The 274,557-nt window shown below is 38.9% G+C and overlaps 8 protein-coding genes and 1 long non-coding RNA gene across 33 annotated transcripts in view; 3 read left to right on the top strand and 6 right to left on the bottom strand.

The window, feature by feature from the left end:
• LOC117411200 (calpain-1 catalytic subunit-like) overlaps positions 1 to 15,088 on the top strand; it is a 27,280-nt gene extending 12,192 nt beyond the window's left edge. For 2 of the 4 annotated variants that reach the window (XM_034018489.3, XM_034018490.3), the window contains 19 exons: positions 3,355 to 3,473; positions 4,345 to 4,478; positions 4,574 to 4,742; positions 4,980 to 5,063; positions 5,398 to 5,483; positions 6,120 to 6,194; positions 6,824 to 6,984; positions 7,892 to 8,061; positions 8,405 to 8,416; positions 8,789 to 9,000; positions 9,117 to 9,156; positions 9,913 to 9,978; positions 10,149 to 10,206; positions 10,499 to 10,563; positions 12,349 to 12,417; positions 12,923 to 13,001; positions 13,105 to 13,218; positions 13,330 to 13,388; positions 13,876 to 15,088. In XM_034018489.3, the coding sequence (XP_033874380.3) occupies positions 3,355 to 3,473; positions 4,345 to 4,478; positions 4,574 to 4,742; positions 4,980 to 5,063; positions 5,398 to 5,483; positions 6,120 to 6,194; positions 6,824 to 6,984; positions 7,892 to 8,061; positions 8,405 to 8,416; positions 8,789 to 9,000; positions 9,117 to 9,156; positions 9,913 to 9,978; positions 10,149 to 10,206; positions 10,499 to 10,563; positions 12,349 to 12,417; positions 12,923 to 13,001; positions 13,105 to 13,218; positions 13,330 to 13,388; positions 13,876 to 13,902 (1,799 nt within the window). In that variant the 3' untranslated portion in view covers positions 13,903 to 15,088. Of the gene's footprint in view, positions 1,123 to 3,354; positions 3,474 to 4,344; positions 4,479 to 4,573; positions 4,743 to 4,979; positions 5,064 to 5,397; positions 5,484 to 6,119; positions 6,195 to 6,823; positions 6,985 to 7,891; positions 8,062 to 8,404; positions 8,417 to 8,788; positions 9,001 to 9,116; positions 9,157 to 9,912; positions 9,979 to 10,148; positions 10,207 to 10,498; positions 10,564 to 12,348; positions 12,418 to 12,556; positions 12,832 to 12,922; positions 13,002 to 13,104; positions 13,219 to 13,329; positions 13,389 to 13,875 lie in introns of those variants that run through there. The other 2 variants (XM_034018492.3, XM_034018491.3) reach the window with 2 other exon arrangements.
• A 556-nt stretch (positions 15,089 to 15,644) lies between these two features.
• On the bottom strand, positions 15,645 to 16,939 carry LOC117411593 (small ribosomal subunit protein bS1m-like). The gene has a single exon (XM_034019255.3). The coding sequence runs from the start codon at positions 16,861 to 16,863 to the stop codon at positions 16,297 to 16,299; it is 567 nt and encodes a 188-aa protein (XP_033875146.2). The 5' UTR covers positions 16,864 to 16,939; the 3' UTR covers positions 15,645 to 16,296.
• Positions 16,940 to 17,915: 976 nt separating this feature from the next.
• On the bottom strand, positions 17,916 to 21,380 carry LOC117411463 (splicing regulator SDE2-like). The gene is made up of 6 exons (XM_034019029.3): positions 21,220 to 21,380; positions 20,833 to 20,950; positions 20,037 to 20,148; positions 19,705 to 19,874; positions 19,169 to 19,274; positions 17,916 to 18,889 (listed from the first exon to the last, which is right to left on the bottom strand). The coding sequence occupies exons 1-6, from the start codon at positions 21,319 to 21,321 to the stop codon at positions 18,262 to 18,264; spliced, it is 1,236 nt and encodes a 411-aa protein (XP_033874920.3). The 5' UTR covers positions 21,322 to 21,380; the 3' UTR covers positions 17,916 to 18,261.
• Positions 21,381 to 27,671: 6,291 nt separating this feature from the next.
• On the bottom strand, positions 27,672 to 30,403 carry LOC117411535 (large ribosomal subunit protein uL14m-like). Its single transcript, XM_034019171.3, has 3 exons — positions 30,273 to 30,403; positions 29,124 to 29,203; positions 27,672 to 28,209 (listed from the first exon to the last, which is right to left on the bottom strand). Exons 2-3 carry the CDS (start codon positions 29,195 to 29,197, stop codon positions 27,843 to 27,845), a joined length of 441 nt encoding a protein of 146 aa, XP_033875062.1. The 5' UTR covers positions 29,198 to 29,203; positions 30,273 to 30,403; the 3' UTR covers positions 27,672 to 27,842.
• A 64-nt stretch (positions 30,404 to 30,467) lies between these two features.
• LOC117410632 (CSC1-like protein 2) lies at positions 30,468 to 96,780 on the top strand. 8 transcript variants are annotated; one of them, XM_059024941.1, is made up of 25 exons: positions 30,468 to 30,667; positions 33,216 to 33,448; positions 57,883 to 58,078; positions 59,057 to 59,136; positions 61,373 to 61,414; positions 63,477 to 63,567; positions 64,686 to 64,723; positions 65,190 to 65,332; positions 66,768 to 66,819; positions 68,671 to 68,779; positions 69,229 to 69,299; positions 70,416 to 70,496; positions 71,672 to 71,795; positions 72,410 to 72,543; positions 73,709 to 73,846; positions 78,759 to 78,912; positions 79,437 to 79,543; positions 79,838 to 79,924; positions 80,066 to 80,131; positions 81,056 to 81,218; positions 84,582 to 84,687; positions 90,228 to 90,395; positions 90,747 to 90,862; positions 91,179 to 91,259; positions 92,905 to 96,780. In XM_059024941.1, exons 3-25 carry the CDS (start codon positions 57,929 to 57,931, stop codon positions 93,064 to 93,066), a joined length of 2,463 nt encoding a protein of 820 aa, XP_058880924.1. In that variant the 5' UTR covers positions 30,468 to 30,667; positions 33,216 to 33,448; positions 57,883 to 57,928; the 3' UTR covers positions 93,067 to 96,780. The 8 variants fall into 8 exon arrangements, with proteins under 8 accessions (XP_058880924.1, XP_058880923.1, XP_033873208.1 ...); XM_059024940.1 differs by having other exon boundaries at positions 30,468 to 30,676; XM_034017317.3 differs by lacking the exon at positions 33,216 to 33,448.
• A 7,900-nt stretch (positions 96,781 to 104,680) lies between these two features.
• LOC117411609 (coiled-coil domain-containing protein 177) lies at positions 104,681 to 109,216 on the bottom strand. The gene has a single exon (XM_034019278.3). It carries the CDS (start codon positions 108,847 to 108,849, stop codon positions 107,071 to 107,073), a length of 1,779 nt encoding a protein of 592 aa, XP_033875169.1. The 5' UTR covers positions 108,850 to 109,216; the 3' UTR covers positions 104,681 to 107,070.
• Positions 109,217 to 114,027: 4,811 nt separating this feature from the next.
• On the bottom strand, positions 114,028 to 168,013 carry LOC117411299 (equilibrative nucleoside transporter 1-like). Of its 8 annotated transcripts, XM_059024938.1 has the most exons (16): positions 167,905 to 168,013; positions 167,077 to 167,115; positions 166,571 to 166,727; positions 156,857 to 156,967; positions 126,529 to 126,610; positions 126,181 to 126,262; positions 124,724 to 124,902; positions 124,158 to 124,297; positions 123,704 to 123,838; positions 123,147 to 123,244; positions 121,594 to 121,681; positions 120,782 to 120,873; positions 119,745 to 119,853; positions 119,187 to 119,272; positions 117,434 to 117,633; positions 114,028 to 116,910 (listed from the first exon to the last, which is right to left on the bottom strand). In XM_059024938.1, the coding sequence occupies exons 5-16, from the start codon at positions 126,555 to 126,557 to the stop codon at positions 116,799 to 116,801; spliced, it is 1,350 nt and encodes a 449-aa protein (XP_058880921.1). In that variant the 5' UTR covers positions 126,558 to 126,610; positions 156,857 to 156,967; positions 166,571 to 166,727; positions 167,077 to 167,115; positions 167,905 to 168,013; the 3' UTR covers positions 114,028 to 116,798. The 8 variants fall into 8 exon arrangements, with proteins under 8 accessions (XP_058880921.1, XP_033874479.1, XP_033874477.1 ...); XM_034018588.3 differs by lacking the exons at positions 156,857 to 156,967; positions 167,077 to 167,115; positions 167,905 to 168,013 and having other exon boundaries at positions 166,571 to 166,786; XM_034018586.3 differs by lacking the exons at positions 156,857 to 156,967; positions 166,571 to 166,727; positions 167,077 to 167,115; positions 167,905 to 168,013 and adding an exon at positions 149,571 to 149,678.
• Positions 165,101 to 177,696, top strand: LOC117411301 (uncharacterized). The gene is made up of 3 exons (XR_004545780.3): positions 165,101 to 165,305; positions 165,894 to 166,012; positions 177,409 to 177,696. It is a non-coding gene; the product is annotated as an uncharacterized LOC117411301 (long non-coding RNA).
• Positions 177,697 to 178,658: 962 nt separating this feature from the next.
• On the bottom strand, positions 178,659 to 251,820 carry LOC117411112 (spectrin beta chain, non-erythrocytic 1-like). 8 transcript variants are annotated; one of them, XM_059024930.1, is made up of 35 exons: positions 251,225 to 251,819; positions 234,932 to 235,039; positions 230,306 to 230,449; positions 225,780 to 225,926; positions 223,954 to 224,154; positions 222,207 to 222,290; positions 221,761 to 221,879; positions 220,897 to 221,011; positions 220,223 to 220,300; positions 215,558 to 215,673; positions 213,506 to 213,668; positions 210,671 to 210,733; positions 208,833 to 208,978; positions 208,184 to 208,277; positions 207,402 to 207,551; positions 206,488 to 206,637; positions 205,908 to 206,164; positions 204,184 to 204,325; positions 203,304 to 203,528; positions 202,950 to 203,102; positions 201,776 to 201,993; positions 198,284 to 198,467; positions 197,875 to 198,033; positions 197,216 to 197,581; positions 195,655 to 195,774; positions 191,029 to 192,933; positions 189,885 to 190,022; positions 188,394 to 188,471; positions 187,684 to 187,770; positions 186,787 to 186,878; positions 185,368 to 185,453; positions 183,683 to 183,740; positions 183,151 to 183,368; positions 182,433 to 182,582; positions 178,659 to 182,068 (listed from the first exon to the last, which is right to left on the bottom strand). In XM_059024930.1, the coding sequence occupies exons 1-35, from the start codon at positions 251,717 to 251,719 to the stop codon at positions 181,800 to 181,802; spliced, it is 7,278 nt and encodes a 2,425-aa protein (XP_058880913.1). In that variant the 5' UTR covers positions 251,720 to 251,819; the 3' UTR covers positions 178,659 to 181,799. The 8 variants fall into 8 exon arrangements, with proteins under 8 accessions (XP_058880913.1, XP_058880914.1, XP_058880915.1 ...); XM_059024931.1 differs by having other exon boundaries at positions 208,184 to 208,274; XM_059024932.1 differs by having other exon boundaries at positions 223,963 to 224,154.
• Between the last annotated feature and the right edge of the window lie 22,737 nt (positions 251,821 to 274,557).

The raw sequence follows: 274,557 nt of genomic DNA, 5'->3' as shown, positions 1-274,557 counted from the left end.
TGATGCCGTGGTGCCAGCGAAACTGAATAGCTTGTACAGTATTGTATGATGTTGCTCCAGGGTAAATGTTTTTTAGGAATCAATGGCCTTATCTGTTGGGTTTTAACATCTGCTACATGTTCTTCTTTAAATATGCACAAGAGAATAAGGCCTAGTATTTTTGATTGGTTTGTCTTCATGTGAAGTTTTCTTGTTTTGCATCAGGCAGTTGGGTCAAAACAAGCGTTTCGGTTTCCATTTAAAGCCTTTTTTTTTGTTTTTTTCAGTGGTTCAGCTACAGTCTCAAGCAATTCATGGTCCCTTTTTAATACTGTAGGGCCTCTAAATAATACTCAAAATGCCCCACTCATTCTCCAAGTGAAATGTATAATTCTTAAAGTGAATACACTTTACCATAAGCTTACCGATCCTATACTGTGCCAGCAAACACATGCACGTTTTCATGAAGCTTTGCTGTTTGAAGAAGCAAGCTTATCAATAAGGCAGGAATGTTTCTTTCGATTCTGGATATGTACTGGTGAACGACAGTATGCTTGCAGTGTTACATTTACAAGTTTCATTTTGGCCACTATTGGTCTACTGTTTAATTTACATCGCTGGCTGTACCCTGGGGCCCAGTTGGGGGACTAGTTCTGAACTGTGTATTGTGTTAGTGTGTTAAATAATTAAGTAAAGTTATAAGGTAGATTATAGATAGACATCTTGCAAGAGTTCTATCCTAATGAGCGTTCTCATGGCAACAAGGTTTGTGGGTTGCTGTTTTGAATGGAATAAAATCCCTCATTCTCCATGTGAATCTCATTATAAGCAGTGCTTTAAAAAAAAAAAAAAAAAAAAAACCTGACTGCAGAGGTTTCCACAAATAACAGCTGTACTACTTGATCGTTTTCTGTTGAATATTTTAAATATAACAAGGGAGTTTTGTATAAATATTCTTGTACTGTACCGTTATGTGTTTTATTTGTAACGGCATTGAACAAAGGTCTCTATTAATGTTTGTAATGAATATGAGACTCTCCTACACTTCCTGTATTTTCACAGAATGTTACAGCTCTCCTGGGTCACTTTACTTTTTTCTTTAACAACCTTGAGAGACAGACGTTAGCAGGAAAAGGAAACCAGGTTTGTTGCTGTTGTTGCTCTTTCTGTATCCCTAGCCTAGGTGATGAAAACAAAAAGTGAGTCTCTCTGGTATTTCTGATGGAATTTGTACATGGACATTTGTTACCAGAGAGTGAATAACTCCTTCATTGTATTTGCCATCCAGAGCTTTACCCTCAACTCCTGAAGAATCTGAAAACGGCCTTAAAAGAAAAAAAACGATTTTGAGGAATGAAAACAATTGAAATTATTCGTTGATCTTTTCAAAATACATTTTTTCAATAGTGTTTTGAAGATTTAATTTTTTTTACATTTATTAAAAGTTTCTATACTGTTGATGGTTTCTTAAAAAAAAAAAAAAAAAAAAAAAAAAGGTCTCAATGTTAAGATCATATGTGCCACAAGGGGCACTGTTGTGATCAAATTGAGCACTTCAAAGTTTGCTATGACCTCACCCTCAATGATGCATGGTCACACCCTTACCATTCTCTTCCCCATGGTTACTGTTGCTACCTGCCAAGTTTCATTGCTCTACAGAAGGGCATACTGCACCTACAGACTTGTGAATGATAAATATAGATCTCCTGAGAGCCAGAGCATGGAAAAGTGGCTCAGGTTGTGTCCAGCACAACAGGGGTTTTGTGTCACATGGTTTTAATTGAACCTCTTCAAAGGCTCATCCCAGGGAATTAATAGCATGGTGTTGATGGGAGTGCTTTGTCCTGTTTCCTGAATGCACTGTGACTCTGTGCTGGCTTTGACTCCATGAAAAAAAGGATGACGAGTAATTCTAAAACTTCTATTAATTGGGAATGTTTTAAAGATTCCTTTCTGTCTGTATATCCTGGGGACACCCCCTTTTGATTTCCTGTAACTTGAAAGAATCATTTTAGGGAAGTACTGGAACTGCTGCATACCGCCCGTGCTGCATTCTGATGACACTGCAGTGTTGATAGTATTAGATAGCTTTGCCCTTCCCTGGCCACACATGTTTCTTAATCCATTAAGACTTTGATTCTCTGCTCAACCCAAACACTTTTGACATTGCCACAAGCTTGAAATTTGATTTAGCTGTCAGATTATTGAAATATACATAAAACAGTGTTTATGGGATATTGCCTTGGGAATATTGGCATAACCAAGACTAGTACCACGTGTCATGCCATGGCATCACACATCAAAATATGATGGTTTTATAACATACAGCGTACCCAATAAGAAACTAAATACCAGCTAAATAAAACAAATAGTTTTTTTAGCCTTCAAGTGGTTTATCTTGACCCGCCCTGGCGTGTGTGTGTGCGAGAGTTTGTCTGTCTGTGTGTGTGTGTGCGAGAGTCTGTCTGTCTGTCTGTCTGCGTGTGTGTGTCTGTGTGTGTGTGTGTGTGTGTTTGTCTGTGTGTGTGCGAGTATCTGTGTGTGTGAGTGAGTGCAGAGACAGCGGGTTGTGCTCATGAAACCTGGCTTTCCCACTTCCACACACAGTGTTGGCACCATAGTTTCATGTCCAGTTAACCCTTTGCTCTTCAGTTCTAGTACCATGGCTGCACCAGCAGAACATAGTCATCAATTCATATTTGAAATTCCCAGAGCCGAGGCACTTCATATTAAATAGGCTGATCCGTTTAAATATAGAATACTGTTATATATAAGAACTGCTTTTAACCACAAATACAATCCTAATACTGCTACATTCTATATACAGGATTAGTTCTGCTGTTTAAAATCTGGGGTGTATGCAATGTATAATATATATTTAAATTGGATTAACAATAAAGTTTGGGATTGTTCTAAAGTGAATATATTATAGAAGAAAGCCTTTAACCCCATTAATCAGATTGAGAACTGATTTATTTTAGTTTTTGTTAAAGTTTGTGACGCATTTGCATCCTATTTAGGTAGTGATATGGTGGGTAGGGTATGTAAATGTAGCAATAGCCATATTCACAGTGGTTAACTCAGGAAAGAGATTAATACAGGGAATTGAAACCAGGCTGTGTGACACCTAATTGTAATCTTCAGCTATTTAAAGAAGCAGTCAGTGTTGGTGTGACCAGTGCTTGTTTGAAGACCTCTCTCTCTCTCTCTCTCTCTCTCTCTCCTCTCTCTCTCTCTCTCTCTCTCTCTCTCTCTCTCTCTCTCTCTCTCTCTCTCTCTCCTCTCTCTCTCTCCTCTCTCTCTCTCTCTCTCTCTCTCTCTCTCTCCCTCTCTCTCTCTCTCTCTCTCTGTGTGTGTGCGTGTGTGCTGCTGCAGGTGACTGCTGGCTCCTGGCTGCCATTGGCTCCCTCACACTCAATGAGAGGCTGCTGCATCGAGTCGTGCCTCACGGGCAGTCCTTTCAAGAAGACTATGCCGGAATCTTCCACTTCCAGGTAAACTGGACGCCAGGGGTCGTTGAGACTCCCGTCCACTGTAGTCCATTTGTTCTTGTGGGACAGAAAGTGTTAAACTGTACAATTTAGATTTGATTTTGTTCTTTGACTCAGGCAAAGCCAACACAGTAGGTTCACTGCCTGACTCACCTGACACCACTTACTGTAGCCCTATCTGGAGCAAAGAGAGATTTGTGTTTCAGCTGGGGTCCTAATACTGTTGCACAGGGAATGAGGGCCAAGAAAATGTTTTAAAGCCTTGGTTATTGCCCTCTTTAAAAGAAAGGACTTTCCAAGTTGTAACTTAAAATATTAAATGTAAGGCACTCCGCGTGGAGTGCAGGATGTGCCCTATAGCCTGGAGATCGCCGGTTCGGGTACAGGCTATTCCACTGCCGGCCGTGGACGGGAGTTCCCAGGGGGTGGGGAAGGCTTAGGTCGGCCAGGGTGTCCTTGGCTCACCGCGCACCAGCGACCCCTGTAGACTGGCCGGGCACCTGCGGCTCTGCCTGTAAGCTGCCCAGAGCTGCGTGGTCCTCCGACGCTGTACCTCTGAAGGTAGCTGCATGGCGGGCCCTGCAGAGTGAAAAGAAGTGGACGGCACACGTTTCGGAGGACGCATGTGCTCGTCTTTGTCTCTCCCGAGTCAGTGCGGGGGATGCAGCGGTGAGCCAGGCTTAAAAAGAATTGGGCATTTCAAATTGGGAGAAAATAGGGTAAAAAACAAAATACAAAATACAAAATATAAAATAAAAATATTTAAGTGTAACACACTAAAGAGTGTCCAACATGCACATCAGGTGGCACAGTGAGTGATAAACAAGGGCTCCTTTTATCTACAGTGTCTGATGGTTGTGTTTCCCTGTTGCAGTTCTGGCAGTTCGGAGAGTGGATGGATGTTGTTATTGATGACAGGCTGCCCATTAAGAACGGGGAGCTGGTCTTCGTCCACTCTGCAGAAGGAAACGAGTTCTGGAGCGCCTTGATTGAGAAAGCTTATGCCAAGTACGTGCAAATGATATATTCCCTGAAGAAGAAGAAGCCTTGACGTATCTTTAAGTGTAATAATGGAAGCCTGCAGGTGATGCCGTTCTCTACAGGTTGAACGGCTCCTACGAGGCTCTCTCTGGCGGCAGCACGACCGAGGGGTTTGAGGACTTCACCGGGGGCGTGTCGGAGATGTACGAGCTGCGCCAGGCTCCCAGGGACCTGTACAAAATCATCCAGAAGGCTCTGGAGAGGGGTTCTCTGCTGGGCTGCTCCATCGATGTAAGGAAATTAATGTTTGGGGTTTTTTAAAAAGAATTTTTTATATATATTAAACAAAATAACCAAGAAAACCCCCAAAAATATGAATTTCTGCATATGAACTACATATACAAAGGAGACTACCCCCTTTATAATCAATTGTAAAAAATATAAATTGACCTGTCACTCACCCCTCTTCGTTCGATCCACATCCCTCCACCTCCCCCGATCGCCTCCGATTTTGCTTTTTCATTACAGATCACAAGTGCCTTTGATATGGAATCAGTGACGTTTAAGAAGCTGGTAAAAGGCCATGCATACTCTGTGACTGGACTGAAAGAGGTGAGCAAAGCCCCTTCTATACAATTACAAGTGCTGGAGAATACATTACCAACAATGTTTCCCTGATTTCATAGATGAGCTTTGCAAATATTACATTAAAACATTGTTTCAAGTGTTGTAACTGTTGAGAACAATAGCTGTGTCTGAGTTCTGTATGAATTACTAACAACTGATTTATACAACTTTAAAGTTACTTATTAAAAATCTGTTTTAAAAATACAGTAGTCAAAGTAACTTGTACTGCATGACTACATTTTAGCTTCCAGGCATTCTCCAATTCATTCGTATATGTGTATGAGTTCACCTTGTTGTATAACTGCTCCCACTGTGACAGGTAGATTACCGGGGGGGCACGGAGCGCCTGATCCGCATCAGGAACCCCTGGGGTCAGGTGGAATGGACTGGAGCCTGGAGCGACAAGTAAGCCTGGCCATTCATTCTCAGCCATCCACAGCCATCCCAGCAGCTCCGGGGGAGGGGGGGGGGGTGTCTCCCAGTCAAATACTAACCCACCCCCGTCGAGATCAGAGTCCTATAGAGATTCAGAATAAAATACACGTTAAAAGTCATGCAGCTGTTACCACCAGTGGTTTTATTGGTTCTTTATATAATAATTGAGACAGTGTTTGGATTTTTTTAATTTACTGTTTCCTTTTTATTTACCCGTTTTTGTATATTTTACTGAACATTTTCACAAATCGACAAGGACTAGTTTTAAGGAATGTTTTTTTAAATCTTCTTTTAGGTTTGTAGTGCTTTCAAAAAAGCTGAAGAGAGGTTTAATTAAATTGACTTGGTTGTTCAAAATGTAGAAAAACTGAAACAAATCATTCCTTAAAGTTTTGTGAATAGTGGACAGTTTTTCTTAATATTGCTAATACGGTCTAATTTATCAGCTACTTTTGAACAACAAAGGTGACTATAACCTGCTCAGAGCTGGACCATGCTTTTCTACACTAGATTTATATAGATGCATTGTCAATGTTTGTATTGTCTTTTCGAAATACCTTAAATTAAGAATTATGTTTTTTTCCCATGTTCCTTTGTTCTTCTCAGTTCCTCGGAGTGGAATGAAGTCGACTCTTCTGATAAGGAGGAGCTTCAATTAAAAATGGAAGATGGGGAGTTCTGGTAAGTCGTAGTCTGTGAGATGACAACACTGCAGATACCAGAGGAAGATGTATCTAGATTGTCAGCCCGCTGTAGCTTTGTTTATGTGTATCAGCTCAGAGTAGCAAGCACAACAGCATTTCCAGCAACTAATAAAAGTGTTTATCACATCAGGTCATAAATTGTTTTTTAGTGATGCTGGAATTTTGCACAACCGCACGGGTCGTAACTTTTTTTGCCTCCTCACTTTCGTAAAACATATATTGACTGTATAAAGATCCAAGTGTGTTTGGGTCAACAGCTTTTAAAAGGCAATTTCGCAGCAATTACAAGTGATTTAAGAACTACAGGCTACTTAGATGTTGAACATTTTTCATAATTAGAAAGTAAACGGAATCAGATACGTTGAAAATGTTAATCAAACCTCGATCTGGTTGGCTACGATGGTAGAGCACCTTTGAGTGTCCCTGTCTTTAGTACCCAACACAGCCAATCAGCAGGTTATATAGCCAGGGCACAGTCCTGGTATTGACTACAGAATTAATTATGAAGCTTCTACCTGTGTCTCATCACAGACAAGCTTGCCACCCAATCAGATCTGAAAGTGCAAAGCCATTGCCGTTCAGCTGTCCCTCTCTCTCTCTGTGCAGGATGGCCTTCAATGAGTTCCTGAGGCAGTTCTCTCGCCTGGAGATCTGTAACCTGACCCCCGATGCCCTGAGCGATGACAGCCTGAGCTTCTGGAACACCGTCAAGTATGACGGCAGTTGGCGGCGCGGGAGCTCCGCGGGAGGATGCAGGAACCACCCGAGTGAGGAAACGCCCCTTTACCGCAGTGCTTTAACCCCTTACTGTCAGGCTAGCACTGCCCTCTGGCTGCTTATCTACCTGCAGTGCAACTCACTGCAGCCTTTACTGTGTAATCCATCCACATTCTACAAATACCACCCCCCATAGAAACTGCTGCGAAATGAATACATTAGGCAAAAAAGGAGAAGAAACTACTTCAGATGTAATTAAAGATTATAAATACCTAAACCATTTCAAATTACACAGTTTTCACTCTTTCCTATTGCAAAGGGCACTGAATCTTACCCTAAACAGCTAACTGCAAACTTTTAGAGAACAAGTCACAAAAACTATTGTTTTGGGAAACAAGGTTGGTATATGAAAAGAAACATTGTCAGGTGCTCGGCTCGTGATAAAAAGGACCTCGGGCCATATTTTCAAAGCGTTACCTCCAGTCTTTAATTAACTCCTATTTTTTTTAAAGAAGAAAACATCATGTAAATGTTACAAAAAAAAGAAACACACACACCTGGAGAGTGCTGAAGAGAACTTGGATTATATTACTTGCTGGTTTGGTTCTAGTTTTGTAAAATGAACAGACATTTGACCTCTTTCAAAAAGTAGGAGTTCATTAAAGACCGGAGTAAACGCTTTGAAAATATGGCCCCTAGAGTGGTTAGCTTTTAATTGGCCATAGAAATGAACGCTAGATTAAGCCAAATATGGAAATGGAATGGGAACTAGCTGAAACATCGCCAACTGAGAAGTCAAGAATTATTATGACATAGAGTTTTGCATAGCAAGACCTTTTTAAAAACTATTTTAAAAGGTGCAAGTCCTGTTTTGACTTGACTCCCCGAACATTTTGGAAGTGTTGGTTGTGTAATCGTTTCTTGAACGCATCTCCTGTGTCTGCCTGCCTCCTGCAGACACTTTCTGGATCAACCCGCAGTATAAGATCACCCTGCTGGAGGAGGATGATGACCCCGATGACAACGAGCTGGCCTGCAGCTTCCTGGTTGCCTTGATGCAGAAGGACAGGCGGCAGTACCGGCGGCACGGCCAGGACATGCACACCATCGGCTTTGCCATATACGAGGTGAGGAGAGGCGGGATTACAGGAGCATGCGTGATCCAAACCTAGAACAAAATGCTGATCTTCAAAACTCTCCTTTATAAAAATTGACCACACTGTCTTTGCACGGTATTTTTGCAGTTTTACCACGCTTTCCCTGTGGTTATGCTCTGCATTTACCACAGTTGCTTTAATATGCTTTACCATGCTTACCTACGCTTTTCCATGCTTTAACTGTGCTTTATTACACCATTGTAAATTTTTATAAGGGCTTTTAACAATTGAATCTGTGTGCTGTTCTTCAGTTGTAATACTCTCTAATTATATATAGATAGATATATATTTTTCTTTTCTTCTTTTTAAACAGGTTCCCGATGAGGTATGTTTTTTCACAAAGATTACTGTGTTCCAAGGCCATCTCTTCTTGATCCTTGTATACTGCTGGTGAAACAGGCTGGTTGAATTCCTAATAATAACCTTTGAGTTATTAATGTCCTATAGGCCTACTGCAATACCTATGATGCTATTTAGTTATCTTATTTTGTATGTATTTCGTGTAAATGTACGTATGGAGATGAATATATGAATGTATACATACTTAAAATTTGAATATGCAAAACAGCAAATACATATATTTAAACAGACAGGTTGACAACCTTAGGTCTTGTGCTTAAACCACCACAGTCACACGCACACGCACACACACGCACACAGAAGCACACATGCAGTAAAGTTTTAATAACTGTTTCAGTACAAGGGTTGCCAGAACGTGCACCTGAAGAAGGATTTCTTCCTGAAGCACTCCTCGTGCGCTCGCTCTGAGACCTTCATTAACCTGCGGGAGGTGAGCTCCCGACTGCACCTGCCCCCGGGGGAGTACATCATCGTCCCCTCCACCTTCGATCCCAACAAGGAGGCCGACTTCGTCCTGAGAGTCTTCACAGAGAAGCAGTCAGACACCCAGTGAGTCCCATTCTCCTTCCTGTGCACAGTCCGGCTACCTGTCTGAGGAATCGGGTGTCAAATTCTGGTTTAGGGATCAAAAAAATTTATATACTTTTTTTTTTTTTTTTTTACAGAGAGCTAGATGATGAAATCAGTGCCGATCTAGAAGATGAGGTAGGTCTTTAAAACTACCAATTACATTTTTTTTTTTAAGAATTTGGGCTAGAGGTCCCAAATTGAAGCTGAGCACTATCATGGCTTGACATCTCAAGCCTATTGAATTGAACGGAGAGGCAAGAGCTGGAGTTATTAACTCATAAGCTGCTAGCATGACATTGATTATCGAATGCGCAGAATGGAAAGTGGTAAGCACCTTTTTGATCTTAGAATAAAAATTGCATGGAATAATTTCCTAACACTCAGAATTCAGTGGCGAGAGGGGTCCCCGAGTGGCTCACCTGGTAAAAAAAGGTCACGTGGGGTTTAGGGTGAATCATACAACCAGGGGTTGCGTCCTGGCTCTGTGAAAACACCGGTCTCCACTGGGGATTCCTGAGGGAGCGTTGCATTGGCCTTGGCGCTCCCAAGGGTTAGGGAGGCAAAACCAGAAGGGACTGTTTCTCCTCATCTCGCTACAGCAGACCCTACCAGCCAGGCACCTAGTGAGCTCAGGCAGACACCTTTGTCTTCCAGAGGCCGGTAGCTCGCTGACATCCGCTCTTGAGTTCCTGGGTGTGGAAGAGGCAGCTGGCTTGGTCGTGGGATCGGAGGATGCCCGCTGAACCTTCAGTTCTGCCGAATTGTGAGGGGAAAAAAGAATTGGCCATTCTCAAATGTAGAGAAAAAAATTGGGCAGAAAAATTATTCAGTGGCAAGGGGTGAAACCCAAGCTTATCTGACCCTGAAGATGTATTTTTAAATGCATTTCAGGAGGAGATCTCAGAAGATGATGTTGATGATTCCTTCAAGTCCATGTTCCAGCAGTTAGCTGGGGAGGTATTTTGTTTGTATTTTATTAAAATCTCAGTTGAATTGCCAATCATCTAGTATGGCTAATGTTAGGTACCTTCAGGTTTTGCTTTAACAAGTTTAAGTTTAATTATATATGAAAGCCTAGAGAAACCAAGATGGTGCACACTTTACTGTGATAAGTTAATGTTTTCTAGGACATGGAGATCAGCAGGCAAGAGCTCAGGACCATCCTTAACAGAGTGGTGAGTCGACGTAAGTGCCACCAGTTAATGAAATCAGATAAATGCAATTTACACATGGTGTGGAGAAACTAAAAGGTGTTTTAATAACCGTCAGATTGCATACTTTGTATTTGATTTGTATGCTTTATATGTTATCATTGTGTAAGGTTATCATACAATTCTCAAAGGATCTGGTGTTGACAGATGCACTTATGATGGCTTGATAAATGACTGTTTGATTAGAATATCATTTTTTTCTTTTGTCTCATGATGACCCTTTAATAAGTTGTCTCTGTGTTCATGTGTTTGTCTTTTCATTCCAGATAAGGACCTCAAAACTGATGGATTCAGTGTGGAATCCTGTAGGAGCATGGTCAACCTCTTGGATGTATCTTTTGCAAAACTAAAAAAAAAAAAAAAACACCCTGTCCAGAGTTTATACTTTTTTGGATTAACTACTTTAAATGAAATGCGATGAATAGTGATTTATTTTAATTCATGCTTAGAGCCCTGTGAAGTTTGTTTTATTACAGATACACATTAATAATGTATATCAATAATAGTATAGTGTACATCATGTTTTAACCAAATACATATTTTTGATTAAACATTATCTGATTTTTTTTAACATTCTGACAAACAGACCTCCACAGAAAAATAATTTAGTTACCATAACTTCTCATTAACGGCAATAACAGTAACGTACAGTCCTCCACTCTTTTTAATTAACTGCCTATTTACAGTAGATACTGCCCATGCCCTCTATAAAAATACAATACGATAAAATAAAACTAATATATATATATATATATATATATATATATATATATATATATATATATATATATACATATTTACACTGCACTACTATTGTGGGGCTGTCATAATAATTGCACATACAGCAATCTACCCATTAAAAACAAAAACGATAGGATTTATATTTCAATCCCATTGCACTGAAGCAGGGCTCCAGTATACAAGCTTGGGGTTTCTCAGTATTTAAACACGAAGCAAAGCAGATTCATGCATTCAAATCCATTCAAAACCCAAACAGCATTTGCTCCAGTGCAAAGTTTGCACCACTTGAAATAAAACAAAGAATTAGTATACAAATACAAAATACAAGCAAACAAGCCATATTTTCCCCAAAAGCAATAAACAGCTAATGCTTAACAACTGTATGTTTCGACTCCTATTCCAGTTGACAGTTGCAAAATCTGCACATCATTATTTTGTCAGAGTCTGCTGCATACACCCCCTCAGGATTAAATTATTTGCAGCGTTGTTTAATTGTTATGCACGGTTTAGGCATTTTAGAAACAAACTTCTCTTCCATCACAATTCTAATTCCCAAACGACTCGCTTCAAATCATACATCTGTGCAAGTGCTAGTCAGAGCTTCTGTTTCCCTTCAGACCGTGTCTATGGTAACGGCTGAGCCTTGACAAACTATGATTGCAAGTATTTATTTAAAGTATTTTCTGTATAAACCTCACAATTTAAAAATGTTACTGTTTGTTTTATAATGATTTTTCATGTTATTTCTTTTTATATTTGCATGTCATTTTATTTTGCTTTATAGTTTACATTTTGTGTTATTCTGTATTTGCGAAAAACACGGGGCTCTGAGCATGCTCAATTGAATCTAATTCTGTGGAAGGAAAATCTACCTTTTACACCCTGTAAAAGCACAGCCGCGTGGCGTGCAGAGTGAGTCATACAGTCAGGGGGTGCAGGTTTGCGTCCTGGCTGTGTGAAGTTCACAGTTTTCACTGTGTATTCCGGCGGAAGCTTCACGTTGGTTCTAGCTCTCCTGCAGGTTTGGGATGCAAAAGCAGCAGGGACTGTTTCTCCTCATCACGCTACAGCAGACCCTACCGGCCAGGCGCCCAGTGATGAGATCAAAGGCCTGCCGAGCTGGCCCTTATCCTTCAGAGGCCGGTATCTCGCGGACATCGAGTTCCTGAGTGTAGAAGAGGAAGCTGGCTTGGTCATGGGATTGGAGGACGCCCACTGAACCCTCGGTTCTCCTGAGCTGTGTGGGGAATTGCTGTGGTGAGGCGATAAAATAATAATTGGACATTCTAATGTTTATTTATTTATTCATATAAATCAATCTACCTGAATCTCTTGAGTTGGTGATGAAAACATCCTTAACCAATCTGCCACACAGAAAGATGGCAGTGCTCGTCTAGGATTGGTGGAATTCCAGATTCTGTGGAACAAGATCAGGAAGTGGCTGGTAAGACAGCACTGATGCTGTGAATGAATGAGCTCATTGTAGCCCACATGGTTGTGTTATCTGAAATTGAAATGGGCCCCATGTTGGCTCAATTTAATCTTGGTCTGCTTAGTGATCTTTTTTCATTTGACTTCTGTAGGGGTGGACCTCATTTTTAGATTCCACATCTTTATATGGCTGATCACTTTATTGTAAGCTGTTTTATACTTGTACAGTATGTAAGCAACATAACCATCAATTCACGTCAATAACCTCAACAACCATTACAATATCCCATTCTGCCCGCTTATTTATTGAAATTGTGGTGTGAGAAGTTACTTTGCCAAGACTTTGGGGGAAAAAAACCCATTTATGAATGATAAAGTAATATAAAGAAACAATGCAGTGACCAAAGGAGATATAAATGAATAAATATCTTGATGAAGGGAGGGGTGATTAGGGTTAACTTCATATATTCCATTTTGTAATACACAAATGAAGTTTTGTCTTTCATTTGTCTGCCCAGACCATCTTTAGACAGTACGATCTTGACAGATCAGGAACCATGAGTGCCTATGAGATGCGCCTTGCTCTTGAATCAGCAGGTTTGTTTAGCATTGTAATAGCTTTTCCAAACGTTCTGCTGTTAAAAATCTATCTCTATCAATCTATTTATATAATATCATTCATGTTTCATGTTTTCTGCAGGTTTCAAACTCAATAACAAGTTAAACCAGGTTCTCGTTGCAAGATATGCAGACAATGAAACAATTGATTTCGATAACTTCATCTGCTGCTTGGTCAAACTAGAAGCCATGTTCAGTAAGTGTTTCCAAAATGAGTTGACCATTGAATGAACAGTCAAAATACAATCCACACCATTCAGGAGTTTGTAAAAAAAATGCTGCCTTTTTTCACCTGTTTGTTTTGCAGGATCCTTTCAGCAGCTGGACAGAGATGAAAGTGGCATTGTTGAGCTGAATCTAACTGAGGTGAGAGGCCTTGCCATCACATACCCAGCTGAGAATTTCTCACAGAGACGCTGGCCAGGGGAAGTACAGTGTATTTATTGGCATGTAACCGGAGCTGTACTGTAGCTGGGAGGTCCGGGGGAGAGGGAGTTGAGGTGACACCCTGGGGTTTGTCATACATGAGGATCACTACCATCTGTTACTGTTTTGAATGAGTTTCAGAGATATGGGCATTGTCATGGGTAAAGACAACACTGAATGGATAATAACCAAACCTTTAAAAACATGTTCTTACATCCCAATACCTTTCTTGATCATTTCTTTGCATTTCTTTTAATTTTTTACATTTCCCAGACTTTATTTGAATCTATAGCAGGTATTAGGATCCCACCACCACCACATATTATGTGCAGCAAAGTGCGTTTCACGGCTGGTGTTAATATAAGCTGCTAAACTAACCAGTACAGATACAACTGTGTAACATATGTTTTTCTTTTTCCTGTTTCAGTGGCTGATGATGACAATGTGCGGTTAAAGATAGAATTAGTCACCCGAGAGACATCACGGGGTTGTGCATCTTGAAACTGCCTCCCATCTATACCATCTTGCACGATATCATCTAAACCCCCTTAACCTTGCTATTAAACCAAAGTAATGTGCCTGCAAGTTCCAGAAAGGATTTTATGCTAGTCAGGGTCTTGTATTGTGTATGCACCATTCAGGGCAGGTTAATATTTATACCTAATTTCACCATTTACTGAAGGTTAATGTACTATCTTTGCATAGATAAACAGTCACCACACAACCATGCTAGCAAACTTCTGTTAAGAAAAGTGTGCTATATTGCATACGACATGGATATTGAAATCATGCAGTCTAGTTATGAAAGATAAGATTTATTTTGTTTCACACATTTAATCGTGTACTGGTAAATCTCGAAGATGCCAGGAGGCCTAATTTTCTTTACAGGCTGTGAGACTGGAAGTATCCAGCAGGAGGCAGCATCCACACATGTTTTGTTTTTGTACTACACTACAGCTTCCTTTTTTAATCAGTGTTTTATGTATCATCCTGCCCCAGGTAACAGCAGAACACACACACACACACACACACACACACACACACACACACATTATATATAAAGTTTGAGTTTGGACTACTTAAAAAGCAATACTTAATAAACTGCATGGCTATTGAATCACTTTCTTATGTCTTAGATATGCATTATACAAACTGAACACCAGATAAGCAGTTATTGTGCTGTTGTAGGCAACTATACAGTGATGTTTACTGTTTTTCTATAATTGAACATTTTACTGTTCCAGACACAACAAAATAGAGAAGGCTGGATGTTGATCTGGTCAAGCAATGTAGCCAACAAGTTAAACAGCGGTCTGAGGGACATTTGATTAATCATCATCATCATCAGAATAATAATTGAAATTGAAAAGCATGCCTTCTAAGGCAACCTAAATTGTATTTACATGTTTTTTTTTAAAGCAGTATTTTACGGTTAGTATTTTGAGTAGAAGATCATAATGATGTTTTCAATATTATTATTAGATCTGTTTAATGTTTGCCATTCTCCATTCGAGTACTGTAATGAAAATGAATAGATATGGTTACTAAGGAGGCTGTTTTTAAAACATTGGGCTGATCCCTTGTGTACTGCATTACTGCAATGAGAAATGTCTACTCAATAAAGGACCAAATAAAAACAACACTGCATTCGCTAGTGTCCTGTATATTTCATTGAAAGTAAATTGTAGAAGAATGGATTTGATTAGTTTATCTTCTTGCAATTGCTCCTAATAGCTGTGATATGTAAGAAATAATTTAGTGTGTCTGTCTGTATATTGTGAAATGTATTAACAAGGGAGCATCCCAGTTGCACAACCTAAGGGGTACATTTGTAAACATGAAGTAAAATATCTGGAAGCTAAAAACAGTGAAAAGGTTAATGTCTACTAGACATCAACTTTAATGGAACTTTTAGATAATCATAAGATTACACATATAATGGTAGTACCTCAAACTTCGCTTTGTTTTTATCCCAGTGAAGCAAATGAGATGTTATTACATGTCTGAGTACTGGAGCTGAAACACCTGTGAACGCGTGCCTGTAAATATGAAACCCAGCCAAGCAGGGGTGTGGAAATGATGCTCTGCACGCAATCTTAACTGAAATAGAACAGCATTCCACATTTCTTCTGGATGTTGCAACTTCCTGCAAATTCTATTACTCTAATATTGGCGTTTTTTAACCATTTTCCCTGCTGCTCAATCTAAGGTAACAGGTAGATTTTGTTACACCACATATGTGTCTCTGGTTCCTGAGAAATCATGTGATATTGTGACCTTTCAACCTTTCTCTCTTTTTTGACACTAATCGCATCTTTTTTTTTTTTTTTAGGTTTTACTAAACAGTGCTGTTATTGTGAGGAAAAGCGGAAATTAATGTACTTAAACTTTCATTATAATTTATTATACAAAAAGTAAATTCCAGTTCTTCAGTTGCAAGGGTGTGTTAAAATTTTAAAGAAATATAAGCAGTTATTTTTAATATCACCACCCTTACGTCATACTTGGGAGTTTTATAGAAATCCCTTAACCAAATAAGATGAATCTTGATCTACTTTTTCATGTTATTTTTAGCCGTGATTTTAGTGGATTACTTACTGTTACTTACATTCTTGTTTGCAACAGTAAAAACTGAAATGTGTTCAAGAAAACAAAAGCAGTAAAGTGCTCGTTTACATCGAGCAGGAAGAACAATAAATGCCTTTTCTGTTCAATATAACACGTTTATTTGTACACACACAATGAGGAGGCCCGCGTATGATCAGAATGTACACGTGTCAGATTTTTTTCGGGAATATTAACATTTGCGCTGCTGTCCATTTTGAAGTGTCCAAGTCGGCTTACGCTATTATTTTGGCTTCGATTCCAGCAGTCCCAAAAGCACAGCATCAGCCTCCAGCAGCGTGGTGTCCGTCTTTGCTCCGAGGAACCGAGACGTGAGCTCCAGGTCCACCAGTCTCAAACGCACTCTTGAGCCTCGCTGGTACTTCTCTCCGTCGACTGCAGGTCTTTTGCACACGCAATGAAACTTTCCACCGAAGTCAATGTACAGGTCGTCGTTTACAATGTGGAAGATTTTGCCGACTGCGACTTTATCCTTGGCAGTTCCCATCTGAACCAAAGGAGAGTGCTTTAACAGATATGCGAAGGACTGTCTCTTCTTGGAGCTGGCTGTCTTTCCGACGGTGGCCGCTGCGATGTCATGTTTCTGCTGCAGGTCAGAATGAAGCTCAAACGCTGCCGCAAACCCGCCGAGCCTTTTCTCAGCTGGTGGGGTACCCTCTTCGTTTCCGGGGGTTTCACCCGTCTCCCCGCTACTGTAATGTTTCGTAAACCCCAGGAGACTCCGGCATGGTATCCGAGCCAACTCCGCTGCTCTCTTTGAAACACACACCGCTTTACACAACGCAGACATTTTTCTGACCCCAAACGTCAAACTCGGAAGGAAGAAGATGGTTCACTTCCGTCATAATAGAACAAAGAATTTGGGGCTATTAAATCCTCCATTTTATAATCGGGGCTTCCGGTATTCTTACACACAAGTGCGGGAAGATGTGTTACTGGAACTAATGGCCATTTATGTATTTATTTATTTATTTTTGAGAATAAAAGGATTTGATGAGTTTTGCTGTTTCTACATTGGAGCGTGTTTAATATCAGAGGCAATAATGTAGCCATTAATTTGCGTTAAAATATAATATTGTTCAAATTATATTTAAAAAGTAGCAAAGGTGTCTATCATAACATATTTTAAATTGATGGGGTAATATATTCGGTTTTAACATCAACCACAAATAGTTATTTGGGGTGGGGGGAGGTTTCGGTCGGCCAGGGTTTCCTCGGCTCACCGCGCACCAGCGCCCCCTGTAGTCTGGCCGGGCGCCTGCGGGCTTGCCTGTAAGCTGCCCAGAGCTGCGTTGTCCTCCGACGCTGTAGCGCTGAGGCGGCTGCACGGTGAGTTCGCAGTGTGTAAAGAAGCGGGCGGCTGACGGCACACTCTTCGGAGGACAGCGTGTGTTCATCTTCGCCCCTCCCGAGTCAGCGCAGGGGTGGTAGCGGTGAGCTGAGCCTAAAAATAATTGGTCATTTCAAATTGGGGAGAAAATAATAAAAACTAATTGGCAACATATATATATATATTCTATGAGTAAATATCAGGACTTTTTTCCTATGCATTGGGCCGCAGGACTGTTGGCATATATGCAATAGAACAGAGATTTTTCCTAATTTTTAGTCAGTCTTTTTTTTTTTACCTTTTCACTTGGAAAGGATCGATCAGGGATCTGTTCTGGTATCAGTGCAACTTTCTTTTCCAGATGTGGAACTTTATTCTTGGTACCTCCAATACTCTACAATTCCACTCTACTAAATAGTGACTGATCTGGGGATTTCCATTTCCTTCATTCCTCTGTGCTTTAAAATTCGTGGAATGTGACGTGCAAGAATAAAGGGACATTCACAACTCCATATTGTAAATACAAACTGTATTACGGTTATAAAAGAAAATGTGGTCAGCTGACAAGTATGACCTAACTATTTACATTAAAAAAAACATTCATAAAACAATTGTTTTAATGTAGAAGTTACCCTATATTTTAATATGTATATTTATTCCAAGGCTGTGCATTCTGGTGTGTTAATTTCTTCCTGGTAATAGGCTGTTAAAGAGAGTCACAAAAAGCACTCAGGACATATTTCCTACTCAAGTATAGAACAACACATAATACTGCATAGAAAAAACAAATCTTATAAACAAACAGTTTGTGTGATATATTCGGATGTCTTATCTTTTTATGGTATTTTCTATGGTATTTTACTTTTTCTTTCCTTTGGCAGGTTTAGCAAAGAGGGCTGGTTCAATTTGATCTTTTGATTTGCCCCGGACTGAGAAAAGCCTTGCAGCCCTCTCCTGCAGAGTGCCTCCACATTTCAATCCAAGCGCCATTAACTCTGTCTTCATCCTCTCTAGCCCCAGCACCTCCAATTCTGAAGCAGAGCTGAATGTCATCAGATCCAGGGGTCCATTATCAGCAGAGTGTGTGCTACTGCAACCAGGCTGAGGTTCACCAGGCTTCTCCAGGCTGGTCTCTTGCGTCTCCTCCTCGGTTTCTCTTTCTTCTTGTGTCTCTTTCTTCTCGTCCTTCATATTGCCACTCTTTCCTGGCAGCTCTGCATCTGGCTGGGCTTGCATTGTAGCCACCATGGCCTCCTCTTTCACCAGTTCTGCAGGGCTCTTTTGAGGAGAGTTGGATCCTGAACTGGAACTAGATGCTGGTGTTTCCTCAGCATTAGAGCAAGAGCCAGCTGTTGCTTTACCTTTCCCTGTTGGGCTTTTAGTTTCCCCTGAACTCACTCCTGAGGTTGAGGGAGATTCCTCCCTGTCGCTTTCAAGGCTGTCTTCATCTGAACTGCCAGAATCCTCTAGTCCATAAACACCAGCCCTGCAGAGAAATAACCAGCAATCAATCATATGATAAAAACACGATGCATGCCGTAGAGCTTGTATCACTTGAATACCTTGAAGTATGTATACAGTACAGGGGCAGTAATTAGGATATTGGGGAAGAGACAAGAATTTTGATTACAGTATTTAGAGGAAGATACCTTAAAAACCAGGTAATCATTTTTAGATTTTCTACCTAACCTCGTCCCCCAAAAAGATCACACTCTATGGGTATACCAGTTAGTTACTGGCCCCAACTAATAAAGTCAGTTCTTACCAAAAGCGTTTTCTCTTTCCTGATTTTGGTTCTTTGCTCGGGATGGGGCGTTTCCGACTAGGACCTTCTTCTGCTTCCACCACAGCACTGGAGGAAGCTTGCATACCTTGAAGAAGAAAATACATACGTCACAATGTGTACAGTAAATAAAAACACACATAAAAAATATACGTTGCTAAGCAATGAAAAAAGCAGACAATCAATACCTTCTGTATTTCTGTACAAATCACATGCGAGAGGTCAGAGCTGCTACATTATTCAAATATTTTTAAAACTTGCAGGACACATGTAACTTCCCTTCTAGTTTATTAAGGGAAGGTGTGTCACATTTGAGAGGGATACATCCAAGCAATCTGAGACAGCAAGGTATGGACTATTGATCCATTTGGTGTGGAATGATCCAATTAGAAGCTCAGACATTTAAAATAAATAGGGACTGTTCTAAAAATTAGTTCAAAACTCTTATCTGATAAGACAGTAAGTAATAGACTGTACAGTAGTAGCATTTACAATGACTCAAAAAAGGAGTTTTTTACCTTTCAACACAGAGTCCTCCAGGCGCTCTGACAGCTCGTGGCACTGTTGCTCGTAGTTTGGGTCAGTGAAGTAATGTTTGGGTTCGGCGAGTTTGCGCTGCAGGCGCTCAGTTCTCCTCTGCTCTTTTTCTGCTTCCCTCTCTGCCTGCTTTTTGATCCAATCTGCCATCCTGCACGTACACGAAGAAAAATGATTACTTGTCTCTTAATTTAAGGGAACCAGTGTAAACGGGTATGTGTAATATAGAACAGTTGTCAAGGCATCATTTCATAAACTCTTTCAAGCAGACAGCAGTTTGGATTACATGCGTATAAAACATCTAAATTCTTACTCTTTCTCATGGTTAACATCTCGAAGGCGCCTGCCACTCAAATCCCGACATGCTTCCCTATTGGTGGTCTTCTCAATCTGTGCACCCAGAGCTCGAAGCATAGAACCAAAACCTGTAAAAAATACTATAACATTCAGATGTTGTCACTCGCCAACTAGAAGGAGGGCACTTTAACCATCTCAAGTCTCATGACTCAACTTTGCCAGAAACGGCATTGGCTTAAATGTGTTGGTGAGGACCACCCTTCACTTTGCCATACATGTTAAAAACTAAGGCATGAAAATGTTAATACATACATGCCATGTGCATAAATACATGAAACTATCACCAATAAGTGGTTGAAATTAGGTGGGGATATTCCTGGAATCTGGAGGAGGCAGGGGGCAGGGAAATCCTACATCATTCAAGCAGGACTAGAAACATTTACAAACCCACTTGGGATTATGTACAGTCATGGACAAAAGTATGTAGTGATAATTGATGTTGCTTTTTTATATATAATTAACATATTACATATATTGTTTGTTAAACCACCAAAAATTGTGCATTCGGTCTTTACCATATTAATTAGTGGGTAATGTTGATGAATGCTTGTATTTAACATGTTTTTATTAAGTGTAGGGTGCCAATACTTTTACAGGTAAATCATTTAAAATAATTGAGGCTAACAAACTTCTACCCAAATCACGTAGTCTATCTAATCACGTACTGTCCTAAGATAGGGAAGACAAGACAATGACATACTACAGCTAACGCATACCATACGACAAGAGGCAGATTATCTGTCTGTACAAACCTCCTTTCCCTCCGCAGAGCCGAGGCTCCAAGCTGTAAACAACCCCAGGTCGAATCACGTCATCATCACTCGCCAGACTGCCATTGCACTTAATGTAGAAATCAGTCGCAGGGATGGCCTAAAAAAAAAAACATTCATTGGTTTCTATTGAAGCTCTGCTTCAATTGATTTTTTCTCTGTCCTTTAAACTACATCACTATACAAATGCTACCTGTACTATTCGCAAAGGCAACCCAGGACCTCATAAAAATAACTAGTATAAACTATGTCTTTGTTCTCTTTCAAGTTCTTTTCCTGCCACACTTATCTATTTCAGAGTGTATTTAACCTTTCTCTGGTCATTCCGTACTTAATAATTAATTACATTTGCCCTAAATCCATGCTTACCTGTTTCTGAGCGAATATATGCACTAATTCACTGACTAAAGAGCCACTGGAAAGTGAAAAAGACTGAAATTTGGACGACAAGTCTCTTACAAACACCTCCATTTTCAACAACAGTTGGCTGATATACGCCTGTACCTTTCCGGAAATTGTAAATACGTTTCAAAAGAAGTCACAATGTCGTACTTGAAGCCGACATGTGACTCAGGGGCGTGGCTGAGGGGGGAGAGGGGCGGGGGACTAAACCCTGTCATGTGATTCAGAAATGGGTACGCTATTCGTTGAACCGCGCTTGAACCAGTGTTGCTACATCAGAGGTTTTCCCTCAAGATTTAGAGGTTTTTATAAGTTACTCAGGGATTTCTGGAGGTAAGAATTTAACAAAGGTTTTTTTTTTTTTTTTTGATGATTTAAAATCCTCACAAGTTCATAATTAAGTTGAACAGTTTTATTTTATTTACAGTGGTCATTGACCAGGACAGTCAGAGGGCTCCAAAGTTTGACTTGCGCTCTGGTGTCATGCAGATACATTTTTCTTAAAAATGGTGTCTGGTCTTTTTTGGCTGCAGCATTAATGTGCTTCTTTAGCAGTATTCTTTCAATAAGATGCTTCTGTCATATCACAATCCAATTTGTTTACTCATTTTTTGTGTCCTGTTTATCGCAACATTTTACATGAATGATTTTAAAATGTAGTCTTTCAAATATTGTAAATAAGACACCATTCAATGTGGCATGAGAGAGACAGAACACATTCAAATACTGTGTTTATGGATGTATATTTGCATGCCAGTTAGGCACCCACCTTAAAATAACCCAAAATAAACTTCAAATAACAGCCATTACAAAACAGTATTTATTTATATACAGTTTTGCATTTTCCAAAAAGATACAACTCCAGCTCCAGAACCCTTGCCAAGCCTCTGTTTTCCTGGAAGGCACTGCCTGCTACAGAGGCTGTCTGATGGCCGGTTTGAGTCACATATCACAACACCACAGCGGAAGTAAATCTGAAAAAGACAATAAACACTAGGTCAATAAAAAAATTAAAAAATGCCAGTACTGCAGTACTGTCAGAATCTCTTTAGAAACACTGTAAATGCAGTTAGTTGGGAAAATATATATACACACTCTCTTCAAAAAAAGTAACACATAGGTGTTTTGAATGTACTTTTTATAGCATTGGTATGGCAGTTTGCATAGTAAAATAGACAGTTCCAAAGAATCTTAACCTGTACAGAAATCATTAAGACATTCAATAAGGTCACTTTCAAAGGTCAAACAAAGTTCAAGGTCAACAGAAATCAGTAACGGGTATGCCCACCATTAGCATTGATGACGGCCTGACATCTCCTGCCCATGGATCAAATCAGAGCCTGGATAACATGCCAGGGAATGGCAACCCACTCTTGCTCAAGTGCCTGGAAAAGTCCTTGTCACGTCTGTGACTCAGGGTGATGGCGTCGCACACGGCGATCAAGGTCATCCCACAAATGTTCAATGAGGTTCAGATCTGGTGAGATGGCCAGGGAAGCACTTGAACATTGTTCTGAGTGGGGAAAGCTGTTGTGGCCCGGGCTGTGTGTGGTTGTGCATTGTCATGCTGGAAATGACGTTACGATGGATGATGAATGGGCTCACATGAGGCTGTGTGATCTCATGACAATAGCGCTGAGCTGTCAGGTTGCCTTGAACATGAACAAGGTTGGTTCCGCCACTGTGAGATTGCCGCCCACACCATGAAACTCCTACCACCAAATCTATCAGCCTGTCGCACACAGTTTGCCGCAAAACGTTCATGACTTTGCCTGTATACCCGAGTCCTTCCATCAGCACGTCGAAGCATAAATCTGGATTTATCACTAAACACCACATTTCTCCATCTTTGTATGGGCCATACTCTGTGATTGACACCACTGAGGTCATGGTTGACGATGTTGTGGCATAAGAATCACTCCTCTAATTGGCCTTCTTTATATCATTTTAATTTCCAAGTCACACCCAATGCAAGCCGCATGACGACCACAAGGTCACCCAAGCCAGACCGGACTACAGGTGCAGGATTATTCTGGTATAAAAAGTGTACTACCTTGGTGTCATTGACCAGATAGTGACAGGTAACTCTCAACCTGGAAAGAGGAGATGAGGTTAGTAGAGTTTCAGGCTCAATCCTAAAGAATCAATTTCTGATGTAATCCTTACTGGTAAGTGAACAGAGCTTCATTCTCATAAATCAGGAGGTTGTTGTCAAAACTGGAAGAGAATCACAAAAGCTTTGAAAAGGTCTAGGAGCATATGCAATCTTATATTTGGTACACTTTTACCAGGCGTGCCTTTTTGTCAACTGGGCAAGCAGTCGAATATCATGGCAGCATCTTACAAGAGTCCACGACTCATGCAAGTAGTTCAGCCAATGCAAAAGCATGTCGTCATGGCCAAGATGGATTAAGCTTGGTGTCATTTCAAATTATGATTTGTCTTGTTTAAAATAAGCTTGTAAAAAATACAGATTTCTTGGTTTGAGTCGTTTATTTGAACCTAAATATTTTGCAAAAGTTTCCAGGAATCTACAGAAGGGTTCTACAAATATTCAGGGGTCTAAAGGGTTAACATGTTTGGGAACCTTCTGAAAGATCACTTGAAACTAGAACTAACCCTTCTAGTTGTTCCACAGACGTTGAAGAGGCTTGCAAATGGGACAGCACCTGTAGAACTCCTCTGTTTGTATCCTGGGACACTATCACCCTTCATTTAAATGTGCTTTATTTTGCTCTTATCTGCCCCCTATTTTACTGCATTTAATCCTGTACTTCAGAATACTGTAATCTGCCAAGTGTTTAACCTGTAGTATTTTGTATTTAATCATATCCTGATGTAACTATCACTATTATCTGCTGTATTATTGAATTGTGGTTTGTCACACTTGTACTTTGCTTGAACAAAAGTTATTGTATTTCTCGTTCTTATTGTATTACTTGTATTGTAACACTTGAAATGTATTTGCTTACGATTGTAAGTCGCCCTGGATAAGGGTGTCTGCTAAGAAATAAATAATAATAATAATAATCTCTTCGAATTAGTCGACTTGGAAACAAGTTGGGTACAGATTCCACTTTCACAGCAAGAGCCGCTATAGTTCCATTGGTGAAGCAATCTGAAACAAGGATTTGGATCCAGGTTAAGGGATGAGATTTTAGCACCAGTATCACTTAATTCAACCTTTTGCTTGGTCTGCAGGATAGTTACCAATCATCTTTGTAGGGAAACTGCAGGACAGAGAGAAGGTAGTCACCACAACCATGGTCTCAATATCCCTCAAGGTCAAGTCAGGCCTGCTTCTGATGTCTGAAGAACTGATCAACTGCAGAGACAATACATCCCAGAAGTAAGGTGTTGGACCAAAAGGAACATTTAAAATGCAGCACTTACTTCATATGTGGAATCAATTGAATTGTATGGGACAGTCATCCAGGAATTGGTCGAGTTGGCATTATACTTGTACAGGGCAAGCAGACTTCCGCCAAGTTCTCTTGAGCCCACAAAAAGGAATCCAGTTGCGACCCATGTTGCCGTATGTTACCATAGTATAGAATGCAGCACCATCACAGTAGCCAGTTACTGCAGGTGGAACTGCAAGAGGAAGAGCATGTCTCACTACAATGGACTGGATATGTTAGGAAAGGGTAATTGCAGGCCAAAAATAGTCACTGAGGTCTTTGAGAGTGGCTTCAGCTACAGCAGGATGAGTAAAGGGTGTATTATCTGGCGCTATATTCAGCAAGTAGGTCAGGGGCAGAATGTAGGTTCTGGTGTCTGGAGGAGTTAGCTGAAAGAAAAAAAACAAGGGTTTGTAGACTTCACCTGAAGTCAGACAGCATGCAACTCATCCACAGGAACCAGAAGCTGCAATGGTTATTTAACAATTGTTCAACAAATTGGGTGTTACCTTTTGCTTTACATTGGGGTCCTCGAATGGCACCTGGAGTGTGTAGGTCTTGGATCCATTGGGAAACGCATGTTCCTGGACATTATACCCTTTCAGGTTGGCTTCTGGCACAGTTAAAGTCGCTGGTCCAACTATAATTCTTACAAGCTCCACATCAGGCAGGAATGTCCCCAGGGTCACATTGAACACTGTCTTCAGGAACAGTGTCTGAAAATAAAGCTGGTGGTTAAATGCTTTATATGAAGTCGAGTAAGTTTGTTTCAGGTGCTGCATGTGAACAAGTTGAATACTTGCTGTTTGTGACGAAGGATTCTGCCTTCAAATCTAATTTTGACCATGAAATGAGCCATTTAACCACCCTATACATAATCGCATTTAAACCACCTCCTCCATATTCAGAAAGATCTGAACGTTCAATCTAGTATCAACTAAAAATTGTACGCAAAGCCTTTATGTACAAGTGGCATTGTCAAAGTCTGTACACTACTACTTATAGGTTGTGCCTCCGTCTGACAACCAGTTGTGTGTCTGAACAGCAGAGCACACAGTTTCAAGAGCAAAGCAACACGCCACGGTGAGCTCTTTAGGTTCTCAAAAGATTTAAATGCCATTTTCTTATAAAGATAATGGGAAAACATTCATTTTGGTTGATGGCTCTTATCTAGGGGAAAACATTCACCTCCTAAAATGCTGTTTAGAACTACAGTACCGATAAGCTTAAGCTCTGGTAAAGTTTACAAAATACATTATTATTTGTTTATTTAGCAGATGCCTTTATCCAAGGCGACTTACAGAGACTAGGGTGTGTGAACTATGCATCAGCTGCAGAGTCACTTACAATTACGTCTCACCCGAAAGACGGAGCACAAGGAGGTGAAGTGACTTGCTCAGGGTCGCACAATGAGTCAGTGGCTAAGGTGGGATTTGAACCGGGGACCTCCTGGTTACAAGCCCTTTTCTTTAACCACTGGACCACACAGCCTCCTTAAAATATATGCAACATTAGGCCAGGGCTTCATTTTATAATCTGGTTATTTTTTAGTTAGTGAGATGATGATTATTATTATTATTACTATTATTAGCTCCAATCATTTCCATGTCTTGGTAATTCATAGTCACAGCAGTGTCACAATGGTAACACTCAGAAGCTATAATTACTAATTTTTTTATTATTTGTCCTCCAAATTCAGCACTCTGCGACAACAACCGGGAACTACTCCCTTTTGTGCAGTGCATCATTTGCTGGAGTGAAAAGGCTCATTAAGTCAATCTTGCTATTAATCGATTAATTTTTTTTTTTTTATGACATTTGAAGGCAAGTAGTTTTGTTAGGAATACACATCAAAAACTACCAAGCCTGTTTATAATGTCAAGCTCTTTAGAATGTCAGGCATTTCCATCTGTGGACTTTTAAAAGTATGTACAGCAACAAAGTATCAATCTAGACAGTTATTAGGCGGCACAGGTTGGTACATTTATTTGTGCAGGAATACAGACCTTAGGCTTTACCACATGCTTGTCTGTGGACCAGATGAGCCGTGCTGAAGATCTCCGATATTCGATTCTAACTTCTGCGTGGTTTGCTGAACAATTTAATGGCATGGTAATCACTACTAAATTAAAATCAGCTTGTACCTGCACTGAACTGCTCCATACCTTGCCGCATTCAACTACTGCTCCTAACTATAACTGTGTCTTGTATTTGATTTTACTCTTATAGGTAACCATACTCATGTTTTTTTTTGTATTTGCTCTTATTGGGAAATCATTCTCATTAATTTATCATACTTACTACATGTTCTTACTGGACTTTACTCATATAAGCAAATAGTTACTATAAGGTATAACTGCTCTTTGTCAAACTTGCTCTTACTTATACCTTACTGTATTCTTTATTTTGCTTACTTAAATTTGATCTTATTGTACTTTCATAACTGCTCTTATCTGTATTATAATATTCTGTAATGTGATATTTATAATGTGATAACTTGTAACAATTGTAAGTCGCCCTGGATAAGGGCGTCTGCTGAGAAATAAATAATAATAAAGTCACAATGATTTGCATCTAATCATTGATTGAGTGATTGCGATCATGCATCCGGCAGGCCCCCAGAAACTCGGTCGCACACAGATGTGATTTGGGATATGATACCTCTTAAGACAGAATACCAGAAACAATTATTATACATGTGTCTTAAGCTTGACATTAGATTTCTCCCACCATATAAAACTGCACTGTGTTCTGTTAAAACATTTAAAGTTTATAGCATGGTTTTAAGGACTTTTTTTAAAATACTATTTTCATTAATAAAATCAAGTCTGTGCCTGGGAAATCTTTTCCAGCTGTTTTTGAGAGTTTATGATATACTTCTAATTTTTCAAAGCACTGTCTGACCTAAAATAATGTTAAATAAACACTTCAGAAAACAATCCTATAAAATAAACAGCCTTTAAAACAGTCCATTATGTTTTTTTAATAGGACCTCTAAAAACCACAATTAAATAGTAATTATTATAAATGACTGCAAATTATTTATTATTACATTAATATACTGTTACATTGGGGAATGATTATATCAGTAAAAGTGATTTTTTTTTTTTTTTTTTTTTTTTTTTTTAACACAGACAAATGCATTAGATGTAAATGTTGCCTGATGAGACAGGCTGCAGTCACAGTTCATCACACAAACTTCTGAGCAATGGCCAACACTTTGGAATACTCTCCTTCTAGTCGGCGCAGACTGGAGGGTACAGGCACCTTGATTCTTGTTCCTGTGGGGTTTCCGTTGTCTTCAATGAGAACCACGTTGTTGGAATCGAACCGTGGCATCATTCTGGGGCCAGGCATTTTGTGGCCAATTATGAGGGCTTTTTTCTTCTGCCCTTTGATGGCCAGTAGAATTTTGTCCCCCACTTTGCCAACCCCAGTTTTGTTATAGACATGAATGCATTTAGCAGGTCGATGGTGGGGAGTGTTCCCCAGCGGACTGTTGTCTACCACACGCACTCTGGACATTTTCTGAATGGCTGCACAGGCAGCAGAATGGCTGAATGGAAACAAAAAAAGAAAAAGAAAAACACTGCATTACAATCAAGATTGCATGGATCTGGTCAGCTGAACTGGAGACGTAAAAGCCTGATTACAGTATCACAAGGACATTGTGGCCTGGTGACCTCTGCCACAAAAACCCGTGAGGAAACGATTCTTAATGGGGTTCTAGAGAACAAAATAATTTCAAAAACCTTACCTGTTATGCACTCCTGTTTGCTACGTAGATTTCACAAGTGCAGTTTTGAAAGACACACATGTTATAGTAACTACAATCAATTATCATTAAGATGAACTCAGATTAACACATTTTCTACATGGTCCCAGCCATTTCAGCAGTCGCTTACTGTAAATTACTTAATATATGAATTCACTTAACATTAATTATTTTGGAGCCCTCCTAGTTTGAGCAGTTAAGTGTAAAGTATATTGGGAAATGTATTCATTTGCACCCACATTAGTGCCTCTGTACTGTATTGTAGTGCTGTTATGGGACTACTGATCCTAGGATGCATTTTGAGTTGCCATAGTGCACATATGCATATATTGCCATAATGCATATATTTTAATTTTAATGAATGATAAAAAAAGCCCTCAGTTTGCATGTTGTACTTTCAGGTAGCTTTTTTTTTTTTTTTTTTTTTTTTTTTTACACTTGCACTTCCTAGGTCATGTCACCATTTCGAGTTTAAAGTAAGGCCATCTAGTATTTTTTTTTCTCCTAGCCTCAGTTTACTTCTTAATCCCAAGAGGCCAGCGCAACTCTCCCAATGGGTCCCCAGCATAAATCGGCAACTTTTTGTGAGCGAGTCAAACCACACCCTGCTTTTTCTAGATGAACTAGTAGTTACCCCCTACACATGGAAATATCGAGGATGTCTAACAGCAAACCTGGATATCTTAATAAAGTACCTGAAAGGCAGCTGCTGTGATTTTCCAGATGCATGCGTCAGCAAAAACCCCAGTCCTTTTCTTAACAGCGCCATGTGAACCTGCATTGTCAGAAAATGAGTATGTCATTTATTTAACCAAATTTAAGTTTGGCCTCAATACATTTTCTCATGAGGAATACATTCAAACCACTGCTGTAACAACAAGTGCCAAGGCAAAACTGATACAACAGATAAAGACAGACTTCTTGTAAAATGACTTCAATCAATCTCAGTATCACTGCTGGTAAACTGCACCATGATTCAACAATCCCTCTGCAGTCTCAGCTGCTGTATTATTGAAAACTTATTAGTCAAGTGTGAGTAAATGTCTCAGCCTCTCCTGTCGATGACTGTGAGTTCCCACTGCCCAAACGAAACAAAAAAAGATCCACTGTTGCAGGCCTGCATTAGCTACAGCGTTTTTGTTTTAAAGAGATGCACTGCAATTCAGTGTTATGCTGGAACACGTTCTCTGGCTGACTGACTGGGGTTACATTTTAATTGCAATCGTGTTGTTACTACAACTGCACTGCCAAAATGTATTTTGATTTCGGTTCTTGTTTGTTTTGTTATCTGGTAGGTCTTTATAGCCACAGAGGGGTCTAATACTTCAGTTCAAATGTACAAGCGCCATCCATAAAGGAGTACATAAATAACAAAGAATACATGCCTAGGCATTCCTAGTAAGCCTGCTATTTTGTCGAAGTGACATATTCACAAACCACAACTAAGTGTTAAGTTTATGCACACAAATCAGCTTTCTGAATGTGAAGAACCACGACACACTTGAACGTGTTGTTTCTGATTATTGACAGTCTTTTTAGTACAGAATTATGAGGTGCTGCCAGCGTACTTGGTGTGACACAAAATTGAAGAGCGTGAAATAAAATCAGAATCAACACAGAAACAAATGGAAACAGCACCACTGGTACAGTTTTATCATTGATAACACTTGAGCACAACCTTGACGTCCCGAGTCCATGCATTAACCGAGAGTCACCTTTTGCACTAACGTAACATTTAAGCGACCAACACACCCGCACCACAATAACAATACCTTTATAAATATAGATGCAACGATATTCAGAATAATAGTATCAACACACAACTGTATCACAACAAAACGCACCTGTGAATTTGCAAAGTTGAAAAAGACATCAGCAAGAAAAGCACGAGAAAGGCGGACCGCGTCATCTAACCGCGCAAACCACCGGCCGTGCCGTGCACGCGCAAACGCGGGCTTTGTGCCGCGTGCGCGCGCGCGCGAACACGGGATTTGTGCACGCAGGAGGTGCCTTTGCTGTCACGTGCCGACAAGCAGCAAGTCTCCCCCTCCCCACTCGCGAACTTATTCACATCCTTGGTGTGGTTAGCCAGCTGCACACGGCTTATCATATCAACCTCAACGGACGGGACGTCAGTGGTAATGTGGAAGGCATTTATTTACCGAAGGCTGATACAAGTGGTGTGAAATCTAAAGGATTAAGTGGGGAAAAAAGAGGAAAACACCAAAATTGCCTTTTGGTAAGCCAGGTAAGGCTGTGTGTGTGTTTACATTGTCGTTGTTCTATATCTACGTTATGTAATGTGAGCAAAAATCGTCTGGATGTGCCTGCGGCTGCGGCATTGAATTACAGTGTACACATCGTGCGGAATTGACAAATAAACTGTTTATGCAGGAGGGGAAGATGTACGCCTTAATCAGGTTTAATAGGAACACGTTTTTAAAAATAACAGGTTTACTGAACATGGGAATGGGTCGCGCAATTCTATATTTCAAGTACTACTGTGGCTATTTAAAGCTTGAGGATTAGGAATGCGAAATAGCTGCATAATGCGTTCGTTTTGACGGACAAAGGGTGCGCACAATGACACTATTTCCTAATTAAACTAGGCAAGTGCTCTGGAGACGACTACCCCCCCTAACTGCCTTTTTGTTTTGGGTGTTTCTATTATTAATTAGCATGCATGTGATTGGGCTGGATACAGTGTAACTGTGCTCTGAAATAATGTGCAGTGCTAGTGTCGATTGCAGAACCGGGATAAATGCGCATGGGAATTCCACTGTACCATTAACCGTCCCGCGAATTATATATATATATATATATATATATATATATATATATATATATATATATAGTGTATTTTGTGTGTTTTAAAATGTAGTGTCACGTGTAAAGTCGTAGGTAAAATCATACACGGCAAATTCATACCCACGCGAAGCGGTATTTGATGATACTATATTTGATTTGTGTGATCATTCTATCGGTTTCAATGCTGATCGTGGAAATCACTGTAATCGTGTACGTTCTGGAAAGCTGTTTTACGCACATATTTAAACACAGTCAGTCTTATGAATCTGCAGTCACTGAAAGAATACATATATCAGTAATACCACACTTGAAATATTCAGACACACAAAAGAAAAGCTTCTGATCATTGTTTAGGGTAACTGTGTTTATATAGTTAGTCCAGGATCTGTATGCTGCAGCGGCTATATAAACGTGTGTTTTTATTTACAACACGTCATCATTGTGCCCGTCACTGGCACCAGAACATTATATTTATTACCTTGCACTATCTTTAATTCTTTTAGTTTGTTTTTATATCCCCTCCCCTTTGTGGATATGAAGGTTTAAATGTTTTTAAGAATCTCTCAATTCATGCCCACTTTGTTTTGCCAAGTTCCTCTCTCAGCGTTGAAACAAAGGCACAGGCGCTCAAACACTTCAGAAATAATAAAAAAAAATCCTAGAGGATATGGTATAAACAACAATACTGTATTTGATCTTTCAGTCACGCAGAATTCCATATATATAACATTTTTTTTTCAGTTTTACAAAACGTGTGAAATGTGGTATTGTAAAGTTCAACTTTGTCTTGTACTGGGTTTCCACATTGAGGGCGGGGAAAGAATCACATTTTTACAGAAGTGGAAAGATCCAGTACAAGTTTTACTGTGAGTGGAGTTAGCCATAATCCTACCAGCTCATTTCTGTAAGTTCATGATAAAAACTGGAATGGAACAAATTGCTATGCGTTGTGAGTCTTAGTTCCAGCCCTGCATGATTTAAATGTGTGAATCATCTACTTTTGTATCCCTAATGTGGTTCTCAAGATACAAGCCTTTTTCAGAACTAAACAGAAAAAAAAGAAAACAGAACAACTAATATAATATACCACAAGATAGCACCAGTAATTCATGTACAAAATAAATTACCCCTAGGAGAGCATAGGATGCAGGATCACAGTATGTCAGCAGGAGCTGTAATGTGCCGTGATAATGATGATGATGATGTTGGTGCAAGAAATTAAATTCCGATCGCTACCAAACAGTGTAACAAAAGCAAGCCAATATAAGCTGCTTTAGCCGTGCCTAAACACATAGACCACTATGCTTTTGTCATTGTATGTGATCATTTTGTTAACAGTGAGAATTCATTTGACAGACCAAACCTTATAAAGGGCAATTCCAGCTAAAGACCACATTTTAGGATGACGTCCTAGATGTGTGTCATTTTAAAGTATGTTTCAAGTGCTTTCCAAAAGAAAATCATTAAGTAAGCCATTTACGAAGGAGTGAGGCAGCCCTCTGTAGGTCCACATGAGATAGAAAACCCATTTATGTAACAAACAATGAAGGTAAGAGAACAGTCAGCAAGGATGGCTGTACGATTCCATGGGGGGGGGGGGGGGGTTCTGCCATTCCAATTTTTACTACCAGCTATATTTGTCCTCTCTATGGTATGACAAGTTGTGTTCAGAGCATGTAGGCTGCAGCATTACAAATTGCCCACATTATTTATATTCAGTAATTCTAATTTATATAAAAGGTTTACATATTTGTTTGTTTACCACAGAGAGGGAAGTAATTGGTTAAGTTACACTGTGTGACATTTTTATTAAGCAAGGCTTATTATTATTATTATTATTATTATTATTATTATTATTATTATTATGATGCTGCTGCTGCTGGTGGTATTTGTTTTCCCAACATTATTTTTACTTTGACTTTGACCTCAGATGGGGGACAGTGTTTGTTTTCTCACCGTGTTCACTTCCTGTGTTGCAGGTAACAGGAAGCCTTGGTTTCCTGTGGACAGCTGCTGTATAAAGACATGGGTATGAGGCTGAGGTGGTGTCGTATCACCTGTAACTCATGAAGTGAACTTAAAGAATTGTGGAACGAGCAGTTTGCTTCAACTGAGTGGAAACAAATGGAAAGGAAATCAGTTAGATGGACAACAAAACTAAAAGAATGTGAATAGAAAGAGTATTTATTTAAAAGCCTTTGTTGTTACCCTTGTAAGTAGAAATGTAATCTTGACCTATTCCCTCCCAAATAGTCATTAAATGTGTGCATTTTGACCCCCCCCCCCCCATGAAGTTCCACTGACTGTTTTGAGAATTTGTGCAGCATAGAGTTCTTTGAACATCAATTGTTTGGCCAAATTTCAAACTTTTTAGATGCAAGTGTTTTGTTTACAGTATCGGTGATTGAGGAAGCTATTAGTAAAACAACAACCACTTTCAATGTCGCTAGGAGTTAAAATGTCTTTAATCAAGAGGGTGTTTGTGTTTTGTTCATAGCATGAATCAACTTTATGCAAAAAAAAAATAAAAGATGAATTTAATAAATATTCCTGGTTCTGTGGAACTGCACCCAGAGGACAGCTTGTATTGTGGAAGTAGGTCATACAGTGCAGTAGGTTAGACAATACCTGGGGTTCCCTGGAAGAACTATCATATGAAAGAAGACTTAAAGGAGTGCCAACGATGCTTTTATATCATTTTTATTCACTGGTCACCTGATCTCTTCTTTTAATGTTAATTCAGTATTTGCAGGTATTTCAAATACAGCGGTAAGAATGTGAACTGCTGCATCATGGTACCTGTGCTCTAGGTCACATGGTCATCTTGCAGCGAGACCACAATTAGTAACCGTATCCCAAATAAAGCATAACAAAAGCCAATAATCAAAAGATTTTCAGCAGTGATGATATTGCTAGTGATAATAAGAGGTAAGGAAATGGATTTGAAAAAGTCTTTGGTACACTACCCCTTTAACATCTACCACAGGGGTTCACAAGTGGTGCAGTGCTTGTGGTTTTAGAGGTCTACTTGTTTTTTACTGTCTTAAATCCTCATGTCATACTGAAAAATGCTATTTTTAAAAAGACATTTTGCTGTCTGCTATTTTTAGGACAGGGTGCTACTGCATTTTCTGACCAGATGTTTACAAATCCAGCAAATTGAAGCTTAATAGATTTATTTGAATCTTCTTGAATCTTTAATATATTCTTGTCCAATATGTTAGTTTCCACTTTGATTGGATAAGAACCAAAGAAGTACAAATTTAATACCAGCCTGTATGTTTTAAGTTTTAAGTTAAATAGTAATAATGGTTTAACCTGGACTGTATTGAGGTGTTTTTGTTTAATTGTATTAATTTATGAACAGACATTATATTATATTCAAGTGGAGGTACGATGAAAACTAAAGGGCAGTAACCTGTGTGAGATGTTTTAAGCACAGATTTTGATCATGTTGGCTAGGTTTCCCTCTTTACCCGATCAGAGATAACACAACTTGGTGGCAAAATAAAATAACTGTTGTTGCTGACTGCACTGCCCACGTTGCAGCTAGTGTAGGCTGGTTGCCAGGGAGACCACAGCTGCAGCATCAGCCGCGGGGTCACTATGGGGCAAAAAAAGAACTGAATAGTCACATGTATTTTGTGTTCCCTCCAGTTAAAGGAAGCCTGGACTTCATCACTTATTTCAGTTTTTATTCATTTAATTTTTTGGTGCTTATTAGCTAGTTTGGAGTCTTAAGAAAATCGGTTGTTTTTCGGTTCTTTCACTTTTTATATACTGTATGAAATTATTGTTTTTGGTTACTTTCCAAAATGCTTGGAATTTTTTTTCTGTCACAATGTGCATAGTATTAGTAACTCGACAGTACTTGCACCCTTCAGTTGTACCTTCTTTCCTTTGCTGTCTTCCACAATGGAATCCTTATGGTCACAGGCATATTCTTCTGGGGTTTTTGTGTGTTTAGGCATGTTTTTTACATTTCGCCACAATTTGCAATTCCATTTTAAATTCCATGAGCATCTAATTACTCCCTCTTGAACTTTAAATCTTGAGAACAAGAACAATTCTCTGCTTCTAATTGTAATCTTGTTTTAAATCTCGCAAGCATGTTACAATCCTCCAATAAAAATGTAGGAATTGTCTGCCACTCAGTAGTTGGGGTGGGTTTAAAGTTTTCAGAACGAATCAATGCAAGATATAAGTCAGGAAGGAGGGACATTGCCTAACTGCAGTGGGTAAGTTTAATTTAGTTTTTGTAGGTTATTTTCTTTGTTTATTTCACGGGGAAAGTGGTCACTTGAGTAACCATTTCCGGTGTTTATTGGATATACACCGATTTCATTTTTTATTTTTGTCGTGGGTGTTTTATCAGTTAAAAGTGAAAATCAGAAGCCCTACATATGTTTAAGAACATAGTGGCTGACTGTAAGTCGAGATAGAGGATACAAGCAGTATTGACAATGGAGTGCTTCACATTACCCTTGAACAAAACAGCCGTATTATTTTTATTTCTGTAATCTTTTGGGTACTCTCAAGCACGGGATATATGGTTATTAGGAGCAAGGCATTTATTTATTGTGTTCTGCTAAATTAAAACTCAGTTTTGTATTGAGAACTGTTATCTGAAAGGTTACCCACACTATGAAATTATAATTCTAACATTTCAGAAATAAAATGGCTTCTTTTCTATGAGCGTTACAATTCCAGGTAGTATTGACGTTGTTCAGTTTGTGATTAAAAGAGATTTCGTTTTTGTTTAGGGCTGCTGTTGCAGTGCTTGGCACAGTATTATTGCTCCTCATGTACGATGCATGATTTTGAGCACCTAACAACTTTGGAACCTAGATGATATAAGTAGAGCCTTTTTATTATTCTTATTTTTGGTACTGCCCCAGTAGACCAAAAACTGACAATATGGTCAATGTTTTGCAAACACACATGGAGTTGCAAGAAGATATTCCCTCAAAGCATGCAATGTGCTGTCCTGTGATTTTGTTGACATTTGACACTCTGGGGGATTTTGTTACTGAAAATTACAAATTGCAGAGCAGGGGGCTTTCCAGACGGAAGGCTAACACCCGATACGACTGTCTTTTTTAAGAGCTGAAATGTTTGACCTGAAGTAGTCTGTGTAGATGGTATCAGCTTTTGTTTGTTTATTTTAGCAGCAGCATTCACAGCCATTGTGGATTATATTAATTGGCTGCACGTGCCAAACAAGTGCTTTTTCACCTCTCACCTGGATATTACTGATGTTTGTTTCTTCTACGCTGCCAAGTAAGGTCTGGTACAATAGATGGAAGGAAACTGAGATCTTCAGTGGAATGAGGAAGGAAGTGGGATTAATGCACGCGACATACTGTAGGTTCAAAACACTAACAGAGAAAAACAAAACCAACAACTATATTTGTTCCCAGAGAGAAAGTGGTTTCATAATATGGAGCTTTGAAAATCTTTGGTGATCGACATTGTGCATGACCTGTACAATTTTGATGGTTTTAAAGCTTTTTAACCACCGTCATGCAGCACAACATGTACTGACACAAGAACATTGTGACAGACAGACAGGCAGAAGACAGGAGACAGGCTGCTTTGGGGCTCAAACTTGACCTTGGAGTAGACACACACTTTAACTGTGAAGGCTATTACTGTAAGTATTCAGACAAGATTAATGGAGTGACAGCCATGGCTTTAAAATCAGTTTGACATCTTAGAAGCAGAGGGGAAAAGAAAAACATCTCAGTACTGGTGCTAAACAACTTTAGATTATGTTAATGTGGGGAGTTGTTTTATGTTACTTTTTAGTGTAATTGTAATTACTGCAGCGTAATTGTAATTGTAACTCGGGGTTCCAAGTAGTTCCCTTTTAAGATGTTTGTAGCACTAAATTGTAAAGGTGAGGGAAAGGTAGCTTTTCTTGTGGTGAACATAAAGCTATTTACTGCAAATGTTTCGTAATGCCAGCTAATGTTTAATATATTTACATTTCATATTCATTTGCACCATAAACCAATTCCATATGTAAAATACTGCTATTATTATTTTATCTATTTTATTTATTTATTTTTTCTTTTTAAATTTGGAATCGGCATTTATTTTACCCCCGATTCTCTCACAATTTGGGATGTCCAATTGTTAAACCCAGCTCACCTTTACAACCCCCACACTAATTCTCACTGCAAGCCCACCGTGAAGCCACTACAGCATTGGAGGACCATGCAGTTCTAAATTGCACACAGGCAGGCCTGCAGGTGCCCGGCCAGCCACAGGGGTCGCTTGTGTGCAGTGAGCCAAGGACTCCCCAGCCAACCTATACCATCCCCGCCCAGGCAGTACTCCCAGCCTCGGGAGCTGTTGTTGTTGTTTATTTATTTAGCAGACGCCCTTATCCAGGACGACTTACAATTGTTACAAAATATCACATTGTAAAGTATCACATTACAGAATATCACATTACAGAGTGTGATATTACAGATAAGAGCAGTTGTAAAGTACAATAAAATCAGTAGCGAAAAAGATAAAACTCTAACAAGAATGGTCAGAAAAAGTGACTTGCCTTTGTCTAGGCAACCTTCAATAAATAACCATGGGAGGACATGTGTGTAAAGTTTTTTTTTTTTTTTTTTTTGCAAAGAGGGTCTTATCTCTTGTGGTATAGATTGTCCTCCAGCTCATCAGGACGTGAGCTAGGCCTCAAAGGTAGTAACCAGATTGAATATTAAATGAGTGCGCTGGAGGATTTATACTGGAAGCCTTTTTATGAAATAGGTTTAATGTCTCAGTCTAATCCAGCTAATTTTGCAAGACCGGCTGTTACCCTGTTTAGGATTATTACATGACTGTAGCTTGAAGGCTAGTCTGTCCTCATTAAAATCTGATTGCGTCTGCTGGGTGGCTGCTTTGTTCTGTTCTTATTTGTTATGTTTGCTATACACCAAGATTTTAGATCTGTTACAAAATTAAATAATTTCAAAAGCACACAGCAATTAGAAACCCCACTATATCACCATGGAAAGCTGGCAGGATGGCCCTAATTCAGTGCGAAGAAGGTCACATTGTTAGAGAGTGACGCGTGACTCTGCGATTAACTAATTCTAATTCCTTCAAGGAAGTCAGATGAGGAATCTTCAGCAGAGTCATCATTTTTTAGACTTCCTTTGTGACGCGGAAGTCATTTAGTGTGGTTTTGGGATATTAAATTTAGAAACAACTGCCAACCGAACACCTGCAACTGATGCCTGCTTTATCACATCCTGCCAACCAAGATAATGCAGGGTTTTACCTCTAGCTTTCTTTGTTCAATGCATGTGTGTGTGTTTTTTTTTTTAAACAGATTTCCTTTATTGATTCCGATAATCAAAAGCCACACTTTTTTTACAACTTAAAGGACATTGCACACTGGATCCGTTCCGTCATTTATCTGTCATCTGAAAAAGTCCTGCGTCAATCCATTGCACACTAGGTGCGTTAATATCGTACTTCAGAGCTCTGATGTGCAGTGGAGGCTTTGTAGTAAATATACCTAGTTTCAGTATTTTAATAAAAAAGAAATACAATTCTGTTGTACATAACTTTGAACAAAAAAAATGTTAAATGTAGTGTAAACTTAATGATCAGCAAACGCTGATGGAAGTTAAAATGTTTGGTAATTATTACGTTTCTACTAGATCTACAATAATGTTCCGCAATACATAATAAAAAAATTTTTAAAAAACATATGATCTTATACAACACAGTTGTCATAGCATCAGAAACCATATGACCCATATTTAATTTTTCAAACACTTGCTAGCAATGAGCTACCAAAAATACAATACAACAATGACCTTCTAGTAGTACTCTTTATGTATGGACCAGAAATTCCATCACTTTCATGTACTGCCCCCCGTTTCTGACTGTTAAGCCCTGACCACTCTTGGTTGCCCTATCACACTTCTTTCTCTGATCTGTGTCTCCAGGTTAGGCCGTTTGTTCTTCACTTCCTCGACTACAATTGAAATAAAACATATATGCGTGTAATAACCTATACTGCACAAAATCCACGTGTTTATGTATGCTATCAGTTCATAATTTCATGTTTTAAAATACATATCATTCATGCCCAAGTCTGTGGCAATGTCTTTCATGTGTTTTCTTTTTTTTCAAAGTCTTTGTAATCTTTGTTGGAATTATCATATAAAGTATTTTTTGGTTTGGCGACACACACAATTACATTTTCAATTTTGTTCAGGGAACTGCAGAATCCACGTATCTTCATAGTCATTTTTCATTTCATTGGACAATGTCATTTTGAATGCACATCAAATCGGATAAAATTGAACTTGTTTAGATTTCAAAACTGACGCATCACCGTTGTGCAACAGTTACAGACTCAGTGTGCAAGGTGCAATAGGGAATGCACATGATCGTTGTTTTTCTGTTTAGATGCACGTTAAATTCGGATGTGTTATCGGATCCAGTGTGCAATGGCCTTCATTGTTATCATTAGATAACAGTTTCTACACCTCTTGCTTGCAAAGCTAGTTGCTGGTTAATCTCTTGTGTGTCAGCAATATTTTAACCAGACAATGCTTGTTTGCACCAGGTCAGGTCAGTTCTGCTCATTTTATTGCCCCTTTCTCGGGCAATAAAACATTCTCGCAGCAAACCCTGCCCACGTAACAGCATGTATATCATAGTTTTGTTACTAAATCCCTCCCATAAATAACTAGCAGTGATTAATCATTTTTTGCTGGGCAGCTGTTGAAACAATCAAATGAACATACCCACATACAAACAAAAATTAGACCAAAGGTCATCAAAATTTAAACTTTTTAGATGGGTTGTCCACAAGGGGCATGTGTAACAAAAATGGTCTGCATACACACGACCCCTACCCTGCAACCCTTTTCAACATTCCATGTGGCAACTGTATCAACCACAAATTGAGGAAACACCTTCCCAGTTTTGGTCCACTTGAGCTGGAGTGACCCAATTATAAAATAAATCAACAAAAACAGAATGCCCCCCTTTTTAAATATATGAACCGATACCCAATTCCTGTGGCATATATGTGTGGACTGAACAGTACACTCTGACACAAAGGAAATAAAATAATGATGTAATAACCTGTACTGCAACAAAAGTCTTCAAAGCCTGTCTCATTTTTGGGCCCTGAGTAACTGCATTCTTCTACACAGATGGGACCTGCCTCTAGCCTACAGTTCCTCTGAAAAGTAGATGCATATTTCATGAAACAATCATTGAACCACCTATATTGTGATGTGTATCGCTAACTATTTCAACAAACCAGACAGGTATAGAGGTCTAGATCATGCCCCTCAACACGGCAGACTAGTCTACCATTCCCTGGGAATGTCATATGTTTTGATGACTTTTTCAATACGTGATCCCAAAATGTAAAATTCTCTTTCTGTATCTAGTTACATGTCAAACATTCAGTTTATTTTTTGTTGTTGTTTTTGTTGCACACAAGCGTGCATTAAGTGTGCCTGCCTGTGCACATGTGACGCTGGGCAAATTGATTTACTGTTTAGAAATAAACTTTCTGCCTGGGATGGTTCATTGCCTGCTCTGCTGCAGGTGTCAGCTAATGTTCTATGCAAGAGCGTTGTAAACAGAGATCCTTTGGAAAGATTGCGCAGTCACTCTGAGATGCGAGACGCAGTACAGTACATCAAGATTCAGTACCTTAAGTTGATGAACCAGCCAAGGATATCATCCCTCTGGACTAGACTGTACCGTAGCAACTATTTCTAAATAGTCTTAATGGAAGAGAAGTAGCTAAAATCAAACAGTGGAGGAAATCCATGGAATAGAACAATATGATCTACAGAAATACCAATGTGGGATAAAAACTTGATTGGGGTGCTTTTCATTGAATTTAAAGTTTTGCTGTATATAATAGCTTTAGTGAGTGATGGTAGAGGCCTGTCTGGGTTTCTGTTTCTCAAATTGCTATAGATGATGAAAGTCTATGATACCCAGATCCCTGCTAATAAAAAAAAAAAAAAAGAAAATTGAGTTTCTCTCAATTTCCTTGATCCTAGAAACTAGTCATGCTTCCCTTTTGTTAGGAATTAAAATGACCAGGTGCAGGTAATTTTGAGAAATCAGGCTGCTGCTAATTCTACTCTGAATTGATCTATTCATTACAGCATGAGTGACTCCTGAGTCTATATGTTAACTACAAAGAGTTATTCATGTCACTATAGGGGAAGAAAAATACAAGCTGAACACAATAAACTTAATTGAGAGTCATTCTTAAACCCAGGACTGGGTGTGTATTTCTAACCCTGGGATATGACTTCAAGCTTGTGGTGATGAAGTGTCATGCAGGTGGGAAAATACCAAGAAAAAGTAGCTTTAGTTTCAGGCCTGTTTTCCGGTGTCTGTTCTCTCTTTCATGCTGTTTTTTTAATGATCTAAACATTAGTAGATCTTAAAACAGCTGTCCTAAAATGTATAAAACTTGATTTTTTTTTGTGGACTTCATTTCACTGTTTTATTTTTGAGTGTAGTAAAGTTAGTAAGCAGGTTTACTGTGTTAATTGTGTAGATATTAAAATCTCACAGACTTTACTCAGACTGTACACATAAAGCATCACCGAATGTTTCATTCGCAGTGGGATAATTTAGACCAGGGGTCTCCAACCCTGGTCCTGGAGAGCCCCTATCCAGCAGGTTTTATAGGTGTCTTTACATCATCAGTGGCTAAAGACCTGGAACACCGGTTCATCTTGACTAATTAAGCCAATAATTGGCTCAGTTAAGAAACTGAGAGATTGGTTGAAATGAAAACCAGCAGCCACGGTAGCTCTCCAGGACCAGGTTTGGAGACCCCTGATGACCTACAGTACATTATACTCAAAGTTATCACAATGGTTTGTTATATCTTAGACACAAGGGACTATAAAACAAATAATATTTTTTACTGTAGTGTAGTTAAACATGTTCATAGACGTTGAGGCTATGTGGCAGTGTGGAGTGGGGAGGCGCTATAAGACAACCATGGAGGGAGGATGTCTGGAACAGGTTTTTGCTTTCTGTGTTTACCACCAAGAACCAGCATGTTTACTGTTGTGTCAATACCAATATTTTTAAAATGTAGTTAGTCTTGCTGTGTTTATGCAGAAGACACTACTGTAGATGGTAATTAAGCTTTGGATTTGATTTGCACAACGTTGAACAGGTAAAACCGCTCAGCTTTTTAAATGTTTTTTTTTTCTTTTCTGAAGCTGGTCATAGGAAATAGTACTGTTATATCAAGCTAATATTCTGTACTGGTACAGTAAATGGGTGTTCTGAATCCCAAAAATATGTGACTGGGTTTTCAGTGTTGGTGGGGGTTTGGTGATAATGCTGCTTTTATTTGTTTTTTAGTTTTAAGGATAATTATTGAGCCAAATTTAATGCCAGTTTCATCCTAAAGGACATTCTAATATTGCTGGAAATAGAACACACTCTTTTGTATGGGTTTGTGCTTTTTCTTCTTACAAAATAGTGCTGGCCTAAGCTGCAATCCTTTATTTTTACTGAAATCACTTCAGAAGTGGAGCATACTATACTCTTCTAATAATTTAGTGTGCTCTGACTATACTGCTATTACTGCTGAACCAAGACACAGATATGTTTGGAAGTGTTTCTTTTGTCATTGCAACCAACTGTAGATCTGTGGCAAAGTGGTTTGCAGTGCTCAAGATAATGAAAACAGCAAAGTACTGGTGACATGGTGATTTATTTATAATCCAAAGTCTGATGACAAACAATAAAGAAATGGAGGGCTGGCAATACACAACGATATGTATTGCACAGTTCAGTAAACACAGGGTTCAGTCCCGAAATAATAAACATGGTATTAAACACACACCCAAAACACAGACACAGACACGGTCACAAGTCCAGAGTGAATGCTGTAGTGCTCGTGGTGAAAAACAATTTACCCTGTCTAGATGACCGACTTCCACCTAACCCATCGAATGAATTGTCTGACCATCCAGTCCGGGACATTTTGTTCCCTTTACGCAGCAACCTCACAGGTCGGGAGGGAGATTTATAACCAAGATTGATTCTTTCTCTGTCACAAGATCAAAGTGACCTTTCCCAATAATGCGCAGCTTTTAGATTGCTGTTGTGGAATAAAGCCCATCAGTACGATGTATTAGTTGTAGAATCCGTATTGGAGGTAAAGAAAGTGCTACGGTAAGCTGTTCCAAGTACATGACGCATTTGGCACATGTTACTTGATTGTGTACTCTAAGTCCTTGGCTGCTTTCCTTCAGTATCCACAGAGTGGAGTGCAGGTACTGGACAGTTCAGTTCATACACGGGGGGCTGGGTTATAAACTGGATACCCAATCTTTAACTCAATATTCATAAGTACAATATGAGCAGCTGGTAGTGTTAAACTTGTCACATTCTTTTTAGATGGTTCCCATACAGAAAAAATTCGAAGGTGGTTTTATGCTCCCTGCTTTAGGACAGGCTAGATACACAGTATAACCGGCTTACAAAGGATTATGAACGTACTGAATGAGCTGACTTTTGTAGGTTTAGCATCATTCTGTGTTTGCATTGCAGGAGTTTTAGGGAGTCCACATTTAATCTTAAGCCTGAGCAGGTTTAGAGACAGATCTGTGATGGATGATGTTCGACAGAAACTATGGGATGCAGAAAAAAATCAAAGGAAAGCACAAATACACTGAGGTTTTAAATAACAAGCGGGCAGTGAGGCAATGCTTTTCTTATACACTGCAAGTGAAGCTTTAAATTCATTTTGACCACCTAGCATACAGTAAAAGCATCAAATTGCTGTTCAGGGTGACATGTGAGACTGATATATTTGTATTGGTATATGACCAACAGGGATGTGGTAGCTGGTGTGGCAGTAGGGATGTCACTTACTGTACATAAGATACTAAAAAGTAATGGACATTATTTTGTGTAGGCTGTGTTCTGATAATGAATAAACAAGTACATAAATAATAATAATTATGTGTAATAATATAATAATAAGCCCAAATATATTATTCTAAATTATACAACCAGACACTGCTCTCCCATTGTTTTCTATGTTATTACTCAGTAACAGAATGTCAAATATAGCACGGCTGAGATGACACTGATTAATGACTCCTGTTGCCATGGATATTCGGGCCCTGCTCTTAAAAAGTGAACATGGGACAATGATCTCATGCTTTATTGACTCTGGAGTTCCATTATTACTTTGTAACGTACCATAATCTCTTAAATATCGTGCAGTTATGAAGCTGAACACTGAACATTGTACTGTAAACGTAGTGACATTTGTGTAACATTTCTGAGCTGTGGACAATAAATGACTGAATAAAATATTTGAGTTGTTGACATCTCAATTTGGAAAAAAGCCCTTGAGTGTTATGGCTAAGAACAATTTCCTCGCCGCCATCTGCACAATGACTGTGGAGGTCATGCAAGTGTTCTACCAGAAATATTGGAAAGCTAAATACTGCATGTTTTAAAAAATTAAATAAATAAATAAATAAATAAATAATACAGCACATTTTGTAACTTTGTGCAAATAGTGACAGCTTAGGTTAATGTGTTTCATTAATCTGCTGAGAAGAGGTGCTGGGTTTCAAAGTTGTTAGTATAAGACCAGGCCAGTAAACTAGCTGTCAGTCGTCATTGCTGTTCTTTTCTCATATGGATTTATCAGCTTGCAGTAATATTAAAATACAGTAATGGGACTCTGAATTATTTGTATTCCTGTACAGATAAACAGACTGGCTTCAGAAACCTCCTGATCCGCTGTATAATAGGACACGGGGGGGGGGGGGGGGTCACCAGGATGACTAAAACTTCCTGCGAGTACCACAAAGAGTGTATGATGGGGCTGTGTTTCAAGGCCGAACCAATCTACTTCAGTCATTATGAAAGAGTGACTTCAACATAATGAGAGTCAATATACTGTATCAATATCTCTGCATCAAAAACATGACTCGGGTCTCGATCTTGGCTTCGGATGGCCCGGCTCTGAGACTAGGTGTTTCAAAGAGGTTATGTGTCCTTTCTCACGTGTCCTGCAGATAACATTTGTTTTATTTTCAGTTCCCATTTAATTAGCATATTCTGATGGAATAAACATAGTTTACTTTTCTGGAAGACAGATGTATGAATTTAATGTAAACTGCCCACATTTATCCCAACTCAAGTTCTTGACATTGACCTTGGATTAAAGGCTTGTAGCCTTTACGTTGACCTCAACCTTGAGGATCCTGGCCTTTATACTGACCTCCAGTTTGGCCTGGAGTATCTTGACCTCAGCCATAGACTACCACTGGGCTTTTGAATACAACACTGATCTACATCAAACTGCTGGACCTTGTAAGTGTGTAGGTAGTTGACATTAGCATGCATGCTTCAGTAGACAGTTTCTAGTCTTGCGTTGCTTTGGCGGTTGCTTGACCTTTTTACATCAGGAATTGCCTGCTTGGTCTCAAGTGCTTTTAATTCCAGTGCAGGTTCTTGTTTGTGGTGTTGCTGAATAATTCCAGACTTCTGTGTTTTTAAATAATGCCTGATAAAATTCCTGAGATGGAATTTTCCTCTGTCAGCCATTATTCGCATGGCACTGCTGTTTATGCTTTTTCTGCACAGACTTATTAGTTTGGGTGTGTGAGAAAGGCCTTGGGGGGTGCGAGTGAAGCAACTGTCTGTCGGGTGATTCAGGTCTTACAGTGTTACTGCGTTACAGTATGCTGCTGAAAGCAGGGCATGAAGTTAAGGTCATGAAGGGCAAGGCAATGTTGCCTTCGTTGGGTGTGAAAATTCAGGGGCACTAACGCAGTTCTAGGTGGCAAAAAGGCAAAACATAAATCTAACCCAAGGGCACCAAGGTGATTTCAAACAACAAAATACAGATAGCTTATTGACATTTTAATTCAAGCAAACACAAATCAATGTTTTCTGAGTGATTCACACGCTAATTATTACAACAATAAAATATAGGGCACATTTCCATTGTAAAAATAAAATGGTATAAAAAAAATCAAATTTAAAAACAACAAACTTTCATAATGGGAGAAAAAATACACAGGGTAATTTGAGATAAAATAAATATTCAGGGTATTTTTTACTAAACTGGGTCAGCCTGTTAACAACAACTAAATATAGCACTTGCCTGTGTCCTGTAATTAAAGCTTTTTTAAAACCCTCTGCCATGTGTTTCATAATTTAGGGTAAGCAAGTTCAACTGGATTTCATATAACAAGTTGTCCGCTGGTGAAGCAAATGTTTAATCATTTTAATTGGATAGTATTATTACACGGCACTGGTTCTAATGCATGGAAATCATGAAATCCATGCACACTGTGAAAAAATACAGCCTAGTGATACAACAACACAAATAAGTGAAGTGAAGGGAAGGGAAATTTAAAGATATATTTTCAGGCAAACTGGCTGGAGTTTAATAGTGGTCAAATGAGTTGTTTGGTCTGCAGTGTGTCTGCGCAACTGTAGTTTGCCAACCGCTGTAACCTGTACAACCAGTGCAAACAACACACTTTGGGGGAAAAAAAACAAAAAAAACAACTCAAAATAGAAACTTCCTCAGGCAATTGAGAGTGTTCTGCATCACAATGATGAACAGCTGGATGTACATAATGTTAGATGTTTACATGTGAGAGACTTTTTATATAGTTTCACAGTTCTTGAAGTTTACAGTTGCAAAAAATTTATAGTTTGATTTTTGGTGCGTTGCTGGACAAAGAAAAGGTATGCTGTTACAGGTAAGCATACACATTCTAACCCCTTTTGTGAAGGCACTCGTTTTACTAGTTTAAAAAGCAGAACTACGTAAGGTAGTGAGAATGTATTACACAAAAATAAATGAAAACACAAATCGATGCACTTCTCAAGATTGTGTTTCGTTTACTATGATATTTCTCCTACTCATTTCATAACGCAGGGAGCTGCTACTTGAACCATGTCATAGCTACTTGCTCAGTTTTTTTATTTTTTTATTTTTTGGTGTAAGAATTTGAGCAAAACTAATAATAATCTACCTATTGTGTGTGAATTTTTAGCGTTGGCATTTTGTGGGGAATAACACTGACCAGATTACAAAACAGCAACGGTCATTGAAATGTCTGTATAAATTAGCAATTTATATACACTGAAGACATGAAAGAAGTTAGAATTTTAAAGTATTGCAATTTTAAGCATAGAGTCAGATCTCCTTATACCACATATGATCATAGAATATGAGATTATGTGTAATGTGGTATACGTTATGTGTGTGTTTTTTTTTTTTACTAAGCTGTAAATTAAAAAAGGACATTTAAATATAGGTCTACATTATTTGAAGGATATTGTTGTGCACCCATTTCTTAACTGAACATTAGGTAAATCCTAGAACACTTCGCTGCCACATTAGACAGCTCTTCCTCCTTTCTTTTTAAATGTTTTTGAGTTGGCATTGGGGCTCACAGATGGAAAAATCACACAGTGACACTGCCAGCGAACACGTGTAATTGAAAATTCCTGGAAGCGCGGTCATATTGAGCTCAGTCTAAAAGCGTCCCAGAAGACTGGAGTTGCCTTACCTTAAGACAGAGTCACTGTTTCAAAACAGTCATACAGTTAACATTTTTTTTTTTATTATTAAGGAGCGTTTAGTATTATTTGATGTGTATAAAAGGACCCTCAGCTTTATGAAAATGGTCGTACAGTAACTTGTAAGACAATGATTTCAGGTTTCAACTAAGCCTTGACAACTGTAAACATCTTAATGTGGAACAAGTGACTCACTGCTCACTGTGGGACCAGAGCTTAGATTAGAATCAGTGGAATGCTCACTTACTGTATTGTGACCTGAGAAAGGAACAGGATGCCAGGGCTGGGCAAAGCTTTGGTAGTGTATTGTAAACCACATTCAACTGCAACCCACATTCAGACTTAAATATATACAGTACAACAGGCCTATTCATGTATCACCAGTATTTAATATAAATATTTTACTTTGAAGTTCATGAGCAGATTTTTCACAGTGAAACCTGGATGGTAGCCAGTGGAACAGAGGAACATTAGGTGCGTTTACACGTGCTCAAATATTCTGGAACGAGTGGCCAACAGGACGTATTCCGGAAGATTTTGGTAGTGTAAACTAGGGGTGGGTATTGGGACTGAGGATCTGTATTGTAATATATTGCAATAGTGAAGATAATATTGTGATATAATGCGATACATATTGGAATTTAACGCTGAATAACGCTGATGTTGATTTATTTCTATCAAAATATACAGGGCATCGTGGTGATTGAAGTTCTGCGCTGGAGATGACCTCATAATCGAAAGGAATAGAAAAAAAACATGCATGATAAAAATAGTGCCAAACCACCAAAGACAATATTTACCTGCTAGATGCTTTCAAAACAAGCCAAATCGGCAGCACTGATCAAGGGAGAGTAGCCTAAAAGTCGCATACGAGATGCATGCATTACCATTAAATATTACCTCAAGTTCAATGTACAAATAAAACGTGAATTCATATCATTTGTTTTAGAAAAATCAATTTTGTAATTGACGTTCCAGTACTTCAAGATGTACTCTATGTAAGGTTGGTGGTACCGCCAGCATATTTTACTTCAGCCTTGCATAAATAACATACCGCAATGTTTGATGCTATACAGCCATCCTTAGATTTTTTTTTTTTGTATAAATTTGGAATCGCCAATTATTTTTTCTCATTTTCTCCCCAATTTGGAAAGCCCAATTATTTTGTTTCAACCCGGCTCGCCACTGCCACCCCTGCGCTGACTCTGGAGAGACGAAGACGGACACACGTGTCCTCCTAAGCGTGTGCCGTCAGCGGTCCGCTTCTTTTCACTCTGCAGGCCCACCATGCAGCCACTTCAGAGCTACAGCATCAGAGCACCTTTTCAAAAGTTGTTCTAATTCTGTTTCATACGAGTGTAAACGCGCCCTTCTGGAAAACGATTCAAAACGATTCTGGAATGCAGGTGTAAACACAGCAAGTGTAACCTTGATCTGTGGTGAAGGAATGCATCAGACAGCTAAATAGTCTAATGCTTTATTGTTTATCAAATTAGAGATTTGTATACAATGCATATTGAATCTTTTTGTGCTTTAATAGAGCTGTATAAAAAGACCTTTAGCCTTGTTGGTATCTTATTTACCTTATTCTGAAAGATGAGGGCCCTCAAACAATCTATGTTGGCAGTTTTCTTTACTGTTCTGTTAACCTGAACCAGACTGCAACAATTCCTATTGCTTGTGCATGTTTCCCTTGAAGCCCTTTTTGATATGCAGAAGCTACAGTAGGGACTATTGTGTTTGGTGTAGCACAGTGATCTGCCAGACCTTTTCAAGGATATTCTGCAGATTCCTTTTTCAGTGGCTATTATAGTTAAGCAATTTCTCTGGTCTGCAGGCTAGAAATTGTCAATCTGATTGCTTTTTTAAAGTGATGAGGTTTTCAAATAATCTGCATCTTACATAATTACAGACCGGCCCCTGTCACCCTATTCCCTGATGCAAGGGAATAGCCATATCAGTTTTTTATGTTCTTCCTATGAAGGCAATTAAATGGGACAATTAAATGTATGCTGCATCTGCAGTTGTGCTTGATACTGAATGTACTATAGTCTGCAACTTGTAAATGAATGTGAAAGCTGCAGGGTGCCACAGTCCAGATCAGTCTTAAACAAGTAGTTGGTTTACATCAGAAACCAGAAAGCTTTGCGTTTCCTAAAGGTAATTTCAGCTGCAGACACACACAGAATTCCTCCATCCAATTCCTCTCCTTGTGAACCACGCAGGCATGCTTCCATATGTCGACCACAAGCTCGTCCTATAGTTCAGAAAAAAAGGGATTCTCTCTTATAATGTGTTCTGGACAGGAAACTTTAGGTAAAAGAATTCACGTCATATTGCTAATCCCTCCATTAAAACAAACCTGCGTCTGCTCCTGCGTCTGTATGTTAATGCCAGAGTCCTGACTGCCTTTGATTTGTTCAGAGCAGTCGACAGGCCTCCTCGGATGATCTCACCCCATGCTGGATGGAATATAAATGTGTCACTCCTTTGTGGAGAGAGCAGCACAGAATATAAATGTGTCACTCCTTTGTGGAGAGAGCGGCACAGAATATGCCCTTCACGAGAATGGTAGATGGGTTATTATTTCATTTGCCCTCACAAGGCCGGCCACAGGGCTTTCATCAAGTTAATTAATCATAAGGCATATCATTTAGCAGTTTAAGGGAACACTGAACTGTATACACTGCATAATACTAATTGAATATCCTGTTGCACTCGTAATTGGGGACAGACAGACTTGCAGTGAGTAGGAGCTGACTGCGAGTTGTGTGGCGGTGTTCATTTCTCTGAGCAGGCTATGGAAAGAATGGTCTTTTCATCAATGACTGTGGTAGGCATATATTAAAATATATGTTTTGCATCATATTAGAAAATGTGTAGATTTTGTAAAACTTCAGAGGGATATAACTTTAGCTCATTGTTGTTTTTGTTTTACTGTTTGTATGTTTATTTTTTTATTGTTGTTGCTATAGTTGATGGCAGTGTTCAATTCTGCCAAGGATGCCGCCAAGTTACTGTTACTGTAAACTTTCAACAGTTGAAACACTGCAAATATCGGTGTATGGGAAGGTTTTACATATGTCAGTTACTGCCAACTGCAAGGTGAAATATAGCATCAGTCTTTAAACTCTTTGTTCTAAAGTGACTTCTTGCCTCTTTGTTTATTTGTTTAGCAGACGCCTTTATCCAAGGCAACTTACAGAGACTAGGGTGGGTGAACTATGCATCAGCTGCAGAGTCACTTACAATTACATCTCACCCGAAAGATGGAGCACAGGGAGGTTAAGTGACTTGCTCAGGGTCACACAATGAGTCAGTGGCTGAGGTGGGATTTGAACCGGAGACCTCCTGGTTACAAGCTCGTTTCTTTAACCACTGGACCACACAGCCTCTTGCACATGTGCTCCACCGCTGTAGGTGATTGAAATACCTGTTGCATAATAATGTTCTGTTTACACATGGTTGCCATGTGAGCACCAAACAGTTAGCGGTATTTCCTATCTTGCGATGCATGAGACAGAGTCCCAGTCAAGGGTGTGGAGCGCACTTGTTAAAGCACAAGACATTAGTAGTAGTAGTAGTAGTAGTCGTAGTCGTAGTATTGTTCATATTTTTAGATTTAGTTTGGTGTGGGTGGGGGATCTGATAAGAAAGACCCAAACATTTTGACTTGATGGAAAGCATTAAACTGTATAAGTTTGTAACAGGCTGAAATCAATGGGAAGGTGAAAACTTGAATGTCTTGATGAGGTATCTGTACACAGTATCATGTGACTTTGGTGTCACATTTGATTATATATGATAAAGTAAATATTACACAATTTTCACATAATTCTCACTCACTCACTCTTCTGTGCTTACTTTTCGTCAGGAGTGAATACTGCAGAAACAAAAAGTGAACTTCTATCCGTATCATGGAATACCATATATATTCTTGATTTGTATTTTTGCTGCCAAGCATTTACTGTGGCATTATCAATGTGAAATGTGGCATATGTGTCAGGCCTAAAGATTGTTATTTTAATATTGTATCGTGTATTATTGTATTATTGTATTATTACTTTTCATCATGCTTGTGTAAAAGTCTGTTTTGCACAAACTGAATTACTGTAGTTAAGGGTAATAAGTTCAGCATTATCATTTGCTTGCTTCTAATGCACAAACTTAGCCAAACATGTGCAATATTAACTTACTGTATCACGGTCTGCTGTGCTACTTGATACTGTAGTACTGCATGGTATAAGCACTAATTGAATCAACAGTCCTAAATGTTTAATTGTCTAATCTGAAGATGTTTCTGATGATTGCTCCCCTGTGTAAAGCAGAATTAGTTGAACTGAAACATTTCAGAGTGATGATCCAGAGATCTCCAATCATTCGAAACATCCCTGGGAGGGATACACTACAGTAATTGCCAATATGCTGCCACTGGCTCTGCTGTTGCTTTAACTGCATAAAGTATTTTAGACTGCGACTTTGTTTTAGTCAACAATGTTGTCTCAGTGACTTCAAATTTACAGGATTATACAAATACCATATGCTTAATGTTGTTGACCAATGACATTGCCCTCTTTATTGTCTTAATAGTTGGTACACAGCTGTATTCCACAGTCTTCTCAATTCCGCTCCCTTACCCGTGTTGCCCAGTGAACATTCACCTCTGGCCAAATACTATTCAATTGATCTAAGCAGTTGCTGATCTAAATGTCACCGCTGTTTCAGTGTGAAATTAGAACAAAACCTGCTGTTTTGCTTCACCTATACATGTTTTTAACTAATGACCATCAATGATACAAATCTGTTCCACGCACCCATTTGACTTCATACTTACAAAACTATTCTTTCATATATTCAATTCCCCGTGTTTTAAAAGTATGTGTGGTCTGCAGAGGTCGACCCGGACTTGTTTTTTAATACAAATTGGGAAAGGTCTTGGTGAAATACAATATGCCCTTCTTTATTCACTGCAAGCACTCAAACAAGCAGTAGACAGCAGTTCTGTAAGCTGAGTTAAGGTGATTGATGCATGTCTGAACAACTGTTTTCATGCAGACTTGAAGACAGGCCTCGATCCGTATGTACTGTAAATCCTACTGGAACAAATGACTGAACATGGCAGTGAACATTAATACAGAATTATTCAAATTCAGCATCCTGCTGATGATTTTACTGAAGAAGTAATGCCAACCAGATGCAAATAAAACCATTTATTAACTGAAGTATTTCAAACATTTTCTAGTGTGCAGCAGCGTGTTTCTTTCCTCTGTTTTGTTTGGTAATTTGCTGAGATACAGGTGTTATTGTTGTACTCTATGGGAACTGCAACTGTATGGAATTTCCTTGTGATTCCAAATAGAATGATGGTGGGGCTAGTACAGCACAAGTGAATTGTTCGACTCCTTACTATAATAACTTGCATCAATTCTTTTTTTTTTGTTGGAAAGCCTTTGAAACATTCTTAAAAATTATAGTTTCACACGGGGAAACAAGATGGGCCATTTTTGCAAACTTCAGACTCTTTCTCACCATGAAGGGCATGAGTTACAAAGCCTTGAGCTGGAATTCCCTATTTCACTTGACTTGATTTTGAGGTGAAATGCAAGTTAGCCTGCTGTGTCACCTACAGTAGCCCTCTAGGAACACTGATTTAACATTTGCCCGTTGCATAGCAGTTTGATCCATCCCTGGTTTCACTATGAATTTAATCAGACATGCCTGAGCTTGGTACCTGTACACTGTGGCTAATCAAGCTCATAATAAAATCTGGAATGGGTGAAACTGCTGTGTAATAAGAGTCTGACCTGCCTGCTGAATACCGATATTTTTTATTGGTTTTTTTTCTTTTTTCTTTTTTCTTTTAAACCACATGCAAACATTGTTTTAAAGTATCTAAAAGGTAGCCCCTGGATAAGCAGTTTTAGCAACAGTATGTTATTTTGTGTGACTGTAGACAGTACAGTAGTTGCAAAGCGAGATGAATTTACAGTTCATCTTGCCAGCATTGTAGTAGAACTTACTGGAGTTGTGCATCCAGTAAAGGCACTCTGTGTGGAGTGCAGGATGCTCCCTATAGCCTGGAGATTGCCGGCTCGAGTCTATTCTGTGGCTAGATACAAGCTATTCCATGGATGAGAGTTCCCAGGGGGCGGCGCACAATTGGACGAGTGCCGCCCGGGTGAGGACGGCTTAGGTCGGCCAGGGTGTCCTCGACTCACCTCGCACTAGCGACCCCTGTAGACTGGCCGGGCGCATGCGGGCCTGCCTGTAATTTGCCCAGAGCTGCGTGGTCCTCTGACGCTGTAGCTTTTAGGTGGCTGCATGGCAGGCCTGCAGAGTGAAAAGAAGCGGACGGCTGATGGCACACATGTTTCGGAGGACATGTGTGTCCGTCTTCATCTCTCCCGTGTCAGTGCGAGGGTGGCAGCAGTGACCTTCCCGTCTCATTTAAGGCAGCAGGTATAACGTCATACAGTAGCACACCCATGCTGTGCTGCTCAACAGCAGATAGATTAAGTCCTGATTTACTTCCAGTAGCATTCATCTTGCCTTTCATGTAATTGCAAGGACATGGATAAGTCACTGTTTCTTACTGTACCTCGGATCATTTTAATTCAGTAATACAGAGAAGATATTTGAGTTTAATAGAATTAGATTTAACCTTTTATCTGTTCTATACTCTATGCAGATGGAAGCTAGCCAGGTATATAGTGCCCTTGTTCTGAGGATTGAATTCTGTAGCTTTCCAAGGGAAATGTCATCAGATTAGGATAAAAGAAAAGCCTCTTCAGTGCTTATTTCTTTTTTTAATTCATATGGAAATCCTCCTAGATTTACATGGTGCAGTATTGCAAATGTATGCTACTGTGGCTAGAAGTCCGTGCCTTAAATGATATTGTATATAGGGTGATCTTTTTTAAGTTGACTTTCTACCCCTACACTGTACAGTGCATTGTTTCCAGATCCTACCCAGATGAAGACACCCCTACAGTAACAATCCGTTATGAAAATGAATGAAATTTGCTCACACTGTCAAGTGGCCTATTGAAGCAAATCTAAGACCCACCTGCTGTGGAGTTCGGCTGGCATGTCAAATTCTGCATTCAGTTTTGGCCCCTGCCACTTGTAGGTTATGAATAGGACATGCTTACTGTAAATGTGTACAAGCCAATGAAAACAACCCTGCCTCTACCGTTGTCAAACATTCAGAACAAAGGGTAGGAGGCATTTTTACAAACTGAGTGGTGAAGGTGTGTGGAGTGCTGCTTCACCAGGGTCCTTCAAGTCTTCTGTACCGTATGCAGTTCTGGGATCAATTAGCTATTAACAACCGGACAGCCGATGGGCAGAATTGCCGTCTCCTCATTCGTAACCTTTCATAAAAGTTCCGTCTTGCCTTCTCCTCTCCAATTTTCATTATCCTGGAGGGAGCTTTAGGTCATGATGGATATTTAAGGTAGAAAGGTTTAATTTGACAGATTTAAAAACAGAAAAACAGCATAATTATCTTCCTGCTAGGGATGCATCCAGTGGAGGATGGCATACATGATGTGTGTGTGTGGCACAGGTTTTGCATATGACTAGAAAGCAGATTGTCCAACTGTGATGACTTTACTTAAAGCCAGACTTGCATTTTTATATGTGTACATAGTGTATATTGATCACAGTGATCTTTTTTCATGTTACTGATGGTTGTTAAGATGTCTTGCCAAAAATGTGTAGAAAATTGTGACTTCCATAAATATGAATAGGCTTACTGTATGGTGCAGTCTAATATTGATATAATATAATCAGGGCTTGAATTTCATTTGTGTGTGCTGGGGGGATTTGTCCCCTATGCTGCAGCCAATGGGGGGAGGGGGGGTTCCGAAACTTTAGGATGGAATGGCAAAAAAAAGGCACTCTTGCATATATATATATATATTTTACAGCATCATCATTCACACTGGTGTTTGATATAAATTAAGCTGTTTTCAGGAGACCTAACAGCTGTTCATCACTGTGAGACAGAGCACTCTCCATTGCTTTTGCCATTGCCTGACGAAGTTTTTGCAGGCAGCAGAAGAAAAAGGTGCTTTTCTTTTTAACCAGTGCTCCATTTCTTGCTTTTAACTCTACACTCAGCCCTAGTTCCGCCTCTTTTTCACTGTTTTCACTTATGTATGTTTATATATTTATATATAATCATCGATGGCTGAAAACAACACTGCACCATTGAACCTCAATATGAAATGAAAAGGGGGGGGGGGGCAGAGCCGAGCTTCTAACTAAGCTTTCCAACGATACCGCCCCTTTCAGTCTAGCTGCTACAATGACGGAGCAATAGATTCAAAACAAAACCTAAGCTGTGAACTCTGTCAGATGATGAGAAGCTTAACTTCAAGCAGTCGTAGTACCGGCTAGGAGTACCGCACACACACACTGACGTCTTTGGAAAGCCCTGAGTCTGTACTTTTAAACAACCAGGTAGGTGGCTTTTACGGTGCCTGAGTAATATGTGTGTAACGAATGGGGCTGAGTTTGCAAAGCAACACCTAGATAGACTTTTAATATCGTATTTAAAAAATAAAACAGTTTACTTACTGCAGTGTACTGAGTTTCTATAATCCATAAAGATAGCGGCCGAGAATCACGTATGAGAGAATAAAGTCCCATGGCACTAAAATAACCAGCACTACTTTTATTTATTTATTTATTTTAACCAGAACTACTCAGAGTGCAGCTCATAATGCTTTCGTCACTGACACCCACTTCCTTAAAGATTGTTGTAGCGTTTCAGGCATTCTAAATTGGGCTTGCTGTCTTAAAATATCTCTGCAGGATTTTCCCGCACTGAAAGTTGCAGATGTGCGGGATCCCGCGCTGAAATTCAAGCCCTGATAATATAAACACACTACAGTGCAGGCCTGCTTTAAGTAATACTTAGAATATCTGCTGTCTTTGTCAAGACAGATCAAAGGCCGATGAGTTTCCAATTCAAAGGTACTGTACATTATCATATTTTGGAACAGATACGCATTATGGAAACATTGATCTTTATAAATTATGCACACCAAGCCTACTGTATATTTAATACAGCACTACAGTTCATTGTAATTGGATTCCATGCTCTGCTATGATTCTACAAATTGGTCCTTGCAGTAGTTTTGTAAGCAAGCCGTGGTGCTTTTTCTTTGTATGGTAACATTTTTGTGTGTGTTATGAATACAGAAACATGATAGAAATCTATGGTGCAATACCACTGTTTATTGTTAATAGTGGGGGAAAATCCACAAACGTATCTCTCTCAGCAGTACAGTAATCCATATGGAAGCAGATGTTTTAGCAGTGCCAGGGTGTATCTAGTTCCGTCAGTCTTTGTTGTGTTTGTGAAGCAGGGGTGTCACCTTGCCACAGGGGGAAAAGACTGACTGGCAGCTCTGTCTGTTTTGAGCCTTGTCATTTTCTTGTTGCTACCAGCTTGGCATCAGTTTCCCAGCGATGAAGCTGATTGGCTGAATTCTCAACATGAAACTCAATGGCCGCTATTGTTTTCTTGGGACGGAATACATTTTTGTGACATCTGAAGGGGAGAGTGAACCCGCTGAACCCTAGCGTCTTTGTAAGATGTCCTGCTTCACTAGCCTGTGCTATTGCAGCTCTAAGCAGAGGACTGTTGCAGCTTTATCAGATACCAAATGTACAAGGAGATGAAATTCTGCGAAAGGGGCGATGTACATTAATGGAGTATAATGGAGTCACATTTTCCATATATCTGGAAAAATTCTGTTTTTCTATTTTAATGAAACTTGTTATTAGATGTATTTTAGGGATGTGGTGTCTGTCCGTACATGTTTCCGTCTGTATGTCACACTTTTCTTTTACCATGTACATCTTGAACTCAAGGTTATTCCGCGTATGGGAAATCGGTCATTTTAATATAATTATTTTTTTTCTTTTTTGCATTGTCGAAATGACTATAAATATGATTTTTTTTTTGTCTTTTTTGTTTTGTTTCTTGTTTTGGTTGTTTGCATCAATCGGTCTTCTTTTTGTTTTCTATCCTTTTAGAGAAAGCAATGAAGAAGTAGAGGTGATCCCTGTGTTGATTTTGATAATGGCAGCTATGGCTGAAGCGTGCACAGATAACTGTTCCAACTCCTCCAGGGATTACTGCTACACGGCTCGGATCCGCAGCACCGTGTTGCAGGGCCTGCCCTTCGGAGGGGTCCCCACTGTGCTGGCCCTGGACTTCATGTGCTTTCTGGTGGGTGAACTGTTCAGTACATCAACACATTCATACAGACTGTGTGGAAGAAAACACCCAACACTGCAGGCAAAGCATAGGCTGATCGACCACGACTTCATGAAAGAAAAGGGGGTGCAGAGGGTATTAATGCTATTAAGAATAGAATAGTACAGTTTAGATGTATGAAGCTACTATTTACAAGACTCCCATTGCATAAATAAGACACAATTGAGCTTGTTACCCATACACTGTGGCTAATAAAACACATATTAAAACCTGGAATGGGTGAAACTGCTATGTAATAGGGGTATTATTTCCATCCCTGATATATGTGTGTGTTTTAGTGTTTTTATTTCTTCATTGGTTTGCGTTATGCTTTTAAGCTGCTACTAGGAATAAGATTCTGAAGGATAATGACTGACCAACATGATTGCCTAAGAGGTTTAATACTATCCAACTAACAAACAATTTTTTATTTGCCTGTTGTGTTCCAATACTTGTTGAAATGTCTCCAAATGAATACAAAAAAGTACTGTATTGGGACTGATTTTATTAAAATGCAGAACGGACCCTTTGCTTCCATGAATCCATCACAAAATGGTCCCATATTGAAATGCATGCAAAATATTAGGTTATGCAATGATGACTACCAAACTTCAACTACCCCACCCCTAGCAGTTGTGTCATTAGTACAGTATGAATACCTGTTGGAAGGAGTGTAAAATTAAGTAAATTGGGAAACATGGGTCAGGCTGGTGAATTTCCACTCCCTGTTACTGCCAGACAGTGTCCTTAGTTAAACTAATTACGGGATGATTGAAGATGGTGACACATTTCCCAGAAGTTGATATAAAAAATAAATAAAAAAAACTGAGTTCCAGCAAACCCCATCATGAAGCCTGAAATGCATGTGTGTATCCTTTTGATTTATTATAATTTTATTATAAACTGTAAAAATCCATGCAGACAATCTATATATATATTTTTATTTTCTAGGTTCTGCTGTTTGTGTTTTCAATTTTGCGAAAGGTTGCCTGGGATTACGGGCGGCTTGCTTTGGTGACAGATGCAGACAGGTAATTATATAGACTGATTGGTGAATAGCTTGTACATCTACAAATTATTGATTTGTCCTTGAAAGTTGATCAAAAGTAAATGAATAAATAAAACAATGGGTACTTTGTTACAAGGCTCAAGAAATACCAACGCTTTCTGACAGCTTATTTAAATTGATACTTGTTCCCAAGCTCCCAAAAAAACAACAAAATAAAACTTGTTTCAGGAAAAGCTGACACAGGAATACCGGATGTGTGCAAAATCCTAGATTACAATCTATGCAGTAGAAAATTAGATCTACTCTACTGGCCCAGAAATGTATAATCTATACAAATGCAGATATAAAGTCTTAGGGGTAGATGTACTAAAGTGTTGCGTTTGCCACAATCGTTGCAAACTACGTGCAAACCAGTCGGAAGTGTAGCGTGAAATGTACTAAACAAACGCAACACTGTTGGCATCATTTGAACTAATGTTTTGCAGCTGCAGTTCCTGTTTGTGCTTTAGCCTTAAATGAATATGTAATTCTGGGCGTTCCTGCAGAAATTTCCTGCAATGTGTACAATGCAGCAGCATTGGCTAAAGTACCAAAAAAGTGCGCTAGGTATTCATTTGATTTTACTACTGTACTGTATACTGTATAGGCCTACTGTACAGATTTATATTTTTACATAATGTAATGTGTAGCGTACCCAAAACACATTAGTGTTATTTCAGCGCAATGATTTACATTTAAAATACATTGAGAAATGTAAATGTATGTGTGTGCGATTTTATTGTATTGGTTTTAAATCCGACACCTCCTTATGTTGGACAAACATGTCCGGTTTAGCAAGGGGGCTACTGTATGATTATGAAAAGCTCTTTGGGGGTGAAGGTTGGGGCCCCAATATAGAATCTAATGGGATTAAACTGGCTTTCATTTTTTATATATATAACAGTATTAAAATAGGTAAAATGAAGATGGAACAGAATGCATTGTATAGATGACGTTTACATTTAACAAAAACAATGTTATTTTGATTCTTGCACCCTTGCATGTATAACCGTTATCCTTCGGGCACTCTCTGCTGCAGCAAACCACAACTCAACTGCCACTATTTTATTTGAAAAAATAAAACACAACTCTTTCTAGAGATCTCTCTAAGATGACACAAATAATATTTAAATTAGTATATTGCGGCTCTCTTCATTAACATATTTTTTCTTAGTACATACAACAAAATGTGCACTTTGCGAATTGTCTTAACGGAAATGCAAATTGCTGTATGTTTGTGCTGCGACTGGCCCATCTTACTACATCTACCCCTTAGTTGCATCCAAAATTACAATAACTAAAAACTGCAATGTAGTTTTGACACTTATGATTAGGGTGCATGTGTGCATCTGGTTGGTGCTAGCATGAGACTGTGGGAATATATGGAGGAATCTTTCTGTAATGATCCCAATGATGCAGCATCAACAACATGGCTTGGTAACCCATCTCACACTCTCACCACTCTGTGTAAAGAAATGTCTCATATCCTTAAAATGAGTTGGCAATCAAGTCCACCCCCCTCCCTAATTCTTCTTTGTTTTAGGCTCAAGAAATTTCCTCATCCTATCTTACTGGCTCATTCTTTTGAACCCTGGTTGCTCTTTGACTGTCTCCAAGACCACTCTCTCTTTGTCCTTTGGTAATGTGGTGGCCAGAACTGATCACAGTATTTTTGGTGTGGACTCACCAGTGTGTTATCCAGCCTCATCATGACCTCTAAAGTACTCTACATTACTACGCCCAAGCATTCCATTTGCCTTTTTAATTTAGTCCCCACACTGTCTGATTGGTCACAGAGATAAGTCTATTACAACACCAAGGAGTTAGGAGTTATTAGTAATTGTTCATGTAGCTATAAGGAAGGTACAATTAATTTCAACAGGGGTTTATTCTGTTCAACAGGTTAATGTCAAATGCTAAGCCCCCAATTAATCAGTTCAAACATCAAAGACATTGAAACCAAGCAATGGGGAGGCTCATATCTTTTCTGTCATATTGTTCATTAACATTTTGTCCACAGCAGCATTGCAACGTGTTCAAATGACTTTATAATTACCCTGTGCATTGTACTGAGACATGTTTTAACCAAACTGCATGTTATGCAGCACCTCAAAATCTTTTAGTTGTTTTCTTTTAGTTGTTTATTAGCCTATTTTTTATTAATCTTTGATATTTATTCATTTTTTTAAACCTTTATTTTCTTTGTTTTATTTTTTAAGACAGGGGCAGAGTCACAGACATGTCAAAGAAGAACGGAAATAGTATGTTTTTAATTATTTTTGTGTCTTTTTCTTTTCTCTTTCTCCCCTTGAGTTGTATTTTATTTGTTTATATTTGTTTTCAAGTCTTTGGATTGGGTTTCAAGGTCTGTCTTTGGTTTCCATGTAACAGCTCAACAATATATGAAATATCCACAAAGCATGCATGATAAGTTTTGCTGTACTATGCTGCTTGTTGTTTTACCCGCACAGCAAGAGAAACAATTCTCTGAACACGGAAAGGCAGGTAACTCCTTCCTGTTAATTAATTGGTTATTAAAAGGCATTACAAGAAATAAGTGCATTATGACTATTTAAATGGAGCTGAGTATATGAATAAAATGAAAATTCAGCTGAAGAAGGGCTTCTGTCCTTAACATCCTGAAATAAAATGATTTTTTAATTACACCTTTTGTGTACAAGAGCGGGCTGTAGTCGGCAGTTTTTAGGAATAATGACAGTGGGTCAGCTGAGTTTCCTTTGCTTATGAAGCCCGAATCCTTCCTTTGATCTTCGAAGGGATGAGTAACATGAATGGAAAGAACTGTGTGCCACTCCTGCCAATTAGTGATTTAAACATGCACATGCATTCAGCACTGGCATTACTGTATTTTGCTTGTAAGTTTGCAGCCGTTTTGGCATGTTTATATGTCTAACTTAAGCGGTTAAGCCAATTGGTTACTCCTGGGCAAAATTTCACAATATGTGTTTACAGCATTGCAAAGGGTTAATGATTAAGTATCCTATTCTGATTAATCAATACCTCTTTTTAGTAAGAACTCTTTTGGAGTCTACCTTAGAAATGCAAAAAAACCTAGATAATAATAATCGTCATGTATCAATGAATATAATGCTTGTAATAGTCTTAAACCTAAAACCCTACAGAGCTACTCGCAGACCACCATGTGGTTCCTGAATGAAGAAAATAGTCCATCATAGTAATATGGGATGTATTTTAAGCAAATTTGAGAGGAATGTAATTACAAGTAATTGTCCTGAGTACTTTTTTTTTCTAGTTTCATACCTGTAATGTTTTATTCCTCTCTGACTATTTACTTTTGCCTCATGCTTCAAAATATGGACCCCTTTATCATGTATTGCATTGCTTTTCAATGTTCATAAGTCAAACATCTAGTCATAAATGCTCACCTTGCCCATCCTACTTCAGCGCTCCTGCTAAAGAGGTTTTGTGTTTCGTAACTTCTAGCTTCATTTAGTAGGCTGTTCAATACCGAACTAACCAGCTGCCTGCAGTGAAACTTATGGTATCCACCTAGCTTTGTCAGTTTAAAAGTTGAACATCTGTACCTTTATTGATCTGTCATGACATTTTGGAAAAGAGCATCACAGATGCCAATACTGACAAGCTCGTTCCTTTGTAATGCAGTGTTGATTGGCCAGACCTTTTAATTCTCAGTTATTCTATTAGTGGGAGATCACATTGGTGCCTTAGTTGAAGTTACTAAAATGGGCCCTACAAATCCTGCTTCCCATTTCATAGGGTTGTAGGACCATGAAGTCAGCCTTTAAACATCTATTATAATTATAATGGCCTTCTGTATTGTAAAATTGCAGCAAACTGCTTATTTAGAAGAAGTCGTCCTACCTAATGATCACATATAATGCTTTTCTGAGCACTGTTGGGGGGGGGGGGGGTCCTACTGGTCTTTTAAAGGCATGACTAACCATTAACAATTCCTCTGTCTCCTTCTGTTTTCACCACCTGTAGAGAAAAAAGGAGCACAAGCGCCTTCTCATCTGAACTAGCCTGTTTGCATCTTAACTGAAAGGAGCAGAATTGCCTTGTTCTGTCAAATGTTGATTTAGGATTTCTCAAACCTTGCATTTAATGTCTCTGAAGCCAAGGCAGTATGGGTGTAAAGAACATGATTAAGTAGCACTGTATTGGTATAAGATTGAAAACTTTCAGCTGTGAAGAAATGTATGCTGCATTGCTATAGCAATGAATGCATAGTATAAGAGCATGTGATATCAAGCAAAAGATCATTTCAAGTATTTTTTGTCTGTGCCACTTCCTGTAATAACTCAGTGTTTTGTTTTTTAGTGTGGCGTCTGCAATCCATGCCGAAATGCCCCAGAGTTATGAGCGACTAACATCGGTCTCCAGTTCGGTAGACTTTGACCAAAGAGACAATGTAAGCTAATGGTGCTCTCCTTAATCACCCCCCACCCTCCCCCACTGTTTTACAGACCACTGGTGAAATCCATTCCTTTATTCGTAGGTAGGGTGCAAGTGATTAAACGAATAATCATCCTCAGCAGAAGCCTACCCACCCACACAATCAATCTGCATTTTCCTTTGTGCTATTTTTTTTTGTTTTTGTTTTTTATCGCTTCAGAATTTCAATTTCAAAGGCTTCCCAAAGGGAATTCCACCACCCTCACAATTTACATATTAAGACAGGCTTCAGTTTTTAAATGATTGTAGCCATTCATGCAAGTACGTGGCAAAAGTCCCGTACCCAATGAATGTGATCCGTTTCCATTAAATGTGTATTATCTTAACCCTTCAATGTACACATTGGAGCTTTAAGTGCTCGATTGACATCCCACTGGAGAATTCCGTGCCACAATTGACAGATTTCAGAAGCTACAGCCACCATCAATAGTGTTTAGAATAACTTTGTATTAGTTGTGACCATAGACCTTCGCAATCAGTACAAAATTGGATTGTTACTTCCTATTTTGGGTCAATGCTGTTTTAAAGTGATTGTTGCGAACAAAATAATTATTTATATTTTCCACTTCTTCATGCACATCCATTCACTATATAGGCCTAAAATGTGTGGTTTGCAGCTGGAACTACACTAGGTTAAAGGAATCTCTGTTTGCAGACTTTGCTTTCTTATAGTCTTGTGGGGGGCATTTTCCCCACTGTTTCAGGGCATTCTTTCCTGTCAATAACCAACCAGCCGCTTCCCCTCGTGACTGACATGCTTTCCAGTCATGACCCCAGAGACACCGCTGAGGTGAAATGACCCAGGAAGTACAAGTAGATTTCCTGGAAGGCAAGTCCAGCAAACTGAGAACTTCCTTTACCTAGTGTAGTACCAAATGTTATAACATTTAAATACCTGTTTGAAACTGTACATTTGAGTTTGTAATGGGGAGACGGGCATTGTTAGCTGCAACCAATTTAAGGTCTACTGGCCTTGAATTATTTACTAATTAATGCCTATGTATTTCAAAAGTCCTGGGAGTTTGAAAGATTTGTATTTTTTTTTGTTTTTGTATTTCTTTGTCATTGCTCCAGGGATTCTGTTCTTGGTTGACTGCTATCTTCAGAATAAAGTAAGTATGCCTGCCTCTTGGGGAGATTTAAAGAAAACAAAAGTTGAGTACGAGCTTTGATGTGGCAGAAGGTTTCATATCAAAGCAATACAATTTACTAAATTGAAAAATGCATCAGTATAATATACACAACTAAGATGGCCCTTGATATTGCTTAAAATAAACCACAAACAAAAAGAAAGTACTGTGTAATTTGCAGACCTTCATACACTTGGACTTATTTGTTATGTGTGCTCAGTAACCGAAAACTCATCCCTCCTGGAAATGTGAAGAGACTGGCAACAAGCCAGCTTTGAACCTGAGCCAGGTGTATTCATTACCACCAGTGGAAGCTTGCATTGTGTCTATTCCTCTCTGCAATGCAGTTTACATTTTGGAGTAACAGGCTTATTATAGGTTATAACTGAAACTTGCACATCCCTACATGTGGCATCCTTCACATGACCTGCATCTGTCTCCTTCACAGGGATGATGAGATCCGAGAGAAATGCGGGGGTGATGCTGTGCATTACCTTTCATTCCAGCGACATATCATTGGACTGCTGGTGGTTGTTGGGGTCTTGTCTGTGGGAATTGTATTGCCTGTGAACTTCTCAGGAGACTTGCTTGGTGAGTATTCATTACTGGATGTTTGTGATGTTCATAACTTTTGAACATCCTGTTGGATTGATCTGAAAATGTGTGTGCGTCTTCATAACAGCAAGGGGAATACCAAACAGTTCTCCCCCCAGAACATGCCAAAAACTCACCTGCTGGATAATAGATCTAGTAATTGTGGGCTGCTCTAAGATTGCGGCCTGTACCTTAAGATTATTCCTTGTTCTCTTCTGGTTAATGGTGTAGAGCCGTGTACAGTTTAACATATTTAAGGTTGCTGTCTTGTTGAAAATATCTTCTCTGTTGTTTTGCCAAGCCAATACAGAACTTGGACATGTCACACTCCTACTGCTAGAAGGAAAGTCTTAGAAGGAACGTGTTTGTTTGGTTCAATGAGACCCGGCATCACGTAGAGCATGTTTCGAGGGTGGAGGAAGCTTTTGATCCAACAGCTTAAACAATTTTGGGCATTAAGATAAAGCTGAATGGAGCTCAAACTCTGTTTGTGTGCAGCTGGATGGCAAAAAAAAAAAAAAAAAATTCACTGAATACAACTGAGTATCCTGTCTGCAGATTTCAACGCAAACCATAATATGTACTTTTGATTGCTGCTTTTAAAATCTGATTCAAGTTTCCTAAGTCAAGCTAACCATGGTACATGATCCAGAGGTATTCTGTCCTGACAGCTTTGCACATTTGACATGGATTGAGTTGAGGCTGTCTTGTTGGAGTTTTAAGAGTTATGCTTGTGAGGACTTGCAATTTACAGCACCAATTTGGCTTTCTTGGCTGAATTTTCTTCAGAGCTGCTCTTTGTTGAATAAACAAGGATTGATTTATTCTTTCAAGTTTGCAGGACTCCACTGCTATTGGACAGAGCAGTGCGGGGGCTGCCTGTCTTCCCTCATCCCTTGCCTACTGGCTGCATGGAGGTCTGTTTTTTCTATTTCACGACTCACTTGTGAAATATTAAGTCAACCATAATAAACAGCAGTGGCAGGAGAAGCTGCTGCAGTGAGATCCAAAACAAAAATGTCATGAAAAGCGCTCTTTTGTTATTAATATTATCCCCAGAGATGGGGATATTGTGGCTGAATATTCGTCGCTAGTTTTACACAGATCTAGAGCACCACTCATCCAGTTGTCGACTTGCAAAGGGCATTCTTTAACAAAAGCTATTAAGTGTATAGGGAGAAATCATGTTTTTTTACATGCACATACAGTGGATGTAGGTCATGGGGATTCTTTTCTCTTGATACTGATAGCTGTGATTCTGTATGACGCTGATATGCTTGTTTATTTGTCATTCAGAATAAATAACCATGATCCAAATGATGACACATTATGTTTTTGTTTTTAAGCTCAATTGCATTCATTGTTTGAATATGTAAAACAATCTAGATGTGTTAAATTACTAAAGGATATCCCCTTTTTTATCTTTCAACAGAAAATAATGCATATAGCTTTGGAAGAACAACTATAGCAAATTTAAAATCTGGGTAAGTTCAAATGTGCGTATGTATGTATGTATCTCTCTTTCTCCTTTCTCCTCTCTCCTCCCTCCTCTCTCTCTCTCTTCCCCCGTGTGAACGCTATGGATTTCGAGGAGTTGCCCTGCCAAAACTTTGAAAAAACATATATGCAATACAAAATAGATATAAAATAGATACATAGATAGGCTATAGTGATGTCTGTTAGGCATTTGAAATCACAGGTATGTTTTTAACCAATGAAATGCACTTGGAGGGAAGGAGGAAGTTTGCATATTTGTAATGTGATATTTTGTACCAACTGTAAGTCGCCCTGGAGAAGGGAGTCTGTTAAGAAATAATAATAATAATAATAATAATAATAATAATAATAATAATAATAATAATAACAACTGCCAGGCAGTTTTACGGCTTCCAAGCTCAGTACCAGTTGGAAATTTTGGCAAGTTGTAGCACTGCAGCACAAGTGTCAGCAACAAATCAGTTTTGTGGAGCAGTTTCAGTTCAAAACACTGCATTAGTTCATTATCTCAGGATGCTTTATAACTTTAAACACCATAGTAACCATGAACCTATCTACACACTGTAAGAAGTTGTAAGCTAATTTTACATTTAACCTTAATGAGAGGTCAAAGGACACGATCAAGGTAATTTTTGAATAGAGGACATATGGTTTCCTATATGTGTTCCATAGTAACCATTAACATATCTGCACTTTGTAAGGAGTTATAAGTTAGTTTTACATTTGACTGAAGGTTTTTAAAGAAATGCTTCAGGTGGCCATATTGGTTTACGCACAAACACCATTTTTGAAAAAGTAAATTGTATTCACACAGGGATGATGCTTGTCAACTCTGGAGTTAATCAACTAAACCTTGTTCGACTGAAGTGGTTTTAAATTTAAGAATGAAATGTAGGTCTGGTGGCCATCTTGTTTTACAAAAGAACACAATTTTGCCATATTTGAATTCCATTGTCCCCAGGATGACGCCAACCAAGTTAGGAGTTAGCTGGTTAAACCGTTTGCAAACGGAAGCAGTTTGATGTTTGGGCGCGCTTTGGCAAATTTGGTGGCAGCCATTTTGATTGTAAAATTTATCACAGCAACTTCTGCTTCGCAAACTTGCAGCGGGTTTGGTTGCTGATGACGTATGCGAAGTTTCAGATCAACCTGTTCACTGGTTCCCAAGAAAAAAGATTTTGAAAGGTTTTTCTAAACAATGCGTCAGGCCGCCATCTTGGTTGATGCAGGAGTGCAGGTTTTTTTTGTATCTGAACTGTAATCTACACGGGATGATACCAGCTTCATGTTGATTGGTTACACCGCGTGCGAACAGGAGCAGTTTAAAGTTTTGGGAGAAACAACAATAATACAAACATAATAAATAAACAAATAAATCTTTACAACAATAGTCTTCCCAAGCCAGCATAGAAGCTGAATAAATAATAATTATGCACACATTGATATATATATATGGTCACGTGTTAAGTGCTTTTGGTTTGTTTCTTTGCTTTAAACAAAATGGGGGCAAACTTGTTCTTGGTTCATAACTTCACTGCATCTGCAAACTAACTAACTGGGACTAGCAGGTGTTCAAAAAATGACCATAGAGTTCTTAATGACATCCTCAATCAAGGAATTATTGAGTATTTACAATGCACAGCACTGCATTGTAAATCCTGGGAACAGGGAAGAAGAGCATGTAGAATCAGTTTGTTTTATGAAGGTTTTTTCTTATCTTGTTTTTAGTATAATTTTTTGGATATTTTGTTTTTGTATGGATTTTAAATAATAAAAAATACAATGATAAAAATATGAAGATTTGTTGTGTTTTTTTTTTCTCCCCTTTTTACCAACAGGAATAACTTGCTGTGGTTGCACACTTCCTTTGCATTTCTTTACCTGTTACTGACAGTATACAGTATGAGGCGGCATACCTCCAGAATGCACTACAAGGAAGATGACTTGGTAAGACAGTGTCGGCAGAATTTATCCTGACTTGGCATCCTAGCTAACACAAATATCATTATTGTGGGATTAAGCCATACCATTGTTTTGTGTTAAGAGGTAATATATTATGAAATATGTTTAGCTGGGGATAAAAATAAGGAAAAAACTTCCAATATACTTTTGATAAGTTAAAAACTATAGCACACCATTTGCTTATGTTGCTTAAAAATATAAGAAATGGCAAAACTGCAAATAAACTATCAAGGCAATGCAGGTAGCCAGTGGATTTTTACAGTGGGTATAAAATAGATACATAGATAGACTATAGTGATGTCTGTTAGCCATTTTAAATCAAAGGTATGTTTTTAACCAATGAAATACACTTGGAGGGAAGGAGGAAGTTTTTATTTGTTAATTGGGAAAAGGAACAACTCTAGTGCTTAACATTGCCCCCCTCTTTCCATTAGGTAAAACGCACTCTATTTATAAATGGAATTTCTAAATATGCTGAAGAGGAGAAAATAAAGTTACATTTTGAGTAAGTATTGCCTTTTATGTAAGCACTTCTTGTTCCTTTATAAAAAATACTATTGTGTTCGATACAGTTGTAATGTCCTACACTGCAGTAGTAAACTGTAGTGTTTTGACCACTACCATGAAGTACTATAGTATTTTTATTATGGGTTATCATTCTTTTCATAGAAATAAAACTGAATATCTTGTAAAATGTTTTTTTTTTTTTTTTTTTTTTAACTTTCATGCATATGTGCCAGAATGTGTTCTATTTTTGTTGTTGTCTTGTTCTTTTCCATACTTCAGAAGACTCCAAAAAAAGATAAAACTTGCAAGAAACGTTCAAGTTGACAAACAGCATTTTGGGTCGCCTTATACGTTTGTTTGTTTTTACTTGTAAAGAGATAAACCGCTTTATACTGCATTTACACTCCCTTAAATTGTTACATTTTCCCTAATGGTGCGGGCCGGGCAGCCAGGCAGTGAATTTATTTGAGCCATGTGAGTGAAAGAATGTTAATAGCTCACTCATGCTGTCAGCAGTAGAGTTATTAGATCATCCTCAATTGTGGGATGAGTATGATCTCCTTCTAGAAGCCTCACCACCTTGTACTAAGCTCTTTAAGCTCATTTTACCTTGAATCCATCCAGTTTAAATATAGGAACCTTTCTTTGAAATGCCAGTACCAGTAGCTGCCACTACCATTTAATTAGGTGTTTGAGGGATATTGTGAAGTTACTACAAGAAGTTACAGTACAGATTTATTAGTAGATTAACATAATTATACATGCATTCATTTAAATGCATTACCAGTCCTCTGTGTATAAATTAGCCTCTTTACAGTTGGTTTCTGATTAACCCTTTAAGAAGCGGGCTAACATCTCTTTCAGAATTCCAGTGTGTGTGTTTTGTGATTTTATTTGTATTTAATGCTGAGTCATCAGCCACCAAAATACCTTTTTTTTTTTTTTTTTTAAATCTCGTTATCTTTCATCGTTTAGGAGTGACTATTCTGCATTCTTCTCTTTTATGTAATGTAATTTTATTCAATTTCATGCAAGTCGTGATTTGCTATTAAAGGGCATTTTGTTTTTATTTGAGCTGTCGGTACAACGTGTTTGTTGTTTTTGTATTTTTCAGGCATGCGTATGAGAACTGCAAAGTGCTGGAGGCGCGCCTCTGTTACAATGTGGCCAAACTCATGTCTCTTGATGGAGATAGGTAAAACTGGTCTGAAAATATTCTTCTTCAATCACTAAAAATGCATTTCTATGCAGTACACTGTGCTCAACATTGTATATTCACTGTACAATATTGTGTGTATTTAATATACTATATTATACAGTGACAAGGATCGTCCTCTTATTCATTTTAATGAGCTTTGTGAAGTCATAGCCATTGCATTGCTCAGGAACTACAACCTCATCACAATTTCAGATTGCCTCTTAGTTGAATTGCATTATGGCAGTCCAGGGTGTGTCATTGTGGGAGGTTTGCATCGTGCCTCACAACCACCTGAGGTAGGTCCGATATCCCACAATGACTCACATCCTGTCTTGTCATATTGCTTAATTATAATAGTTTTGTATCGGTTTATTTATATTATGTGATTATTACATGATAAACTGATGATTCATAATCCTGTTGCAATGATCATAATTTTAAATATGAATTTTTAAAAAGTGTTAAGGTGTCAATTCACGATTCTGTTTTTCACCGTTGGCGTGACCAAGCCCATTTATGAATGAACAGATATAAAAAATAAATAACTCTTAATACTAGGCTTTTAATGGAAGAATGGTTAAAGTTGGCCTGCACTTGTTGAAAATAAGAGGATTGTTGTACTTGTGTTGCCCTTGGAAAATGCACACCAATGATCACTGAAGAGTAGATTGAAAGTATTGAGTAAAGGCTGACAAATGGTGCAATTGACTGCCGAGTGATAAGAATGCTCTTGCTGGGTTTGTGCAGAAGAGCTTCTGATTGCTGAGGCTCACTCTGCTGAACATGGCAACAGAGTCAGATGCAGCCAGCGTGTAGATTTAACCATCAGTCAGTAAAAGTGGGGGGTATCTCATATCACAATCCCTGGTGTAGTGAAGTACATATTAGACAAAAGCCTTCTGAATTATTTCAGCCTTTTATAAGAGAAGAGTAGATTACATTTGTCGACTGTATGTTGTTAACTTGTCAGTTCAAGTTCTGCGTTACAGAAACCACAATTATGCGGTATGTGAATTAGATTAGGACTAGAAGGGGACAGCATTTTAGTTGCAGCTGTGTCATCGAAACATATAATCCTATAAAAAAGAAAAAGAAAAAAAAGATTGAACTGTTTTTATAGTGAGACATTGGTTGTGCTGGGAAAACTGAGGTGCTGATCTGTATGTTTTCAGGAAAAAGGCAGAGCGTGGCAGAAAATTCTATGCTGATTTGTGGGAAAAAGAACACATCCACACCATGATCAACCCCAAACCGTGTGGACATCTGTGCTGCTGCATCGTCAAGGGGTGTGAGAAGGTAAAGAGAGGGAGAGGGGCTCTGTCTTGACTGCCTGCACTGTACTAGATCAGAGGTCCTCTAGAATGTTAGTTGGGTGACTTAACTGTTACCCCCAGTGCTTGGTTTTTCTTTAGATTTTTTTTAATATGGCACAGAATATTTTGTTTTGCATTGGTCATTTCATACATAGTACCACGCAGCAGGAAAGACTGAGTGTGTTCACTCCTGGTATAGCTGGGAATAGTTTGTAATGAAGCAATCGGGATGTATTTTATTAGTGGTAAAACTATTAACTTAATATTGTTAGAAAGAACAGGATATGCAGCTTTCTTGAGCTGTGTGACCATTTTTAAGGTTTTGCAACTTTATATCTTTTTTTTTTTTAACGTTCAGAATACATTTAATTTCACAGTTGCTTTGACTAGTTCGTTTTTTGTTCGGTAGAGGAGGATTAATGATGAACAAATGATTAGAGGAGACTAGAATAAATAAACCTATACACATTTCGTTGTCTGAAATATTATAAAATATCATAAAAATGTGAAATATAAATAGGCTTGTCCTCTTCCCACTTGGTCATCTCCAAGTCTCTATGGCATGTCAACTCCTGCCTTGGCTCCCTGTCTGTGTAGGAGGAGGCTGTCTATTACTATACCAACCTGGAGGCCAAGCTGAAGAAGGACTACCTGAGGGAGAAGGAGAAGGTGTGTGAGAAGCCTCTGGGGATGGCCTTCGTCACTTTCCAGAACGAGTCAATGACTGCAATGTAAGGGAACATCTGCTAATTAAGCTGGTCCAGTGGGGTAGCTGCTACAATTCCATTGAGAATCCTCACATTATAATAGAAAGATGTGGTATACATCACATAAACCCCCCCTTTTATGTTTTGTTTTGCTTCCTCAGCGATAGGAAGCTAAATGTACCATTTATAACCTTCTGCGGCAAGTAGTATCAGAATCAATGGATAACAGTGGATACTAATTCCATAATTATATGCAGATTTCTGTTCTAGCTAAAACTGGGAAATGTGTGTGTGTGTGTGTCTCTCTCTCTCTCTCTCTCTCTCTCTCTCTCTCTGTCTGTCTCTCTCGATATAGATAGATATATAGATAGATTAGATATTAATACATTTTAAGAATTGTGGGACATTGCAGCTCTAATTGATATAATTGGCTGCTACTGTATAACATACATCATCATTACTTAGTGGACTATTTAACAGAAATGCTAGCTGCTTGACTGTAAGGGACATTGTGAATGTGGGACAGATGCAGTAGGTAGGTGTAAAATTTTAAACTGAAGTAGCATTATGTGTCATGAAGGTCCAGCCCTCTCTATATTATGCAGGTTTTTATCCCTGCATGCTGTAAACCACTGGTTGCACTTAGTTTAAAATCTTCAAAAGGCCTCAGTATTGAACTGGTGTGAGAGTCATATTTCTAGATGATGTCTAGATTGCCACTTTGTAAAGTAAAGTTAGTTTTGTGCATCCTAAATGGAAATCTATGCTGGTATACTAACAAACTTTTTTTAACATTCTGTTGAGTGGTTGGAGCCAGTGAACAGCTTTTGTACATTACTGGCGAAAGAAAAAATGTACAGAGAGGAGACTTCATTCTTAGAAGCCTTTAGGGAACATTTAGTTTAGCCTTTGTTATGACGCTGCTGAAAATGGGGGAATTCAAAGAGTAAAACAGTTATAATTGAACATACAACCCTGAACTGTGCTCAAAGCGCCTGTGTTGACGTAAATGAATATAAATCAATATCAGAGTACTGCTTTACATTGTAACATTTTATAAAAAAAGGTTTAAAAAAGATTCAATATTTTGAGCTTTTATTCTTTAAGCAGCTTTTAGATGTGTTAAACTGAGTCTGTGCTAGCCGTGCCTGTGTATAATAACTGTCCTTTGTTTCTTTTGTGTTGCCAGTATCCTGAAGGACTTTAATGCCTGCAAGTGTCAGGGTTTTAAATGCAGAGGAGAGCCTCAGTCCTCACCGTACAGTGAGAGCCTTCATGTGCACGACTGGACAGTCATCTATGCCCCTGACCCACAGAATGTGTACTGGTAAGATGAGCAGCAGCAATTCTTAGATTAAATGTATTATTTGTTATTTAATGCTCTGAGCCAACCGAGTTCCAAGTTCCCTAAACACCAGAAATAAAAAAAGAAATTAAACAAAACAATAGTAATAACCTTCCCTGCAATGGGCGTTTACCTGTCATTTCCTTTGCTATTACAGTCTGAGAAGTCTCCTCAATCATAGTCTTGTTGTTTTGTTTTATTTGTTTTGATTAGTGCTGCAGTTAGGGAGGGGGGATGTGTTTCATGAATTTGACGAGAAAAAGAAAATAAGATCAGGTTGAAGTTATGCTTTGCTGAGTATTTAGAATCACCCAAAACTACATGGAACGATGCCAAAGTCCTTGGCAGAAGCTTGAGGCGAGGTACTGCATTCAGATGACATTAGTGTCAGCCTAGTGTTTCCTGTGCTTTTAAATTTAAACAGATTTGTCTTTTCTGCCATTTAACAGGGATAATGTTGCATGCTGTATTGCATTTTTCATGCGATACTGATTTTTTTTTGTATGTCTGTGTAAACAGGCAATGGGATACGCTTTCCTGTTCAGTTTGTCTTGTAATAGCAAATAGATTGTTTCTATCGTGCTGTTATTACTGGTGTCTTGTTTTCTTAACGTTTGTGGTGATTTATTAGAAAGTACACCCACATACTATATTTAAGGCCAGCGATTACGCCTACTTATTTACCTTGAAGGTTTTGTACTGCATTTGCGTTTTCAGTAGGAAAAATAATATGAGGTACCTGGGAAGCAAGTAGTCTGTAAAATTAGAAGACTGCTCATAACCTCTTAACAAATACACTTTGTGCCTCCAAATAGCATCTGATCTGCTATTAATTTATCTGTTACCTATGAGAGATATATCCGTATGATATATATATATATATATATATATATATATATATATATATATATATATATATATATATATATATATAATATGTGTGTGTGTGTATACAGTGCCTTGCAAAAGTATTCAGACCCCTGACCAATTCTCTCATATTACTGAATTACAAATGGTACATTGAAATTTTGTTCTGTTTGATATTTTATTTTAAAACACTGAAACTCTAAATCAATTATTGTAAGGTGACATTGGTTTTATGTTGGGAAATATTTTTAAGAAAAATAAAAAAACTGAAATATCTTGCTTGCTTAAGTATTCAACCCCCACACATTAATATTTGGTAGAGCCACCTTTCGCTGCAATAACAGCTTTAAGTCTTTTGGGGTAAGTATGTACCCGCTTTGTACACAGTGTCGGAGTGATTTTGGCCCATTCTTCTTGGCAGATTTGCTCCAGGTTGTTCAGGTTGGTTGGACGACGCTTGTGGACCGTAATTTTCAAATAGTGCCACAGATTCTCAATGGGATTGAGATCAGGACTTTGACTGGGCCACTGTAGGACATTCACCTTTTTGTTCTTGAGCCACTCCAATGTTGCTTTGGCCTTGTGCTTGGGATCATTGTCCTGCTGAAAGGTGAATTTCCTCCCAAGCTTCAGTTTTTTAGCGGACTGAAGCTGGTTCTCTTGCAGTATTTCCCTGTATTTTGCTCCATCCATTCTTCCTTCAATTTTAACAAGATGCCCAGTCCCTTCTGATGAAGCATCCCCACAGCATGATGCTGCCACCACCATACTTCAAGGTAGGGATGGTGTGTCTTGAGGCATGGGCAGTGTTAGGTTTGCGCCACACATAGCGCTTTGAGTTTTGGCCAAAAAGCTCTATCTTGGTCTCATCTGACCACAAAACCTTTTCCCACATCGCAGCTGGGTCACTCTCATGCTTTCTGGCAAACTCCAGACGTGCTTTCAGATGGTACTTTTTGAGTAACGGTTTCTTTCTTGCCACCCTCCCATACAGGCCAGTGTTATGCAGAGCTCTTGACATGGTTGACTGGTGCACCATTACTCCACCCCCAGCCACTGAACTCTGTAGCTCCTTCAAAGTGATTGTTGGCCTCTCTGTGTCTTCTCTCACAAGTCTCCTTCTTGTTTGAGCGCTAAGTTTTGAGGGACGGCCTTTTCTTGGCAGTGCCTGGGTGGTGTGATGCAGCGTCCACTTCCTGATTATTGATCCAACTGTGCTCACTGGGATATCCAAACACTTGGATTTTATTTTGTACCCTTTTCCTAATCTATGCATTTGTATTACTTTATCTCTAACTTCTATAGAATGCTCTTTGGTCTTCATTTTCCTTCAGATTCACAGCCTGACCAATGATCCTTCAGCAGTGGGGTTTTTATCCAGAAAATGTGACAGCAACTTTAATGGTTCACAGGTGGAGGCCAATGGTAAGGTAATTGTGTCCTCGTTAGGGCAATTTCTTTCATCGGTGTAAACTGGGAGCTTTCACAGCACAGGGGTTGAATACTTATGCAAGCAAGATATTTCATTTTTCTTATTTTTCTTAAAAATATTTCCCAACATAAAACCAATGTCACCTTACAATAATTGATTTTGAGTTTCAGTGTTTTAAAATAAAATATCAAACAGAACGAAATTTCAATGTGCCATTTGTAATTCAGTAGTATGAGAGAATTGGTCAGGGGTCTGAATACTTTTGCAAGGCACTGTATATAGAACCATGGCAGGGCAACTTCTCAAACGCCAGAGTTCACACAAACTAAAAATGAAAAAAAAATATATATATATATAATATATAATATTATATATATGCCACTTGATATCGAAAGCTGTTGGTAGAAGTTATTTGTTCTATTTTCCAATTTGTTTAGTTACCATTTAAAAAGACTAATCTAGTACCCTAAAAAGGACATCACCCCATCTTTCATGGTGGCTGATTCAGAACCTGTTTTAACATTCAAGGAAAGTTCATTACTCACCGCAACCCATTTATTTTATCTCTTCATTTTCCCCACTCATTTAACAACATAGTGATTAATTTGTTACTTTTCTGCTTAACGTAATTGCTTTCTCATAGATCCATATAAAATCAGCAGTTGTTGGGTTACTGGGCCCTGATCATAAAACCTTTAAGGATTGTTTTGTTAAGATCGATTTTAATAGTTTCTAAGTCCATCTTAATCAAGCTTGCAGTTTGTGAAACAACCACAATAATTCTATAAATCGTACCTGTTGTGCACTCCCATGCACTACTGTCGCCAGATGTGCAGTTTTGAAAGAAACACATGCATTCTCATGATCATTTAAAAAAACAAAAATATGGTATAATGTCATTTGCTCTAACCCCTTTAAGAAGATCAGTAAAGCTTAAGGAACTAGGCACAGCTATTTATCATTAACACTGGAACGACCGCTTTTATAGGAATACCTAGAACAACCATGACTGGTCAATCTGACCGGCGTATTAAAAACAATATAAATATTATAATGAAAGGACAAACAATTGAATATGAGTCGTAGTTTTATTCAGGGACATCATATAAAGCATCTACACAACCAAAACATTGTAAATAAACGGACATTTGAACAGAAATGTGTTTATATCCAGACATATTACATAACGTGCAATCTCAAAAAATGGTAAAAAATTTAATAAACAAATACTTGAAAATAAATGTGTGTGTATATACAGGTATGTCATGTACATACAAAACTGTACAACTGAAACGATGTAAAGTATCAAATTTAAAATAAATGGGTTTATATTGCCTACATAACAAAGTGCATATACGCAACCGAAGCTATGTGTTTATACACAGACGTACTATAATCGAAATGACATGAATAAATAAACATTTGAACAGAATGGGCTTCATTTACAATCGTTTACAAAATCTAAGTGCTGGCACAAATCACGCAGATCCAGCGCTTTTCAAAAGATGCAGTGCACTTTCTGCACTGTCTTTGCACATTTGGCACAGCTATCAACAGTAACTCAGGCTTCTGGCACCAAATGCCTCTGTACTCCACTGGCATATACTAGTATAATGAAAGCTTCTAATTCCTCCAAGGGCATTGACCAGGGATCATCTTGGTGTCACTGCTACTTCAGAACCAGATTCGTCATTGTCCCTATGCTGCATCAGAATCGTTGTTTGGTAAAATTTGCAGTAATTTCAAACACTGCTTTGCTGTCCTGCGTCTTCTGTGATCCATTTTCAATAAGAAAAGATAAAAGTGGAGATTGTGTACAACCTTGCAAAGCCCATGTTTGGCTGAGTATCAATGGGGTTTACATTCAAACACAGTCGCAAAATGAGTGCGGAGTGCAACACAATTTATTGTGCTTTGCTTTAATAACTCAACTCAAGCTTTGTTTATACATTTTTTAGGTTGGTCAGGGCATCACGTTGTCAGCCTACTATCAATTTGGCAATTAACTTGAGCCTTCTATTATACAGTTTATATATCTATATCTCTATATAAATAAAGTAAGGTCCTAAGTCCTGTGGCAAAATATATTTTGTTCTCAATTTGTGTTGTAGTGAATAATTTATTATCCTGCCTGGTGTTTTTTTTTTTTAAAATATCGTATTTTATAACAATCATTGGTCTTTGTTTTGGATTGACATTAAGTTTATTGAGTTTGGTTTGGGACAGGTCCCTGGTGGCACAGGGAAGTGGGTTTAATTGTCTCTGATGTGAATCAATAGCTGCCACACTTCAATATGATATCTTTCTGCCACTTTTTAGCAGCAAAACCACTTAGATTTTATTTTTTATACGTTAAGTAAATCGCCTTGGTATTGATTTCCTTCCAGAGTTTTGGGCTCTGGGTGTTTTCAGGTCGTTTGGAGTCTGGGGTGGTAGTGCATTCAGAAGCTATGCACCAGGGCTGAGGAATTATTTTCACAAGGCATTTGTTGCTCTGCAGTCATTTAAGTAGCTTTGAACCTCCCTAATAACGCGTTGTAACTGTTTTAAAGATGCATGGTATTTGACTGAATACCTTTCCTTCTGTTTTGACAGGGAGAACTTGTCACTCGGAGGGCTGTCTTGGTGGGTGCGCTGCTTGGTCATCAACTGTGTTCTCTTCCTTCTACTATTCTTCCTCACCACTCCTGCCATCATCATCACCACTATGGACAAGTTTAATGTCACCAAGCCTGTTGAGTATTTAAATGTAAGTAACTGTGTGCAGTCCTGTCCTAATATAGTATACTGTACTGCACGGTCTGCATTTTCCTATACAAACTGTACATACCCTCCAAGGACGAAAGAATACACAATATAAAGAGTTACAGGAGAAAGGTTGCGAAGGCGTGAGTTATATAATAATCATTACTCATTCTGCTGAAGTGAACATTTGTTTTCTAGTGAGGGTGTCTCAAACCATTTTCGATAGAGACTACATATTGGCACGGTTCATAGAAATGTGTGTGACATTAACCTTCGCCTCTGATCCAGTATGCTTTCCAAATGTGACTGTCATGTGTCAGATGGTTTCAGGAGGATAAAGACCAAATGCTTTGGTATCTCCTTTCTTTACTGTGGTCTTGTCAGACGCATTTTAAAAGGTGCAGGTGCCTCCTACAGTCAGTTTGAACATGTAAAGGACAAGGATATGAATAGCTTGGAGGGACACCAAATATGATCATACTGGGTGAAATAGACTGTGCATGATTTTTTTTCCCCTTCTCTCCGCAGAACCCAATTATCACCCAGTTTTTCCCCACACTCCTGCTGTGGTCATTCTCAGCTCTGCTGCCAACTATTGTTTACTACTCTGCCTTCTTTGAAGCTCATTGGACAAGGTATATACTGTAATAGAGCTGATTGTCTTTTACTCTAGTAAAGGTAGTGATTGTCACAAAGATTATGGGACAAGTAATAATGTTGCTAATGCTAATAAAATGTAAGAACATTGATTTCACTTATTTACATTTTTGATGTCCCTGAAACCTTTTTATTTTCTGCTTACACCTTAAAAACAGCGTTATGTTTTTTAAATACTTTATTCCTGTTCTGTTCTATTATTTTTGTATTGCACTGTTCAGTTCTGACAGGTGTGTGTGTGTATATATCAGTTATGTATTTATTCTTTCTAGATCTGGAGAGAACAGAACAACCATGCATAAATGTTACACCTTCCTCATATTTATGGTCTTACTACTGCCTTCTCTGGGACTCAGCAGGTATGGCTCACAGCTAACTTGCTGTATAAAGATATTAATTAATTCCATTAAAGAACTTCATTGCATAAATAAAATTGTATTTTTTTTCCTAGTTTGCAGAAATCTTTGAAGGATGTGTTTTTATTTATTTTTTAATTACAGTTTGGAGCTTTTCTTCCGCTGGCTGTTTGACAAGAAATTCTTAGCGGATGCTGCAGTCCGGTTTGAGTAAGTGTCCTCATTCTGTTAAATGGGGTTTGTACATTTTTTCTTAGTTGCACAAGTACTGCAATCACCAACAATTCACTGATGTCTCAAGCAAAATCCTTAAGTAGCAGTGCAGTGATTCTGCACTTTAATAATACTGTCGTAGCTAATGTTATGATAACAAACCTGGAATTAGCTGTGCTGTATGTGTCCGTGCCAGTGATACATCTAGTGTATTTTATGTTTAAAGGAACAGATAGTAAATAATGAATTAAAGTAAGCAATACAATACACACAATAATAAATTCATGTTGCAGAAAGCCATGTTTTCTGCCTCAAAAGACACCGGAGGTTGATAATAAACAACAGCAAATTGAAATGTATACACCCAAACAAACTCATTGGTGAGCAGTGGAAATGTGCCTAGCAATACGACATGGAGCAGAACCACACTCCAGAAAACTCTTGCCTTCCCCTTTCTGGACAGTGTTGATGCAAAACGGAGGATTTGTACACCCCTGTCAAACTCTTCACACCAAAACTGAGGGACATGTGGTGTAATTGCTATGACTGACACCCACACATTTCTTGGAAATAAACATCTGCCTCCATGCACTATTGGTTTTGGCAAAAAAAAAAGTTTTCATAGCTGTCTGTTTTAGTCTAGGTATATTGCATCATTAACCAAACAAATTAACAGACCCCAAACTACTCCATCCCAAAGTCAGCATATGCTTTCTTATCTTTTTCTTTCCCGCAACATATTTGAACAGCAGTTTTATTTTTCAGTCTGAAAACATCACATTTGCCCTTCCGTGAATATCTTTACCCAGTATGCTCGCCATTTCCTTTTACAGTAACCCCCCCCCACACACACAAACCAGTGTTGGTACAGACTGTCACAGGGTTCCTTGCACTGTATCATCAATTGTGTTCTCTCTGTAGGTGTGTCTTTCTTCCTGACAACGGAGCTTTCTTTGTGAACTATGTCATTGCCTCTGCTTTCATTGGTTGTGCTATGGAGCTGCTGCGAATCCCTGGACTGCTGCTGTACATGATACGTCTGTGCCTGGCCAGATCAGCAGCTGAACGACGAATTGTAAAAAGAGTAGGTATTGTGTGTGTGGCAATGGGTGAGCATCAGAACCCATGCTTTTAGGTAAATCCACACTGAACATGTTATACACCTCCATAATGGTGGGGATACGAAATACACACAATTGCAGATTGTTCTAACAAAGCGTTCCCCAAGAGCTCTGTAAACACCCACTCATAGTCTAATATTAGACCATTTGCTAGCGCACATTGGTGTGTTTAGGCAAACACCCTTTTTAGTTATTTTTGGCTTGCCTTTTAGCTGGAGGAAAAGTTAATTCACTCATTTAAATAAATATTGCTCCGAATTCACTCATTTTAATGTCATGCTCTTGTATGTCTTAATATTTCCCTTTTGCTAAATCCCCAAAACATTTTCCAGAGCGCTGCATTGCTAATTTAATAACAAATGACCATCTAACCTGTTTGTAAGCATGCTCAAGGTACCATTATAAGGTGGTCTTTTTGACATTTTTATACAGGTGATTTACATTTGGGGATAGACTAAATGTACTGTAAATTACTGTGGTACGAGGGAAACTCTTCAGTGCAAATATACTCTGTACATTTGTTTTGCAAATGGATCCCTGACATGTACTCTGCAGTAAAAAGAGATGCATCTCCCTGTTGCAAGACAATTTCAGTCAGATCTGAGAGTGCTCTATTTCCAAGACTGCACAAATTATACAGCTGTGGCCAGTTTTGCATCACCTAGAATTTTAGGATTGAGACTAAAATATATATAGATATACAGTACTGTGCAAAAGTTTTAGGCAGGTGTGAAAAAATGCTGTAAAGTAAGAATGCTTTCAAAAATAGACATGTTAATAGTTTATATTTATCAATTAACAAAATGCAAAGTGAGTGAACAGAAGAAAAATCTACATCAAATCAATATTTGGTGTGACCACCCTTTGCCTTCAAAACAGCATCAATTCTTCTAGGTACACTTGCACACAGTTTTTGAAGGAACTCGGCAGGTAGGTTGGCCCAAACATCTTGGAGAACTAACCACAGTTCTTCTGTGGATTTAGGCAGCCTCAGTTGCTTCTCTCTCTTCATGTAATCCCAGACAGACTCGATGATGTTGAGATCAGGGCTCTGTGGGGGCCATACCATCACTTCCAGGACTCCTTGTTCTTCTGTACGCTGAAGATAGTTCTTAATGACTTTCGCTGTATGTTTGGGGTCGTTGTCATGCTGCAGAATAAATTTGGGGCCAATCAGATGCCTCCCTGATAGTATTGCATGATGGATAAGTATCTGCCTGTACTTCTCAGCATTGAGGAGACCATTAATTCTGACCAAATCCCCAACTCCATTTGCAGAAATGCAGCCCCAAACTTGCAAGGAATCTCCACCATGCTTCACTGTTGCCTACAGACACTCATTCGTGTACCGCTCTCCAGCCCTTCGGCGAACAAACTGCCTTCTGCTACAGCCAAATATTTCAAATTTTGACTCCTCAGTCCAGAGCACCTGCTGCCATTTTTCTGCACCCCAGTTCCTGTGTTTTCGTGCATAGTTGAGTCGCTTGGCCTTGTTTCCACATCGGAGGTATGGCTTTTTGGCCGCAAGTCTTCCATGAAGGCCACTTCTGACCAGACTTCTCCGGACAGTAGATGGGTGTACCAGGGTCCCACTGTTTTCTGCCAATTCTGAGCTGATGGCACTGCTGGACATCTTCCGATTGCAAAGGGAAGTAAGCATGATGTGTCTTTCATCTGCTGCAGTAAGTTTCCTTGGCCGACCACTGCGTCTACGGTCCTCAACGTTGCCCGTTTCTTTGTGCTTCTTCAAAAGAGCTTGGACAGCACATCTGGAAACCCCTGTCTGCCTTGAAATTTCTGCCTGGGAGAGACCTTGCTGATGCAGTATAAATACCTTGTGTCTTGTTGCTGTGCTCAGTCTTGCCATGGTGTATAACTTTTGATAGTAAACTGTCTTCAGCAACCTCACCTTGTTAGCTGAGTTTGGCTGTTCCTCACCCAGTTTTATTCATCCTACACAGCTGTTTCTGTTAATGATTGTGTTTCAACCTACATATTGAATTGATGATCATTAGCACCTGTTTGGTATAATTGTTTAATCATACACCTGACTATATGCCTACAAAATCCATGACTTTGTGCAAGTGTACCTAGAAGAATTGATGCTGTTTTGAAGGCAAAGGGTGGTCACACCAAATATGGATTTGATTTAGATTTTTCTTCTGTTCACTCACTTAATTGATAAATATAATATATTAACATGTCTATTTTTTAAAGCATTCTTAATTTACAGCATTTTTTCACACCTGCCTAAAACTTTTGCACAGTACTCTATATATAGAGAGATTTCGAAATGTCAAGTTTTTCGATGTGTCCGTTTTTCATTAAGTAAATGGAAAACTACAAAGTGGTATGTAATTCAATATGTTAATGTAGCATTATCCAGCAGGTTTCATTCGACTTTATGAAGCAAACAAGAGGCTGTTAATTCTATAGGGTGATGCTAAACTTTTGGCCAGAGCTGTATACTGTAGTGCAAATCTATATAGGTCATTCTGGATGGTAGATTTCCACCCCCAACTTCCCTGAAGGAAATGGAGAAGAGGGGAGGAATAATAGACACATATCCCTCTAAAACTATTTAAGAGGTTTGCAGACTCATCACACAGAGTCAGCACTTGGGTACATTGACAGGGTTTATGGTAGATGCATTGGCACTGGAACACTTTTTAAAGTGGGGTTGCTGAAAGCCACTGAACAAACTGTAACCCCTGTATATGATGGAAGCCATGCAAAGCCAGGGGGTGCTGCCTCACTCCTAGTTACAGCGCCCCTGGGTAGATGTTGCAAATTTTAATTTGTTCCTGATTTGTAGATAGGCACGTAGTTTTATCAGTGTACGCAAACTAGTTTTATATAATACAAAGCGCACTGACCTACTGAGGGGTGTAGCAGTGCGACTATATTAATCTGATATGGCTAGGCATTTCACAATTTGAGATTTATAGTAAAATAAGCATGAGAGTTCTTCTTTTTTCTTTAAAATTGTTTTGAAAAGGAAAGCTGTGCCTTTGTGACAAGGAGCTTTGTGTTGACTCTGAAGGCCCTTATTGTATGAAAGACTGGGGGAAAGGGCAGGCATGTACATGGGTTGTGCATGGACATGGGTTGTGCATGGACATGGGTTGTCTTTTTGAATAAGTAGGAGCAGAACATGAACTCCACCTTCTAGGCAGAACGTTGTCGTTTTCTTTTAAAGGTACACATTCGATTTGAAAGCAGAGTGAAAAATAGATACCAGAAAGTGCATCCCTTTTTCATGTGCCCATAAAGTAATAGTTTTCTTTCAGTGTAACCTGATTCCATTCTTTATTTTGTATCTCTAGCGCCAAGCTTACGAGTTCCAGTTTGGGTCTGCCTACGCCTGGATGATGTGTGTTTTTACCGTTGTCATGACATACAGCATCACTTGCCCCATTATAGTCCCTTTCGGTAAGTACTGCTTACTAATGAAACAAGCTGCAAACACTCTCCAGAGACCCTTCTGAATACACACACCTACTCATTCCCAGCAGGCAGGCACGTAATACCATGTATATGGGCAGAATCATTATCCAAAGATCTTGTCCAATTGTGAATAAACTTGCTTTTGAACATGTGTGGCAGATCTCATGGGGATCTACGTTTTCGTTTACTGATGGCTCAATTTTTTTAATTTACAGGGAGATCTAACCAACGTGCTTGTATAATGGTCCGTTGTATGCGCTTTTAAAATAAATAAATAAAATGTCAAGCTTTTAATTTTAAATCACTGATTTAGAGGTGAGAAAATTACTTTTAAAGGTTAGGTTATCCTTAACCTTTTTAACCAATTTTGTGGCAAATGCTGCCTCCTACTGGGTCTAAGTAAAACTACATTTGCATTGTTGTCCAAGCTGGAGCAGTGGTTTACAATTGCAATCTCTGCCAGCTGGGACATTGAGACGCAGATTGTATTTGTTGATCTGGTGTGCTGTATTACCGTGTAGCGCAGTTTAGTAACAAGTTAATAATTTGGGACTGGTAATATTTGGGACCGTCTGAGTTTTGCTCATATTGGTACTCATTACTTAGTTACTAGATGTGTAGTTACACAAGATCCTGTGGTCTCATAACTGCATTACATTCAAGTGAAACATAAAATGCAGGTAAATGTGGTGATGAAAGGGATTGATGAAAGGCTATCAGGGAATAACCTACTTTGGAATAAGGGACAGGGAATAACCTACTTTGTATTAAGGAGAATAAATCAGCTTTAATAACAGGTAGTTGAAGTGAGATATGTGACCATATGTGCAAGTATTTTAACTATTTTTGTCCCAGATCAAAATACAGTACTGTCTAACAACCCCTTTGTGAGAGGGCGGGGGGAATCCTGCCCGTTATAATACTCATTAATTTGTCTCGCATCACAAAACATACGTTTATATTATCTCTTTATAGCAGGGACTGTTTCTACTATACATTTTCTGATCATGCTGTAAATTATGAAGCTGGTGGAGCACAAAGGGAACTTCAATTGCATCCACTTCTTCTGCGATTAGAATTTCTCTCAACACCACCTCCATTTTGGTTCTGCTCAGAACTGTTGTTCATCTACCAAAGCTGTCCTCGCTCCGTCTGCACAGACCGTGACGTTACGCGCAGACTCCTGTCTGCAATCTAGCCGGCAAAAAAGTGTCTTGAATGCACCCAGGGTCTGCGAAGGTAAACAAGTGGGTTTGTAGGGGTTGTAGCAACTCCAACTTGTCTGGCCATCGTATCCACGGGTTTCCGAACAAGAAGAGTCCTGTGTTTCGCGCGTGTGTGTGTGACTTGTGCAAGTAAAACGGTAGGATTTCTCGGCCAAGTCCGTGCATGCAAGAAACTCAGCGGTGTAGCATAATCATGATGCTTAGCAATGAAAAAGGTGCCACACTCCTTATTAAAAGCTAAAATATACTTTATTGTTTCACATGTTAAAAACAAAAGAAAAGTGAGGGACAGTGGCACCAGGTGTGTGTGTGCAGTTGTCATTAAAAGTTTACATACCCCAATGTAAAGACATTTCCATACATTGGGGAATGTAAGTTTTTGACGACAACTGTATTTGTATATGTATACCTACACTGCACACACGTTAAATGCCCCGACAGTACAGTATGAAATCACACTTTAGTTCCTGGTAAAGACAATCTCAGCTCGTGACTTGGAGTCCGTAGCCTACCCGAGGTCTAAACCTGCATGCAGCGCTTTTTCTCTGAGGAAGGTCCAGTTTAGGACCGTTTGGGGATGTAAGTGGCACGTTCTTGGCTCGCCATGAAATTTAATTGCCGACCCTTGGTATGCGGCAGTGTTGGCACACTACTTGATCACTTCCGGTCTAATCGCATTTTTTTCCATTAAGCGTGAACAGATGCCTCACACAATATATAATATCTCTGTTGTTTTAGAATATTTTTTAACTATTTAAAAAACATTTTGTTTCTGTTATAAGTATTTATAAGTATTACTTATCTCATTTTTGATTAAATAGTTAACGTATTTTCTCTAAGTAGCGCTATGTAAATACTATAACTGCGATACGTGATACTTGTGTTTTATTTTCAGAGATTAATCGTTTGATGAACACGCGAGTACATTGTGATGGGATTATAACTAAAGGTAACCACAGGGCACCGGAAGTAGCATTCAGGGACCGGATGCGCGATTGCGCTGTTTTGTGTGGCGACCAAACAGACGCCTTTGTCGGTCGACTTTGGCGCCAGTCTCAACTAGTTATTCTGTGTTTATGCAAGCAGGAACAGCTTACTCGCTACCTACCTGAGCACTTTGCCTTTTCCTGGTGAGATCTTTCCGTTTTTAACGTGTTTTATACATTAAAAGGCTGATACTGTAGATGGCTGTTGTGTAGATAATTTAGTAAAGTAATTTGGTGTACAAAAGCTCTCGAGTTATGTTCTCATCTCTTTGAACTCGGCGTAGTATACAGGCCTGGGCTGCCTCTTGAGGTTTGATTCAAGTGGTGCTGGAATGGTAGTGTTTGTCTTGATGTAATTTTAGCTATTTAGTCAGCGTTGCTTGTTTCTAGTGTTTATGGATACATGTTTTGTGGATTCACTGTGCGGTTTGAGATTGTACTGTAGTCGGGACACTGCTGGTCAGGGTTGCGTGTGTTTGAGCCTGAGCACGTGTGCATGTATTAATTCACTGGGTTTATGGAAGTGTGTCTGAGATGCTATAGCGAATTTATTTTCTGTCAGATTAGATCTTTTAATTGGTATTGTTTTTAATGCATTGTTGACTGCTTATTTGCAAGTCGGAAATCTCGACATACCTGAGTTAGGTGTATTGCACGTCGACGTAGATGACGTAGGAACCACGCGTATACAGCATTTACTTTTTTTTAAAAAAATTTTAAATACTTAAAAGAAGAAAAAAAAATAAACAGTTAATTTTACGTTTTGACTCCCGGGGAGTGAGTACTACATTTGAATTGCACCAATAGTAATCATTGTTATGGAAAGTTTGTCTTCAGCTAGGTTTCATAAGTGTGTAAAGTGTGGTCACCGGCTTCCGCCATCTGACCAGCACAACCTGTGTGTGCAGTGCCTAGGCATTGGTCACGCCCGTGCAGCTACAAACGCTGCGACCCCGTCTGACATAAAATGTGTTCCATGCTCGATGATGCAACGTAGATCTCGTTGGGAGAGGCTGAAAAGGGCTAGACTCAATATATCGAATTTGAGTAAGAATTCCCAGCCCCCCTCTATACCTTCCTCTTCAGGGGGTTCTCTGCCAGGATCCTCCCTTAAGAGGAAGGAGAGTGAAGTGAAGAACCACGACCTCCAGTCTCTAAAAACATTTTTGGCGTCCAAGTTTCAGGCATTGGAACACAGAATTGAGAAGTGCGAACAGAGCAGTGCTGCAGATTCATTCAGTGTTTCTCCTGTTCATGCACCTCTTGCGTTGCACACCAGTGAGGGAGAAGCTCTCTCCCTATTTGGGGTTAATGAAAGCTCAAAGGTAGAGGAGAACGAGCCTTCAGCTGCACAGTCCCAGGAGCTGAGTCTTCTGATGTTTAGAGCAGCTAAAGCCCTTGGGATCCAAACAGAGGCAGTACATTCGCCCACCACTGACCCACTCCTTGCCTTTTTGGAGGATACAAAACCCGCAGAGCAGTCTATATTGCTCTCAGGTGGATATTTAGATAGAGTGAAATCCTGCTGGAGAAATCCAGCCTCAGGCGGGGGGCCCGACAAGACCCTAGACAGGATGTACAGAGTGACTGAATCCCAAGCTAAAGCGTTTGGGTCTATGCCTTCAGCTCAGGGTTTGATCTTCAGAGCCATCGAGCCCTTGAAGGCATGGACATCAGATAATGAGCCCACATGCCCATCTAAAGAGGGTCAGGCCGTTCTGGAACTGACGCACAAGACTTACGCATTATCAGCTCTGATGGTCAGGTTGGGTGGCTATCAGCTGTACTTGGCTAATTACCAGGCAAAGTTGTTGGAGGAGCTTTACTCCCCAGGCTGCAGCCGCTCAGACTTTATCCGCTTGGAGCTGACCCTGATCACCAAGCACATGATGGCTGCAGCTCTTCACACTGGTGAAACAGCTGGGAGGGCTATGGCTTCCACTTTGGCAACAAAAAGACAGGTGTGGGTGTCTCAGACTAACTGCCCAGAGACAGTCAGAGCGGATATAGTCGATAGTCCGATTATTGAAGGCCTCTTGTTTGGTTCTGACTAAAATTGCGATTACTGCATGGATTTTTTTTTTTCTATATATATATAATTTTTATTTTTTATATAATGCATATAATCAACAGGTATACATAGTACCAATGCTTAGTTGTAATCCGGTTTTAAAGTTTGTAACATTTAAGTTTTTTTTTTTAAATAAACAAAGTGCCCTAGGTCAGAAAAAAAAAATCCTTCGTACTCATTTCATCTTAGTTTTGGAGCTCACAGGAAAGGGCATGCTCTGTCAAAGTCCATCTGGTCAAATTCATTAAAACAATCATGGAAGTGCTTGCAAACCATTTTCCAAGAGAATCCCCGGATCAGTCTGGGATACATTGCAAACCTTCAGAAAAGCTCCAACGGTTTCAACATTGGATGACCAGTCGCTCTCCCTGTGAAATGTCTAATTTTGCACATGACTCTGAGTAAGTAAAATAAAAAATCCCAGGGTCGTAATTGGATTCAAGCTGGTGGGGGGAGATGAGATGGCACTTTTGTGTTCTGTGAATCTTATAGGTTTATTATGATTGCGTACAGTCCACAGCAAAGTGGTGCACATTTGTATCTTAATTTTAGTTTACCCTTGCATAGCAGTGCACTTTGTGTTATGAGACACATCGCACACCTTCTATCCAGGTAACCCCCAATTAAGGTTCACAGGGAAACCTGGAATAGCTCTTGTACTGCTACGCAATGAGTCTGGAATTATTCACAGTCCTATATTTGCTTTTAATTCAAATCAAATTTTATTTATAAAGCGCCTTTCACGGCAAGTCATCCCAAGGCGCTTTTAACAAAAAGAAAAGAACGTTCGGAAGTACATTTAGTACAATAAAAACAATAAAAAACAGCAAGAGAAAACAACATTTTAAAATTAAAGCAAATAAAAGCAACAGATGAGGAACTCAAACTAAATAAATAGGAATAAAACTATATAAAATAAATATTATAAAGATATGCAAGCCCTATTATAAAAGTGTGTTTTTAATTTATTTTAAAAAAATTGCCAATGTAGATGTGTATCTCACTGTGCATGGTAGAGCATTCCAGAGTTCAGGTGCTCTATGACTGAATGCTGTACCACCTGTCCTTTGCTTTAAAATCCTTGGGACAGGTAGCAGCCCTGCATCTTGGGATCGTAGTAGCCGGCCAGGGGCATACGGGACTAAAAGATCCTTCAAGTAGGCCGGAGCCAAACCGTTTGGGATTTTATATTTGCCATTTGAAACTGTACGAGTGCACTAATGGAAGGTTCTTGTATTGCAGGATTGATGTATATGCTACTGAAACACCTGGTGGACAGATACAACATGTATTATGCGTACTTGCCTGCTAAGCTGGACAAGAAAATCCACTCGGGAGCTGTTAACCAAGTGGTGGCTGCGCCAATCCTCTGTCTGTTCTGGCTGCTGTTTTTCTCCACCGTTCGGACAGGTGAGAGAGAGGAAACCTGTTTTTAAACTAGAATTTTGCGGTCGTTGTCTTTCCATTATGACTGGAAGACTGGTCTAAGAGCACAAGAAAATGATGGTCCAAAAGAAAGTGTAAATGCTAGTTCTGTAGAGTTAAGTATATATTCTTTTCAAACAACTTGCCTTTTGTTCTTCAAAAAAGCCTTTTTTGAATTTAAAATCTCTGCTTTGCACATGTGTGCTTGGTGAATCCTGCAGAATACGACAACTGCTCAGTTTAAAATAAAAAGGTGTTTGGATTTCGTTACTAAAATGTGTATTGTGACGTTCCATTATGTTAAACTCCTAATCTTACCACTCCTTCTTCCTCCAGGATTTCTGGCTTCAACATCCATGTTCACTTTTGTGGTGCTGATCATCACCATTGTCATCTGTCTTTCTCATGTCTGCTTTGGCCACTTCAAATACCTCAGTGCTCACAACTACAAGGTAAACTTATTGTATTTACTCACTTCCGTAATAGGGAAGTGTAGGGTACAATTCAAAGCTCTCTTTTTAAAAATTAATATATTCATCTGTAGAAGCAAGACTCCTGGGGTGAACATGTGCTGCAAATTAGTTACATACAAAGATTTATCTTGGCATAATGAATAAGTCTCTATGGGAATTTTGTATCCAGAGAATTACTAAATTATTTTTGTTCACATATATATATATATATATATATATATATATATATATTTTATTTACTGCTCACACGAGACACTACAAACGTTTAGGGATTTTGTTTCTTTTCCTTTACCAGATTGACACGCAGGAAGTCGAAGTGGACGGTGTTGAAAATGGACACCCTCCTCGTTCTTCTCAGTCCCCACCAAAATCTGCGGTATGTGGGTTATTTTTCTGTTTGTTTTATTTGTACTTCACACTGGTAGTTTTTTTTTTTTTCCTTTGCTTTAATTAATTAATTAAATTAAGGGTATTATGACTGAACTTTTTTCTCCCCTTAACTAGCAGTCTTCTGCTTTGTAAATCTGCTTTCTCTGCTGAAATACCAAGCAAGGGACATCGCTGCTGCACAGCTTCTACAGCGCTGCAATGCAGAGGGGTTATACCAGCCTTTCACGTTTTACCACATCCAATTATAATCAGATAGTTTTGTCTTAAACTGCTAATGATTTACTTCAAAGCAAATTGTGGGTATTCCCGGTTTAATTGTTAACATCTATACAGCACTGAAGTTGTGTGTCGGGATGTGCTGCATGTGCCAAATACTATTCCTTACTGTTCATTTAATTGATCTTGGTCTCTGTTGGATTAGCGTACCACTACACATGAAAACAGACAGAGGTAAAGTACACCAACAGTTTGGTGACATTTGAAATATTAGCATGGGGGCAGGGCGTATTAATAATAGTACAGTACAACGTCGCATATCCGACCCCCTGTGGACTGGGGTATAGGCGGATATGTGAAAGTTGGATTTGCGAACATCTATAGAAAAAGCATGTACACATCCATAAATAGGTTAGTGAACAAAAACACACAAACTGCTTTAAACATGGGGACATTTTTTGCTTTTAAAAGTAAGAAAACGTAAACAAGATTAATTATGCTACAAATAGTGTTGCTATTCGGTTTGCTGTAAGCCATCTCAAAGCTTTTTAAAGATAAAAATACAAAACAAACGGTAAATGTACAGTAATCTGCAACTGATGGCTTCTTTCTTAACTCTAGAAGTTCCTGCCTTCCTGGTTGTGCTTTCTTAACATCTTTGTCACGGTACTTTGCGTTCTTTCTTGATAAGCAGCTTGGTTTGAATATTGCTTCGGCTATTTTAAACAAACGGCCGGTAAGCATTGCGTTTACGAAGCCTGCTTTGTTTAATTCAAATGCATTTAAAAGCTACAACACGCTGCCAATATCTGCAAGCGTGCGCTCCCTCATATAAACACATTGCACAAAAAAAAGCTTTCTCTACTGGTGTATTGAAATGTCACTGCTACACACAGCTGACTGACACACACACACACACACAGCCTGCCTGTTTTAAAGGGGAACGCACCAAAAGGCTGATTTACTATAACGCTTTCATTGTTTCTATCGCAGAAGCTGCATTTGCTGCCAATGCCATTACTCTCGTAACCTACTTTTAATATTTTTATTTATTTATTTATTTATTTATTTAGCGAGGTGGTTAATTGGTCTGGGTGGTTATGTGATGGTCAGGTAGGTGACGTTCCACTGTAGTTTTACTTTTAGCAGTATAGTGTCTGCAAATGCTGATGTGTGCTGCACTCTGATTTTAAATTCATGTTTAAAGTTTCATATGTAGGATTTTGTAGGGTGTCTTTCAATATTTACAGAACTGACAGTGGTTAACTTAAGATTGTTTGTAGCTCTGGACTTTATCTATCATAGTAGTAATATGCTTCATGGAAATGGTTAGCAGGCTTATTTAATGCACTGTTTTCTTGATCTGTTGTTCTGAAAACCAGAAGTCCTCATCTGTATTCTTGGTCTCCCTGCAGATGTACATCGCCCAGGTTCTGCAGGATCCCAACTCAGACGAGGTGTCTCCAGCGGGCAGTGGTGACGAGGAGCTGATCAATCCAGACAGCAACCTCAACGAGTCAGACTTCCAGTCTGGAGAGGACAGTCTGATCGCCAACGAGGTTCTAGCAAACCAATAACTGGTAGACAAAACTCAGAACAGGAAGACCAAGGACCGTACGGACATACGTACAACACCAGACCAATAGCTCGTAATTAGATCCAGAGTCCAGGAATCTTAGATGCAGACCTGTCTGTCTGTACTGATTAACTGCTCGTCTCGCACACACCTGTTCCAATCTGCCCTGCAACAGCATAGCAACCTGAAACAACTCCCTCTACAATTTCTGTTTCTGAAGAGATGGATGGAAGGAGCTGCAGCAGGAATGTCGGGGTCCTTTTTCTAAATAAATGCTTGTTGGGTAGGGCAAAAAAAAGAGGCGTTGTAATCCTAGGAAGAATAAAAAATAATTTGACTGATTTGCGTTTCATAATTCTGACTAAATTTCCCAGCAGGCGATTTGAGGTCTTATATAATGCTATACATATATTAATGTTTTACAATGCTTTTTTTAATAGATAATAATGTTGCTTTATTTATTTAAATGCTAATTAATCACCTCAGTTCTCCTGTGGACAGGAGGTTAGCAGTTTAAAGTAGGACTTGTCAGATCTTTGCAACATGGTACTGTCTGGAATTCTGCGAATCAGAACAATCGTGCTGCATGCTCTTGCATACATATGCCCCAGGAGGATCGAAAAACACTACTTTGCGCTCTCTGTAGAAAGTGCTTTATGATGATGGTGTAAAAATAGTAAAAGTTCTCCAGTGCTGTTTTTATTCTATTACCAAAAGTGTTAAGCTGAATACTGCTTTACGTTAGTTGGAAATGATTTAATCAACTCCAGCAGTATTCCAGGCTTACATAAAAAGATAATTATCTGTCTGTACAATACCTGGCCCACCAATACTGTTTTATTTTATTATTTTCTTGGTTCACAGAAACTTAACATTGAAGCCAATGATGCTGCAACAGCAGTGACTGGCAAAATATGACTAGGAATTGTATTGCTGCTAAGTCTAGGCTGAACCATGCTTTAGACAAACTGAAAGTAGCACTTTAATTTATTAATCAAGACTATAAACCAACACAAATAAGCTGCTTTCCTCCTAATCTAGATACACTACTGAAAAGAAAAGGTTCCACATACATGAACTATGAATTAAGATTCATGATGCACACTTCAGGGTGGCTACCCGACTCCCTTCTATAGCTTCTTGATGGAACCTGCAGCCGTAAAGCATGTGCACTAAAATGTGGCAAGGTGACCAAGGATGGTAACATTCTCATTTCATATGAAAAAAAATATATATAGATAATTTGAAATGGTGTGCAATGCTCATCTGTTGTGAAGTAAATAAAACAATAAGCATTGCGCATTGGTTTCTGATTTGTTTTTTTTTACTCTTAATCATAGTACTAGTACCACGTTACTTTATTTGCACTTTATACTGTATAAGACAGCTTGGAGAGTTTCTGTTAATGGTCATTACAGGTTCAATAAATAAGCAATTTTATAATTGTGAGTGCACTGTACATATTACATCTGCAGAGGATAAAATGTGAATGACATATCTTTACGTCAATGAGAGTACGGATTAAGCCATTCGTGTCTTGAAATTCTGTTTTTTATAAGCTGGTTGTGAATAATCATGTAATACTAAATTAAGCAAACAAAGCAAGTCTGAGACTATAATTGTATACTTAATTGTTTGAAATGCAAATCAAGAAATTAAATGTATGATCCCTGATCATTCGCTGATGGGTCTTTTTCTTCAGTTTGGCGTGTAAAAAAAAAAAAAATGAGTCTCGTTGCAGTCTTTTTTTGTATAGCACGTTGTGGTTCCGTATTTAAACTTTCAATAACTGATCAATCACCTTGAGTCAACTTCCAGTTCATTGCTGTTTGTGACGCTAAATGTACTTCAGAAGGTGGTTATAGCAGTCAAAGGCACAATTGCATTTAGATTTGCCCAATATTAAAGAATAGATGGTGTTAAGACATTTTTGACAAAAAAAAGCCTAACAAGGAAATGCTTATTTAAGTTAATCTTTTATTCTTAATGGGCAATTACTACAGACCAAAATATGATTTGAACTCTACAAGACTAATGAATACAAAATCAGGTTTTGAGGCATTGCGCTGTTGTGAAAGTGTGTGGTTTTTTTTTTTTTTTTTTGGTGTTTTCTTTTTCCCTGGTTGCCAGTGAAAACTACTGAAAACAGTAGGTGGGGATGAGTACAGAAAAATCTGGTTTTCTAGCAGGAGTCATGTTATGAGGAGATATGGGTTTGATCTTCAAGGTCTTCTCATTGCGTCTTCCTCCAGTCTTGCGTTTCCATATCTGTAGGGTATGAATAAGGCAGTGTAATGCTCTCTTTAGAATGGAGACTAACCCTGAAAACATGATGTAAACCATTTTGAAAGACTGCGGTCTGGTAGAGGTCACTGTTCGGTAACTTGTTCAATTTTGCTAAAATTGAATGTGGAAAAACTAATCAGTGTTGTCTATAAGGTACAGGCTAATAAACATTAGTACCTTAAGCTATGAGGCTGTATAAGGTGGATGCATACTGTATAAATTGTTTATACTGATGCATTACTGGCAAAATAGTAGTAAAACTGAAAGTATCATATGGGGGGTTACTAGTGGATGGTATAATATGGGGAATATTGGAAGTACCAAGGCTCAGGTAATAGACATAAAATATGTTCATTTACACATGTGGTTTTTTTTTTTTCTTTTTGTTACAAGTATGTAACATGCCCAATGTGTGTTTCAATCACACATGTGCCCATGTGGAATTCCCTTTCTTGTTTAATTTATAGCGAATATTGGCTGTAAACTAACTTTTTATATTGAGCTAGTTTTATGAACTGATTGAAAGCATTTGGTACTGCTTAAACTTTTGACTTGTGTGTTGTTATTTCTTTTTGTATAGTGCTTGAATATTGTGGCTCTGTTATAGTAAACATACACCGTAGCATTAAAATTGCTGGATTACAACCAGTTAGTCACTTGCATCTGTAACCAGCTCACACTAGAATGCAGGCTGTTGTCAACCAGGTAATACTAGGTGAATATATGTTTCAATAAAGTTACATACTTTCATATGTTGTTCTTACCAAAAAAAAAAAAAACCTAAAGATTTCTCTCTCTCTCTCTCTCTCTTGAATCTCCAGACATAACAGTAGCCGGTATTTGTTCATATCACATTGTAACCAGCAACACATTCCTAGTAGTGCATAAAACAACCTAAAATAAAACTTTAAGATATTTGTGATGTGATATTCATGGCCATCAATATACATTCATTTCAAATTTAATTACTTAATTACTGCTACTTGACAAATAATGTGTGTCTGGGTATAAAAAGGGTTTATGAGCATGGTCCCAGGCTGTGCAAATGTGAAATTCTTCTTGTATATAGATAGCCTTCCTTAACCACACTATCACTGTAAAGTAATGGTAGTGTGGTGTTAATAAGTACATATGTACAGCTTCATGTAAGTGTTGTGGGGGGATTAAGTTAACATGTACAGGATATTGACACCAGTTCTTGTTTTGCTTTTATTTAAATTGTATTTAGTTTTGCTTATTGGTAACTTGTTTTTGTCTGCAATACATTTTATAAAAGTGCCCCTCAGTTATATTCTGTATTTCACTTCATTTGCTCAGTTTCTGTGGGCTACTTGTATTTTTTTTCAGAAGGCTGTGTCTGTATGGTGATACATTTGTAAATGTATTCTGATCCCTTGAACAACAATAAACATGGTATTCATCCTTATAACCTGTTTGGTTTAATTTTTTATTTTTATTTTATTAACCCTTGGAATGTATTGCAGACTCATCTCTTCTGTGCAGTTTAAAAAAAAAAGTTTATGCACATTTAATTAAAACAAAGGAATACAGCAACTTATTTTGTACATTGTGCAAAACCAAATTGACTTGCTATTTACAATTCATAATATTTACACATATATATATATATATATATACTAATGCACAATGAAAACGCAACAGCATTGGGCACATACATAATGTTATTTACATTTTAAATAGTGAGCAGATAGGTTTGTTGATTGTTTGAGTAGTATTGTTCCTTGGGATAACAAAATGCTGAGCTCAAGTCATGTGATTTCATAAAAACAGCAGGTGCTCAGTGTTTGGTATTTGAGTTGAGTTAAAATTGCCAAAATGAGTTGATAAAGAATCTGTATAAATACCCGTTTGAAAAGACATGATTTTAATTAACGCAACAGCGAAAGATACGACCATGCCCCGCTTGAGCAATCGCGTGGTTTTCGGCATGATTGAAGGAGGAAGTTGCACAGAGAATGAGATGTTCTGCTTTAACAATCAATAAACTAGTCCAGAGAAACCAGGAAACCGGCTCTGTGAGGGACAGGCCACATCCTGGAATGCAGAGGGTCGTCACATCCGACTGATCCATCTGTGTAATTGTTTTCAGACTGCAGTGGCAACAGCACAAGAAATTCCAGGAAGAAATATAACCCGCGCATCAGCAGAATGACTGTAGCTCGCTGTCCACATGAAAATGATTTGAATGCTCGGAGGCCATTCAGGGGTAACATGCTGATAGCTGAGAGAGAAAATCGCCGACTTCTGTGGGCCAGAGAACATCTGAGGAGGTGTTAGAGAGAGTGGTGGTGTATTTTATTCACTGATGAATGATGCTTTGCCTTTGACAGACCTGATGGAAGACAGCGTGTGTGGAGACGTCATGGTGAGCATTATGCTGACTGTTGTGTTGTTCAAGCCACCCAGTGGGGCAGTGGAAGTGTGATGATGTGGGGAGGAATCTCCTTTAATATAAGAATGCCTTTGGTGCAGATTGAGGGCAACCTTACTGCTCAGCGGTACATTGACTAAGTCCTTGAGGCAACAGTTTTTCCGTTCATCCAGCCAATCCGGAAGTGTTGATTTTTCCAGCAGGACAATGCAAGACCACACAGTGCTAGGATTACAATTGCACGCCTTCAATAAAACAATGTCGAGGTCTCTTGGCCAGCTTTATCTCCTGACCTGAGTCCAATAGAACATCTGTGGGACCAAATTGCCAGTGCCATCCACAGGAGACAACCGCAACCTGCCAACCTTCGCCAGCTGGCTGTAGCTGTACACGAAGAGTGGCGGAACATCCCATAGCAGTCTATCCAGAGGCTGTTCAGGTCTGCGTACGGTGTCCATTTTAGGACATCCTCAGACATCACCCTTACTGGAGTAAAGTATAGGGCTTCCCCAGTCTCTCGCATCAATAACTTCCTCTGTCACCCCTCCTGCGTTTTTACCTTTCTTTACCATTATATATATATAATTTATTTTTTTTAAGTGTTTTAAAAAAAATACTTTAAACGTTACGATGTGCAATTTCATTATTTGAATTTGTTTGGATTTAAGGCAAATATTCTCAGCATACGGCATCAGACATAACAGGTTTTTAATTTTTTTTTTTTTAAACAGTTTTGATGTGTTTTTGTATTGAATTACTTTTACAAAAACATGTTTGTTTAAAAAAAAAATAAGTGTCTGTAATGTGTCTGTAATTTTTTTTCAATTTATCTTATAATTTGATAAAAAAAAAAAAAAATACACAGAAAATCCCCTCTTAATTCAGGATTTGTAGTATATCTCTGCGGTTAGTCCTAATACTAGTTGATTTATCCACACCACTGATTTGTGTTGCCCAGGTGGTAATGATAATTCCATTCACAAGGACGTGACAACTACCTAAGAGAAGGGAGGAGCTGGGAAAGAAACCGTACCTGTACAAACACTGCAATTTACAGTGGAGCACAAAAAAAATTCAAACAATAATTGTTTGAATAATTGTTTGGGGCAGTGCGTATATCACGTGATCTTAACAAAAGTCACGAGACCGTGTACATCACGTCAAGTTGAGTCCACGTTTTATTAAATACCCAGGTTGCGGAACAAAAGTATGGTAATTACATTACAGAAAAAAAGTATAAAACTATTCTTTATAATTAGCAAGCAATTGGAGAACGTGATGGTGAGACCAGTTTCATTAGCGCATGGCGGTGTGTGCTGACTCGCTTATTTCAGAGATACTGTAAATTCCCAAACTCTTTTGATTGGCGACTCAAATGAACACAGCAATAATTAACCCACGACCCAAAGTAAAAAAAAAATAAAAAAATAAAAAAAACACGTTTTGTTTATTTGTAACTACACTACACTGTTTGTAACTAGCGAAATGTAACCCTGGCAGAGAGAAGGGCTGGGAGAACAGAGTTTTGGAGCTGTGGGAGTTTTTGAGTCAGACACATAGAGACTGTAAATTTGGGGACATCATCTACACATATGGAAGCGAGAGGTTTGGAGTTGAAAAAAGGAAGGAAAAGGTACAAACTATTCCTGGAAAGTCTTAACAGCAACAGGAGATTGAACGCTTAGTTAGAGAAAGGAGGCAGCTGAGGAAGCAATGGAGGAGCAGAAAAAAAAGTCAGGAGGAGGGACTTAATCTGTTACAAAGGGTCATAAAAGATAAGCTTTGCAACATTGCGCAAAGCTGAGCGCCTACGGAAACGCTACAAAAAGAAGCAGTGTGTGAGAACTAACTTTTATAAAGACCCATTCAAATTTGTAAAGAAGTTATTCACTAGTGAGAAAAATAGTACACTAAAAGCATCTAAGGTTGAGCTGGAGAGATATTTTGAGGAAACACACAGATTCAAAAAAGCAGGAGCCTGTGTCGATTCCCACCTATTAATCCACCAGAATACCAAATGGAGGACTGTGCACCTAAGTGGAAAGAAGTAGAACAAGCTTTGAAAAAAGCAAGGGCGTCATCATCTCCAGGGCCTAATGGAGTTCCGTACAGAATGTACAAGAGTACTTCTAGAGTTCTACAAATCCTGTGGAAATTGATGAAAGTGGCATGGGGAAAACAGGTTGTACCAAGAGCATGGTGCCGAGCAGGTGGAGTCTTTATACCAAAAGAAAATGATTCTAGAAGCATCAGTCAGTTTTGGCTTATTTCCCTGTTAAATGTGGAAGGCAAGATTTTCTTCAGCATTATTGCTCAGAGATTGTCAACTTACGTATTAAAGAATTGCTTCATTGACACTTCAGTACAAAAAGCGGGCAATCCAGGTTTCCCAAGATGCTTAGAACACATCAATGTGATCTGGCAACAAATTCAATCAGCTAAAAAGGAGAGGAAGGAGCTCCATGTGACATTCCTGGATTTGGCTAATGCCAAATGAAGTTCAGTGCCACATGAACTTCTTTGGGCAGCATTTCAGAATTCAGTACTACATGGCAATGCCTAGAAGCTGGAATAATGGCAGGATGCACCATTTCTCCACTGGCTTTTACCATGGCAATGGAAGTAATTATTAGGGCATCAAAATGGGTAGTGGGAGGTGAACGCTTGGCTTCTGGAATGTGACTGCCACCAATTCTAGTATACATGGATGACATGACAACCATGACTACAACAGTAGCCTGCACTAATCGGTTATTGGGCAAACTAATCTATAACATTGAATGGGCACGAATGAAGTTCAAGCCTGCTAAATCAAGGAACGTCTCTATAGTTAAAGGTAAAGTAGTGGATAAAAGGTTCTACATTAATGGTGAGGCAATATCAACTGTGTTTGAGAAGCCAGTGAAGAGTCTTGGGAGATGGTATGATGGGGACCTAAAGGACACAGTTTGTGTGGGAGAAGTGAGACAACAAGCAGTGGAAGGGTTGAAGAGCACAGACAGCAGCACTTTACTGGTGCTTTCAGTTTGGTCTACTGCCAAGGCTGCTATGGTCACTGACTGTATACGAGGTTGCCTTGATAACAGTAGAGAAGTTGGAAGCTTTAATCAGTTCATACATCAGGAAATGGTTGGGAGTTCCACGCTGCCTCAGCAGAGTGGGATTTTATGGTAAAGGAATACTGCAGCTACCAGTCTCCGCTCTGACAGAGGAGTTTAAGTGTGCCAAAGTCTGACTGGAAATGACATTAGTAGAGTCACACGATAAATATGTAAGGGAGGCAGCACCTGTGTTGAAAACTGGAAGGAAGTGGGCGGCAAAGGAAGCTGTGGAAGATGCAAAGGCTGCCCTTCGAATCGGTGATATCATAGGGCAAATTCAGCACGGAAGAGGTCTTGGTCTCAGTTCAGCTCCTCCTACATGGCACAAGGCAGCCCCAGTTCAATGGAGGAAGCTGGTAGTCAATAAGGTGCAAAAGCAGGAAGAGAGGATGAGGTGGTAAAGGCCATTTCCCAGGCCAAGCAGGGAGAATGGATGAGATGGGAGAGTTGGAGGCTGGCGAGACCTATGGATAATGGAAAAGAGCAGGATCAGTTTCCTTATCAGGTCAACATATGATGTTCTCATCACCACATGGTTCTGTGGTGATGGGAACATCACCACAGAACCTAAACCTCTGTGTAGGAGAGGATCCGTCATGTCCTTTGTGTTCATCACCAGCAATATTAAGGCACATTTTGTCAGGGATGTAAGGTGGGTCTTAGCCAAGGACAGTTTACTTGGCGTCATGAGCAGGTGCTGCGTTGTTTGTCCTTAGCATTGGAAGACAAGCGTAACATGACCAATAAGTTGCCACCAGTTCCATCAAAGCATTATAGGGGAGCAACCAAAAGAAAAGGTATTAAAACCAAGTGTGTGCTCCACGCAGATCATTGCAACTATATACTGTCAAGGTCAATCACAAACCATAATTATCATTGATCATCAGCACCGAATGAAAACAAACACAAAGAATCTCACAGCTTTACACAGGCCCCATCATAGGCATACTGTAGCCCCTGCTATTTCTTTTCAAAGTGCTTTGAGATGCTTCAGTGCAAAGAGCTATAATATAAAAAAGATTATAATTTGTATTATTATTATAGAAGATGATTCCATTCGTTAATGTGTTGATTTCAAAACAAGAAAAGCTGTCCTTTTCGGTTTACAGCCTCGGCATGGCAGTACGGCAGTGAACATTTCATCACCCCGGAGGACAGGAAAATTTGCTTCCAATCTGCTTTTAAAGCACTCAATGTGTAATTGCCATTGATTGGTACTCAGTTGTAAAGCTGAGGGAAGGACGTCTTGTTTTGAAAGAAACATTAATGAATGGATTTATTTAATACCTGCTGATAAATACTTGATGTATTTGGTTATGAAGTGTCCTGCATTCTCAGCCCCTTGAGCATCTCGAGTATCTTAGTTAGGTTTACAAAATATCCATAGAAATATCTTACGATATTTATAAACCAAAATAAACCAAAACAAAGGAGGCTGTTCTCCAGGTGCGTAACACAGTAATCTGACCATTTAAAGTCACATATTGCTGCCCATGTGAAATCAATTTACGAAAATTAGGACATCGCCAATCTTTAACCCCTTCGTGCAGTCTGTATAGGGGACGGATATGGAAGACGCAAATGCATGATAGTCTCATATAAGGATGCAATTTTTATCCCCATGCAAAGCAATGTCTGGTATTTTCAATTTGTTATGCATGAAAGGGTTAAGCAAACAGATGGCTCTTTGTATACTGTGTAGTGTTAAACCTCCTTGCATATTGAAGGGGGGGTTAGAAATATTATGCTTTTTTAGCAGAGAAGATACAAATATAAGAGACTAAGTACAGTATTACTACTGCTTTGCTTTTAATGATAATTGATTCAGAGTAAGGACATCTCAACCATATACTTTAGGTAACTGTTTTTTGTTTGTTTCTGAAGGCATTCCAAAAATGACCTTGAAAATATCCTCAGTCAAAACACAAGACAACAGCCAAACTGTCCTATTCAAACATCTACCGCTAATTATTGTATTCTTAATATATACTTTATTAATAGTATTTTTTATTTAATACATGAATTCATGTAAACAGGAAGTGAGTTTTCTGCAGCACACGATCGTATGTTCTTGAACGTTGGAAAAACGTGCTGTTTCATTATCTCATTGTAGTTTGTCGGTGAAATATGACATCACAGAGCTGTAGTTATCAGCCTGTAATGGAACACCTCCTATCCAATTAGAAGAGATCGGATGCCCTCATATACTGCAGCGACGAGTGCTCCACCTCAGCCATGCCGTTTAAAAACCAGACTCCAGGTTTTCAGCCAGTTTTTTTTTTTTGTTCTGGATGCAGAATTTAGGTACTCAATTTAGACCCCTTAAAATTACACATCTTGTTGCAAAACAGTTTGAAATTATTGGTATTCTGATCCTTAATATAATATGTATTTTATATAGGTAACCATAACCACCCCCCACACACAATAATAATAATAATAATAATAATAATAATAATAATAATAATAATAATAATAATAATAATAATAATAATAATAATAATAATAATAATTGCAAAAATGTAATGAAATATTTTCTTATGTTTCTTAGCAGACGCCCTTATCCAGGGCGACTTACAATTGTTACAGGATATCACATTATTTTTACATACAATTACATTATTTTTACATACAATTACTCATTTATACAGTTGGGTTTTTACTGGAGCAATCTAGGTAAAGTACCATGCACAAGGGTACAGCAGCAGTGTTTCCCACCTGGGATTGAACCCACAACCCTCCGGTCAAGAGTCCAGAGCCCTAACCACTACTCCACACTGCTGCCCAGGTACACTTGTTCCAGAAATACACACGAGGCCCTGGCTAGTTAACTATTTGACTATTGTTGGCTTCACTTGCTCTCTTGTTAAGTAACTTCAAAGTACAATACATTTTCATTGTTTTGGTTTTTTTTGCTTTACCTTTTAATTTTGTTTTCATTATCCTGATTGGTTGGTATTTCAATTACTTATATTGTTTTTTCGGTAACTTTAAAATAATGAATACCTTGTGCACTTCCTCTGAGTAATATTATAGTAATACTTATAGTAATTCTTGAATTCAGCCCTGTTAATTCATGCAGATGTTATTACCCGTATTCATTCCATCTAACTTTGTAACAAGACACAGCATGCATTAATATGTGATTTAACACATCTCTCAAGCTCCTGGTGGGCAAGTAAGAGGGCATGAATTAGTGAAGAATCAACATTAAACAGTGAATTCATTAGGATGTTTTTAAATCATGATGAATGAACAGGGCTGAATTGAAAATGAATGACTTCAGAACTCACAGGAAGGTGTTATTCGTATGCTATGCAGCCAGAATTCATTATGAATGTGCGGCCATTATTTTAAAGCGTTACCACATTTTAAATAGGCAACTAGCAGCCCATGAATCAACAGACACAGTATTATAGAACCACTCAGAATGCACAGTACACCAAATGATCAAAATAAACTAGAAGTTAGATCCCTGTGTTTATATCCCTTGTGTTTTGTATTCTCTGTTTGTTCTGTGTTTTGGCAATTCATGTAGAGCAGGTACCTACTTTTCTAACTGCATGTTCTGTAATAAGGATTGTAAAAATGCTTTTTTTTGCAAATGAGATACTGAAGTAGAAGATAAAATTGGAAAATATCTATTTTTTCTTTTTACTGTTTAACTGTAATATTTTGTAATATAGTTTATTGATAATACCACAGAACAGCTGATAAGTCAATTCTTAAAACATTAACATGTATCTTTAAAAAAAAAAAATAGATTCAGGTCAATGTCAACCCTGATAGGAAAGAAAACATTAAATAAATGACACAAATGAAACCCTTTTCAGTAATTAAAATAAACTTTATTTATTTATTTTTTTAAATAAATTTTTAAGAAAAAAACACACACACACAAAATATACAATTACAAGTAAAACAAAACAGTATGTATGTTTTTGAAAAGAAAGCACTCAAACTTTAAAAACAGGGTATCACACATAGATAGTACAGTAAAACATCCTTACAAACATTTATTCAATCAATGTGACACAGACACTCAGTATATGCCGTCCAGTTGAAGTGGTCAGAGTCTGCTAGATTATTTTCCATACAGAAAATCTTGTGTGGTTCATCAGGACTTGCTATCTAAAACTGAAACGCCTTAGCTTAATCTCAGGCGGAAACACCTCTTTAGTACCAATACCTGTCAGAAATTAAACTGAGAGCACTGCTTTTAAACTACTCTAGCTCCATCCACCCCATTAGGAGCAGTAAATGTCAGTAAGCTGTGCTCTCTTCGATAATGCTGAAGTAGGACATGATAAAACCATACCCACAATGCACTATAAAAGATTGCAGATTCTGATGCAAGAGGACTGTTGTTTAATAGCCACTAGTTATGCCCCAGGTTAAGCTGTAGGAAGCTTAAAAGTGACACACTAGTTTCTGCTGGCATGCAAAGTTGTTTGGGGTCAGAGTTTAATATAGGTCTGTGCAGGCAGGGAGCTAAAAGTGCATGAGTAGAATAGCAATTAACACAGCGACAGCCCATCATGCCCTACTGCTGTCAATGACAATTAGAGTTTTACACTAGACAAGGTGTTAAGGAAGGGAAACTAGAAACAATTGAGGTTAATTACAGTAGCAATAAGGTCAAATGTTTCTTACCAAAAAAAGTGGTACTAAAACACACAGTGAACAACCAAGTTGATATCGAGCACAAACGTGTCCAATTCTTTGAAAAGTGTACAGAATTATTTTAGTATTTCATCATTACCAATACAACGTGTCAACATATCAGCTTGGCTGCATCTATTTTAACAATGCTAGAGATACATACTTCAGAGCCACTTTTCAAGCATGATTCTACAGACAAGAGCTATGAACAAGCATCAAACCATTGAAGTCGCCAATGTAAGTACATGGTACGTCAAGCCATTCGGTTTTGTAAGTGAGAGGCACAGAACTGGGCTTTCACTCCAGTCAGCCCCCTCGGAGCAGTGTCAATGGAACCTGTTACTGTCCATTAGAAAACAGAATAACAGCAATGTCATGTTTCATTGGTTTTCAAAAAGTGGGACTTGTACTTGTCAGTGAAAAACATATTCAAATATCAACATGACTAAACGTTCATGCAAGCCACAGGTCATATGGAAAAGTCTCTGCACACTAGTACAGTAAAACTTTAGAACCCTGCTTATCCAAACACCTCTATTATATGAACAGCCCCTTGTTATCCTGTCTTGTGTGCTGTCCTCTTCTGCCCTGCTTGCAAAGGAAATGCAGCCCTGAATTTCGGGTATTTACAGAACAGTGCAGTTCTGTAGTTTATATATTTACAGGTAAAATGGTGAATTATATATTTTTTGTATCATGTAAAACATTAAATTGATTATCAGAACAATTAGATTATCCGAACACCCCCTGGTCCCAATTAGCTTGGGTTTTGAAGTTTTACTGTATAGCTTTGGAAATCAGTGATCGATTGATAAGATTCAGGATAAAAAACATTATTATAAAGACATAATTAAAGATTTTAAGTAGAAACTGTAAGCCTGAAACGACATGCCCACACAGGTTAATCAAGGCTATTTACACAGCATAATAATAAATAATAAATACTGTTAAAGAATGTATGTAGGCTGCACAATTTAGTGTGTTCATATCTTAGTGATACTTGTATTACTTTTTTGTTTGACTCATTTTATTTTTTTGCCTTGTGGAAACAGTGTTCGCTTTACAGACGTGTTTTCTCTCAACAAAATGAAATTGATTGGAAGAACTTCATGAACATGTCACCTGCAACCTGTTCCTTCAGTACTGACAGAAAACAGAAAGCCTTGTATTACGTCACCCTTGTAGTATTCTGAATCTATGTTTTATAAGAGTTTGTGTTGGGCATGTCAAACACTGTTGGTAAAAGGGGGGGGGGGGGGGGGGGTTGAACAAAACAACAAAAAAACAGATCCCTTTATACTGCAAACTGGCAACATTCAAACACTTCCACTAGATTATAAAATTGAAACGTTAGGGAGGCTAAGTATGATGCTGTGCCTGTGGCATTACTCTGTTAGAGTCACTATACAGAGAAGAGGCACACCTTCAATGAATTTCATAAACCACACCTGTTATGTTAGAAAACAGCAAGCAGTCTCCTTTTCAGCTGCCCCAGGAAGTTCACAGATACAAAAACACGAGGTTAACGCTTGGTGTGCTGGTTGTGAAGGTGTCCTCCACAGTGCTACAGTTTGATTTTGGTCAGGCTGGCTCTGAGCTGGGCCTCGAGTGCCATCTGGTCGAATGAGCGGCTGTTGATCTGCTCCCTCACACTCTCCCTCACCTGGAGGGAGGCGCGGGCCACTTTGCGGGACTCCTCGATGACAGCTTTCTTCTCCTGCAGGATCCGCTCGCTCTTCCTGTTCTTCTTGTGGATGCCCTCCTGCAGCCCCCGCCGGTGCCACTCCTCCTCCTCCTCCACCTTCTGCATCAGCAGCTGGTGGGAGCGTTTCTTCTCAGCGTTGACCCTCCTGGCTTCCTGCGCTTTGCGGCGTACCGTCTCCCCCGCGGACTCGCCGGCCTGCTGGATCTTCCTGTGGGTGAGCTGGGCCTGCGCCTCCTTGTGCCTCTGCTGCTCCTGCTCGCGATTCTCCGCCCGGATCCTGGCCAGGATGACCTGCTCCTGCTCCCTGGTGCACCTTTCCGTGAGCTGCCTGCTGCGTTCCTCCAGCACCTGCTTGTGCTTCTCCTGGGATTTCTGCAGCTTCTTCTCCAGGGCCGTCCTCTTGAGGAGCTCCTCTGCTTTGGCCTGCTCCTCCACCTCCCTCTTGAGGAGCAGGTGCTTCAGCTTCTCGTGTCGGTTCTCCTGCTGGATCTTCTCCCTCTCCTTCATCTCCTTCAGCAGCTTGCTCTGGGAGGCCCGGAAGATCTTCTCCTGCACCTCCTGGCACTGCTTCTCCCTGACTGCCTCCTCGTCCTGCTCCTTCTCCCTCAGCAGCTGCTCCTGGTAGCGCTTCTTGCAGTCTGCTTCATACCTGGCTCCCTCGATCTTCTCCAGCCTCCTGGCCTCCTGCTCCGCTGCCAGCCTGTGCCACTTGTCCCGGTGCAGGGCGGCCGCTCTCTCTCTCTCCTCTGCCAGCAGCGCCTCCTTAAGCTGCACCTGGCTCTTCCGCGCCGCCAGCTCCCGCTGCCAGCGCTCCATGCTGCGGCCCAGTTGCTGCCTCCTCTCCCTCTCCTCCCTCGCCTTCTGCAGCCTCTCCTTCCTCTTCCCCTCCTCCCAGAGCTGCTCAGTTCTTAGTCTAAGCTGCTGCCGTGATTTCTTCTCCTCGTGCTTGGCAAGCATCAAAGCGGCAATTTTTCTGTCCCTCTCAGGGACCGATACGCAGGTTTCCCTCCTGACGGCCATCAAAAGTTTCTGCAGTTTCTTCTCAGTGGCAGGGTAATGGCTCAGATCCCCCAGGCTCAAGCTGGTGCCCACATAGCCCGGAACACCTGTGTTTTTCAATTCCACTTTGGCCAGCTTTTGTGCTTTATAATCTGAGGAGGGTGACTTTTTGCTAGCTTCTGACTTGTCGTTATTGTTTCTTGTCCATTCTGAAGACCTGTTTCTCCCAAGTGATTCAGAACTGTTATTAACTTTATCTTCTTCTTTGGTCTCTGAAACCAGCGTTGTGTTTTTCTGAATGGTAGACACTGGCACGCTGGTTGGTATAGGGGTTCTACCTTCCTTTTCCTCCTCTATAATTTTCAGCCTCTCCTCTCTGCAATCGCGTAATTCTCTCCTACGTTGCTTTTCATGCAATTCATAGAGTTCAGTGACAGTTCTCAGTGGGGTGTCTGGATTTTCATCCACAAACTCGGACAACGGTTTGTGCAAAAGTTCTACAGGTCTCAATCCTATCCTAGCACACGCTTCCAGCGATCTCGGGCTAGTCAGAACGTACCTGCTCTTCTCCGCTTCGGAAGATTCAAAATTATACAGATCCAAGTGTAACATGGGAGAAACAGACCCCTCATCTTCCATCTTTCTGTTATATAACGCAGAAATAATCTGCTTCCCCTCCGCCCGCCTCGATACCGGACAAAATACGTCGTTTTAAATCAAACTTACGTACGTCCATGCAACCTTGAAAAGGAAAGAAATAGAAATGGCTTTTCCTTGTGTCACAAAGACAGTCTCGTTTGCAAATGCAACACTTCAGCACTTCAGTGAGTTAAAACAAAGGTTCAAAACCGCAAACCACCTCGGTCTCATTGGAAACTGTTTACCTGTTCTACCCTAACGTCACGTTTGTTTAACAGCCATCACTCACTTTGTTTACACTCTTCTCTGCTTGTAGACGCTTAGTCGGTGGCCATGGGTAACCACCGAGGAGAGGTTGGTTCAGCGAGGGTCTCCTTACGCTTACATCGCACAAAACTCTCGTGCAGCCCCCTCTAGCTAGCGGATGACTGGAAATGCGATGCTGAATTCAAAAGTAAAAAAAAACAAACAAACCAAAAAATGATTACGTACTTGTGGACAGAGTAGGACAAATGGATTCAAGAAAACAAAAATAGAAAACACCACAACAAATGATGGCAACAACAGATTAGCAAAGATAACATAATTATGTTGTACTTGCTGTGCACAGGCTTATGATGAAAACTTACAGTAAGTTCCATAGGTGTCTGTTAACCAGTATGTTAAACCTAATTTTGGTATCTAATTTTGACCAGCAGAGGGCAGGCAAGTTCTGTGAGAGTTGATGAATCGTAGGAAAGCTGAAAGATTTGCATCCGTTGGTTTGTATCAGATGGAAATGACGTCACAAGATACACGTTTTAATTATTATTTCACTACATATTACAAAAAAAAGACATATACCAGTGTATCTTATAGATAATAGCCTAGCTACATATTAGCTGCGGCTGCAGGCGGACAGGCTTTGTCTGTGGCTGCCGGCTATTGAACCGTGCTCTGTTGTCAAGACGGATATTTTTCCGATAGGAATTTCATCCAGTGCTAAAGTATATATCTGAACAAATTGTTTATTGTTTTTGTATAATTGGCAGAACTTTAATCATGAGCAGAAATTACATGAAACACGCGAGTCGGGGTATAAAAACTGCTTATAGAAAAATGTTTGCATGTGTCTTATACTCTTAGTACGATGGGATTTCTTCCCATACAAAAAAGTAATATATTGCAGTATATGTCAAAGCAATAAAAATATATATTTAAAATTCATGGAAATGTATTGTCATCTCTGTCCTAAATATATGCTGTATAGTGCGATATATTTTTAAATATATATTCTCATACATTTCAGAAAACATTCAAAATACATTGCAGTGCATTCCTACAAAAATACAAGATATATTTTATAGAAGACAAAATTCTAAAATATATTTTGGATTTCATCAAAATATATTGCAATACATTCTAAAACAAAACAAAACAAAAAAAAGGCCACACTGTTTCTCTGTAACATTTTCTTTAGTACATTTTAACAATTCTTAAAATGTTCATTTAATTCCTTACCAGACGTTATATTTTAAATATATACAATTATATATATTTTTACAATGTGTTTCAATATCTTTTTGTGGCCATTTTATTTCAACACACGTTTTAAAATATATTTCTTGTATATTTATTTTCTGTATGGGAATTGTAACCAGTATCCAGGTGTTCCCCACTCTCTCTCAATGATGCTCGTGTTGTCCTCTCAGTTTTACACCCATCACGTCTCACCTTCCCTGCTGTATGAAGCACAGGACCCAGTATTTTACTTCCCTTGACAGGATTTGTTACCTTTCCTTGTTTAACCGAACCCAACTTTTCCACGTGTTTATCGTGTTAAAAAAAGCTACAGTACAGTCCCTCAGAAAATCTCACCATTGTAAAAGCCCTACACAGTGTAGTAAAGCATGGTGAAAGCAAAGTAAGGCTGGTTAAAACAGTGATAACACTATGTAACACAATTTGTGTTCCTGGGTAGTAAGTGTTATTTCCTAATTGCTTATGCCTCAAAAGTATAGAAAATGGCTATTATTCCCCACAAACTTTGCTTTTGTGACCAGGACAGTGATATTTTGAAATTGACCTATTTCCAATGAGAAAACGGGCGAATTTGTGTCTTTTCGTTCACATAAAGTCAGAAAAAAACAACATATGAATCCAAATTAACATGTATTTATACTAAAGTAATACAAAAATGACTACAAAAGATTTAGAAGTGAGTAGTTTTTTGAGATTTACGATTATACTGTAAATCACTTTCACGAATCAGCCCCCAAATGTAGTCTCCCTTCATGTTCTCGTTATACTGTCCTTGGTAGCGGCGTTCAAAGTCCAGTATATCCTGGTGGAAGCGCTCGCCTTGCTCCTCCGAGTACGCTCCCATGTTCTCCTTGAATTTATCAAGATGAGCATCAAGGATATGGACTTTGAGGGACATCCTACAGCCCATTGTGCCGTAGTTCTTCACCAGAGTCTCAACCAGCTCCACATAGTTTTCGGCCTTGTTATTGCCCAGGAAGCCCCGAACCACTGCGACAATGATGTTCTAAGCCGCTTTCTCCTTACTAGTGAGCTTCTTGGGGAATTCATTGCACTCCAGGATCTTCTTTATCTGTGGTCCGACAAAGACACCGGCTTTGACCTTTGCCTCAGCCAGCTTAGGGAAGAAGTCTTGAAGGTACTTGAAGGCTGCCGACTCCTTATCTAGAGCTCTGACAAATTGTTTCATAAGGCCCAATTTGATGTGCAGTGGTGGCATCAGCACCTTCCGGGGGGTCCACCAGTGGCTCCCACTTGACGTTGTTCCTCCACACAGAGAACTCGGTCCGCTGTGGCCAGTCCCGCCTGTGGTAGTGCGCCTTGGTGTCCCTGCTGTCCCAAAGGCAAAGATAGCAGGGAAACTTGGTAAAACCGCCTTGGAGACCCATCAGGAATGCCACCATTTTGAAGTCTCCTATGACCTTGATGCCATCTCAGAAAAATGCAGATATGTATCCACTTAGGCAGCTGGAACTAAACTGAACTGGTGGGCTTAAGGCCCCTGTATTTATACTACTATTTATATTACTGGAAAGTTCTAGAAAGTTCTAGAAGTTACTCCAAGTTTACTCAGCACTGAATCTATCTGGAATGTTCTGGAAAATAGGTAAATTTCAAAATATCACTGCCCTGGTCACAAAAGCAAAGTTTGTGGGGAATTATAGCCATGTTCTATACTTTTGAGGCATAAGCAATTAGGAAATAACACTTACTACCCAGGAACCAAAAAAAAATAAATAAATTGTTACACGGTGTAACTTATGACAAACCATGATGGATGGCAAAACTGCAAAATGGCCATGGAACATATTTACTTGGGTGCACTGGTACTGTATATTAATTAAGGTCCCAGCAATTTGTTTCAAGAAGATGCTCTGTTCATATTGTATTACTGACTTCACATATATAGCATATATAGCATATATAGCATGATCTTCATTTCCCAACCACGGTACTGTATGTCTAGAATTAGTTATAGTATAATTAATTGATGAATTATTGTACCAATTTTAACACACATTTCCCTGCACACATCCAGGTGTGTGCCAGTGCTCATTTTCTTGTTGTCTATTGAATTGCAGACCATTTTACGAACTTCAGTGGAATTAAAACTAGAACAGGACTGAGTGCATTTTCACAAAATTACTAACCACTATATCGTACTTCACAAGACCTGGCCCCAGGACATAAGGCTTGGTGGTCCTGTGGTTAAAGAAAGGGGCTTGTTATCAGGCAGTTCTAAATTCAATCCCAGTTGCTGACTCGCTATGTGTGACCCTGAGCAAGTCACTTAACCTCCTTGTGCTCCATCCTTTGGATGAGACGTAAAACCGAGGTCCTATTGCAAGTGACTCTGCAGCAGCAGTCGTTGATGCTTAATTCATCCACTAGTCTCAGTAAGTCGCTTTGGATAAAAGTGTCTGTTAAATGACTAATTAGTAATAATAGCAATAAAATAGATGGAAGAAACAACATCATTAGCCACACATTAGTCACCGTTTTTGACAAGAGTTCTGCTGTAGTTAGTTGACTTTCCATTAAGAATGAACTGCTACCACAAAAGCACCTTTATTAATAGAAAGTAAGCAGATGCAATGCAAAAGCCCAACACATGTACATATATTAAAAAGTGCTGCAAAGTGACTAGTAACTGTAAACCCAGTCCAAGTGTCCAGAATGTAATTAAAAGTGTTGATTGTAAACCCGTTTGTCCACCGTGATGAATGAGACAGCAGCTGCCCCTGTGACATGCAGGGCTGTTATACAGTGTAACACGACCCTGGGTTTATTTCAATGTAGAACAGGGAACGGGACACTCAGTTCACTAGCAGCTGACTGGGGCCCGCTGCTCAGCTGTGGGAGTAGTTCCCCTTGTAAAAGAAAGCTATATAATAAATTGTACACCCTAGTTATCTATGAGATAAAACCATAGAAATGTTTAGCTGGTTAAAATGTGGCCTTTTTTCATTAGCTACCATTTTCATGCCTGATGTTAATGCTTGTTGAAGACTATGAAAGAGCTGCTGGAGCCCAAATAGCAATCTCAGTGTTCCAGTTAGGCAATAAAACATACAGGTAGGTAAATGAAGGACAGGACTGGCTTTTTAAATATTCCCTCCGTCAGCTGGCAGCAGGAACGCTGTTAGGGATCATCTGCAAGTTCACCTCAAACCTTTCTGCCATTTTTTTCAGTGGAGCTGTTTGCAAGTGGTTTGTGGTCAGGCCGCCTGCTTGGTACTGTGATGAGTTGAGCACGGGGTGATGATAAATTAAAAACACTTAAGCTTCATGACGTAGCAGCAAATGCACTGTTCGTATGAACGTAAACCTTGTAGGATACAGTAAGGGGACTTTCACAGAGGCACATCAAACTTGTACTTATGTATGTATTTATATTTCTACAGGGGTCTTGTATCTACAATGCTGCTTACATTTCAATAGCAACAGCTTTTTTAAACAATAAAATCAAACTTTTTGGACGTTGGTAGTTTTTACCGCGATCCCCTGCTTGATGAAACAGTCTGAACCGTGCCATCAGATTTACCCTGAATGCATATTGGAAATCGTTTTTTATGATCCGATTACAACTTTTTTTCCCCTTGGAAGAATGAAATACTATCTGATGTTGGGGCTATAAATTCACACCAGTCCGTTGACTTTGTAGAAAGGAAAAGCTTTAATCACAAGCCCGGGAGATTACACAAGTGGAATTTCACAAGGCAAGCTCTCAGAACAACAGTTTGCAACGTTACTTATACCTCATTATGATTGCACATTTAGTACCGCTTATTGGTTAAAGTTTGCCGCATAGGTGTGCGAGTCCATTTGTCACTTAGTGATTGGTGCTGCTTCTGCCGCAGGGGCTAAGACGAACTTTCTGGAAGTTTCTGTACTTGGCTCTGGGGTAGTTCTCCCTCTGTCCTTGCATGCAGCTTATCAGGTACACAGCCCACAGTTGGTTTCGGCTCCTGGTATTCTTCACATCACGTTAGCTGGTGGTTGCAGCTGGTGTAATGTCTATATACACATCCTGGTTAGTCGTTAGTTTGTTAAGCTTATAATCCCTACTTCACTATCTAAAGTAAAATAATCTTGGTTTTATCAGTGGTGATCCAGTAAAGCTAAACCATCCTTCAGATGTTTAGGCAAGATTCTACTTTGTGGGTAAGATCCCGTGGCATTCAACCTTGCAGAGTGGGTCTTGTTCAAATGCAGTAATATGAAGAAAAAGGAACTGCAAACAAATACAGTCAGCAGTGACATTTATTCAGTATTGTTCATTATAAACTTCATTCATTCGTTTCACCTCTTTGCAGCTTCCCAAACCCTAGTCTCTAGATGGAATTATACATAGATTTTAAAATGGAAGTCACATTGGCACATTTCCAGTTCAAACTAGTACATTTCTGTTCACTTTGGCAACAAGCTGCTGATTCAGAGTTAATCAACTTTTGTTAATCAGTTACATTTATTCGCAATTGTTTGAGGCTCCTTCTTGAATAAATGGCTTTCTCTGAAGCTTGGCAGGGGGACACTGATATAACTCTGCTCACACATTCGCCTAATGAAATTTATAATTAAAGTTCGGGAGGAGGGTCAGACACCAATCTCCGCGTCACCAAATTGAATCATTCAATTTACACATTAGCCAATTAAGATTGTTAGCACTATAAATACCCACCACTTATCTCTCAGTTGCGTTTTGATTTCATCGTAACCCACCACCTCCCCATCTCCACCTTTCTTAATAACAATTTTTATGTTTTATCAATGGGGGTCTCAGCCTCGTCCAGTCGGCCAGGCAGCGAACCCTCAAACCAAGTTAGGTTTGATGCCAAATGAATGTGTATATACAACATACTTTTCTGTAAAATCGCATACTAAGCATTCTCCACAATAAATATTTGTACTAAAACATTTTGTGATTGGTGTTTGTCCCGAACTACTGAACTTGCTCTTGTACTCTAAAACAGGGGTAGGCAACCCTGGTCTTGGAGTGCCTGTAAGTATCTCTTAATCATCAATTGCTAAATACCTGGAACACATGGCAATTCTGACCCATTAAGCCAATCATTGACTCAATTAGGGCTTGGGTAAAACAAAAACCAGAAGTGTTTGTGGCACTCCAGGATCAGGGTTGCCTACCCCTGCTCTAAAACACAGGTTCCCAAACTGTGTGCCTGATGTTTGGTCATGTCATTCTTTAGGTTGTATGTGAGTGAAAGTGACTGAATAGGATAAAAATGATGTAACGTGAGTTATACTAAATACATAAAATACAGGTGCTATACAGGTGGAAAAAAATGTGAAAACTATATACTAAAAAAAGGCACTGAGAAAATGTCTACATTCGCCTCAATCTGCTCCTCTAAACTATCGAACAATGTTACAAGTTTCTTTAAGCGTTACTAGATTAGTATACAAAATAAGGTTCTGTGAAAAGTCTGGAAGACTCACTCCCACCAACTGTTTTCTCCACATATTTAAGGACAACGGCAGCTCTGATCTAACATGGTTACATTTATTTGTTAACATCCCCCTTATTTTCACGGTCTACAATTACTGTATACCCAAGGTTGATGATAATTCTATAAAGACGCAATCCTAAAATTTGACAGAGATATTCCCATGTTACCTCTATCTAATTAGTGTCTGTCTGCCCGCATTTAATTACAAACACGACATCTAATCACATAGCTAGCGCTTTAATACTGCTTTAAGCTAGATCATTGTATCATTAAAGCCATTGCTTGTCACAAATTTCTTGGCTTTCATTGTACATATGGCTTATAAATCCTACCTTTTATCATCACTTCATATTGATATTACAGCTAGTTACAATGCAACTTTTTATACTAGAAACTCCACTATCTACATGGTAACAAACATACTGAAATTGATAAAACAGGAAACTAACCAGAAAAAGGACTAATACAATGTGCGTTGCTAAGCAGTGCATTGTTTCTATATGAGTTTCCAGTTGAAACTCAGCTTCACTTCTCTCTATACAGCATCAGGGTTCACTATCCAGTACTTCAGTATATTAAAAAAACAAAAAATTAATAAAACGTTTAAAAAATATAACAAGAAACAAAACAGCAGATATTAAAAAAAAAAACACACACACAACTGATAAAACTTAAGCATATTGTTAGCACATTACATAATGTACTTTTTTTTTAAACAAGCAAAACACTTAAAATATATAAAAATGATTGAAACAATTGAAAAAAAGCAGTTTAAAAAGCAGTGTAAATTTACATTTTTTTAATTTAACAATTGAATCTCATTTTTAAGGCACGCTTCCCCTCTAGCCCGCTAGTGTATAAAATCAAGGCTGGTCTAATACCCGGTAACGAGCGTCTGCAGAGGTGAGCTTCCTTCTTGTTTCCAGTGCAATCAAAACTTGTGGGGATTCATCTGTGTCGTTATACCAGCGCCCGGAACAGGAAGGAGACTGTGGCACCCAGGGCCAGGCCCAGAGACAGGAAGAAGGCCATGATGGCCCCAGTCGTTTCCGCTTCATGAGGGGCCACTTTCCTGTGGACGAAACAAGAAAGAATATTTTCCAGCAAGCATTAAATCTATACCCTCAACACTACCTCTCCTTCTCAAGGGTCGGACCCTGGGTACAATAAGGAAAGCCAGCTGTGCAGACAGTGCCTGATCACCCTTGACAGATGACCTATCTAACTGTATCTCTTGTACACTTAAAACTTCCTTCGCTGGTAAAATATAATCAGAATTTATATCATTTGAGCTGAACTTTGAGACTAGAATCTAAATGCTGCAACAACAACAATAGCCATAGGCATGGTAATAGCCATGGCAGGACTATTGCTAAACAACATGTACACACACACATTTATATACAAGTATCTACATTTAATACAGAGTAACAGCACCACACTAACACAGTCTACAGCGCTTTAACCAAAAGGCAACCAAAATCCCTATTTTAAGCAATCCCCACCAAGGAACAGTGGATATTCCTTAAACGGTTCTCAGTTCTACAGCACTCGTTTCTCGCGCGTGGTGCTGCCCCCAGCGGCCACTTCCTTACTTGGGTCCGAAGCACATGCAGAGGCTGGCCAGGTATCCGTTGGAGAAGGCGAAGAGGATCATGAAGACGATGTACCAGGCGTCGTGACCGAAGAGGACGGGCAGGTTCTCCCGAGGCTGCACGTTACACAGCATGAACAGGGGCACGAAGACCACGCGAGCCACCACCATGATCGGCAAGAGAAAGCTGTCACTGCCAGGCTGAAGAAGAAGCACAAATCAGCATTCTATTCAGTAAAACAGACGCATGGTATACAGTGAACTGTCTGAGCTCCTCGGAGCAACAGCTTTATGGGCAGCAGGGTCCTGATGGGAGAATTTGAGCTTGTAACACAATGCTTTACAGGAGATGAGAAGGTGCTGCTGTTGCTACTGGTGTCGTTTTATTGACGTTTGATACTAAATGCCACTATATAGGGATAGCAGCTCCATAATTCAAATTTAACCCTGTATGTGATCTACAGAAAATGTAAAAGAATGCAGTAGTTTATCAGTAGGGTTGTATTTGAGATATGTGTATACGTGTGACAGAGTAGGGGGAGGATGTGTGCAGAACAGGCTCTGCACATGGGTGTGGGTGTGTGCTGATGGAAATTGTGTTTGATTGTATTAAATTGTTTAAGTGATGAATGGTGTGATTGATTGAATGGAAAAAAGTGTAGAATGTGGCTAGGTGGTGACTGGATATTTGACTGTCAAACACCCCTGGCCACATGGTATAAAAGAGAACAAAGGAGTGTTTATGGGGGTTGGTTAGTTGAGGGAGAGGCTGAGTGCAGCAGGGTGTGCTCTCAGTCCAAGCACCATGATAGCTCAGCTTGGGTGCTGTTTTGAATTGAAGTGTTTTTGTTTAACCATTTTATTTTGAGTTTCTGTATTGTTAATAAAAGTGTGCATCTGCGCTAAAACTGCAGCTTCCCGACTCTGGGTCTGCTTCTTGCCATTCATCAGCCTTGGCTGTGACGCCATCCTTTCACAATACAGTATAGTCAATGAATGCATGAAAAAACTAACCAATTTAATATACAAGAATGACACACCAAAAGATTCTTAGCACAACATACAGGCACTGCAATGTTATTAAATCCAGTAAGAGGTAAGAAAATAGATTGTACAACATTGGTTGTAATTTTGTTTACCCTCAGGCAAGAAGTAACGGAAGACACATTTTAAAATTGGTGTCATGACACATGATACTGTTCCCGCTGCTTAATAGCTTTCTTATTCACTGTAAAAGGTTACGCAAAAACACAAACACATTCTTAAGTTTGAAGGTTAAGTAAATTCAAAACATGCTGAAATAACCAAGTTCAAAACATGATATGCAAATTATATGCATTGGGTAATCCACTGGTTCTAAGAACGTTTTTGGGTTCTAAATGAGAATAAGTGCACATCAAATATCTGAGTTTTGATTTTTATATCTATTAACAAAAAAAAAAAAAACACTAAAAAACATGATACTTCAAGATATTTCAAGTGTCAAGTAATATTTGACATAATCCAACTTCATTAGGTGTTGTTTTTGGTCATTTAAATTAAAAATGGTATTTGGATGGATAATTTGCTGATGTTCTGTAGGAACACCACGCAGTTTCCAGCCTCAGGGGGTAGACACAACCCTGGAGTAAGTGTTGTTGCACTAACCAGTTCAAGTACAAGGACCCTTGATCAGGCTAGGAAGTGTTCATTAATGCTTAAGAAAACCGTTTACTGCAAGGTAAGTGCTTCTTCCATTTGGCATCAAGACTTACCCACAAACAGATCGCAGTGAGACTCCTTCCAGCCCAGTCACACAGGTTAAACAGCAGGAAACATGAGACAGGGATAAAATAGTTTCCTAAAAACCAACAAAAAAAACCCATCAATCCATTATGCAACAGTATGCTGCAGTGCTTCTCTCCCCTATGCAGGGTCGGGGTCAATTCCATTTCCATTAAAATCCATTCCCAATTCCCATTCCCTTTTAATCAATTTCAGAACAGCATTGATCAAAATTGCAATTCGCAGTATTCTGTTAATATGAGCTTCTAACAGGGAGCAAATTACTTTAATTGAAGTCACTGTTAGTTAATTAAATGGGCTTCAAAATGAAAGCAGTTGAACAATCATTATGTCTCTAAAATATCAATTCCAATTTTAAAAAGGAATTGAAAAACAGGAAATGACCATGTTTGGTCCAGTGAAGCCAACAGTGCCAAACATGGGCTGTGAAATTAAAACATTTTAACCTTCAAAGCCTAACACAAACAAACCATAACAATAATGATATGATGTCAGAAACTTGTGAAAGAGATATCATGCACACTTACTCCAGGCACTGTCCCCTGCAGCGGTGGATTTCACATCGGCAGTGACTGCGGGAAATGTTCCAATAGTGACCGTAAACGCAAAGCACACCGAAAACGCCAGCACCCAGATCTGGAACAACAACAGCAGCGCTCTCAGTCCATCGCAGGAGCTCTTCTGTTGCCGGTACCCATGCTTTTCCCATAGCTAGACTATGCATTTACCATAGTTTACCCTCATTTGCCACATGTGTTGCATGTTCCCATGTGTTGCTACAACTGTTTACGTAAGGTGTGTGTATTGTTTTAGAGAATTTTTTTTTTTACATTTTGACCACTTTTTTAAACTTTTAAATTGCATTCCCTGCCTCAAGATGGCTTCACATGTACCTGCATGGATCTCTCAGAACTACATTTTCCATCATCCTCCTGCTCACTGAGATGGATTTACCAGTGAGCAGGAGGATGATGGGGAATGTAGTTCTGAGAGGTCCATGCAAGTACATGTGAAGCCATCTTGAGGCAGGGAATGCAATTTAAAAAAGTGTAAAAAAGTGGTCAAAATGTAAAAGAAAAAAAATTAAAACAATACACACACCTTAAGTAAAAAAGTTGTAGAAATACATGGGAATATGTAAGACAATAAAATAAAAAGGTCCTTATGTACCCTTTAACCCTGTAATGTCCAAATATCTTTTATTTATGTGACTAGATTTCGTTTCTTGTACAAAACGCTTCCCCCCCCGTCTGGCAACACATAATGAACTGCAGATGAAAGAATGTGGCTTGTGAGGCTGGAGAAAAAAAGAAATGTAGAGGTGTGGCTAACATTGTATCATGTCTGATACAGAAATGGGCATTTTAAGCTTGGCTATACCTCGCGATTCTTTACAAAGCTTACCTATGCTATGTGTTTACTATGGGGAATTTGTATAGGGGGTGGTATGTAACATTTCTATTCTAGTTATTTCTGAAATGATTAATGGCTCATGTTACGCAGCATTTGTGTGTTTTTGTGTGAAACGAGATCTGGTGTTTCGGGTGGCATGTAGATGTGTTACCTTTTTTAAGATCGCAACTACTGAAACTTGAGGGTGAAGATCATCAGGGAGGCTTATGACAGCCTTGTTATCTGCCCCGTTTGTATGTTCTGCTAAAAGAAAAAGAAGAAACACACAAAAAGAGAAGGATTAGGCGGTTTATTGTAATTTTGTTTGTATATATTTGTACAACGTGTGAATTCTAGTCATTATAAAAAGTAAGGTGTGTGATACCGTGTTTCATCTACAGGAAGGGGCTGAAGGTGGTCCTATAGCACCCAAGGATTAAGCGGAAGAATTATTCTAGACATTCCTCCTCTTACAAATCAATTACCTGAATATTCTAGGAACAGTCTACATTCTGTACTACAAATGATCATGCCCTGTATTTATCTATTCATGGACACCTGCCTTTAAGAACCACGCTCTTCTTCCTAACACATGACATTCTACAGCTGAGATCCATATAACAATAAAATACCCAACCAGGGAGTCCTTGCTTTCTCTCCCCGCTTCTTTGACTGAGCCAATGAGGCAGCATGGACACCAGTGTCTAGGATCAACCTCTATATTGTTGTATGCTGGATTATACTATATAGTGAAACCACTGGTTCCAGTAGTGTAATACGGACAACAACGATATTGGCATACTTTAACAGATCATGACATGCATCTTAATAGAACCAAATCTGTTTCAGTACAGTAGCTTCTAGCAATACAGTATAGGTTATTAATCTGCCTGAAGTTGTACCATCAAAAACACAAAGTGCAGAAAAGCAGCACCAGAGCCTTGACAACCTCCTGCACAAGCAGAGCATCAAGCCAAGGCATACCTTTCTTCAGCAGGTCTAGCTTGGTTTCGCCATCGTTGCTGCTTGTCGAAGGGCTGCTGTCTTTATTCAAATAAAACAAGAAAAATTCCTGTGTAAAATGAATACAAAAACAAAACAAGTGAATAAATGAAAGCCAAAACCTTAACTTAATATAAGCAAAACCAATTTTTATTTTACTTTGATAAACAATCCATCTTGTTTACAAGCGTGTTCTAGAGATGGCCAGCTTTCAAACACTATAGCTGTCTTTCCCCAAAGGTTACATTCCAAAACATTATCAGCATGGTCTAACTGTGTGCCAGATGAGCTTGTAGAACACCTTCTTTATCTGTCATTATGTATAGTATTTGTTCCCCTCGAAATCAACAGGGGGTAAGTTAAAGAGTGCTTGAACAATTACTTTAAAACATATTCATTAAAATCACCACCCCACTACTGCAGAACCCACAGCCTCTCTGTTGTAGCATTGGAGTACTCCAGTACAGTAATCCATCACCTATCCGACTGCGGTGGGACCAGATTAACCCTTTGCGGTCCATAGTCGGACCTGGTCCGACATCATTATAGAAACGCAAAAAACGGGTTTCTAGTCGTTTTATCTCCGGAAAAAGCCGAGAAAACCATTCAATGGCCGAGTGGGAGCGACAGGAGCTGAGACAAGTCGAAAAAAAAATAAAAAATAAAAAAAAGGCGTATCTCATGAATAGTCATACATGGCCCTGGTATCAGATAACGGTCATAAGTAAACAAGCTGGAACACGGACATTTGCAGAGCTTTTTTGAGACGTTATAGTAATAAAATAATGACTTGGATCGCATTATTGAGGAGTTTGGTGATAAAACGAGTGATCAGGAGATGATTGATCGGTATGTACGACTATTATTATTATTATTATTATTATTTATTTCTTACATAGGTGAAAGCTATAGCGAACGAAAGGGTGGGGCGGGGCTGGAGATGCCTAGTGAGTGCTTTGTTGTTATGCAGGGCCTTTTAAACCCGTTTTACTGTGGACAAAAAATACTTTTAAACTGCGCGTCTAAAATTAACTGCGTGTGTGAAAATAAATTAGACCTGGCGTGCCTGACGCGCATTTAATAAATGGACTGCAAAGGGTTAAGGGCGGATATGTAAAAAGGAGGATAAATGAATCCTGTTTTAAATATCATTATACACAGCTGTAACAATTACTATATTCACACAATTATTGTTTTGAGATTCAGCTTTTATTAGGGAGCTCCCCTAAATCCCTTGTTTAGAAAGATACTAATGCTTGTATTAATGCTTGTAATCCGTCTGCCGTGAGGGTGTGTGTATTTGCTACTGAGTGACAGGCAGGAGATCGAGATGGAGGTTGAGGCTGATACGCCCCACAGGCGAACAGGACTTATTTACATATCAACACAATGAACAGTTCATGTAACACTACCAGCAATGGCAGCACACGGAGCACATAAAACAGTGTACGAAAACTTTGGTAGGATCTACAATCTCTGAACTAATTTTCTCTGTTCTCTGGTTTATTTGAAGGTATAGTAACAGTGACCCTTACCATTTTAGGGAGGGCGATGTAGGAACCAATAGCGATGAGGATCACCGCACAAGCTGTGATGAAATATCCGAAGGCACTGTCTTGTAACGCCGAACCACCTGGAAGGAAGGGTGCATGGGAAGAGTTTGGGAGTTTTTCTTTGATTGTTTATCTGTCAGTTTTTCCATAGCCCACATCTTAGACTTGTCATGGTTTTCTTTTTTGCACATCAAATCAATGTATAGAGCATAGAGTCTATTGTCTTGGTTTACATGTAGCCCTACTGCTGAAAAATAAATATATATTTAGGGTAGCATGTATATTGTAATTAGCTAACAGCTACTTCTCAAAAGCACTGCGTAAAAGAGGTCACTGCCCGAGCAGCAAAAGACTGCTCAGAGAAAAAGATGCGTTTGTTTATGGCTTTCGTTTAATACCACAATTAAATTATTTTACCATGATATAGACTTTACCACAAGCAATAAAACTGTGCATCATTCCCTTAAAGCAGTAGCTTTCTTTTCTGTGTTTTTTCTCACTCTCAATATATTTGTAAAACAGACTAAATCAAAACTTACTTGCAATGGCACAGATCATGGCAAAGGCAGCAAATGTGCCTGCCAAGCCCTGTCCACTCATGATGGGGGTAGTGTAGCTGGCTGGCAGCAGGCCGGCTAGTCCGAAGAGACTGCCCTGAAGAATCGCTCCAAAAGCTGCAAGGACAGAAAAGCATGGCTATTGAACCTTACCTACTTCAGAGAAAAATACAGCCAAAGACAACAAGGCCAATCAAGGCATTCAATAACATTTATAAATGAAGTGTTAAATTCTTCTAAAGTAAGTCAGGAGAGGTCTTTGAGATTTGAACAAGCTAGCATTACACTAGGAGCATTGTCTTAAGTATCTGTGGGAGAGTTGATAATCACTCATACACATAGTTTATGATCATTGGTAAACTGTTTGTTGATACAGACACAATCGTGATCATGCGATCGTTGGTTCAACACTAGTAAAACAGCAGGCGTCACTTACAGTTGATACAGACGATTGTGATCATCGTCAGCACAAAGAAGGAGAGCGGAAGGATGGAGATCTTGACAAGAACAGCAGTCACGAGGAACAGCAGCAGAATGATAGCCAGGCTTCCCATGATGCGCACCTTCTGGGGAACCCTGGTAGAGCATGGGCAGGGGCAGCTTTAGCACCGCTCAGAAGAACCAAGCTTAGAAAACAAGCCGAAACACCCAACCCTTCTTTTAATTCTAAAGAAAGCCCCTCCCTTCCACAGACGTTGGTGTGCTACACCAGTGCTGAGGTCACAAAAACACCATGAAGGGGTGAAGCCCAGGGTGCTGATAGGAGGTTTTACCTGATACATAGAATGCTAATGATGTTCCAGATAAGAGGGGGGGTGCGGGGGCTGGGTGAAGAATGCTATGCAATACAACAATCTAACTTTATTACAAAAATGGGGGAATTTTATTAAATTAACCAGTTCTGTTAATTAGCCAATTCCATAACATTCAACAATGTAATTTATTGTTAAAAAAAAAAAAAGTGTAGTTAAAGCTAGCTTTATGAAAGAAAGAAGACCTTACCTTTGATGAAGGACAGAGTTGAGGCAGGAGAAGATGAGAAGTGGTACCATGGCACACAGAGTCATGAAGTTGTTGAATTTGGACTCCAGGTAATTCTTCGGCATCACAACTGTCAGGTTGCCTGTGTTATTGACCTGTAACATCCTTTCCTCTGCAGTTACCAGCCGGCTGGTGAAGTACTGTGAGATAGAGGAAAACAAGCTCAACGTCACATTACCTCCAGCATGTCGCATATTTATTCAATTGGTCCGGTGCATGATTAATCAGTATAATAATAATAATAATAATAATAATAATAATAATAATAATAATAATAATACACGCCTACACTTTAAATATGTTACTACAGGGATGGAAAGAAGACCCCGGTGGCATTCCTGGTTTTACTACGAGTTTAAAAAGACACACACATGAGCTTGTTATCTATACACTGCGGCTAATCAAGCTTGTTAACATCTGGAATGCATTCCTGTACTAATTATGCTTCTGGTCGAGTCAGCTGAAAACTCCAATTGGATAATTGAACATTACTTTCAGATGCCTGATTCTTTTTTGCTGTGCATCAAATGGAACGATTTGTTTCACTTTAGTAACACCTTATTAACAAGTATGTAAGTAACATACATCCTTGACACAGTAGTGTTCAATAAATGAGAGCCATCAGTAATATGAGAAGGTATATCACCAGGATATATATATTCAATGCATGTAAAGAGGTATGTAAAAATGTAAGCTTGACATACATACATTCTCCATATAGCCCAAGATTGCGATACTCGCAATAACTTAAATTGGACTAAGTTTTATCACAATGGGATAAGTGGTTTTCTAGATATAAGGATATGGATACAGATGTGGTTTTCTTTAGAATGCATTACATATAGGCTCCCAATCATATCATTTTGTGTATTCCAGTTTTACAACTTGAATTCATAAGAAATATTTGGAAGTTAGCTGGAAGGAAGCAGATTTACTATGTCTACTACAAATCAAAGTGCTTGCTGTTCGTTTATTTACAGAATAGAAACTTGCTTAATAAAACGATAAAAGGAAATATTTATCTCTTAAAAATCAAGCATTATTGTATATCTTGTTACAAGAGCTTTGCTTAAAAGTTTAAGTTTACAAATAATCATAAAAATGTACACCATCTTTAGTAAGCTAAACTCCACGCATTGTTATATGACTCACTTACTCACTTTAAAACAACAAAAAAAAAAAAGGTTTTGCTGTTTTTTTGTGCTTCGGAAACCAAAAAGTGTATTTGGTATCACTGAAGCGGAGGAACACGAAGACACCAAACCCCAAGTCTCCCCTGGTGTGCCATGCAGTGGTCTGTAACCTAGTCTCCTGAAACCAAGTTCCAAGCCACAAAGTGTCTTCATGTTCCCTCGGCTTAAGAAAATGTTACAGAAAAAAACAAATAGAAAACAAGAAATAAATCCAGTAATAATTACCATTGTGGCAGTCATAAAGAAATTCCATGGCAGGAGCGTTCCTAATCCAAGAATGAAGAATATCAACCACACAGCCTTGTATCTGCAAAGAGGTGAAGAGAAGCACAGTTTCAGTGGCTTATTTACTAGCAAGTACAGCAGTGGAGAGACTGTCAATATACTGTATGTTACTATCATTGAACTGTACAGATGTGTGGATGCAAACTGCTCCAATGCTGCTCTTTGTGCTGCTGTGCTGTTACCTGGTGTCAGAACATTTCAATATTAAGGGTTAGGGTTCCATGATCATTGAATGTATAAATACAAATTAAATAATAAATACATGAATACACTGAAGCATACACTCACTTGTCTTGTGGTAGATTAGTAGCAGTCATTTTGCAAGTCTGATGTTTCTGCAACGGTTTTGATTCAATTCACAGCACACAACCTGGAACAAAATAAATAAGTTCAAAATTTTCCAAGGTACATGTCACGACACTATGGTTTACGAATGGCACATCCGTCAGTATCGTTACTTTGACAGTTCAGTTAAGTCTGCTGCAATCCACAGCTTGATGCGTTTACAAATGTCACTGCCAATGCCCCGCAACATCAGGCGGCTGTGTGGTCCAGTGGTTAAAGAAAAGGGCTTGTAACCAGGAGGTCCCCGGTTCAAATCCCACCTCAGCCACTGACTCATTGTGTGACCCTGAGCAAGTCACTTAACCTTGTGCTCTGTATTTCAGGTGGGATGTAATTGTAAGTGACTCTACAGCTGATGCATAGTTCACACACCCTAGTCTCTGTAAGTCGCCTTGGATAAAGGCGTCTGCTAAATAAACAAATAATAATAATAATAATAATGATAATAATCACAGGTGGCACTGGTTGTAGTGTGCCACCAAAATGCATTCACAAATTTATTTTGTATGGTAAAGCAATACAAAACAAAACATTTCATATATCGACTACTAACTGCTGCATTTGTATGATAAACCTTTGGGTTAAAGAGCATTGATGAATTGTGGTTCTGTACCATTAACCAGGGCAATTGTTTTGGTCGCCAATAAAATATCTTACAGGGCAAGGTAACGTTTGTATCCAACTGCAAAGTGTGAGCAATTCCAAGTCTTCCTGTGAGCCTGCACACAATACTTAGCCTATATGGGTTCTAACTGAAGTCCTTCTGTTTCCAGTTAAGTAGACACTAAAAGCTGGATTTGCTCATTTGGTATGCAGTGTTTTTTTGTGCCAGCATCAACGTCTTACAGTTCTAAATCAGCCTGCAACTTTCTATTTGAAAGCACGATTATATAAAAAAAAATGTGTTTGCTATTTGTTTTCAATAAATGCAATAATATGACAAACTATTTTATATACAGTCAGCAAAATTATAAAATTACAAAAAGGATAGCATTTTGTAAAACACACTTTACATTACTTATATTAGGAGGCTGTGTGGTCCAGTGGTTAAAGAAAAAGGCTTGTAACCAGGAGGTCCCCGGTTCAAATCCCACCTCAGCCACTGACTCATTGTGTGATCCTGAGCAAGTCACTTAACCTCCTTGTGCTCCGTCTTTCGGGTGAGACGTAATTGTAAGTGACTCTGCAGCTGATGCATAGTTCACATACCCTAGTCTCTGTACGTCGCCTTGGATAAAGGCGTCTGCTAAATAAACAAATAATAATAATAATAATTACATTACTCACAGAGAAAATCCAGTTGACCAATTCTAAAACTATGCAGCAGGACTACAGTATACTATTAAAAAAAAAAAAAAAACAGGCTTAAGATTGAAAAAAAAAAGAGCAAGCACAGTACTTACACACTTCTCACTTGATCCAGTACAAAGCTGTAAAAAGTTTACGAAGTCTCCTTTTATATATCTTGGAGGAACGATCTATAATCCGGGCCCCTTTCCAAGAATGGCAGCCCCCCTCACTGGCAACACCCTGCATATTTATGCTCCTGATAAGTACACATGTAGCACCAGATTTGACTCTAAAAACCACTCACGTTATTCGTAATAGTTAAACACGTGCAGCCTCGTATCCAAAGTCAACAACAGGAAAGTCAGGTATGATTAACGCCTGTTTCTTTTGGTGTGATTTTCCTTAGCTTGAAAATCTCCAACCTGGACCCATTTGTCAACTACTGGTCAGAAGCAAAGAATACACTGAAATGATCACATTAGGCAGCAAAGCCACTGCAACCCATTGCACAAATAACAGGTTTCATGATAATAAAATAAAAAAAAAAAAACTTGAGTCAGCTCAAAAATATATACATCGCTCTAAAAGGTATTTTGAGATCCCCTGAAAAATAAACCAGGGATGGAAATAAGTCTCCCGCTGCATAGCAGTTTAATCCATTCCTGGTTTTACTATGAGTTTAATAAGACATACCTGAGCTTGTTACCTATACACTATGGCTCATCAAAATTGTAGTAAAACCTGGAATGGGTGAAACTGCTATGCAATATGAGTCTTGTTTCCTTTCCTTTAAACACTGAAAAGGAGCAAGCTTCGTATTCGACCAGGGCAGGCAATTCAGGCCCTGACAAACTGAGTTTATTATCAATCCTGGAGGGCTTATCTGTAGATGAGATGGTGAACACCTACAGCACCTCATTGACTGGTATCTTAGATGTTGTAGCGCCAGTCAAAACTCGGAGGGTGTTTTTAAAAAAAGCTCACCATGGTTTAATGATGCTACTCGCAAACTGAAATATGAGGGTCGGAAATTAGAACGGAGATGGCGGGTAACGAAACTGCATGTTCACTACACTTTATGGAAGGACCACCTGGCTAAATATAGGAAGGCTCTGGCATTGGCCAGATCAACTTATTACTCTAACTTAATTGAAAATAATAAAAATAATCCTAGATTTCTTTTTGCCACAATTGATAAATTAATCAATCATTCTCCAAATAGTTCCAACCTTGATACTGGTTTCATTCCTAGCTGTAATGATTTCTTAAATCACTTTAAAAATAAAATACTACACATTAGAAATCAGACTCCACAAACATTCTATTAAGGAGGCTTGTTGCACAGTATTACCTATTAGTGCCTCTAAGGCTACTATGGAGGTCTTTTCTTTGTTTACCCTTCAAGAGCTGACAGCTGCGATTCAGCACATGAGAACTACAGCATGTTCTCTTGACCCCATTCCTACAGAATTATTAAAAAACGCTCTTGGAGTTATTATTACCCACATTTTAAAAATTTTCGTGCTGCACATAGTACAGAGACAGCCCTTGTCAAAGTTGTAAATGGCCTACTGATAAGCTCTGACTTGGGCTTTCCATCAGTTCTAATTCTTAAAATTCTTCTTGATCTAAGTGCTGCTTTTGACACCGTAGACCACTCCACCTTATAAAATCAGCTCAAATACTTAGTGGGACTCTCTGGCCTTGTCTTATCCTGGTTTCAATCTTACCTATCTGATAGGTATCAATTTGTCTCTATTGGGGAGGAAAAATCAGCATTGACCGAAGTTGATTGTGGTGTTCCACAAGGTTCTATTCTGGGTCCATTGCTATTTTCATTATACACGTTACCACTGGGTGATATCGTTAGGAAACATGGTGTGAACTTCCACTGCTATGCGGATGACACACTGCTGTATTTGTCTTTAAAACCTGGTGATACTTCTGTCGGGGTGTTATTTGCTGCTTGCCAATGTTGAATTCAGGTAAAACAGAGGTTATGTTTGTAGGCTCCCATAACCAACTAAAAAATGTAAGATACATGAGTTTGACCTTGACCTGTTTTGTTTAACCTTTTATTTTGGCACTTGTGCTTGTTTATTTGTTCTGGTGTTTTGTTTGTACTCTGTGTGAGCACCACCGCTTAAACTGCAAACAAACAAACAAACAAACAAACAAATAAAACCACACACAGTGCACACACTCCCCAAACTCCCTCCACCAGACACTGGATTTCTCCTCCCTTATATACCATTATTGACGCTGCTGATTTTCTGCAATCGCGGAATCAGGCTCTAGCTTTGTTGTTGTTGAAATGCCAGCAATAGGACTGAACTACAGTGTTAGTGGAAGACTGTAAATGTGATTCTCAGTGCTGGACATTTGTGATAGAATTCTCAAGTTTTCCTGCTTATTTTAATGCCAGCAATGAGCCAAGTGATGTTTATAAACATTATGACTGGTTTGAAGTGTCTTCAGGTGCTTTACTTACTATTACAGCAACAAGAGTCTGATTGAAAAGCTTAGCTTCAATACAAATAAAATAAAATAAAATAATGGAAATTGTGGTAATATTTATTAAATTTACTTATTTTAACTATCAACATAATATTTTTGTTCAAATACCATGTTTAATTATTAATTAGTTGATACAAAAGTGGGAAAAATGTAATTGTTCATTTTTATTTATTTATTTATTTCTATAAATTTAGTGGTCGCCAATTATTTTTATTGTTTTCTCCCCAATTTAGTAATGCGCCTTCGTGCAATCGGCATGTTGGAGGCTGGACTAGGGCAGCGTACTGTGGCTTGCCGTCTTGGGTGCTCACAGCCAGCAATTTCAAACCTGGCGAGACGGTATAACCAGACACACTCTGTCAATGACAGGCCATGAACTGGGAGACCAAGAGCCACAACACCTGCCCAAAATTGACATTTTGCAGCATCTTCGTGATGTCAATTGTTTATCAGCACATTAAAAAGTCACTGCACCTGCTCTAAAACAGAGTTTGTCATTTTTCGATCACATCTAGTGAATTTTATCCAAATATAAGTGATGTTTCTTTTGATGCTCAAATATAAGTGATACGTTTGTTTTGATGCTCAGTATATTATATATATATATATATATATACATATATATAGACACACACACACACACACACACACACTATTTACATTTCAGGCCTGCCACAAGTGCTTTCAATTGCAATATGAGGAATGCACGGTAACTATTTAAAGGTTAATCAAACTCCTGGTTCAGAATTATAAAATTTCTACAGCCCAACCAAGCCACAATTATGACCTAAATTATCATACAATGAACAACATCCAGCTCTGTGGAATATCCATACCAAGACTGCCTAAAAAAAGTGGAGCGTCATTCCCCCACAGGACATAATAAAACAGAGGGCGGAGCTGCTGTACGGCACTGATAGGATGCAAACCAGACAGACGTCACTTAAACCATACAAGCACCTCATCATAGTAACATAATACCTCAAATACTTGGGTTTGTCCCCTTCAGGCTCTCCCGTAAACCATCTGTTACAGCCTTTACGTTTAACAATATAATTGCACATTAGGACAAAAGACTTGTTGTCATAGGCACGTATACCAAGCGACATCACTGACTCCCTCCTTTTTCATCATTAATACCATACTGACCATGTGATCTGCAGAACACAAATTGATTTGGCACAAGGAAGCAGCACTTTCAACTGTCTATGATACATCTGAAAAAAAAAATTCTAACTCAATAAAAATCTGCTAATCAGTTATTTGAAAGAGCCCCACTGCATCAATGAGTGGTGCTTCTTTGGCTCGAATGTTTTCATTTAAATCGCATGCCAACTTTGAAAGTGATAAACTCTGAACTCAACCTGGGCACAGAGGCATAATCTCTCATATCTAATTTAATTCAGTGTAAATGTTATTACGAGGTTGGTGGTAACACTAATCACATGCCTGAATGAGCCTGGCCCATGCTTCTGTGAATGAGACTACAGTAGGACACGCCTCCCTTCTTTCTACGTTGTCAGTCCTAGTCCTTGGTGACATTTACTGTATGCCCATTTTGATGATCTTTCATTTCAAACCTGTCCCTGCAGAAATGTCACTGCTGTGCGTCTGCATTCCACACTTTACCCTTTCAAAACTGACTAGTTTTATCCTTTACAGGAACACAACACCAAGAAGCACTTCATTCAGGCATGGCATTTTCAATGTTGACTGCATTTGTCTTGTGAGTTCTCAAGAGTGTTGAATGTGTTAAAAAGCGTTTAACAAGTGTTGTTCACTAATTGGTAAAAATCTAAATTATTATTATTAATAATAATAATAATAATAATAATAATAATAATAATAATAATAATAATAATGAAATAAAACAGGGAATCCTTCTTTCCAAATTGACTGCAGCTGTCTAGAGGTTGAGATTTAATGCCAGTTGGATTTTGATACAGAATTTTGTTTTATTAAATTCAATATTGGAGAACACAACTCAGAACCACTGAGAATGATTGTAAACATAAAAAGGTAATACATATATAAAAACCTAAATAAATAAATAAAATGACATTTCGGCTACTTGCCCTTAAAGAGAAAGGGGCACTTCACCTTTAAATTTAGACTGTTCACAACATGCGACTGCTGGAAGGCTAGGATGTGAAAGTCACAAAGAGACCCCGCTCCTAGCCCCCGCGGCACCAACAAGGGGGAGCGCTGGGACATCTGTCTAACCCATTAACAAAGAAGTGATCAGTCACGACTGAACATACTCTGTGCCTATTTTCTGAAGCCCTCCAGGAATCATCCTTCTCAAGTGACCTTACTTTCTAGGGTGCTAAAAATAGACGGTTCAAGAGGCTGCAATACACCGGTTAATAACCCTTTTATAGCGATGTTGAAAAGGCGCAGTGCCCCGTACAGGTTTAAATAGAGTAAGTTTGGCACCTCACATTAGTTTAGATGTGGTAAACAAGCATGTAGTAAACATTCACCCACATGTAAAGTTGATAAGTTTCTGTAGCATTACGTATTACACCCTTCCCCACTTCTACATTTTTTTTTTTTTGTTTGTTTTAAATAGAGACATCGGATCCCGGTATATTATCCAAAGCAATATTATTTACCAGTAGGGTTAAAAAAATAAAGAAGTGGCCATTTAAAATGAAGCATGCTGTATTTTATTAGGGTTGTAAGCAATAAAACTACTTCAACAGCAAAATAACGGTTCCTGCTTCTAAGATTCAGAGAAGATACGCGAGTAAAGGCCTGATCACACGGGCAACTTTTGTCGACGGCAACAAGAGAAACACATTTGTTGCCTGCATGTTGCCTTGCAGTTTGCGGTGGTCACACAAGAGAAAAGCATGTAGTCGACAATAGGCAACAACATAATGCAGCCCAATCATAATGCCCGTTTCTGTCACGAGACGTAAACATGCTGCAAAGCTACGATATAAAAATGTACCAATTCATTACATTAACAAACCTGTAGCTCCTTCTTAAATAAAAAGGTCTACATTAATAGAATTATTTAGTTAGTAGGTCTATGTATTTAATATGCCAAACATAATATATTGGTATTCATTATCTTAAACAATGTTTTCAATACTGTACTTTTAATTCTAGGCTTTCGAGAGGAAGAAGGCAGACCTGAGATTTTTTTAAAACAAATTTCACTTGGTTTACTGTTAAAATGAAAGATGTTATGATTTGGGGTTATTGTAGAAATGACAGGCATACTGCATACACAGGCAAATTAATTTAAAATAAAACTTTTTTTTAAAATACGCTACACTGGCATATTATTATTGTAAGATACATTTACTCTTAGCTTAAATATGTTATTGTAATCGTGGACATTAACATTCGCTTATCCACAAACACAATGTATTGCAGCTCTATAGAATATAATTAATTGGATGAAATGCAGGGTGGTCACACAGGCAACATGTGTCGCCTCCTTGTTGCCGTTGACAAATGTCGACCGTGTGACCAGACCTTAAGAATTTATAAGACAATCCCAAAGATAATCAATCAGTCATTGATGGAGCACATAATATTTTAAACCAGCAGCAAATATGAATATCAACGAGTGTAACACCAAGTTTAATACTCTGTTGTTTGCAGTGAATGTTTTAAAGCTGAACTAGAATATAGGATATGCAACATTTTTACTGTGCCTACTTCATACTGTTTTTAGGGTGAGCTGCTATAGCAATCATTACAGCAAATCCCCAGTCCCCTAGCCACGCTTCAGATTTCCTCAAGGTAACATATATGACTTTTACTGATCTTGCAGCTGTAACACCGTTTTAGTACAATTCACTACATGGCTAAACACAACAATGTATTCTACACTAATGTATTAGAAGAAACATTCTTATAGTAATATAAAACCCACCCTTTTAGTCACATACATAACAAATAAACGTTTCCCACAACATTCACACAAAACTGATTTTTAAATAAAAATGTTCCTATATAAAATCAAACTGGACTAGAAATAGTGCAGATGCAGAAACATTCTTGTCCAAGATGCTGTGCTGCACTCCGTCGGATACACAGCACAGTTGTCAAGTGTAATAATAATAAATTGAGCAAAGTTGCTTTCATTTTTTTGGAGTTGCGGGTTGTGCTGGTGTCAATGTATCACGTCATTAGAATTTTAGGATCCCCCTATCCCCACCAAAAAAAACTAGAACTACAAAAAAAAAAAATGTAATTTGTATAAACACCCCCCTCCTCCAAAACGAGTTGTGCTTGTTTTGAAAGACAGTGACGTTTTTTTCTCTCGTGGGCAGAGCCACTGTCATGACTAACACAGTGTCATCAGACTGGTATCCACGTGGAGGAGTAATCACTATTTATTAAAATATTATATATATATATATATATATATATATATATATATATATATATATATATATATATATATATATATATATATAAAGCCATGCATAATTATAAGGTTTCACACACATACACACGTGAAATTGGTTTGAAAGTTATATCGTACGGTACTTAACTGAGTTTATGTATGAAGATGAACGTTTTCTGATTGTTACCGGTTTAGGCTGGAACATTCAAACATTTATAAATCATACTTTTTTTTTTTTTTTTAAACGGATTGTTATAAACTACAACACATACAATGTTATTACCTTTTTCCAGTATACTCTGCGACGGCGATGCTGCTGCTTGACTTCAGCTTTTGACTTCCTTATGTACTGACTGGAATATTTCGTGAACCTTTGTGAGCACGCGACCCAGCACGTGTCATGTGTCAATCAGTGTTCTTATGTTAAAAAAAAAAAGGGGGGATGATTTAACGAATAATACAATGCTATATACCGATATGAGTAAATGAATGTGGATTGCTTTTAAACTTTTTTTTTTTTTTTTTTTTTTTAACACGTCAAGGTTTTTTTTTTTTTTGTTTTGTTTTGTTTTTCAAAGTTTGTGAACATGACGTAAAATGAGTATTAGGGTTCCCCAGACTTCCACTCAGACTAATGTAAGTCTTGGACAAAACATGGACAGAAATAACACAGATTTTAAAAAGGCACTGTAAAATACTGATTTACTCGGCAAAACAAAAAACAAAACACTTTAAAACAAACTGATGATGTGGACACTTTCAGTCGCGCTGTGCGTCCCTCTTTATCAGCCCATCAGCACTGTGGCGCGAGCAGGGTGCACACTGGACCTGCAGGGCGGTGCTAGCAGCCCTAATCCTAGCCCGCGAAAGGACGCTCACAGAACTGTTCCCGTGAAGGGCATGATTGGGTCTGTGACTGTTCACATGTAAACAGCACCTGAGAGGGGAAAAAACTGTATGTGGGGGTTCTGGTTGGCTGAGAGTCAATAACAATGTCTCTGTTCCATCTATCTGCTCAACTCCACCAAACAGGGGAGTTTACCCACTTTTTTATTTATCACAAATGTTCGTTTACAAGATTTTCCACCGACTGGAGCTATAAAATGCAGGTGCATCCTGTGTACTTGTCAACTTCAGGATGAATACAAAATCTTTAGTTGAAACCATTTCGACAAAAAAACACAAAGTATGTTCCAGAAAGCATTTTTTTCTCCATTCAGAGTATGTACAGAAATGTAAATATGGCTTATATAATATTACTTGGAACACTGTTTTGAACACTTTTGGTTTGAAAAAAAAAAATCTAAAAATCCTTTGTCTAATGCTTCAAATATTCAAACCCAGGTGAAAAATGTCAATTGGTTGTACTATGTTATATTGCATACACAAATTAACCACTTTTTTTATTGGTGGTCAGCAAGGTCCCACCAATATCTAGCTCTTGGAATATGGGTAAAGACTTGTGATAGGGTTTACTAAGCCTTTCGGGTGCTAGACTGACTAGCAGATCACACTGCATTAAGGCAAATGTTCTTAATTAATGTCTTACTTCACTGATCAGTCTCAGGAATTTGCAGGCACACTGAATATGGTCAGTGTGGGGAAGTTCACATTGTCACTGCATGTGCAATCACAGTGAACAGAGAGGACTTCATTCCCCAGCCTTGCCAATCCAGCATCTTTTTTTTTTTTTTTTTTTGTTAACGGAAGAATTATTAATAATGTACCACTTCTTTGAAGACATTGCGGGTTCACTGTAGTCTGCTTGCTACTTAAGTACTGTATATATAACATGTTAAACTCAAACCTATGCAAGGTGAACCTCCCCAATGCATTGTTAAAACTACATACACCTTGATATTGACCTCTAACCCGCTTCCTATGCAGAAACAGAGCAAGCTTGAAACAATTGTTTATTTCATGTAGAAAAAACAAGGAGGTGCTAAGCAATGCTTTAAAATACAGGATTACCTACTCTTAGTGCCTCCTATTATTACCATTATAAAAGGTCTATGGAGTGACGTGAAGTGCTAGATACATGACTGGGTACCATGAAACAGCACAGACTTTTCATCTACAGTATAACAGTGTGTGGAATACTTGTATATTCCAAAGTGGGATATAAAGCACAACAAAGAACTGAAAGATTTGCAACAGGAGGAAAAGGGAGGCAAGTGATATTGTTTGTGCCAACCAGGGCTAACACCTTGGTTAGCACTCCTGTAAATTCTTCTACACAGATACAAAACACATTTGACAGAAGGCACTATCTAAATACTGGCAGATCTAAAACCCAGCCATTGAGATACAAACATGGAAAAAACGCCCCTGAAGGAACTGGAGGCGCTAATGACTGAGGAATAGTCACATATCCCACATGAACAATGCAAACATTTTCAGACAATGAATCGGTGCCATCCTGGTTGAGAAACAAAGCAGGTTTCTTGTATATAATTTTGATCCCAGGATCCCAAGCTCTTTATAAAAAAATAAAAAAAACACACAACATGCCAAGCCCCGCAGGGTATCATACAGTAAAGGCCGCTACACACCAGACGCGATGCGGCAAGCGGAACTGTGCAGGGACTCGTCAAAATGAATAGAACCTATACTTTTGCTAAGTATCTTTCACAACACACGCGACGCGACAGGCGACGCAGGAGTGGCACCGGGGCAGCACTGGAACTGCGTGAAAGAAATAGGGTTGAATCCTATTCTTTGCAGTTTGACGCACATCAGCTAGGGCATTTAGCAATCAGAGAACAGCTTCAATGCACGTGGTCCAGCAGGGGGACGCAGTATCCACAATGACGGAGAAAACAATAATACTAGTCGTTGAAAAAATACCCAGAGCTTTATGACAAAGGGCATTGCAATTATAAAGATAATATATGGGAGTCCACTTCGAAGGAACTGGATAAGCCTGGTGTGTATGACCTATTGCCATTTATGTTGAAATGCTGTCAGAGAAGGGACTTGTAATTTCCACGCCATGTTTGATGACTACCAGTCTTGATCATAGTTTTGTCAATAGCAATTTTTAACAGTTGTTCAAACCTGTCTCATCGCCTCTGTGTCGCTTCTGGTGTGTATGGTCATGTTGCCGCGAAAGTGTCTCGTCGGCAATTTAAAAAAATTACATCACGTCTGGTGTGTGGAGAACTTAAAATGTGAAAAAAAGCTGTGATGTTGAACAAGAAACTGTCTGTGCAGACAGAACGAAGACATGGGACTGTGTGGGCTTGTCAAAGGAGAATTTAGACTTGAGTGTTTACTGGCTGACCATCTTCTTTAATGAGAGTATATTTAACACTTTTATGAGGCTGTTTTTTATCCCGCAAAATGGAAATTGTTAGTCAACCTGCATCCTGCAGTAAACACCAGTCTGGATGACTCGGATCTCTTATACAAAAGGGCTTGCAGATAGCTTTCTTGTTTTCACCCAAAAGCAGATTCTGTAGATTCAGCCAACAAAATGTCACTTGACAGTACACAGACAGAGTACATACTGTAAAACTGCATGTTGTTTATGATTATGTTTTCCAGATTTAGTTTCCAAACTTCTGGTATTTTTTTTTATCATGGTCTGCGGGGTAAATGTAATGTAAAAAAATTATGGAGCACAGCAGTTGCTACTGGATCAAGTTTCTTGTTAAAAAAAATAAAAATAAAAATAACACACACAAAAATAAAATAAAAAAATGTTTCACAAGTATCTAACTAAAGCATGTTGCTACAGGCTATATTTTACCTTTTGAGACACAGTCTATCAAATGCTTAACATCAGAAATGTTTTTTTTTTTTTTTTCAAGTTTGCACATGATCCCTGTTAACCAGATATTCAAATACGCCTTGTTTGTGTTCAGCAATACCATCAATGGATAGGAAACTTCGGAAACATCTACACCTGTATCTGTCAAATGCATAGACATCACAGGCTTAAAATGTGTAACTACATCTTTAAAAATCTGTTTTTCTGAAAGCACAAGTGAACAGAAGTCCCTTCCACGGTTTAGGAATTGGTTCTGTTGTAGGAAATAAGAGACTTATATTGCCACTCAGGCATAAATACATTACCCCTATCGGTACACCAACACCCTATCTAGTCTTAAAAGTATATATTGCTGTGGTTTTAAAATGACATGCCATGATAATGCCAGGAGAACATCATTAAAATGAGCCTTAAGGTTAAAAAAGTTGAGGCCTTGAGCCCCATTTTTCGCTCAAATAATTTTAAAATCCTTTTCTCTTTCTTTATAAAATAACATTTTGCTATTTTTTGAAGCCAGAATTCCTTTTAGGCTAATGAACACACCAGTACTGGAGACCTGTAGTCCTTTATTTTTCAAGTTCATTCTTGATAAGAGGCCAGGTTTTGTGCACACTGATGCCAGCCTTAGAGACCTGCGTTAAACAAATGTCTCAGAGTAGTCGACCTTCATGTGATTATGCTGCATCAAAGCTACTTCATATACAGCACACAGACTAATTTGATTTTTAATGAAAGAGGAGCTCTGGAAATACCAATAATACCACAAACACCACACACACTACACTGTAAAAATCTTCAAGTTTTATCTTTGCGGGGTTTACTTTAATGAAACTGTGGCAGCTCCTAATTCAGCTGCCCTTTATAAACCCCTGTTTAATATAAACAGCCATGTTATTTATATCCACCTCCATTTAGATCATTAACCCATTAAGTACAACATTCCTAGAGACATAGTACCAGCAGTGTTCAGTCTTTGCCCCACCAATGTACAGTACTGTAACCTTACACTACAGCAGGCCAACCACAGTCCTGGAGGGCTCTTCCATGTCTGGTCTTTGTTCTAACCCTGTTCTAAATTGTTTAATTGAACCAATTAAACCTCCATCCAGACCCTGAAGTAGCTCATTGTCTCATTTTACCGGTTAAACCTGGAGTGAAGTGGCCCTCCAGGACTGTGATTGGACACCCCTGCACTGGAGGGGCCACTCTTAAAGACTGTTAGATGGTATCTCAGTGGCTAGTTTTTACCACTCAGTAACCCCCTTGGGCCTGGTGAACAGTACTGGTGCAATCGGCAACCTAATTTCTTAACAGAGTATCACATACACATTTATCGACAATCTACAAACGCTGCAAGGCACAAACACACTAATAATAATAATAATAATAATAATAATAATAATAATAATAATAATAATCTGACGGATTGAATGCATGTCAGCACCATATGTCCCTTTAAGGCTTTAATAATAATAGTAAAACATTATTTTGATCTGAAATATGCTTGTTAATTAACATTACTGTTAACATTTTATGTCAAAAGCATTTACCATCTACACAAAATCTAATAAATTGCCAAACATCGCTTTCCTGTCCCCTTTCCTTTACACCAAAAATTACCAATCTTTGTGTCAGATTCTTCCATTTTTTAATTAGGAAAATGTTAATAAAATATTTTTAACTCATATGACTTGTCCAATGCAAGTCCAGAGGGCGGAAATTGTACCCTAGCAACACACTGACATTGGCTACCTACAGTACTAGCACTAATATAAGCGCATAACTCCATAACCAATGCTTTAATGCAAACTGACAATGGCAGTGTGGCAGGTGAAAGCCTTGCTGGTGCACAGGTGTGTGAGGAATATTGGGTTGGCAGGGAGTTTTGTTCCAGTGTTTTGTTTGTTGTTTTATTATTATTATTGTTATTGTTATTATTATTATTATTATTATTATTATTATTATTATTATTATTATTATTATTATTAAACGTGTGCAAAAGTGTTTTAACCTGCAGCTTGTCTCTGGGTCTCCATGCCAGTTACCAGCCTTGGCTGTGATTCTATCATATCACAGGGAGACTTCAATGCATCGATTCATTATTGCATCTCAAGTGGACAGGCTTCTTATTGCATTGACACTCAGCAACGTGCAATGTCACCGATAGCTCACTCTCATTTTATCAGTAAAAGATTAAGCCTGTTCAAGACATTGTTGTTGATTTCATACCACCTTCATTGCGTGCATTGTGCTAAGGGCTCGCTGTGCTGATGGCTTCGCCAGGTGGTTTCCCTGAACAGTGCAAACAATGGGAAGAAAAACACCAGGAGGGGATGGGCAGGAGATCCTGTCTGGTTCCTTGGTTCATGTTTTCTATAGGTGAAATCAGGTCATTTTCTGAAATAACAGTGGGACAGATTTCCATGAACCCTGAAAGAGTTCCTACAAACAGCAAGGAGAAAGCTATCATGTAGGATACCTGACAAGTTCAGTCAGGTGCTTACTTGTTGAGCAGTGCCTGGCTTCAGAAACTACAAGCCAGCCCGAGCATGTGAGCGGAGTGGAGCGCTCATAAACGCTGCTCCTCGCTCTCTTCCTCTTTGAAACCGCTCGCTCAAGGCTTTTATTTCCCCAGTCCACTCCGCTCCACTGCGAGTGTAAATCGCTTCCAAAATGTAGAGATGTGCGAACCGGTTCCTTTGAATTTAGGTACCCGGTTTCTACTTTGGAAGAGACAAACTGGATACAAAAATCAGGGATCCGGTTCCAGTGAGTACTATTAAGCTATGTTTTTAGTCAAACTGATTATTAAAACATTAATTTCTGTCAAAAATACGTTTGATAACTATAATTGACACCTTCACACTTTGAAAAAAAAGGTCTGCAAATTATATATTACAGCAATAATGGGCTTTTTATTTATTTTAATTATATTTATTTTCCTGGAGAATAATTCAGTCTCACTTTTACATGCAGTGATGAAATCGCTTTGGGTAAAGTGAATCTTCTGCAGCTCGAGGGGATCATTCGCAACACATCCCCAAGCTGAACACGACACCATTTCAGCTATCTAAAAAAGTAATTTAACCCCAAGCCGATGGGGTCATATTTCGGCTTGGGATCTAAAATACACTGACCCTTTTGCACATACCATGTGCTTAAAGATTTTTTTAATTGTATAAGCTTTGTGAAATTTGCAATGAACATGTTTCATATACAGGCACACCATGGCTTTCGCTGTTGTAATAAAACTCTTACTCTGCAAATGAGATATTATTGATTATTATACTGTGATGCAAGACAATGGATCCCCGAGGCTGCGATTGCTTTTACAGAACCACTAAGAGTGGAACCAAACGCAGATTTTCAGACATGCTGGGAGCAAGCGGACCTTTGGAGAATGCGACTGAAAAAGGACTTCACAAAACCACAATAATGTTGAATACCATAATAACTCTGCACTATGTTTTAAAGGATAACAGAACCAGCAGACATACTATTGCAGCAAACTGTGAGCAGGATACAAAGATTTGAACCAAGGAAACTGAGCAGGCATTGATCCAATGTTAAAAAGCTTGTCTGTGTGCCTCTGTGAATGGAGTGTATATTAATCATTGGAAACAGCCACACTTAAGACATGGGCCCCTTTCTTATCTGTAAGATACAGTTACATAAGCTTACCTTGCAATGTGACAACTTACCAAAACTATGATCTAATTAACTTCAAAATATGCTTACGGCCTAGTCTTTTACCAGTAAAAAGTAACTCCAGCCGTTTAGCATTGGTTGAGAATTTGTTAGCACAGACTTAATACTGGTCCATTCCTGGCAGAGCTGTTCAGAACTGACGGAGGCATTGAATCTTAGAAAACCTGAACTTAATAATCATTATATTTTGCATCTAATATTATTATTTATTTCTTAGCAGAACGCCCTTATCCAGGGCGACTTACAACTGTTACAAGATATCACATTATTTTTACATACAATTACCCATTTATACAGTTGGGTTTTTACTGGAGCAATCTAGGTACCTTGCTCAAAGATACAGCAGCAGTGTTCCCAACCAGGGATTGAACCCACAACCCTCCGGTCCAGAGTCCAGAGCCCTAACCACTACTCCACACTGCTGCCCTATATATACTGGAGTGTGTAATAGTGACAGGATTTCTATTATACTTAGTTATAGAGAGCTGGTATACTGGCTGCTTAGGACTTAGAGGAGAGTGCTATAAGACTTAAAAGACATACTTGCAACCATTTGCTATTTAAACTTGATGATGCTAGTTTGTAAAGACACTGACACAACCAGACTGTCTATGAGTTAGGATCTGATGTGGCCTGTGGCCACCTGATCCAATTATCAAGCATTTAAAAAACCTAAGGAGTATCTATACATACTCTGACTGGTTAAACATGGAGTAAACAGAGTCTGTGTGGTTCTTCTTGAGTGCTTAAAACAATGTTTTTTTCAAATACATTTATTGAAATACATGTAATACATCACCCTGCTACACTTGTTTATAACAGAAACTTCTATATAATTCAGTAATGGTACACCGCCTACATCACAGGCATAGGACATTATTTGGGGTTATTCACTGATGTCAATTCTCCTTGGTCTAATTCTAAGCCACTCATTTCCATTTTGGTTTGGTCATTTTCACCTTCATTGTCACTACTATATATAACCCAAATAATGGGTTACTTATTTAGCATTCATAACGTTTCAGCCTCTCGAAGTGCTTGAAACGGAAAACCCACCCCTTCAGCTCTCTGACTGGTTAAACGCTGTGTCAAGACGTAAAACAAAAGCTAAAAATCAAACAATAAAGTACGTAAAACATAAATATGACTAAAGAATCTAAAAAGGATCAAATAAACACTACTGTAACATAAATATTATGACTAATAATCTTTAAAAAAGATACAAATCTAATACTGTATATAAAACAGATAAATATTATGACAAAAAATATTAATCTTCTCTAGTGTTATCTTTTCCTTCTTTCACTATGACCATTATTCCATACCACTAAGAGTAAGAGAACTATGCACAATAATCCCAAACTCAGAGGAACATGGATCGATTGAAAACTGTATTAATGAATCAGTTCACAGAACATCACACAGGGGTCGCGATAGCTGTTCTGTTCATGCGTTCCTGAAACGCACATGTCCCAAAATTTGCGACCCATCCATCAGATACTAAACGATCAGTTAACACAAAGGTTAATGAACTCCCGGGATGTGCATTTTGGTACATTTTGAACGTTTAAAACTCTGCTTATCGTAGTTAAAACAATACCTGTCTGTGTATAGATATACATATTAACACAGCCATGCCATAGTAAACCATTCTCATGACAATGAGACGGGATTCTAAGCACTGTTTGTTGCCTTCATCTACCTGTGTTTTCGTCTTTTTAACACGGACAGCAACAACAACATCGTCGTGTCTGTGTCTTTTACATCTGCGTGTATATGCTTTTTTTTTTGGCCAGCATCTTTTACATCTTGCCGTCTCGATAAACAAGCCACAGGTACTTCATCTCCCATTCAAATTATAAGAACCTATTTTTGGTTTGCGTTTTTCATCATTACTACTGCTTCACTGTAGTACTCGTACAGTCAAAGGTAGATGGCTGAGATGCAGCTGCGCAGTGTTGCCAGGTCCTCTCCTTAATTTCCCCCCAAACTGATCCTAAAAATCCCCCAAATCACACATTTTCCCCCCAAATTTTAAAAATGAATAAGAACATTAAAAAACTGAAACCTGGTTTTATACTGTTAATAGAATATATAGCCCTACCGATATTTGCCACTGGTCTATACCCCCCACCCTTTGTGAAATGACATATGAGTTTTTAAAGCGACAGTACAACTTAAATTAAAGCCTACCTTTAAATCAGCATGCCAGTGCGTCAGCGATGATACCAAACTTCAATTCCACCCTGGGTGCTGCTGCTTACGTAGATCTGAGATGTAAAACGTCTTAGCATTTCTCTGGTGGGCTTGAACAGTACACAAGTTATGTTCATTCGTCTCAAACTGTATCTGATTACTCATTATGGCTTCTGCAGTTTCGATGTGCATTTTGTTTCTTAGTTTTGTTTTAATGCAGTTGTGGTTTGAGAATGCTTGTTCTACTGTTGCGTTGGACACAGGCAGAGTAAGTAGGGCAAGTGCCAGAGTTCTAATGTGCTCAAATCTTTTATTGCCACCAGAGTCACTCTATACTCTACTCCATTCACAGAGGCACACAGACAAGCTTTTTAACATTGGATCAATCTCCTGACACTTCTGCCCAGAATTCTTCACTTCCAGATGTGTGCAGCCACAGTTTATTTGGGATAATTTGCCATTCTTTTACTGTAGCATCAATGTCAAGGCACACTGCTTTAAATGCCACTGCAAGCTCGGTGATGCTTGGCCGTACCTGAGAGGTGGCAACATTTGGATGCAACATTGTTATTTTTTCAAGTGTCGAAATATTGTCTGGCGGACGTTTCTGAATTGCAAATCCCCTAAACCCCCCCAGGTTAAAAAAATAATCCCCCAAGATTTCCCCCCATACAAATGTTGCCCCCAAATTTCCCCCTGGGCATCTAAAAATCCCCCAAATTTGGGGGAAATGCCCCAATCTGGCAACACTGCAGCTGCGTGACCTTCATGAGAATCCCCAGAAAACACTGGGTGCGTTCACGACACGCAGACTTTCATCATTCTGCGCAGAATCTGCACAGAATCGGAGCAAGTAGCCAATGAATTTTCAGAATCTTTGCAGAATCTGTGCAGACATAGCAAAGTCTGCCTCTCGTGAACGCACCCACTGACTGCTTAGCCATATTGCCACAGACACTGGTCTGACGCATACAAGTAAATGTCCGTCTTAATATTTCTGTGTAAGTCAAATATGATTGCTGCCACCTACAGGACTGGAGTGTACCTAATCAAGGCTTTTGTATTCCAGAAATTATATATATATATTTTTTTTTTTAAACAAGCAAGTATTTTACTGTCATTTTGCTGCAGTGTAATAGATTACCACGAATATGCATGTCTCCATCCCTTTCCCATTCTGTGCATCCCGTGAATGCAAGACACAATATTTTTCTGTCCAATGGATTTATTTTGCGTTAATGAGATCTCTGATCACAGATTATTTTTATAAATATTGTTGACATTATCCAATACATAAGTACAATGTTACAAATGGATGACTATAACGTGTGCCAGTTTACTCAAAAACTACAGTAAATCCTGCGTAAAACTGTGTATCACCGCATCCACGATTCAGTTTACCGTTTATATCTATAATTAAATCTGTGAAAGCACTCGATTATCACTTCTCCAAACCTGTATATCTGGAGGTTTATTATATTTCTGGTAAGATATTTTGGGGAGTTAAAACCCAATCACATTGATGTGCGCAATCACAGGGCTGCACCGAAACACTCAAGACTGCTGCCAGCAGCTTGATTATATGATGTCCCATGACTCCAAGCAAACACGAACCAGAACTGCAGACTGAAAACATCAACAAAAAAAACACTGGGACAGATATTTGCAAACAGCACTGATTTTAAAGAACTACTAGATGATTAACTTACATCCATTAATTACTGTATACTACTGCATTGAGAACGTGTGGAACAAGGTACTTGCAAGTTTAATTTCCCTGTTTTCATTTCGAAAATGACACTTGTGATCATGTGGTAGTTGAAAACCAGAAACCACACATAAACAGTTAAGGTAGAAGCAATTAAAAGAAAAAGGAAAGACAACACATGTTGATTTGCTGTAACCCAGGCCTAATCCACCAATTCTCTCAACTTGCTTCTCTCAAGCAGTTTCCAATGCATAAACTTGAACCTTTATCTTCATACAAGCCAATTGTTTAAAATGATCTTCTCACAGTGGCAAAAATTACTTCAATTGAAGTCCATTAAATTGGCTTAAATTATTTCCATTACACGAGAGTAGATGTTAAAACCTCATGCTGATTTGAACTCGGCTCTCGCCAAGATAGGCACCAACTAAGACATAGCTTTACAGTAAACTAATGTGATCCATCTGTGTCTGCATCCATTTGCGATTCCTTCCATATGATGATGTAGATATCCTTCTGTCTGGTGTTGATGGCTGAAGTTTAATGCTGGCTCCAGGGATCAGCTTATTGCCTCCCTAGCGCATCAGCACACACAACGGCTGCGATGGTAGCTCCGCCTCATCTACAGCATCCTCCCATGGCACTGTTAACTCTACCAGGTGAACAAGGCATGCTGATCCAGACCACACGACAATATCTGGTCGAAGGTTAGTGGTGGCAATCTCAGGTGGAAAAATAAGCCGTTGACCAACATCTGCCAGCATTTTCCAGTCTCTAGCAGCTTCCAGTTGTCCTGGGTGAGGATTGGTTTTAACACCTTTTCTTGGTGGTTGCTCTCCTGGGCGAAGGAATGTTGTCTTTTGTGTGTAATGTTTTGATGAAACATGTGGCAACTTATTGGTCATGTTACGCTTGACTTCCAATGCTAAGGCCAAACATCGCAGCACCTGGTAATGGCGCCAAGTAAACCGTCCTTGGCTAAGAGCCACCTTACATCCTGACAAAATGTGCTTTAACGTTGCAGATGATGAACACAAAGGACATGAGGGATCTTCTCCTAGAGGTTTAGGTTCTGTGGTAAATAAAAGTTTTGAACAATAACAACAATTACGAGGTCTCTAAAATACCAATTGCAATTCCTTCGAAAGAATTGCACTTGGAATTGATTTAAAAAAGGAATTGAAATTTGAATTGGGAATGGATTTTAAAAAGGAATTGGAATTGAAAAACAGGGATTTGACCCCCAACCCTGTGCAGGATCTTTCCAAAGAATGAATCTGCTCTTAAAGTGATTCAAGGCGACAGGAAGCAGGCTTTTCCAAACAAGCAAATACTATTCTGAGGATCTGTCCTAATTTGCTTGCCTTCAACCTCCCTTTCACACATGATCCTATCATTTTAAAAGCAATGGGAAACATGGAAATACAAATTTGGTTACAGAGCAAATATAACCATAAGGCATTGCAGCATGCAAGGGGGTAGGGGTCAGGGCTGGTAGGTGATGCAATCTGAAAGACATAAACCCGATACCTGCTCCTGCAAGGGAGCCAACTCTTTTGTACAGCAGTATCGGCGCTATGCTTCAGAATGGGAGGTCCCAGGTTCGCGCCCCACCTCCGACTGTGGGAAACCCCTGCCTGTGGAAACCACGATTCATTACAGTATAAATGTTTAATGTAAGGTTAGAAACCTTTTTTTGAAAGCTCCCAGAACAAGTTGCCAACTATACCACCCTCCTCCCACCTGGCCCATTACGCACCCAGCTTTCCAATGTAAATAACAGCACAAGCGAGACAGACGGCTACGTGTTACTCAGAGAAGATGCTTTGATGGTTTAATCATCAAAGCATTAATCATCTTCACTGGGTGCAATACAGACTCCATGCACTCAGCACACAATTTTTTTTTTTTTTTTTTCGTGATTACCAAGATACAGAAATACATATTAAGTTAACAGATTAGTAATTTTAAGTTTTCTATTACAAACCTCAAGGAATCGTATCTGAAACTGTTCAAACTAAGATTTGTAGACTGGTAGAATTGTGTGTGTGTGGGGCACCATTATATCTAAAATAAAGTAGAGAACCATGTGAATTCAACAGAGAGTGCTGGGGGCTTTTTCACAAAGACAGTTCAATAAATCAATGACGTCATTTCGCATGAATCACTATTTCCATCTTGCATGCACTTTACCTAATGCATTATATGTGCAACTTGCTTCGTTCTGTGTACTGGATTGAGAGCACAATCAGTATTTTAAACTTGGTTCGTATCTTTAAATCATTGCAGTTTAGCACCCTCTGATATTTAGCACACACTTTTGTTTAAATAAGGCTGTCCTTCACATGGCTGACTAATCTGTTATGAAAATGAAATAACCAACATGTACTCTGTATAATATACCTGCAGCAGATCTGACAGAGTTCTTCCTCATCCAAGAGGCCCAATTACTGAAGTGGGACAACCTCCAAAGAGACTCTGAGACATTCTGGACAATGACAAGGGCTTTTGGTTCATATTTGAGTAGTAACACGCAATAATCACATACCTTCAAAACTATATGTAAACTCCATGCAGACCTTGCTTCATTAACTCCAGGTTGACTTCGTTTAATAAATGAATTCTGGAACTTCTGTTTTGTTTTTTGTTTTTTTTATAAGTTAAAAAGAACAGCTGCAAGAACCTAGAACCATATGGTCAAACTACCATGGACATACCATATCACAATTAGGAACAATTACAAAATAAAAACCTGTATATTTTAAAACAATAATGCCTTCTGAAGTGCGCAGTAAATTAAAATTACCAACAGCGACAGGGGCGCTGGGTGAGCTTAAAAGCCCCTTGCCTTCCTGCCCTTATGCACCAGTCATGCGATGCTTGAAAAGTGCCCTTTTTTCTCAATGAGCCCCTGCCCTTTCAAAGTCCTCTACACGTTACTGATTACCAGTAATTCCCCTTAATCGACTCGTAAACGAACGAGGACACACTCACTTTGCACCACTAGAACACTTCGGTCAAATATAAACAAAGCAGCGTGCCTTTCACATTTACTGGTAAATCAAGCTGTCAATACGGCAATATCGTTACAATTTACTTTTCGTAATTTGATTGCATTTACTGCCACTCAAAAAAAGGTAATACAACACAGAATACTGAAGTGCTTTTCAAATTCCGTCTGCCTGTCTGTTAATAACCTAACACAACCCCGTATGAATATGAAGGTATTGTAACGAAACATCACAGTAAACAAAGGAACGTGTTCAGAATATTGCTATTGGGTTACTGTAGACCGTGTGAAATGAAGGTTAAAACGGACGGGTGTGCAGTAATTTGCTACATTTATAAACACGTAGTTTAGTATAGGCATTTCGACCAGTGTACCATTTCTTAATAAATACACACATATTATTAAATGAACTTACGTTATCTGTCAGGCACTGGTTCCCATCCACGCTTTACTGTGCTGTGTGCCCTAAGTTATTGAAATGTTTGCTTTTTATTAGCTGCGCTCCCAGAAGGCTTTGCTTGGTCCTAGTGCTTGACGATATATATTTCTTTAATTATAGATGCGTTTTTTGACAGCCAAGGAAGTGCATTGTTGTGTCTTTTTATTCTCGTGTTTCAATAATTTTTCTTCCTGAATACAGAACGTTGTCTGCACAAAATACCAGCAGTCTGTTCTATGTTATTGCAAAATAAAGAGTGTAATAAATAAATTCACATAATGCATTTAGTTTTAGTTTAAGATTACCTATATCAAAAAACTGTGTCGTCAAAGGAACTTTTCAATGCAGTAAAATGCAATGGCACTGCATTAATACCATGTGTAATTTGCAATACAGTACTAAAATGCAGTACAGCTGCCTCAATATGCTTTAGAGCTGATTTCTAAATGTGCCATGTATTGAGCACCCCCTTTTAAATGTTGCCACTTCATGCTGAAGTTTACGGAACCCCCTAAAGGGACATGGTGAGAATTAAAAAAGAAAGTTAGTATCTTGTGTGCAAGACTTATTATCTCGTGAGCACAAGTCAGTATCTTGCTGACTGCAGCAGACACAGGGTGTTCAGCGATTCGAGAGCTGGGGGATACGCTGTTCAGTTTGACTGCACTGAGTTTGGCTTAGCACACAGTCCACAGTGTGCTTTACTTTTGTTTCTACAGTCTGTGTAACACTACGTTGCTCAGCTGTTACTGTACTACTCGCTTGAAAGCAGCACGCTTTAGTTGCTGAATATAGAATCCCTGCCTGCAATTAACCATTGAATTTGAGAACCTGCAAGGTCCACCACGAGCTACACCATGGTACCCCTGGCACTGGGCACTACTGGGCCGGGTTCAACAGGGGTTCTACTGGGAACATGGAGGACTATTGCCGCCACGGTGTCAGCTGCACCGCCCGCAAAGACCCATTGATCGGTCGCACGCCCCCCTCCAGCAGTTTCCTGTTGGTGGGCCCATGGAGAGGGTTGGGGCCGACATCTTAGGCCCGTTCCCCCAGTCAGACAAGGGGAAGCGATTCGTCCTGGTTGCCCTCACTTACTTTACAAAGTGACCTGAAGTCTATGCACTGCTGGCAGAAAAGGAATTACGATACCAAAGCATGGGGGAGGCACTTTACAGCTGGAGAGCTGGTCTAGGTATACAGCCCCCAATGGAAGCAGGGCTGCTGCCCCAAGCTGGACAGCCACTGGCTAGGACCTTACCAGGTCTTAGAGTGCAAAGGGGAGGTTGTCTACAGGATCCAACTACCACCCAGAGGACGGCGGGTGGTGCTCCATCGTGATCGGCTCGCTCCATACCGGGGACGGGACCTTGTGCAGCCCAGTCCAGCAGTCCCTGCCTCCCTACTTCAGTCCCGGCCCTCCCTTACCAGGGAGTCCACCTCCGCCTGGACCCGACAGACCACCACCTGCAGTCTCAGTGATTTGCAAATTATTATTAGGACAAGTTGACCGACACACTGATGATCGAGCCCGATCCTGTGCCCTGGACTGGATGGCCAGACAATTCATTCCCAGGGTTAGGCGGAAGTCGGCCATCTAGAAAGGGGGTGGAGCTACGGTACACTAAATCATCGACCCGGAGGGGAAACGATGTGGCAGCCATGGATTGGAGGAGAGGTTGCAATCGTTACCTGTGGGATCATGATTGACAGTATACAAGGGGACGTAGCGAGGTTATCTGTTCCTTTGTTATGGTTAACGTTGAACCAGAAGGAGACCCATATTGTAATTGTGAGTGTTTTGTTTGTTTTGTTATGTCTAAAAACTGTTTGTTTGTTGTTATTAGACAGCTAACACGATCTGGAGCTGTCGCTAAAGGCCAGCACCAAACCCCAGCAACATTGCACTTGTGTCACGATTAATTGTATTTGCACCACGAGCACTATAGCACTCACTGTGGACTTGTGATCGTGTTTGTGTTACGTGTGGGTGTTTAAATATCAGGACTATTACTTCGGGGCCAACCCGTGGATTACAACAGAGCAATACGCAAACCATTGTGTATTGTCTGTTATAATTATTTTACTGTTTTGTCATCAGACTTTGGGTAATAAAAATAAACCTCCATTTCACCAGTACTTTGTTGTTTGTCCTTGTCTTGAGCACTGCATCACCCCCTCACCTGCACACTGCAAACCACTTTGCCACACCATTTCAGAGGCAATAAACTGATGAAAAGATTTTTTTTTAAACCGTATGCTAGTAGTCAGTGGCAACCAGTTAAAAAATGTAAAAGGAATATAGAAATGCCTATTAAATACTGCCAAGCCCAGCTTGGTTCCCCTTTTGTACAAGTCGAATGAACAGAGAAGAGTAGGTATGAATATTAATGACATCTGAATAGTTGTGGTTCGATCATGCTATTAACAGTAATATGTTTGTCCTTTTGGAAGAAAATGGTGCAGAGCAGAATTCTACCACATAGCAGAGAGTTAAGTAGCAGATTTGTTGCTTAACCACTTCCGATTACCCAAACCATTGCTTATTTAACCCTAAACAGGTAAGAAACCTTGAACGGGTATTACGTGACTGGGAAGAATGAAAAAGCACCTACAATCTAACTCTCATTATCTCCCATCATTTTGATTTATGTAATAAATGATTGTTTTGAATACAGTAAAAGTGTGATTACCTGTCATTTAATCTAGTGCCATTAACTTTGATCTTTGGTAGTGCCAAAGATCAAAGTTAATGTCTGGGTAATTGATTAACTATGATTGAAGGGATCATTAGTAACTCTGCACCACCGTACACCTCATCATTAATGCATACAAATATTGTAGATGCACCAAGGCATTACAATAAAGTTTTGTGTGCAAACCTTTAGATAAAATGCATGTGGAGCATATTTCCGTAATCTATTTCAAACTAGTTAATCGAGGTTGTACTTTATTTTGTGTACTGTGTTTTGTATTCTGTGCATTATAACTGCATTTCCATGACTGTATTATTTATTTATTTATTTATTTATTTATTTATTTATTTAAACAGATTACTGAAGTGTGGCTCAGTTTGAGTTTCATGGTGGCAGAAATAACCAACTTGCAAATTCTGGTGCTTTATGCTTACAGTTTGTGAAGAGCTGTGAAAAAGCCCCTAAAGTGTGAAGTAAGCATGTTTGCATGTTTGATGTTGCATAAACAGAATAAACAAAGAAGTTTCTGGCTTCACCTCTGAATTGATTGGACTATAAACACTTCTGTACTGTTAATTGTAGCTGCCTCATTTGTTCATTTACCTTTATAATTGTGAGGCAAAGTGGTACAAAATCTTAAGGGAAATCCTGAGGATAGCTGAGAGGAAAAAAGAGGTACAGCCAGTTACCTGTAACCTTGGATTCTCATACAGAGGGGCCACATTAAACGCGCACACCCAAACTATGCAGACATATGGCACATAACACAGCGCTCTATAAAAAAATCTTTCTACATCCTAGTTCTTAGATATAGCAATTTATTGAAATATTATGAAATATGTATCCAGAAGTAATCAGTCACTTGTAAATGGAACTGCTTGCTGCCATTTGAAATAAAATAAAAAATGAGTTTGTTTGTCCCTTTAAATATTGTATTTATTGTATTGTATTTATTGTTATTATTATTATTGATTTCTTAGCAGTATTTAAGTACCAATACCCTTTCTGAAACATTCAGCCGGTGGGATTCAAAATTACAACTCTGATTTTTTTTGTTTGTTTTCAATCCATTCCTTAAAGTGCCACAGCAAATAATTCTTAAAGGTCATTGAGCTTATATTAAAACTATTGCAGCAGCAATGAACCCTGAACACAGGCAATTGCTTAAAAACAAGAAATCCACTCACTCAATGCCCTTTTTATGTTTGATCTCAGATAAAAAAGTTGTAAAGGCTGCTTAACCCCTTATCGGCCAGGCAGTGATAAAGTCCAAGGTGTTTTTTAACTTAATCACTGCTTACCTGAAGTCAAACTAAACAAAGACCTGGCCATTATCCAATCACATAACACCATTTCCATAATGCTAATGACAGTGTAAGTGCCTTTATTGTTTTGACATTGGCAGACAGCAAGCTTAGAAACGTATTAGCAGTATATAGACACGATTTGAAATGCAACTGAATTGTAAACACAAGATGAGGGGTGTAACTTGTACTGTTGTTCCAATAACTGCACATTATTTGTATATTTTTAGAAAGGGAGTGTGTTGTATAGTATTAGGTGCTTGTTAACAATTGTTTCCAGGATGTTCAGGGTTATTATTACCTGCTTTCCTTCACTAGTAGGCAGGATAGCGTTTCTAAGGGTTGAAATGCAGTACTGTACCAACCACTCTGGAGTAAATTCAATATAAGAGCAGTAAACTTTACAATTCACCAATAGTGTTTTGTATAGGGAGCTTATATGGCTGCCTGAAGGCCATACTGCACTTTATCACTCTTCCTTAATGTGCTTTACTTGCTCTTATCTGTTCCCTATTTTACTGCATCCAATCCTGTACTTTAGAGTACTGTAATCTGTCACGTGTTATTTAATCTGTAGTATTTTGTATTTAATTATATCCCTCTGTCTCTGTAAGTCGCCTTGGATAAAGGCGGCTGCTAAATAAACAAATAATAATAATAATAATCCCGCTGTAACTATCACTGACACTGTTATCTGCTCCGTTATTGAATCGTATTTTGTCATATACTTGTACTTGCTAGAACCGAAGTCATTGTATTTATCTTGCTCTTAATTATATTAATACTTGTACTGTGATTCTTGAAATGTATTTCTGTTTATGACTGTAAGTCGCCCTGGATAAGGGCGTCTGCTAAGAAATAAATAAATAAATAAATAAATAAATAATAATAATTAGGAAGGATCTACTGCATCTATATCAATAGAAATATCAGTCTTGAATCAACTCAATACTCCCTCAGCTCAGCATTATTCCTCAGAGCGATTGATGTTATTTTCATACTCTTTTCTTGCTTACGTCAGTGGGATAGTCTTTCTGGGTTTTGCCGGCTAGCTGTGTGTATCACTGTCACATGGTGCTTCACTATTATTAGCAGTAAAGGCAAACAGCATGCATGCGTGTTACTCAAACCTTACCTTTCAGGTTTCATACTATGCTGGGAAACGCATTGCAGCTCCACCCTATTAGTAAGGTTATTCAAAGATCACAGGAGACTGAGCTGTTGCTATTAAGAAAATGAAAATAAAACCCAGCTGACTCATAAAAAATTGTTCAAGTTAAAGCTGAATGCTTTAAAAATAGCCACCCAAATGTCTATCCTCTGTGTAATAGCCAGGGTTATGCTTGTATGAGACAAACTGTGCGTTTATCTTTCTTTGCTTATCCCCATTCAGAAAGGTACTGCAATGAAATCCTATTACGACCACCAAAGTGAGTGAAATGGTCTTAATAGGGAAGTTGTCCTAACAGAAAGGGGCTGAAAGTGAGTGGTCTTAATAATTACTGAAAAAGCCAAGATGATGCTTGGCCAGACCATACAACTGATATTAAAAGCAAGAACTATACAACAACCAAGCTGGCAAATTCCTGGTGTGATCCACTCATAACCCTGGCCTTTTCTGTGCAAGGCACGAATGAAATCCTGCATAATCCTTGCTTTAAACTTGCATTCGCTTTCTTGCATGTCATACTAGTCTTGCTATTGTATTTTGTTTAGTTAAGTTACTACAGCCACTCTACTGTTTTCTGTACACTACTAAAGCCAGTAGTGGTATCACATTTAACACTGCTTCATTTGACTAAGTCTGTTGGTCTATCTCTCAGTTCTTGTACTTGTGGAGTTTGGTCTCAGCAGCTCATTGAATGCCTAGTGACTGGCTTTCTGTTGTTTAATACATGTCTCCTCATGCAGGCTGTGTGGTCTTGGAATCTACAGCTTCATTTGTAATGAATACAATTAAACAAAACAACATTTTTAAAATGTGTGCTGGCAAGCTTTTAATCCCCAGTTGTCAGAACAAAAGCTGGTCACATTTCCACTCCAACTATGGTTTAGCTATGATGTATTTAGCATCTAAGAGTGGGTTTCAGTTTGGAGTAATTACATCTTTTTGTGTTGATGTTTAAACGCAAAGTGCATTAAGGGTACTCTGTTATGCCGCACTTGTCAGGTCGTTGTTTATTTTAGACAGTATTTCCTTTTATGAGGTTTGTGACAAAGAGAGAAAGAATCAATGCTGTAAATCTCCCTCCCAATCGGAAAGAGTGTCAGGTAAGGTTGGTAGTAAAAATAGCTTCTTGTGAACATTATTTGCCACTCACCACTCACCACATTGCCACAGTTGGTGATCAGAAGTGAGATCAGGATCGACCCCGTGGCAATGGCGACAATGTTGGAGGTGCAGGAGTGGAGACATCAGGAAGGGATGGTGGCGATGATGGAGAGGATGCATGCCATGTTCCTGGAGGCCGGTCAGAGGAGAAAACCAGCAACAGAACCAGCAGTGCCCCTACCCAAGACGCGGGTAGTAAAGATGTCGCTGGAGGATGATCCCGAGGCCTACCTGGTGGCCTTTGAAAGGCAGGCAACGGCAGCCCAGTGGCCTCGGGGATGGTGGGCTACGCAGTTGGGCCCCAATTTGACTGAGGAGGCCCAAGCAGCCTACCAAGCCTTGAGTCATGAGGAGGATCTAAATTATGACAAAGTAAAGCAGGCCATTCTCCAGCGACTCAATATCACGGAGGAGACGCACCGTCACCGGTTCCGGGAATACCAGTGACCCTCCAGACTGCGACCCCACGTGGTGGTGCAACAGCTAGTGGATCATGTGACCTGGTGGCTCTGCCCTGGCACCAACAGCACAGAAAAAGTGGCAGAAATGGTTGCCATTGAGCAATTTGTTAAGGTGCTGGGGGTGAACATTCAGAGCTGGGTCGCTCAACATTGTCCCACCACGCTGGATGCAGCAGTCAGATTGGCTGACGGGTATGAGGACACGCTGCCTCCCACCCCACCGGTTGCCATTCCCGCTCCTGCTTCCAACCGACCCAGACCGAGCAGCCAGAGGACGGGACCCCCACTGCACTCCACCCCCTCCCCCCACGGATCGATACCTCATCGGTACCCCATGGTCGGCCTTCCTCCACATCAATGGAGAGCCAGGTCGAACCCCAGTGGGACGAGAGCAGAGCACCCCTCCCTGTTGCCAAACTGGCAGCGGGACATACAGGCTCCATGGGCGCCCTTTCACCCCACTTGTTACCGGTGCCAGGAGGTCGGTCACCTCGCCCGAGGTAAGACCATGGGAGCAGCATTGGAAGGTATTGGGACCATTTTCTCGCTGCATGCCGATTTGATCCATTCCCGATTTCGCCTGAAAAAGACAAAAAGAGAGCAAAGGGTTGAAAAGTGGGAAGGAATGTCAATTAAACAAGGCTGGAGTTTGGTGGGGGAAAGCTCGAAGCCTATCAAATGTAAGGGAAAAGTGACCAGGACTCTTTGGGAGCGGATTACTGAGGCCCCCAGTGCTGAAGCTACTTTAGCTCTGCTCGATATCCTGAAATTCTGGGACCGAGATGTGGCCCACATCTGGGGGCAGGTTCGGTCTATCGAGGGGAAGGATGTAGAGGATAACTGTCTGCTTACATATCCTCACCACATTGTTGTCGGGCATCTACTGTATAGAGTATCCCAAGCCACGAGCACAAGCCAGATTGAACACAATTACTCGTTCCTCAGTCTTTTTGACATGAGATCATGAGGTTGGCTCAGGATGTCCCATGTTCGGGCCATTTAGGTAGCGATAAGACTCGGGATCGAACATTGGCTCGGTTTTATTGGATGGGAGTTTTTAGTGAGGTGACGAGATATATAATGGACTGTCCGGAATGCCAGCAAGTAACACCAGGGAGGGTTCGCCCAGCCCCACTGGTCCCACTGCCCCTAATCCAGGGTTACCAATTCATTTATGGTTTAGTGGCGAGTTAAAAAACCTGACCTGGATTAAAGTGTCCATATATTCTGGAGCCAGTTGGCAACCCTGCCCTGATCTCAGTTCCATTTGAACGCATTGTTATGGATATAGTAGGTCCATTGAACCATTTTGGTAATGATCAGATATCCAGAGGCAGTACCATTGAGATCCACTAGTGCCGCAGCAATTGCTCGAGAGTTAGTGCAGATTATTGCAAGAGTAGGCATTCCAACATAAATCCTAACTGATCATGGGACAAACTTTATGTCACAATGTTTAAAGGAATTGTATAAATGATTGCAAATTTGGTCCATTCGGACCTCCATTTATCATCCACAGACAGACGGTTTGGTGGAATGGTTTAATCAGACTTTGAAACAGATGCTGAAGCGGTGTGTCAACCAAGAACAGAAACATTGGGCTAAACTCCTTCCCTACCTAATGTTTGCAGTGAGAGAGGTGCCTCAGAGCTCGACCGGGTTCTCTCCCTTTGAGCTACTGTATGGGAGGCAACCCCGAGGTATCCTCGATCTTGTGAAAGAAGGGTGGCAGGAGCAAACAAAAACTTCCAAAAACACAGTCACGTATGTAATCATGTTGAGAGACCGCCTAGAATTGGTCGGTCATTTGGCTCAAGAGAATCTAAAACTAGCTCACCATCGCCAGGAGCAGCAGTACAACAAACAAGCATGGATTCAGACTTTTCGGCCAGGTGATAAAGTACTGTTGCCACTTCCCACTTCAGAGTCTAAGTTATATGCTAAGTGGCAGGAGCCATACGACTTGCCTGGTCTTTCAACATGCTATTTTTACTCCAGCAGGTGTCAAGGTTCGAGAGAGACCGTACCAGATCCCAGAAAGCCGCAGGGGTCCTGTTCACAAGGAGGTGGAGGATATGCTTGGGCTTGGAGTCATTGAACCTTCCCGGAGTGAGTGGTGGAGTCTTATCATGATGGTAGGCAAGAAGGATGGCTCCCCTCGGTTCTGTGTGGATTTTAGAAAGGTTAATGCCATCTCCAAGTGCGATGCATATCTAATGCCCAGAGTGGATGAACTCCTCGAACTACTGGGTAAGGCTTAGTTAATCTCGACCTTGGCTCTGACGAAGGGATTCTGGCAGATTCCACTCACTCAGAGCTTGAGAGAGAAAACTGCTTTCTCTACCTCAGATGGCTTGTTCCATTTCTGGACCATTCCCTTCAGGTTGCACGGAGCTCCCGCCACCTTTCAGAGACTGATGGACCAGGTCTTAGCTCCCCATCATCAGTACACAGCCGCGTACGTTGATGATGTGGTGATTTTTAGCTCCACCTGGAAGGAGCATATTATTAGGCTTTCAGTCGTCCTACAGTCTCTAAGGGAGGCAGGGCTAACAGCCAAGCTGGGCAAGTGTGCATTTGGAAAACAAAAGACCCAATATCTTGGCTACATTATGGGTAACGGCTGGGTAAAGCTGATCGCCTCCAAAGTCCAGGCACTGGTGGAGACGGCGATCCTGAGAACCAAGCCACAGGTGTTTTATCCCTGAGTATGCCACCATAGTCAACCCCCTGGTAGATCTCAACCGAAAGGCTGCTCCAAAAATAGTTAAGTGGACAGTGCAGTGTCAGGAGGCATTTGATATGATTAAGAAGCACCTCTGTAAAGCTCCCGCTTCTGATTTCACCAGATTTCATCCTTCAGACTGATGTCTCCCAGATTGGCCTGGGGGCGGTCCTGTCCCAACAAGTTGACGGGGTAGAACACCATATAATTTATTTGCATCTAGGGAGATTAACTACTCTGTCACTGAGAAGGAGTGTTCAGTCATCAATGGGCTACTCACGCTCTTTGCTATTACCTGTTGGGATGTTCTTTCTCTCTTGTCACTGATCATGTTCCTTTAAGGTGGTTACACACGATGAAGGACAACAACGCCCAGATAACTCGATGGTACCTGGCTTTGTAACCCTTCCACTACACAGTGAAACATCATGCGGGTAAGGAGCATCAAAATGCAGATTTTTTTTCAAGGGAGGGGGGACCATTGGGGAATGTAGAGTTGGCCGAGTGTTCCTTCAGCATCACTCTGAGAGGTGAGATATGTGATAGAATTTCAATTTGATTCAAGCATTCAAAATTCTAAAAGGTATTTACAATGTCGACCCAAGGGACTTTTTCAACCTGAAAAAAGAAACCAGGGGTCACAAATGGAAATTAGATAAAGGGGCATTCAGAACAGAAAATAGGAGGCACATTTTTACACAGAGAATTTTGAGGGTCTGGAACCAACTCCCCAATAATGTTGTCGAGGCTGACACCCAGGGATCCTTCAAGAAGCTGCTTGATGAGATTCTGGGAACAATAAGCTACTAACAACCAAACAAGCAAGATGGGCCGAATGGCCTCCTCTCGTTTGTAAACCTCTTATGTTCTTAAAGAGAGAAAGAATGGATACTGTAAATCTCCCTCCCGATCGGAAAGGGCGCCGGGTAAGGTTGGCGGCAGTTCACATCTCCATAGATGGGTCGAATCGGTGGTGGGCGGAAACCGGAAGTCAGCCATCTTGGGGAAAGTACGTAACTGCAAGTACTCTAAACAACTCCATTGTGATCAGATTACGGGTCAGGCAGCGATTGGATAAACCATGGCAACGGGCTGATTGCAGGGAGGAGTTTGGTGGTACAAAGGGGATGCAGCTTCATGGGTACAACCCCCTTACGCTGAGATGAGACATATGGCCAGAGCCTGTATTTTGTTATTTTGTTATTTTGTTTTGCTTTGTTGTTGCAGACGAGTGAGATGGAGAACGGGAGCTGCAGCCACGGAGCCAGCTCATAACCACACTTCACCACATCACTGCACAACACAGCACAGCCCAGCGAAGCAAGAACACTCGGACCACAAGTATTGTGGCTATAAGAGTGTATTTTTGTTTGGGACTGCAAACCCGCCATGTTTTGAATTCCCCTATACCATTGCTGGAGTAGGGAGATCTATTTATTTTGTGGATTAACCTGCTTTAATAAACTGTTTTGGGAGTAAAAATAGCTTCTTGTGTATGTTATTTGCCACTCACCACTCACCACATTGCCACAGGTTATAATTCAGGTATACACTTAAATCATAATTCACTATAATAAACTATAATAATTAACTTTAATAAACTAATTAAAATGTCGTCAGGGATAATCTTTTGGGGTTTAAATTACTAAAAATAAACTTGGGGTTAAATTACTTTTTTAGAAGCTGAAATCATGTCGTGTTCGGCTTGGGGTTGTCTTGTGAATGATCCCCTCGAGCTGCAGAAGATTCACTTTACCCAAAGCGTTTTCATCACTGCATGTAAAAGTGAGACTGAATTATTCTCCAGGGAAATAAGTTTGAACGTGTCCATTATAGTGATCAAATGTATTTTTGAGAGAAATTAATGTTTTAATAATCAGTTTTACTAAAAACATAATAGTACTCACTGGAACCGGATCCCTGATATTTGTATCCAGTTTGTCTCTTCCAAAGCAGGAACCGGGTACCTGATTTCAAAGGAACCGGTTCGCACATCTCTACATTTTGGAAGCGATTTACACTCGCAGTGGAGTGGAGCTGGCTGCAGAATTAGAAGCACCGGAGCGGAGCGGACTGGGGAAATAAAAGCCTTGAGCGAGCGGTTTCAAAGAGGAAGAGAGCGAGGAGCAGCGTTTATGAGCGCTCCACTCCGCTCACATGCTCTGGTTACAGTACATAGTTTCAGAATCGGTTTGTGCCAATTGTCTGAGCTACTGGAGGCTATATATATATATATGTATGGGAACTGCTTGCATGATTTCTCTAACTTTGCATGGATTTTTGTTACAGTTGTAAGTCGTGGTGACCTATTTTCTCAGGGCTAGTATAAACTGCCCTTGAATAAATTACCCTCGTATTCATTTCAGTGGATAATACCACATCATTGGTTGTGCATTCATTCAAATGTGAAAAATGAACTCACCACCACTTATTGTTCAGCTTTTTTATACATATTTAATATTCTGATATTAATAGACATCAGATGAATCATATAGAACTAATTTGGTAATTAAGAAAAACAACAACCGTCTATATCATGACATGGACAGATTTATCAAGCTGGTAACACCAAAATGCAATTTGCACTATTTTTTGTGAAAGTAAAATTAGGCTGTTTACAAAATAAAGTAAAAACTCGCTTGGCAGTTCCATTAAAGAATGTTGTTTGTAGTTTGTACTAGTTATTTATATTTATAGTGTCATATAATGCTTTGTCAATAGCCCTAAGCTTTCAAAAGCCGAAAAAAAGAAACAACTTCTGTGCTAAATTTAAGGGCCGTCTGTTTCTTATTTTCATCATAACAGGCTTGTAATAAGCTTGTCTTATTAAAGCAGTCCTATTTAGAATATAACTATGCTTTTCCACACAGTGAATATGATGTACTGTCACCCTCCTTTTGTGGACTATCAGTATTTTTCCTAATCAGCAGATTGAAAAGTGTTTGTTCAAGTGTCTTGCACAAGAATTAAAGTCTATGGTACACTGCAGCTCAATTTTGAATTGAAGTAAATTTTATATGTAACAAATGTTATGACAGCATGCTATTAATACTTATACACATGTGATATTGGTTTTCAAGATGATTATGAAAGATTGTGCACATAATTATACAGTGTTATGTAGCATTTCTGAAAGTGATATGAATGCTACATAGTATCCAATTCAAGTAGAGTATTGCTGTAATCACTTATACATACAACAATATGTAACAAGCACATTCAGAACAGAATCATACCACATACCCTCTCATCCACAACTGAAAGGCTTGGGATGCCAGCAGCCGGTCTGTAACTCTCTCGAATATTGTGTGTTAATGACCACTACTGTAGAGCCTTCATTAACATGCAATATAAGACAGATTTACAGATTGGTTGATTGGTTTAAGTTCACAAAACTATTCAATCGATTTAATTCTATTAACAATAAACTAAATGAGGACAAGGGGTTTTCTAACCCACTTTCTAGACAAATGCGGGGTGTGCAAGCATATTGTTGTGTGCTGCCAAATACCATAACCACTTTGTAGTACTTACAGTACAACAAAGAACTGCAGCATACTACAGTACACAGCAATCAGTTATCAGGTTCAACATGTACAGCTATGGCCAAAAGTTTTGCACCCCCTAGAATTTTAGGATTGAGACAATTAAAAAAAAATATATATATATATATAACTATATATATATATATATATATATATATATATATATATATATATATATATATATATATATATATATATATATGTAGAAAATATAGATGCCGGCGCTACAGAGATGTTTCAGTCCATTTAATCAGACATGAGGCGCTTGGTCCCAGGAAAAGTTCAATAGAAAACACTTCTTAGATGCTGCCACCGCCAAAGAGAAAAGTCTGTATCCCAAACGTGTCTCTCAATTATTCATACTTTATTCATTAAAACAAGGTAAAAACAGATATGACAGACTTTTATTTAGTGGGAGTTGCTGTCGTTTCTCTTCGGCGGTGGCAACATCTAAGAAGTGTTTATATATATATATATATATATATATATATATATATATATATATATATACTGTATATTGTAGTGATCTTGGTTCCCGCAGGCAGGCGCATCACACAGGGCGAGGCAATCCACACACAGGCGGAGGGCGGGCGTGAACCCGGGACCTCTTGCTCAAAAGCATAGCGCTGATACCACCGTTCAAAAGAGCCGCCCTCCGCCTGTGTGTGGATTGCCTCGCCTTGTGTGATGCGCTTGCCTGCGGGAACCAAGATCGCTATACTGGTGTTAGATGTGGGATGCATGTACCCCGGCACGCACTCGTCGGACTGTAGCCTGGTTAGCAAGTCCAGGGTGGACTTGAGACTGGCAGGGGAGAGTGTAGCGTGCACGGGGGAAGGCAGCAGCAGGGCTGGTAGGTCACGTAATCACACACAAAGACATAAGCCGGATATAAGCTCCTTCAAAGGAAGCCGGCTCTTTTGTACAGCGGTATCGGCACTATGCTTTAGTGGTCCCGGGTTCGCGTCCGACCTCCGACTGTGTGTGGATTGCCTCGCCCTGTGTGATGCGCCTGCCTGCGGGAACCAAGATTGCTACTATATATATATATATATATATATATATATATATATATATATATATATATATATATATATATATTCAGGGTAACTTCACCATAACGAACCCTTCTTATAATGAACACCCGTTTTTAATGATCCCAACAGCAAGTTAGCCCTATTAGAACGATGACGTAAGGGATTAACCCGGATACAACGATCTCAGTACCGACTGACACTGAACTTTCTCCAGTGTCAAGTGTGTTATTCTCTCAGTGAAAACAAAGACCATGGCTGACTAATTCAAAGATAACACAAATTCAAAGATGACCTACTGTAGTACGAATCATTCATGACGAATGCATCGTTGCCTGTCCGTCATCTTCACAAGAAACTGCAACCAGACAACGGGGTTGAGGAGCAATCTACGCTGGGTAGTTTTTCCAAGAGAAAGGACGTGTTCAGCATGTAAGTGTACGTTCTTTCCTTTTTCATTTCATTACTGTTTTCTTTTAAACATACTGGGGAGATTAGTGTTGGTGTAATTTATATGTGGAAACGGGTTTGTTTTGTGTGCTTTTTGGAGTTGTTGTATTTGATCAAATGATTGTTTACAGACGGGCGCTCGATTGAGACTTGCCGCCTGCCTGTCTTCTGTACGTGTCCTCTGTGCGTTACCATCGTTGGTAGCGTCACATGACCCATTTGTTTACTTTCTGTTTTGTGTTTAATAAATCCTGCGCGCCTGTGCCGGCGTTTCAACTCCAACTCCGATGTCTCTCTGTCTCGCAATGCGGTTACCCACACATGGGACACACACATATATATATATATATATATATATATATATATATATATATATATATATATATATATATACACTCCCTAGTTAGATAATGAGTCGATAATATCTCAGCCAAAGAAGCACGCACGGTAATTTAAGACTTGTAGCTGAGTTTTGGAAAACTAAGTTTATTTCTCAAACTGACCATTTTAAGGTGAAAGCAGAACGCATAGAAATAATTGGGACTGTATTTTGGAAGTGTACTGATGAGAAAAAATAAAAAACATTTAAGGAATTAAAAATGAAATGCACTACAACTTACTTGATTGCAGTAAAAACAAACACATTACTTTTAGCTTTCAGATTGTGCTAATGAAAATATCTAATGTATTGAAATGTGCTTGCTGTGGCGTATTTAATATAATATCATTGCAATTTAAACTTGTTATTACTGAAAAATAAACAGTAACATGTAATCATAAGAGCTGTCTCTGTGTTACATGCTCTCAGATCAGGACTTTACTAACACTGAGCATGGGAGCTGCAGCATGCTGTTTCCCATATTACACATGGACAAAATTAAAAGTGCAGTCATCAATTCCACACACATTTTCAGCCAGTCTTGTATTGCTGAGGCCTTGATGCTCAAAGTTCATTTTTCTTCTTGTTGATCTTGCTGTGAGCAGTGCTGAAATAAAGCTCCTTCATTGCCTAATGGAGTACTTTGTCAGACACTACAAGCAGACCCCTACTAGTCTAGTAACTTTCATTTCTTACCTGTGTAGTTGCACTTAACGCACTGCGCTTTCTCGCGCATGCCTAAAGAACTTCTGCTAAGAAAGCAGGGAAGCTCCCATTCAAATCTGGTATGTTATGCTGTTTTCGGTCTTTTACATCTTTTTTAATTGCATGTATCATACTTTCCAGTCTTTTACGTAGTTTTTAATGTAATTTATCATATTTTTCCACCATTATGAAAATAGTATGCAAATATTTATCATATGCAATACATTGGGTCTTTTTTTAAGTTGCGGTGGACTTCTCGTGAATTGTTTTTTTCTGTATCAAAATCTGACAGCGTACTACTTCCTGACATTACACAAGTCACGTTTTGGTATGCGTACCATATTCTGACAATGTACCACTTTCTAACACTACACCAGCGCTATAGTCCAGATCACAGCTTCTAACAAAGTGAAAAACAGCTTGAACTTGACGCTTATCTGTAAACTTCAGGTACATTCAAACAGTATTCCAATTCCAAGAGAAAAGAAGATAGTGACAGACAAGTTGAAAAAGGCATGCAAATAGAATCATCTAGCTAGAAAAAATAAATCAATTTTTTTTTTTAATTATTTGTGCATTTTTCCTGAGGGATATCAGACAACGTCCGTTGGGTAAACTGTTCCCCAAATACTACCACTAGTTTAATGAATTTTAAAATGTTTTTCAAGGACTCAGACTCAAGACTCGGACTTGGACTTGAATGATAGTGATTCGGACTTGGACCTGGATCCTGATGACTCGGACTCGACACTCGACACTCGACACTCGACACAGACTCGGACTCAAGGTTTGAAGGCTCGACTAAGAGTCTGATATATATATATATATATATATATATATATATATATATATATATATATATATATATATATATATATATGAACATAATTTAGATATTTTATTTTACATCATGTAATCAAAGAAACTATAAAATGATATTGTAAAAGTATACCTGAAACCATAAAAGTAGTACAGTGTTTCATGTTTGATTTCAGAATGTCACATTTCTCAATTTTTGTCAGTTCCAAGCATATGGAAAACTACAAAGCAGTATGTAATTCAATATGCTAATGTAACATTATTCAGCAGGTTTCATTCGACTTTATGAAGTAAAATTAGTTAATTCTGTAGGGTGATGCAAAACCTTTGGGCCATAGCTGCAGGGTATGGCAGACAGACAGACCCAGTCAGTACATAAGGGTCCACATTTTAAAGGAAGACCCTAAAAAACCTTCACAGACTAGCCCTGCAGTATATCAAAAAGCAGATTACCAGGTACCTGTACACACATGCAATTGTTTAAATAAGCTATAAATATGACATACAAGGCAGAAATATTACTCACAGATGGAGGAATGAATCAGTGCAGCCGTCTCTGTCAGCAGCAGGCTTGCAGTCAGACCTTGAGAGCAGCGTTCAAAGACTGGATGCCGTATCTCTGAAATCCACAATCAGCAGTCATCTTGCGTTTCAAATGGGTGGAGTGGCTAATCACTTTATAACTATGCATATGAAAAAAAAAGATAAATTATGAATCAATTGAAAACATTTTGTCTAAGTTTCACCAGTATGGAATGCATGTGAATACTGTCTAAATATATTATGCTTTATAGCTATTTTTAAATGAATGTTCTTATATTGCCATGAATCTATGATGAATTCATGCTGTGACCACAGGGGAGTTCACGTGAAATTGCAGTTATTATTTTAAATACTAACCGCTTTACCTAATATTCACTTATCATTTACAGACATTTTAAAAAACAACATTTTCCTTCCTGACTTTTTCCTTGAATCATTTCCCAATAGGTTGAAAGGTCATGAATGATCAAAGAAAGTCAATAGGACAACCTCTGCTGGGCCCCCACGCAGACAAGCAGCTGACAGGCTCTGAACAAAGAAGAAATGGGGAAAAAAAGTTATTTAAAAAAAAAGATTTAGTTGTGAATGAAGTGGAAAAACGTTGGTGCTTTAAAAGTAATGGCCACAAATTCATGTCAATTCCAACGATATAAGCTGTCATTCCTATGGTCTTCCATTCCCATCTTTATATATATATATATATATATATATATATATATATATATATATATATATATATATATATATATATATATATATATATATTATAAAACAAATTAAAAAAATAACCAGAAACATAAAGTATTTTGATGCTATTTCTATGCATTCCAGTAAAGTGTATGTACTGACATTTACAATTACATTTTCTTTTACCACTTTAATTCCCAGCTATCGACTTCCAGACATGTTCTTTGAATCCTTTGCCATTTTTGTGGATTTTAAAACCTTAGCAACTGTTTATCAGCAAAAGGGCCTCGCAGTAGTTGTAGTGTTGCCCCACAACACTGCAGTATACTATAAGCATAGCGTGAACCTGTATTACACTGTAAAAGGAAAGCACGGCACAGCAAAAGCAAGCATGGTCGCACACATAGAAATATGCTCATTCATGACTTGGATAATTTGAAAACAGAAAACCGTAAGGGTTTATCTAACTAGGAGATGGTTCAGCCAACACACTTACGAATCATATAGCTAGCTTGATCCTAATTGTAAAATTGGTTGGCATGAAAATATCTTACTTGGATCTGAAAGGTATCATTGTATTGGATAATGTTCTTGGCATTAGACAACTGCAACGGTATTAAAGAGACTTACCTGAAATTCCCTTGTATTTATCTACAAAGAAGAGACATGTCCAATAGCCTGGAATCATCAGCAGCTGCTTCAAAAAAATCCTCCCAACTGACCTTTGTTGTTTGCCCCAACCCTCAGCCTTTTGTTCACGTTTATCCAGGTTAATTACACCCCGTGGATGTGGTGGGGGTGTGTAGCCTTAGCACCACCCCTAGAGCCTCTCTTCTATGTGTTAAAATCCTTTGGGTTTATTAGGAGGCTGTGTGGTCCAGTGGTTAAAGAAATTGGCTTGTAACCTGGAGGTCCCCAGTTCAAATCCCACCTCAGCCAGTGACTCATTGTGTGACCCTGAGCATGTCACTTAACCTCCTTGTGCTTCGTCTTTCGGGTGAAACGTAATTGTAAGTGACTCTGCAGCTGATGCATAGTTCACACACCCTAGTCTCTGTAAGTCGCCTTGGATAAAGGCGTCCGCTAAATAAACAAATAATAATGATAATGGAAATCACCAGTCAAGTCTTTGTTCAAGGCAGGTGAAACAAATTCAGTAGATTGATTTTTAGGATAGAGAGGGTAAGCTCTGTTTATCTTGAATTGTCACCTTGAGAAATTAAATCACATTACACCATGTCTATTATCAATATCGGCAAGCAGGTTTCAAGGGGTGGTGTGGGGGCTTATGTGAACAAATGAGAAAATCCCAGTACTTAATATGGGACACTGCAGTTTTAACATTTACTAGTGTTTTACCCACAAAACGCCTCGGCTTTTCTGATAAGCAGTAATGATACTATTCCAGAGAAGGCTTAGTATTACTATAGCTTTAAACAGCGTGACGGAGACCTTAACATGAAGGATTGCTTTTTTTCTTGCTCCTCCAGAGAAGGGTACTAGATCAAACTGGGGTCTATTCAATGTATCCAAACAGGGCTAAATAGGGATATTACTGAATTGTGTCGTCAAGATTAAGTATCCCGGTTTCTGAGGCAACGAGGAATTTGGAAAACTGCGCTCCCGGTTTCTGTAAGTTTCTGTCATGTTGCATTGCCATGTAGACACTCAAGCTGGACTGAAGTAAAAATTATTGTAGCATTTTACAGGATAATAAAATAACAAGCACATGTGCACAACCCCTGGAGCAGATGTGCTAAACTGGGAGTTATGTTGCTTTTGACTGGGTGCTCACAGATAAGACAGGTGTGGGAGCTGTTGTGGAATACAGCCAGCTGAATTATACAGTATAACCTAAAATTTCCATCAGAATTCATCGTATTCAATAGGGAGTACAGTACAGAGTTCAGGTTTGCACACTCCTTAAGTAAATAACAGAGCTACAGTCCATAATCTCAGCTTTCATTAAATGACATAGTGCAGGCATGCTTGTGCCAAAACTAGTTAAATGGCTTTGGCAAGGCTATTATTTTTTCAAAATAAAGCAGACATACACCGTCGCCTCAAGCACTTTCTGCTGTTTGGTTTAGTCGAAGAAAAAGTAAAAGGACAATGAAAAGTGCGAACAACACCATCTGTAAAACCAATTACACTCAAATGCAATGAGCCTCACATCCCTGGTAATGCTAAATATGAATTACGTCAACTTGTGACCCCCCTTATCAGCATACAGTACATCCTCCTTACAACTTAGAACTTATCTAGGACAGTAAATACCTTGTGAACTCTGGGTGCCCTATTTCAAAACAAGTGAAATTTTTCAGAGAGGACTAGAACATTTTTTTACGGAATAAATGTACAGTTATAAATTACTCATGAGTAATCAGCCTATCACTATTATGTACATCTTGTGTAGATGTGGTCCTGTGCATAGAGTACAGTTTGCTGGGAATTCCAGAGAGTGTTACATTGTCGCATTGGCTCTGGTGCTCCCGCGGGTTAGGGAGGTAAAACCTCCAGGGACTGTTTCTTCACATTACGCTGCAGCAGAGTACTGCCAGGGCTGACATTTGTCCTCCAGAGGCCGGTCACTCGGCATCCGTTTGTGAGTTCCTGGGTGTAGAGAGGAAATTGGGTTCTAAATTGGGGAAAAATCAGGGGTAAAATAATTGGGCACTCCAAGTAAAAAGAAAAAAAAAAAGAAAAGGTTAGTGTGGCAGGGCAAATCCTGAAAAAAATTGTGTTGGTGGTTGCCAGGAATAGGGTTAATTTCTGACACTGCCAGATAAATGTGGGTGTGTGGCAGTGTTTGCACAGCCACGAGTGTAATTATTTGATTTAATTTAATGGGTGTCACCTGCCTGTAATTCGCAGGCAGGTATATAACAGGAACCAAATGTTTGTACTGGGCAGTCTGAGTGAAGGCAAGAGGCTGTCAGTCGATGTAAGGTACTGTGTGAACCTGTATTGTATTGTATTGTATTGTATTGTATTGTATTGTATTGTATTGTGTGTTACTGGTAAACGGCTTGGCTTTCCACATCAACCTGCCATGCTGCACGTCTCCTTGACCCATTTTTACTTTATCCGCCAGCTGCCCTGTGTAATCAACAAGTTTCTTTGCTGAATACTAATTGTTCTTACTTGAACAGGGACATTTGCCCAGGAATCTCAATAGAATTTGAAGTCTTGTTCCAGGAGTATTTTTTTTTTAAACTTACTTATGAATGAGCGTATTTAATGTAAGAATGTTCTGGCATAAGGGTCTAGATGAGGCAGCCTGGTCTATCAGTTAGAGTGAGAGACCCTGTAAACATGTATCCTTACTGCAGTACTATAACCAAGTACATTTATATTGAAACTCCCAGTGCTTAAAACTCAGCAAAGGGGACTTGAATAAATGGTTGGCTTTAAAACAATGTTCAACTGAGAAGGATAAGCAGTCAGAAAGCTAGATAAGCACTGGAGGGCAGTACATTTAAATGGAACAATGTATATAATGAGTGTGCAGAGGACGCATAGAGGGATGTATTAATGATGCAATAACTGGGATCTCTGCTTCCCAAGTGCGGCATGTGACAATAACTTTGAATTCAATTCATAGAACTGGTGGTCCCCCAGCCCCACCATATTATCAGCACACATGATCTACTGTATACTCCATTCACACTGGGGAATATGCTCAAGTATGGCTTCCTCTCATATATTCTCTATTTAAACCACACAGTGCTGGGGTTTATCTTCACAATAGTGCTGAATTCTGTTTCCTAATGGATAATGTTGGAGGTGTGCGTGCTGCTTCTCTTTGTTCACAAGGAAGCATTAGATTTTAACTTGCAATCCTCAATACTCATTAGTATTACTTTCTGATAGTCCCTTGTTCATTCTGGTTTTTTTATGCTGTTTTGTTTACATTTTTAATTCAGTTTGATTTATTTATATTAGAACTCTTTGGTAGCAACCTTTTTTTTTTAAATACAGAAAGATGCCAATTCCTGCTATGTTGGGTTTAATAATTGCTAACTGCAAACATTTTTCAGGGCAGGTTTGGGATTTACCGTACTTTATAAAGGTTTTTGAAGATCTGCGCTAAACTCTAAGTTACTTGGTGAGGTTTTGTAGTAGTATTAGTGGTTTGTTTTTGACATCAGAAAGTAGACATGCTTGCAGGAAGGAATCTGGATGCACTGATAGTTAGACAGCTTTTAACCTTTATCTCATCTTACTGACAGTGGATGGAATCTGTAACGGCAATGCATCATACAGCACTGCCAGTTACATATAGCAGACAATCTTTGTAAGACAGAAAGTAAAGTACAGAGAAGCATGGCAAAGCAATTTTAAAAGGTAGACTGTTGTGGCTCCTGGAATTTAAACCAGCAACCTCATAGTCACTGTGCTCTAAAAGCCTTGGAGGGAACCTGGCTCTTCAAGTTCAAAAAACAGAATTTCTCATCTGCACTGATAGACAAATGATTTGGTTGATGCATGGCCATGTTATTTGCTTCGAAAATGTTTTTCTAATGTTTTATTGCTGAGATAAGAAAGCAATATGTTTCTATACCTGCGCACTCAGCTGATAAGCTCGAAGCCTGAACTCTGAAGTTAGCAAGTTTGGAATTGCAAAACAGTATGATACAATGGAAAAAGGAGACATTGGGCAGAGATAGGAATTTCAGAGCCTGCTTAACAGTTTTAGTAAAGCACTCGGGTCATGGGTTAGCTGGTCATGCACTGCCAGTATGTTGAATCACAACAGGAAGGGTTTCAAACGTTGTTATTGCATTGATAAGCAGTTTTGTACACACAGATGTGTCTCACATATGTGCAGGAATACAAATATAAACTTGAAACACACATGCTTTCCATTACATGAGAGTAGATGTTAAAACTTCATGCTGATTTGAACTCGGCTCTCGCCAAGATAAGCACCAACTAGACTTTACAGTAAACTAATGTGATCCATCTGTGTCTCCATCCATTTGTGTTTCCTTCCATATGATGATGTAGGTATCCTTCTGCCTGGTGTTGATGGCTGAAGTGTAATGCTGGCTCCAGGGATCAGCTTATTTTGCCTCCCTAGTGCATCAGCACACACAACGGCTGCGATGCTGGCTCCGGGGATCAACCACAGTGTGGTCTCCCCAGCGCATCAGCATGACAACCGTCTGGATTGAGCTGAGTAGGGTACATCTCTGGGGTCTTCAAGTGGGCACCTCCCATCCTCAGTGTTTCGTCGACTAGCCCACGACACCTCAAGAGGGCTTGACGGTGATTCTGGCATCCCAGCATCACCCCCCTCCGTCCCCCACTCAACTCAACCCAGCTTACTTACCCGTACATCAGCGTTTCTTTCTTTCTATTGTGCTTGAGATCCCCAGCCAGAATCTTTCCGTCTCAACCACAGCCAGTTGCTGCTCCTCTCTGCTGCTTCAGATAAGTTCTTCACTGTGCAACGCAACTCTTGGCCACTGAATCCGATGTCTCTGAGAAACCGGGTTGTAGAGTGTGCCACAAATCCTCGACAACCCACTTCCACTGGGTAAACCCAGACTCTCCATCCTCGCTGTTCCGCTTCAGTGGCTAGTTGAGCATACCGCAGTTTCTTCCTCTCATACGCCTCATCTACAGCATCCTCCCATGGCACTGTTAACTCTACCAGGTGAACAAGGCATGCTGATCCAGACCACAAGACAATATCTGGTCGAAGGTTAGTGGTGGCAATCTCAGGTGGAAAAATAAGCCGTTGACCAACATATGCCAGCATTTTCCAGTCTCTAGCAGCTTCCAGTTGTCCTGGGCAAGGCTTGGTTTTAACACCTTTTCTTGCCAGTTACTCTCCTGAGTGGAGGAATGTTGTCTTTTGTGTGTAATGTTTTGATGGAACTGGTGGCAACTTATTGTTCATGTTACACTTGTCTTCCAATGCTAAGGCCAAATATCGTAGCACCTGGTCATGGCGCCAAGTAAACCATCCTTGGCTAAGAGCCACCTTCCATCCTGTCAAAATGTGTCTTAATGTTGCAGGTGATGAACACAAAGGACATGAGGGATCCTCTCCTACCCAGAGGTTTCAGTTCTGTGGTGATGGGATAACATCATATGTTGACCTGATGAGGAAACTGATCCTGCTCTGGTCCATTGTCCATAGGTCTTGCCAGCTGATCTTGCGTTGTTTCACTCTCCCATCTCATCCATTCTTCCTGCTTGGCCTGGAAAACGGCCTTTACGCACCTCATCCTCTCCTCCTGCTTTTGCACCTCATTGACACCAGCTTCCTCCGTTGAGCTGGGGCTGCCTTGTGCCATGTAGGACGGGCTGAAATGAGACTAAGACCCCCTCTTTCATAGTGAACTTGCCCCATGATATCACCGCTTTGAAGGCCAGCCTTTGCTTCTTCCACGGCTTTCTTTGCTATCCACTTTCTTCCAGTTTTCAACACAGGTGCTGCCTCCCTTGCGCATTTGTTGCGTGACTCTACTAATGTCATTTCCAGTCTGACCTTGGCACACTTAAACTCCTCAGTTAGAGCGGAGACTTGTAGCTGCAGTATTCCTTTACCATAAAGTCCCACTCTGCTGAGGCAGCGTGGAACTCCCAACCATTTCCTGATCTATGAACTGATTAAAGCTTCCAGCTTCTCTACTGTTGTCAAAGAAACCTTGTACACAGTCAGTAGCCATAGCAGCCTCGGCAGTAGACCAAACTGAAAGCACCGGAGTTTTAGTTTCCCTGGTAAAGCGCTGCTGTCTGTGCTCTTCAACCCTTCCACTGCTTGTTGTCTCACTTCTCCCACATGAACTGTGTCCTTTAGATCCCCGTTGTACCATCTCCCAAGACTTTTCACTGGCTTCTCAGACACTGTTAGTATTGCCTCGCCATTAATGTAGAACATTTTATCTACTACTTTACCTTTAATGATAGAGATGCTCCTTGATTTAGTGGGTTTGAATTGCATTCATGCCCATTCAATGTTATTGGTTAATTTATCCAATAATCGATTAGTGCAGGCTACTGTTGTAGTCATGGTTGTCATGTCATCCATGTATTTGGTGGTAGTCACATTCCAGAAGCCAAGGGCGCTCTCCCACTACCCATTTTGATGCCCTAATGATTACTTCCATTGCCATGGTAAAAGCCAATGGAGAAATGGTGCATCCTGCCATTATTCCAACTTCTAGGCATTGTCACATAGTGCTGAATTCTGAAGTTGAAAAACTAAATTGCAAAAATCTGCAAAGTAGGCTTTCACTAAATTTGTTATTGTCATCGGTACACTGAAAAAATAAAATGCTGCTCAAAGTAGTTCATGTGGCACTGAACCATATGCATTAGCCAAATCCAGGAATGTCACATGGAGCTCCTTCCTCTCCTTTTTAGCCGATTGAATTTGTTGCCAGATCACATTGATGTGTTCTAAGCATCCTGGGAAACCTGGAACGCCCGCTTTTTGTATTGAAGTGTCAATGAAGCAGTTCTTTAATAGGCAAGTTGACAATCTCTGAGCAATAATGCTGAAGAAAATCTTGCCTTCTTGTTTGGAATTATGACCACTCTATGCCCTATTAGTAAAATGGATTGAAATTGCAGACATCGCTCATCTGTACACCTCTGTATTCTGCTGCTCAGCTCACAATATGTCATATTATTAATCTCTGGGGATCGTACATATCCATTCAGTTTAGTCAACATTCATGTTACTAGTATTAATAAAATAGTAACAGTCTCTCTCTGTGGCCACAAGAAGCAGGAGTGACATTATTACTAGCTATTTTAAAAGAAAGGGTAAAATTATACCCCTGCCTCTAGTGCACGTCAGTGGCTGATGTACAATTCCAGTCATTCTTAAAGCCAGCAGATCTGCCATCAAATGAATGGGTTCCTGCTGCAGCCATGCGCTCAGCCAGCATTGCCTCTGTGATGAGGCAATGTTTTCCATTTTAGATCAAGTGAAGGGGTGCCTGCACTAATACCGTGTTTGTTGGTGTTAGGAGCTGCCTAAAGCAGCCCTTTTTTGTGCTACATTAAATGGAACATTGAGGATTATAATGAGTCAGTGATTATTGGTTTATTTGAACATGACCCAGATTTTCATGTGTTGAATTGCTGTACTGGCCCAGGATATTTTTATATATATCTTGGTCGTGTCCAGCTGCGTGGTTGGAAGTTGGCACTGAACAGACTTTGGCAGGACATAAAACCCCCAAACACTCTCTCAATCCAAACGAAACATTTGTTTGTAATAAAAACAAAATCAGATGGTTACCAGAGACCCCTACCATGCTCTCTCTATATATATATATATATATATATATAAAAAAACAACTGTTCACATTCTATTGGTCTAACCACTGAATCACCATGCTGGTCCTTATTACAGCTCTCCATGGTAAATGTACACGTTAATTTCACAGCTAGCTTTGCTTCTCCTGCTTTACCAGGCTAACTACATTCTTTACTATGCTTCACCACACTACCGTGGTATACTGTTTTAAGAGGAGGCATGTGAAAGTGACTTCAGAACAGCTGCATACTGTAATGGTCAAGGTAGAGATCAGTGCTATGATTTGTCACTGTATTACCATTGCCTCTGCTGGCTGTAGGCTCTGTCAGCAGACAAAACGTAATTTCTTAGGAACATCATTTCTTGGGAACTTGGCTCCCACACCAAGCAATAAAAAAAATGCGTTATCTGAGGTAATAAACAGAATAATAAACAAATAAATACTTTGCTCCTAGTTTATAAGTACTTTAATTGTCATTAATGTTGCATTTCAATTATCTATACAGGAACCTTTGAGGATTATTCATATTTTTAACAACAACATTTCTTAGAATAAGAGGGTGATTCAAACAGATTGTTTAATCTGAAACTTATTTAAAAAAAAAATGGGGGAAAAAACAAATGTTGGCTTTAGTCTTGATGTTTATTCAATAAAGTGAGTCAAGCTTTTTAGTGTGTTTTGGACCAAATCATTCTAGTAGTGCATCATTTTGTCAAAAAACAAAGATTGAAATAGCTGGACCCTTTCTAGTAAACCTTGTGCTGCATGTAAGCTTCTACCAGCCTACACAGTTGTCAAAAAACAAAAACACACTTTGCAATGGATTGGTATGTGGACACAGTGGATGTACCAGGGATCACCAGCAAGGCAAACACTGTGTTGACACAGCCTCAAATGGAACAGATCAGAAAAAATGAATGAGTGTAAATGTAGCTACAAATCATATTTATTAAGCAATCTACATTCAGAGCAAGTAGCCTCAAACTACATTTTCTTATTTCCTTTTCAGTCTCCTTACCTTTGCAATTATTCTGGGAGCTTCTTATTGCTATTACACAGATACGTGGTTTTCTCTATGTTTTGATAAGTCTGAGTTAAGGAACTTTCAGCTGGGTTCAGGAGCTGCTCATCGAGTCCAGTTGCCTATTATAGACATACTGTATGTAACAAGTACTGTATACAGTAATTGCAATATTGCAAACACCATGCAAAGGTAAAGGGGCAGTAGAAAATTAAGAACATGTATTTGCTTTTTAATACGGTTTTAAGTTTACAGTTTGTCATTATATAATATTTTCTGTGGCTATGGCAACAGTATGGGTATTGTAATTGATAGGCCTTATATGAAAAAATAATCTTTCTGTCTATAAGCATAACCAGTAATCATTCTAGAAACTAAATCCACAGTGGCTCATGAAAGCCTACCTTTAGTTTAAATGACTCACTTTCTGCTTGTGAAAATGGGGCATAAGCATATGCTTCAATTATCATGGAAAAGGCCTCTTAGTCCTCAGTTAGCTGTGTGCCACATCACCATACCTTTGTACACCATTGGCCGTTTGCACTCCATAACTCTGTAATCAATACAGTGTGGCCGGCCTGGCAGTGAGGTTCTTCTGGGAAACCCTGCTTTCAGTTTTAAAGAGCAAGTACTTCCTATTTGTTGATGTGTGCAGTCAGAGTGGTTCTTTTTGCAATTAATCAAATACTACAGTAGTCCGTTGCATATCTGACTGCGGTGTGACCAGAATAAGGGTGGATATGTAAAAAGTCGGATAAATGAATCCTGTTTTAAATACCATTATACACAGCTGTAACAATTACTATCCGATTTTTACCATTTCTACAGGACCCGACCCGAACCCGCTACAACACCGTCTTCTTACCCGTGACCCGACCCGCTTTAATAAGACCTGCAACCCGACCCGAACATTGAAGTGTTTGTCCTTTACTTACTCACTCTCTACTCTCTACTTTTTTTTACTCTTATTTGAATTTGATCTTTTGCTACTCATTTTATTGTACTTTACAACTGCTATTATCTGTAATGTGATATTCTGAAATGTGATACTTTACAATATGATACTTTGTACTGTGATATTTTGTAAGAAGTAAATAATAATAATGTTGACCATGACACGGTTCAGTTTGTATTAACAATGTACACAATGTTTTTTTTATTTCAGTTTTACACTAAAATATTGAGTTACTATAGCTAAAATTAGATTCAGTGTCAGACCTTTCAACACTTGTTTAAAATTACATATTACTTACAATGGGGTTACCACTGAATTCAAGTGATTTCTAAGGCTCTGAACCGCTGGTTGGTTCTCGTCTCGGAGGTTCCAGGTCTATCCATCTTTCGCCAGACTTTACCAAATGGCAAGTCCATATACCACCACAAATTGGACGGGAATGGCAGATACTATTTTATTTAAATTCATTGGTTCTCATTTCATTCTCAGTGATCTGATTGGCCAAGTTAGTACATGTAATAATTAGAATTACAACACGTACTCAAGTCAAATTAGAACTGTACTAAATATTTGAAATGCGTACTAAATAACATGTTTTTTAACCTGGATGGCCTTCCATAGTTGTGGTGCTTCTGGAAGCAACGAGGTTGCAAGCAGCATGTATGCGTCTTGCATTGCTATAACTATAAAGTGTTTATATAACTCCCCAACTGCTGGATATTTTCAGGGTTGAGCGGAATATTGTATTTTGCTTATCACTACTGAGTTGTCATTAAAGTAGTCTTTTTTTTATTTGACCCTTTAAGGTACAGGGGACATGCGTGTCCCACAAATAAAATGATGCCAACGTTCTTATTTTTGCAATGAGGTACACAGAACAGGGCTTAGAATTTACTGACAGGTTGGATCTGGTCATCCAAATTGTTAGTTTCCTCGTAATAAGAAACCGTTTGAACAACTGCTCAATTCCTTGTGTACCTTAAGGGGTTAACCAGGACTTGATGGAATCATTCATCTCAGGGAAACACCCTGAAAGTGAGTTTACCTTGCACAGTTCTTTACAGTGACACATTCCACAAAGTAAAGAAAAAGACTGGATCTTGCCAATTTTTACCACACAAAATTAATAAAAAAAAGAAAAACTGATTTATTAAAAGGATCTGCACAGCACTCTTTTAAAACCACATTTCCATAAACATAGATGCAAAAGAAACAGAATTAAATACAAAATGATTATTATCTTATGGTATTGTAGTTAATACAAATTGTAACACAAAAGCAGTTTCAAACTGCTGACATATTTATGAAGCACATCTGTAATAGTTTCCACATAAATGACAAGCTGGATATCGCTGCAGATATAGTTTGGATAATGGTATTTCAGACTTTATTCCACTGATGGAACTCAGTGATCCAGGCAAGGTTCTAAACGCTTCAAACAGAGAGGTTAAAAATCCTTTAATATCATGGCTTTATTGTATTTCCCCTTAATGGGTATATTCTTAGGAAATATACTCATAACCTATTGTTTTTTTTGTACTTCAGTTCCAGTTTTTGGTTTCTTTTGCTCAGTTACTGGAAGTTCTGTTTTGACAGTAAATGTTTCTTTGAATGGGAGCTCTGAAAGGACAAAAACAATCAAATTCATATTTCCTGCAGCACATTCCTTACATTCAACACAAGCTAAACATTGATACCGCTGCTCTAAGGAGTAAACCAACTCCAAAAAAGAAGGAATCCTGAAAAATTTGATTTCTGTTATTATTTTTGATTGTCAGAGTGTCTGGTGTACTAGTTAAAGCTGTTTACATTATTATTTGTTTATTTAGCAGACGCCTTTATCCAAGGCGACTTACAGAGACTAGGGTGTGTGAACTATGCATCAGCTGCAGAGTCACTTACAGTTACGTCTCACCCGAAAGACGGAGCACAAGGAGGTTAAGTGACTTGCTCAGGATCAACAACGAGTCAGTGGCTGAGGTGGAATTTGAACCAGGGAACTCCTGGTTACTAGCCCTTTTCTTTAACCACTGGACCACACAGCCAAACTATGCATATAAAAGCTCATCTATTACTCGTGTGGGAACACCTTCCAAATGGAATAAATCAAAACCCAAGGCTGTAGTATTTCTTAAATAAAAGTATTGAGTGGTACAGTAGATTCTTATTATTTTATCAACTTGCATACAGTAAAAAAAAAACAACAACAACAACATAAAGTAGTCCATTTGGCTATACACAAGGCATGTTAATAATATATACCATACATTCAAATCTCCACTAGCCTATTGGGTTCTCCAAATAATATGTAATTAGACCTGTAGATTGTTTAAAAGGAAATGCCACAGGTCATATTGTAACCATGCAATAATAATATATTTTAGTATTAGTGAGCAGCTATGCAGATGAGATTGGTGTGCATAATAACATGCTGTATCTATACTTAAATTGAATGCAAAAGATTAAATACATAGTATAATGTGTTCTATATTCTATAGTTGAAATGTGCCACAAAATAAAGTCATATACAAAACTTAACAGTGCACAATTGCTTTGTATTATTACTGAAATATGTTAGTTGAAATGTGTACTGTAAGTTGTTTATTCAGTGTGATATTTAAGTTTGAAGTTGATGTGGTATAAATGGATTGCTAGAGGCATTGCTCTTTAATTGAAAGATGTGCTGGACTCAGGTAGTATAGAATGGTTAGACCCGGGATCTCATCCTCCGGTCCAGCAGGAGCCCCTCTTAACTGAGGTACGACCTACGACAAATCTGAGGACCATCAACCAAGGGATATACACATACAAGTAGACAGTAGGGGGGTCTGTTTGGAATGGTGGGATTAGTTTAGAATATTGGTTAGCCAATATAATTCAGTGAAAAGGTCTGGGTCTCTTTGAACTACAGCATGCTCCATATTAAACAATGTTAGGGGGAAGGGGAATCATATTACTAAAATCATGCAGTAAACTAAACAATAAACATGACATAATAATGATATTGACATTCTGCACAACTTTATTTGTATTGTTGCGTGATAAGCACAATTTCCCATAACCTTTCGCTCTCAAATCCATTACTACTACTGAGATATACCGATATATTTCTACCACAGTGTACAGGGTTTCATAACACAGCATGTTTCAAGTTTCTTTTTAAATAACAAGCATACAGGAGACCTCGGGAGGAAGGAAGTGCAACTAGAGCCAACAGCACACAGTAAAAACTAACAACACTGGAACAGAGTGGTCTTTAAAAACACTTTGATACCAAGCAACCAAAACACAACATAAACAAACGAAAGGGTACAGAGTTGTGTTAGTGTGAAAACCAGTATTCACAAAATCTGTTAGCTGAAGATTTCAAATGAGTAGGTATTTTGTTTTAAAATAGATGGTTTTTGTTCCGGAATACAGGAATGTATATTCTAATTCAAATTGATTTATCGTGTGTATTTGTACTCGTGTGTAATGGCAAAACGTCAACTCACAACAGAAAACTAACAGCACTCACACACACATACACACAATGATTATGAATTGTTGGGTGAGATATTGGTTCAAATATTGGCTATTTTTCTTAAAACATGTTGGGTTTTAGCTTTATTACTCTAATTAATTGTGATTGTTGGGTTTCATTAATACTTAAGAAACCATCGCAACTGAGCACATACTAAGTGAACGATACATTGAAAATGCATTTGCTGAGCTGAGCTGCCAAGAAATAAGAGGGTCTGTAGTGATTCCTGGATAGCAATTTACTTAACTCATACTTTGCATGTGTATATACTGCTACAGGATTTCATGCTTTTGAAAAAGACAACATCTTATTTTCATGCATATATTACACTATACATTGAAAGTGAAGATGCACAACAACCCATTTTATTTGTGTGATTTTGGGCCCACTAGATAGTCTGCACAGCATTCAGAGCAAGCTGCAAAAGCGATAGTGATAAAGTGGTGCCTTAGACCTGAAATACGTTCATGTATGCTGTAGGAATAATTTTTAACAGTGGTGTCATTATTGTTATTTAATGTAAATGTAAAAATGATTTGTGTAAATGATTAATAGTGAACAGCTAATTAATTATTTCAAGATGTGTTCATTTCTTGTTATGTAAACTTTTAAATAGATTTTAAAAAAGAATGCGCTATGTTCACCACCTACTGGTTAAAAAACATAAGGAAAAAAAAAAAAAACGTCAGTGACTTTACATTTTTTTCGCACATCCTGGCAGCAGTGATGAATCTCTTCAATTTATTCCTTCTTTCCAAAGAACTTTTGGAAGACGGATTTGTTTCTCGGTCTGGGGAGACTCCCATAGTTCCTTTCTCCTGGTTTGTCCAGGAGAATTTCAGGGTGCCAGCCAATGAGCTGTGGTTCTCTGTGTAGTGTAGACTCCGGACTGTTTGAGACAGGCTCAGCTTCTCCTAACTGCTCTCCAATGAGCAGGGTGACGGAGTAACTGGGTCCAAATTCAGACCCACCCAAGGGCTTGGAGATGGGAGTTATTTTCTGGTATGCAGCTAAAAAAAACAAAACACATTTAGATATATTTCTATATACATGGAACATTTCCAAAGCATTTGAATCAACACCACTACATTTCCAATGATAATCACACCACTGAAGACATCACCATCTGTGGGATCAGTCAGTGCTATGGAAAAAATGCTGCTTGGAAACAAAGGGAACATAATCATGACATCAGCCACATAAATAACAAGTGTACTGCACTGTGTTTACTTTTCTTCCTACAACATGAACCAATCAAAACAGTGTAACAGATTATTTGAATTAGTTGAAAGCTCAGTATGTCATTTACATCCATCTCATACCCTGTCCGCTCTTACTGGACAATCTCAAGCGCTCTGCGGTGGTGGAAGGTACCTGAGGTAAAGGAGTGGGAGCGACGCTTGCTCACCGCCAGCTCCTGGTCTCGGTCTGTGTGAAAGGAATCCGGTGGCAGCTCGGAGGCGTCCCTGTTCCTCTGAGGGAGCTTCTTTCTCATGGACTGTTGTAGCGAGCCGTAGTAATCTTCTGCAAGGGGAGAGGGGCGTATTAGGAGTGGAGGCAAGCATGGCGTGACACACTGAACAATCATAGCTGCAGTCCTGCTTTGTATAGTGTACAGTATCAAGAAAAAAGCTTAGACATACCCAACCACAACACATAAACTACCATTATATTTTTTACACTTAGTCATGTCAAATGCGTATATTCTATCAATATTTTATTTTGTAAAGTCATGTCATTAAGGTCTGGGGAAATCTCTCTCTCTCTCTCTCTCTCTACATACTCTCTTACAGCTCTGTCTGTCATTGTTTGAAACTACACCTTTCAGATCTCATACACGTGAGATATTACTATTTATTTCTTAGCAGACGCTCTTATCCAGGGCGACTTACAATTGTTACAAGATATCACATTATTTTTACATACAATTACATTATTTTTTACATATTATTTTTACATACAATTACCCATTTATAAGGCAGTTTTCATTCTTAGAAGAGGAGGGATTGAGCTAACCATGATTCATGTTATTTGTGCTTACTAATCAGATTTTTCAACTATTCCAGTTTTGTCTTGTAAATTTTGCTCTTACCACGATGACCAGCGTCTGAAGAAAGTGGAGCCGCCAGGTCTTCTGAATGCCCACGGTGCCGGTTTGGCAATTTTGTGTTTTCTCTGGTCAGGACTGTGATTTCTTTAGTCTTTGCAGTGGTTGACTGACGGTGCCCTGAGGAAAGGGAAGTGGTGGCGCCCCCGTGAGGACAGTTACATGCAGTGCTGCAGGAGCAGGGAACAGCAGATTGGGAACATCTGAAAATAAAGGACACAGTATTGTTAACACCACAATAAACTAAATCCTTGTGTTTGAGCTACTCCGTCTTGTTCTGTCAAAAAGTACACATTAGTACACAGTAGATGCTTAGGTTTCTTTTGGCACGGTACTGTGACCTTAATTGAACTAATAATTTGCTTAATTAATGTTATAAGTAACTTGAAATCTATAACTTTTAAGGAGCTGAAAACATTAAAAAAGTTCTAATTAAGCAAATTATTAGTTCAATTAAGGTTTTAGTTAAGGAATCTGCATCAGATATTTCAAATGAAAGTGGAATTTGTTCACTTACAGTGCGACTGGCAAGGGGCATCCTGGTATTGACCTGGCAGGGTCCAGATCACTGAGCCCTGAGAACACAAAGAATAAAGAAAACTACTTTAAAAACACTGTGGCAGTGTGGCAGGGTGTAAACCCTGCCGGTGCACGGGTGTGTGTGTGTGTGTGTGTGTGTGTGTGTGTGTGGAATATTGGGTGGCAGGGAGGGGGTTAAAATCCTCCCTGCAAAAATACGTGAGGATGTGGCTGGAGCCGTAAATAGAATAAATAATGAAAAGATTAATTAGGCCACAGGTATATCTAAAGGGTGATCCCGGGTGTTAGAGAGAGGATTGTGATGGTGAAGGTTTGTTGTTTTGTATTGTGTATGATGTATTCATGTAAATAAATGCGTGTGAGTGCTTAACTGTAGCGTTTCTGGTCTCTGAGTCTCCTTACTGGTGCGATCCCATCACATATGGTGTCAGGAGAGGGATAGTGACCCCGGAGACTCAAAGAGCGAACTGCAGATTTATTTGAAAAAGAGTTGAAAAGAAAATGGAATGGAAGGAAAGCCGACTTGAGCAGCAGTACCGGTTGAGGCAAGGAGGGGCTCTGTGGAGCCTCACCTGCCTGCAGCAGGGGCACCTTACGGACGTGTGCCCCTATGAAAACCCCTCTGGTGGGAGGCCTACAGACGGGGTGAGGTGAGCACGGCAGGGGAATGGCTCCTTCGGGGAGAAATCCTACCCCAGCTACCTGCCCCGAAGAGGAAGAAGGAGAGGAGCAGCCGTCCCCGGAGGCGAGCCAAGGAGCCGGTGCCATCTCCAGTGCCAAAAAGGGAGAGCAGCTGGGACAGGTACCTCAGCGCTCTCGGGGCCTCAAGCTGGTGCTTCATCTGCAGGAAGTGGGGGCACTTTGTGCTCAACTGCCCCCTCCAAGAAGAGGGAGCACCACTGCCGGACTGCTATCAGTGTTGGGGACACCCCAGCAGAGAGACCTCCATCACAGCCCTGGGCACCAACCCACCTTGCCAACGCGACCCCATCACACTTCTCACAATTTGATACAGACAGCATGAAACACAGACTAGGGATATTAATACATGTATTTCAGAAGTTCCTTAAAAAACAGCTCTAAATGAACATACCTGTTTTGCGATCACAAATAAAATATCTGAATCTCAGTATAGCTATCTATATGTTGTGACTGCTGTGCTACAGGTACCCGGCATGCTGTACCATTGAGCTCCTGTTGCACAAAACCAAGCTGCAGTGTGATAGAACAAGCTCCACAGAACAGTCAGCAGCAAGGATTTTTTTTTGTTCTTAAAACCTTACTCATGACAACAAGCAATGATATATGTGTACACAAACTGAAAACATGCACACCAAGATAGAAAAGTACATAGTTAACCAAGGGAGTGGAATTCAGGTCACCAACTTCACCTTTTATGGTAAAACTAGATAAACCAGTAAGATTTTAATCCAGTGACGAGGTTAGCAGTATAGGTTCACTGACACCTCATAAATGTCATTCACACCAGCAAATACTCATAGGCCTGAATCAGACTCTTTTTTGACAACAAGTAACTCTGCTACTTGATAGTTAAATTAAACACAATTCAATGTTATTAATACACAAATAAAACAGGCTTGTCAGGATGTGTGTGTCCTCCATCCCCCTGAAGGATGGTACAGTATTGGTATATTCTTTTACCTGTATTTGCTTTGATTTTCAGGATCCATTTCTTCATTAGGAATCCTGAAGGAGCGCTCAACAGATATTCAGAGCCATCCCGCAGCCTTCGCACAGAAAGAAGAAATGAATGAGTTTACATTGTGTGGTAATGAGACTGCCGGTCAAGGCTGGCCAGCGGCAGAAACAGCAACCCAGACACAGAAACTGTAGTTCAGCGCTTTCTGCACAAAACAAACAAAACACAGTTTGAACAAAAACACTCCTAAACACACACAGCACAAGCACAACACCCAATCACAGCTATCCTGGTGTTCACTTTGTACTCACACTCCTCCTACACAACTCACTCCTCCTACACAACTCACACCAAACGTTTATTCCTTTGTTCTTTTACAAGGCGCGACTACATCGCAATTGATTACTGCGAATCTCAATTCTAGGGACAGAGAGCCAGGAGGGACTGGCACAAGTACCTGTACAAGTATATGATAGCTACCATGTCTTTTCAATACTGAAACAAAACTCATTTCAGCATGGAAGACACCTAATCAAAACTATGCGTAATGTATAAGCTGAAGTTTGAAATAAATAAAGACAGATTTTTCTTTCCTTTCTGTTTTGTAAGGTACTTACAAAAGACATTTCTCTAATAGAATTTAATAAAATCCAGGGGTAATTGGCAACCAATCATTCCATTTCCACCTGGCCACATTCCACACTTTTCCAATCACACTCACTCAATTAAACACAATTTCCATCACCAGACACCCACACCCACGTGAACCCATGTGCGCAGCCTCTGCACTGCACACACCCTCCCTTACTGTCACAATAAAATGAGAGTTAAATTAATCATAACACCTTTACGTAATTTTGTTGTTTTATTATTTATTATTGTTCTTACTGTTTATTTCTGATTGAGCCCATATCATAGTATGTCTGCAGTATGTTCCCTCTCCTGTCCTATATAATCAATTTGCCCTGTTTAAGTTTGCATTCTCAGACCCAGAGCTCCCCCTTGTGCCCTTTTAAGGTCTGTTTAGGGAGGTTATATAACCAAAGTGCACCTTTCACACACACACGCACACACACACACACACACAAAGACAACCCCAAAACGATTTGGGAAATGATAAACACAATTTTGCATAATGCATTAGGAGCAGAAAAAATACGAAATTATTCCGAATATTTGCTCTGTTTATATAATCCCAAAATACTGCAGTAATATTTTTATTTTCGACCACAAGAGGCCAGTAATATTAGGGAATTGAAAAAAGTCACTATAACAGTGGACATTGCAATATCAATTTTTGAGACCTGTGAAAACATAATCCTCTTTTGCTTCAAACAAAAAATAATAGAGGTTCACGTCAAAGAATCAAAACACAGTATTGAATAGCCCCCCACCCCCCACACTAACCACGAGATACTCACTGGAGTCTGAAACAGTGCATTTTTTTGGTGTAATCTGGTGCTGGACTACAAACAGCTCCAGTGAGGTTGAGGGGAACGCCAGCTATAGAACTCTGCTTGGACACAAAAAATGCAAAAAAAGTCATGCTTCTGCTTAACAGCAATGTGATGCATACTTAAAAAACATTCTAACCTGGATTCTGATAACAGATCTCAGAAACATCAGTGCTGATACTTGAATGGGAGGCTTATTAAATAAAATGCAGCAGAATGTCGATAGACAACAGAGGTATCTGCAGTTGATCTAAACGGTGGATCTGAATAAAGGTCTCAAGGTAGTGAAAACCATACATCTGCAGTGCATGCTGGTCTCCAGTACATGTATTTCATATTTTAACCAGTTAAATGACTATTTATTTTGATTTTGAGATGAATCTTTAGATCAGTTATAATGTCAAACTAAGGTATACTGTGGTCTGCTTTGGTGTTCTTTGTGGTCATTAAAGACTCCATAACATTGTAGCTCTGGTCTTTTTATAATTATTTTCAGGTTTTCTGTAAATGCCCCGTCCCATCACCACCACTTCCGCAGCCTTGTTAAGGATTACGTAGGGTATGAAAATGATTACTAAATGTTTCAAATCAAATAGTTGAAATATTTTTTTTAAAACCTGTCTTCAAATCTAATGGTCCTTTATAAGATTCTAGCTAGAAAGAAATACAACTCACATTAGCCTGTGGTTTAGCACCACTTTAAAAGCATACGCCTGCATATATTTAGTCTAAGCAAAGCCATATATCTCAGTTGCTTTTTTATTGCCTTGCGTCAAACGTCCAGTACCACCCTGTGCTGGTCTCATAAGACATATTCGTACTGAACAGATTCCTACTGGCATACTGGCATACTGGCTACCTTACCTGGAGCATGTCTTTTCTGTCCTGGTAAAAGCACAGGCTCTGCTTGAACAGCACAGCATGGTACGGGTTCCAGGTTCTACACGATGCCTGTTAAAACAAAACAAACCTTAAGCATTATTTAATACACCTGTAGGTTATAACAATTCACCTTGCCACTTTGCATCGCTGCTTTGGAAAGAATGCTATCCGCTGCTGTTAATGAGGGAAGCCGTCCTCGACACAACTACACAGTTCATTCAAACAGCATTTCAATCACTCATCACTCGGCTACAGCACTGTGGTGAATGCAAGTAGATTCAAGACCACCCTGATTCCTACTGGCTGGAATTTTACATAGAGGACCCTATTCAGTTAAGGTCTTAGCTGGAGGGAAACTTGAGGTACAGAATAAACATAATTAACAGAGTTAATATGGAGGAACATTTCTGTAAGCTGAAGCTGAACCTAATTATAGTGTAGGTCTATAGCTGTAAAATGTGCAGGTCTGAGACCTTAATAAGACTCCCAATCCCGAAATGTGGTCCATAGTGTAATTAAACACATTCAGTTGCTGGAGACATGCAGCATCAAGGTGATGCAGCAAAAATTTGTTGGCAAGTCCCTGGTTTATACATGTGCCACTGTATGTCTTTCATTATTACTTCCTTCAAACCACAGTCTCAACTAAATGAAGATCTGCACGGTCAGGTTTCTACAATAATCAAGCTTACCCTTTTCCCTCCCAGCTGCAGCTTGTGCTTCCTCTCCAGCGTTCCCTCCATTGACTCAAACTCTGCCTTGTTTCCATTCTGAAAACAGTCAGGAAAATGCAGGTTATTCAGCCAATAAAAGACAAAGCAGCAACACATTTCTCCAGGGCCATCGCTACAATATGCTTGCTTCTTAACCAGGATTTACACCAGTCTGAAAATCCATCGGGAGAGTGGGCAGGGAGCAAAAAAAATGTCAATGTGAAAACAAGTCTGGGAATAAGTGAAAATATTGTTAGAAAAGCATTTATATTCTTCCAAATAAAACATGTAAAATAGCACTACTGCTTATTCATAAAACAACAGGATGTAGGTGTAGAAAATAATAACACAAAATAATATTAAATAATAAATAGACTAATGAGCATTTCTGCACCAAGAGAAACCCCCCACCAGATATTAAAGGTCTATATTCTCTATTTAAAGTAAAGTTTGAAATACATGGAACTGTTCTAGACCCCTGTTAACCCTCATAAGGGCACATCGGTAAACTGGTAACCTGGGCTCCAACCGGACCCTAGCAATAAAACAACATATAAATAACAACTAGAGTAAATGAATGAATGAAAGTGTGTATATGAACACTTTATTGTGCTTTTCCTTTACTTCTAGCCATCATTTGGTATAATGTGCTGTTCATGCTATACAAAAATGGATAAGGCCCCCAGTGCGCACAGCTGTCTCCTAGCAAGTGAAGGCACCGCTGTATTGTGGATGCTGTCGTTTATTCTGCCCCCTCTTTCATTTGGTATATTGAATGTGTTCCTAGCTCTGTTTTTGAGTTACAGGTACTTGAACACACCTCCCGATTTGCTGCACATCACAGCACTGGAGCACTGAATGAGGGGGTGGTTGAAAGTACACATACAGGCATGCCTGACATCAATGGAAAGCGCAAAGCCTGCACTTTTAAATGGCGTTGAAACCAGAATGCTATCTGTTGTGATCGAGTAATACCCAACAAACTTAGGAGCTGACTCATGTCACATGACTTGAGCCTTAGTTTCGGTTTGCTGTAGTTTTGCTTAGGAATGTCTGTTACGGTGCCTGAGGTATTTACGCGAGAAGGTCGGTCCTGCTGATACACTATACTAAAACAATTTACGAAATTCAACCAGGCTACCTGGACTAGAATTATCCTTTGCATAGTGTAACAGGATAGGTGCCTAACAACTACCTAAAAAACAAAAATCAAATCACTAGATCCACATAATAACTGATACTAAAGCACAGTGGGGTCTGAATGGACTCCAGGCTACCTTATGAGGGTTAAAGAAGCCAACAAAAGTCTAGAACAATTTCATGACTATCCATAAAAATATGACATTGAAAAAAATAAATCCCAGCTTTGAGATTTATCACAAAGAAAAAACATTTTATTAATTTCTTTATTATAAATATAAACTTTAAGGCCAACATGTACTGTACAGTTCTTTTTCTTTACTGTCATACCGTGATGCTACAGTGCCCCCTTGTGTTGATTGTGTGTCCCTGCTCTGCACAGTCACAGTCCATGCCCTCAGAGTAAACTGGCTGCTTTCCATTACCCTCCACGCCCATGTGAACTGACAGGAGGCTCACCGACTGGTCCTGGGGAGAGTGCGAAGGTTCTAATTTGTTAAAGGAGTAATACTGAGACACACTGTCCAACAGGCATGTGCTTTGTTTTGTGGGAGTACTGTTATCATTGTATCCAACCAGCATTCATTTGTTGTGGTTTTAATGTGAGGTAGCAGCCCCACATTGTTGTGTATGGAGAAGCCCACGTGTTCTAAATTTAAGGTCATTTCATACCTGCACCCGATGATCAGAAATGGATGGCAGCTTTTTCCTTTTAGTTCGCTTTTTGCTTTTAGTGCATGCTTGAAATAAATGGCAATTAAATGCTTGTTGCTATAGTAAAAGCAAACAGCAGAAAGTAAATTATGTATGCAGAGGGCCTGGATTAAATCAAAATGATGACACCACCATAGCAATGCTGATCTATGGTAGCGCCATAAACCTTTAATTTAATTCAGACTTTATCATATGAGATCATATGTTTAATTTACGATTTTTGCTCTTGACTTCCATATGAAATTGCATGCTTATGTGATGAGGTCAGTCGTAGATATGTCTTAGTGAGTTATAACGAATGTGGGAGAAATTCATAAAACCTTTTACTCCAAAGTCTCAAAGGCACATTTCTTTTCTAAAAAGATAAATAAAAACCTGTTCATGTTACAACACTAGAAATGACCAACTTAAAATGCAACTATAGCCTGCAGATTTAATCCCTCAATTGTTTGTTTCAAGTTTCTCCTTCCAGAAAAAAGTGCTTAGGAGTTAATGGGTTTGTGAATACCTCCCTTCTTGTACATCTCAAAAATCGAATCATTTTACATTTGTGCAATTAATTTGCATTTCCTGGGATGCTTCTCCCAACACTCAAAATAAATCCCTTACACACATACTTTACAAAAACAACAAACCTCCCAGCAAGCAATCATTACCCTGCTTAATTTCTTCTTCATAACTTCTACATAGTCAGTCTTCATGTCAGTGAAAGGTTAAGGTCAGATCTTGGAATTTGGACAAGCTAACAAACTGATCTTACCTTCACACTACCTGTGTCCTCCTCCTCCTCTCTATACTTGTAGATATACTTTTGATGATCCGCTACGTTAGGCAGCTTCACCTGATCAGAGGCTGTCTCGTTAATCGGAGCTATCTGCCGGCTAGCCTGTTCTTTATGAGGGAAAGCGTCCCAGGACCTCCTGTGGTCACTGGTTGGGCTCTTCTCCCCGGTGTCCGACTCTTTACAATAGCCCAGGAGGTTCTGTATAGAGGCTGGCAGCCTAAATTCAGCGACCAGCAAGTTGGGGGCAGAGGCAGTGACCAGCTTTCTGTATGTGATGTCTTGACACGGAGTGGTTGTTGCCTCTTGCTGCGCAGGGGAGGTTCTGTCCTGTCCCTGATTGTAGGTTTGATACATGATGTCGGAGCAGATGCTCTGTCTGTAACCAACGCTTTTGTTCCAGATATCTTCTAGTTCCTCCTCTTCTTCCTCAAACTGCTGGTGGTCTGGGTGGATGACATCCACTGCTGCTGCTCCAAGCTCGCTGCTGGTTCTGTCCCTTTTGTTGGTCTTGGTTTCCTTGTCTCGTTTAAATGTGCTTCTGTTGACTCTAATTGCTACAGATTCAGTCTGTTCCCCCGAGCAGGTTTTAACGTTTACATTGTTACAAAGAACTGAGTCACTCAACACTTCTCTTCCACTGTGGGGAGTCATTTGGGCTTTGACCTTGCTGGAGGTTGCTTGGGGACTTTTAAAACCAGAGACCTCATTAAATCTTCCTTTCTTTTTATCCAGTTTGTGTTCATTGTTGCTCAGTTCGCAATATGTGCTCCTTCCCATCTGACATAACTCAGAACTGGATTGTAAGTAACCATTGGCTGCTGTCGTACTGTATTGCCTTTCTTCATCAACAGCACCTATTTGGTTGCTAAGTCTACAAGTAGAATCCAAAGCGTCAGCCAGCTTGTCCCACTCATGGCCAACCTCCTCATGAAGAATACTGATTCGGGAGAGACGCTTTAACTTCAAGTCAAATATGTCATCTCTGGGACTGTCCTGACCCTTGTTTTGAGGATTCTCTGTGGTTGGTAGTGCAGGCTGGAACGGGCTTGAATCTGTTTCTGGGTTATGCAGCTTGAACCATTGACCCTCGTTCTTCTGGCCCTGTGCCCCTTTAGGAATCTGGTTTGAAATCTCTTCATAGACTCTTGGTTTTATGGAATCCTGCCTGGTAGTGCTTAAGCCTGAACAGCCTTCTGCCTCTACCAGATCCTTCACTGCATCTGTATTACACTTGGCTGACTTGCAAAAGGAAGAGAGTGAATTGATAGTGAGGCTATCAGCTGTTGTGTCAGGAGGTTGGATTTTGATAAGATCTGGAATGTTACCAATGAGGTTCATGTCCTTGGGTAGCTCAAAACTCAAGACAGAGCCCAGACAAAGACGCTTGCAATTGTTATTTACAGCCAAAGTGCTGCCACCTTTAACAGAGCATTCCCTTCCACCTGGCTGACTGAAATCTGAAAAGGATTGGACGACAGTGCACTCTGCATCAATGTCTTTAACCAATGGGTTTTTGACATAGTCCAGAAGCTCTCCACTGGCAGGACATGGGATTGTGGGATCCTTTACTCTTTCCTTCAGAGGCCACGTGTTTGTGTTGGATGTAACCTCACCAGCCCCACCTTCGGAAAGGTCCACACCCATGATCTTCTGAATGGTGTGCCTGCGAACGTCTCGCTTCTTCTTCTTGCCCCTCTTCTTCAAGCTGTTGAAGATGGAGCTGGAGCTGGTTTTTGGTAAGGTGTGAAAGGACACAGTGCTGACCTCTGAGAGAGGAGGGGCTTTGGGCTGTCCCTTACTATTGAGACGGGGCAGGGTGACACTCTCAAAAACAGGTGATATTGCTTTTTTGTTGTCCTTAACATGCAAATAGGTACTTACCTAAAAAACAAAAAAACAAAAACACCATTAGGACTACAAGGGGTTCACAGATTTTTGCCAATATCCCAGATTTGATTATTATTTGTTATCCATTAAGCTTCATGCTTATGATACCAGGCTTGCATTCATGAACTCCAATAACATTTCCAATGCTGCTAGTTACTGGAATAAACATAATCAGCCAGAGCTTAATTAAAGCAATCGTTTTGACACAACATAACATAAAACACCAACAAAGTATATGAAAAACTAAATACACGTCTATAATGTAGCAGTCAAACTAATGGGATTATAAGCAATATCTCAAAAAATACGTTATTACTCATGTGGCAGTTCTAAGCTCTATACCAAACTGAAAAAAAGATACTTGGAACCACGGGGCACTATTCCTAGTGCATAGTTAACAAGTACTTTATTAAACTCATATGGTGTTTAAATAAGCAAATACGCAGCTGTAATGGTTTGGCCTTCAACCCCTATGACTAAACTAAATCTACCACAGCTGTTTAAAGGGTACCGAAACTGAAGCCTTCTGACAATCTATACAATTAGATACAAAGACAGCAAGCTTCCTACCAAACAGACACCTGTGTACTTCAGCTGTATTTAAAGGTTTCATTTCTCGGAATACAGCTGGGATGTAGCAGTGTACAGCAGTTGTGCTCTACATATGCAGTATTGGACCCTTTAGCTGTATCCATAACACTGAAAATATGAAGTCAGTATATCAAAGGGTGATATGAGCTGGCGGGAAAGAGGCTGGCCGAGATCTATGGCCTGTGCTATATCCGATGGACAACAAAATCTAAACATATGTCCCCCTCACATAACTGTTATGCAAATTTAATTACTGACATGTTCTGTTATATACATATCTCCTAGCTGCAAGTCAGTTTCAGTCACAATGGACAAGACAGCTGATCTGAAAGACTTCGGTTGTGTGCTGATAGGAGGCACTTGGCTGGCAGGCAGTCCTGTATCCAAGACTGTTGACAACAGTGGGGTCTCTGTGGGAAAATCTGGACATCAGCCACGTCCAACTACTAACTTTCCTGATGGAATTAGAGGCAGTAATCGTTGAAGAAAAGTCACATGTCCCTCAACAATGAAAACACCTTGCATACTCATCATGACAAATCACTGCCACTCTGGCTGCCCATGGTGGGCTATTGACATCCCTTTGTCCAGCCCTTGCATTGCTTCTTTTTAACGTCCAAACAACTAACTGAATTGCTATTAATATTTTAGTCGGAAAAGTTCATACAGTATGAATATATCCCTTTATTGGGTGGTTTCACAGACCATGAAAATAAATAACCTTGCCTACTTAATGTTACCTTTAGATTCCCTTAGATGAGTGCTAATTGAGGCCTGTGAAACTAACATAAATGATACCAGCCTTTAAAACAGGCTGTATAACCAGGGCAAAGAAGGCCTCTCATATCATGTCTCAGTGTTGTTCTCAACAGTAGAAACTATTAAAACAATGAAGGGACCTGTCAGTCTCTATGTCAGTGGTTCCCAGGATGCCTAACATCACGGAAGTCTTAAGCAAAGATAGTCTGGGAATCATTTGAATATGTCTCGCACCTGTATGTGACAAGCCAGTCTTGTTGATTGGGAATATGAGCGTAGGAGCAAATGCTATGCACTCGTTTTCCTATTTATCATGGAATTTAAATAAGCAATGGTTTTGAGTCGAAAACATGTGAAATGTAACTTGTATCTCTGCTTTAAAGTTTGTACATCACAAAAAATATATATATAATTTTACACACCATGCACACTGAAAACCATTGGGTCCAACTGAATTGGATGGAAGGTAAAGTACAGTACACATATTCTACAGTTCCTATAGTATCCTGCTGTACATGCTATAGTACTGTATAAGAATTGTGTTCTGGGGCAGTACAATAGTACTTTTTATTTGGGTAGATTTTCCATTTCAATTTAGTGTGTAATGCTGAATGTGATGGTAAACAGGCACTGGAGAGTAAATTCGTCAGTTTATTCATATGGTTCTATGCAGTCTGGGACCCAGAAGCCTGTCCCTTTTGTACATGACCTTTTATTTTATAGGTGGTAGCTAAGTTATTGTATTTGTAAATCTCATCTACATTATACAGGCCATTCAAAACCTATAAAGGATGAACTTTGTTAATGCGACTCTAATGCGAACATTGGATGGTGCAGTCAAATGTTTTGCAGTGAAATCAAAATGATCCATGCCTGGATTCAAATGAAATAATGGCACAGCCATAACAATCAGGAAATAAAAATATGGCGGCACCATAAGCTTTGATTGACTTCAGTCCCTGGTCACCATAGGTGTTGAACAAGCGTGGCTGCCTATTCAAGGTGCCTTCATTGACTTGTACCATTTTACAAAAGGAAACCAGTTCAGGAGGCTGTTAGTGTACTGCACTTACAAAATGGTTAATCAGCATTTTGCATTTTGAATTTCAGGGGGATTATAAAATGATCAGTAAGGTATTGATCAAAGTAATGATCAAACTTTGCTGGAAACTGTTTAAAATACCTATTTTAAGAAGAAGAGTCAAGTTTGAAACGGTGGCTGTCTGTGTTTTTGTTTTGATTGCATCACATCTAAGTGTTGAAATGCAGTATGCTGTGTTAGTAGTGCTTTGGGTCCGAGTAGATTGTTTCACACTGTAAGACATGCTTCAACATCCACAACATGCATCGTTGCACACTATTTACCTCGTCAGCATTTTGCAGACAAATCTTTTTCTTTCTCTTTAAACTACCAAAAGTATTTTCCAAAAGGCCCTGGCAGCGCCTCCAAAAGTTTTTACAGCCAGAGGATATAGACTCAGAGGGCTGAGGGAGAGGGAAAGAAGAAATACAGTAAAAATGGGAAAGAACAGTCTGGGAAAGGAGATGGTCCGGAACCTGATTCATTTAATGAGGAGAAAAAAAAAAACGTCTCAGAGATGACAATAGTCATACATAAATAATGTGGTTTCAGTTGATTGAACCTGCTGCGATCTTATAAAACAGGTGGCCTTACACATCTTTTTGTCTTGTACAGAAGTTTTGCATGTATCAGGCTTTGTTAAACTGCTATAGTATATGCAATTAAAAGCTGCACATTATAAGACATATTCTTGGAACTAAAGAAACTGTAATCTATGATATTTATCAGAGACTGTCCACTGTCTAAGAAGGAGTGAACACAGCTACAGTAGCTGACCTTAAAGAGCAAGTAGCGGGGTTCCGAAAAATACAGTGTTATACGTCCCCACCTGTTGCTACAACTGTTTAAATAATGTACCTGTCATTTTTCATTTCATTCTGACAGCTTTTTTCACTCCACTGGGGTTTGAGATCTGTCCTCTAAATCACTGCAGGTAGAACGATAAAAAAAACCCCCAAAAAACATAACAATAAGTGCTCTGGCTTTCCTTTTCCGTACCACATCATGGATAGTTATAGCTGTGTTACCTATTTGACAATGTGGTAAATAATCCTTACGTTATCAGTGCACTAGAGCGGACATCTTTGAAACAGACTTTAAACTTACTCTTAAAAGGCAGGTCCACTTATAATCAGCATCTAATTAGCATCGCTGTCCACACCCCGCTTTGGAAACCAGCTGTTGGCTTATTTTATTTGACTGAAAATCATTCTAAAGCATTTTAATAAAAATAAATAAGGTAGTCTTTTAAAAGTAAAAATTACAGACAGTTAGCAGGCCATTGCTCTTGGTTTATACCGACGATAAGAGCAAATATCCAAGTGTGTCTTCTGATTTTTTAATGGTCTGTACGCAGGTTTAAGGCCAGGTGCCACATTAAGAAGAGTCTCTGTCCATAGCATTGTAATTGAAAATTCTGTTTATTGCACAGTAAGGTACTGTATAAAAAGCTAGCTAAGAACCAAAAGATCATCAAACACAAGTAAAAAGACACTGGATTAGTTAAAAACGCCTGTCATTGAATTTATTATTATTATAAAGAAAAAAGGGACCAGAGATGTTGCTAGTGAAAGTAAGAAGTTAGAAAATGGATTTTGAACTTTGGTTAACTTTATAGGCCACTTCCCTGGGAATGCATTTTAATTACGCTGCTTCCATCCTTAGCAGAGAGTAGTGATGATGGTGATAAAGCTAAAGACAGGTCTGAAAATTGAACTTACAACCCCAAGAATTATCAAAACATTCCAGCATCACTACAGAAATCTTGCAAGACCACTTCAATCCCCTTTGTGCTGGGTTCTGATGCCACTGGGTAACTTGGCACACTGTGTCTGCTGAACTCACCCTGTGAATAGGCTCCTGGGTCTCTGATTCATCCATGGGGTCCTGGAGTTGCAGCTGGCTATCCCTCTTTTTTGAAAAGCTGAGGATGAGGTTCACTGTACCCCCGAGTGAGGGGGCGCTCGGCTCTTTGAGCACCAGCAGGGGTGACTCTGGGGACTCCAGAACCAGCAACCCCTCCAAAGAGCCTCCTGATGAGTTGAGTTCACTGCCCTTGGGGTGAATCGGGGTCATTTCTTCATAGCCCCCCTCAGACTGCGAACTGTGGCGTGGCTTTTGGGGATGTAGTCTATCTGTGCAGGACCCGACCCGGCAGCCGGTGGATCGCTCTTGAAAAACATACTGTTCTTCCAGACAAGGGGAGAAACCCTATAAAGAAAACAGTCAAATCCAAGGGTAGATTTAATAATAATATTAAAAAGTGCATGTATCTTCTTCCTGTTCTTCAGTGATATTCAGTCAAATTCAGTGATATTTAATCAAGGTCCAAGTATATACATGTTTTTAATTAAATGCAAGTCTAAATGCGTGGCATATTTGTTACACAGTGGTCGGTTTGGTATTTGCCCTCATTGATGACGGACTGAATAGTGTTCTAGAAAATATGAATAGCAAGGTGATAAGGCATTGCTGTATGCTCTAACTGAATCAAAATCACTGACCTGGACTGACTGAGGCGTGCACACTGTAGCCTCTGAGTAGATCACATCTCCCTTTGGCTCTGCTTTCGTCTTCCCACGACTCCGCTGGTGCTTTTGTGCCCTCCAGCGAACTAGGATCCATCCCAGCATGCTCCTCAGCTCCTCTGTTCTCTCCTTGATCTGCAAGGAAATGTAAAAGAAGTCAACTGACGACCTTTTCATTTTGTACTTGCGAAACCACTCCTTGGCCATAATAAGGTCAGGTTTCATCAACAAGCTTTAAATGATCTTAGATCGATGATATTCAGATGCTATCTGACAGCAATGGTGGGGTGTCATGGGCATCCTGAGGTACGTCTGAAGAATGGAGATGGGACGACTTTAATGGTCTGATTGATATATCTGTTCTGTTTTGACAGCTCCAACTTACTATTTCTGTTAAATGATGTTCTTCATCTATTAACTTCTGTCCAGCTGCTGCCAGTTCTTCAAACTCCTGAAACTTCTGCTCGATCTTCGTATCCAGCTCTTCTGTCTCTGGTAGCCGCCCCTCTTTCCCAGGGTTCACTGGACTCTCAGAGAAGATACAGGTTCGAGTGTCCTCCGTCCATGAGCTGTGAGGAATTGAGATGAGACACCGAAGATGTTAGTGCACTTATCCAAACTGAGACCAAAGCTGGATCTACACCTAAGAAACTTGCCGAGTGGTCCACAAAGAAATGGACATAGACTGTTGCTTGAGCTGAGCACTTGAGAGCTATATGATATGGTTACAACACATTTAATGGCTGTGGTGTGTACCTAGCTTCATGGGCCAATTCAACTTTTTTTACCTAAAGGAGATTGTGGAACAATATTTAGAATGATAGTATTAAATCTTAGATCTGATTAACCTTTCCAGTTAAAAATTCAATTTAATCCTACCCTAAATTAGACCAATTTGATTGCACTATTTTAGGAATGCTTTTATAAAAAACAAACAGAAGTTATTTGTATTTTGGGGTTGAAAAGGGAAGTTTCCAGAATTTTCTGAGAACCCCCAGCATGTTTTTTTTTTTTTTTTTTTTTTTTTTTAAACATAGATTCAGCCATGGTTTGGTTTGCAATATTGTACAAACATACATATTTCTATTTCCCAAGGTGATATAAAGTGGGGTGAAAATCAGCTGTATGATTGATATTAAGGAGAGAGTGACAATAACCAAAGAGATCATATCAGGAGCTTGTTCCCATTGACTCCCATTCTATTCTGACTGAGACATTTCAATGTGGTGACAATAAGCAGAGAGTGACATTAACTGGAGTGCTATTAAATAGGTTTTACTGTATTAGCCAATGGAATTCATTACTAATTATACATGTGTCCATTGGTAACAAACCCTCAATGTAAAATAACCTACATTGGTTTTATTTTGTCAGAAAGCCCCTGAGTAAATGTTTGTTCAAAGTCACCCCTTACTGAACCCCCAAAGCTCAGCCTGGTGGACTATTCCAGAATTCGAATTTAAGATTATTGTTCTACACGGCGCTAACATCAATTACATTTTGGAATAAGCTTTTTTTTTTTTTTTTTTTTAAAGCTATTAATTTTACAAAACTAAAAGCAAATAACTAAAGAACATACCATATTCCTTCAAATTAAAAGACATCCTTTTTAAACCAATTTTTTCTTTTAAAAAATGGCCTGCGTCTTAAATTTGAGTACAGTGATATGTGTATTAAAAATCAGCAACAACAGACGTGAGTGCCTGAGTACACAAACAGGAATGTGACTGACTGCCGAGAAAAGACGAATGAAAACGTTACTGCCCGAATCATCCATCATATACAGGCAGCCATTTTCAAAGAAGCGTCATTAGCTTCCTGAGGAATTCATATAGGTTCAATTCTAACAAACACTACCAGCTTGGACAGATCGGAAACGCTGATCAGACACCCATATTTTTTGACATGCCAAGCAATACCACAGTTCACAAATTGGGAGTAAAACAGGTGTGAGTAATCACCACTGGAAATGAGAAGCAGCACATAACTGTAATGCTCTGTGTGACAGCAGATGGCTGCAAAATGCAGCTTTGCTCTTGCTACGCATTTCTTGTGACTGCTTGGAGACTGCCCAGCTTTCTCAATTTCAACCCATTTGCTTTACATATAGCAGACACAGCACAATGTGGTATCCTGATTTGAACAGGTTCACATCATGAAGATACACAGTATTCTCCATGCCGTCCCGGAGTATCCACGTGAAACCTTCAGTAAAATCAGCATGTGCTTTAGCTCTTAATACAGAACTGTAACATTCACCAAACACAGATGTCTTCGAAAATAACTACAAAGACTACTAAAACAGAAAGTCTTTGTGAAATGTCTCTAAAAGAACAAGACAGAAAAAAAGGCATTGATTTAATGTAATTAATTGATTTCAAGAGATCTAAACATCTGTGTACCAATGTAATGACCGTGTGTCTCTAGTGTATTTCAGTCTATAATACTATGGAAAAAGTTAGTGAGGGTGCATTTTAAAAGATTTAACCAAGATCCATATTCAGATCAGCTGCTGTTTAGATCAACTGAATTGACCCCACGATGTCCTTTCACATTTGTTTTCAATTATGTTTCAAGGAAACCAAAGTCAGGCTACTAGAACCATTATACACATACCGATTCAACATATAAGTTTTAGTCATCCACTAGATGTTTCCTTCTGTTTTGTTGCATATACTGTAGACAAATTAAAATGTTGTGCTCTCCCTAAATTCTGCTAATCTATATATTTTCTGTAATTATAGCACAAGCTGGTTTTCATGAGATGTCTTTCAGGCCGCCTGCAGTGACTCGGTTCATAAAATGCTAAGTTATAGTGCAATAAATACGGTCCTGCAATTATATGCAAAGCTTTGATGTTGTGTTAACCAGGCAGAAATTGAAAGGGGGGAAAAATCCCTGGAATTGTTGGTCTCCCATGCAGCCTGGCGTCAATTACACCTACTGGATAATTCAAACATGTTTCTTCTATCAACCTCTATACATTTCAGTTAATAAATAAATGAATCATATTTCAGTGTTTCCTCAAAAATTCGTCTCTTACTATCTAGCTAATCAAGCTCAATAACTTTATAAGACGGCAGACTTGTTCTAAGATATTTGCTGACGGTCAAAAGCCCTCCTCTGATCTGACTGTCATTGTAAGGAGCTTTCTCAATGGCTCAGGTACTTGCCTTCCTGACTGAAGAACCAGAGGGAAACAATCAACACAGCCCATCCAACACAATCTTTAATTTTACAACAAATTAAAACAAAATCTATGAGAAACGTCAACAGGCATACAAAAAAATGTATGCATTTTGAAAGGTTTTCATTTGAAGTGCAGAGGAAAATGAAACTATTGTAAATTGTAACACATGTTTTTAAGGGAGTAACATAATGTTTATGTTTGTTTCACTCAGTAGCTTACAAATGTTTTCTGAAACTTAATAACAATGAGGTAATAGTGTTTTATGTATTTTTCTGTTTTTATGTTGGATGACACACTAAAATATAACAGGTTCATTATTTTATGTCACACTTCATGGGAATTGCTTAGAGCCTCTTGCTATTGTTTTTCCTTTAGTCCACATTAACATATAGATGTGTCCTAGTTATGCTGTTCTTTTTTGTAGGCTGCTGACTAAGTTTGAACCACACATGTATTTATTGTGTTGCTTGTATTTGTATTTGTTTTATAGTCTAACAGTATCCCCTTGTAAATGACACCTCGTTCTCAATGGTTAAATCTTCTGTATAAATAAATACATTAAAAAAAAAAAAAACTTGAAATAACAGGGCAGGTTATTGTCTGTCTCAGATTTATTGCAAAATTACATCATCATGTCAGGCCTCAGCCCACAAACAGAGTACTTCAGTCCTCTAGGCTGTCACTTACATCATCGCCAGGTAATTTCTGAAGAAATCCTGCAGCTGCAGGGCCTGGGAAAGCCTACCACTGTTCTCTGCAATGCACTTGCCCATCTCTTCCCAGGCCTGCAGTGTTTCTTGAACCTGTTCCCCAAGGATCTGCACTCTCTCTGGGTATAAAACCTGTAAGCGAGCAGCTTGCTTTTCCATCTCATCCACCTCCTCTTTGATGACTTCAAAGTCAATCTAAAGAACACAATGGGAAGCAGTGTTTAATTATTTTAAATGAAAAGAAGACACTGTGTCAACGCTCCCTTCTCCCCCAGCAGGGTTTGCAAATCTGATTTGATTCTAGTAATGGCCCACCGAGTATAACTGGCCTTGGCCTATACCTGGTACGCCTTAAAAAGAAACAGATGCTTTAAATATTTCCAGGCTTTCATTTCTTTGCCTGTTGACAGTTTGTAAAGAAAAAAAATTAATAGCCTTTTCAAGTTCAATAGGAAAACATTTTACAATTCTGCTCAAGTAACCTTCGGATGTACAGAACGTTGAATGGTTGCTTTATGACTGTTGCTATTTATAGAGGTAATATTAGGTCATTTTTTTCTTTAATGGTATCACATCCAGACAGCTGTGTGCACATGTGATAAACATAATGCTGGTCCAAATATGAGTCATAAAGCAACCCCCCTCAAGAAAAAAGCATTCACAATGCTGTCCGTTTACAACATCAAATAAGAAAGACACAACATAAAAACTGCGTCTGATGTTTTAAAATACAAAGGAAATATTTCTCCAAAGATGGATCAGTTCTAGAAGTTCCACTTTTTCATTTGATTTAACTTTGTGAAACAAATACAGCCCAGTTTATAACCTGAGGGCCAGGGCACCCATTCTTACGTACATTCTTATTATAAACTCTGATTATTTTAAGCAGTACTGGCTTGCGTATCACAAAGGGCTCTGGGGATTGAAGGTAACAGCCCTGCAGCATTGTTCAGTAGCATTGTTCTATTGAATAAGAAGGACACAGGAAGAAAGTGTGCAATATGTTTAATCAGATTTTTTGGGAGCTACATTCTTCAATTTGTGGTTCATACAGTAACCAGGCATCAATAAGGAACTACAGATGCTATTACTATGAAAAAAAGGAAAACATATATTGACACGTAGTCAAGTATCCAATCAGTGTTACTCGCCTCCATGTCTTCCTGTTGGTTGTTTAAATTCTCCAGTCTGCATAAGTCAGGTTCACACTTCACAGACATGTCGGTCTCCATCTTGAGAATGTCAGAGCTTAGCTCCGCACTCTGGGACAGCATCCGGCTAATCCTAGCTGTGATGTTTGAATGCTGACAGAGAAGAAGATTGCAGGTTTTCAGACAGGCGCACTTTCCCTATTGTTCTTCTTTTTAAAATTTTCAATTAAAGATGCGTTTATAAAAAAAATAAAGAATACAAAGACTTTTTTTTAAAAGAAGTGTCTGCCAGAGTAAGGGGCATTAGAATATGTAGGAACATTGTGGCCACCAGCATCAGGACGCTCTACAAACCGTGTCTCCTAACCGCCTGAGCTGCTCTTCCAGTCCATGGTCTTCAGTCAGAGATCTGCCCCGCTCCCGCACGGTGTCATTCAGCATCTCCACAGCCTCCCGGAGCTCTTCCAGGGGGTCAGCGATGTCATCTGAGTCAAAGCGCCCACTGTCGATCAGCTGCTGCCCCGCGTCAGCCAGGACCAGCATGGAGGACCCATGACAGCCCAGCTCACTGTGAAGGGGCTGCAAAACATGCACTGTGTCACTGTTTCAAGACTGTTAATTTAGACAATTATGTGTCATAGTTGCTTTCATCTACACTGCATAACATCCTGCTTGCGGTACAGATACACCAATACTGTACAGGTATGGGTGCTATTTGTAAATACTGCTGTAGGGTTTGCATGTATTCTGTAACTATTGTGTATCCATAAACACAAAAACACAACCCAAGTCATGAATAAGTAGGGACTGTGCATGGTGTTTCCCCTTTGTGGAGGTAGATTTAAACAATATTGTGCCACATCATAACCAGCTTTATCTCCCTGTTTTATGGTGTTGTTCAATCCAACTTCCAACCGTTTGAGGACCTCAACTCTCCAAACACAACATGAGCACATAAGTGAAAAGACTTCTACAAGCCCTTAAATTAAAATACATCTAGAAGCCCCTAAATTAAAATACATATACCAGTATACAGTGAGTGCCACTGGAAAATTTGCTTGAATGCTGAAACCCAGGTGCTGTATTTTTCATTGAATCTCCACATTAGACACCTTAGTACAACCCTTAAAAAATATGTTTGTAAGGGAGTAACATAAGGGAGATACAGATGCAAAGGGGGTGGTGGGCAGAATTATGCTAAGCCACAAATTAAAGGCTGTTCCTTTACTCTTACCTGCCCAATGCTGCTCATGTGACTTATCCTCTTCTTGACCTGGTTCTCTTCCATCTCCACCTTCTCGAGGAACTCTGTCAGCATGCGTGTGTCCTGCAGTTCGGAGGTCTGCTGCTTCAGCATATTTTGCACACAGTAGTACCTGTCATTAAATAAAGAACAGTTCAAATGGGCATGGTCTAATGGGCTGACCTCTGAATCTCCTCTCAGTCATATGTCATGTGGTATGTGTGTACAAATAATTAATGGCAGGGATCTGAACAATACAATACAACTGTTCTAACAAATTTGGCTCTAATCTTTTTTTAGTGTGGTCTTCTTTGAGTTGATGCTCATAAAAATTGAATCAATTCCAGTGTTCCAAAAATTCTAGCTGTTGTTGACAGTGTATGTGCTGTGTATGTGTAAACATCTAAGTGTTCAGAGCTGGTGGCAATAGTTGATGTACAGTATGATTCTGAATTTCCAAAATTAGATGGAAACCAAAAGCTGGCAATTCACTAAAGGAAGTGTATCGAGCTGAAATTGAAAAAAGTTTGAAAGGCTGCATTGTGAATAGCATTCTCTCAAAAGTATCTGGCTTGAAAATAAAACCAGAAATACATACAAAACCCATTCAGAAAAGGTTTCTGAAGAACTATCGATTCACAATGTAAAATACATGCAGTGTTTTTCTATTTAACATGCTCTGCTCTCTGGTAGATTTGGTATCATTCATTTGGTCTGCGGTGGTCTGCATTGGTCTGTTTAGAGATGAGAAAGAAGAGATAATAGAACATTCAAAAATTCCACTTTGGAAACATTCTGATTCAACCTTTTCCATTCCTGTATTTTCCTTGGTAGGCTCTCTGTACTTCGAGAGTCAGCTCTGTGTTTAGAAAACTAGGTAAGTCCAATAAAGCTGCCCACATCATATAGTTTTACAAGGAATCCTACAGAGCTGGTACTTGGAAGGAGGAAGTCTGTCCCTACAAGCCCAGGACTGTAATCCTAAATATACCAAATCTGGAACAGTGGTGCCATTGAACACTGAATATGTTCGTGGGAGGAATAAAGGTCGTTTCAGTCAATTATGCTAATTCAAATGAAGTAACTGAACAGATTTTTTGTTTTATGTAAAGCCTGAGGTTTCAGAATAATTTCCTCATGTTGACCTTTAATCCATTGGTCACCCAGCTCAGAGAATCCTTCTGTCGCGTGGATGTGTGAAAGTGCTTGACTTAAAGAAAGATAACCAACATTTTGTATCTTTTTTTTTTTATGTGTTTTTTTTTTTTTTACTTAAACATAGCAAGATTATCACTGCTCGGTATTGAAGGTCCTTTTGTTATGTTGATTTTTCAAGAACCATGTTGTAAATTTAAAAATTTTGAATATGATCCAAACGATCATTTGATTTAATTACCTCCATGCATGGTACTTCTTTGTGTGACCCTGTCTTATTGTTGTAGTTTTATTTTCAAGGGTTTAGTGGGTATTTATGTATAAGGAAAGGTTCTGTAGCAATGCCAGCAAAGGTACTGAGTGTATCCAGATGTTGATAAAAGTCCTGTTGGAGCATTCCTACGAACCGGAACTCGAGAAATGCCCCTGATATATGAGATCCTAAACCAAAATCTTGGTGTCTATAGCATCAAAACATAAAACAAGTTCCCAACCCCCAACAGACCAGACATACCTTGAAAACAAGATGCAGCTGACCTGCTGCTTTGTGGATTACTTACTTCTCCTCTACCTCCCCCCTTTTGGATGGAAGTTCCTCTTTGTGGAAGTGCCGCCTGCTCCTCAGCTTCTCCACTTCCTGTCGCAGTGCTCGGAGCTCCAGTCCCCGGGAAGCCACCTCGTTTTCTAACAGACTGCTCTCCCTCTCGGCTGCGTTCATCGACTCTGGGTCTCCGCTCAGCGCACACAGAGAGATGGACGACTCCACTGTTTTCAGCCATTCCCCCATGTCATGCAAGTCCTTCAGAACTGTCATAGCCTGTACAGATACAAAATGAAATCATAGATGACTGTATTGACCCTTGTTGTGTCTACTTTCATTGGAGGTGATTTATAAACTGGCCTCTTCACAGAAATTCCACCTTGCTCAGGTTTGCTCAGAGACAGTCCCAAAGGTAAAATATTCTAGTGACTTTATTATAAAATATCTACAAGTGCAGAAACAGTATTATCATTGGCGTGTGGTGAGAAACTACTAGAAATGCATGCTACATTTTTAAATAGAAATATGAACTGAAAATGTTGTGAAGATTGAGAAATGATGAAACACAAAATGCATAGTGGATTGTGAGCACATCATACCTGTAGGTTCGTCTTCTCTAATTCCTGGAGAACAGCATCGTTCTTCTGGTGTCTCTTCTTCAGCTCTTCCCACAGTACTTCCAACTGTCTCAGAAACTCTTCAATCTTAGTGCTTCCTGGATGCTGGGCTCGAACCAGACTCCTTCCCTCCTGTGCAAAATGAAAAAAATACACAGTATAGTTTAAAGTTGAAACAGGAAATTCACTCCTGTATATGGCTTGGCTTTATTAAGATAGGTAAAATAAATTAGAATGACTGTGGCTGTATAACAATTCTGAATTATGTTGTGGTTACTGGCGTGAAAACTCTTTGTGGTAATCATTATAATTAGACAGTAATCATTACCACAGCACGTAGATGAAGAAGAATATGCACTAGTAATAAAAATCTAGTTACCACTTTATTTTAGGGTTTTTTTTAACAACATGGGAACTTACACATGACTTCCAACTAAATGATTTAGTTCATATGGAATTCACATGAAGTGAATAAGTTATAATTTTAGCTGCCATGATGACTTTGTGTTTAAGAGCTTTAAACGTTAAATTAATATTGACCAGATCACAAGAGAGTTATTATTATTACCTCCAGTTTGATATCACTTTTACAGCACCATTCAATCTTTATGCAAGCACATCATGGATTGAATTAAGGATTTGTCAAATGGCAACACTCGTTTTCACATTTTTGTTAATGCAGTATTGAGGGCAGCCACCTCTCAGTAATGTGCTTGCTCTCGTAGGCAGCCACCTCTCAGTAATGTGCTTGCTCTCGTGGGCAGCCACCTCTCAGTAATGTGCTTGCTCTCGTGGGCAGCCACCTCTCAGTAATGTGCTTGCTCTCGTGGGCAGCCACCTCTCAGTAATGTGCTTGCTCTCGTGGTCTTTGTTGGAATTGCTTGGTCTGCACATACCTTCTTGACCACTTCAATCCGGGTCCGGTTTGATAAGATTTCATCTTCCAGGGCTGCCTGGCACCTCTTTGCTGCCTCAAAGCTCTGGTAGTTCTCTGCACAGCAGACCTGAGTAGCCATGGCAACATTGTCCTTTAGCCAGGACAGGGTCTGCAGGGCAAAGCAGCAGAGATGAATTCTGTTGATGAAGTCTCTGATACATGTTACAGGTTACATTCTGACATGATGGTTGAAATTCATATCAATTAGCTGTAACTGCTGGTGTGTTCCACTTGAATTTGGGCTACGTGTAATGTTAGCTCCTCTATTGATTCATTAAAGTCAGAGAAAAGTTTCAGGCCAAGATCTCCCAGTAAAATAATTTCAGCAGTTCTTTTGAATTATTCATTTATGTTTGACAGGTATCTTACTCCAAGTACCAAAGAAAATAAAAAGATTTGTTTGTTTGCAACCAAGGTTCCCTAAATAAAACTGTTATCCATCACCTACATGGGTAAAAGTTGCCGTACTCCATTATTCCAATTCACAAAAGATTAAACGATGGGTGATGGATGGTTCCATGATTGAAATAGAACTTGTTATGCTTCTAATAAAGCTTAATTTATGGCAACATTGACATTTCCTCTCTTTTCTGTGGTTTTATTTAACTATGTAAACATTAAAACAGTATATTAATAGCTAAATAAACTGTATATGCCTTTTCAAACCATGTATGTTTTAAAAAAAACTAAAAACTAAAATAAAAATACAAAAACAGAAAAAGAACAACACAGCATAAATACCTTGTCTGCCGAAACAGTGAACTTCTGCAACTGGACCTGCAGTTGTGGGTATCTATGATGCAAACTGGCTTTTGCTTCAGGCTTTTTTCTCCTGCTGCAAAACATGATAAACATGTGCTTATGCATTCCCAGAACACAGAGCACACTATTGTCGAAGGACAAATCACGTTGCTATTCCATGTATGTTGTTTGGAAACAGACCCTTGTGTTAGAATTATCACTTGGGTGTCTTCATTTACATTCAAGGTCAGCCTGAAGTACTGTATCAGCTTTTCTATTCACACAAAGGTATAGTATATAATATGACCCACAGTTTTCAAGGGGTAATTTGCCCCCCACCCCCACGTTGATTAATTAACACAATTCTGTGTGCACAATTTCTTTTAAGCTAAAATCAACAAATGGCTGCCTTACTGTAACTGTATTACTGCTTGCAGCAGACGCATTACATAACGGACTGGCAATCAGCAGCTGAGAAAATACATGATTGTTCATGCTTCACACTCTATTTCCACAGAAATAAACTTTAAAAAACGATTCTTTCAAAGAGAGGAATATGCATTTGATTTATTTTAAGTGGGATAGTTGGTATTTACAGAATCGCTCTGATCTGTGAAAGCACTGTTCAGCTTCACCACCAAATGAATACCTTTCCCCATCTGTCTGGCGCCTGCCAATGACATCATCTGTCTCACAGGGGCTGCTTCCTGTTCCTGGAAGGGGGCTGCTCTTTGAGCACTGTTGCTCGTCTTGGCTCTCAGCTAACTTCCTGTTACTCCCAGGCTCTCTAGCAGTCTATAAAATGGAAAGAAGCAGGATACTTCATAAGAGGATACATGATAGTTAATACAAATAATGGCCGCTTTCAGATACCTTTTTTGTTTCATCTGAGCATCGCCCTGTAAAAAGAACAGAAAGCCCCTTATTGCAGACTGATTAATGAGTGATCATTATTACTATCATTTACTGGCATATTTTATTGAATAACATATCACAGTACGTTAGAGAGGGGGGATTCCACTTCCACACTTGACTCAAGTATCCAAATGGCTCAGAGGATTTTTTTGACTTCTCTGAAGTCTACACTAGGTTAGGGATGAGTAGTTGAACAGTATGTACAGGCCCCAAAGAGAAGGTGAAACAATGACCCTTGTGTCCATAGTTGTATGGTGCCAGATACTGTTGAGAAACATTGCAGCATCTGAATCTTCACTGTGCAATATCTGAAGCCAATGGGGAATATACTGTATACAGCCACTGTCTGTAAATATTAGTTGCAGTGCTAAGAGCACAGAGCCTCTAGTAGCAAGTCATTTTCAAACTAAATTTGTTAATTAAATCAATCTGTTAATGCTTTGAAATTGAGTTGATGAGGTCGTTAATGAACACATTTCTTGTTAAAAAGCTTAATTGCCGCAGGTCACGTACACCATTTCCTGTCTGAACGACCATAATCAAAATGCATAACGAGATCAAGAAAAATGAATGGCAGCATAATTCACTGTTATGGAAACTACTCGCGTGCAGGGAGACAGCTCTCCCACCAGCGAGCAGCAGCCAAATGGAAATAAAAAATCTATTTTGAGTATCATTTGTAAACTTCATTTAAAATTGTGCATTTTGTCATGCAGAATGTACATTTATTTAGAACACTTCACATATACAGTGATGATTTACGATTATCTGGCGTGTGGGTAAAAATCAGACGGCACGGATTTAAAAAACTAAAGAAAGTTAAACCTATTAGTCATTTACCCTCATTTCGGGGGGATATTTTGCCACAGCTTACTATTTACAACTCTTTTAATGTGCGTTTTGCCAATTTTTTTGGTTAAAAGGAAAAAAACACCTTTTTTATTTCTTTTTTGGATGGGGAGAGGGGTAAGCAAGGGCGTAGGTTTGGTTTGAACATTGGTGGGGACACAATTTTTTAGGGGGGTGGAGTCGCGGTCGCTAGGGGGGTTCAGGGGCGTGCCCCCCCGGGAAGACATTTTTTAGGAGACAGCTGTTAAATGGTCACTTCTGGTGGCTTGAAATGAATGAATCGAGGATAATCTGATTGACATGAAGTTGGCTGGTATACACTTAAAACACTATGATAAAGTGGCACTCCTGGAAGCTGGTTTGACATCCCTGCTATAGAATTACTAATAACCTGAATTATAACCTATCCCAGCCTTACTGTAAGCTACCATTACCCTTACCACTACAAGCATGAGCACATGCACGCTCACGTGCTCTGCCTGTCTCTCCTGTGTCTGTGCTGCTGCTCGTACCTGGGTGCATTGCTTCATTCACCTGATAAAATAATAAATTGATGCATGCCATATAGAGAGAAAATATATGGCTATGCTAACTTTATTTGCTGAGTATTACTATACAGCATTAGCCTACTATCATATCACAATGTGCCTCAAACAATAATATATCTCAAAACTGAGTCTAACACTTTCACTTTTATTATCACTAAGCCATTACAGACCTCACCTGCGACCCTGTTGCTCCACCTGCCTCTGTACTGCTTTTACCAGGTTGCACTGCTTCACTCGCCTGATAAAATGATAAATTGATGCATGCTGTTTAGAGAGAAAGTATGACTGCTAACTTCATTAGTAAATTATTTTTACATTTGCTATGAGAATCATTATCAATTGTGTTTATTACTTTAATAACATCTTCCTACTTACACTTTGACTTTTTGTAAAAAAAAAACTTCCTTATGTCCATCTTTATTTTTTTGGCTGCCATTATGCTTTAGTCACCTAAAGCCAAATTGAAGTGATTCGCTAACGTTAGTTGGTTGACGATATCAAAACATGCTCACGCACACTGACACTCTCTCTCACACACACACACACATAATGATTAGCTGTGAAACAAGCTAGCTAGCCACCAAGGATGTGGGGTTAGCAGCTAGCAATGGGTTGCTAACGTAATAAACCTACTTACCTACCCATTAGGTAGGTAGGTAGGTTTATTCTCTCAAACTATGTTGCTGATGAGCTGACAATACCTTCAGCCGCGGTACCTGGCTTTCATTCAGTCAGTGGGTCACACTCATATCAGACTGACCGGCAAGCGGCAGCTTCAGATGAGCGTCTTTCCAGAGTCCAGCCTAAGCCAGCGGGTCTCAACCTTTTTTACTCACGCCCCACTGAAATTTATTTTTATATCTCCTCCCCCCGGTTAATTTGATTTTTTAATATATATTTTTTTACGACTACCTATATAATATAGAGCGTTTATTTAGCCGCCTGGATAGGAAGGAGGAGGATTGAAATAATGTGACAACGCATTAACCAACAAACACAAAATAAATATATAATTTAACTGAGTAAATTTGTTCTTATTTTTTAAAATAAATGTGAAAAATGTGGCACAATATACACCGTTTAAGATTGACTAGAATGTTCCTTATTTTAAACCCAGAGAATCACCTTTAACTCCCGAGTCCTTGCTCACTTTCGCGCCTCAATAAAAACAGAACACTCTGCTTGGTCCCTGACGTCATCCGCGCACTGAGTCCGTGTTACAGTGATGCATTATGGAATTTGTAGTTTTCTTGTCTGCTGATTACACCCCAAAACCCCACCAAACACCTACAAATCCCAGGTTGAGAACATAGTGCCTAAGCCAATCAAATTAGCGTTTGTTTTTGGGAGGAGCAACGAGGGGATCTTGAGAGAGTTAACCCTTTGTGGAGCGGAAAAAATAACATGACAAAAGACGTTTCAGATTTATCAAAATTATTGTTAGGGACAATTCAACGGTCCCTTGACATTGGTAGGGACATGTCCCCACCGTCCCTAGCTAAATCTACGCCGGTGGGGGTAAGTCATCTATGTATACTGGTTGGAATGTATTCTCTTATATTGAGATCTACTTAGGAGACAATATGATTTTTGTGGAACTATTTAAAGTTAATGCAAACGGATGGATGTGGATTTGATCTACTGCAGTTATTTGTGTTACTAATAAAAGACACCCAGTACGCCTATAACCTTTGAATTGCTATCTGTCTAACTGTACAGTAAGTATGATGTCAGCAGTACTGGCATTGTCGTTTCAGCAGAGCAATGCATTTAATTTTGTGTTTCTGTATCAAGGGTCTCATCCCCCCAGACAGATTCCACTATCTGTAAAAGAAAAAAAGTTTTTACAGTTTTTTAGAATTTAGAACTGAATAAAAAAGATTCTCAGAGAATTACTTCACAGTGCTTTTTGCAGTTCTGCTGACAGTGCTACAAAAATACTGGGCAGTAATCTGGTGATGAAATGCTTGGGTAAGATCAGACCCCCATAAAAAAGGCTGGATCCAAATAGCTGAACACTGTAAAATGCAAAGTTTAATAGGAGAGGGAATGGAAGGAACACATATAACATGCAGTCTACAACTCTGGCACCTCACAGAAACGTTTCTGTTTTTCCCCAAAGGGCAGCTCTTTTCGTGGTAAAGGCTGTTAAGTGAAGACCTAAATAAGATTTAAAGAACGTATATTTACATACATACATGAAAGCAGTGTTGTGATTTTAAAATGTCCAACTACTACTGCCTGTAGATTAGGGGTTTAGTGTCCCTGTTTCTTGTCCCTTATACCTTACTTTACCTTAGTTTTTTAAATATAGATGTTTATATATAGTTAGTTTACCGTACCAATTCTTAAACTAATGAGAAAGGAAAATGTTATCTGTTGCCACATACTTTGACCATTGTCAAGGTATTTAAATCAAACTAATTTCCCTTTGCACCGAGACTGGATTTGAACCTGGATTTTTAAGTGAAAAGCTATTGCATTATCCGACTAGACTGCTACACAGGAAAAGGGAAAATTAGTGTCAAACTGTATGCTACATCATCCTCCCTATTTACCATTCTAATTGGTAGTGACTGAGGATCTTAACGCTCAATTGGGTCAAAGAGCCCGCCCAGCCCTGTCTGCACTATAAGCTATTACAACAGACTGATATCAATTTGTTTCACTAGTAGAGAAGGCAGGGGGAGGAACTATCATTACTACTGGTGTTATAATTCAGTTACTATTTTATACTGTTTTTACATTGAATAGAAAAATGATTAGATTTTTTGCTTTGAATAAAAAGGTATTTGTACTGGCAATTATATGAAATCTGTACAAACACTGTGGGTTATGAAGTTTTTGCAGCCAGTGTAAATATCACCTTTAAATGTTACATACCCTGCATTGAAAGCCCACATTACCTACAGTGCAGTACCTACAGTATATGAGCTTCAGTATTTCTGAACCAACATATTTCACCAACATGACCTGTAGCAGTGTCGCAATAAAAAGCCAAGCTACTGACCACACATTCTTTAAGCCTGTTCTGTTCTTCTTGAACCTCTTTTCCCATGAACCTTTGCACCTCTTTTCCCATGCTGCACTGAAGTTCCCGGGTAGAGGTCAAGGGGTCGCCATCTTCCCTCGTGAAATCTGAGCATGGTGACGGGAGACCTGACTTCTCATTCCTGCGGAGGGTAGAAATGTTACAAAATAGAGACATGATCTAAGAATTACACCATAGTTGGAATAATAAAAAAAAACAACAACAAAACATGCTTTCTTCTAATTATGAGCTAAATATGATACCCACAAAAAATGTTATTCATAAGCCAACCTAGAGATAAACAAGAACATTCAGCAGTGTCCAAAGATAACTCTGTTTACAAAAAGCTGCTCCATAATAAATCAGGATTCAACTGACAAACAGGAATGGAACATGTAAACAGTGCAATGGGTGTCTGCTTGTTCTTTCTACACATCTAAATGGATACTTTATACCAAGTTTTCGAAATATGTATTTCCTCACTTGTTTAACATCCTGTTTTGTGTGTTCTGTATAATTCTCTATTGCTATTTCAGCTTACTAACGTCCTTATTTAATCACTGGAGTGCTTCTGAAAAGACTCCTAAGTGAGTAAAAATGTACGATAAAAATATTATCTGCAAATAGAAAAGGCTTGTTACTCAGTTAATTCACAGCTGGGCCTTGTTGACAGTAAATTGAACATGTACGTTACAGAATAAGGGTTGTTCAATAATTTACTGTTCTTAATATTTCATTGTTTTTTATTATGTATGACAGAGCGAAACATTGAGGCAGCACTGTACTGATAAAAACACCAGGAAAGCTGAAGCACATTCCAAAAGAAATTTAACATGTTTTTACTATTGTCATAAATAGACATACAATGTCAAGGTAACTAAAAGGAAATAGAGCTACAAATGGCATTGAAATAGTCCTGTTGCTTTAAAATTGAGATTTGTATCAATTCTTCGGTTTCTCTGTTCAATTGTCTTGTTTAGAAATCTACAGTAGAAAAGTAAAGGAGCATTGACGTATTTGTCCTCCCAATTTTTTCACAGTATCGAGATTACAAAAAGAGCCTCAGAAATATAAACACGAGAAACCAGATTAGATTTTTAAGTAACACATTTACATCATATAGCTTGTTTTTACATTAGCCTACATATATCTTTGTGAAAAAAACCCCATTAAAGCTCATATTCGTTTTTAACATGTCAGCACAGTACCACTGCCGTTCCCCTGCTCTCCACATCACATGATCTGTTGTTTTATGTCTCGTAGGTCAGACATGTTTTGAGTCTGAGAAATTACACTTCCTGCTCTACTTTACAAATAAATCTTTTCTTCAACTCCAGTACTCTACATTCTGTTAAAAGGTCTGAGAATTCCAGGAATTGTTTCAGGAAATCCCTGAAGTGAGTTTAATTAGCCAATTCAACAATATTGAATTTCTGAAATTCACAAATGGCAGCTAATTGTTCATAGCTGACTTCCCGCTCTTGGTCTGGTTTCTTCATAACTGTTTTTTCTTGTTATGTGTAAAATCTCTGTTATGCTTAAATACAACCCATTTTTATAACCCTGTCAACATTTCGGAATGTATTCAAATTGGCCTAATTGACTTTTATTCATTAAGCTACAGTCTTGTTTATAATGGGAGCATAGCCCATTTACATAGGTTAATAATAATATTAAGGAAAAAGAAATAATCCTGCTGGCAGGCTCCATTTCCTCTACATGTACCATAAAAGGGCACCAGTATACTGCCATATGTGTAAAGCTCTAAGTATGTAACCTCTATTTATACTTTCTATTCCATACTTATACTGTAGACTTACAAGGGTTAAACAATGCATTTAGTTAGTATGCTTTACCATAAAACCCACCATTTCACTCTGGACTATTACACTTTGATAAAAGTAGTGCAATAGCATTGTGCATTGCAGCAGTTTATTCAGTCTGGCCCATTGTGTGGACCCCTGTGACAGCCATAGGCCCCTGGTTAAGTTGGGCACCACCAGGGCTTAGTGTGTGTGGGTGTCTCCTTACCTGACAGCCTGCTGGAGGAGAGCCCAGGTGTTCTTCACCTCTCTCTGCTTCTGAGTAACTCTTTCTGCCAGGGTCGGGTGGAGGTTTGACAGCTGAGAAACAGTCACATCCAACATCTGGGAGGAGGAAGGAAATTACTCAGTTCATTTAGAATAGATTTATAGGCTTGGAACAAGATATGCTTTATGCTCTTAAACATTAGGTCAAACATCTATAATAGATTGAAACTCATTATTTTACATATTCACAGTAGAGCCTTGTGATGCAAACCACAAAACCCTGATCAAGTTTTGCTGCTCTTATTAGCGATTACGTTGCATCTTCAATCAATATTAAACTTCACCAATGTGCTTACAATTTGTCCTTGTGTCTCTCTGTTACATTTCTGGCCATTTTTTGGAAACCGTATGTCAAAAAACTAACAAACACAAAAACAAATCTTGAAGAACTTGTTTACAAGGGTGTTCTTTGATGATTTTTCTTCCAATATATATATATATATACAGTACTGTGCAAAAGTTTTAGGCAGGTGTGAAAAAATGCTGTAAAGTAAGAATGCTTTCAAAAATAGACATGTTAATAGTTTATATTTATCAATTAACAAAATGCAAAGTGAGTGAACAGAAGAAAAATCTACATCAAATCAATATTTGGTGTGACCACCCTTTGCCTTCAAAACTGCATCAATTCTTCTAGGTACACTTGCACATAGTTTTTGAGGGAACTCGGCAGGTAGGTTGGCCCAAACATCTTGGAGAACTAACCACAGTTCTTCTGTGGATTTAGGCGGCCTCAGTTGCTTCTCTCTCTTCATGTAATCCCAGACAGACTTGATGATGTTGAGATCAGGGCTCTGTGGGGGCCATACCATCACTTCCAGGACTCCTTGTTCTTCTTTACGCTGAAGATAGTTCTTAATGACCTTCGGTGTATGTTTGGGGTTGTTGTCATGCTGCAGAATAAATTTGGGGCCAATCAGATGCCTCCCTGATGGTATTGCATGATAAGTATCTGCCTGTACTTCTCAGCATTGAGGAGACCATTAATTCTGACCAAATCCCCAACTCCATTTGCAGAAATGCAGCCCCAAACTTGCAAGGAACCTCCACCATGCTTCACTGTTGCCTGCAGACACTCATTCGTGTACTGCTCTCCAGCCCTTCGGTGAACAAACTGCCTTCTGCTACAGCCAAATATTTCAAATTTTGACTCATCAGTCCAGAGCACCTGCTGCCATTTTTCTGCACCCCAGTTCCTGTGTTTTCGTGCATAGTTGAGTCGCTTGGCCTTGTTTCCACATCGGAGGTATGGCTTTTTGGCCGCAAGTCTTCCATGAAGGCCACTTCTGACCAGACTTCTCCGGACAGTAGATGGGTGTACCAGGGTCCCACTGTTTTCTGCCAATTCTGAGCTGATGGCACTGCTGGACATCTTCCGATTGCGAAGGGAAGTAAGCATGATGTGTCTTTCATCTGCTGCAGTAAGTTTCCTTGGCCGACCACTGCGTCTACGGTCCTCAATGTTGCCCGTTTCTTTGTGCTTCTTCAAAAGAGCTTGGACAGCACATCTGGAAACCCCTGTCTGAAATTTCTGCCTGGGAGAGACCTTGCTGATGCAGTATAACTACCTTGTGTCTTGTTGCTGTGCTCAGTCTTGCCATGGTGTATGACTTTTGACAGTAAACTGTCTTCAGCAACCTCACCTTGTTAGCTGAGTTTGGCTGTTCCTCACCCAGTTTTATTCCTCCTACACAGTTGTTTCTGTTTTAGTTAATGATTGTGTTTCAACCTACATATTGAATTGATGATCATTAGCACCTGTTTGGTATAATTGTTTAATCATACACCTGACTATATGCCTACAAAATCCCTGACTTTGTGCAAGTGTGCCTAGAAGAATTGATGCTGTTTTGAAGGCAAAGGGTGGTCACACCAAATATGGATTTGATTTAGATTTTTCTTCTGTTCACTCACTTTGCATTTAGTTAATTGATAAATATAATCTATTAAACATGTCTATTTTTGAAAGCATTCTTACTTTACAGCATTTATTCACACCTGCCGAAAACTTTTGCACAGTAGTGTGTATATATATATATATATATATATAATATATAATGCTAGACAGCATTCAGAACTGGGCAGACACATGGCAAATTACATTTAATAGAGAAGTGTAAGGTACTGCATGCAGGCAATTAAAATGTGCATTATAAATATCATATGGGAGATACTGAAATTGAAGAAGGAATCTATGAAATAACTATGAGTTTATGTTGACTCAGAAATGTCTTCATCTAGACAATGTGGGGAAGCTATAAAAAAGGACAACAAGATGCTCAGATATATTGTGAAAAGTGTTGAATTTAAATCAAGGGAAGTAATGTTAAAACTTTACAATGCATTAGTAAGACCTCATCTAGAATATTGTGTTCAGTTGTGGTCACCTCGTTACAAAAAAGATATTGCTGCTCTAGAAAGAGTGCAAAGAAGAGCGACCAGAATTATCCCGGGTTTAAAAGGCATGTCGTATGCAGACAGGCTAAAAGAATTCAATCTATTCAGTCTTGAACAAAGAAGACTACGCGGTGATCTGATTCAAGCATTCATAATTCTAAAAGGTATTGACAATGTCGACCCAGGGGACTTTTTCGACCTGAAAAAAAAAGAAACAAGGACCAAGGGTCACAAATGGAGATTAGATAAAGGGGTATTCAGAACAGAAAATAGGAGGCACATTTTTACAACTCCCCAGTAATGTTGTTGATGCTGACACCCTGGGATCCTTCAAGAAACTGCTTGATGAGATTCTGGGATCAATAAGCTACTAACAACCAAACGAGCAAGATGGGCCGAATGGCCTCCTCTCGTTTGTACACTTTCTTATGTTCTTATGTTCTTAAAAGCGTGTTTTCACAAGCATTTTATATGTAGTGGGGCTGCATATTGATTTTTTTTGTTTTTCACTTGTTGCAGAATGATATTCCGCACGTGTTATATAAACACAAGAAACACATCAAAGGCAGTTTTGAGTCCAAAATAGCGGTAACAACAACCACTGTTTATTTCTTCCTTGAAAAATGGACGCTCTGAGAAATGGGATGGGGGGGCTGTTAGTAAACAAAGAGAAAACATACGCACATCCAAAGTCTTTCAAGGTGCAGGGTAGAAAGATTTTAAAGTTAAACAAACATAGTATCCGCACACTTATATATTATGCTCCAAAGTGTTTATAATTTTTATTATACCCAAGATCAACGTTTTGATCTGCAAGAGATCGTCATCAAACCTGGTATTCAACTGCTTTACAATACGAGTCTCACTGACACTGCTAGGTCATATTAAAACCTGCATACTGAGGGGGGCGGGGGGAGTTCCTGGTAAGTGACGCGTTTGTGAACTTTGCAGAGTCTTCTGGGAATTGAATTGTAGTTCGTCGCAGTGATGTCGAAGCGCTGTTATGTGCAGTCGCTGTAGTGTCCGTCACGGTGATGTTGTAGCGCTGTTATGGGCAGTCGCTGTAATGGTCTGCACTGTAATGTCCCTCGTGGTGATGTCGTAGCGCTGTTATGGGCAGTCGGTGTAATGGTCTGCGCTGTAATGTCCCTCGCGGTGATGTCGTAGTGCTGTTATGGGCAGTCGCTGTAATGTCCCTCGCGGTGATGTCGTAGTGCTGTTATGGGCAGTTGCTGTAATGTCCCTCGCGGTGATGTCGTAGCGCTGTTATGTACAGTCACTGTAATGTCCCTCGCGGTGATGTCGTAGCGCTGTTATGGGCAGTCGCTGTAATGGTCTGCGCTGTAATGTCCCTCACGGTGATGTCGTAGCGCTGTTATGTGCAATCGCTGTAATGTCCCTCGCGGTGATGTCGTAGCGCTGTTATGTACAGTCACTGTAATGTCCCTCGCGGTGATGTCGTAGCGCTGTTATGGGCAGTCGCTGTAATGGTCTGCGCTGTAATGTCCCTCACGGTGATGTCGTAGCGCTGTTATGTGCAATCGCTGTAATGTCCCTCGCGGTGATGTCGTAGCGCTGTTATGTACAGTCACTGTAATGTCCCTCGCGGTGATGTCGTAGCGCTGTTATGGGCAGTCGCTGTAATGGTCTGCGCTGTAATGTCCCTCGCGGTGATGTCGTAGCGCTGTTATGGGCAGTGGCTGTAATGGTCTGCGCTGTAATGTCCCTCGCGGTGATGTCGTAGTGCTGTTATGGGCAGTCGCTGTAATGGTCTGCGCTGTAATGTCCCTTGCGGTGATGTCGTAGTGCTGTTATGGGCAGTCGCTGTAATGGTCTGCGCTGTAATGTCCCTTGCGGTGATGTCGTAGTGCTGTTATGGGCAGTCGCTGTAATGGTCTGCGCTGTAATGTCCCTTGCGGTGATGTCGTAGTGCTGTTATGGGCAGTCGCTGTAATGGTCTGCGCTGTAATGTCCCTCGCGGTGATGTCGTAGTGCTGTTATGGGCAGTCGCTGTAATGGTCGGCGCTGTAATGTCCCTCGCGGTGATGTCTGTGCGGTCTTGGATTCGCGGTGATATCGTGATACGCGCAAAAACAACTATCATTTTCCAGTATGTATCCCCCATGTGGGTGGGTAGAGCCACGCAAGCTTGTGACTGGATACTGACTTCTCCTAAACCAAGTCAACATGCGTGAATTATTGCACTTACCATAATTTGACTAGCGATGTCCCTCATCTCTCTGTCCCCACTGTTTTCTTGTCCATTTGCACCACAGACGATCTTCCTCTGTACCATAAATACATACACACATACACAAAGCACATATATTAGAAACATGTATATTCAATAGTCTCAATTGTTCACTATATATCCTTCAGTCACTGTGTGTATAATTGTACGTTGTTAAGTTTCCTATCTATGTATCTATTTTTTAATGCATGTTCACAGAAACTGTTTTAAAAATGTAATTTAAAAATCATGAACGAAGGGAATATTTCAAAAGGGTTGCCTCTCTGCTCTTTCACTAACTAATAACCAGGAAAACTTTCCACACTGCTGTAGCTAGCTTATGCTGTGATACGTATAGGCTTCAACTTTCTTGTTCCGTCCAGTTGCAGATTTGATTACATGCTGAAGATGGAATCTGCAGCAGCCCCAGTTTGACATTGGGATGATACGAGTTTTACAAATTGGTTTCAGTGTGCAGGTTTTGTTGCATGACTGGTGTACTTTCCTTTTTTACAAGATCAGATACACAAGGTGATCATTAAGTCACAAGACCAATGTAAACAGACACTGGATGATTTTCCAAAAGGTGCCCTTCCATTGTGTCCTAGCAAATACATATACAATATCCCTTTGCGTATGTGTAGTTACTTTACCTTGTTATTAGTAGCTCTGATGATGTTGTCTGCCTGCTGGCTAAAGGAAGAAGCCTCTAAAGCCAGCTGAAGCTTTTCATGATAATCTTTGAGGAGGTTCTGGGTTTTTAACCACCTGAAAAAGAGGGTTTGAAAGCTATGTAAAATCCAGAGAATGATCAGGTCACACATCACTTAACATGTCAAAATAATGCTGCCATACTTTTTGCTTACGCAAGTTCATAAATGCAGTAATTGTCTGATCAAATGCTGTATGTACATTTCTTTAAATAAAGAACTGGCCCCAGTGCAGCTGGTAGGCTCATTTAAAACCGGTGAAAATAGCTTTGCAATTGAGTAAACGCTCATTCAGTTTTGCCTATGACACATCTACCCACACATATATTTTGTTAAAAAAGTGACATTTATATTAAGTATTCATTCATTTAAAATCTATTAAAATAAACAACGAAACGATGGATTTCCATGCAGAAAGCAGTGCTCTTGCTGTTGCTTCAACTTTTTGCTGTGGGATAGTTCTGTCTGATGTCACTGTGCTAGCAGGTGGCCTGGTCACTCACAGCACACTGCATCAACTGAACCTTTTATATTGAACCTAGCTCATAAACCTCACATGCTTCCAACTTTTCCGAATGACATCATTCTTTTAAGTTATGATTGTATTTCGGATCTCAATGAAAGACCCAAAACCAAAACCAATGCATAACCAGAAATGCAAAAATGGAAGCTAAAAAACCCCCAAAAAAACAGAGATCCCATTGTTAGTGAAAATGCAGTAAGGAGTGTGGGTTAGCTAGCGTGGAAATGGTTTGAAAAAAGGTCACGCTCAAATGACTCCACTGATACTACACTTCAGATACATACATTTTATTGATGTGCTTTCTTCTTGCTGAGATATTCTTCCCTTCATTCTTTCCCTGTTTCTCCAATCTGACAGCCAGGCTGTCAATCTCATCATGGAGGGCCCGGTACTGCTGTTCATCCTTAAGAACATTTATGAGGAAAAAATGAGAATAATGAGAATAAAGCCCTTCTTGCAGGGACATTTCTCATATACTATATAGTATACATTTTCCTATTAATGAAAACGTTATTTTTTTGTTTAAGGTGGTATAAACCCATTGGCTATTGTCGGAAACGGGCCTGTTGGAATGTTTTGCACCGTAACTAAGACGACTTTGATGATGTGACGCGCACTCTGCTTGCAGCACATGCAGTGAAATGCTCCAATATAACGAGGCTGGAATGTGTTTAACAGTGCAGGGAGGTGAAATATTAATGGAAACCTTTTCACTCTTTATAAGTCTCACCTGTTTCAAATCCAGTATTCTTCTCGTGAGCTGCATTTTGTCAATATTCTCCTCCAGAAGCACCACAAGTGACTGCTTTTCTTCCTGTAAAATAGAGTGTTTCCTCATAAAAAAAATAGAGTAAGGTGTGTGTGCTCAGTATGATAACATATATATATACGAGCAATCAGCTGCTTCACTTTATATAAACATTACGTCATTTTTTTTATATGTGAAACTTGTACAAACTTGCTAAACTGATGGTATAACACAAAGTAGTCTTCACACAGACTCTTTCATACAGAACCAATACAGTTGGGGTACGAGGGTCAACTATTTTTATAAGCACTATTTATACCTGACTTGCCTTGACGTGATTTTTTGTCATTTCGTTTTTCAATCCATATTTGCCTTTATTGTATGTTTCCTTCCGATATGCCGATATGACAATGAATTCATCCAAAGCCATCAAAAGCAGATTCTACTATATATATTTCAACAGTTCAAGCAATAATGTGTCAGTACTGTAAAAAGTAGATCAACATGGCTCATAATATTCACAGTATGAGCAGTAACGGCTGATAACAATTATCCACACACTTTTATTACATCTGGGCAAGCAGTTCTGAAATGAATGCCCAACGAAACAGAAAACAGAACCCATGTAAAAAAAGTCACCATGAGCTAAATGTTAATTTCTTCAGGAACTTTTGCTAAGGAATGAAGTTCGACTGCAATTGGCAAAGCTAATCTCAAGATATACTGTAGGTCTAATGTTAATGGGAATAACATGATCACCAAAGGAACTGAACACAAGGTACGTAACGGTCATTTATCTTTATAAAAGAGAATCCGTTCTTGGGTTTTACTGATTATTAAGAGCATGTGACTGCTTAGTTCGGGTGACTGTAAAGACTTGCTTTACTGTAGTAGAAACGTGCACATATAAAATAAAAGGTTCATGTGGCCTTGGGGTGTGCTAGTTATTTGCAGACAGGTTTTCCTCCAACCATCTGTTCGTGCTAGAAGGAGCAGAGTTGGCACACCACTTTACGCTAACAGTGCAATTCTAATACAAACACTGAGTCATGTCCGCTAAATGTTACATTGTGAATTGGTCCAGATTCCCATTAGATGGGTTGGATGGCAATGCTGGGAAAATGCTGTACTGTATCTCTTGACAGATGTCTTAAAGATCCAGACTAATTTAATTTAAAAAAAAACTAAACAATAAGAATCTGCTATACAGCCAATTTTGTGTTTTATTCCTTAAAAACATTAACTGATAGACAAATTAATCTAATAGTATTGTATATACTGTACCGGAACATTATGGGGAGTCTAGTTTTAGCACAATAAACTACAAAGAATTGCATATTAAACGTATTATTCATTTAAATTATTACATTATTAAATTCAACTGAATTGGTTTCTGTTTCTACAGCAAGAACTCCCCCCCCACCCCCGTCCCCAGAGTTATGACACAGCAAGAGATACAGACCATAAAACATCCTGAAGGATTCTGTTTTGATATCCAACACAAGTTTTTATGAGCCAGCACATGAAAGCTTTTTGTCCATGCAACATAAAAAAGCAGGTGCCTGGGGTACATTCCGGGAAAGGAGTATGCACAGCCTAAATGCATAAGCATCTGAGCACCTACAGTTCAATGGGACCTCAATTCATAACTGTGTTTGTTCCTTAAATAAGTATTTCACTGGAAAAAGTGAGCAATGGGAGTTACAAACTAAATAATCACCACTCTTACTTCAGATACCTTTCCTTTGAGCCAAGATTCCAGCTTATCAACTTTTCTATTGAATTCTTGAAGATTCCTGGCTCCACCCAGTGCTTTCGACTGATTGGCAGCAGTTTGTTTTAACGTTTGCCATTGGTCCTTGAGTTGACTAAGTTGCTTCCTCACTGTGTCAGAAGTGGGGTTCTGTTTGCAGATAAGTTGCTCTCCCATCTGCAAGTAAGAAATGAATTAACATGCAGTACAGCAGAGCAGTGGCTCCCAACAACCTTGGTGTTTAGGAATACTCACACGCGACAGAGGACTAAAAACATGCATACTTATTCCAGATGTTACTGTTAAAGGAGTTCTAATTAGTTCATTAAATCATTCCATACATCTTGCTGTGTAGGTCTCTCATGTGTAGTTTTGAAAACTCAGCTTACAGCACTTAATTTGAAGAAAATAACATTTAGTACCATACTAGGTTAAATAAAAGCTCCCAGTTTGAATCTAATGGGTGGGGGGACAGGGCGGGGGGGCAGAACAGAGTATGCTGTAGTTTTCTAAACTCTGGACATGCCCAGCACTTCTTGAGCCCCTTCCACACTGGCACTCCTAGCCGGGTCCGGACCGGGGTCCTGGTTAACCGGGTCACAATCCTGCATAGTGTGAAACCACGTACCTGGGTCGGGTTAACCTGGTCCCAGTGACCCACCTCAGGATGTGGGTTGACACACTTTGACCCGGGTTGAGCGAGACAAAATGCTTGACGGCCGTTTGTGAGCCAACGTAATAACAAACAGCCACGCCTGCGTGAAGGTTTCACTTCCGCAAAGAACGTTTCAGTTTATTCTGTTTAGCCATATTTTTGTTGCTTGAGACACACCATGAGCCAGATTGCAGCAGGGATGAAGAAACATTAGTTCTAATCAACATTTGGGCTGATGGTTCAATCCAGAGAAGCTCGGATGGAAGCGCCTGTAACAAACCGCTTCTGGAACATTGATACGCGTATTGTTTACTTGCGTCTGTCACCCAGGTCAACACTGCTTTATCAAAAGCAGTGTGAAATCGCGTACCCGACCCGCATGACACCGGATCTTGCCCGGGTAGGTTCTGACCCGGGTAGATCATGCCAGTCTGAAAGGGGCTGTATTCAGGTTCATATGTAGCTGATTACAGATATTGTCACACCTCCACTGGTTTTAATTTGTATGTTAACGAACTAATGTAAAAAAAAATAATGATGTCATCCCATTAGTCATGGAGAATCAGGTATAATATGTTTTTTGTTTTAAGTTAGCGCCATGGGCATGTCTGGATCTGTACTAAACCAGTAAATAAAGGCTAGGCCTTGGTAGTCATACTTCAACACTACGCCGGGTAACAAGTATGAAAAGCAACTATAAAAGTGAATGCATTTATAACAGTGTATTCATAAAGGATGCAATGTGATTGTTTTCCTGATATTAGAAAATGTTATTTTCAAGACTGTTTTGCCTATGATTAGGAACATTGTCGAATAAAGTAAAATACATATATAAATATTTTTAATGGCTCACTGCACAGATCCCGTTGAGCACCAATTGTGGACAAGCTATTATTACTGTAAGTAATGTAGTCCAAGATTAGCACCATTCAGGGTCTATTAAAACCAGCACATTTAATTTATGGCTTTCCAAAAATGTAAAAACAAGATCATTTTATTTGAAGCCATGTCTGCGTATTAATGATAATTATTTGACCCTATTCTTGAACTTAATTAAAAGAAGAAAGAAATTGTTCTTGCTGATGTCCTGCGTGGTATATATCTGAGGAATGGTCTTGGTGGTTTTACAAGGGCACCACAGCCTTACCTGGTTGAGCTGTATCATGGTTTTCTCGAAGTCTTTGAGGTCTCTTTGTAAGGTTTGTGATACCTGTTCCCAGTCCTGCAGGGGGCACCGCTGAATGCTACATCCATCTTTCAAGTCCTGCAGCGTCCCTTTAATCCATGTCTCAGCCTGCATGAAAGCAATAAAACAACATGTGCAAACCTTCTTACTGAAACAAACAATCTAGACATTTTCTTTCAGGTATAGAAAGATGGAGAAAATAGCATGTTTCAGAAAGGGGTTGGGTTTGGTATCAGATCACTTTCTTGCCTGAACCAAGTTAATATGAAGCCAGTCAGTACCTTACTTTTGCTTACAGTGGATAATTACAGTAATATGGGATGGCTCTAACTTGGGATAGTCACCAGCTCTCACCCAAGATCAGTGGGATCTGAGTGAAAAAAAGTCACCCTAACGACCATCGGCATGCTAACCCCAAAGAGAATGAAACAAGGCTAATGAAAGTTTCCTTTGATAATGTGCCATTGTGATCCCCAAGTGACGCCATTATTGCCTCTCAGTTATGCATGACTGCTAAGAGCAGCTGTGTAACATTAGCAGGGCTTGAATCTGTCAGGACAGTCCAGGGTTAAGTCTTTCAGGTTGTATAGTGGTATATCACTACGTAGAAATCCTTCTTAAAACATGACAAAAATAGTTCTTCTATAAACCGTAGCTGCAGTTTTACAGCCAAAAGCAGAACATGTTTGATTATGTTTTTGGTCTGCTTTTGAAAGATAAGTGCTTAGTTTTACGGTAAGCTAAAATCCCAATCCTCCCCAAATAAACAAGTCATGAGAACCACACCCCATTTTACATAATGCTTGGCAACAACAGAGTACTATTTGCATGAAATTATAAGATGATGTCATTTATTTTTTACTGAACATAAAACAATCATTAACCTTTAACAGCTCCCAGAGGCACTGAGGCATTTTTGATAAAGGCTTTCACAAGCAAGCAGGTCCCCAGCACAATTGTGTGGTTTGCAAAATAATGACATGGAGGAAGGGCTTGCATTTCATGCCTCTTCCTCCTTCTTTTAACAATAGGATATCTGTCAAAGACACTTCAGTACACACCTGACAACACTTAGATCATATACCGCTACATTCCCATTGTGAAATATCCTAGTATTATCCTGAACACATCCCTTGTGGGGTTCCATAAACATACTCATGCAATTGACTTGCGTTGCCCACTTGTAGAACCAGTGACTAATAGATAGATTTCTGCATGGCGATCAAACCAGGTCACTGCTCAAGTTGGTACTATGTGTAAGGCAAAGGTCCTTATTAACACCTTTTGAAACTATCAGACAAATAAGACAAACCAATACGACACTGTATTTTGAATTTTGTTTAGGTTTTATAATTTTGGAAATTTAAGTTTGTGTTAGATATGGAATGTGGCCAGGCATTAATTGATTCATTGATTATGAATTAACCCACATGCCTTTAAAAAGGAGCTGGAAAGCTGCTTTGTTCTTTACAAGTCAGAGGTGAAGGGCTGTGAGTCAGAGAACCCTCACGACTGTGTGTGGAACCAGGGGGAGCAACCAAAGCAACAAACTACTAGTGATCACTGAGTGTATACCAGCATCCTAGTGTTTAGCATCAGGAAAATTAGTTTAGGGGATTCAATCCCACAACAGTATACAAGGGTGTATCAGTGCAGTTAGTTCCTGGAGTGGGACCCTCCTTTTAGTGGAGGCAGTGCTTGACCACTCTTGGTCAACTGTATTTTATTAGCTTTGCTTTGAAACTATGTTTTTTTTAATTATTATTTTCTTTTGTGCTATTTTGTGCATGTCTTTCCGCACGAGGACTACCACTGCTGGTACCCTAGTGGCAGCCACTCGCAATTGCAACCTGAACACCTTGTAAATATTGGAAATAGGATGCCTGTGCTGGCATTTCAACTGCAACTTCTGTGTGTCCGAGGAGACCCACACCCCTATTAGTTGAAACTGAAAATCATTTATCTCTCTACATGGAATGTGTTTCATTTTGACCCCTCATCTAACAATTCTGCTTGAAGCACATGCGATATCCCTTGGTAATACAATTTCGGCTAAACAGTGGAAAATCACAGTGACGCGATGAACCAGAGATGGATCATAATGAGCAATATTTGATTTGTGGCCAGAACCACTGAGAATTCCCTGCAGTGATAATGGGTAAGTCAAACAGGGAGGTTCTCAACTACCGTAACACCGCTCCAATATTATGGCTTGCTGTAGCCATAACAGAGATATCAAACATTATGATTTGCCACAGGCACCATATCAAACTCAAACACTGTGACTGAATCACTGCAGCCATAACATAGAATAAATATACAGTATTATAGTAAATATATTTTAATATTCCTAAAAACACTTTTCGTGCAAATCATGCTTTAGCTGCTTCAGCTATTTTGCATTCATTGCATGTCGTTGTGCATGTCTGGTTTAAGCATATGTAATTGCTTTTTCAAATATCAAATAAAGGGACCACTTTTTCATGTATTATTAATTCTCTCCCACTGTTTGTCCTTTTTTCTTCTCCAGCCAACAGCTGGGAGCATTGTCCCTGGGCCGAACTCACTGAAAAATGTCCTCGTATTTTCAAAGCAGTTCGGGGTTGAGATAACGCAAGCCTTGTGCAGGCTGAGCTGTTCTCCGTGGGCCAAAGGCGTGAAGAGAGGGAGCCAAACAATGATCTCACCCTTGAATAATTGCTCCTCTTGGGGCCGTTCTTTCCCTCCCACTCCCATGTGCTGCTTGCATGCTCTGCTCCAAAAATGTTAAAAACATAACACTGCGCAGGGGTCAGGGGACAGAGATGTTCTATTTCCATGAGTTTTTTTTTCAATACATTTCTATCCAAAGTTTGCATGTTCCTCTCCACAACACAAAAGTAATTCATACTGCATTGCATGGGAAAGTGCATCACTTGCTTCCTGGAAATTTTATATAGAACTCTAAGGAGATTTAGGGATTTCTCTAGAACCCCCCCCCCCCCCCCTTTTATTTTTTACACACACTTAACAACAGAAATGTCCTATATAATGTGTTCAATAAGTAAACAAAAGTTCTAAATCTGGAGGCCTACCGCTTTATATTTGGTAATTATATTATGTACGAGCATTTGTTTCTCAATTGAATTCATGTTAAAATACTCTGGAGTAAAAATTAACATAATCTCATGATGTGATCATGGCACTGCACTGTGTTATATGCATTTATCTTTATCTTAATGTCGTTAATAAATGCAGCTTATAGGGGAGCGTGACAGAGACAAAGTGATTCTTGGTGATAAATCTCCCTCCCAACCTGTGAGGGTGCCGTGTAAAGGGAACAGAGTGTCCTGGACTGTATGGCCAGACAATTCATTCCCAGGGTTAGGCGGAAGTTGGTCATGTAGAAAAGGGGGCGGAGCTCTGGTAGACTAAATCAATGACCCGGAAGGGAAACAATGTGGCAGCCGCGGATTGGAGGAGCTGTTGCACTTGTTAACCAAGGGGTCATGATAGATGTTACAGGGCAGCAGTGTGGAGTAGTGGTTAGGGCTCTGGACTCTTGACCGGAGGGTTGTGGGTTCAATCCCAGGTGGTGGACACTGCTGCTGTACCCTTGAGCAAGGTACTTTACCTAGATTGCTCCATTAAAAACCCAACTGTATAAATGGGTAATTGTATGTAAAAATAACGTGATATCTTGTAACAATTGTAAGTCGCCCTGGATAAGGGCGTCTGCTAAGAAATAAATAATAATAATAATAATAATAATAATAATAATAATAATAATAATAATAATAAAAAGGGGACGGAGCGATGTGATCTGTTCCTTTGTAAATGGTTAAATCTAACTGAAAGGAGAACTGTGTGCATTTGTTTTGTCGTGTATAATACTGTGCTTGTTTGTGATTTGTTAGATGGTTAAACACGATCCAGGAGCTGTCGCTTAAGGCCAGCATGAACCTACACAACACTTCACCTTGTTTGCACAATAAACTGTATTTGCACCACGAGTATTAAAGCATGCATGTGGACTTGTGTTTGTGTTACATGTGGCTGTTTATTATTGCACCATTGCACCTGGATTATCATTGTCTGTCTGTTTATTGATCACCTGCACCTGCACACTGGGAGTAACTGATCAGATCTTGGAAAGCAGCAACACAGTGTTTCCTATTACCTCCCACGGTGCCTTGGGATGGACATTTACAAGATGTAAATAAAACACAGCCATAAAATGTACCTTATATATCAAAATGTTTCAATACGACTGTTGTTCCTCAAATCTACGGTAGATCGTTCTATTGACTATATGACTCTAATTAACCACTATTCCATTTGTAAAAAGTCTTTTGTGTTACAATATGCATACTAAAACTGGATACCATTATTGAAAAATGACTTGGTCTTTGCTTTTGGGAGTAATACTCCATTTGGTGTTTGCCCCTGTTCCGAGAATGCATTAATATCCTTAACTTTACAGTTGTAATGAGTTAATTTAAACTTACCTGCAGTATTTCTCTGTTAAACTGTGTTATGCGTTGTGTTAGGCTGTAATCACTCTGCTGTTTGTGCTTCTCCACATTTCCAGGGACTGTGCTCTCCTTTTTTGGTACATCCCTTCTCAAAAATGGGGCCCTCGATTCAGTAGGCTGTGAAAAGAAATCTTATGAATGAGTGTAAAATGCCGAGAGAGAGAGACGTTTGTCTCATGCACTGCATGATCTAGATGTAACGTACAGTATTATATAACAGGTGCTTTGGATAAGGTCTTTGATTTGAATACAAAAAGAGTGCTGTTAAGGGGAGCCTTTGTGACGTTTGTTTATCCCAACTGTACTGTGTCACGTTATTGAAGAATAACAGGGTTTGGAATTCCAATGAAAGTAAATGGCACAGACATGTCCCTTGTCATATAATAAAGTTTAAACTTTGTTAAAATTGTAAAAGTTTTGTTATGATACACCTTAATATTACACCACAAGCTGCAACTTAAAACATCAAAAGTCTAATTGACTTGTCAAATCAGTACAAAAAAGTCATGGCACAAACAACAACTACTACAGTTAAGAAAAAGGACTGCAGAAACTAAAAAAAAAAAATCTCAATTATGTGGGCACCATAATAATCCCAAAAATATTTCAAGAAAAAACAACATATCTAAAAAGATTATTTGGAAAGCTGAGGGTCATGGCGGTAATTCACGAATAGGAGCAGAAACCTCAACAGTTTTAGCCACAAACCCACATGGCTGGCTCATTTTGATGAAGTCATTGCTGACTAAGCTCCAGCCCACAGAGCCTTGTAAATTAGCAGGATTAGTTACAATTCAAATCGTGAGTGTGGTTTCCAGCTTTACAGAGTCTGGCTGGGGGAATGGATGATGCTATCCTTACTGGCAGTGCCATCCAACGCTCTGCACTGCGATACCAATCCACTTAGAGGAGGGAACTTTAAAGTTAAGCATTCAAAGCATTTAACAATAACGTTGCCTTGCTGTCCTGCTGCTTAGTTCATTATCACCCTTCCAAAACGCTGAGAAGAAAGGGAATGTGAATTACTTTGCTATCATCCGGTAGGCTAGTTCAAAGAGGAAGTTAGACTAGCAGTAGACCAGTCAACCTTATTCCATACCCAGTGAGTGCACTTGCCCATACTAAACTTGAGTCATCAAATCTTAACACTACAATCAAACATATAGGAGGAGCTGTAGGTGTAATATTAAGGTGTGGCATCACAACGCTTTTGTCATAACATGTTCTTCATCTCTGTGGCATTTACCCTATCCACCTAACGGCAATAGTGTATTAAATAAGATGATGCAATAATGTCTCTCAAACAAACCTTGCACACAAGACAAAAAATGGTAGAGCTGACGTTAGAAATGTTTAAACTTTTGTCCTACATTTTTCAGTCATAAAAGCTATGTTAAATGGCTTTGATGATATACCCTAATTTTAAAAATCCTGGAGCAAACCCTGTTATACCAGTTCTTATCTTCATTATTACTACTTAGATGAGGTAATTAACAAGCTTTAGTATTTTTTATGAATAACGTCCTAAATAACATTTTAATCGAGACAACTATATGAGAAAAAAAAAAAAAGTTTTCTGAATAAAAAAAAGCAAAACAATGTTTAGTGACACAGAGACCATCAGGGATTAGTCAAATGCTGATCTTCAGGAACTACATATCTTGTAGAAGTAGCTGCTAATGGTCCTGAAAAATCAGCAGCTCACAATAAAATCAGTGAGTCTGCCAGCCCTGCAGTAACCACCTCATTGGGAGGGAATGTTAAACTGACCATTAAACTGTTAATTGTACTTTATACAACTGAAAGCCCTTTCGAACATGTGTCAGACAATCCTAATGTCCTATTTATGAAAAATTACTGTCAGCACCCTGAGAAATTGCTGGGGACAAATTAATAGGAATGATAGAATTTCCTTTTTCAGGTCCAGCAGACATTTCTTGTCAGGAAGCAGCTGTACAAAAGGGAGGTTGAAATGCTGATTTCTTTTCTGGACAGCTCTATTTTTTTATTTTACATCATTGTAGTTGTTCCAACACTTATGTGAGGTAAAGCTTTTACTGTTACCATTCTCAAGCGGTTTAATCCACCAAGAATGGATGCACTGTGGACTGATCCTTAAGTAATAAGTCCAAATCGGTGGTACAGTGGACTCACAAATTCATACCAAACCATTGTGGTCCTCAAATGGAAGCCTCACTGAAAAAAAAAAATATTGTAGAAATATATACTGTATCTGAGTCCCAGGGTGTGTAATTTGACACATTTTGTCTGCACACAAAGTAATAAATAATGAAACACAGGTATAACAATGGGTATGTGGAGCTCCTACATGGGTAAATCAAAAATAATCAGTGGGAGACAGAAGACAAAACCAAAGTCCTGTGTCATGTATCGTGTTTATCCTTATGCTGATCTCGTACTCTTCCACCCTGCAGTCAAGTATCCCAATGTAATCCAGATTAAACACTCATGCTGACTGTCTCTCTAGGCTCATTTTAACTGGTGATTCAGTCTTGGTACATATGGAGTGCACTTTTTCCCTGGGTATAAATTGCTGCTAAAATAAGCTTTAGCCACACAAGCAAATATGTATTTTACAGTCTTTTTTAATTATATCTAAGGTGGTCGCACCAGATTTTCATTAGATCAAAGCACGACTTGTTTAGAGTTTTGACCCTTATTAACCACAAACCACAATAGAAAAACAACTTTGTTTCCCCGCGGTGTGTATCTGTGTGTGTGTGAGTGTGCAGGATCTAAAATAATTGGTCATTTAGGCTTGGCGGCCATACGCATGACATCACTTCCTAAATTCCAAGAGACCATTATCATATGTACAGCTGGCTGTAACTGAACACACACAGCTTAGAAAGTGATTCATGATAAAATTAAAAGGTTCCAGTTGCTGAAAGGTGCAGTGGGCCTTTTTGTGATTTTGCAGGCAAATCCTTAATTAAAAAAACAGACATTTATCGTTATTTTTAAATGGTATCAAATGAGGAAAACAATTTAACAGTGGAAAACAAGCACATTTGGCTTGTCTTAGAATACTTGAATCACTAAAAACTGGAATTGTAAATACTTAAAAAAATGTATATAATTCAAAAGCATCGACAATAAATCGAGCTAAACTTAAAAGTAATCTAGCTAACAAAATGGTTCCATAAGCAAACATGTATTTTCATTTCAAAACATGGTCTCTGCTACTACACTAGGTCAAAAGAAAACTCTGTTTGGATACCTTGTTTTTTGACTCTTTCCACCTGGAGAGTGAAATTGTCCCCACCCCTTCACTGGCCTCTTTCCTGTCACTGGCTTCCCCTATTGACTGACATGTTTTCAGCCAGTAACATGCTTTTTTTTTTACCACACTTGACAACGTAAAAATTCCACGATTACACGAAAGTCATACTGTGGTTTAATTGTCATGCAACTGTCAGACAGTCACATTAAAATCAACTCTGCTGTATGGCCCCCGTTTATAAATGACTACTCAAACTGTACTGGGATGTTGTGCCTGTTGCCTGGTTACCTGCTGACAGTTTGAAAGTTTCTAAACCTGTCTTTACTGGACAATGCAGAGGAATACTGTGGAGAAAAAAGCAATACATGTTTATGAATAGCACACAATACATTAAAACATTTTAAGAAAACCCATTTAAAAAAGTGGGATAAATGCCAATCATGAGGAATGACTTTTATAACTACACTTTATGCTGCCTGGCGTCTCAGGAACTTATTTTGTCACTCCTCATCATTTGTGGTATAAAACTAATGGAACACAACATTCCAGGAAGGAAATCTCTATTTAGATAATCTAAACAGACTGTGTAATAAACAACTAGACCATTATGAACAGTACACTCAAGAACCACAGTGCTCCAGGATGAGTTTATATGTGTCTCTGAATAACTGTAAGCAAATGTTTAAACAGAGGACCAAAACGAAGATACCAGATTAGTAACTATTTTTGTAAAAGGGTGATGGAAATGTAAAAAATGTGATACTTTTCGTACAAAAAAAACCCATTTATTATTATTATTATTATTATTATTATTATTAATGATTTATTGAACATTGTCTTAGGTTAAATGGTGCTTTGAAAAATTAATATAGAAAAACTAAAACAGTTAAAAAAACAAACAAAAAAAACAAAGGTTCCATGAACTGGTGATCTAATTTAATTAATCAAAACAGTTCATAAAACAGTTATGGCTTCATGAGTGTTGTCTGATGCATTATTTCTATGTAAGGCTGACAACACCAAGAAAAAATGAAGCAGCCCTGAAACAAGTATAAAGATATAGATATTATTTGTTTAAGTTCCACTTGGCATTTATGTTACCAGTAAGATAAAAACAAAAATTCATATATTTTATTGACGCAAACTGTGGATAAGAGGACTCATGTTGCTAAGACATGGCAAAGGAAAAGATAAAAACTGCCTAACTTTGAATTTTAAAAAAAACTGCACGCATAATTAAAGAACAGATGATCTTAGCAGAATGATAAGGGTACTACATACAGTAATTATGTATTCAGTAAAAAATATTTTACATTTTTGTTTTAACATTTTCGATAATTTAACAAAATAATTACCAGATGACTGGGGAAGTCTTTGAGCACTGTCGGCCTTAAAAATCCAGCTGTCCCATGGCTGCTACGTGTGTTTTTATGTTCTTCTTCGTCCTCTTTCCTGAGTAAAACCTATAAAAAATTCAGAAAAGAAAAACACTCGTGGCATCATATCACTGTTGTAAGACATTCCAAATGAAGAAACTCAGATGCCTTTGTAATGAATCTCCTCCTAGTGACTGATGAGTTAATAAAACTGACATCAGCCTAAGATAAGACCCGCACTTACCTCTCGATTACAGAGCTTGCTCTTCAGTTGAATGGTAAGGCGTTTGTCTTTGAACCGTATGGTGGGTGGTTCACGTCAAGCCCTTGTCTCTCCATTCAAATCAATGGGCTGAGATGCCAACTCATTACACCTTTGTAATAAAAATGACTACCAGAGGAGCACACCCATCAACAAAAATACATTTCTCAGTCAGAAAGTCAGTTGTACAATGTTAAACTTTCCAAATGCTAATAGTAATCAAAAACCATAATATTGCAAACTGTTCAAGGAGAATGAGATATTTTTTGGATGCATGCGTTTAAGTGTTACTGTAAAAAACAAGCTAAGTTATTGGTGTAAAAAAAAGAAAAAATTCCAGGATACATAGCCTATAGTAACACTACACAGTAGTTACGATAACCATAATGTATAAATACCATTTTTAATTGATGGTTTATGCCGAAAAAAAACAACAACAACAACAAAAAAACAACGATCAGATAAAGAGTGCTACAAATGCCAAAATCAGTAGACAGAAAAATAGGCAGACAGCAGCAGAGATGATGTTTAAAAGGCTTACTGTTTACTGTTGTTGAGATCAGTAAAACACATATTATTTGTTTGCGTTATTATTTTTGAGTTGAAGTATTTTCTTACAAAATTATTGTTGCATTTAACAGATTGCAGTGTTACTCCATCTATTTTAGCTTCAGTTTCCTTGATTATGTTGTAGTTAGCATTGTAGCACATTTCATTTTTTACATGACTTAGCAAACTGGTTGGAATGGCTTTCTTAATCATTTCATGTTTCCTTTGATGCAACATGGCTTTGGTCTTTTCTATCAGGCTGTTATATGCAAGGAAGTTCCCATGATCCACAACGTCAGTGATGTATTTGATACCTGAATTAAACCAACTCGCAAGGAATTTTTTTTTCTCTTATTTACAATGTTTTTATTATTCCAAATTATAGTTTGTGAGAAATAAGTATTATAGTTTTTAGCTTGACACCATATCTCTAAAATGTGCTTATGAAAGGGTGACAAACAGATAGGTCACTTTTGAACCTCAGTCACATTGCAAGAGGAACTTGATACCTCCCACTTTATTTAGTACAGCATTAATAACTGCATACCATAGATTTGAAGTGTTAACCAAATATTTTCACATCCAACCAATTTTGAAAGATTTATTTAGAATTTCAAAGTTAATCATATTTAACTCCCCAAATGTTAGGGGACCAATTAGAACTGACCTTTTGATTTTCTCTACAGACTTTTTCCAGAGAAATTTTAAAAAAATTCTGTTTGCGTGATTTATTACACCTTTTGGTACTGCCATTACTAGTAATGGACATACTAATCTAGAAATTCCTTCTGCGTTATTTACAAGAGATCAGCCAAATATTGATAAATCACGCTGAAGCCAACTGTTAAATACTTTCCCCACATAATCAAGTTTGGAATTAAAGTTCAGGGGTGCTCTTTCTCTTTGATTCGTTGTTATTCTTATTCCTAAGTACTTTACTACCTCATTGATTGTGAATCGCAGAGATATCAGTAGCTTTAATAGCGATGGTAATATCTACAACGTATCGAGAATAACAATCGACCATTTTGTTACAAACTTTCTAACAAGTCTGACACAAACAATTTTGGATGTTACATAAACCCTTGTAAAAAAAAAACCACAAAAATGCTTAACATGATAAAAAAAGAAAAAGTCCAGTAGCAGGTGCAGTTTACACTGCCTCTGGGTTTCTGATCGCATCAGATCAATTCTAGATTTTTTTAATGGAAAAGTCCCGTCTACTTTTAAAGTTTTCAAGCAAATTGGCTTCATCACTGCCATTCTCATATCCACTTTGACATCTGACACATTGGCCCTGAATATATCAAAAGTGTCTTCCGACAGTCCGAAACTCGCTGTCTTCGTCTGTTTTAACCCGACTCTTATCTCGACGTTGTTTCCATCATAAAATGAAACACTTTTCTGCTGTTTTCCGACAGGTGGAATGGGTGTAATTTACATAAAGGTGTAATTACGGGATTTCAGTCAATGGACAGGTGGGATGAAAGGTAGTAAAAGTGGAGAAAAACTACGTGTGTTTCAGGAGATATGGAGAAAAACATCAGGACATAGGGGAAAAAAGTTAAGTTAGAGAGCTAATTATAATGTTGCCTAATTTTGTAAATGCATGTTCCGGCTAAGGGCGTCTGCGAAGAAATACATAATAATAAAATAATAATAATTAATTAAATTATAGTTTCATGTACCCGATTATGGCGGATATTGTATCACAAAATAAAAAATAAATGAATAAATAAATAAATAGAGATTAGTTTATTTATTTAATAATTTATTTATTTTTCATTTTTGCATAAAATATCCTCCATACCCCGTTGCACTTTATGAAAATTAAAAACATGTGAGTGTATAATAGGATATCATACAAACAACCCGTGGCAAAGAATGACAGGGCTGTGACTAATACTGGCAATCAAGAGTGCTGGAACGACCAGTGCTACTGGTGCTACAGTACCGGTAGTGACATTTCTGGTGGTGCTATCATATCCAATAGCACCACCAAAAATAATGTCTCTTTCATGTTAAAAAAATTGCAGACAGCAAATAGTGGTCAATAGGACCTCGGGGGGGGGGGGGGGGCTCACGAGTGGCTCATCCAGTAAAGGCGCTCCGCGTGGAGTGCAGGATGTGCCCTATAGCCTGGAGATCACAGGTTCAAATCCAGGCTATGTCACAGCCGACCGTGACCGGGAGTTCCTAGGGGGCGGCGCACAATTGGCTGAGCGCTGCCCTGGTAGGGAGGGCTTAGGTCGGCAGGGGAATCCACGGCTCACCGAGCATCAGCGACCCCTGTGGCCGATAGGGCGCCTGTGGCTCTGCAGTGGAGCCGCCAGATCTGTGTTGTCCTCCGGCACTATAGGTCTGGTGGTATTGCTGTGGATCTGCAGTGCGAAAAATGACGGCTTGGCAGGAGCACATTTCGGAGGACGCGTGTTCCAGCCTCCATTTCCCGAGTCGGCGGGGGGGTTGCGAGCGGTGAGCCGAGGATACAGATAATAATTGGGCATGCTAAATTGGGGTGAAAAACCGGGGTAAAATAATTGGCGACGACTAAATTAAAAAAAAAAAAAAGAAAATAGGACCTAGGGGGAAAGGATTTAATGGCAATAGAGAGCCAATCAATATACAGAGCAACCATACGTAAATTCTGATTGGAGCCTTTAGTTTTGCTGTGTGCTAATGGTTTTTTAAGAAATCAAGAAATATTAATTTGAAGGCGGGAGAGAGTACAGAGAGAATAATGAGCAGTTTAGAAGGAGAAGTTGTGGAAGGCATGTTAATGTCACCGCCACCCAAAAAGAAAACAAAACAGGGCAACATCTTAAATGATTTTTCTGGGAGCCACTCTTCAAAGCAAAGCAAAAACAATGAGTCTGCAAACACTGGCGATGGAGATAGCGAAGATCCCAATTGTAAATTACAACAACAGGAAGATAATCAGGATTGCAAAGCAATCATGCTGCGTTGTTCATGCTGCGAAAATTTATTTGAACCATCTCACCCCGAAACCTAAAAAGTTTGACTACTCAAAAACGAAAAAAAAAGAAGCCTAGCGGGCTTTGACCCAAAGTGGTTTGGTGGCTGTCATTTTGTTGTGAGTGACGGAAAGTGTTTTCAGTGTAGCTGGGTGAGTAGAAGCAAAATGGCAGTTGGTGTGAAAGAAGACGGTTTATTTTGTACTGGTGGATTTGTATTGGTGGATTTTGTGGGTGGAACCATGCAAGAGAAACTTTCTCTGCTCACAAAGGTAGTAAACCACACAGACAGGTAATGTATATTTGGTCAGCTATGGAACATCCGAGCATAGCAGAACAACCGAGTAGTGGGTTAAATGCTCCTCAGATTAAAAAAGACAAACTGGACTCTGGAAAACAGAGAATTGTGAGGGTCTGGAACCAACTCCCCAGTAATGTTTTTGAAGCTGACACCCTGGGATCCTTTAAGAAGCTGCTTCTGAGATCAATAAGCTACTAACAACCAAACAAGCAAGATGGGCTTGAATGGCCTCCTCTCATTTGTAAACTTTCTTATGTTCTTATCACAACTATAAAAACCCTAGCAAGGCAAGGAATCAGCCACGACGACGTGGAAAGCAATTTAAGTTTCTATTACTTAGAGCTGAGGATGACGAATCTCTGAAACTGTACTTAAAAGTTAACAGATATCTGTCTCATGAAACAATTCATGAGCTACTTTCATTAATAGGCCATGAGGTTCTCAGGGATCTGATTCAGGAAGTGTGGTCGTTAAGTGATTTTTTTCACAATCATAGCTGATGAAACTCGAGATATTTCTGGCCATGAGCAGTTTGCAATTTGCTTGCGTTATGTTAATGGAAAATTTGAAATTAATGAAGATTTAATTGGTTTTGTTGATGTGCCCGAAACAAGCACTTCCTCGCTGACTTCAGCTATTGAAGATGTATTGATCACATGCAATTTAGACATTAAAAACTGTCATGGACAGGCCTATGATGGTGCTGTGAATATGAGCGGCCGCATTAGTGCAGTCGCTACACGCATTACAGAAAAAGTTCCCAGTGCCCTCAGTGTTCACTGCCAGAATCACAACTTGCAGCTTTGTGAACACGATGTGGCTTGTGCTTCCAGACGAATTCAAGATGTACTTACTCTATGTATAGAAATGTACAATCTTATCAAATTGTCTCCAAAGCGTTTGAATGTATTTGAGAAAATGCAAAAGGAATTAGCTGATCTAGACACTGGTGTTAAATCTATAAAGCCCCTCTGTGCAACGAGATGGACTGTAAAATCAGGGGTTGTCTCGTCAGTATTGGAGAATTACAGCGTTTTACAAGCAACTATTGATCAACTGCTTGTTGACAATAATAGAAATGACGCAGCTGCAAAGGTCAGAGGTATACAATCAAACCTTGAAAAATGTTCAACTCTTTATGGCTTGCTTTTGTCACAGACTGTATTTCAAGTAACAGACACTGTTTCAAGGGCCATGCAGGCCCAATCTAATCTATGGATGCCATGACAGCCAGGCAGCTGGTAGACTCACTGAAATCTCAGTTAAATAGGCAGAGACAGGACTTTGGGGTATTTTGGAACAAAGCTGAAGACTCAGCTAGGTGCATGGAAATGTAATAGCACCAAAACAACACTGCCTGTCAAAACATTTGGATGAAACAGGAACTCAAGCCATTTTTAATAGTGCTGCTGATGTTTTCTGCAGGTATTATTACGAATGTATTGATGCTATCAATGGTGAACTGGAACATAGGTTTGTCGACGAAGACCTAAATGTTCTGGAGAATATTGAAAACGTACTGCTAAGTTTCGCTAATGACAAGGAAGTGGATACTGAAACTGAGCAACAGCAAAATGCAGTCGAGAAACTAAGAGACCACTACCAGCAAACTTCCACAACAACTAGCAATGCTAAGTAATGTTGTCAAAACATACAATGCTCAATGCGGGGAAAACATAAAGCATGTCACCAAGCTGACCACAATTGGAACCATGTTTAACAGTTGCCCTTTTACTAAAATACTGTTGCCAGATGTAAAGAAATTGTTGAAACTATATTTCACTGTTCCAATGACTTCTTGCATAGCTAAACGTTCGTTTTCGGCTTTGAGACCTATCTAAGGAGGAGTATGCACCAGACAACATTAAAATGCAGTGGCTTTGCTAAGCAGACACAAAGACAGAACTGACACTGTAAATACTAGAAGAATTATAGACTTGTTCATATCTAAAAATGAGCCCAGAGAAGCCTACTTTGGCAGGGCAAAGTTTTAAATGTCATCAGCAGACCTCAAGCCGTCACATGGTAAGAAAATGCTTTATTTATATGCAGGGTTATTATTTTGTTTATTAAGGTAAAATACTATATCATTCAGTTTTGTCATAGTGTAGAGGTATAATTTTTGTCTAACATGGATATGTGGTTTTAAATTAGATATGGTATGTAGTTTGTATTTTATGAGTATCCTGGTTGTTATCCTATAATGCGTTATTTATAATGGATAACGGTATACGAGTAATTTTTTTTTTGCCGGTGGTGTGTCACGTGACCATTGTAAGCCTCAGCACCAGTAAAGTTCAGGAGGTTCCGGCACCTATGCTGGCAACAAAGATATTCTATTTAACAAGGGGTGCGTTCACAGAGATCATTCTGCACAGATTCTGTGCAAAATCTGAACAATTTAGCCAATGATCTTCTAAGAATGATCTCCGTGAACGCACCCATTGGCTAAATTTGTCAGACTCTGCAGTGAATCTGCGCAGAATGATCTCCGTGAACGCATTCAAGATACTCGACTCCACCTTTAGTTCCGTCTCACTGCACGCAAAGCATTGTGGTATATACAGAGCGCTCGGCTGAATTTTTTCTATGGAGAGTCCATGGAGGCGTAAGAAATTTTGCTGGTTTGTGCTGGTTTTCGCCATGTAAGAAAACGGCAACATTTGCAAATTATGACAATAGGTAATTATTATGAAAAATGCTATTTTCTGAGCACTGGCCTGTTCCGCGGCGCATGCGCAGTAAATACAGTTACGGCTGACCACACATGTCATCGATGATAATATCTATTGACAGCTTCCGGAAGCGGGTAACAGGACATTTAAAAGCTATATAATATCAGATATATTTTATTACTATTTTGTAACAAATATACGGATGAACATTACCCTTTTTTTTTTTACCTACTTTGTCCAAGTAGCTACCGTACTAAGAACATAAGAAAGTTTACAAACGAGAGGAGGCCATTCGGCCCATTTTGCTTGTTTGGTTGTTAGTAGCGTATTGAACCCAGAACCTCAAGCAGCTTCTTGAAGGATCCCAGGGTGTCAGCTTCAACAACATTACTGGGGAGTTGGTTCCAGGCCCTCACAATTCTCTGTGTAAAAAAAGTGCCTTCTAAAAATAGAATATCTTTGGCTGGCAATGCATGACTGCTTAGGGTGCTTGACTCTAAATTATCTTTAAGTTCATCACATAAATATAATATTGTAGCTTTATCATTCAGTATCTCCGTAGCACTTGCTCTTCTGTAAGGTCCAAACAGGTGGCCCTTTGACAATACACCAGTGGCAGGGCTGGCCTTAAGGCAAGGTGTGCGAGGCGCTGCCTAGGGCCCCCACCGTTGGGGCCCCGCGCTCAACCGGACTGCCCTGAAATTTACTGAGCCGTGAGATTTAGGGTGCATTACTGATACTGATAGTCCTATTATATTATTAACTGTGATCATTATGCAGTTTAATGTTTTTTTCTTAGACCAACATAACCGATTTTTATATTTATATATTTTTTACATGCGTTTTCAACTCAAGTCTAATACTGGAATTATTACTGCTGCTCTTCAGTTTAATTTTTTTTTGTATGCGGCGGTACTGTTTAAAAAAAAAAAAAAAAAGAAACTGGTCAGTGCTAATTTGTGTTGAACAAGGCTAGCGTGTAGACGATATAATTTATCAAATTGCTATACTATTGAAAACACCATTACGCCTTAAAGCACCATATGTTGTTGATGTTTGCGTTATGACTGTGGGATCCGTGGCGGCTGTATGAGTTTAGTGAGACAAAGTAATCAACATCAATCCAGGGGTCCGGGTTCGTGTCTGCCAAGTCATATATGTAATATGCATTTTATTTTTTTTAGAAAAATATATATGGATGTATATGTAGAAATTTTTGCATTCAAGTATGTTTTACTGAAATGTAATAAAATAAATATCATTATTATGTTATGTTTCTATATATTATGCACTAATCAACAATTAATCAATGAATTAACTTGGGCGAGGGATGGTGTTTTTATAAATCATGTCGGACGACTTTCGTCCATCTGCACATAATATATTTATATAGTAATAATAATAGTGCACATAATATATTTATATAGTAATAATAATAGTAGTAGTCGTCGTAGTAATAATAATAATAATAATAATAATAATAATAATAATAATAATAATAATAATAATAATTATTGAATACCTACATAAATAATACAATACACGTGGGCACCCGTCGCTTGATTTCAAACCACGTGACATGAAGCTGTTCTCCGATTGCTCAGTTGTGGAGTTGTCGCGCGACGAATTCGCAAAAGGACGAGTTTCTATTTTTTTTTTCATCGCTCGCGTTGTAATTTGTGTCGCGGCGACGTCGCTTGTCGTGTCGTCTTTGGTGTGAAGGGTGCTATTGAAAAGCACAGGTTTTATTGATTTTCTCGCGTCGCTTTGTGGTGTCGCTCCTTGCTTCGCCGTCTGGTGTGTAAGGGCCTTTAAACGTGTGTGACGCACATCTGATTATTTTCATTTTGGCCCGTTCCAACCCAAACATTATACAATATCAAAAATACATAGCTGAAAAGTCTGTGTTTTAAAATAAGGAGGCCTCCATTTAGATGTATGGTATTGGTTTTGTTGGAACAGTACTACATGTTCAACAGAAGTATTTTAATTCAGAACGATATGATAATGAAAGTATCACTTGCCAAAAGCGACGACACGCGGATTGTAATACAGTACATCATTTTAAATCTGATACGTATTTTAGTAGTATGTAAAATTCCTTGTTAACGACTCAACAGCAAAATTAAATCGAAATGTTACCCATGCACAGAACTGCACACAACGTAAGAAAAGTAATGCAATTTAGCAAAAGATTAAAAACAAAACACACAACGATGCAGTTTGCAGAATTAAAACAGTATCCAATGCTGCAGAATATAGTGCTCGGTAAGGCCCAAATGCAAAAACGACTAAAGATCACAGATTTAAAAAACAAAATACATCACAGTATCCCAAACTGTTTAATGATTAACTGTTACATTACCGTAACTTGTCTCTATTTGTTTTGGCTGCATTTTCGTCAGGTGAAAATGGAGGAAGCGCTGTGTAACTGCACAGGGTCACTATTTACCGCAAAAAAAAATACAGTAAAATAAACAAACATATAATTAAAGATAAAAATAAAAAATGAAGAAATTGCCACTGTCATGCATATTCATGAGCAGTCAAGACTGGGGCGTGGTTTGGTAGATTTATTGTCTATATCTATTAATTAATAATAGCAACTGCTGCAGACTGATTTGGCATGCGGAGAAAAAAACCCGCAGGCTGCGACGGAAATTCAAATAAATTGTAACATTGAACAGATGGGCGTGGTATCACCAAACCTGTGACGGCGTATATATATATATATATATATATATATATATATATATATATATATATATATATATAGGCATTGCACACAGAGTCAAATAGGGATTTTATTATTATTATTATTATTATTTTTATTATTATTATTATTATTTATTTATTTATTTTGGTATTTATTTCTTCCTAGTTTTTCTCGCCTCCGACCTGTCAGCACCCACTTATAGTCGGGCATTACAGTATTTTTCAGTAGGCCTACTGGGGCATGGTCATTTTAGAACACGTGAATACGTGATATGTAAAGATTTTGTTTTATCCACAAAAAAATGTTGTTTTATTTAATTTTATTACAGATACACATTAATAAAATAACTCAAATAGATGTGTATGAATAAAAACATACATATTTTTTGATTAAACATCCGCTTTTTTATTATTATTTTAACATAAACAGACCTAGAACAGAACAATAATTTAGTCACCATCATTTCTCATTAGCGACATTAACGGTAACGAACATGAAGTCCCCCAATATTTTTAATGAACTGCCTATTTACAGTACATACTGCCCATGCCCTCTATACAAAAACAATAAGAAAAAATAAAAATACAAAAAATCCTTTTCCACAATGGAAAAAAAAAAATCAGCATGAAGGACATTCAACAAACACCAAAATGGCTTATTTCAGAATGTTGTACAATTCCGCATTAACTCAAAAAATAGGTTACTGAAAGAAAATTCGGATATTTACACAGGAGCTTCAAGCTAGCACAAATACTCAAATTAAGAATTAAACACAAGCATACAACAGAACTGTACGTTTTCTTTTTTCATAGTCTGTCAACTGTCACTGACAATCAGTGAATACTTTGGAAAATGGTTCACAGTCAATGGAAACCACAGGCTACATGAGACAAGAAATCACGGTATTGGATAGCCTGGCATTCTGCACCTGAGCCCAAACAGCATGGCAATAATATCTACAGAGCCGTCAAAATTATTCTTAACCGCATCTTTCACACTGTCGCTTAGTTTCATGTACCAAAAAAACAAAACAAAAAAACATTTATTTCCACTTCCCTCAGCAGTGGCACGTTCACAATATATTGTGGCACTCTCCAGAGGATTAAACAGGTGGCCAAGAGAAGTCAGGAGACATTTTTTGCAGCGTTTTTTAATTGTTATGCGCGGTTTAGGCATTTTAGAAACAACCGTCTCTTCTCTTCCATAACAATTATAATTCCCAAACGACTCGCTTCAAATTATACATCTGCGCAAGAGCTAGTCAGAGCTTCCGTTTCCCTTCAGACCGTGACTATGGTAACGGCTGAGCCTTGAAAACTAAGATCAAGTGTGTGTGTGTGTGTGTGTGTGTGTGTGTGTGTGTGTGTGTGTGTGTGTGTGTGTGTGTGTGTGTGTATCTATCTATCTATCTATATTCTTTTCTGTATAAACCTCCCAATTTAAAAATGCTTGCTTTATAATGATTTTTAGTTTTATTTCGTTTTATATTTGCATTTAGTTTTATTTAGTTTTATAGGTTGCATTTAGTTTAGTTCGTGCTATTTCGTATTTGCGAAAAACACGGGGCTCTAGTAATATGTTTGAAGTAGACTGGAATTCTGAGTGCTTTGAAGTTGTGAATTATTTAAAATGATAAAGTCTAACAAACAAACAAGTATTCATTAACATTTTAATATCATTAATATTATTTACAGTATCTTAACGTTATAATATCTAGGTGCATATGATTACATGATGCACCTATATACGAACTTTAAGATATGGTTGCTACTGTAGCATTCATTTGATGTTCTGGACCCCGGACTTAATCATCACCGTCTAGGGCCCCACATAGCCTAAGGCCAGCCCTGACCGGTTGGCCATACTTTCGGCTGCGATTCCATACTGGAACTACATTATCCCTTTCATCCTCTAAAATCACAGCAATCCCTAGCAGCACATTGGGCACCATCACCATTAGTATCACTCCACCCACAGCAGATCTTTTTTTATTTTAGCACGGAGCCTGTTTGAAATAGGTTCCCACTTCCATTAGGACTCTTTGAAACAGGTGGAACCACTTTAGACGGAAAATGCTCACTCCGACCACATGAACCCTTTTGATTTCTGGGGGGGGGGGGGGGGGGGGGGGGGTGTTAATGAGGTAACCACTTAATTTGCATAGCATTCTTCATAGTGTTGGAATTGGGGTTTCGTGACTGCTCTCATCCTTCCTGGCCATTTTTGATTTTTGCTCTGAACACAAAAAACAGTCGGAAAGTTAAAACACTGCCCCAAAAGCCCTCCCCGACGGTCAAAAAATCTTTGATATTCAAGGCCATTAAAACTCCTTATTGATTTAAGGCATAGCTGCTGGACCTTCTCCTAAGTTTGAGTTACCATCTTCGCCCTGTGACCGTAGTGTGTGTTTTTTTTTTATATTGACTTGTGTCATGTGATTGACTTAATATAATATTGTCGGTTATTACAGTGGTTTGTCATATACTTAAGCAATAACTGATCATGTTCTACTAGCAAGGAAGAGTGTTATCGGACAAGTTCTTTGGAGTTGCCTTGTTTTAAGGCTACTTCTGTTCTTGACATTTGCTGTGCTGTCAATTGACTATTCATGACGTTTGTTTTTCCAAATTGCAGCTATTGTTTTGCAGGGCAGCAGGATCTGGAATCCTAATGAAAGTGACTATCTGAGAGACAGAGACTACACGTGTGCTTTACTCTTTATTATATACTACACAGAGGACAGCCATAACAATTACTGTTCAAACCCTTCGGCTCCCTAGAGGATGTAAGACTGCAGATGGCGTGGTGAGGTAAGTAGGTGGGTTTCAAGTAAGGGATAACTGCACCATGTGTTTGTCATTTACCCTTGTTTACAATACCTCTGAGGTGGTATGTTAATTAGACCTTTAAGTAGTTTAACCTTCATACGGTTTTGGGGTTTGAATGTTCCCCAGAAGCCTTTTATTCAGTTTTTTTGTAAATGTGTTATTGTTTATTTTTTTTTATTTTTATTTTTTTTTATATAACAAAAAATGTAATGCTGTAGTTTGATATAACACAGAGCAACAAAGGCTGAAAAGATTACCTATTCACATTAACTACTGTAATGAATGTGCTATCAACACCCATTGAGGATTGCCATTCACTCCCTTCATAATGCACACTCATCAACATGTGCTGATTGCGCATGAGTTAGGTAATGTAAATAATATATTTCAGCTATATAATTCCCTATTACACTATGTAATGTAAACCATACTAGCTTTCGCAATGTACCCAACTAATTATTTGAGAATTAATTATCAATAGCAATGAAAAAACAGAAAAAAACACCACTACAATATTAGATTTTTTTTTTCAGGAAAGAAAACTTTCTTTCATAATGTAATGAAAAGCAGTAGCACTGTTAGAGACTAGATATAGGTCTATGAAATAATAAGAGTAAGCTCCTGTAGGTGTCTGGTCTTTACATTGTCTGTGGTCTCCCTTTCATCATGAAACCATTAAAAAAAGAAAAAAAAAACACCAAAGTTTGCTGTGAGGGTGAAAAAAAACACAACAGCTATGCCCAAAAATTTTGCATCACCTGGAATTTGATCACGTTGAAAGTACAGTTTATATTTTATCATGGGCTCATGAGTAACATATACATAACTATAAAAAACATTATTAAAAAGGCAATAGTGGTGCTGTACACTTCGGTTAATGACAAATACTGATGAAGGCATGAGCCAAAACCTTTGTCAACTTATTATGTTAGAACACAGCTACACTAAGATTAAGATAGTCTGATATAAAGACAGAAAGGTAGTGTATTTGTTAGAGCAGTTACTTTTTTACTGATAATTTAAACTTGCTTTAAATTGTTATATTTATTACACGTTTATAACTGATACTTAATCATGGTCTGTTATTCAAAAAAATGATTTAGTCATCTGCAATATTTTAATTAAAATATCAATTTTTAATGTTTATTTTGTAGGCATTTAACATATTTCCATCACTTGCCATTTAAAGCAAGTTTTTAAGAAAGACCCACAATTTATTGCAAGGTTTGCTTCAAGATACACATCTATATAATCAAATATGAAAACATTACTATATATTCTAATGCGTAGTTAGTTTAATACAGTACATAGAATATCATTTCACATAAACAATAATGTGTACTTGATGTGTCTATAATTTTCCCCTTACAGTATAGATCAAATATAACTATCAAATATTCAGCGTTGAAAACTGTATCTCTACTGTAAATAAATATTCATTTTATTTTTGTCCCAGTAATGCATGGATTAGGTTGCTTTTGTTTCCTTCTGCGGTACAGATAGCCTCTTGTTCTTTGTTTATAATGTGCATACACAATAAGGACTGCAATGCTTGTTTTATGTGTTTAAAAACTGGGCTGTGATGTCTTTAATCAGACATTTAGCACAAGTCCATTTTAATGATCTAAACGGTGGTGGTTCTAAACAGCACAGCCCTTTATCTATAATGCCCTAAAACTGAAGCTAAAGGAATATTAGTTTTCAAAGATTCAAGATCACTTATACATTTCATGGTCTAATTAAAGTATATGGAAAGAAGAAAGTGTATAAAATGTATTAATCTTCAAATTGTATTCAGATAAACCATTTAAAATAATAGGCCCTAATAATAATAATAATAATAATAATAATAATAATAATAATAATATTAAGAAGTAGTTAGAATGCTATTGTCCTGTCACAGTTTTGGTTAGGGTTAATGTAATGCATTAAAAAAAATGGTATTATTTTATAATGATCATAATTGTTCTTAATTGTTGGCCTGTTGATATAAAACATGAATAAAATAATAAAGCAGAGGATGCTGGCAGCAGGAGCAGCACACACATTAGTGTCTGGAGATTGAAGGGTTAAACCAGACCTTGTTAAAACCAGGGGTGGCTATCAAAAAAACAAACAAAACAAAAAATAAAAAAACATTTGAACTAGACTGTTGTAAAAGTGTCTGCCAAGCAGCCCGATATATTATGTTTACATTAATTCACAGACGTTTCTCAAACTCAAGGGAAAACCATGAGAAGAAAAAAAAGAGCTAATATTTCAATATAATTCGTTAGTGTTTGTTGACCTTTCGGACAGCAGCAGGTCATATTTCAGCCAGCACAGAGAACATGAGAAGTTAATGGGGTTGAATGTGAAATATTCTTAGAAAAGGAGAATTTACAGTTTACTTGTGACAAAATGATGATGCTGGTACTGATCTTACAATTCTTATTTTAATCGTTAGTTTCCATACCCAGTTTAAATAAATCCATTTAAACTCCATATGGAAGTTTTTAAAGACTAGAATAAAAACTGTAATAGAAGTACCGGTATCAGCCTTTATAATAATAATAATAATAATAATAATAATAATAATAATAATAATATCTTTGTTATTTTGTTCTTGTACAGGACCATGAATCAGTGTAATACATGCTGAAAATCTGTTTCTTTCCAGTAGCATTTTAAACCTCCAGCCAACTTTACTCTGCCCTTGCCCCAGCTTTGTAAACTTTCCACACTAACAAGGATAATTGGCACCTTGAGTTATTTAGTACTGCTGTTCTGCTGAAGTGCGTCATTCCATACACTTTATAGAGGAATCCTGCACTACTGTTTCAGATTCATTCCACCTTCAATAATTCAGAAGCTTGCCCTGCAGGTATGGGATACAGCTTCTTCTGCCCCATGCTGGACAAATCACTCAATCTTTTTCTTAATTATGTTGTAGAAAGTCTTCCTAAATCATAAAGGCTAACAGATGCAATTACCTGTACCTAGATACTGTACACAGCTTTTAAGTTGCCTAAGATTAATTAGGAACAATTCAAGTTTTTTTTTTTTATGGAAATGTTTTTGAATGTTGTTGTTTGTAATTCTCTTTAGGGGCCTTTTCAAATGATGAGATCCTGAAAAATTGAAAGTACGTTACACTCTTTTTAGTAGGAAGCTGTTCAAGTTCCATAGACATCCTACAAAACATGTGTAACTAACATTTTTGAGGATAGAGTAGTCTTTTTTTTTTTAATAAGGCCATAACTATAATGTCACAAGATATAGTGACCCGCACATAACAGGGAAATCAAATTCTAATTATTGAAATGGATTTACTGTACGTTATGTACATTCAAGGGAAATCTGTCTCACAGGGAAGAAACCATAGTGCGCAAAGTCTATCCTGTTCTTAAACAACCAATCAATTCAGGTCCCATATGTTAGGTTGGGTGTTTCATTTACTGCAAAAGAGCTAAACCATAACAAATACCACCTGGAACCTCATAATTAATTTAATATCAGACTTGTGTGCTGCAGAACATTTTTCTTTCTCCTGTCAGTACATGGCTACAAAGCACCATGTTTCATCTACTAAACACTATAGCTACCCCCCCCTACCCCCCCCCCCCCCTCCTCCCTTCCTCCGTCCCGAGTTATCACACATGTTCTTTACAGCACCAGCTTGCCAGAAAGCTAGCTATATGAGCTGGTAGCATAATATGTGATAGTCTTCAGATTTGGTAGGTACATTATAATGAATGCAAAAATGAGTTATCTGTTATGCTTTCAAATACAGAAAAATACTTGAGGGTTAAACATGGATAAGTAAGGAATATATTATGACACAGAAAAAAATTAATTCAGTATTCAACTGCTAATTCATAAATAATTACAATTAGAATTATCAACCAACAGCAATTATAAAGTGTAACCGGATTTTATTTAACAAGACAGTATCAGAACAGGAAAAGAAAAAGAATGGACCTTTACCTTAAAGTGGGAGTTGGGTTTACTCTCACAGCTCACTCCGACAATCTTGGGTGGAATGATGGCTGCATTGTTATTGTTGTTTGAGTTCTCTGATTTGGCTGCCATGACCTTTGGGCAGTGTGCCACTGAGTCCACCTTGTCCCCTGTTTTCTCCGTCCAGCTGGAGATGGTGATCTTTTTGATGGAGCGGGAGGATGCTGTTGGGGAGACAGCGTTTCTGTTCAGGTGGTCCTCCTCAGCCTTCTCCTCCTGACACCTCTCGGTGAGAAGCACCCGAGCGGCCATAGGCGAAAAGTGTGAGTCGCTTGGATGGATTGGAGAGTGGCCCAGGTACAGGGAGACTTGATTGTTCAAGTTGTGCTGCATTTTACAGTTATCCAAAGAAGAGCTTGGCAAAAAACTGTCAGCAAAATCTGTGCCTTTCGGCACTGCCGGGACCGAAAGTTTGGTCCCGATGGTGAAAGGTTGAACTTTCCTGACAATACTTTCAGACATGGCTTGTGCAGCACTTGCAGTCCAGTACAATGTTCTTTTTTTTTTTTTTTTTCAAAAAAATCCAAAAAAGTAGTTACTAAAAAAAATAAAAAAAAATAAAGAAAAACTTAGACGTCTACTTTTTTGTGCATGTTTAAGAGACAAAGGACACAGGAAAGAATAGCATCTCGCGACTCCTGAGAGCGTATGCGGTCCCAGATACGACGCAGCAGTGAGCCAAGGTGAGAGCCGGCCGTGGAGAGGCTTCTGCTGAGGAACTGAGCAGCAGAGCCTGCTAATTTGCTACTAAGCAGCCTGATAAGCAGGGAGCGGAGCAAGAGGAAAAAGACTGGCATGCTGCCCGACTCTTCAGTGTAAAAAAAAAAAAGGTTTAGTCCAGAACAGTGAAGTCACCACAGACTATTAGAGCATGTGCAAATGACTGAAGGAAGGGAGGTTGTAAGCCTTGGCTGTCAAAACGTCCTCCCCTCTTTACAAAAGAAAAACCTAGATAGCAAGAAAAGAACTGAGAGACTAATGCACTCCACCCTGACCTCCTCAATCAGAAATGCTTTGGGATGAGGTAATTCCTTAAACATAAACAACTCATGCCACTTCCAAGCTTTACCTCTTTGTTCCCTCCAGATTTGTTTTTTAAAGGCTGGGGGAAAAATAAATGGATGGTAAATGATGAGCGACAAAGGAGCAATTTGGGTTTGTTGCTTTTTTATTTTGTTTCAAAATCGCTGAATTACAACTGGCAATGGCTAATAGTATCCACAAGAGCTTTCATCAAAAAAAAAGAAGGGGAAAAAAAGAATTTAAGCATGTGGTTTTCATAATTATAACCTGTCTTGACTCTAAAAAATATTTAAAAAAACACTTTCATACATGCTGTTCTTTTTCACTACCTTTAGATGAAGCGTTTCAGAATTCAAATTTTCAAAATCTGGTTCTTCAAGCAGAGCAGCTACTGTTGGAGATGCTTCTCAGCCCTGGCATGTATTCTGTTAGGATTGCCGATCTCCTCTCTGACCTGCAGCTGCAGCCTCTGTTTCTCTCTCTGTGCTCAAAACACAGTTGTCAAGAACTTCTGGGGACTGAAACTATGAAGACCTTTACATGTTCCTTTAAATGCAAGACCCACCGGGTAGACAAATGTTCAGTGCAATCGATAGCTTTGACCCCTGGGCCCTCACAGATGACAACAGCTTGAGCTTTACTCCAACCAAGAGGGATTTAGCAAGTGGTCTGGAGGGGGCAGGGAATCAGCCAAGGGAAAGAGAAGTCTGACAAAAGTGTGAGAGTGCTACAGAGGCATTTAATTCCTGGAGGGAAAAATAAAACCTCTCCACTTCCACGACAGTAACAACTGGCCCTCACTTTCTCCCATTGTTTTAACCGTTTCAGCACTTTGTCTCCTACAAAATATTTATGCATTTCACTTTAAAGTCTCAATATAACAATAATAGTGATCCCTAGAGAAAGCTGTCTGGTTAATGTATATAATAAACTTGCAAGGCACAATTTAACAGGGATTTAAAAAAAAAAACATTTCTATAAGGAAAGTGTACATACAGTAATTGTATATATTCTCTAATAGAATTTGCTGTCAGTAAGGGTTATCCTATTTAACTTAGCAAAGATTCCTTGTCCAAAAAGACCAGAGCAGTGTGATCCTGTACAAAAAAGCTACGAATTATCCCATACAGAAGGATTAATCTGATGCTCTGGCCTCGGTTGTTGTCTGAGGCAAATACGAAGGTCTATGCAAATACGAAGATCTATGCAACTTGTCTGTAGTTTTACCTTCCGTCAGTAGTTCTGCGCATTGAAGACTTGACTATTTAAGAGGTGCATTGGAAGAAACTGGGGAAAATAAGCCTGTACAAAATATTTAAGCCTCCAGAACTGGAATTCCTTTGCAAATGATGTTCAATAGAAATAGAATCGAATTGAATTAAATTAACTTGAAAGTGCTACAGTAGGGGAAACTTGTTACTTAACCTTTGCCGTAACCCATGTCCATATCACAGCATTTTCACCATATTCCTGATTATTTTTATATTTTTACTGGGGAACATTCCATATTTGTATCCAGGTCTCACTCCCTCCTGCAAAAATGGTGGTGCTCTGATTGAAAGGAGCGGGGGATTGTGGGAACAGAAATCAGAATTGTTGCTGGAGGGAGCGTGATTTTGATACACTGCGATTTTTGTTTTTCCCTGGCAAACACTCCCGAGTAAATGTTGAGATCGAGAAATATATTGTCCACTTGATTTATGACCCATGATGTGTTTTTAATTAAAAAGCTCAAAAGAGTTATCAGTATGTTTAAAAAGTATAATGCTGTGATGTGGACTGCTCTGCACACAGCAAAGGTAACAGAATACATTTGCTGTAAACTTTGCAGGGTATTCTGTAGCACTTTAGAGAGTAAGTAGCGGGATTCTGAAAAATATAGCGTTACTCAACCCCACGCGCTGCTACAACTGTTTAAATAACGTACCTGTAATTTTTATTTTCATTGTTAACATCCTGACAACTTTTTACACTTTAAAGTCTGTTTCAAAGCTCTTTTCAAAATGTCCGCTCTAGTGCACTGGGGTTTGAGATCTGTCCGCAGAGCCTAAATCACTGCAGGAACAATGATTTAATAAACAAATACAAACATAACAAGTGCTCTGGCTTTTCTGTTCCGTACCACATCATGGATCATTATTGCTGTGTTACTTGTTTGACAGTGTGGGCAAAAATCCTTACGGCCATTTTGAAAAAAAAACTTTGAAACAGACTTTAAAGTTATAAGTGTAAAAAGTTGTCAGGATGTTAACAATGAAAAGAAAAGTTATTTAAACAGTTGTAGCAACACGTGGGGACGTGTGACACTGTATTTTTCGGAATACCGCTACTTACTCTTTAAAGGAGTAGCATAAGGTAGAAACAATAGTTTAACCATTCGTGTCCATAATCCATTCGTTATTGCTGATAATGCTGCCCTCTACTAATAGTCCTAAACAATTTACCTGTCTAGTCTTGACGTATTTGGAGAGTGAAAGTGTACACTTATGCAAATGTCTGTATCTGCATCTTTGGAATCTGATGTTTTGAATCATGGCAGTAGCATTAAATATGTTGTATTCAGGCACTGTTGGAACACAGCTTGGTGGATTAAGATATAAATCTTTAACTGCACCAACACCGGTGTGCTTTGATTTTTGACAGAGCGATTTACTTGCTTTGTATCTTTATAGTCGGTCTGCCTTTGATGTTTGCAGTGATGTAGGCACTCACGTGATTGGCTGTAGGTTGGCGCACATGATGGCTGCTACTTGTCATTTGCGCCATGAAGCTTCTTGTATTGTGATTGAGTTGAATAGAACTCTCAGAGTACTAAACGGCACTCTCAAAATCCAGTGTCAGTAGAGGTTTTTATTGGACCTTGGATCCACGTAGAGTAGGCTTTCCCCTGCATCAGGAATCAGCGGACCCTGGTACTGTCCATTTGTATCTTGTGTCAATTCAATTTTAACGTTGTTGCTTGGCCCAAGACTGATCATTACACTGAGCGGCCAAAAATTGTATTATAGGTTGTAAAATAGTAAACGCCTTGTCTACAATGTACTCACATTTATGAGGTCTTTGTTGTGTGCAACTATTCAGAAACAATCACAAGAAAGCAGAAAGATCTCATTGACTTCACATGGGGCATAATTGTTGGTTCTATTGAAACTGGCATTTGCAGAAAAAACAATACCAGAGAGCACAACTGTGGTCGCATATCATATTGAATCGAGCCTGCAGATGTGCGCAACATATTGTGCCAAGCAACAGACGTGCTTCATTGACCTGAATCACAGAAACCTTCAGCACTGGAGAAGACACACCTGTTAACACAGACAAAGCACCAGGGGTATTGGGGGCTATTAATGTCATTCTTTATTTATTTTTTGACCAGTTCATGTTGAAATTGTGTGCTAAGGGGTGAATCATACAGAACTGTGTTACATGACATGTGGTTAGGAAATGGTTAATGGTACAAAGCTCTGCTTTCAGGATGAAGTCATTCCAGGAAGAGTTTCATGTTTTTCAGCTTGACAATGAGGGGAGGCAGGGGAGGAGCTGAAGGGAGACGTCTGACTGACATAAAAGAAACAGGACTCGGGAGGTGTGGTCTAATGTCACGGCTGGTAGCTATCACTCTTCACGTTTTGACTAAAGGTCTGTAGTAACCCTCACAAATCTCTGTGTGATCTCCTGCCTATTAGTTCCTCTATTGAAAGCAGACTCAGCTGTATGCATTTTCTTTACCACATGGAATGCATTTTGTTTATCCAAGGATAAAGCGTGATTATAATAATTACATACGTGCATTGATCATCTTTGGACATCTCTCATGAATGAATTTAGAGCTTGAGCAAACTTGCTTGATAAAATCTGCTTGATAATCTGAGATGGAAAGTGAATGGCAAATTGGGATTTTTGAACAGTAACAGTTCCGGCAAGAGCAGTGCGATATTCTGACTCATATCAAATTGTCATCATGCACCACAGTGACCAGTGTATTCAAATATATAGGCTAAAAGGAATACATAACGTCAGCATAATGGCTAAAGTGGAGTTGTCGTTCTTCTTTGCTTGTTTAGCTTTTGAGGTATTGGGTAACAAGAGCAATGCATTTTCATAGGGAAATATCACATTCTCCAGGAAGCATTCAATTAATCTGGCCACAACATCGACAGCAACACAAGCTCTACTGAGAGCCTTATTATAAAGTGTTACAGGCTACCCTTATGAAAACCATAGTGTATCCAGATAATGTTTCCTTCTACAGAAATGCTAATGAAATGAGTGATGGTGTAAGTAGTTTAGCACTTGGAGGATAAGCAAAGCTCCATTATTCTGTATGCTTGCCTAAATATTCAGTGCTTAATCATTTTAATGTGTTTGCATTGAAATACTACAGTTACTGGTACTCAACATATTAGGCCATATTTATCAAGGTATTTATGCCACTGTGCACTTTAGTGTGAAAGGAGAATCTACCTGTTAATGTCACAAAACTATTAACAAAAAACACAGGCACTCTTCTAAATTGAGTGTAACAACTGTGGCCACAAAAAGAATTGTATTTCCTGAGAGTTGACATACCTCTAAGAAATGCCAAGTGTCCAATTATTGATGTGTTTTAGCCATGTATTGGAGGAAACCTTTCTCAATAACACGTGTTGCTGTTAAGAGGCAGCAGTTTGGTATGCTATGGTGCTTTGTTACATTGTACTGACCAAAGAAATAAGCTTGGCATTAATGTGTCTCCATGGAAATGTCTGCACTGTAAACAACTGTCTGAAAAAGCGAAATGTATACACATCATATATAACTGGAAAGGGAATTTGCTGTTGTTTCCCTGGTGACTGTAGTGGCCAGGATGGTACCTGTGCTGTATTTTTGTAATGCTTTTTAAAAATGTTTCCAAAATGGTTGTTTATTGAACCCTGGGGTGGCTTTGTCAGGACTTCCAGTCACCCCTCATGTGGATCTGCAATAGTTTAGTCCTTGGTCTTTAAATGTGACATGCCACATCCCAGAGCCACCACCCTGCCACTCTTCCCCACAGTAAATCTGTTGAAAGTCACTTCAGCATGCGTGTATGGGTTATTTGTTCATATGCCCAACCTTACTATGATCTAGCTGAATTTATGGCGGAGAGCTGTGGTCACATACAGTATTGAGGAAAATGCCAGGAAAGGGAACTGCCTCTGGCACTGATGATGTCACGCTATTCCATACTGGGCAAAGCCTTCCGTTAACCACAGGCCTGGCAGACATCCAAGCTAAGCTTAGACATACTTTAGTGAGTTTGTAAACACTGCAATCATGCGGTCAAACAAGGGACTTTATCACCAATTGAGAACTGAACCACCAAACCTAGTGGACAGGGTACTGTACTAGTTTGTTAGGATTTAAATATATAAGAATTCATACTGAGGATACCAATAAATGTTGTTTGACAATTTTAAGGTAATTTTAATATAATGGATGTTTAAATATTTAACTAAAACAATTTTCACAAATGATGAGTTTGTGAAAACCAACATAAAGGGATCTTAAGCATCAATATTAAATGTTGCCAACCTTTAACTCTGTATTTAGGTCGCTGGTGTTTTCCTCAAAGAGAGATTTTTTGACACACTTAAAATTAATAAAATAAAAATGCAAAGGAATGGAGGTCCACACAAATTATTATTATTATTATTTGTTTATTTAGCAGACACCTTTATCCAAGGCGACTTACAGAGACTAGGGTGTGTGAACTATGCATCAGCTGCAGAGTCACTTACAACTACGTCTCACCCGAAAGACAGAGCACAAGGAGGTTAAGTGACTTGCTCAGGGTCACACAATGAGTCAGTGGCTGAGGTGGGATTTGAACCGGGGACTTCCTGGTTACAAGCCCTTTTCTTTAACCACTGGACCACACAGCCTCCTATATTATGAGTCGATCTTCTGTTTGGATCATTAAAATGGACCCTACAGTTTCTCACCAATACATTTGCTCTTTCGAATCCATAACTACAGTATTATTTCATTTGTAAAAAAAAAAAAAAGAAAAAAAGAACAACACAAACATAATAGCTCAGGTGCACCACCCTGCTTCCAGTCATTGTGTCCAAAGATTACCTAACGTTTTATTATTGACTGCTGAATGACTGTACAATAGATATATTCCAAGGAAAAGAACGGATTGTGGGAATCATTGTTGAAATTGTACAAGCAAGTACAAAGTTCATTGTGTGAAAGTTTTGGAAGAAAACAAACATGCGGTATGTTGTAATCTGAAGTGGGAGAAATAGTTTAGCAATGAAAAAGTCACATAACCTTATTGTAAAACATGTGTCCTCAGCACCTATCCAGCATCAAATTCCTATCTCGGTACCTCATTCCCAAGCCAAGTCCAAACAGTTTATACACAGTGAAACAGGCAGTGTTAACAAAGTGTTCAGTAGTGATTCATTTGGTACTTCCCTGAGACTTGGTGCATGAAGAATTGCATCTGTGCTTAAAAGCACCTAAAAATGAACCCTAGACTTTTTTCTGTGCCTTTTAAAGGTAATATGAAAGAAAAGAAAATAACATCCAATTTGTTTTTTTTTATACAGTATTATTATTATTATTATTTATTTCTTAGCAGACGCCCTTATTCAGGGCGACTTACAATCGTAAGCAAATACATTTCAAGTGTTACAATACAAGTAATACAATAAGAGCAAGAAATACAGTATGCATGTTACAGCTAAAGTCAGAAGTGTGGAATTACTTCACAGCATGTTAGAATAACAGAGCAGTGTAGCATTTAACTGCTTGTGTCTATAACCCGTTCAGCTGCTAATCGTATTAAATCCTAAACGTTATCAGCAATGCATTAATCTTTAATGCGGTTCATTCTAGAACTACCCAATTCTGAGCTTTCACACAAACACTGTGAAAAAGCTTTTGCAGGTGGTTTAAAACAAATTGTATTTTGTGTTATAAAGCAAAATGTGCTATGCAAAACGTACAGCTGGAGGTACATGTTTAGAGTATTAATTATTTGCTGACACATGCAATTCTATTGTATAGCTTTGTGTCATCTAATACAGTAGTTATAAGGTTTCATGTAAATTAATTAGTTACATATTTTATAATACTGCATTGCTATAGCCTGTTGATACTTATAGTACAACATTCTTTATAAAACATGCATGTATTATTAATTGTTTAACACACTAGCATTGTTTATTGTTAATGTTATATACAGTGCTTGTTCTTTATAATAATATATTTCTAAAGTATACACTCACTCATTTCAAAGATGGGCGTTGCCCTTTAATAGTAACTTCATCCTCTGCGTGCAAATATTATTCAACAGTCATTTATCACCAGTGTCTGTTCGCATTACTTCATCCTTTTTATCACTGGCGAGTATTATATTCAAGAGAGATACGATCGGATAGACTGACAGGTGAGAACCATGGTACACTAGTAAATGCCTTTCCGCTGACATAGAAGCTCACCTGCAGGGTATCAAACAGAGTTTAACGGAGTCAGTATCGTCTGTGAGCAAACCACACAACTCCACCACAAGGTGAAATGTATTAATTAAAACTGTATAGATGTTTATTAGGCATATATTAATTAGGCATTATATAGTTACAAGTGGCTTATACCTTTTTTGGGGTCTGTGGGGGTTCAAAGTTTGACTGTGAGGTCTTTGGAAAACACAACCCCACAATATAAATTAACTTAATCTGTATAAATTGTGATGAAGCCCCTCTTGTCAGGATGGCCCGGGGCTCTATCACCGCTTTTGTGTGGGTGCGCCAAGAAAGTCTTAAAGTGTATATATATATATATATATATATATATATATATATATATATATATATATATATATGGAAACATCTGGGTAAATGAGGGACACCATGTATATTGAAAGCAAAAGCTACGATACAGGTGTGGCTCATGCGTTAATTAAGCAAATAACATCCCAGCATGCTTAGGGTCATGTATAAAAATGCTGGACAGGCCTGGTTGCCTATAATTATGGCTAGCATGGCTGCAAGAGGAGACCTCAGTGACTTTGAAAGAGGGGTGATTGTTGGGGTGTATTTGGCAGGAGCTTCAGTGACCAAGACAGCTCAACTTGCTGATGTTTCACGAGCAACGGTGTCTAAAGTGATGTCGGCATGGAACTCCGAGGGAAAGACATAATCAGCAAAGGGCAACAGTGGGCGGAAGCGCATACTCCAGGATTGTGATATCCGTGCATTAATTCGAAGTGTAAGGCAAAATAGGCGAGCAACTGCAGTTCAACTGACTGCAAATTTCAACCTGGGGCGCGAGCAGCCAGTTTCATCAAAAACGGTCCACCGAGAACTCCACAAAGCGGGATACCATAGTGGGCCAATGCCCTATTAAGTGACTTTACATTGGTGTTTCCATTTATATATATATATATATATATATATATATTTATATATATATATATATATATATATATATATATATATATATATATATATATATATATATATATATATATATAAATAATTCTTCATTTTACACACTTTTAATAATAACAAAAATAAACAAACACAGAAACAAATCAAAGATTTAAACAAAACACTACAAAACTCTTCAAAATAAACAAACCCCAAAACACCCAAGCTACGGCTGTCCTGGTGTTTTTCCTTCTCTTTCTCTTGATTTCTCTCAATTTCTCCACTCCACATTCCTCCACATTCCTCCACAACCTCTCTCCAACAACAAACATTTCTTCCACCATGTGGCTGTGCAAACGGTGGCCATCTTGGCTGCAGGCTGTCCCTTCACCAAGATGGCCACCAACCATCACATCTTTATCCACACACAAGTGCACCCATGGGTAGAGCCTGTGCTCTACCACAAAGTGTACAATAATGACACATGTCATTTTTCATTAACTGGTTGAGATGTTGCGAATGGAATCAAATGTGAGTAACGATATGCAATTGAATAATTCTCTGCCATTTGATTAATTGTGGGCTGTCCATGTTATTTTAAGACATGCTAAATGAACACTGAATGTGCGGTTTAAAAAAAGTACTAAATAACAAAACAAACAAAAACTGCAAAACAAAATTGTTTTATTGTTAAACAGTACATCTTATCTTATGTTTCTTATTTGGCATTTCTTTAAAGTGGCTGTCTGGATAACATACCATTCCATTTCAATCCCAGCCTGTAAAAATGAACACAAACGGTGTTTAATTAGACATGTTATCGTGTTCATTTTAACACATCAGTGTAATCCTCATTTATCATCCAAGTTTTCCCTATAATTGCTGTCAGAATTTCACTGACACGGCATAAAAGGGGGAAACACCACCACTGGAATAATACACAATATCAAAGCCCCTGGAGTTTTAAATGGAGTGGGACACATTTAAGCATTGCAGCTATTCCTGAGTTCACATCAATCCCAAAGGTCTCAAAGCAGAACAGGTACAGAACATGTAACCCTATAATAAGCAACAGGTTGGAAATATTTTCAGATTTTCAGTTACAATAACTATCAATGTGTCCCTTTGTCTACTCACACCAAGCCCACCATGGGTTATTCTGTGCATCTGAAATAAACACAGTGGACTAAGCAGAACAGCCTTTTAGAAAATGGAATGAATGTCTTTATTCATGTGCTGTGCATTGTGTAAATATGACAGTACAAGGCTCTTCGAAGAAAAAGGATGTCACAGGTGATGCTTGAAACACACCAGTTTTATTCCATCTGATTGTGATGTATAAGTATGCAGTTGGTATAAACACATATTAACAATTCTGTAACCCATTATTAACAATCAACAGTGCTGATGTGTTCTAAGCAACCGATGATGCATCTATAATTAAGTTATAAGTAACTTCAGGCTGTAGCAAGTGTTAAATGACTGCTAGACATTTGAATGAAGCCTTATATAGTGCTGTATTACCTGAAGCTTTACACTAGTAATTTATCATTTAAATAATTTATCCTATCAATACGTAACACCAGTTGCACGTTTGTGTACCACATGTTTAACTTTGACAAAAAAATACATTTACTTTAGTGCGCTACCCGTAGCTTTCAAAATCTATAAAGCTGGAGAACAATAGCAGCTACTGTATAATAATATATTCTTAGGATGAGTGTACAGTACAGCTCACCTCGTTGTGGATGCTGATGTAATGTTACATTTAAACACTGAGCTGAATCATCTGTTATCAAGAGATTTTTGGAATGAAGACCTATTTTTTATTGGGTGAAAACTCATTAAACCCCTTGTTATTTGTCTTTCGTTAAATTAAACTTTGACACACCACAAAACAAAGCATTGTATTTCTCAAACAGCATCACACATTGTAAAAAAAAAAAAAAAAAAAAGTGCAGATAATGGGAATTAGGAGTGATGCTACACTGGCAAATGCTTGTAGGTAATAACTACAAGCTAATTATAGATACCATTTTAATAAGTGTTGTTATTACACTAATTACATATCAACTACCACATAAATATTGGTCATTTAATATTGAATTCACATGTGAATACAAATTGATTATACAATGAAAACACAGATCTTTAGAATCGTACAATTCACTTTAAATGGCAACAACTTATAACTTAAAAGCACATTTAAAAAAAAAGATTTACTGGTAAAACATTTGTTAAGTTTCTAATAGCAGTAACATCCTGTGCAGCGGTCATCACCTGTAGATAACTGACCATGTCTTTCATTCACTGGTGGCACAGCCAATTAGCAGGTAATGAGTTCAATTAGTAACTCTTTGTATGTTCATGACAAATTCGTATGCTTATGGGGATTAATCGCACAAGCGCCAAAAGTGTCCCAGTGTTGACTTTTTCAAAGTTTGGTAAATGATTTTGTGAAGCATTCAGAAAATGAATGACATCATTGGTTAGCAAAAAAAAAAAAAAAAAAAAAAAAAAAAAGGATTGTTTTCTAAAGCACGGCGCAATTGCATAGGTCAAAGGTGTAGTGCAGCTATAATAACCAGGACAAGCTGCATTTGATATGTGTTCACACAAAATATGAATCATTTTGAAAGGGGTTCACCTCTGACCTATGATATCATAGCAGTTCTGAACTGGGTAATTGAACCCTTGTGAAAATACACAGGGTGACAAATGGATCAGGAAATCCTAAAGGAGTGTGTTTCGTTGGCTAGCGGAAAGAGGTTAATGATATGAGGCTGGGATAGAGACACGTAACTTAAATTAAGGGATAATAACCTGGGCTGTAAAGCAAATATTTTCTAACCTCATTAGTATCACTTTTCTGCTGCCGAACTGCAGGTTCTTTCCCTGATGTACAGAAGGTATTAGGACATCACTTGATGCCATCTATAGTCCTCTGCAGCAAACGTTTCAGATGGGGTCCTAATGCCTGTTGCACATCGAGTCAATCTACAATGTGGTGGCAGGTGCCAGAGTACTTTGGCATTTTTTTTCTTGGGTCTTTGGATCACACAAACACATTTTGCATATTTATAGCTGAAAATTAGTCGAATCAGCTGGAAGAAAATGCATCGGTAAAGAAGTCAGGACTGTTATCTATTATATAAACTGCTTTCTCTTTACAGGCTGACGAATGTGGTATGGATGTGGAGCAGATACAAAGATTCATGAAGACTTGAAAGAATAGGAATTCCTTTGGAAATATCCAGACTGACCAAAGCCCCTTGTCATCTGGGTTCTTGAAGGACACCATTAGGGTTGATGCAGCTAGAATCACACCTGAGGTCCTCTGCAATGTTCAGTCTGCCTTTCAGAAATGTATTGACACTTGTCATGTTAATCTGAGCAGTGTTAATATCCTTATTTGGCTATGTACAATATAATGTACATTCAAAATAATATTTGGGGTTAGATGGTGCAGTGGGCTAATTCATTAGACTTTTGTGCCTTTCACCTCTGAAGACCTTTGGATCCAACTTACCTGACAAGGGAAATTAGTTTTGTGGTTTCAATTTAAACCCCACTACTCCACTCATTAGAATGTTTTTTTTTTTAATAAGCAGAAATAAGTTAATGTGAAAAATAATCAGATATAGAACTTAAAGATGTTTTACTTGCATGTCACAACATAGAAGGATAAAGTTATGACATCAGAGAACAGAGCAAATGTAATTCTTCTCAAGTAGGGAGTAATTGTGGAAGCCGGAGGTCAATTGGTACTATAATGAGCTGAAGAGGCCGCGTCTGGATTATGTTTATAAAATTGTTAATAATTTCTTTTGGAGGAACTCGCCTTTGACTCCTGATGTCATTGAATTTCAAGACTACAAGACTGGGTAGCTGCATTCAGATGAATCACTGGTATTAGTGATATGAAAGGGAGCAGTGTTCCCACAGCGTTATTAAACAGAGCTTGTTCTAAGGGAAGTAATTCTCTCAATTCAGGTTTAAACATGCTTCCTTTTCCATATATTATACTTGTTACATGAAAGGGAATACTCCACGAACATTCATAGCGTGTTGTGTTAATTTCACTCCTGTGAATCATGGTCATGATAACTAAGAGTGGCTATGCTGTGTTTTCAGCTACAGGATGCTGAGACAACACCACCAGCCCAGATCTGCCCACTGATACTTATTTGTTTTCTTTTCTGCACTGTTACGTGCATAAACAAAATATATCACCCGGCTAATGACTTTAAAATCCAGAAGGACAGAGTGGATTTGAATTTCAAAACCACCCAGCCATTGAATTATGGAAACCAAAAAAAATAATAATAATAATAATAATAATGGCATAGCGGTCCTCTGCATTGAAGGGCTCAATTAAACACCAGAGAAATGCTTCTACAAACAGACAGAGGAAGCAGCTGTAAAGTCTCACTTTTATAGCTCTTATTTCCTGAGCAGGTCCCGTCACTTTATAACTCTTCAGTGAATAGGTTGAAAGACAGAAGAAAAATGAAAGGAAAAGCAGAGGAGCAGACAGACAGAGATTTTAGTGCATAAAACACAAATGGACTTTCAGAAGAAACAAACAAATACAGTGGCACCTGTGATTATTACTCTACAGAAACCATGAAATACCTTTTGTTGTAATGCGGTTGGTTTGCCAGTTAATCTATATATTAATAAAATGGTATAATAAAACAGAAACAAACTCTTTTGTGGGCCTTATTACTGCTTAGAGTTTTTAAACATTCTTAGATTGATTTAAAAAAAAAGAAAAGAGAATAAACTAATAAAGTTTTGTGATCATGGCCCTGTGTTATAAAGGTGTACCACAGTAATTGTGCAGTTCACCATACTTTATTCCAGAGGTGTCAAACTCAGTTTCTGGAGGGCCGCAGTGTCTTCTGGCTTTCGTTCCACCCGAGCTCTCAATTACTTAATTGGTCTAATTTAACACTTCTCTTCAAGCCTCAAAATGTTTCATAGGTAGTGTACCTTGAATCAATGGCATTTTTAAAACCATCAACTGTAAAAGACCTTGAAAAATATTAAATATGTCAAATTCAACAAATAATTAGATCAATTATGTTAATTGAGAGCTTAAGTTGGAATGAAAACCAGAAGACCCTGCGGCCCTTGGGGACTGGAGTTTGACACCTTTATTCTGAGATTCCCCATGCTTGCTTGTGCTTAACCATGCACATTTTCAGAGAAGATTAAACCAACTGATCCTTCCTACATCTAAGTTTTCCTTTAACTTTTCAACTATCATTCCCATTTTCAATAATAAAAAACTACACTTGACTTACATGATATTTATAAGGCACTATAAATGGTCCCCTTTATGATTTTTGTTTACCACTCTCATTTAAACAGAGCCTTGGCTTTTACAAGGTATTTTACACCACAGTACACTAGGCCTTCCGCACATAAATAAAATAGAAGAGACAAAGAGCAATACAAGAATAAAAGACCAAAGAACGAGGAGATATAAAAAGCTTTGGGTTCGCGTGTGCCCTTCAAGTAACCCTGGTTGGAATCTGCTGCACACAACACACAGGCAGTATTCATTCAGCTGAAATGTCTCTGCTAGAACGTGGTGATCAAGCCACATCTGATAGTGGGGCCAGCCCGTGTGGGACCCAGCCTGCTGCAGCTGGGGTGGACAGGTGTCTCCAGGTCACAGCCTGCCAACTGACAGCGGGCAGGAAGACAACTGCCACCAAAGAAATGTGTTTTGGTGCTTAGTGGAAACCGAGCTGTATTTCTTCAAGTGCTGGTCACCCTAATCCTGACAGCTTAGGCACAGAGTTTCGTTTTTCTGTTACCCATCAATTGAATAATTAAAGGCTAATGTTTTTCTGTGTCTATTAATTACTTTTTATTTTGATGTTTACTTTGAGCAATTTTCAGGTTTTTTTAAAACGCTAAAACTCTGCGATACGATTCTCAGACTCCAGACATCTTACAAACAACTGATAGAATGATCGAATTAGAATGAGACTGCTGTGTGTAAAGGAAGGACACGTTTCTCCAATTGTGATTTGTAAATGCAGTCAGTCCCTTTTAATGTCACTTTCAGGGGAGTGAGAATAGATAGGGACAATATGTAACGGGCAGTGTTGTGTGATACACTACTGTTACCCCGGTTCACATCCAAGCCTCCACCCTGTTACAAATACGTGGAGGTGACTTTATCAGGAGTTCACTTTTATTTAAAAAAAAACAACAAAAAACTAACTTTTTACCAATATATTATTATGAATGAAACTACTACTACTGCTACTACTACTAAATAGTAGTAATAATAATAATAATAATAATAATAATAATAATAATAATAATAATAATACATGGATGGCTGTTTCTGAATAATTAATAACAAATTCTTTATCTAGTCACATGGATGGCAAAACAGAGCAATACAGAGAATTGGAAGACTTCCAACATAACATATAACAAAGTTCAGATACCATGCCTGGACCATGGTGATATTTCTTTGGAGATTATATTCTATCAAACTTTAACGGGAGCACAATGAACACTACAGTAAACAGGATAAGATCAGAAATTGAAGATGAATCAAACCGATGCATATATTATTTCACAAGAAAAACAAAACAAGCCTGCAGCATTTGAAAAAGAGCCCTGTTCCTTTAATTGCTCTAAATTAAAGGAAAATGTATGATTTAATCTTCTTGCCTTGGAATTAGATCATGCTTTATGACATCATCTTGGATAGCACTATCCTGTTGACCTAATCCAGCACAGGGAAGCAAAATCTGTGTATTAAGTGCAAATTAATATCACACAAATGTTCTGTAGGCCTGGGAGCCTTATGTTGTGACAGAGCATATCTTGAATCCAAACCTTTTAGTGCTTAAACATGTGGACCTGGTTTGGAACATTTACAGGGATCGGGCTTGCAGAAGCAGCGTTGTGTTAAAAATGTTTTAGGTCTTGCTGTTGCAGTCGTTTTCACTCCTACAGTGGGGCTTTTAGACAGTCATCAGGGTAGCAGCCTGTATTCTAATCATCATTGTTCCTCCTCGGTGTTAATATACAAATCTATCATTAATAGTAATCCATTTTTTTTTTTTAAATTAGATACACCTGCATCAAGTTACAACTTCTTATGCAGAAAAACTTTTTTTTTCATAGTTCTAACCCAAAATGTAGACACTTACTTACCCTACAAAAGTGTGTCCACTGCTGGCCACTTTCTCTGGCCTGGTTTGCTGTCGTACCCGATGTGGGCAGACCTGGCTACAGAAGAACTCCGTCCTCACATAGCAGGGAGGCGTGTGCTGTATAAGAAGCCTACAGGGGCACAGAGCAATTGCTCATGCAATGGCTGTCGAGAAGAGCTTGGCCAAAAAAGATAATTGTGGTGACACGTAGGAAAACAAAGAAATGAAAATGATTTTAACAATCTGGCCTGACTCAAATCCAGAAACAGTTAAGGGGTGCTGTTCAAGAAAACACAACTGGACAACTGGATCTTGAGAAGGCAGAGCAAAAATAAAAATAGCGACAGACGTGGTTTCAATTGCAGCAAACATTGCTCAGGCAGTTTTTTTTTTACCTGAATGTAGTACTTCTACGGGTTTCTTTAAAACTGCACAACACTATCCCACAATCCCCCAGTGACCTTTTGACACAGGACAAGAACTTCCCAGGATTGGCCACATTTGGAAAAAGCCCTGAAATGCATTTATTTTGGCATTTATCTTGCCGTTTATGGCGTGGAAGTGAAGCTTTATGCACTGATTGTGTCTTTCTGTTTGTCACACTGTACATTGTGAGCAGGATAACCATCTTGAATGTTTTTATCATAGACTTCAGGATAGGATTATTATTTAAGTGTACTATGAGGTCGATCTTTTCGTTTGTGCGACTTGTATCTACTCTTTGTTGACCCTTAATTCCCTTTCATCCTCCACTTGATTCACCTAAAGCATGAAACTCCAAATAAAGGCAGAGAGGTGGAAAGTAAAATGCTGCAGTCTTTTAAATAGAAGAATGTTAAAAATAGAATAAGCCATTTCCTGCTAGACTGTAGCTCCTTGAAACACCCATCACATGCTTTAAAAGCAACTGTTGGTTTGCAGTTGTTATTTTCCTGCATATTTTCAACACAACCTTTCAGCGGCGATCAGGAGACCCTTATACTGTGTTCAAGCAGCAGTAACATCTGTTGTTTTAAAAAAAAAAAATACATAAAGCTGCACGCTGGCATCTGTCGATGTTTGATGAAATGTACACATTTGGTAACAGGTAGTGCTTGCTGCACGGCTAAAAACTGCATCAAGTACGTACCTTTAAAGTAAAAAATAAAAGAAAGAAAAAGCAGTAGCTCAAGTAGAATCCTGTGTTTTTTTTTTTTTTTTTTGGTTGACTGGTGTAAAAAAAAGGGATCAACAACACCACAAATCCTGCAGTTATCCTCATTTAAAAAGAATCTAGTCACAGTCACCTCCATATAAGAAAACGGTCAGACACACACTGTCCTGACTCATATTTAGGGACGTATCAAGTCCACCTTGAGAATGTGTCCTTTCAGAGTTTGCAGTGCAATCGAAGCAAGCTATTGCACCAAAAGTGTTCAGTATCTGTTCAGTTGTAAGCACATGGCAAAATAAATCCAGAATTGATAAATATCCTAAAAGTAGCTGTTATCTTTATTTTACTTTTAATTATTTTAAAATAATTTCACTATGTAAACCCTGATTGAAATATAACATTTACTATGCAAGAGTCACAAGATTGTTAATAAAAAAAAAACAATGACACCACATAAGGAGTGTGGTTACACAAACACTATTTAAATAAGCCATTCTTTTCAGTTTACAAATAGTTGAAGCAACTGATCTTTTTAAACTTAATTTTGTACTTCGGTCATAAGCTTAATTAAGCTGCAGTAAGTCTGACTGTCAGTGTAAAGTCAGAAATGTTAATTAATAGAAGTGGGTAAGATACCTACTGCAGATTAACCAACAGATAGTTTCAAGATAAATAATCTTCCTATTTCTAGTGCTTTGGGTGTTTCGCGGGCACGTAGTGTCAAGACCAGGTTCTAAATCTTTATCATACAGTTGCCGAAAAGTTGCCCCAGGAAAACAACATTAGCTACTATTGTTTAAGCAGGAAGCATGTCGTGGAGTAAAATGTGTTTCCATCGACACAAACACATGATTCCATTTGAGAACAATTTCTTCGATCAAGTTTCATTGATGCATGTTTGAGGAAAATTGTAATGTATTCTTTTGTGCCTTCGTTTTTTAAAGCTAATTTGAACAGCATCTGGTCTGAGTTTTTTTTTTTTTTTTTTAAGGAGCATTTGTTTCCTATCACGACAGATTTGTTTTAGTGGATGTGATGGTACCCTAGGCATGTGTTGATCATTAATTCATTGTTTCAAAGAGCTTCAACATATTCATGAAGAGGTTACTGAGAGATTATGCTGAATTCAGTGTGATTTATATATGAATACTCTTAAAACGTCAGGTACATTAACTACAGTGCCGCAACACTTTTGTTACGTTATTTATTACATGTGCTTACGACTAAATTGTATTATCAGGAATTTAACTTTTTAAAATGGTTGTTTTTAATGTACAGTCCCATCTTCACACAAGTGCATGAAGTAAATCATTACTACAGTATATCTACTTGTGGTTAAAGTATCTGTATTTTTAAGTATATCCATGGATGTGCTTCAAACATCTGCTAAACAGGACTGGAAAAAAAATACACATAGATCAGTAACACTTTCAAATACTGGCTGCAAATTCATGTGAATTTCAATTTCATACGCTAGTGTCAGAAGATGACACGAATAACATATGAATGACAAATGCTTTGTTCTTATTTTGTAATGTCTAGTTTTGAAGATATTTTTAAAAAAAAAAAAAACAGCCACAAATTCAGAATGAATTCAAGTGGAACACCACAGGAAAAACAGATAATGCATTGGAATGCATAGGAATTTGCGGCCGTTATTTTAAATCATAACCAATATATCTACTCTGAGGAAAGTTACTATAATGATCCGGCTCCCCATAGCAAATACATAACATACAGTAGATAATAACATTCATTCACTTGAAATAGCTATTCCACTCACTGATCAGCTGCTCTAGTTTACTGCTAATGTTGTGCTTTATACAATCAGAATAACAAGGACAAGTTGTTATTTTACAGCTTTATTTTCAAAATATGTTTTGATGTCAGCTGTTGAGTGGCATGCGGCCGTTTGTTAAGCAGAGAGGGTGTTGGTCACAGGACTAGCCTGATGCAGCTGCTCAATGGGATAGGCCCACACAATCGTTGCATTGTTTTCGTAGGGGATGCTCCCACAGCTGGTACTGTCCGAATGCCTTTAGATAATGAGCCTCTGTGCTCTCGAGGGGCTTTAGCCTAGACATGACCTTCGCCTGGTCTGAGCTCAGCAGAACATGCTCACCAGAGTCACTTAATTCAGGAACACGTTATGTATTCAAATTCAATAAAAAATACACAAGCATGCGATTTACAATTACATTCAAATGAAGTAAGCAATCACTTATACTTAACACTGAAGCAAATCTGTGCTAATGTGCTTCCACCTTTAAGAGCTGGTCATGTTGCACAGGGTAGATCAGCCAAAATATCTGCAGAAGTAAGTGGCTGCACCATCGAGTGAACATGGGTACAAACATCCTGTTACAATTCTGTCAATACACAGATATGCACTAGGGGGTGCTGGCGCTTCGCAATATAAAGACATGTTGGTAGATCTGACCTGTAGTACATATGTCTATGGCAAGCTCCCGAACTCAGGGAGTTATCATTACACAGAGTTATCAAATTATATGATTTTCTGAGGGGTGGGGTGGGGATATCTCAATGTACCCCAAAAGCCAGGTATGCACCCATTTTAAAAGTACACAAACTTGCCCAGATTTATTTTTTCTTACCCAGATACTAAATATAATTTGTTTGTTCCAAAATTGTCATCTATCTGTGTGGTGCTGTTTACGAGAGTGATTACTAGGGCTTTAAAATCTATTGCTTTAGTCATTATTTGCTGCTTGCTTGCTATAAACAGTCTGTAGATAAAAGACCCTACGGACAATTGTAATGTCTGATTTCAACAAGAATTGTGTTTTTGGATATTCATTGTAAAGAAAGCAAAATCAGTACACTGGTATTCAATACACTGCAGTCTTTTCAAGATCAATACTGTGATAGTTCAAATAATATTCATTAAATGATAAAGAGGTTGGAAGATAAAACCAAAATCTAGTGGTATTTTTTTTGTTTTAATCTGTTCTTATAATTGAAGTAAAAGTACACATTTTCAATGACATTCTGTTTTTGTAACATTAATTAGAAGGTTCTTGCTCTGACTTGGTCTTAATACTGCTTGGAAGGGTTTGATACTTTATCAAATAAAACTTCAGGTCGACGGCAGCCAGATAACATGTATTAACTGGTTTCTTTGACGGATTCTCTTGGGCTATCCTGGCTAATTGCCTTAGAGCCACAATTTCCTTGTGCACTTGACAGACCCTATGGTTAAAAACTGATTTTTTTTTTATATGGGAAGTTTAAAAAACAAAACCTCATTAAAAAAAAGTTTCATTTAACATGCCAGGACAACAAAATAACCTCATTTCTGCAAAAGCGGAATTTTCTGTCCCACAAAATGAATGAAGTTAGAATGAGTTCACTTTTTACTCTTGAATACCTATGACCTAATCCCTGAAATATGTTTTGTGTATGAAACAGCATCCATCATACATTACATAAACACAAATACCACACTTGCACCACATCTGTTTGTTAGGCGACTGCTGTCTGACTACTACATTTGCAAACATACTGCAGCAACCACCTGCCATAACACTGTCAATATGATGTAGGGCTGGCATGGGCAGCCCAGGAACAGGCAGAAAGTTTAAATTGTTCTGGATACATGACCCGATGATTACCACCTGCAGGTCCTTCAAGGAAGATGATCGTGAAAAAATTCTACAAAGTGTCTATAACATTGAGACCTGGTGCCGGCAGGCCGGGGGAGATGGACAAAGCCATGCTCTTCAGACCAGTTGGCAAGACACATCTGGCACAATGCATCATGGGATGGACCTGGTCAGCAAGCCACCATTTCCATGTATTGTTTTTCTGTTACATCAGTCCATGACAACAGAAGAATTACAGAATCCCCAGACCTGAACAGCTGGAATGAACGCTGCCACATGGCCTTTTAAGGGGAGTATTCTGAAAATAATATTGAATATATTGTAATATTCTGTTATTATCTATTGTAAGTAATATATCAGTGGTTGTTTCCTTTGTATTAAGCTTTGCTCAGTTTATAAGTGTTTGGGAGCCCACAAGTGGTAAAACATTGAAAGCACACACTCATTCACAATACAACAGTACTGTAGTATCAATTATCAGCAATAACCATGTTTGGTACTATTACATGTCGGCATGATAAATAAAGATATTTACCTGGATGGTAAAGTGCAACCAGAATCATGTCATTTCCATTTCTACTATTTTCAAACATATGTATCTTTTTTTTTTTTTTTTTATTTCCAAGGAACATGTTTCGCTTTCCAAGGTACAGTTTTCAGAGTAAACTCGCTCACTTTGCCAAACTGCTGTTTCTAAAAAAAAATGTATAGAAAAAATAAACTGAGGTAGAAAAGACCTTTGGAGGAAAACCAGAAATAGCACTTGTTGAATGTTTGTAATGAATAGTAAGGGGAGGAAAACGTGGTACTTGGATAGAACAGCCACTGCATCATTACTGCAAGTCTCAATAAACAGCTCATCAGGAATTTACAACCATAGTAAGATTCTGTAAACATATATAATAACCGTATTTCTTCTTCCATGCCATTTTGAATCATATTAAAAGATTAAAGTTAATATTATTTAAAGCTATGTACACAGAATTCAACCAATTTGATGCAATCTTGATTTTATGGAAGGTCCTACCAAATTTACTAGAGGTGTGCTGATAATTGTCTTTAAGAAGCATTTATCGGCCGGTATTAAATAAATCAACGTGTGGATTTCAAAACAAGAAAAGGTGTCCTTCCCTCACCTTTACAATTGAGTACCAATCAATGGCAATTAACTTCCTCTGTGTTTTAAAAGCCTATTGTTGATATTGTTACTGTCGTATTAAGGCCATAAACTGGCAATTAACTTCAAGGCTGTAAACTGACACTCAATGAGGAAGTTAATTGCGATTACGTGAAAATGTGACATGCATGCATCACCAGGACAATGTAAACATTTTTTTTTCATTTGACGCAGTAATGATAATAGTTTCCTATTAGATGTTTAAGTTATTATCATTATTATTATTTTAATTTGGAAAACGTAGAAATTAAAAAAATATAAGCTAACACTTAGATGAAACTAAGTCAAGTAGACCAAACCTTTTTTGTCTAGTGCAATGCGAAGAACATTGATGAAGGCAACTGTCGAAATGCTTGTCTACTTGACATAGTGACCCTGAGCAAGTCACTTAACCTCCTTGTGCTCTGTCTTTTGGGTGAGACGTAATTGTAAGTGACTCTGCAGCTGATGCATAGTTCACACACCCTAGTCTCTGTAAGTCGCCTTGGATAAAGACGTCTCCTAAATAAACAAATAATAATAATAATAAAAGTAGTACTTCAGCTGGACAAAGCTTGATGCTGCGGTCCAGGAGCCACGAGTATTCAGACTGGCCACTGTTAAGATAATTAAAATAGACCAATGTCAACCAACATCCATCCTGAACCGATTTATAATAAAGAAACACTTGCTGATATCTCTCAAGCATTGTTGCCAGATCCTCCCCCACAAAAACCTCTAGATGAATGCAAGAAA

This window comes from Acipenser ruthenus, chromosome 6 (assembly GCF_902713425.1).
Source record: "Acipenser ruthenus chromosome 6, fAciRut3.2 maternal haplotype, whole genome shotgun sequence".
Lineage (NCBI taxonomy): Eukaryota > Metazoa > Chordata > Actinopteri > Acipenseriformes > Acipenseridae > Acipenser > Acipenser ruthenus.
The sequence above is the reverse complement of the archived record's forward strand: the minus strand, read 5'-3'. Positions and strand labels throughout refer to the sequence as shown.

Coding starts and splice junctions, on each gene's coding strand:
- LOC117411299 (XM_059024938.1), bottom strand. CDS start 126,557: ATGACTGCTACTAATCTACCACAAGACAA. Junction 121,682..123,146: donor ACATCGCCCTCCCTAAAATG/GTAAGGGTCACT, acceptor CATTTTACACAG/GAATTTTTCTTGTTTTATTT. Junction 116,911..117,433: donor TGCATGTGCTTCGGACCCAA/GTAAGGAAGTGG, acceptor TTTCGTCCACAG/GAAAGTGGCCCCTCATGAAG.
- LOC117411593 (XM_034019255.3), bottom strand. CDS start 16,863: ATGTCTGCGTTGTGTAAAGCGGTGTGTGTTTCAAAGAGAGCAGCGGAG.
- LOC117410632 (XM_034017317.3), top strand. CDS start 57,929: ATGGCAGCTATGGCTGAAGCGTGCACAGATAACTGTTCCAACTCCTCC. Junction 58,079..59,056: donor TGGACTTCATGTGCTTTCTG/GTGGGTGAACTG, acceptor TTTATTTTCTAG/GTTCTGCTGTTTGTGTTTTC. Junction 69,300..70,415: donor AAAATAAAGTTACATTTTGA/GTAAGTATTGCC, acceptor TGTATTTTTCAG/GCATGCGTATGAGAACTGCA.
- LOC117411609 (XM_034019278.3), bottom strand. CDS start 108,849: ATGGAAGATGAGGGGTCTGTTTCTCCCATGTTACACTTGGATCTGTAT.
- LOC117411463 (XM_034019029.3), bottom strand. CDS start 21,321: ATGGAGGTGTTTGTAAGAGACTTGTCGTCCAAATTTCAGTCTTTTTCA. Junction 20,149..20,832: donor GCTCTGCGGAGGGAAAGGAG/GTTTGTACAGAC, acceptor TATTTTTTACAG/GTTTTGGTTCTATGCTTCGA. Junction 19,875..20,036: donor GATGTTAACCATGAGAAAGA/GTAAGAATTTAG, acceptor GTGTACGTGCAG/GATGGCAGATTGGATCAAAA.
- LOC117411535 (XM_034019171.3), bottom strand. CDS start 29,197: ATGGCGCTGTTAAGAAAAGGACTGGGGTTTTTGCTGACGCATGCATCT. Junction 28,210..29,123: donor TCACAGCAGCTGCCTTTCAG/GTACTTTATTAA, acceptor GTTTCCATTCAG/CCATTCTGCTGCCTGTGCAG.
- LOC117411112 (XM_059024930.1), bottom strand. CDS start 251,719: ATGTCTGAAAGTATTGTCAGGAAAGTTCAACCTTTCACCATCGGGACC. Junction 221,880..222,206: donor GAATACTGGATTTGAAACAG/GTGAGACTTATA, acceptor AATGTTCTTAAG/GATGAACAGCAGTACCGGGC. Junction 203,529..204,183: donor ACATGAGCAGCATTGGGCAG/GTAAGAGTAAAG, acceptor CATGTTTTGCAG/CCCCTTCACAGTGAGCTGGG.